General features: G+C 36.3%; 1 protein-coding gene across 3 annotated transcripts; it reads right to left on the reverse strand.

Annotated features, from left to right (window-relative positions):
• Positions 1-17,770: 17,770 nt before the first annotated feature.
• cntn3a.2 (contactin 3a, tandem duplicate 2) lies at positions 17,771-230,232 on the reverse strand. Of its 3 annotated transcripts, none has more exons than XM_001340803.10 (23): positions 229,857-230,232; positions 185,667-185,807; positions 168,049-168,178; positions 137,016-137,191; positions 120,037-120,129; positions 116,911-117,114; positions 107,200-107,302; positions 106,503-106,687; positions 93,567-93,703; positions 93,220-93,349; positions 82,743-82,893; positions 76,248-76,375; positions 66,862-67,031; positions 54,916-55,033; positions 49,951-50,109; positions 49,432-49,581; positions 46,715-46,785; positions 46,172-46,406; positions 36,924-37,033; positions 36,323-36,509; positions 27,797-27,909; positions 27,258-27,423; positions 17,771-19,168 (listed from the first exon to the last, which is right to left on the reverse strand). In XM_001340803.10, exons 2-23 carry the CDS (start codon positions 185,719-185,721, stop codon positions 19,068-19,070), a joined length of 3,072 nt encoding a protein of 1,023 aa, XP_001340839.6. In that variant the 5' UTR covers positions 185,722-185,807; positions 229,857-230,232; the 3' UTR covers positions 17,771-19,067. The 3 variants fall into 3 exon arrangements, 2 of the variants coding, with proteins under 2 accessions (XP_001340839.6, XP_073795993.1); XM_073939892.1 differs by lacking the exon at positions 229,857-230,232 and adding an exon at positions 220,841-221,013; XR_012399022.1 differs by having other exon boundaries at positions 17,845-19,168; positions 46,172-46,425.
• Positions 230,233-288,358: the final 58,126 nt, after the last annotated feature.

Raw genomic sequence — 288,358 nt, forward strand, 5'->3', positions numbered from 1 at the left:
TAATGAACATGTCACCATTTTTCTCAGAAAGCATATTTCTAATAGTACTGTTGACTTGATATTTTTACCGGGTGATATATGTCCATATATGAGAAAATAACAAAAAAACAACAACTTTAGATTACAAATGAAGTTATGTGTAATAAAATTAATTTACACAGGAAATTGAACACATTGAACACATGAAGAAAGGAAGGTGTAGAAAGGCAGTGAAAGCCCAGATAGCAGCTGAAATCTCTCACTAGTTCTTTAGAAACCCTCTGCCCTTCGTGATTGTAAATTAATATTAGCTGGTTCAATCAAACATTTACATAAAAAAAAAAAAAACGATAAAGAGGAAACCACAGATATTTCAGGAAGACAATGATCCAAAACACAGAAAAAGAAACTCTTAAATGCTTTCAGAAAAAGAAAATCAAGCTGTAGAATGGACCAGCCAACCAGCTGTATTGAATCCATTAGAAAAAAAATAAAAATAAAGATCAGATTTGACAGACAAGACCCAGAGAACCATCAAGATTTTTACACTCTTATAAATTCTGTGATTAAAAAAAAAATCACACCTGAGCAATTCATGTGACTTTATTCTCCACATGAAAGACGTCTTTAAGCTACTATCAATAAAAAAGCTGTTTATATAAACTTTAAGTACATTTCAGAAGCTCATTACTTTCTCCTTGTGTCATTTTTTTGTTATTACACATAACTAATCTTTCAGATTTGTTTTTTGTTTTATTTTTATGTTTGTATTGTTTGGGTTTTTACCAAAATATGGTTTAATTTCACGTTAACAGCTCTTTTAGAAATATAATTTAACTGCTGTATTTTTGCAATAATTAAGATAATTCCTTGGAAAAAAATTTAAAAGGTTTTTTGGTAACACTTTTATTTATTTATTTGGCATAAGCATTTAGTGAGATGATTATTTGTTAAGCATTAACGCAACATTAATAAAATTAGTTAGTAAGAAGTTTATAACTGCAGCTACAAATGCTGTATTCTTGATTTACAACCACATTTACAATGTCCTTAATAACTACACTTTTTAGAAGAATTTGTGACTAGTTGATTTTTCATTACAATCAGAATCAGATCAGAATCAGATAAGTTTTATTGCCGAATGTGCTTCACACAAAAGGAATTTGTTTTGGCTATAGAAGCTTTCAGTGTACATAAAGTGACAAGTGACAACACAAAATAAATATGGAAAAAAAATATGATAAACATTAAACAGAGATGCACTTCAAAAATCTGATGTTGAGTTGTATGTACAGATCTGTTATAAATACAGGTGTAACGAGGAGACTGACACGGAGGGATCCATTATGCAGTATTTATTTATCAAGCTCTCATTCACACACACACAATATGCACTAACGTGCAAACACACAACAGCAACAGTCTATGATGAATAAAGACTGGCGATGAACAGACACAGAGAGTTTTACCAGGCATGGGTCGAGGGCAGGCTGCAAGTATCAGAGTCCGTGTATCAGGCGTGGGTCATGGGCAGGCAGCGAATATCAGAGTCCTTATATCAGGCATGGGTCGTGGGCAGGCAGAAGGCGAAGCAGAGTCAGAAACAGGCTGGAGTAATGCACAGGAGATCAGGCATGATATAACGCTCAGAAATGCTGGCCGGGGCTAAACAAGACTTCGCACTGACTGAGCGTTTGGAGCTGGCTTATAAAGGGTACGTAGGTCGTTAGCTAGATTCAGTTCAGGTGTGCTGGATCAGTGTAAGTGGATGATGTAATGCTTAGAAGTCCGGAGATGGTGGCCTCTGCTGGCCAGCGAGGGGAATGACTGGGACCGAGTCGGTGACAACAGGTTTTACAGTGCGGTTATACAAATGCGAATGGAGAAAGTATTGCATTGTATATTGGTATAAGGTGCTGTGTACAAGTGCGTATGAGAAAGTATTGCACATATTTATTGCACAGTTGGGGGATATTTAACTGTTCATAAGCTAGATGGCTTGAGGAAAGAAACTTTTGCAGTGTCTGGCTGTTTGTGTGCTTGGTGCTCTGAAGCGCCCACCAGATGGTAACAGTTCAAACAGGTAGTGTGCTGGGTGTGAGGCGTCCAAGGTGATTTTGCGAGCCCTTTTACTCACTTTGGAATAGTTCTTTTCTTAAAGTGGAGGAAGGTTAGTGCCAGTGATACGTTCAGCAGTCCGGAATATTCGCTGTAGTCTACGGAGGTCAGTTTTGGCAGCTGAGCAGAACCAGGCGGTGATTGAAGTGCAGAGGAAGGATTGAAAGACAGCTAAGTAGAACTGTACGAGCAGCTCTTGTGGCAGGTTAAACTTCCTCAGCTGACGAAGGAAGTACAGTCAACGAAGGACATTTAAATGAAGTATTGCAATATTTACAAACCATTTGTATTTAAGAGTTGTTGGTGACCTTTAAGATAATTTAGAATGAGTTAGTAAATGATTAATAAACTATTGAAATGAACATTTATATATCTTATTATTCAGGCATATACTAATAGTTAATTTCTATGTTAATAGATGCTTTATTAACTCAACTTCATGCTGTTTTGTGACCTAATCTAAAGTGAGGACTATTTATGGTTTATAAATCCCTTATAAATGCCAATTAAAGGCTCAGTTTTAAATGAACAATAATCTTTGCTGAATAACAGGAGTGTTGAAATATGGCATAAAATTGGATAAAACAACAGCAATATATTAAGGTAACAATATAATAGGATGCAATGTTTAAACTGTACGGTAATTTTAGATAAGTTTGCAAGGATTGATTTTTTTATTTGATACAGTTTTATTTGTGTATCTTAAAATGAATAGGAATAAAAAATCATGTAAACGTTTATGTTCTCTTTTCCTGTTTATAAGATAACTGAGCTCTTAATTGTCATTTATTAGGGATTAATAAAGCATGACTAGTTCTCACTTTAGATTAGGTCACAAAACTGGATGAAGTTGAGTTAATAAAGCATTTGTTAACATACAAATTAGCATATGCCTGAATAATAAGATGTATAAATGTTCATTTGATTAGTTTATTAATCATTTACGAACTCATTCTGATTATAATCTGAAAATCTTAAAAAATCACAAACTATGCTTGTCAAGAATCGACCATTTGTAGCTGCAGTTATAAACTACTTGCTAACGATTTTTATTGTAGAGTTAATGCTTAACCGATAATGAATTCACTGTTTGCTAATGCTTAATAAATGGTTGGATGTCAGGTGACCAAAATTTTACGTCTAGTCAGCGTCTAATGACAACGCTATTTTTATATCCAATAATGACGCCAAATGGCACTGATCTTAAACCAACGTTATATTGAAGTCAAATACTGACATTCATTCATCAGGTATGGCAACCAAAATCCACCGTCTGATACACGTCAAAGTGGTAAGGCCCTATGATACACCCGGCGCAATGTGGCACAAGGCGCGACGGAATAGTTGTTTGCTAGTTTCAGCTTGGTGCAAGCCTAGTTTTGATGTTTTGCACCACGCTGTTTAAATAGCAAATGCATTTGCGCTCATATGTACGCCCATAGGCGTTCTAGTCTAAAAAGGGAGGCGCGTTGCTATTTCTAAAAAAAAACTATAATAGATTTTTCAATAGAACAGAACAAAGCCAGTCTATTGTCCAGCGCAGAGCGCGTTATTTGTGTGCCTCGTTTACACACTGCTTAATCCACACAATATGTAGAGCAATACGCAAATATTTTTACAAATGAAAAATAATTAAAATATTAAGGATATTTATAGGATATAATAAGGATATAAATCTAAAGGATTAAAATATTACAAAACATATTATTTTCTAGCCTACATGGTCCCACTTTATATTAAGTGTCCCTAACTACTATGTACTTACACCAAAAAAAAAAAAAAAAAAATGTTTTTACTGTGTTTATAATGTATTTGAGAACACTTGTGTTGCTTTTGAGTTGGAATAGAGGTTGGGTTAAGGACAGGTTTGGTGGCATGGGTAGGTTTAAGGGTAGGTTAAGGTGTAAGGGATGGTCAACAGTGTATTTACAAATGTAATTACAAAAGTTAATTACAGATTTAACTATATACATGTATTTAATCAAGCATAAGTACACAGTAAATACATGTATTTACACAATAAGTACATTGTAACAAACTATTGATTCCTATGTAAGTACATATCAGTTAAGGTTACTTAATATAAAGTGGGACCGCCCACGTAAATATAAAAACCATACTTTCATGCCTTCTTCATCTCAGGGGGCTTTTTCAGTTCATTCATAATGATTTGCTTTTGTATAATGTTATCATTATTAGTTATTATATCCATATTTATATTTGTTTTCTTAAAAACAAGCTTAGATTTGCCCACCTGTCAGGTTTTGGACCATTGGGTATAACTCAGGTTTTTGAACACACTTCGTTATTATTGTTCATTTATTCGATTGCTGGAAATTAGAACTGAATTTAGAAATAGTTTTGAAACGAATCTTTGTGCTTAACAAACAAAATTATTTATTCATAGGCTAATTGGTGTTTGTGCTAACAAGGTTTCCCTATCCATGCAAGCGAAAGTGAAAGTAGATAATGAGAATTGGTTTATCTCTTATCCTCGCGCTGCAGATGCTATGTTTAACTGTTTTCTTGCTAGTGAAACGCTCAGTTTTTCCACTTACAAAGTCATCATGTAAATAGCAAATGCGCTTATGGCATGACGTAACTGACTTTTAAAAATGAATGGGAGATGAGACTCTGATTGGTTTATTCTCAAAACACACCTATAACTCATTAAGAAAATAAGCTCAACCCTTTTAGATCATGGCGCAAAGCGGATTTTTCCATCCTTATAATAGCAAAAATGGATTCTGACACGCCCAAAGCTGCATGGACCGTCAAAATAGAGCCCTTAATGCTTTAGGGGAACCTAAAAACAATATTTAGGCTATTAATATACAAAAGGCATATAATGGTGTAATCAGGACTTAAAATATACAAAAAAAAAAAAACCCTCACCTTTCAAAAATCACCTACAACTTCACTGAGCTGAAGTCACGGCACAATAAGTAAATCCCAGCAAGTTCGTCAGGTTTTTGTGTCCCCTTACAGCGTATTAAGCTCTTTCGACCATTATACAAATACAACATCTTGAAAATAAACAGCAGAGGATAAAAATACAATACAGCCACTGACCTATTTCCATCTTGCTATTAATACAAAAGAGTTAATACTGTATATAATTACAGTTTTTCTCAGTCACTTTGGTCCATTTCTCAGAGGAGAATTGAAATTCTCAATCCTCACATCTCTGTCACTTGAACACATCAAAAAAGCAGTCTCTCATTCCTTTGAACAAGTTGCAAATGCAATATATCCATGTAAAAAAATTATTCTCTGATGTTTCCAACATTATCAATTATTATGTCATTTTGATCAAAATGTATTATAATGGTCTCTGTCTGAATAGTCTCACCTCCTACAGCATTTAGGCATAAGTTCATGTTCACGTGTTCAAGTCTTTACATGCAAAATGATTGAACATGTTGTCATGATATGTTGTCACTTTTAAATCTGTCCAGAATTGGTAAATTTGGTAAATCTAGACTTAATTTAACGAATGTGTATCTCAAAGGAGATTGTTCTACGTTCGAATTTCTACATTTGTTTTGTTTTTTCTTTGTGCTATGCAGCGACGTATTTTCCTTTCTGTATCACAATGACATGATCACATGATCTCAACAAATTACAGTACAAACGGCAAAAAATAGCCATAAATTACATTAGAACACCCCTCCAGAGTACACTGTTATATTGACAATGTTTGACTGTCTTATCTGTACACAATGACAAAAGGACTTGTCATTCTGACTGCACTGAACCGTTCAGTGATACAGAAATGTTTTGAGAGATGAATTAGGATTTTGAGCAAGATACTACGTTTTGCAGGTAATTCATGGGATTTTGCTATTTGTACGCATTGTTTTGAGAAATGCGCTTACTGTTTTGCAATTTTCAATTCTGATCTGAGAAATGTACCAAAGTGACTGAGAAAAACTACTAAAGAAAAGTTAGTTAATACATGATTAAACACAGTAACTTATAATTTATATATATATATATATATATATATATATATATATATATATATATATATATATATATATATATATATATATATATATAAAACAATAGATATGTAGAAACTAACTAGCTTACTGAAACTGTCAAAATTCTTAATCCTTTAATATCATCTTTAAAAAAAAAAAAAAAAAGATAATGTATTGTCCTAAAAGGGAATACATTAGATTTTCTGAGACAGCAAAGAGGTGTGCCCCACAGCACATAATTGGGACCACTTCGTGTTTTCTATTAATGTAAATAGTTTACTATTAGTCTGTAAAAACAGTAATGTTTAACATTATACTGATGATATATGTTTTATTTACTAATTCAAATAAACTTTTCATAGAAAATGTCATGTTTTAATTTTTGGTTCATTGCTTAAACCGGTTCTTGTGTTGTTTATTGTAGAGATTATACTCATAAAATGGAAAAGTGTTTAAATTGATTCTAAAAAGAAAAGGCAATTTTGCATTAATATTTTACATCCGCCCTAAAATGTTTTTTTATTTTTAATTACAGTGTTTGTAAGGAACATGTTTCTCAACTCATACTTATTAAACCCCATACATATATACACAACCCAGGCTCATTCTGAACATGTATTACTATATACATTTCTGGAGAATGAGGCCAGCATCAGAGGCCACTGTGTATGCTTTTTCAGATCCACACCTGCTGTTCTTGTGTAAATACACTAGAGGACGCTGTTGACTGATTGACTGTCTGACTGATCGACTGACCCACCCCCCTCCTTCCCTAATTCCAGCCAACAGTGTTTTAAAAAAGCACCGATTGACCCGCCCACCCACTTCCGTAAACCCAACCGACAGTTTTAGAATAACAATCCTGAAAAAAAAAGCCCTTGTCTGATTTTTACCACATCTTAACATTTTACAACATTTTCACCTTGTTATTTAAATGTTCATTTTGTTTTTTGGCTGTTGTTTTTGTCTTACCTGCCTTTTGGAACCATTCTTCACTGGACTTGAACCCGGTCGTTGAGGTCATTTCCTCTCTGCATCTATGTTTGCGATGAGCTACTGGACAAAATGGTAACAGCGAGAAAGCCATTCATATGAAGGTAAACAATCAGCTGGTAGGTGCGGAAAAGATTAGTGTTAAACCCCCCCGTAGCATTAGTTTTAAAGATGAAATGCAGGCATTCGTTCCTCTGGCTAAATAATTTGCGATCTCTGGAAATGTATATAAGTGTATGAGCATATGTTGTATAAACGTACGTGTGTGTGTGTGTGTGTGTGTTTGTGTGTGTACACGTGTTTTTATAACATTTCACCACACAAATCTGACTACTGACAAAGGTATGACACAGGTATTACAAGAAGGTGGTGAAATGTGAGGACATTGCGGATTCTAAATCTCACAAAATGAGTTTTTTTCCATAAACTAAAACTGGGTTTAGGGGTAGTGTGGGGTTAGGGCAATAAAAATACAGTTTGTACAGTCTAAAAACAATGAAAATCTATGTATTAATCCCACAATTCACAAAAACAAACATTTGTGTGTGTGTGTGCGCGTGTGTGTCTTTGTGTTACAGAACAACACGACTCATTTTTGTGACATTATGGAGGTAAATCTCCAATAAGTGGTTTTTATTAAATTTGCTTTAGAAAATGTACACACATTAAACAATCAACATGCACTGCTTTACTATACACAATCCGATTCTTTTCAATATGAAAACTGTATTCAGCTCGAGTACATCATCTCATAGAGATGTATTCAATATACAACATATTAATACAGAACTATCAAAAACCTCAGGTCAAGTGTTGTTACAAGTATGGAAGGTGAATCTATTTAAAACTAACGCACGAAAACACAAGTTAATCTTGATCTTGTTGTCTTTTCAATCAAAAAAGGAACAAAATATCATCTCGCATTCCATTACATAATCCTTCCGCAAATCAGTCTCTGAGAGCCGTAATCAAATTGCTTTACTTTAAAGGACAGCACTTGACCTTTAACAAAAAAAAGTCCATTACAAGTTTGATGTCATAAAACCGAAAGAACAAAACAATACTTGGAAAATACAAAACACTTTTTTTTTTTACCTTTTCTGAAGCAACCACATAAACCAATGATTTTTTTTGTTTGTTTTTTTTCATATATAAAAAGCACTTAAGGATCTCCGATGAAGCAACTCCAGAGAAAACATGAATAATATCCACAAAAATGGGCTGACAATCCAGAACAAAATACACAAGTCCCAACAGGCACCTAAATGTCAGCAGCCATTATCAAAGGTTAAATCAAAATCATGCAGCAGCCTTCATCCCGGACACAAAAACATCCAAGAGCTTCAACAGAGTTTGATGTGACATCTATATTGTACGGCAAGTCTGTAGGGACAACGCGACTTTTCTCACTCAGAGAGCGTTTTTCATTTACACACACTTCACCTTTTTCATGTTTGACCTTACAATTCAAAACCAAGGCCGAGTGAAAATAAAACTGCGCCCTAGAGTCCCCTCAAATGTGCGTAAGTGAGGCCCTTTGAGTGCGGTCATCCTAAAACGACACAGAAAGGTGGCAGCGTCCCTTTTGTGAGGTGAAATAACAAAAAAGGAAAGCAAAATCGCTGCTTGTCAGTTGTCCTGACACAGCTCAGATGCTGTTCGTCTCATATCCATCTTGTCTCGGCTGTCCTTATAACCATTATTCCCTTGCAGATTTGGTCAAAGGCGCCGCAGGGTGCGCTGTAATTTATTAGTACGGTTTAATGGCTTCTACATTACGATAAAGATCTGTCAAATTCTGTGCTTTCAGTTTTTATACCCAGGCTCAGTGAAAAAAATGTTCCTCTACCAATATTTTTTAAAAAACTACCACCCCCCCAAAAAAAACAGCAACAAACCATGCTCATTGAAAGTAATACATATTGTTTATGTTTCAGAATAATAGTACTTATAGACACATTTTGCTGCAGTTTCTAGGCGGATAAAGGCTAGAAGACAGTACCAAGGACTGTTGTTCTGTTTTGCATAAATCGTAAACACAGGATCAGATTATTGATGATTTTAACATGGCTGTCTGGAACACTTGATTCTGATTGGACAGTCACGATAGCTTATAGCTGTGCGATATTCTGCAATATCAGAACTCGTACATCCTCTTCATCCTTGTGTCTTACTCCACCCACATAGAGTGACAGCAGATCAATAAACTCACTACAGTTTGACTAATATTGCAGCTGTTGGGCAACATAATGTACTTTTGAGGCTTTTTAGGTGAGAATGTAGTTGTTTAGATTACAACTATGCAGTTTATTTATAAGCATAGTGCCTATTTAAAATAATAAAAATATTATGAGATTCAACGCGTTTTCGGTCATCAGCCTGTCATACTGAACAGAGCAAAGACGGTTGTGCCACAAGATGGTGACAGTGACTGCATAATGAGTCCTTAGTGGAGAAAAACACATCCCAAATTTCACATTACAAATCATTATAAAACAGGTAAGTAACATTCTAAGTCGATCTCTCTCTTTTGTATGTAGTAGTGCTGTATTTATACCATTATCTGCTAGAGTTTGATTCGCTTTGGCTTTTTCAGGGTTTATTATTGTAATCTCCCAATTGCAACAGAGAAATACTGTGGAATCTCTGTAGACTGATGAAATTTCATGCCGTTTATCCTTACAATCTTAAAAAATGTCAGCAAAATCACCTGTTTTGTCATTAATTTAGACCGTACGCTAGAAAATCATTCAAATACTAGCTACAAATACTGACGATGAATTAACAACGGTTTCTGCTGTTCTGATATCAGCTGCAAATGTGAATGAATGGTGGAAAAAGGTAGTTCCTCTAACAAAAGGTATTTTGAGACTCTTCGTGTTTGATTTTTTTTTTATATACAAAATTAGGCCCTCAAAATGTTGTATTAACGCAATATCAATATCGTCACTGGTGGGACACTAAGGCACTCGGCCTCTGACCTTAAACCAACATACGTCTCCCACCAGTGTCGATATACAGCCATATTGCACTGCTACTCGCTTGATGTGATATTGCTTATATATATATATATCCCAAATTAAATCTTATTTGTTTTATTTCGGCTAGAATAAAAGCAGTTAATTCAAAATATAAAACATTTTAAGCTCAATATTATTAGCCCCTATAAGCTAATCTAACGTATTTGTTTCAATAGTCTACAGAACAGACCATGATTAAACAATAACTTGCCTAATTACCCTAACCTGCCAAGTAAACATAGTTAAGCCTTTGAAAAAGTTAAGCCTGTGTTGAAAAAATCTGCTCTCCTTTAAACAGAAATGAGCAAAATAAATAAACAGGGGGGCTAATAATTCAGAGGGGCTAATAATTCTGACTTCAACTGTGTATATATGTAAACACACACACACACACACACACACACACACACACACACACACACACACACACACACACACACACACACACACACACACACACACACACACACACACACACACACACACACACACACTTAAATGGACTACAGTGGGTATGTCATGATTTTTCTTTTGCATTTTTTTGTTAAGTTTCAAATTAATATAAACGTTGTTACAAAAAATGTTCATAGAAACGGGAAAACTGTGCTAAGTCAGTGTAATACATTGCTGAATTTGTTTTTTAAAAACAGCTGCAGGATACCCTAAAATTGCAGAAGAATACATTGAGAATGCACAATAAGTCTTTCTTTAGCTCTTTCTGGGTACAGACAAAAGAAGATGATGGTGAATGTATGTATATCTAAACTGACACAATCAACCTCTGAATGTAAGTCTCTGAATTTTGACAAGTTGTCAAGTTTGTTGTTACTATGGCTACCTACTGTGTTCACCTGTTCCTTGTAATGGAGCTCTTTGAGCTTCTATACAGTATTCACTCTATATTCTCTGTTATGTTTAATTATTTCTTTGTTCATTCGTAAGTTTGTTTCAAGTGTTTGATCAGCTCCAATGCTTTGTTCTCTCCCCTGAGTGTTTGCTAATTAGATTTTTTGTTAATTAAGATGTAATAATTTAGCACCCCTCCCCCAGACATTTAATTTTGAAACTGCATCAAAATGTGAGGAGAACCTAAGCAAAAATGTCACCATGAGCATGCATTTCTCAAGAGCCTGGGTTGCAATTTTTTCCCGCTCATGTGTTTATATCTTTTGGCAGCAGAGTTTTAGGCCATATGTGTTTTAGTACTGCGATACACAAGTATAATAATTAATTACCGAGACTGAAAGCGTCTAAAGCAATCCGAACGCTATTGGGTAAGCAGATTTAATTTTTTTGCTCACTGCTTTCCTAAATGCATCTGATTCAGCTTATAAAGGCCCTGAGGAGCATCTGGTGAGTGGCCTAGAATCTGCACCGCAGTCCAGCACAGCGAGAAAATAACAAATAAAATGCAAACTATTTATCTAAGGTTTGCTAAACAAGCTTCGGATACATAAAAGAGTAACAACGTACATGGTCAGTAAATAAATAAACAAAAACGCACACACACAAGTGGCTTTTAGCAATCATTCAGCATTTCTGGTTTCAGACGCAGCAGAAGTTTGCAGTATCCAACCTTTTAAAATGAATAACTTCTAGAGATGTGCTGATATCTATTTTATCTGTACTAAAAGCAAAGGCCGATTCGATGCTGTGTGTAGAAACAAGTTGCAGGTTGATTCTGATTGATTAGATGTAACTGCGTGTAGATAACCGGAGGGCAAAGAAAAGCAGACACGTAATTTGTTGTTATATATAAGACAACTTAAAATGGAGTCAAGAAGGTGTTTTGAGATTTTGCTGCAATGCTTAACAAGGGTACAAATTAAGTCACTAAAACTTCAAATCTGCTTATTAGTCTCACTTCACTGTACTTAAAAATTGTAGTGCTATTAAAAATACTGATATTGTGTGCTGGAACAAACAAAGACAAAAAAACTAAACAAAAAAAAAAAACACTTGGTAATTCTCAGTTTCTCTGGATTTATTGGGTATGCATTTGAGTAAAAATGTTATATATTTATGTATAATTTTATATAGATATATATTATTCGATTTAACTTTATTTGTATAGCAATTTTTACAGGAATTGTTGTTTCAAAGAAGCAGTGCACATCTGCATTCAAATAAAGTTAAAGTTACAATCAAATGTGTTTCTATAATGAAGGTCTAATTCTATGAAGGTCTTATCAATTTTAAAATTTCAAGTAAAAATAATGTTTTAAAACATTTTAATTATTATGCATTTATTTATTTTAGAAAATTACAATTGATCAGGGGTGCGTTTCCAAAAACCATCGTTAACCAACTAAGGTCGCAAGTTCCGTCATTATAAACATAGTTTGTTGATTTGCTGTTTCCCAAATCCATCGCTCAAAATGAACATTCGCAAACTGCGTCGCAAACTTGAACACTAGCAACTACAGCTCTTTTTATTATTTAAAAGCAGAATTTGTTATGTCTCCAAAGCTTTTGAAAACAAAAAGCATGGGTTAATTCTTTTAATTTAAAGTAGGTTATTTATTAAGTATCTGTACTGTATAAGACATAGGCCTGCTGGTTAGAACTTTCTACAGTGGCTTACATGTGTCAAATTGTAAAAGTAAACTTAATTTTTTTTTTAGAAATCAATAAACAATGTCCTACAAAATAATAATAATAATAATAATAATAATAACCATCAACATCATCATCATCATCATTAATATTATTCTTAAAGTATGATTCTTTAATTTCCTAATAGAAAATACATATTACATTACATTTTATGATAAATAGCCTCATTGTTTATTTCTATGATTTCTATGATATTATAATACGTGTTAGCTTTTGTAAGTGATATGTTTTAGAATAAAATATGTAATGTTCAACTTTCCAATAATATTAGTAAAGCAAACACAGGCCCTATATATGCCATATACATATATTTCAGTTAATATGGAAAGCGAGTGCATGTTTTTACCAAATTTGATATTGGATTGTATTTTAAATGTGTGTGCATGTAAAACAATATAATTTGCACAAATAAATTATGGGGTTCTTTTCTAAAGAAGTTGTTACTCCACCCAGTTTAGAGAATCATTATAAGCGTTTTACGTTACAACTAATGTGGTTCAAGCGATGGATCTGCGACAGAGAAAATATGGGTTTTGGGAAAAACTCTTCACTACATTGTTCTTTTCCCAAACGATACATTGTACTAGGTCAGCCACGAGTTACACTGTTGTTTGGGAAAAGAAACCCAAAATAGCAAATTCTTTAACTTGTTATCAACTAATATATAATATAACTAATAATAATAAATGTGCAGAGCTGTTTGGAAACACTAAACTAAATGCAGTTTAACAAAATACTGATTACAAAACTAAACTGAAGATAAAATATTGGTATTGCATTGTCTAAATGCAGTAAATGTGTATGTTACTTGTTATTTTATGCTAAAAAAGTTCTATATTTGAAACAAATATTATCAGTCATTTTCAAAATGGAACCAAAAATGTAGTTTTACTCCAACGCATAACATAACTTTAAATTGTGAATTCAGAGAAATTGGGAATACTTTCAAAATAAATAATACTTAAGCTACTCCTTATGAAAAAGTTCACTTAAGCATATTTTTAAAAAATCCACAAAAATACAAAGCATTTCATTTTCACTTCTTAACTAAAATATACTTTTATGCATTTCTTTTGAAACTTGTTTGCCTTCTATTTTAATGTTTGGAATAAATTTGTAGTGATAAAGTATCAATTTAGAACACTTCAAATGTAATAACTTTAAATGTACAGGTAACATCCCATTGATAGCTTTTAGATGCACACTGGTATTTTAAGAAGTTCTTTTCTTGATAGCATCATTTTCTAGTTTAAACTGTACTTTTTCAATTTTCATTTTGACATTTTGATCTCTGACATTTTTAGTAATTCAAGAGTTCACACTTAGCTATTGCTTGATACTAATAGCAGGTTTGTCATGCTGTCTCAGGAGAGAACTCTGAGCTTGGAAATAATGGAGCACAGGGCTCCAACCTGTTCAATTAGCATGTAGGGGGGTACGAGATCAGGTATTTCTCTAGAACTCCCTCTGGTAAAGGAGGAAAAGTGGTAGATGGTGTGGATGGGGGATTATTCAAAAACTAAGAGGGAAGCAGGGCTACTTATTGAAGGTTTGGATTATTCTGATTGGTTTATCAATGATTGCAGATGAGAGACCAATCAAGTTTATCAAAATTTACTTTAAACCTTGATTACTCATTAATATGATTTCATAAAAAAATGATGGTATCACTGCTGTTGTTTAGATTTACTGATTTATGAGAGCATATGTTATGTTATAAAGTGTACTACTTTGATTTAATCAATATTATTTGTAATTAAATAAATGTAAAAATATGCTTTTAAGATTAGTAGTACATGTCAAATGCGCAATTAAGTACGGTTCTTTTTCACAAGGAATGATGAAGTGATAATATAAAACGCTTCTTAATAAAAGGTGACTCCAGCACTCAAACTTCTGCTCGTCTCAAAAATGACAGTTTTCACACCCCAAATATTAAAACAGTGCATTTTTGATCAAGAAGGAATTGCACCTCCTAAAGGTTAATAAGGTTAAAATGAACTAAGAATACTTCGCTCGTCGTTTGTAAAAGCCCTCAAATGTCATTCTCATCGTCTTCCTCATCACTGTAACCGCTGACAAATGTACAAATAACCTTTCCTAGAGTTAACACAGCTCAAATTATTTAGGTCTTGTTGTCACAAAGCCTACAAATGTCGCACTGCAACAATCATGAATACTAGAGGCTTGTAGCTGAAAATCAGGGCCTGGAGCAAACAAATTCAAGCCTGGTGTGCTAAAACATAGATAAGGCACAGGGACAAGTCTTGAACAAACAACTCAACTGCTAAGCAAAGGCTAAATGGCAATTAATGATGTGATTACAGAACAATCACGAGTATAACAGACACCAGCTTAAAGGGATCATTCACACACACACACACACACGCACGCACGCACGCACGCACACACACACACACAATGTGCTTTTTTCATTTACTCACTCTTGTGCAGTCCAAGTTTCTTATTTCTGTTGAACACAAGAGGTGAACATCTAAAAAATATACAAGCTGCTCTGTATAAAATATTTAAAGCGAATGGCTCTGACTGTAGAAATAAAGCACATTACTTATTATACTCCTAGTCTTCCAAAGCCATCCGCTTGTTAAGTGTGACGTCATGTGATGAGGTGCAGGTGCAAGTGCTCTATCAAACTGTACTGTACAAATAGTGTTAATAAACCTTTACGAAGCGATGAAATACTATCTAAAATCCTGATTGCTATATATACATCCTTGCCCAATATCCGATGGTAAGAAATTGATAATTTTTTTTAGAAATTGTTAAAGTATTTATGTCTATGATGCAGCAAGACCAAAAAAGTGGTCACAAACAAATATTTTTATAATTCAAATGAGTAGCTGCTTGGACCCGGAAACAGTATTTTTTTTATATGTCACCACTTAACAACCGTATAGTGCTCTGAAGTAGCTTTACATAAACTAAATGTGGAATTTTTTATGTATTAATTGCTTTTTTATTGTCAATTGAGAAAAAGTTTGTAACAATATCTTAGAAACATCTTGTTTATCTAGAAAAGCCTGTTGGTTGATTTTGTTTGTTTTATTTTATTTTTTTCCCCCAATGATGTTGGAAAGACACTATATGTCTGCCTTTTGTCATTTAAAACATATTGGTTAGACGTATGGCAAGCCGTTTTAACATTTAATGTACAAGACATCCTATTGTAAAAAACACTGTCACAATCGATTTGCGTTGGAACAACATGAAGGAATTAAGTTAACTTATTAGTTTTTACAAATTTAAGTGGATTGAACTTAAAACAATTAAGTTTTCCTCCAAAACTCAAGAATTGTGTTGATTCAGCTCATTTTACATATAGTTTAAACTAAGAACTAGGAGCTAAGAACTGTTACTAGTAATAGTTATGAAAGATAATAGAGTCTAATAAATAAGTGCTAACATTTAATGAATAAATGCTAGTACACTTCAAAACCGATATCTCAGACTGTTTGAGCAAACCAATTGCGTTTTACGCCATTTACCAAACCATTTACGTTTTTACCATTTAAAGTGGTACGAGTACTGTAAACATAATATTATTTATGTACATATAATAATAATAATAATAATAATAATGTAATAATAATAATTATATATATATATATATATATATATATATATATATATATATATATATATATATATATATATATATATATATATATATATATATATATATAAATTAGCAAAAAATGCTTTGCGTTTGCGCCCTGCGTTTTGCGCTCTGCGACCGTCAAAATAGAGCCCTTAGAGTATTGGTAACTTGAAAATTTTAAGCTCACTATGAGTTCAGTTAGTTAGTTAGTTAAGTTTAAACAATTATATCTACTTAAATGGATTGGTATTGCTTCATGCATTAAGCCTCATTTACACCACGAGCAACTTGCAGTGGCAAAGTGACAATGGACCATCATCTACGCGAGCGGCAACAACCGTTAGCGACCAGGTGGGCATGTCAAGCGACACGACAAAGTTGAGAATCCTTCTACCTTATGCAAATCAAGAGCGACTTTCTTGAGCCACAGCCAATAGGAGCACCAGTAGAGCTCACGTAATCCTCTCTCAGCTCGCTCAGAGGCTGGTTGTATTTGTGCTGTATAGACCTACACAGACCTACTTTAGCAGCAGGTTGCCACCCAGAGAGACAGGCAGCTACAAAGTTGCTGCTAGTGTGAATGAGGCATTATAGCTGCGTTTTAAAAATATAAATAATTCATTCATAACTCATTCAGTTTGAGGTCTGCCTCTGCCTCTGATAACCCTTTATCATTTAGTCATAGTAACTTTTTAAAAACTACTAACTTATTTTATTTAGCGATTTTCAATGTTAGATTTTACAGTGTATCTATTAAATAGGTACTAGTATCTCATTGACCAGAATCAAATGAGCAGTTAATGAATAACAATAGTAGTGTAAAAAGTAGTAGCGGGTGCCGAAAAGTAAATACTGAAAATGGTATTTTTGGTTGAAACAGCAGAAAATATGACCCCAAAAGGTATTATTCCGGACGCGGAAAGTGACACGATATTCATTTAAAATAATTTAAGTTGTTGATTCATATTGAGTTGTTATATGTTGAGTCATATTTTAAAAGTCTTAAAAAATTATTTTATGATATTTACTAAAATATTCAAAAATATATATTGCAACACATTTTTGGATTCGGTTTTCAGGCCATGTACATCTAGAACACAGGTGTCAAACTCTTCAAAAGTTTCTGGAGGGCCGCAGCTCTGCACAGTTTAGTTACAAGCTCAATTAGACACATCTGATCAAACTAACTGAATGCTTTAAGCTCGTTTGATACCTAATGAGAGGTGTGTTGAAGCAGGGCTGGAATTAAACTCTCCAGGAACTGAGTTTGACACCCTTGATCTAAAATTTCCATTTTAGTGTTAAATGTTAAAGAGGCTTGTCACACAACTGATGTTGATGACATAAAAATGGAAGCGAATGAAGTAAAGTTCACAATATGCCACTTTTAAACCAAGTGGCATTCCGTTGGTTAATGTGCCAAATGGCCAACTTTTTTTCTATCCCTCAAATGAAACTTCAAGTTGCTCCAATTTCAATTGGAGTGAGTGAATTTCACCCAACAATTTTTTTTCAGACATGACTGCCCTTATACGCCCAAGTCCACATTTAAATCAAAGAAAAAACTATGCTTTTTTAAACAGTTTGTTATTCATTGTTATTTTGAAATAAGGTTTCTGGAAACACTAATGTTAAATTTTAAATCATTGTCATGATCACTAACAATGTTTTCAGAACATGAATGGTTTGTTTACAAATCTGACACTGTTCTAGACTGAAATCAGTCGTGAAGGTTACAGCTTAAAGGGATAGTTATCATCATTTATTCCCCCTTCTCTTGTTCAAAACCTATTGTAATTTGTTTCTTGTGTTAAACACAAAAGAATATATTTTGAAAAATTCTGGTTGCTGGGACCCATTGACTTCCATAGTCCATAGTTCCATAGTCCACTTTGTCATTTTTTTTATGAAAGTCAATGGGTCCCAGCAACCAGCATTGTTCAAAATAACTTCTTTTCTGTTTAACACAAGAAAGAAACTCCTAAAGGAATAAAGAGAAAATAAATGATGGGGTAAATTTAAAATTTGGTTTATCTGTCCCTTTAAATATCATCATTCTTCTCAAAAAAAATATGCATATATCTTCGAATGAACTGACATGGCATACTTTTTACAATTTTTATGGTGCTTCTATGGCCTCTATGAAGCTTTGGAAACCTCTGTTTGTTGTATTTTCATGCTTTAAATCTCTCCTTTTGTGTCCAACAGAAAAGCAAACATCAATGGCAACAACATGAGAGTGAGTAAGTGATTTCCGGGTGAACTAATCCTACAATTAATGAACAAAACCAAACAAAACAATCACAAGATTAAAAGAACAGAAGCTCAGTAGCAAGGATGTTAACTACTTTGGCATGTACATGGAAGTAAGGCATTTGTTTCTGAGAGATCGATGAGAAGATGAAATCTTAGTGCAGTAATATGACTCATCCCTCCTCATTCACCGGCGTGCTTGAAGAACCTTCGGCTGAAACCTTGTTAGGGTCTCGGATCACTTGTAAGGAGAGAATGATACACAGTACATAACATGCACATGAAATCCCACCACCGTGACGCTGACGTTTTTCCCGTTACGCTCTCCGAACAGATCGGCAGGCTTTGCCTCAGATAACTACGGAGAGATGGATTGATAATCTCATCTCAAAAGTGTGTTTTGGTGCTCCTCTCCAAGGATTCAAGAATGGGGTAGAGAGCAGACAATCAAACTAACCAGAAGACGGTCGATCTTTCAGAGCGTTAACACAAAACTGGTCGCAGTGTTGATAATGCGATGGCAGAAAGCAAGGAGATGGGGATAGTGTTGGGCCGCCAGGCTCTGGAGCCTCGTACACTCATACCTGGAACAAAGAAAACAAATTTTAGAGAAGTTAAATCCTTTGACTTACTTCACACCTGTCAACCCTCCCTTATCATCCCGTAAAGGTACAGTTAGTATTTCTCTCGTATTTTTAATCTTTCTGTGAAGGGTAGCAATAAACATTAAAAAGCCAAACCTCCCTATATGCAACCTATACCGCATAACCACCAGGGGCGCCTCTGCGGGCACTCTGGGTTTTGGGAGCGTGTTTGAACAGACATGATAATAATAATAATAACAATAATAATAATAATAATAATGATAATAATAATAATAATAATAATAACAACATATAAGCACGTCGATCTTGGTGGCTTGTCTTTTTAGTTTAAGTTCATTTTATTTATATAGCACATTTCCAACCACCACAAGACTGCACAAAGTGCTTTACAGAGAAAAACAAAAACAAATGGTATGGGCATAATAAACAATAACAGCAATAGGCACATAATATAAGACAGCACAAAAGGTGTAACATAAAGAAAAACTGCAACATTTTGCCTAATTAAAAGATACTACAACAGTTAAAAAGACATTTTTTTAAACATTTTTTTCATTGGTTTTCTTTTAAGCACAACAAATTTTGTCATTCATAAGCATAAACAGTTAGGAAAGCAATCGGATGCTTTCATTATGGATCTGTGCATTTTTAAAGCGACACCCTCTGTTACTTAATGTAATTAAACAATCTAAAAAAAATCTAAATGAAAGATTCATTCGCTGCTCTTTGTTCAGAAGGTTTAATTTATACAGTGACGAAAAGGTTAATGAGATTTGTTAACTTGATTCAATGTCTTTATAATAGCTATTAATTTTAATAGGCTGAACAGTTTGCTAATTTATTTGCAGCCTCTTCTAATGTATACTATTTATTCTATCCTTTGTAAATAAATATAATAATAATAATAATAATAATAATAATAATAATAATAATAATGTTTATTATTACAATGAAAACATATTTTAGGTGTGTGTATGGGGGGGGTAACTAATATATCTTACTTTTTGTAATGCCACCTCATACGATATTAAAAGAAAAAAAAAACGTATAAAAGTTATGTAATAAAATTAGTAGCCCCTTCACACTACATAAATACAGTTGAAACCAGAATGGCATCATGAAGAAAGACCAATGTGTAGAAATACTGAAGCAACCTCTCAAGACATCAGCTAGGAAATTAAAACTTGGCCACAAATGGGTCTTCCAAACAGACCATGACCCTAAGCATACTGCCAAATTTGTAAAAATGTGCTTTAAAGACAACAGAGTAAATGTTTTGGAGAGGCCATCACAAAGCCCTGTTCTCAATCCTATAGAAAATTTGTGGGCAGAGTTGAAAAAGCTTGTGCGAGCAAGACAGCCTACAAATCTGACTCAGTTACACCAATTCTGTCAGGAGGAATGGGCCAAAGTTTCTTTAAATTATTGTGAGATACTTGTGGAAGGATACCCAAAACATTTGACTAAAGTTATACAGTTTAAAAGCAAAGCTAAAAAATACCAAGGAAATGAATGTAAACTTTTGACTGTCTAGAAATTAATAAAAAATTCTGTCATTATTTTGGCATTTAGTAAATGTAAATCATTTAGGTAATCCTAACGGACCTAAAATAGTAAATGTTTAGTATAATTTACCATCAAACATTTAAAAAAAATGATTATAATCCTTTTTTTAGAGTGTATGTAAACCTCTGGTTTCAACTGTATAATTAATTTTTCCCTATAAACATTTGTGTTTTAGAAAAAAAGTATTTTTAATATCTATTTGTCAACTACCCATATACAGTATGTTCAGGAGGTCTTAAAAGGGACCCGCTCTGTCCCATTTTGCAAGATGTAAAATAAGTCTTTGATGTTCTTTGAGTTTGTGTGTGAAGTTTCAGCTCAATATACTCCACAAATAATTTTCTATAACTCTTTGAAACCCCATTTAGGCTTTGATCCAAATTGTGCCGTTTTGGTGACTTTTGCTTTATGCTCCTAGCCCTCTTATCAAAAGAAGGTGGAGCTACAAACCTCTATCTGTCACCGTAGCAGCAGATTCAAAACAGGACTACAGGACACATTATCTGTGTGAAAAACTGTAAATGTCAAAAGAAGTGGCTCAGAAGACATTTATAACTCTCCACATTTATAATGCATCTTAGCCACAGACAATATCTTTAGCAGGTATTGTGAAAACTTTAATGGCAGACAGCTGCTTCACAATCAGGGCTGTTTATGCTAATGAGGGGGAGATTGTAACTAATGGGTGGAACTTTCCACTCTAATGACACATACAAAGGGAGAATGTCAATCAAAGTGTTTCTGCAGACTTTTTAAAAAAAAATTTTTAATAAATTTTTTTTAATAGTCAGAGCTAAATATTAATTCTAGTGCACTTTTTGCAATATATCTGTCTGTATTTTAGGGGTGGGAAAAAAATGGATATTGCTATGTATTGTTGTGCTTTCTGTCGCAATAAATAATCATTACACTAACGACCAATGTCAATATTTTATTACACAAAGTTATTAATTTACTCGTTGTTAGTGTCTGTCACTACCCAATATCTACCATTCTGTTTGCGGGGGGCGCTGTTCAAATAAATAGGGGTAAAGTGGTGGAAGCTGCGGCCAGTAAAGAACACAAGTTAACTAACAACAACAGAGAAGAACACTGAAAAAAATTATTCAGAGATGACTCCTTGGATTTACTAAATTTTTTTACGTAAGGTGGTTGTAAACAATTTATCTGTGTTGAATTTAAACAAACAAATTAAGTTAAACATTAATAAACTTAATTTGTTTGTTTAAATTCAACACAAATAAATTGTTTGCAACAGTTCTGCATGCAACACTTTTTTCAGTGAAGCGTGGAAAAAAGGAATAGCGAGAAGGATGGCGGAAAATAATGAAAAACAAATCTAAGACCCACCTTCTAGTTTTCACTCTAAAGTGTAGAGACACTTCGGGTTTTAAGAGACAGCCGACAGAAAGGCACTAGATAAAAACAATGCAGTCTGCAAGAACTGCTTTGCAAAGATAAAATATAACAGCAACACGACGAATCTGCAAATGCACCTCGTTCGCTATCATGGTGAACTACTCTCAGGAAATAATGAGGGCAATCCAAGTCAGCCGACAATCACTACTGCATTCAAAGCAAAGAGTATCACTGAGTATCACTAAGTCCATTGCCGAATTTATTTGCAAGGACCTTCGCTCTTACAGCGTGGTCAGGTATGAAGGATTTTGCAGAATGTTGGCAACACTGGAGGTAAGAGATACGGAGTCGACACCACTTTACTGACAAAGTCATCCCTGCATTGTATGCAGATATCAGGGGCAAAGTGAAGGGTGCGTTCCAGGCTGCTAAACGGGTTGCACTAACCTGTGATGGTTGGACGTCAAGGGCCACTGAGTTATTCGTAACTATTTTTACATTCTAGCTGTATAGTGTTTACATTAAAGACCAGCGGGGAGTAAGTTATTATGCTAATGCATTTTTCTTTGCACAATGTTGGAAATGTTGGCATTAATAAATGCATAAGATTTCCTTATTTTGGGTATTTTTTCTTTTTGAGTTACAGATATTGTGATGTCATTGATGCAATTTCTTCCAATATATTGAATATCGTAGATATTGCAAATCGTGATATTATCATTATCGTGGGCCTCATATCGCCACAGAATTGAATCGTGAGTTACCTGTATCATAACACCCCTGCTGTTTTTACTTTCAGAATCTGCAATATGATTAAAAAAAACACATAGGCAAGTTTTTTTCAGAAAAATACTGTTATTCTGTTCACAAAATAATCTGAACTTTAATTTAAAGTAAACTCTCGTTGGAATGAAAAACTAAGAACACTATTAATGGCTCAATAATTATGAATAATCATGAAATATACACTACATACAGTTGAGGGCAAAATAATAAGCCCTCGTGGGCAATATTTATTCTTTTTCAAGTAGTTCTCAAGTGATATTTAACAAGTTCTGACCGTTTTTTCTATGATATTTTTCTCTTCTGGAGAAAGTCTAATTTGTTTTATTTCAACTAGAATAAAAGCAGTTTCAATTTATTAAAAACAAATTTAAGATCGAAATTAATAGCCCCTTAAACTGTGTGTTTTTTTTATTGGCTACAAAACAAGCTACTGTGTATAGAAAATTGTTAAAAGTTCTCTCCAATAAACAGAAATTGGATGATGACGCAGTGGCGCAGTAGGTAGTGCTGCCGCCTCACAGCAAGAAGGTCGCTGGGTTACTGGTTCGAACCTCGGCTCGGCTCAGTTGGCGTTTCTGTGTGGAGTTTGCATGTTCTCCCTGCCTTTGCGTGGGTTTCCTCCGGGTGCTCCGGTTTCCCCCACAGTCCAAAGACATGTGGTACAGGTGAATTGGGTAGGCTAAATTGTCCGTAGTGTATGAGTGTATGTGTAAATGAGTGTGTGGAAGTTTAAAAAAAAAGAGAAGAAAAAAGAAAAAAAAGAGTTTAAATTTAACAGGAGAGCTAATAGTTCCGACTTCAAATGTATATATGTACACTTTATTAGGTACACCTGTCCAACTACTCGTTGATGCAAATTTCTAATCAGCCAATCACATGGCAGCAATGCATTTAGACATGGTCAAGACAATCTGCTGCAGTTCAAATTGACCATCAGAATGGAGAAGAAAGGAGATTTAAGTGACTTTGAATCTGGCATAGTTGTCGGTGCCAGAGAGGCTGGTCTGAGTATTTCAGAAACTGCTGATCTACTAGGATTTTCACGCACAACCATCTCTAGGGTTTACAGAGAATGGTCTAAAAAAGAGAAAAAATCAAGTAAGGGCATATCATGTAAAATATAAAAGCATATAAGATATATCACAAAATATCTTTTGGACTCTAAAAATGTTCACAATTGTCAGCTTCTCTTTATAAATGAAAAGCACATAATCAAATCAGTTTTCCTGTGCACCTCACGATTTTTTCAAAATCCTTCAAAATTTCAATTTAGGAGCAAATGTGTTCCTGAGAGAATAAAATAAACACCAAGGCCTGATCGTTGTGAATTGAAGGATGAAATTACATCTTTATCAGTGTTTAGCTCTACATACGGCAGCGGGCAGTCTTGTGCTCTGAGCGGATTTACATCGACTTCCAGTAGACGCTCGCCGAGCACTTTTCCCCCCGCAGTTTAAACGACTACCTAATTAATGCTATACGAGGTTGGAAAGCCTTGGCTATTGGCAACAGCTAATAATTTCCAACATTAACAACCGAAAAAGCCATGGCTTCTCAGTGAAAACGAGACATTGCCGGGCCATTAAATGAAAAATGCGAACAATAAGACACAGAGAGCAGTTGCATCAGCCTGTGACGCTGTTTCCATGGGGGAGCAGAGAGAAAGAGAGACCAGCGGGCAGAGATAGATGGAGAAAGCTTGGGCTAGTTAATAAAGATGAGACTGCTTAGCCCAGTGGAGAATAAAAGGTGTACGAGGAGGACACATCAAATCAGTGAGAACTCATTTAGAGAGGCGCATCGAACTCTGTGGGCCGCGGTAACAGAGAGTCTACTCGGCAATCTGCACCTGCGCCGTTCACTCGAGGGAACAGGAGAAGAACATTATGAGGTCAACTGTGCATTGTTTATTTTATAGGGGCCTGGGTGTTTTAATATCCCTTTGGCATTGAATATTTATCTTTTACATCATAGGCCTTGAAAGAAGAGGGCTTTGCACACGCCTGCAGGTTGAACCCATGTACGGAAATGTAATATTGCGTTAGACGTGGAATAAATGAGGCGAAATATGAACAACCGATACTATCAAATTCATAAATCACTCTTTTTTTTTAAGTAGCACCATTCAACTGGGACTCCAAGAGGGCAGAGGTTTTTTCATGCCTTTCTATAGCTTGTTGTGTTTTATTTAAGTCCTAAAGCATTATGATGTTCATAACAACTAAATAAGAAAAAAAAAAAAAGATGGGAAAAGCATTGATTAAATGCTTTAGACGCTTCAGCATCAGCACTTTTGGTCATGTCTGATTCAGAAATATTCTATTTTGTAGTTTAGTTGAATTATAAAGTGAAACTGGATGGTAAACTATTAAAAAATGTATCAATCTGATAAATCCGGAATATATTGGATAGTGAAAAAATGTGCATACCAGATATTTTGACTTTGTTTCACACTATTCAATATTCTGAGTTATGTCAGTGAAAAAGATAAGTTTTTTTTTTCAGACATGGCACACATACGTGTTTTCCCTATTGTTATTGTTACAACCCGATGGTTGTCATGGTTCATCTGTTTCTCTGCTCTGCCTAGAAAACATCTGATTGGCCACTTCTGACTAATTGCTTGCTCTTGATTAGCCTACAGTATATCACACTTGGTTTAAATGCCTGGACCGTACCCGAGTTCGATTGTCTCCCTTGCCACCTTCCTGGTTGGGTTGTGTTCACATTTTTTCTCTTCTGAACCCCGGTACGCTTGCATCATCGAGCATTGTTTTGTTTACTGCAGTTGATAGGTGACGGTCGTAAGCATTATATTTCCATACAATTAATATTTTACCGAATTTGGTATGCTAAAGTTGTCCGTATTGAATAAGTGTGTGTGTGTGTGAGTGTGTGACAGTAAAGACCTGGTGAACAGTAAAGACCTGGTGAAAAAAAAACAGTAAAGACCTGGTGAAATGACTGACAAATCAGCTCTGGACATTTGAGTGTTTACATGCTGATATAAGACAAATAAGTTTCACACGTTTAGGTAGGTGTGCAGTAAACAAAACTGCATCAGTTGTTCAAACAGACATTCAGAACGATTAGATTCATATTACAGTTTAATATTCACAAACACTAGACCAACAAAATATCTTTAGTCGCATAATGCTACTTTTGAATAATTCATCCTAGATGACCAAATTCGGTGTTGTTTTCCATTATGAAGCTAATTTTGTGACTCATTTGCAGTAGTGTAAAGTAACAAATTATAAATACTCCAACTACTGCAATCAAGTAGTTTTCTTGGTAATTGTAACTTACAATTTAGTTTTAAAAATGTCTACTTTATTTTTTCTTGTCTATGGTGATTGCCTAAAGTAGAAAAGCAGTCCTGTGATTCCTGTCCAATCAAATCGTAAAATCAAACCGAAGTAAATACCAAACAACCTCAAGCCATGAGCGCTTTTTAAATGCAGCAAACCTTTTTTAAGCATTAAAAGTGTCCTAAAAGATGTCCAAAATCTTTACACGCGTGCCTGTATGACAAGGGTGCCCAAACTTGGTCCTGGGGGGCCAGTATTTCGATGGGGACTCTATACTGCTGAGTGAGCGACATCTTTCTGGCCTTCTAACCATCCCCATGTCATAATTCGCTTCATCACTTTGTCTCTTCTTAACCATCAGCTGATGTGTGGTCTGCAGGTGGATGCTGCATAATAGTGGTGGATGGGGAGATTCACCCCAAAAATGTGTAAAGCGATTAGAGTGTCCAGAAAAGTGCTATGTAAATGTAATGCAATATTAATATTATTATTATTATTATTATTATTATTATTATTAGTAGTATAACTGAAATCGCTAAACGGCCTTAAACAATAACAAAATGGAACAAATGAAGAATGGAAGGAAAGGCCGAATGAATAATAGAAGGACCGAACTAATGAAGGAAGGAAGAGCTGAACAAACAAAAGAATAAAAGGAACGAAGGAACAAACAAATGAAAAACAAATGAGCAAACAAACAAACAAACAAACAAACTAATGAATGAAAGGACAGAATGAACAAACTATGGAAAAAGGAATGAACGAAAACAGGAAGATCACTAAATGCACTACAGAATGTTACGTTTACACATCCCTACACAAATTGCATCTAAATGCATCATTTTTTTACATTGTAATACTCACTACTCTTGGGTACTTTTACTTTACTTGTACTACATTTTTTGGGCAAGTAAAGGTACTTTTACTTGAGTATGATTTTACAGTACTCTTTTCACCACTGCTCATTTGTTACCACACTGCAGAAATCATACAGACAGGTAATCATCAAGACAGATGCAACTGATGTAAAAATGTTATATTCTTACTAAGTTTGTGTATGTTGATGGGCTCGGTTGGCATGCCTTCTCCTCCGTCGCTCAGTGCTCGTATCTGTATGACGTAATCGTCATCTGCAGGTAGAGTGAGCTCCACCGAGGTCAGATTTGTTGTTATTGTGTTAATTTCTTTATGGCGGTTCCTTCTGTAAGACACCTGGAGAGAACAAATGAGAGAGAGGTGCTAACAACCACTCAGATTTATTCCGCACAAGCTATTTTAGTCGATAAAGCAAAGCAGAATCAAATTAGCATACACCGTAGGGGAACGGCGGTGTTTATTAGCACACCTGCTGTTTTCGCTATACTGTGCACCATATACATTCTGCAGATCTGCGGTAGAGATTTGTTTTATTTTTAATTTCCGTTACCACCAAAGTGTACAATCGACCAACAACAGGAATAATATAAGGACTTTAATGTAGTTGTTTCCTAAATGCTCGCAGGAATAGAAGGCGCTAATAGGATTATGTGAAAGTGAAGCCCTATGGTTGAGCTCTGAGGTTTTACACTGCTGGGAAAACACTTACCTGATAGCCAGTAACATCAGACTCCATCTCCAGGGAAATGACGGGCTCCCAGTGAACCGTGAGCTTGGAGCCAATCAGGTTCCACTCCACATTTAAAGGTGGCTGGCCGGGTGCTGAGAGGAGACACGGACAGCGGTTACTGGATGAGTGACGACAGAGACAGAAGAGGTGCCTGACTGTCTGTTTACTCTTAATCTGCTAGACTGAAACTGATAGTTGAGTTAAAATGATGGTTATGTCATTGCGAATACAATCCTAAAATGACTTTTGTTGCTTGTATAAAATACAAACAACTCATTTTTAAGTTTTGTTTTGGGACATCTAAATCTTTTTATGTTCAATCAACTTAAATTTGTAGAAATTATTAACTTAACAATTAATTTGTGTCGGGACAACATGAAGAAATTGTGCAGAAAATTTTTAACACTGCACATGCAGTTGGAAGTCAGAATTATTAGCCCCCTGAAATATTAGTCCCCCTGTTTATTTTTCCCCCATTTTCTGTTTAACGGAGAGAATTTTTTTTAAACCCATTTCTAATCATAATAGTTTTAATAAATCATCTCTAATAACTTATTTATTTATTTTTTTCATAATGACAGTAAATACAAATTACTAGATATTTTTCAAGACACTTCTTAACAGACTAAAGTGACATTTAAAGGCTTAACTAGGTTAATTAGGTTAACTAGGTTAGGGTGACTGGGTAATTTATTGCATAACAAGGGTTTGTTCTGTGGACAAAGTGGGGGTCAGGACCCCCCGAGGGGTGTATGCCTGGTGATTTCCAAATTTCCATAAGAAATTACCATATTTTATCCATAACCAACTGAAAAGAAAAAATAGTCATTTTACTACATACTACTCTATATAGTTACTAGAAGCTTAGTTACTAGTTCTATTGGATTGCAATCCCTAGGATAATTACATTTTATTAAAGACACAGCAATAGCGTCAGATGCAGCAGATTGATTTTATAACACCAGGTTAAACTTTCTGGCACATTTACAGCACTGACATACATTTAAAAAAATCAACAAAGAATAGACTTGGGTCTATTGGTGTGTGTCCGCCATTGCATGCAAGGTTTCTGTTTTATAACCACCTCAGAGGATTTTGGGGGTCGTGAGTCACTGGTATTGTTATTTTGGGCATCGCCGGCTGAAGAGTTTGGGAACCCCTGCGCTAGACTATCGAAAATATATACAGCCTAAAGGGGCTAATAATTTTGACCTTAAAATGTCTTTTTTAATAAGAAATTGCTTTTATTTTAGCCAAAATAAAACAAATCAGAATTTCTCAAGAAGAAAAAATATTATCAGACATACTGTGAAAATTTCCTTGCTCTGTTAAACATCATTTGGGAAATAAAAAAAAATAAAAAAAAATCAAAGGGTGTTGTAATAATTCTGACTTTAACTGTACACTCAAAAAATAGTAATTAAATACTCCAGCTGACCCTCCTCGTGAGTTTTTTCTGACCGTTACTTGTAATCTATTGTGTTTCCCATGGTGACACGTCAAGTTTTTCAAGTGACCAACCAGCACCAATGATATATATATATATATATATATATATATATATATATATATATATATATATATATATATATATATATATATATATATCTCATTTTGTTTCTTTTTGGTCTTTACTGTAAATATCGACAAATGTTCTCATTATATTGTAAAATTTATGATACTCTGAATCCAGATACATGATATAACATATATTTTTTTGGCAATGATGGTATTATTTGCTGCATGACAGTTAATGGGCGCCGCTGTAGTTTCAGGAAAGAATACAGCTGCGATTGAAAGTTAACAAGAAGTATTTCTATTATTTATTAAATTATACATTAATTGTATTTTATTAGCTAGATGGAATACAGCTCATGTAGATATTGACCTTATTCTTCAACGCGGAAGTGCACCCATTTTCATTATTGTTTTAGTTGCCCATAGGAGAAATGACTACGAATAATAATAATTGCCAGAAAACGGTCAAACTACTTGCTTTACAAACAAGTGTTTGCATGACTATACAGACAAAGTAGAATAATGTGCCCATACGTGAAGAATAAGGTGAATAGCATAATTTAATAAATTGTATTTTATTAGATTTATGATATATTGACGTGAAAATCCTCAGCTATATATCATTTAGATTAAGGCATATAGATTAAGGCTACTAATGTCAATATACCATATTTTTGTGACACTGTACAACAAATTTTGTACAACAAAACTGGTCACACTTCAATATAGACAAAAAAAGCTATTTTTTGAGTTTATGTAAATATATAGCACACAACTTTCTTATTATTAGGTCCTTTTGAATAGGGTTGTCAAAAAAACTTTGATATTAAAAAAAAATCAGTTTTCCTCTATTGTTTGAGCGCTGTTGAGCATGTTGTTAAACACTGCTAATTGGCTATTGAACACATGAACATTATGGCCAATCAGTGGTGTTTAAAGGGATAGGTCACCATGACATTTAAATTTACTTGCCTTAAATGGTTTTTATCCCTTTAGTGAGTTTCCTTTTTCTGTTGAAAACAAAATAAGCTATTCTGAAAAATGCAAGAAACCTGTAACCACTGACATGTACAGTAGAACAAATTAATACTATTGAAGTTGATGATTACAGGTTTACAACATTTTTCTAAAACTTATTTTGTGGTTAAGAATCTGAAACAGGTTTGTGAGAAGTGAAGGGTGAGTAAATGATTGCGTTTTTTGGGGTGAATTATCCCTTTAAGAATGTTATCAATGTTAGTGGAAAGGACATTAACATAAATTTTTGTGTCAGTTGGTACCAAAGTTGAACATTTTGATGACCCTACTTTTCAGCTTTATTCTTACAATGTGTGAGAAAAAGAGCAGAATGAAAAATCTTTGAAACTTGCACATCCTTTTGGATGTTTTTACATTTTAATTAATTTATTCCTTTATTAATAATGTTGGCTTTGTTAAAGGTCAAATGATGTTTTTACAGTTTAAAATAAAAATTCTATGTATTTGGTGTAATTGCAAGGCATTTATGTGATTAAAATGCTTTCAGAAAGCTCGTGGTTCAGAAAAGCACTGTTTGCTCTGATTGGTGTTGTGATTGGCTGAGTACTTTAAGATTGTGCCAGATATGTTATGCCTCTCATTATAATTTCAAAGCAGAATATGATCCAGAAAATGCAGATGATCTATTTTAAACAAATCTACCATGACTACCATCTCTAACAGATTAGTAAGGTTTTATTTTACAAAAATAGCAGTTTTTTTCTTGACCAACAAAACAGAAAGAGTCTCCACAACGTTGGGGGTTCGGTTAGAAAGAATATATCTTTGGGTTTGAGACTTTATGGATTCTTTCTATGCAGGAACAACTGCAACACTTCAAAGACCCAAAGATCATATGACCCTTTTCAATCAATCAATCAATCAATCAATCAATCAATCAATCAATCAATCAATCAATCAATCAATCAATCAACCAATCAATCAATCAATCAATCAATCAATCAATCAATCAATCAATCAATCAATCAACCAATCAATCAATCAATCAATCAATCAATCAATCAATCAATCAATCAAAAGTGTCAATAAACTATTTTATATTACGCACATTAAAGTCACATGCAGCACCCTAAGGACAAGAATTCTACTACTGAAAACCAATTAAAAACCCAATAAAACAAACAAAAACAAACAAAAGCAGCATTTATTCTTGGTTCATATGTTTTCATGTCGATAGTATTACTTCAATTTTTTAAGCATTTAAAAAAAATAGATAAATAAATAAATAAACGTATAAATAAGTTATTATTTTGACACCATTTTCTCAGGTTTGACCTATGGAGCAAATGCTTTTCTTGCTTTCTGCTTTTGAGCACTGCAGGCTAAATGAATAAAATGATGCAATTATAGTTATGTGGGTGTATTGGAATGGATAAATATTGTTAGTTTTGTATATATATATAAGGAAAAATGTGTAAAGTATGTTCAGTGTGAGCGTTTTTCTGACACATTACAAAAATAACAAAGCATTAGAAGGAGTGTTGTTTCTAATCAATGACTTGTCCAAGACTGTGGTAATTCAAAATGAAGTGACATTATGTAAACTGTATTTAAAGTGTTAAATCCTTGTTATTGAATTCTGTATCGGTGATACGTTCATTTTTCTTAGGCATGGACAAATTAAATTGATCGAAAATGACTGTAAATGCATTTCTCATGTTACAAAACCTTTCTAATTAAAATAAATGCTCTTTCAAATGTTCAACTAAAGAATTTAATGAAGGAAACTTTAAGCATAGCAGTTGTTCTCAATATTGATAATTACACACAGAAACTTTCCTTGAGCTGCAGATAGGCAATATGTAATATTTTTGTTTTATGATAAATATATATAATTTCAAATAGTAATGTACATTGCTAAGGACATAATTTGGAAATTTTTTTTTGGGTAATTTGGACCTAATTTTTTGAACCAGAATTGTAAATAATTCCTTTGAATAAGATATTGTCCTATCCTAATAAAGTATAAACCAATGTAAAGCTTATTTATTCAGCATTTAGATAATGCAGAATGCAATTTATAAATAGTTTTGTGGTCACATAGATGTACATTGTACATGTAAACAGTGTTAGGGAAAGTTAATTTTGAAAGTAATGCATTACAATATTGAGGTACTCCCCAAAAAAGTAACTAGTAGCAATACTTAGTAACTGTTTATGGAAAGTAATGTGTTTACTTTTTAAAAAAAACTTTTTTACATTACTTTTGAGTTACTTTTAATTGAGTAAAATCACTGTCCTTTGATACATTCCCCTTTTTTTCATGTGTTTAAAATAATGAGAATACTTTCATCACAGAAATGTAAGGCTCTGCCATCTTGGTTTCTGTTTGTTCCCGTGGGGACCTCTTTCTCTCATTGGAGTGTGAGTCAACGTGATTGCACAAATTTTATTTAAGCAAATTGGTTTTAAAAAGCATACATTTTTAAAAATGTAAAATTTACTAAAATGTGCTGTAAGTTTATAAAGCCTTATTGCCTCAGGAACAAAAGTAAATTTATATCTATTAGAAGAGCGTTTAGGCCCAATCATACACCCGGTGCAATGTGGCGCAAGGCAAGACACAATTGTTGTATGCTTGTTTCAGCTTGGCGCAAGAGTCGTTTTGACGTTTTGCGTCACGATGTTTATATAGAAAATGCATTTGAGCTCATATATGCGCCCATAGGCGTTCCAGGCGTGTTGAGGTGTATTGCTGGCGCGTTGCTATTTTGAGAAACTATAATAGATTTTTTAATCGACCAGACTAAAGCCGTTCTATTGTCCAGCGAAGAGCGTGTTTGTTGTGCGCCTCGCTTACACACTGCTTAATACACACAAGATGTAGAGCAATACGCAAATATCTTTACATTTGAAAAATAATTAAAATATTAAGGATATATATATATATATATATATATATATATATATATATATATATATATATATATATATATATATATATATATATATATATATATATATAAATAAAGGATATATATGTGATATAAATATAAAGGATTAAAATATTACAAAACATATTATTTTCTAGCCTACATAAATAAAAAAAAACTACAGCCGTCATGCCTTCTTCATCTCAGGGGGCTTTTTCAGTTTATTCTTAACAGTTTGCTTTTGTATAATGCTATTATTATTAACAGTATTATTTATTATATCCATATTTATATTTGTTTTATTAAAAACAAGCTTAGATTTGCCCAGTTGTCAGGTTTTAGACCTGCACAGCATGTGTATTTGGGTATAACTCAGTTTTTTGACCACACTTCATTATTATTGTTCATTTATTCGTTTGCTGGAAATTAGAACTGAATATAGAAATAGTTTTGAAACAAATCTTTGCGCTTAGCAAACGAGATGAATTATTTATAGGCTAATTGATGTCTTCGTGTACAAAGTTTCCCTATCCACGAGAGCGAAAATGAAAGTAGATAATGAGAATTGGGTCATCTCTCATCCTCGCGCTGCAGACGCTCTGTTTAACTGTTTTCTTGCTAGTGAAGTGTTCAGTTTTTCAACTTACGAAGTCGTCATGTAAATATCAAATGGGCTATGGCGCGACGCAACTGACTCTTAAAGAGAAAGGCAGATGAGACTCTGATTGGTTTATTTTCAAAGCACACCTATAACTCATTAAGAAAATAAGCTCGACCCTTTTAGACCATAGCCACGGCGCAAAGTGGATTTTTCTGTCCTTATATTAGCAAAAGTGTATTCTGACACGCCCCTAATGCGTTTGCGCCCTGCACTTTGCACTTTGCATATGGATGCATCAAAATAGAGCCCTTAATGTTTCTATACCTTTTTCCAGAAGGCAAGAGTACGAAAAAAAGACTTCTCACATCTCATATCACACATTTTCTTATCATTTTCCTTATCATTTGCTGTTCATGTAACTCTGCTAGACTCCACAGAGGCAAACCAATAATCTTGGCGGTTATTATTGCTACTTTTATTACTAGGGATGTCCAGATCCGATCACTTGACCTCCTGATCAGGACTCAAATATATATGTATATATATATATATATATATATATATATATATATATATATATATATATATATATATATATATATATATAAAAATAGAAAACACGGAAGCAGCTAGAAGCTGAAAGTGCGGATGTCTGTGGTCTGGAAGTATTATAAAGTTGATGACAACAACATTAGCCCCTTTCACACATACAGACCTTTCCGGAAAATTACCGGCAATTGTCCGGAAAGGTCTGTATGTGTAAATAGGCCCTTTTTAAAAATACTGGTAAATTTGTTCCGGCTATTTTCCGAAAGAGGAAGTTGTAACATTAACGGTAATTCGCCGGAATGCTGCACTGTGTGAACGCAGAAGGAAGATTGCCGGAAAGAGTGCGTTCACGTCTAGAATGCGCTGACATAAGACATCTACTCCAGCCAAACAGAACATTCAGACACATTCACATCCATGCGGTTTATGAAAATAAAAGCCTTTGAATATTTTTTCAGTCACAATAAGCTGCTAAATGTTAGTCAGATAACGTTTTAATATTCCTTCTTAATGCCAACTGTGTAAAAATGATCTATAAAATGCTTATGATAGGCCATTGTTTGTTTAACTTCAAGCTCTGACGCGTGTGCACATGAAGCAGCACACACACATTTTATGAACATTTTGACATGAAAAAAGTGTTTCTCTATATGCTTTCATCGAAGTTGTTCACAATACTTATTCATTCATAGAGTTTGTAATGTGGTCAAATGTTTACAATTACAAGTGCAGTTGTTTAGAGGTAATTTCTGGTAATGATGTCAGAATTTACCTGTATATTAAAATGAATGTTTGAATGGTCTTTTCTGGAAAGATTCTGTAACGTCCTCGCCTGTGTGAGCAAAGCTTTTTGATTTTCTTGTAAAGTCATTCCGGAAATTTTCTGGATATTTACAGGTATCACTGTGTGAAAGGAGCTATTGTGATAGCAAACTTTGATATATGTAAACTTGGGTATTTTAAGTTGATTAAAATACTATTTGTTTTTATATTAAATTATTTTATATATGTTTACTGTTGCACTAAAATCCAAAAGTGAAGAAATTAAGTCATTTTTTACTTGATTGTTTAAGCTACCTCACAGAAATGCTCTGCTTGATAACAGAGTTGTTGAATGTTAAAATAAGGTAAATTAAATAAAAAATAAGGATCATCCTTAATCTGTTTTTTCGCTCTTCTTTATTCTTTTTTTGTGTATTAGAGAAGTATCGGATCGGGTTTCGGTAACGGTAAATACTCAAAATCAAATGACTCAGACTCGACTCGAGAGCATAAAAAACTGATTGGGACATGCCTAATTATTACTTTTAGTGATATTAAAATTTTTTTTTTTTTAAAGCAATGCGTTACTTTACTTAATACTTAAAGTTATATTATTATGTAACTCGCGTTACTTGTAATGTATTATCCTAATACTGCATGTAAATATGTAAAAATAATACAAAACATGGCTTTGTCATGGTGTTACAGTGGTGCAATGGGTAGCACAATTGGCTCAGTGGAGTTTGCATGTTCTCCCTGTGTTTGCGTAGGTTTCCTCCGAGTGCTCTGGTTTCCCCCACAGTCCAAAAGTTTGCGCTATAGGTGAATTGGGTAAGCTAAATTTTCCATAGTGTATGTCTGTTACTAAGAATGTATGGATGTTTCCAAGTGATGGGTTGCAGCTGGAAGGGCATCGGCTGTGTAAAACATATGCTGGATATAGTTGGCGGTTCATTCCACTGTGGCGATCCCTGATTATTAAAGGGACTAAGCCGAAAAGAAAATTATTGAATGAATGAATGGCTCCGTTTTGATTTCAATATCCTGTTCAACAACAAATCTGACAATTCTAAATACAGTACATTACCTGAAAAAAAGCAAATAATCATCTTTTATTCCAACAAATTCCAACTGAATGAATTGCTTCACCAAGGGTATACTCACGGGACTTTTTAGTGGTCACATTGATGGTTGGAGACAGGGGACCAGTACCCGCTGTGTTGAAAGCGCTCACTGTCAGGAAATACTGCGTGTATCCTCTCAGACCACTGATGTTCACCTTGTCCTGATTGGCAGACACCCTGACTTTGCCCATGGTCTCTGGTTTTGTATCGTCCTCCCAGTACACCACCTGATTTTAAAAGCAAGAGAGAGAAAACAAAAGTCTCACAGATATAATGCTACGCTGCCATTATTTTCAGTGCAGGAAGCATTATACAGGAGGATTTCACTCTTTTATTTTATATCTCCACACTGTGGGTTTGGGGTGACATGGATGAAGAGTTTCATAGAGGAATGTGTAATGTGTTCTCTGTGTCCTCAAAAAGGATAAAGGCGAGTCATTTTTTTCGCCCATACTGCAGTGAGGGCCTCCTATGCATACGGTAAGAACCGTGAACCCTATTCTTATTTCCAAATGGAGCGTTTCCATGGGTACAGAAGGAACTTTGAGGTGCAGCGTGGGAGATGACAGGCTCTGACAGAAGCCATGGTGCATTTCAAAAAACGGACAGAGAGTCATTTCCATTTAGAAGGAGGGACGCACCTCATAGCCCAACACTCTTTCTGTTGAAACGCTGAGGATGTGCCAGCTCACTTCAATTTCAGTGGCGGAGATGCTTCTGGCCCACACGCCGTCTGGAACACCACTGGGTTCTGAGAGGAAAGATAAAAAGAGAGAAAAAAAGATTAATGAATAAAGACAGAAGAGAGGAAAAGAGACGGGATGATACCAGACAAGCTGGGACTAGATAACATAAGCTGAGAGAAAATGAGAAAAGAAGAAAGATGAAAACAAAAGCGATGAGTAGAGATAGATGAGGAGAAAGAAAAATTACAAAATGAGGAGCGATGAGACAAAGCAAGATGAAAAGATACAAGGTAAGGAGAAATTACAAAAATACAAATTGAGAAGAGATGAGACAAGACAAAATAAAAAGAAATGAGATGAGACAAAACAAAAAGAGCTAAGAGACAAATCAACATGAGAAGATAGAAGACACAAATGAGTAGGTAAAAGATGAGAAAAAGCAAGATAAAAAGAAAAAAAACATTAGATAAGAAAAATTAAACTGAGACAAGACGAGAAAAGACAGATTGAGGAGACAAAAATGATTGAGGAGACAAAACAAAAAAGACAAGATGAGAAGCGATGAGACGAGACAAAGAGAAGAGACGAGATGAAACAAGACGAAAAGAAATAACAAATCAAGATGAGAAGATAGGAGATAAAAATGAGAAGGTAAGAGATGAGACAAAGCTATATATATATATATATATATATATATATATATATATATATATATATATATATATATATATATATATATATATATATATATATATTATATATATTATATATTAATTATTATTAGATAAGACAAGTTGAGCTGAGAAGAGACAAGACGAGAAAAGACAGATTGAGGAGACAAAACAAAAAAGACAAGATGAGAAGAGATGAGACAAGACCAAAAAGAGACAAGATGAGATGAGTCAAGACAAAAAATAAGAGACGAGATGGGACTGGACAAGACAAGACAAAAAGAGCTAAAAGACAAATCAATATAAGAAGAGAGGAGACAAAAATGAGAAGATAAGACACGAGACAAAGAATTATAAAACAAAGAGATGAGATGAGACAAGTAGAGCTGAGAAGAAACAAAATGAGAAAAGACTAAATAAGGAGACAAAACAAAAAAGGACAAGATGAAAAGAGATGAGATGAGACAAAAAAGAGAGGAGATGAGATGGGACAAGAAAAAAAGAGAAGAGACGAGATGGAACAAGACAAGACAAGACAAGACAAAAAGAGCTAAGAGACAAATCAAGATAAGAAGATAGGAAACAAAAAATGAGAAGATAAGAGATGAGACGAAGCAATAAAAAAAGAAAAGAGATGAGACAAGTAGAGCTGAGAAGAGACAAGACAAGAAAAGACAAAATAAGGAGACAAAAAAAGTCAAGATGAAAAGAGATGAGACAAAAAAGAGAAGAGATGAGATGAGATGAGACAAGACAAAAAGAGCTATGAGACAAATCAAGACGAGAAGATAGAAGACAAAAAAAGAGATGAGACAAAGCAATATAAAAATAAAAAAGATGAGACAAGTAGAGCTGAGAAGAGACAAAATGAAAAAAGACAAAATATAGAGACAAAAAAAAGACAAGATGAGAAGAGATGAGACAAGACAAAAAAGAGAAGAGACGAGATAGGACAAGACAAGACAAAAAGAGCTAAAAGACAAATCAAGAGAAGATAGGAGACAAAAAATGAGAAGATAAGACACGAGACAAAGCAATATAAAAAGAAAAGAGATGAGATGAAACAAGTAGAGCTGAGAAGAGACAAGATGAGAAAAGACAGAGCAAGGAGACAAAAAAAGACAAGATGAGAAGTGATGATAAAAGACAAAAAGAGAAGAGACAAGAGGAGAAAATATAAAAAAGGAGACACAATAAAAAAGGTGGGATGAAATTAGACAAGCTTAAATAAAAAGGAGATGAAAGAAGAAGTGATGAGATAAGTACAGCTGAGAAGAGAAAAGACAAGATAACAAGACAGGATTAAAAACACAAGACAAAAAGAGGCAAGATGAGAAAGGTCAAGAAGAGGAGACACAAAAAAGACAAGATGAGCAAAGATGAGACAAGAAGAGATGAAAAGAGAAGAGACCAGATAAGACAAGACGAGAACAGATAAGACAAGACATAATGAAAAGATCAGCAATGAGATGAGACTAGATAAAATGAAAAGAAACAAGACAAGCAGAGTTAAGAAGAAGATGAGAAAAGACAAGATTAAGAGACACAATAAAAAGACAAGATGAGAACAGATGAGACAAGACAAGATGAAAAGTTCAGAAATTAGATGACAAGATGACATAAAAAGAGACATGTAGAGTTGAGAAGAGAAGATGGGAAAAGACAAGATGAAGAGAAATAATAAAAAGACAAGATGAGAACAGATGAGACAAGACAAGATAAAAAAATCTGAAATTAAATGAGACAAGATGAAAAGAGACAAGACAAGTAGAGTTGAGTTGAGAGGAAAAGATGAGAAAAGCCGAGATGAAAAGGCATAATAAAATACAATATGAGAACAGATGAGACAAGACAAGATAAAAAGATCAGAAATGAGATTAAATGAAATGAGATAAAAAAGACAAGTATAGTGAGAAGAGAAGAGGAGAAAAGACAAAATGAAGAGACATTAAAAAAGACAAGATCAAAACAGATGAGACAAGACAAGATAAAAAGATCAGAAATGAGATGAAATGAGACGAGAAGAGACAAGACAAGCAGAGTTTAGAGGAGAAAATGAGAAAAGATGAGATGAAGAGACATAATAAAAAGACAAGATGAGAACACATGAGACAAGACAGGTTTAAAAAATCAGAAACGAGATGGGATGAGATAAGATGAGAAGAGACAAGACAAGAAGAGTTGAGAAGAGAAGATGAGAAAAGACAAGATGAAAAGACAATAAAAAGACAAGATGAGAACAGATGAGACAAGACAAGATAAATAGATTAAAATGAGATTAGATGAGATGAAAAGAGACAAGATAAGTAGAGTTGAGGAGAGAAGATGAGAAAAATACAGATTAAGAGACACAATAAAAAGATAAGATGAGAACAGATGAGACAAGACAAGATGAAAAGATCAGAATTGAGATGAGACAAGATAAAATGAAAAAGAGACAAGACAAGCACAGATGAGAAGAGAAGATGAGAAAAGATGAGATTAAGAGACACAATAAAGAAGACAAGATGAGAAAAGATGAGACAAGACAAGATAAAAATATCAGAAATGAGACGAGATGAAAAAAGACAAGACAAGCAGAGTTTAGAGGAGAAAATGAGAAAAGACGAGATGGAAAGAAAGGAGATGAGATGAAGTTAGATGAGACTGGACAACAAGAAAAAACAACAGGAGAGACAGGATGAGAAAAGACAAGATGGCATGAAGTAAGAGAATGAGAAGAGACCAAAAGAAGATGGAATGAAGAGAGATGTAAACAAGATAAACTGAATGAGAATAGATGAGACAAGAGACAAGACCACGAGAGAATGAGACCAAAAATAAGACAAAACAATTGAGGCAAAAAAAGAAGATGATAGAAGAAATCAGAAGAGACAAAACAAGATGCAACAATATTAAAAGTCCACTGAAAAAGAAAAGAGAATATGAGATTATGAGAAAATGAGACAAGACTGAAAAAAAGAGACAAGATAAAATGAGACTAGACTGAACAACAAGAAGAAATAGGAGAGACAACATGGCATGAAGACAGAAAAATGAGAGACTGAAAGAGAATGGATTTCAGAGAGATGTAAACAAGACAATCTGAATGAGAATAGATGAGACAAGAGACAAGACCACAAGAGAATGAGATTCAAATGAGACAAAACTAAAATGATAGAGGCGAAAAAAGATGGAATAAATCAAAAGAGATGAGAAGATACAAAACAAGACATAACAAGATGCTAAAGGTTCAACGAAAAAGAAAAAAGCAAGGAAAGAGAATAAGAGATGGTGAGAAAATGAGACAAATTGAAGAAAAAAGACGAGATGAAATGAGACGAGACTGGAAAACAAACAACAAACAAACAACAACAACAAAAAAAAAACAGGAGAGACAAGATGAGAAGAGACAAGATAGCATTAGACAGAAAAAGTAGAGAAGTTAGACAGAAAGAGAAGAGATCAAAAGAAGATGGAATGAAGATAGATATAAACAAGACTACAGTAGTTGAATGAGAATAGACAAGACAAGAGACAAGACCACGAGAGAATGAGACCAAAACGAGACAAAACAAACATTTGAGGCGAAGGAAAAAGATGATGGAAGAAATCCGAAGAGATAAGAAGAGACAAAAGACACAACAAGAGATGCTAAAAATCTACTGAAAAAAGAAAAGAGAATATGAGATTTTGAGAAAATGAGACAAGACTAAAAGAAAAGAGATGAGATGAAATGAGATGTGGCAGGACAAGAACAGAATAGAATACAAGAGATGACTAAAAATGAAAAAGGATGAAAAAATTAAGACAACGAACCAGCGGATAGAAAAAGCAGACAACAAATGACAATAGACAAGACCATAGAAGAAATAAAACATGAAATATACTGTGTGTAGCCAAAATCTGGAGTTGTAAGAGCCCTAAAGAGGAGACAAGACAAAAACAGTGAAATGAGACAAGACTTGAGAAACAGAAATGAGAATGAAAAGGGATGTAAACAAGACAAAATGAAACAAGACTTCGAGAAGTGAAGTAGGATGCAACAAAGAGGAAGACAAAATGACAAGAGGAGGAGTGAAGAGACAAGACAAGATTAGAAGAGTAGAGACAAGATGTGAAGCACAATCTTCAATGCGCAAATTGGATGCTGGAGAAAAATCATTTGTAAATGACTGATGCAAAATCTTTTGTCTCTATAACAGTAAATTACCGGCTTTTATTTAATAGGATAGTTGAGTGACACAAAGGAATAATATCTGTACAAGAATTCAATTAACGCTGTAGCTTCCTGACATTCCACTATCTGCCCGTCACTCCGCACTGTAATAGCACATCTCCAACAGATACTAACTAGATGAAGGATTCTCACACCACTGCTTCAAATGCTAAGCGCACTACTCAAGGCATTTCAGAGCTAAAACCACCTGACATTTACAGGACAACATTACGCACAGCCATTACAGTACATGCTTTACTCTTACAATAAATGGAAAACTGAGCCTTTGAGATTCAAAATACCAAATATATCTCCTGAAAGAACAGGAAATTGGAAGAAACTAACAGTATTATCCAAGTTTATAATATCTACATCTCTTTTTAACTTGACCTATCTGTAAATCATTAATTTTTCTGTTCATTCATTAATTCATTCATTCATTCATTCATTTTTCCTTCAGCTTAATCCCTTAATTAATCAGGGGTCGCCACAGTGGAATGAACCGCCAAGTATATCCAGCATGTTATACACATCGGATGGCCTTCCAGCTGCAATCCAGTACTGGGAAACATGCATACACACTCATTCACACACACATATACAATACAGATAATTTAGTTTACTAAATTTACCTATAGCGCATGTCTTTGGACTGTGCAGGAAACCGAAACACCCAGTGGAAACCCACGCGAGCATGGGTAGAACATGTAAACACACAGAAATCGCAACTGACCCAGCCAGGACTCTAACCAATAAGCTAACCAATAAGCCACTGCATCGCCCTTTTTTGTATCTCCTATAAGAAAATGGTAAATTGCTGTTAAAATTACAGTTCATTTCCACCAATATTGTTGGAAAAACCAATACAATTATACATCATATACTGTAAGTTTCAGCATTTCACCATTTTGCAAATTACCAAATATATTTATTTTCAAAAAAAAAAAAAAAAAAAAAAAAAAAATATATATATATATATATATATATATATATATATATATATATATATTAACAAACATAGATTGCCACTCGTAATGTTGAAACCAATATTTTTTAAAACACTATATGGTCGAAATATGTTTTATAATCATTTAGCACAATGCCAAATATACACCTTTAATATTAGATAAAAAATGTAAATCTTTGTTAAACAGAAAAGAAATTGTTGCACATTGCATCGAGAAACCAATAAAATTTAGGGGTGTCAAAATTAATTGTTTCTTCGATGCAGACGCGGACAATTTGGTGTTGGTTTAGTAATAGATCATAATCGGTTATTATATACTGATGTCATTACTCATATTTGCGCTATGTCTCAGTAGCTTACTATGGCGGAGGAGGTGAGCGCGAGTATTGACAACTCTTCAACTATTTAAAAACTTACAAACTGTGCTCAATTTCACTGCATGTCTTTCACAGACACTTACAGCAGAAGCCTTGATTTTACTGCGATCGAGAAAGTGAAAGTTCCCCTTTTCTGAGGCCCATTTGACCTGCTGGTGTGACTTTTCCTCTCCTCTTCGCTGTTACAACGATCCTTCTGGATATTGACACGTGTGCGTGTCTGCAGAATTTTAATGGATCAGCTGTGATTGTCGCTGCCGTTTATCATGGGTGAACAGCGACAAAAGCGTTAAAGCCAATCGCAGCCCTTTCTGTTGAACGCATGACCAATCATAGGGGTGTAAGAACGGACTCACTAGACAATGCCCAGTAGGTGAGCGGGATATTTGTTTTGATTATTTGCTATAAATGCTCATGTTGTTCTGTCCATGTACTTCAATTTATAAAGGTACTGTTCATATATCTGACTGACTGTATTAAAGGACAAAATTGTATTACAAATAGTATATAACCATATTTATACATTTTAATACAAGAATTGTTGTGATGTGAAAAAACACAAAATATTATAAAATATAAAACGGTGTATGGAAAGCATCGTAAATGCACCGTGATGCACCAAGATATCGAATTGAACTGAATCAATGACATGATAATCGTAACCGAACTGTTATGTGTAGGTTCATACCTCTAATAAAATTATTTCAAAACTTTCTATGATCTAAACCTGTCTTTGCTGTGATCATTCTTCTTAAAAACATGTTCCTCAAGAATCTATTTTGGGGCAGATTTTATTGTATGTTTATGTACTGTAGTTCCAGAAGATGCAATTAGGGGCCAATCACACCGAATGCAGTTTATGCATTGAGAGGCACCTCTTTTGAAGAGTGAGCATTTTGTGCGCAGCTTATGCCCCCTGCGTGCCTCATGTTTTAACCTCCTGCTGCGCCTCGCGTATTTGACCTTGCGCTCTGTGGACTCCGAGCGGAAAAAGCATATAACGTCTCTGGAATCTTTTTCAGACTTCAATCAAATGAAAGCAGAGGCGGGGTTTCCGTTAAGGCGCCTGCCGTGTTTGTGTAGTCAAGACAACAAGAGAGACTTTTGAGGATGGAGGAGACACTTGTTGTTGCTGTTTTGGGTTATCCAGAGCTGTATGACTTCAAATCATGAATATCACAATATTATTAGTTATTAAAATTATATTAATATCAACAGCAACACTTTCACACAATACCCAGCTGATTCAGTCATTGCCTAGCGACATAAGAAAGCACAACACGTTTCTTTTTTTCTTGTCAACAAAAAAGTTTGGTGCACCTTGCTTTTTTGGAACATAATGGCGCGTTTGGTGTGATCGGCCCCTTAGGCTCCAACATTAAAAGTTAAAACGGTTCCTCTTTAACAGTCCATTACTCTAAACAGTCTAAATCTAAGCTAAAAACCAATAAGACTAACAATATTATTGTTTTTTAAAGCTTTGTATTTTTAAAATGAGATGACGGCACTAATATTTATAGGGTTGGTAGAAGAGATATTGCATCTAAATTGGTCCTTTAAATAAAATACATAAACAAACAAACAAACAAACAAACAAACAAATAAAGTCTCGAATATAAATTCTGTTAAGAATACTGTTTCTAAAACAACAGAAAATTGCCAAGTTGTGTCAGAAAAACCAATTAAATTATTTATAAACATTCTAAGGCGACACAGGAAGGTTGCTGGTTCGAGTTCCGGTTGGGTCAGTTGTCATTTCTGTGTGGAGTTTGTACGTTCTTCATGTATTCACGTGGGTTTTCTCCAGGTGCTCCGGTATCCCCCAGTTAAAAAAAAACATGCAGTATGGGTGAATTGAATAAACTAAATAAGCCGTAGTGTTTGAGTGTGGAGGAGTGTTTCCTACTGGTTTGCAGCTGGAAGGGCATTTGCTGTGTAAAACATATGCTGGATAATTTGGCGGTTCATTCCGCTGTGGGGACCCCAGATTAATAAAGGGACTAAGCCAACAAAAAAATGAATGAAGGAATGAATGAATGAATTTAAATCTCTCTTTGCTTTTGGCATGCTGGAAACAAGCCCAAGAAAAAAAAGGTGTTGCTCATGAATCTAAACTTTAAAAGTTGCAATGGATTCCTTGTTATCATCTTTTAATTAATTTCAACATACTGTAATTAGTGCTAAAACCAATAAGACTAAAATATTATTGTTTTAAAAGCTTATCATTTTTAAAATGCAATGATAGCACTGATATTTACTACATTGGTTCTTTAAATTAAATACATAAACAAACAAATAAATTCCCAAATATAAATTCGGTTAAGAAAACTATTTCTCAAAGAACAGAAAAATTTGTTGTGCTAGAGAAACCAATTAAATTATTTAAAAACATTCTACAATCTAAATCTCTCTTTGCTTTTGGCATGCTGGAAACAAGCCCAAGGGAAAAAGAAGTTGTTCCTCAGGAATCTACACTGGGACAGATTTAATTTTATGTTTATTTAGTTAAAGCAAAGTTACAATTAGGCTCCAACTTAAAAATGCAATGGATTTCTTATAAACATCTTTTCATTTATTTCAATGTAATTACAGCTAAAAACCAATAAGACTAAAACTATAATTTTTTACAAGCTTTGTATGGTTAAAATACTTGATAGTTTTGGCAGAAGAGAACAAATACACATTCTGATGAAAAAAATATTTCTAAAATAACATAAAAAATTGGCACCAGTAGTGTTGTAGAAAGCAATAAGATTATACAACATAATATAATCTAAATCTTTAGCCTCTTTTGCTTAACGATTACTTATAAAATGCCATTTTCTTTCAGCACTGCACATAATAAAGTGCTGGTGGTAAAGGAATCAATTCCTGCCTCTGCTCTTTGAAAGTGTTATGCACCTTACAATAGACGGATAAATACAAAAAGAAAAAAGAGAAATCCATTGAGAAAAATGTAGCCTTTTTCCCAATGTGATTGACAGTCTCACCATTCTCGGCCGAGAACACAATGGTAACAGGGCTGAACGGTCCCTGGCCTTTGGTGTTGTAGGCGCCCACTTTGACGCTAAATGGAGAAAATGGCAGGATGCTCTCATTTCGGTACACATAACGGGACTGCGTCGGAACAGAGGTGACAGCATGCGTCCAGTTGACTTCCCCCAACGGCCGGAAAGCGATGATGTAGCCAAAACCATCTCCGTTTTGCAGGTCTTCAGGCACAGGCTGGGAGGGAAACAAAAAACTGTAGTGATATTAAAACATACAGACCAGATTCAGCCTTAAGTTCACACCCAGTGCCTTTCCAAATCCCACACAGTTTTCGCAAAGTGATGCAACCTCTGGAGAGCGCAAATGAGCCGCTTTCTAATATACAACCAAATCTGAATTGAATGCCATTACGGGAGTAAAGGGCCCAGATGGAAAACAGGCTTGGCTTTGACTGAGGTAATAAACACCCCATTCAATTCCTTTTAATTAGCCAAAACTATTACCTCGCACAGAGGGAGTGATAATATAGACAGATGACTTACCTCCCATGTTATTACTAACTCTGACTTCGAGCCACCCCCACCTCCGACATCGGTGGGGGCCGTGTCAGGAACTGCGTACAAGAAAATAAAGCAAAAATAAAAATTCAATACAGCATAGAGATACAGCTCCCGCCTTGCTCATTGTTTCTTTTCTTTTTCTTTTCCTCAAAGCCTCATTATCAGTATCAAATGAAACAAAGCTCTGGTCCCTTAGCAACTGCTTTTAAAAGATTCTGTGGGCAGCGGCTGAGTTAACTGGCTTTGTTTCTAGTAAATTTCACCATTTGCCAGCAGTCTCTCAACAACAATGCTTGAAGAATTCATTCTATAACGTACAAAGAGACACTTGAGCATCGAGTGCACTGAAATCGTATCGCTTCATCATGGAATCTTTGAAGAACGCGGCCACTAAAACATTGGTGGATTCACTTTCAGACAGGACACCCACGAGACCATCTGATGTGTAAAACTGGATAGCCCTTTCTCAAATTGGCAAGCTGTGTTCTGATTGGCTGACTGATGCGGTTTATGTTCACAATGTACCTTTGGAAAATGAAATTATCATTCGCTTGCCAATGTAAACATCGCAAATGTTGGCAAGTCCATTGATGATTTGATCCTCAAATGGTTATATCAGAACAATTTCACTTTTGGACTACCAACAAAACATGATTTTGCAGTTTTTTTTTTTGCTTCTTGTTAACCAAGTCAACAAAGTTACTGACGAAAACGTAAAGTGATTCATGATTTCGATAATTTTTTAAAATGGAAAATGGTGGCAAATGTATGTCATCACAGTAATTAAATGAATTATTTAAATATAACCCAGCAGGCACATAATGTCATAAGATGTCAATATTAGGTTATATTTAGGTTGTGATGTCAGGTGACCAAAATTTAATGTCTAGTCAGTGTCTAAGGACATTATTTTGACGTCCAATAACAACGTCAAATGACATTGATATTTGATTGATGTTAGATTGTGTTGGAAAGTGACCAAAATACAATGTTTAGCCAACATATGAAACCAACGTCATATTGACATCAAATACTGACATTCATTTGTCAGGTATGCCAATCAAAATCCAACATCTGAAAGACTGCTGTAACATCATCAGATGTTGATATTTGATTGATTTTTGGTTGAATGCTGGACATTGACGTCAACCTGAAGTTTGGTTCTAACGTCAACCCAAACCCAACCTAAAATTTAACGTCCCCAAGATGTTGGGGTGTAATGTCAATCTAACGTCATGTTGACGTCATGTGCCTGCTGGGAAGCATACTGTAATTGAAAATATGCTTAGGAAACTTGCTGCACAAGATATTAACTAACAATAACCTTAATGAGTTAGAGTGTGTGTTTGTTTTTAGATTCTAGGTATGGACTCATTTGTTCCCGTAGTTACTTTTTATGTATCTTAAGTGTAGTTTTTTGTTATTCTATGCACTGATATTTAAATTCTGCTATTTTTATTTTCCTTTTGTGCTTTCTAAAAGCACAGAACATACATTTCTCCACTTGAGGGCATGGACAGTATTCAAAACAAAGACCTAGTTTGATGATACCGTGAACGAGTGTGGAATCATGGGAGTTGTTGTTTTCCTACATTATATCCTACAAGACTTATGTCCCTAGTTTTAGTGGTTTTAGAATATTTTTATGAAAAAATTTTTACAAAATTGATTGAAAAATTGTACATGTTGTGCCTTCAAAAGGTCAGCATATAGATGACGATGTTGTTAAAATGATCTGCATTCACATGGTCTTCTAATCTGCTTTTTGTTTTGCTCATCAAATATGTATGCAAGTAACTATGACTAATTCACCTGAATTGCCTTTTTGCTCTTTGCATTGTTTAACAAAGATACATAACAACTATGTTCTTTGTCTTTTATCCCCTCAAAATGTTAATGTGTAAATGCATGGTTCAAATAAATGGAGGTTTTTGTTGAGAATGCTACTTATATATGTCCCTTCATTCCTATGACTACTGGCTAAGTTTCTTAGTTGTGTCTAGTTTAGTTCCTAATTTAAATATGCTCTGTTTATTGATGGATACTGCATTTGTTTACATGCAACCTATGACTTTTTTTTCTCCTGTTTTTTTTTTTTTGGACTTTCCTGTTCTATATGAAAAAAAAAATCTCAAATTATCCTTATCTCTGCACCCTTAAGAAATAAATTCTCATAGTTTATACTGTAGTTAGTAATGTTACAAATGGTATATGTTAAAAGTATTTTAATGCAACTAAAAAGTCAACTAATAAGTCAGAATGGCATGTTGTGAATGTTCTATTTCTGTAAAACTGCACTAAAATACAAACAATAAATGACTAAACCTTAAGATCAGCATGAAACGAAAGTAAAGATTGTCCTTTTTGTCCCCATATCATGATGAACATTCAATTGAATTGGTCATGAAGCCTGATTTTACAAGAAATAAATAAAATAAAAAGCAGGCATGGCACCCAACTCCATTTACACAAAAATGACGGATATCTCTTGGATTTGTTTAATATTGATGTTTTAGTTCATATGTTAAAAATTATTTCACACTTGCATCAACTAAATTGTTATTTTCATCAAGTAAAATAAACTCTGAATGTAATTACCTAAATTAAATGAATATAAACACAATTTGAAGTATATTTGTCTGACTTTAATGAGACTTTTATTTCTAATTGTGTATAAATGAACACCGTCAGAGTCTTACCTGCATCTTCAGTTCTTGTTTTAAGAGAAGCAGGGCTCGGTTCGCCCACACCGACGCTGTTTCTAGCCAGCACTCGGAACTCAAACTCCACCCATGCGTTCAGATCCACCACCGTCGCGGTCAAGGTATTGCCATCAATCACCTCCGGGACTGAAAGCAAACAGAAAAGCCACGGTTTAACCGTAAAGACCTGGATTACACAGCGCTGAAAAGTCAACAACAGAAGCCCAATTTTGAGCCAATGTTTACAGTAAGCCGGAAATGTCAGGAAACATAGAGAAGAAAAAAAAAATTCAATTCCATGTCTCTTTCTGGGTGGGATGTTGTTCCAATGAATTCGAACAGCGGGGCAAGAGACCAGATTAAGTCATTTTGCGTTAGGACTTAGAGACCCTTATATGCACTCAAAGCAAGCATAAGCTTCTTTTTTAAAAGCACATGAGACGTGCTATGGTAATTTCAGTCTCCCGCTGAATTGATGCTCCGCTTGACTAGCTTTAGCTAATCCTGTATTGTTACCCGTGTTCACCGCTTGCCAGCCCACTGTGAAAGCCGTCTTGGCCTGGATGATATAGCTTGTGATGGGGCTGCCGTTATCCTGGCCGGGTCTCCAGGAAAGCTGAGCCGTGCTGTCCGTGATCTCTTCCACTGTTACACCATCTGGAGCTCCTGGGGGACCTGATTCAATCAGACAATTAGTGGCGAATTAGCAATTAGAGATGAAGTTACCTTCGCCGACACCTAACCTCCCTCACCTCCTGCCAGGAAGCCTTTCGCTTATCGGCCCACTAAGCTCTGTGATATAAGTCGGGTCTCTAAAAGGTGTTATTACATTTTAAGCTGTTGCTTTTGTGGGAACACTAGATCTCTTTGAGAGTCATAGTAAAGCTTTTCCGAGGCTTGAGCTGTTTTCTTAACAGCTACGACACAATTCTTTTGAAAAGCTGCAAGCAGGCATTTCTCTGCACTGCTTTAATTGGTTCTTCCAATTAAAAATGTGCAAAGAATTGTCTTCCTTTGTCAAATTCACAGGCTTTTGGGGAGAAATATAAGCATAATGGTTTGTGGTTTTGTCAGGTCAGGTCATTGTGTCCTGCATGTCTTTTATAAGATCAGACACTCATTTCTTCCTCACTTTAAAGGTAATTGTTATATATAAAGAAGACATCTTAGATTTTTTTCTCTTTCAGTTTGGTTTTGGTGGTTTAATGTGAGAATTTTGCATGCGTTTTCAGTCAAGGCAATTTTTACACAAGTAACTTTAAACCAAAGCCTTCCATTAATATTAAATAACTCCTGACACTAGTTCTAGTTCAACAGTTTCTGTTAGTTTAATTGCCACATTTTTATACCATTTTAACATATATTAACCTAAAGGTAATGTATTAAGAAAATGTGAAGAGTTCAGATGCAAAAGCCGTTAAACGCCACTTCCGAGATGATATAATGACATTGAGCGAATGCTTTAGGCATGTAGTACATGTTTAACAAATCATTTTGAATCAAATCAAGTGTCAGCCCATTCAGAAATAACAGTTTGTTGGCAAAAGCCTCTAAATGCCACTTGCGTTTGACAGCAAAAAAATGCTATAAATGAATCGAATCATATGTTTTCAATGTATAGCAGTGCAACGATAAGCCAACTTTAATGAGGAGAGTATTTTATTTCGATTCAGATTTAGATTTTAAAAGATGGTGTTAGATGAACTGCATGACTCTGTCCAACTGTCACTAAATGACAAATGAAAATGCATTATGAGAAAATAAAACATAATGTACTATCAGAGATACGTCACTAGCTTGTGCACAAGCCAGGATAATGAAAAAAAAGAAAGCACCATTTTTAAATACACAGCCGAGACATGAGATCATAATAATATATACATATAATAACAAGCCATGGTCGACCCGAGCTTAAACAACCCTTGTCGTCTTCTTGATACATAGCTACAAAGCCAAGAAGAAGAGCAGATTCTACCCCGGGCCCCTCAGTTGTTTACAAGACCCTCTAAAGTGCGAGTGGTTTCATTTTCTCATTAGAGCTCGCTTCGCATTTATATGTGAAATTACAAACTTCTTAAACTCATGCAAATAATGTGTGCGTGAATATTGAAGTGCTACTGACATCCGAACCTTTCAGAAACGGACAAACGCGACAGTGACGCATGAAAAAACAAAGGAGAACCTGAAAAAACAAAGGAGCAAATAATTCTTTCAGCATCCTAAAACTGCCATGTTTAACTATTATCATCACCCTTTGGACTGTTATGAACTTGAAATGATGGAATTACTTTCTAACAGAAGTTACATGTGCTCGTGAGGAATAAAGATGCAGATGAGAGTTTTGATCTGACTGTAGGCTAAGTTGCGTGTTGTTTTTGAACTCAGATAAGGACTAAATACAATAAATACTAAATATAAATACATATAAATACATATCAGAGACTGTAAAGGGCTGTATGTGTTCACATTTTTGCATTTATTTATTTATTTTTAATAATTGCAGAGGTTGCAGTAGGCTATTTTGCATTATCATTAATCTGCAGTTATAATCAAATCATGTTCATAGAAAAGTTAGTATTAACATTTATACAGTATTTATGTGTATGAAGCATTTGTTTTGTGAGAAGTGCTTCTCATATGATATGTGAACAACCCATACAGTTTTACTTTGACATTTCCTCGAGCGAGAATGATGTAGACTGCAACTTTGTCATACACCACGCCACCATTGGTACCCTTTTGGCAGTTGAAACGCAAGACTGATAAAGGTTGACAGTACTGACCTGTACCGTACTGTACTGTTCCACTCAGTGGAAACGGGCCATTAGTTGACTGACTTATGTATTTTTAATTTTAGGTGGTTTGTGTAATGTGTTTTATGTTTGGTAAAATAATTTTTTATTGCATCTTTAGTGCTTTTCAACTAATTGTCTTGTTCCGAGGTGGGTTTAGAGGTTTATGCAAATAAAGCACAGGTGAGTTTAGCTGTTTTTGATGCAAAAAAAAAATCTACCTTCTTAAAAATCAAAGAATTGTCTAAAGTGACATTTATAAAAAACAAAAAAACAAAAAAAAAAACATTATTTTATTTACTAGCTAATAACCCTATAACTACACATACAATGAAACTGCACAACCTACTCAGGAGCCTAATAAAAATGCTCATTTTACAAGAAAAGAGGTCTGATGGATTTAGAGGGCTTTGCATATAAACTCTTCATGTACTTCAAAAGTTATTTTCAGATATAATATTGTAAATGACACTTGTATACTGTAACTAGGTAGCTTTCAGTGCATTATTAACGACTCAATTTATCTCCATTAATGTGTTCAATTTTAAAACGAATGATTCCTTGATCTATGTCTACATATGCCTGACAAATATTAACTAAATCTAAAATGTGAATTGTTCTGATGCTTAAAAACATATTTTGAACTACATTTTCTTTTTGTTATAAACAACCTCCCAAATAAAAGAGGCTCATGGTTCAGTTATAGGCCCCATTATAAAAAAAAAAACAAAACACTGATTTAATTCATAGATTTAGTTAGGCCAACTGTATTATATGCTCACAACAGTCAGTTTATACTTGTATTTTCTGGATGGCCATTGGTAATTTCACATCCTGCTTCTACACCCTTATAAACCATTGTTACAAGCTCCGGCAGTAAAAGTTGGCATGTCAATCTAATTTCAATTGAAAGTTATTGATCTTGCTAAAACCCATTTGTGACCTTTGATAAACAGCTTTGAAATGTTCCTCTAATTAACTCTAATGGAACACGTAATAACAGATCAATTCAAAAGACAGATGCATTTCCTTGGCAAAGCATTCCCATCTTTCATCTATCAGCTTCACTTTCCAAATCCCCAACCCTACGCTACTGTTCTGAAGTTTTGAATTGTTGTGATTTTTAAGGTTGTTTTTGGTCATCAAGACCTCATTTATCAGATCCAAAATACATCCAAAACAGTAATATTAAGACATTTAGAAAAAACTATGTTTTACATAATATGTTTTATATTATTTATACAGTAAGTCTTAATTCCACATGATGCATCATAAACCATTCTAACAAGCTGAAAGAGGTTTAGGAAACAGAGTTTGAAAACATTTGTTCTGCTTCATCTTACAAAAAAAAAACAAAAAAAAAAAAGCAGTAAAATTGACAATATAACTTGCAATTTTGGTTGCCAATAAATTGCACTGCAAATTACAATGTGATGCAGTTTTACAGCACAATTGATAATTTACAGTGCGCTTGTAAATTTGACAGTTTTACTGGCAACAAAAATTGCAATTTTGTACCATTTAAACGTTTAGTTAAAAAATGCTTATATTTATGGACACATTAGGTTATAGTAAAGTTATAATAACCATGTTGTTATTTATTCCTTCAAAAAACGTTATAATTAAAATTAATCACAACTTTCACAAAACAAAATGTTTTCAACATTGATAAAACAATATGCGTTAATATATTTAACTTATAATTATTTAAAGGTTTTATAATATAATATAATATAATATAATATAATATAATATAATATAATATAATATAATATAATATAATATAAAAAAATTATTTATTAAATCATATTTTATTATAATAAAGTTGAATAATATAATATAATATAATATAATATAATATAATATAATATAATATAATATAATATAATATAATATAATATAATATAATATAATATATTCATTAATATTCATTTATTCATTCATTCATTTTCTTTTCAGCTTAGTCCCTTTATTAATCTGGGGTCGCCACAGCAGCATAAACTGCCAACTTATCCAGCATGTTTTTACGTAGCGGATGCCCTTCTAACAATTTAGCAATTCAACCCATCTCTGGGAAACATGCACACACACACTGAATAACACTCATACACTACGGACAATTTAGCCTACCCAATTCACCTGTGCATGTCTTTGGACTGTGGGGGAAACCGGAGCACCCGGAGGAAACCCATGCAAATGCAGGAAAACATGCAAACTCCACACAGAAATGCCAACTGAACCAGCCGACCTTCTTGCTGTGAGGCAACAGCACTACCTACTACGCCACTGCATAGCCTATAATATAGTATAATATAATATAATATAATATAATATAATATAATATAATATAATATAATATAATATAATATAATATAATATAATATAATATAATATAATTTGTTTAATTATTGTTTAATAAATTGAGCACTTATAATAAACAGAGGAAGAAATCATTAATCTACAATGATTTCTGAATGACCATGTAACACTGAAGGCTTGAGTATTGAAGACTTTAAATCACAGGAATAAATTACAGTTCAACAAATATTATGACAGAAAACTGTTATTAAAAAAGGCAATAATATTTCAAAATATTACTGTTTTAATAAATGCAGTTTTGTTACACAGAAGAGACTTGAAAAGACAGTAATGTACATCTGAAGCTCTCGCAAAATCGTCTGTCTCTTACCTTTGACGATTAAAATAGCAGCAGCTGATAAACTCTCAACATCTGTGTCCACCACACAAACGTACTTTCCAGCGTGTTTCAGCTGTATATTCCGAATCATCAGATCTCCAGATGTACTCTAGAGATATAAACACACACACACACACACACACACACACACACACACACACACACACACACACACACACACACACACACACACACACACACACACATATGCACATTACTATCTTCTCTGTCAAACCGGGACTTTACAGTGACAGGAGGATGTGTGAGTTGTTTGCTGTAGTCACTGCGAGTGATTCAGTACATGTGGACACCCTGCTGGGTTTGGGAATGAAAACGTGGCCCAAATCCACATCTAATGGATGACTTTTGGCCAAGGCTGTGCGCTGCTGCATTTGAAACGTCCGTCATGGATAAACATTCCCTCCGGCCAAGCCTTGGGCTCCTTCGGCTCTGCAACAGAATCCGGCTTCCAAACTCACTTGCTAATTGGCTAATTAGAGCTTAATCACATTTAAGAGGTAGTGTGATTGGATTCAGTGTGCCGAAACCCCCGTGATACGAAAGCGCGCAAGTGATGAATGCTAAAATCCACACGCAACAATTAAATGCCTTTTTTAATCTAATAAAGATGAAGAAAGTTGTTTATAAAAGGGGACGTGAACTTTGTAAGTGCTTTATAAGGGGGAGAGATGGTGTTCTGTGAAAATCAGAAGAAGGTATAAATAATGATGATGATGATGTGTGTAATTATTGAGTGAAAAGAGGATCAGAAGCATCATATGCTGTAAGTTATGATCCCAATGAGCCCTTTAATTAGTGTGTGGTACTTCCTGATCATTGTTTTTATTTTTTTATATCTAGGGATGTTGGTTGATTAAAATCTTAAATCAGATTTATTATTTATTTGGGTTTTTAATCTCAAAATGTAGTATTACTGTTGTTATTATTGTGTTTTTGTAGTTTTACTAAAAAAAAAAACCTGAGAAACAGACTCATTTGGAATATGTGCCCAGGGCTAGAGCTGTAATTGGGCCATAAAAGTTAGACCCGATAGAGCCTGACAGAATTTGGTCTGAGCCTGAGAAGTAAATTTTAATTGACAGCTTTTTAAAGCTTTTTAAAGCACATGCAAATAGCTCTTTTGCCTTTTTTTAAAATGAATGAGTCGTTTATAAGCGTTAACATATTAATATATTAACATAATTTATTCATAACAAATGTAGCTAAAGACCACTTAAAAGTTGGAACAAAGAAATAAAATAAGTTCTCTGTAACATCTCAGAACTCTAAATATAGGTACATCTTTAAATTGGCCAACACACCAATAAAATAAGTCTTTCTTGACAAATTAAATTAAAATAATTTATGACAGGTATTTGGCAATAACGAAATTAAGATAAAGGCTCTGTGGGATTTATTTCGCCACTTCTCTTCACAATCTTGCTTTAAGGCAACGGTGAAGCTGAATATTAAAAGTATAATGCCAACATTATAATTTGGGTAGGATTGTTTGTTCATCTTCCACCAGCCAAAAACATCCATTTCATTTTCCATGACAGTGATTTCAATGTAGCGAGTGACATCCAGAAATAGAGCAAGGGTGTTTCTTTGGTGACACCGCTCTGACTCGCACGCTGAAAATGGCGCATGTAAAACAAAAAACAGACCGCACTCCTACGTCAACTTGCGGTCGGTCTCAAAACCGCTGTAATTGGTCCACCGTTTTTATGTTGTTAAATTGAAAAAAAAAGGACTTAGTTTAATAATATCACCCCAATATGACAGTCTATACACTATACCTACACACATGTCTGTCCACACAGCTTGAAAAGTAGATTGTTCACCATTGGTGCCCTTTAAACATGTCATAATAGTCTTGTGAAAAGTGTCTATAAGGTATTTGAGATTGCTGAAAATGTAAACGGCGGGCTCTAGTGGATTTGTAAAAACAAAAACTGCAAAAACACATAGTCCCCAATACAAATTTCTCAGTTCTTCAAAATAGCCCTGGGCACATATCTCCAATGAGCCTGGGTTGATAAAATCCCTTTTAGAGTCACAGTTTATACAATATTAATTGGCCTTAAATATAAAAATTTTAAGGAGTCATTTGGAACAATGCACTCATTGTGACTATACATATTTGCAATCATATTTTATAAAACATTAGTATACATGTACTGGACTAAAACATGTTATTTAAACAAACTGTTTTTGGCTGAAAACCTTGTATAAATTAGTTAGTTATTTGGGATTGTTTCAGAAGATAAAGACTAACATTTTTCTGTTGTTTTTTCTTTTTTTCTAATGTCAATGTTAGTCAGGGAGCTGGAGTTAGAGATCAGCGCAGGTAAATTTTTTTAGTCCCGCTCCCGCAAGGTTTTATACAAACCCGACTGCTCCTGCAGAATATTTGTTTACCCACTCCCCAACCTAGCCCGTTTTCTACCTGCCCCGACCGTTAAATTAAAATCTGGTTTCCGAAATATCACATTTAAATTGGGTACAACCAAAAGAGAGAGAGCAAGGATTGTTGTGCAAGCATTGTAGGCTAAATGTCTGTCTTGTTTGCCCCTTTATGATGAGACATGGGTGCCACCTTAAACCTTAGCTTCCAGTCTTGTGACTGCTAAATTGTAAAACTTTAAGGTTTTGAGGTTATCGCGCAAAGGGTATTTTTTTACATTTGCATCTATGACTTATAAAAAAGACTTGCCTGATGAGGGTTTCCTAACAGTAAACTGACTGTTTTCTAATGCAAGCTGAAGGATAGCACATCTTCTCTTTGCTCTCCCATGTTGGTAAAGCTCGCTCTGAGGACCGTTATGCAGATGAACACAGACTGTGCAAAAAAAAAGCATGTGCAGAAAGCACTGGTTATGGGTTCATCATGTGTAACAGTCATAAGCACTGGCTGTTCTGTTTCTCGATAAGATTGAGAAAATCATAGATATGCTGTTCTAAAATAACGTCGGGACTCAGGAGCAGGCGGTCTAACAATATTGCACTACCGAGTCCCGACATTAAAATTACACCAGAGTAACAGACTGCTACTGCATTTTATTCATGAATTTATTCCCCAGACCTCTAGTTTGAGTATTTAAATGTATTTTTCTTTTCTTTTTTGATCGATAAGTTATTTTTTCTTTTTTATCAGCTGACTTTATGTTTGTTGTTTTAAGCTCCGTCTTCAAACTTTTCCAGAAACCCTGTCTTGAATTGTAGATTAAATTTAGGTTATTTTTTCTTCAAATTGTATTGTCTCTTTTGTAGTTTTGTTTTGCCTTTTTGAAGTCATATATAAATCTTCACTCCTGATAAGTATACACAAACTTCATTCTTAGGGGCCATTGACACTGAGAATGTGTTTTTCCTCCTCAATGCACTCCTTTTCTATTGTTTTTCAATGTAAACACATGCTAGACAGACATGTTTGACTGTTTCGCGTGCATCTAGTGTCTGCACATGAAACGACGTGCCAAGCTGAAAGATCATCAACTTTGACACGCAGCACAGCTCATCACTGTCAGTTCCAAAAGAAGTGAACTTATCAGAAGAGGTTGGAAGCGGTGCAAGCATTGCAAGCTTCTGTTTATAGTAGAAAGTTGGCATGACATCTGTTTTATTTACCGTTGTATTATAGCGGAGAAGATGCTCATTGTGTGTCCACATATCCTAAGTTACTAATCATAACAAAATGCTAATCATAACATATCGTTATCCTATTTATAATGGGTACGTTATTGTCGTTATTACATCACGTTCATTGAAAAGTGTAGACCTCACAATAAGCTGTGCTTTTAGGAAACTTCTTTCTAAATGCTTTTTAGAAGCAAAGACGTGTTCTGTGTGAATGATCCCTTATAGTGTTGCATGACCTTCACTGCCCTAGGTTTGATAGGAGAATGCAACATAATGAATTAGAACAATGTGTTGTATTTGGTGATCAAATTAAACCTCAATGCTAAATTTTCAGAGATAGATTTATAGTACGGTTATTTTATTATTAGAGTGGTGTCACTTTCACATAGTGTTATCAATACAAAAATTTACTAACCACCAGCAGCACCATAGAATAGCTACCTTATGTTTGTAACCTGATTTGCATAATCCACCAAAATAAAACCATGCATACAGAACATGCAGGTTTACAGCCCTATCAATGGGTTCATTTAATTCTTACATCATTCCTCCATCTGTCACCAATCTTCAGTTTAATAGAATGGATTCTTTCATTGCTATGGTTTATAGAAACAGATTCACTCAGATGTAGAAACGCTCTGTGCTGAACCGAAGACTTTGGCACAGACAACTTCACTAATTTAATAAAAAGTGCTTAGATTTCAAATCGATTCAATTACTGGAGATAAGATGTGTGCTCTTATCTGAGGGCGAGAGTGTGGTTGGCAAACAAGAGGTGAATCCGCTATTTCAGCAGTAAGGACATTAGGATACAAATTTAGGTTCATTATGGAAATGAATTCATCCAAGCTGTGAACTTCACGCTGATAATCCTACAAGACGGGTGGCATCTGAGAATTCACAAGAACCAGAATATAATTACTGATAAAAATCGCTGGCTTAAATGAAGATGAGTTTATTTCCTACAGCACGTGTGCAGCCAAACTGACACATATTTCTGTTCTTGTAATTATATAAAGTCCAAAATAATTCGATTTTACTGTTAAATCCATAGTGCAGAAAACAAACTTGTTTAATTCAATATATGAGGTTATTTAAGAAAGCAATGCATCATTTTAATGGCTTCATGATTAATGACTGTACTGAGTCGTGCACTTATTTTTTTTTCTTGTTCTCCATTTCAATGGACAAAATAAATGTTAGTGTGTAAAAAACAGAATAATTAAATAAATACAATTACATGTAATGGACAAAATGTATAAATAAATAAATAAATAAATAAATAAATAAATAAATAAATAAATAAATAAATAAATAAATAAATAAATAAATATTCATTCATTCATTTTCTTTTCAGCTTAGTCCCTTTATTAATCTGGGGTCGCCACAGGGGAATGAACCCCCAACTTATCCAGCATGTTTTTACGCAGCAGATGCCCTTTCAACTGCAGCCCATCTCTGGGAAACATCCACAGTCACACTCATTCACTCATACACTACGGACAATTTAGCCTACCCAAATCACCTGTACCGCATGTCTTTTTGGAGGGAAACCGGGGCACCAGGAGGAAACCCACGCGAACGCAGGGAGAACATGCAAACTCCACACAGAAATGGCAACTGACTCAGCCAAGGCTTGAACCAGCGACCTTCTTGCTGTGAGGCGACAGCACTTCCTACTGCACCACTGCGTCGCCTTACAAATTAATAAATGATTAAAAAAATATATGCAAATAAATAAATAAATAAATAAAATGAAGTTATTTAATTTAACAACAATTTAATAAGAGTTTATTAAAAATACTTTTTGAAAACGCTTAGTTATTTCATGGTCAAAATAAATATTTGAAAAAAAAAGAAAGAAATAAATAATGAATAAATAAATAAATAAATAAATAAATAAATAAAGCATGAATTAATTAAAATAAATAAATAAATAAACAAACAAACAAAAAGCAAAGAAAGAAAGAAAGAAAGAAAGAAAGAAAAAGAAAGAAAGAAAGAAAGAAAGAAAGAAAGAAAGAAAGAAAGAAAGAAAGAAAGAAAGAAAGAAAGAAAGAAAGAAAGAAAGAAAGAAAGAAAGAAAGAAAATGAAGTTATTTCATTTAACAACAATTTAGTAAGATTAACAAAATATTTCTTTGAAAACTTAATTCATGGCAAAAAATATTTTTTGTTATTATAATGCATTTTAAATAAATAAATAAATAAAAAAAATAGATATTCAATTTAACAACAATTTATTAAGTTTAACAAAAATATATAAAACTATTTTTGCAATAAAAAAGCACATTAAATAAATAAATAAATAAATGAATAAATAAATAAATAAATGTAAAACAATCATACTTTGCACATTTTACTGTTGCTCTTATATTGCAGAAAACTATTTCATTAAATCAACAAGCAACCTTATTTGCAATATAAATCATTATTTTAATGGTTTGGGGTTGTCTTGATTTAAGTATTGAGTCATAAGCATCTGATATTGACCAGTAGGCCCTCATTAGGGATTTCTCTCAGTCTTTAAAGTCATTACTGATTCTAGAAGGACATCAGTACATTCCAAAGAAAAATATCTGAACATCCAAATGCCATGCGAGGATTTCACACTTGAGATCCTTGAAGGCAAAACTTCGACAGATTGATTTTTATTCTGTGAGGAGGAAGGAGAAGAAGCTCGGAGTGAATGCAGTGGGTGCTAAGCAGTGGAAGCAACAGCTAAAAATCTCCAAAAAAGAGAGGGATGAATTGATCTTGGCCAACTCTTGCTTTATAAAGTAAACCACCATATCTGTGGGCTCAGAATTTGACTTTTATTTTTTATTTATTTATTATTTGACTTTTATATAATGACGACAATAGTTCGTTGTAAGCACTATGTGGTATACCAAGACATTAAAGATGCCCTCGATATATGTATAAATTTCATTACAACTGTTTTACACTAGGACATGATAAGCACTTTTGATTAATCTTTTTACTACTTTGCATGCTCATAACTAACATTTTTTCAGAGAATGTTTTTTTGCATTATAAAATATGTCATCAATGTGAATAATCTGTGTTAAGTTTTCTCTCAACAATGCATTTTTTTTTTTACTAAAACTGCAAATATTTTTATGTGTTAATTTGCAGAGTAGCAATGTTTTAGATATCTAAAAACACATTAAAACCTGTGCATTTTTCCGTGCTTTGGCAATACATTTACACATCAGCATCGTTTTGGTTAAACTTTTAGCATCATGTTGGTGAAACAGCTTTTAGTTTTATTTTTTTAGGTAGTAAATAAAGTAATACAAATACACAGAGGGAGAAAAACACATGCAAAAGCTTTTTTGTTGTTGTTGTGTTAGCAGGGCTGGAGTGGGACTCTTTTTCAGCCCTGGAGTTTCAAGCCTCAGACCGGCCCACCTCAGTTCACGACTGACTATATTAAAATAAGGACATTTACAATTCAGTTTCTAATTACACTATCACGTCTTTTTTTGAGAAAACAGTTGCTTTAGAACTTCAAATGTTCAACAACGCTAACAGTATTATGTCTTAACAATAATAAAAAAAAAAAGGATCAAACCCGGATCCGCAGTGTCGTAGCCTAACGTGCTAAACACTGGACCACAACAGCTGTGCAATAAAAGGTGGCTCGTCTGAGTTATATAAACATTAACCAGGCTGCGAGAAAATAGATAAAAAGAGCAGAGCTGCAGTAAAATAATTAATAAGAAGACTGTGGTCAAGTAAAAAAAATAATTAATTTAAAAAGTGTGACTGCTGAGAGCAACAGATTCTGGAGCTAGGGACACCGGCCCTCGCGGCCAAAAAACGGACCGGCCCACCGGGAATTCTCCCGGTCCTCCCGATTAGCCAATCCGGGCCTGTGTGTTAGTATACTATTTTCATTTGAATGAAGTTTGCCATAGTTGAGTTCTGAGTACTGTATTTCTGGGAAAACAAAATGCAGTCCTTGAAAGTTTCCTTGAAACATAAAATGTTTGTAGGAATGGAACATATAGTAAACAGGGCTTTACATTAACACCTGCCAACCCACCAAATGCATGTAAATTTCAACTCTGGCAGGTTCAACTCTGGCAGGTTAGACAGACACCTCCACTAGCCACTTTCATTTTTAAATAGTAGTTTTCTTAAAAGCAGGGTTCGACAATAAGCATGGCCCAATATTCGTGCAACTGTGATATTAGAATCAAGAAGCAGCAAAAAAATAACTGTTTGCGCGAGAAGAATGGTGAATACAGAATAAGAGCATGATCACTCGCGCTAACAGCTGATGTGATGTGTGTGACTGTTAAAAATCATGTGCCTGCTTCGTTTACTTGCGCAAATCAACCGTGCCTAGAGTAAGCGCAACGGGTGCGATTGGTTCCCTTTGAAATAGACTGGACAAAGAGCGATGATCGTGCACCCACAGTCCTGCTGCTTTCAAGAGCTCAAGATTGAAAAAAAAATACACATATTCTTTTGTAAGCAGCAGCGGTCACTGCTTTCATTTTACTTATTCTTAGAAGAGATTACAGGCCTAACATTACCCGTGTGTACGGTATGCTCCACCTGGTTTCTTTTGCTTACAGTTATTTTTGTTAATACGGTTTAATTATCATTTTTTACAATAACATTGCTTTAATAGAGACGTGTAGTTTATGTGTAGTTAACTGGTGATCTGAGACTTTTAGCCAGGACAGATTACTGTGCATATTTTAGATACATGACAATAATTATTTTTTAAATGTAATGTTTTTTTTAAAGAAAAGTTTTGTTGAATTAAAAAGTTCACCTATAAAGCTACAATTTGCTTGTTTTTACACATTAATAAATTGTGGCTAGGAAATACTTATTTGGTGTGGTCAGAGATAAATTTGGGAATTTTGAGCCCTGAAGAGTCGTGAAATAAAAACTGATTGCATTGCCACACAACGCATTTGCTCATGCACACTAAGCAAGCTAATACACAATACACACAAGAAGTTAAATGAATGAGAATGCATGTGGACATAACACAATATCAAAATCAAGTAATTTAGCATGTCAAAGTTAAATTTAAGCAAGATTTATTTTCCCAACAAGAAAAGTGTGGCTTGTGAAAATGGCGAGTGGCTAGTAATGTTGGAAATCTACCAGCCACAGTGGCTGGTAATCAAAAAAGTTCATGTCAAGCCCTGATAGTAAAATAAACTAAACCAAACTACCTGGTGCACAAGGAGAATGCATGAATGCAAAAGCATGATGTTTATGTACAGTGTTGGTTAAAAGTCAACAAGACTTTGCAATTGCATACAACAATTAGGTATGGGGAATTGCTTACGGTACCACAATAACATCCTTGCGACTTTGGTAAACAAACAATGCTTCTGTTAAACTACCTGTCAATGACTGCTTCAGGAAGGAGTGGAGCCTGGACCAGAGCCATAGATAAAGCCTGATTTATACTTTCGCCTGGCGCCGCATCACACACCTCTGCTGACTGCGCGCACACCTCACAAAATGGACAAGGCTTTTATACTTTGATACGTTGAGATATTCTTTAAAACAACAAGGTGCGGTCCAAAGAAACCCAACGTAAAATCAGACAGATAACCATAAAAGTAGGAACTACGCCATATCATTAATGTTCAAGATTTTTAAACAAATTCTATTTTATAAATTGTTTTAATGATTATAACGATTTTATAACCATTCAGGATTTTTTTTTTACTCAATCTTTGATGCATAATGCCGAGTTCAGACTGCGTGATTTTAGCCCCGATTTTGGCTCGCCGACAGGTTTTGAGAAATCGCCGACAAATGCCTGAAATCACAGGCAAATCGCTGTGACAATCACACAGTATGAACGATCAAAGACGCGATCTGAGAGAATAGCCGACGAGTCGCCGATGCCTGTGAGATATTTGGCATGCTAAATATCTGGAGCTGTCGGCGATTCAAATCATGCTGTGTGAATTGAGTTTTGACTGAAAATAACATCAGCGATTGCCTACAGCCAATGAGAGAGCAGCATTCACTTGCGTGTGCGTGTGTGTATACCTGCTGCAGGCCAGCGGGAGGCTGGGGGAGAAGGTAAAAGCGCTCTTTTTCGGTTTATTTGGACCAACGAAATGGAGGGAAAACTAGTGGATGTTTGACAGGACTCAGGAGCAACCGTGTCTGTTTGACGTTTCATACAGAAAGAAATTAGTTTATTATCAACGTTGAGGAGAAATGGCTAATTCCCTTTAAATCCAGGTGAGCAAACATGTACATGTTCTACCCCATTAAAGGCTTCTTTCTCATTATGTAGTTAATAACAAAAGATATACTACGTGTTTTTGGCTGTGAGACGAAGTCATGCAATGTGAATGTCCATGTCGCTGAACAATCTTGCAGTGTAAACAAAGCAGCGACGAAACGCTAGGCCAGATAGTCATGCAGTGTGAAAACATCTGTGACACGACTAGTTTGAAAATCATGCAGTTTGAACTCGGCATAACTGGCTTTTGTTAATATCTCGGACAGTTTTACCTATCAGAGTTTATTAAAATATTAATGACAACAGAACATGGTTTGCTCTACAAATATATATTTAGGAATAAACCATTATCACCTATAAAGTTATCAAATAAATAATTTGTTCAATTATAGTTTTGTAGCTAATAAATTGTTTTTAATTCAAAATAAATAGTGAAAAAAAAACACATTTCTGTAATTTAATAATCGTTTTGGCTTCAACAAACTTACCCATCCTTATCCATTCCTTTGGAAAAGTTTTTCCAAACTTTTCAAAAACTTTCTGCCTTTCCCACTACTGTTGCAATTTCTAGACAAGAATTATTGTCCATAAGGTTATCCTTATGATCACGCATAGATGAATCATAGAGATGTCTGTAAAGTTTTACCTGTTTCAGACTAAATCTCTTCAAAGTGATTCATATTCAACTCAAATAAAACGCGGTGCCGCATAGACTATGCGCTCTGTCAGCCAAAATCATGTCACCCCCACCCAAAGCGAACCTCCGCAAACTTCGCAATGACGTCATATGCGCCCTGCGCACTCAAGCGAACTAGCAAACGTGTTGAGTATAAACCGAGTTTAAAGAGAGAGAGAGAGAGTTGGGACAACTTCATTGACTTCAATTGAATGTTTTATCAAAGGTGCCCAGGCCACACACCTTCCGAAAGGTACAATTCACATTCAACAAGACATTTTCTTCTTTTTCACTTAAAAAACTTAAAACATAAAATGATAAATTTTTTAATTTCATAAAATCTGCAAAACCATTCATTCATTCATTCATTCATTTTCCTTCGGCGTAGTCACTTTATTCATCAGGGGTCACAGGGGAGTGAACCTGCCAACTTATCCAGCATACGTTTTACACAGAGGATGCCGTTCCAGTTGCAACCCATCACTAGGATACAACCATACACACTCATTCACACTCATACACTACGGACAATTTAGCTTACCCAATTTACCTGTACCGCAGGTCTTTGGACTTGTGGGGGAAACCGGAGCACCCATAGAAAACACAAGTGAACATAGGGAGAACATGAAAACTCCACACAGAAATGCCAACTGGCCCAGCTGGGACTTGAACCAGCAACCTTCTTGCTGTAAGGCGCCACTGAGCCACATCATTTCGCTGTCAGTAAAACCAACTAAACTACATTGACACAATCAAGTAACATAAATCTTTAGGACAGACAAATGGGTAACACCCCTACAGGACAACACAGATGGTTTCATCTGATTATCACTGCTCTGCGCCAAAAAAATGTGGTAATGACATGAAAACCTTTCGCCACTCAGTTTGATCAGTTTAGTCAAAATCAACTTCAAATTCGTAACATAACTTGATTATACATTTGGGTTTGATATTATACCAGTTTTAGATTTCAAAATACTTATTCTAAAATAAAAATATTTAGTACAGAGCATTCACTATACATTGAACTTGAGATTCTTGAACTTTTTTGACCTTTTATTTACATTGTATTGCTTTCAGTTCAGTGGTAATCCAAGTGTTTATTAAAAAAAATCAAACTAAACCATTCCTGAATAAAACATTGGGATAGTTTGAATAGTACATATTTCACTTATACGTTTTAATTGGCCATTGACACTGGAAAGGGGTTAAAATAATTGAACATAAGCAACATAAAGCAGAAATGATTTAGTGTACTGTACCTTTAAGATACTGTATGGTAAGGTTGAAATGCTTAACATTTGTCAGAAATTTGTACACAGGTTTGTGACACATTAAACAATATATAACAGCATAGACGTAGTAAAGTCTGACTTACCCCACCCACATGCTCATAATGTTGGTCGAGTTTACTGAGCAGCTGCCCATTGAAGGCCCAAGAGAACGAGACATCGAGAGCAGGGTCACAGGAGATCTGACAGGGCAGTACGATACTCTCGCCCACGATGATCTCCATGTCCACTGGACCCTGCGTGATCTGTGTGGGATCTGCTCAAAAAACACACACAGCTTCACTTAATGACCTGCCATAAGGTTGATTTAGTTGAATAAATACTAAAAGTTACAAAAAATCCTAAAAATTAAATTTCATTCACAAAGAGCCATTTAATTGATTTCTGAAAGAGTCAGATTTAAACAAATCAAATGAATAAATGTCTCAATGACTTAAAGGACTTTAATTGAATTTATAATCACCTAGTGGATGTTTTAGTTTCTTATTTGGAATATTATTTTATTAATATTAATTAATATTTTCATATAAATAAAACAAAGTATAGCTTTATGCAAACATTTAAATTATTTCATCCTTTACCTTTAGATCATCTCAAACTTGTATGAATTTCTCTCTTTTGTGGAACATTAAAGATATTGTGAAGAATGTTAGTGCCCAGAACTGTTCTGGCACAACTCTAAATGTATTTAAAAAATTCAGATGGACATGCTGATCCAGTTAAAGTTTATAAATACTTTTTCTAGTTCCCTATTTTTTTCTATTTGATGCTTTTTGAATTTAACACTAATCACTGTAACTTTTCATTGGGGTAATCACAAGCCAATTAAAATATTAAATTTATTATCCTCCAATTAAACAAGAAGTTAACTCAAAATAGATCTAAAAATAAATAAAACACTATATATACAGTTGAAGTCAGAATTATTAGCCCCCCTGACTTATTAGCACACCTGTTTATTTCTTTTTCCAAATTTCTATTAAATGGAGGGAATATTGTTTCAGCACATTTCTAAGCATAATAGTTTTAGAAACCTATTTCTAATAACTGATTTATTTTATCTTTGTCATGATGACAGTAAATAATATTTTCCTTGATATTTTTTAAGACACTTCTGTACAGTTTAAAGTGACATTTAAAGGCTTAACTAGGTTAATAAGGTGAACTAGGCAGGTTAGGGTAATTAGGCAAGTTATTGTATTATTGCATTTGGGAAATATATAAAAAAAGAAAAGTTTACTTCAACTGTGAATATATACACACACACACACACACACACACACACACACACACACACACACACACACACACACACACACACACACACACACACACACACACACACACACACACACACACACAAAATACAACAAAATAAAGCAAAAAGTAACAATAACTATAAATATACTATGACTACAAATATTTTATAAATACAATAAAATAAAATAAAACAAAATAAATAAAACAAAACAAAATAAACACAATTAAATAAAACAAACCAAGTAAATAAATAAATAAATAAATAAATAAATAAATAAGATAAAGCATACCAAGTAAAATAAATAAATAAATAAATAAATAAAAAATAGAAAAAAAATAAATAAAGCAAAAAATAAAACAAAATAAAGTAAAACAAAAAACAAAACAATAAAAAACGAGAAAAAAACATGTAAATAAAATAAAATAATAAAACAAAAATAAAATAAAATAAAATAAACCCTGAGCCTGAAAACCAACCAACCAACTCCAAGATTTACAGCAAAAATGTTTGTAGTAGGAAAATCGAAAACAGACAAAGAAAAGAAACTGTATTCTAACCAATGAATGAGCTACAGTACTAATCCCATGATGAAGCACTGCAATGTATTTTCACAGACTTCAACAGCAGCATATTAACAACCTCAGAGCTCACAGTAGTTCTGTCATGAAAGGTTTATACAGTATTGCTAAAACTATTTCTCTATTGTAAAAATGAATGGGATTTTTACTTCCATGCTCTATAGGCTGGAAACTGCAGGTTTAACTAGGAAAAAGGCTTAGCATTCTCCTTCTCTCTGTTTTTGATGTGGAGTCTAATGGATTTACAAAATCTACACTCAACTCACAGTGTACTAAATGGGTTCCAAACAATCCCTTCAAGTCGTCCCAACGTAAACAGATTGTTAACTTAATGTTTTTTACAATTTTAAATTTGATTGAACATAAATCAATTAATTAGGAGCCGATCACACCGAATGCGCTTTTACCGTACGTTCCAAAATGTGTGAGGTGCACCACACTGCCTTTTTTATTGACAAGGAAAAAAGCAGCATGGTGCGCTTTTTTATGTCACTAGGAAATTACTGAATCAGCTGCGTATTGTGCAAGAGTATTGCTGTTGATATTAATATAATTTTAATATTTATTAATATTGTGAATTTCAAGATCTGTGAGTCATTCCGCACCAGATAACTCAAAACAGCAACCACAAGTCTCCCCTACATCTTTAAAAGTTTCTTTCAAGAGTTCACACTTAGCTGATGATTGATTATAAGCAAGTTTGGCATGCTGTCCCGGGAGAGAGCCCTGAGCTCGAAGGTTCTTGAGCCCTGGGCTCCCTCCCGTTTGGAGGAAGAGAGGGGAGCCTCGAGCTCAGGTAGATCTCGACAACTCCCCCTTTTTATAATAGCTAAAGATTAAGATTGAAGGCTATTAAAAGATATGCCGTTTTATTAGATTACCTGTATTGAAATTTAAATTTAACGATAAACTTGTTGTGCATGTTTTTGGAATGTGGGAGGAAACCGGAGAACCCGGGGAAAACCCACGCAAGCACGGGAAGAACATGCAAAACTACACACAGAAACGACCACCGGCCTGTTAATGAACTAGAACCGGTGACGTTCTTGCTGTGAGGCGACAGCGCTAGTCACTGAGCCACCGTGCTGCCCTGTGGAGGGAAAGGTGAAAAGGTAGGGGTGGAAGGGGGGATTCTTCAATCGAAGATAACTGTAGTGAGAAAACCCTGGCTCTTTATAGTGGTTACGAATGGCCTGATTGGTGGATCAAGCATGCTAATGCAGAACCAGCCGTGTTCAATCATAATCACGTGCTCCTCTCGAAATTAGTTTATGAATAAACTTCACTTAGTCATTTTGACAACACAAACACTGCTGTCACCTTAACGAAAACCCAGTTTCTGCTTTCATTTAATTGGAGAATGAAAGAGACGTCACTTATGTAACACGCTTTTTCTGCTCAGAGTTGACCTTCAACGACAAAAATACGAGGCACAGTGGCTGGTTAAAATGCGAGGTGCGCAGGGTGCATAAGCAGTGTGCAAAGCACTTGCAGCCGTCAGTAAATCATTCAAAAAAGGCGCCTCAATACAAAAAGCACGTTTGGTATGATTGGCCCCTATCTGCAGCATATTGTGCACGAGTGTTGCTGTTGATATTGATATAATTGTAATATTTAATAATATTGTGAAATTTAAGATTTGAGATACAGCTGTGGATAACTGGAAACTGCGACCACTGGTCACTCTATCTTTAAAAGTCTCTGTAGTCTTCTTGACAACACAAACACTGCTGTTACCTCAATGGAAACCCTGCCTCTGCCTTCATTTGAATGGCAAATGAAAAAAAGTGACTGATGTAACATGCCTTTTCCACTCAGAGTGCTCAAAACGCTCACGGTCATTAGTAAACCATTCAAAAGATGAGCTTCTCATTCAGTGAATAGCTCTCAGCTTCCAATAAATTGTAGAATTGTGTCAGACAGTTTAGTGGTGACCAACACTATTAAAATATGCGTTACGTTTACTTTTTTGATTGTGTTTGAAATTAATAAATAAATGACAATTTTAATGGAATAATAACTAAATGCATATTTTTTACCCCAACATTTAAAATCTGAAAACACAAAAGATTTAATATTGACCTTTTGTCATTTCTTTCCACAAAAAAGTTGTAAGTATCATTTTTAGTCTGAAAATCAGAAGAAGAACACACACACATGCAAGCAATTTACTTAAAATGCATAAGTACCATATTTGGCTAATGCAGAGACCTGATAACAGCTTTCAAGTGGTCCAAAGCGGTATATCTCAAAGGGATTGTTCTATAAAACAATTATTAAAAACAGCTAATGTCTTTTTATATTCTCTAGTTATTTGCATTTGAAATTACGAGGAGAGTAATCCATTATGGAAAGCATCCGAATGAAAAAAAAAAAAAAAAAAACGCATCAGGAAATGAAATAGGCTCGATATGAGTTTTTTTTAAATTACATATTTATTTCAACTTCTGAAAATGCAATATAATGTGATGAACTCTCTTAGTTGGAACAATCAAGGAAAATATAATTTCTACTCAACCGATATGACCCCTTTAACAAGATCTGTTTGTTTACCCAGGAGCCCTTAATGCGCAGGTTTACGTTCTCTCCGATTTATATTCAAATCTGCAGGAAAGGAATTTGCTGCAAAAAGAGCATCATGCACTAATCTCAGCAAAACCCAGAGTGCAAATGCAGCATTCTATATTTTCCTCTCTAAATTGTGCACGTTCAACCTATAACCTACACTCTCACACACTCCATTAGTGTAATCCAGGGTAATTGCAATGCCATAAGCGGAGCGTGAAAATGGGTAATTACAACAACACACAAAAAGCCACTGTATCCCATCTCTGTTGAGTTCAGCTGAGAGAGAGAAAAAAAAAAAAGCTGCCAGTTGGAGAGCTGAACTGCTCAACCCGTCACATTACACCAGAGGAGCATGTAAGCTGCAGAAAGAAATCAAACAACTTTCCCTTTTGGAAGGCATTACAGTATAATAACTGAACAAACTACAGTATATGCATCAGCAGTGTTTCAATTGCGCAGCCTCATATTTACTTTTTCTGAAGTAACTGGCATGTCAGGATAGGGTAGATTAGTCTGAATCATCATGTTCAAATATAGTACATTTTGATTTACATGTGTTGTTCCAAACTTGTGTGAATTTCAATATTTTTGCTCTAGATTAACAGTAGAGCGAGACGTCAACAATACCAAGGGCTTATATTCAAAAATCTACCTTACCTGATAAAAGTCTTGTTATTGATCCTAGTTATAAAAGCAACAAAAAATAACTTGACTTCTAGTTGATCATTTATAACAGTGGCAGAAGGTTAATTTTTCAGATGAATCATCTGTGAACTGCGTCCCAATCATTACAAATACTGCAGAAAACGTATTGGAACCTGCATGGACCCAAGATTCTCATAGAAATCAGTCAAGTTTGGTGAAAGAAAAATCATGGTTTAGAGCAGTGGTCACCAAACTTGTTCCTGGAGGGCCGGTGTCCTGCATATTTTAGCTCCAACCCTAATCAAACACACCTTACTAGGTGTACTTGAAACATCCAGGCAGGTGTGTTGAGGCAAGATGGAGCTAAACCCTGCAGGGACACCGGCTCTCCAGGAGCAGGATTGGTGACCCCTGGTTTAGAGATTCAATCAGTATGGGGTAGTGCGAGAGATCTGTAGAGTGGATGGCAACATCAATAGCCTAAGGTATCAAGACAAAGTAAACTCTTTAGCACGATAGCACTCCTCATACTTCAGCCTCCACATCAAAGGTGCTCCAGGATTGGCTAGCCCAGTCACATGACATGAACATTATTGAGCATGTCTTGGTAAGATGAAGGAGGAGGCATTGAAAATTAATCCAAAGAATCTTGATGAACTCTGGGAGTCCTGCAGATGACTTTATTAATAAGTTATTTAAATCATTGCAGAGATGTATAGATGCAGTCCTCCAAGCCAGGAGGTCATACACAATAATAATTCTTATTCCACTGCACCTTGACTTTATATTCTATACTGCACATTATTTTTGTTAAGTGACAAGGATTTTGTATAAGCAAAGTAATACCTTACTGTCCTAATTAAATAAATAAAAATCAAGACATGATCATATTTTATTTTGGTAAAACAAGCATAATCCAGAGGCCTCTGCTTTTCATATAAGCCACTTCTGATACCAAATGAACAACTACTGTCAAAGACAATTTATTATTTGTTGTTCCTAAAACTTGGAAAGCTGACAAGACTTTTTGATAAGTAGTTTTGATAACTTTTGTACCTTTAATGCAATGCAGGCTTAAAGGAAAAGTGCCTCCAAACATGCAAAGGAAACATTTTAAGCATTTAAAATAATTTTTAAGCTAAAAATGGACTTGAAGATAGTATAAAAGTTGAAATGCATGACATTTTAGCGGCCATATCAGAAGTCGTTGATAAACTCTTTTAAATCATCAACAATCCAATAATAAAAAAATACATACATATGTGTGTGTATATATATACTGTATATATATATACACGACTCTACACCATAACTTTTCAATCCAGATGGATGGGGCAACCATTACTGCATCCAAAATGGTGAAAAGCCTTAACGTAACGGGTAATTTCTAGAACTGCTCGATCATGCAGATTCGCACTCTATAACATCAGAAAGATCCGACCCTTCTTATCTGAACATGCAGCTCAACTCCTTGTTCAAGCTCTTGTTCTCTCCAAACTGGATTACTGCAATTCTCTACAAGCCGGACTTCCCGCTAACTCTATCAAACCTCTTCAGCTGCTCTAGAACGCAGCAGCACGAGTGGTCTTTAATGAACCTAAAAGAGCACATGTCACTCCGCTGCTCATCCGTTTGCACTGGCTGCCAGTTGCTGCTCGCATCAAATTCAAATCTGTGATGTTTGCCTACAAAGCGACTTCTGGCTTTGCTCCTTCTTATCTGCTCTCACTTCTGCAGATATATGTGCCCTCCAGAAACTTGCGTTCTGTGAATGAACATCGCCTCGTGGTTCCATCCCAAAGAGGGAAGAAATCACTTTCACGAACTCTCGCGTTCAACTAACTGCATCAGAACGGCAGTCACTCGCTGTTTTCAAGAAATGACTAAAAGCTCAACTATTTAGTCTCCACTTCACTTCCTACTCTGCAGTTGCCTCTCTGGATATACCACTAACTGTACTCAAAAAAAAAATTACTAATTCCTTCTAAGACTTTACAGACCTGAAACTTGCCTATAGCACTTTTTCATTGTCGCTCTTATAGTTGTGTAAATTGCTTCCTTGTCCTCATTTGTAAGTCGCTTTGGATAAAAGCCTCTGCTAAATGACTAAATGTAAATATATATATATAATAATAATAATTTATTTATTAATTTTTTTCAGGTTATAAATGATGGATTATCTCTGCCTTTTGTCCACTATTTGTTTATCTTTTTTGTAATCAGGCTTATTATGATGTGTATTTATCGTTTTATATATTGGTTATCGGCTTACAAATATACTGTAATAAGGTATCGGTTATCAGTACTGTGCACAATTTCAAGTTTATTTAATTTCCATTATCAGTACATCCCTTTTTGAAAGTTTAAGAACACTTTAGAAAACTTTCATAGCTATCTCATGAAAATCATTGATCAACTCTGTATACAAAGTCTAGTTTAAATATCAAGTAATTATTAATGACATGAAAGTTAATTGGTTTTTGCTTGCCATGTGACTAAGTCTAATGACATCATCAATCAAAACTCAAATAAAGTTGACTTTTTGACACCTGAGTTCCGTCTGAAATCACATACTTCCATACTATATAGTACACTAAAAACAATATGCACACTGAGTAGTATGTTCGAATTCATAGAGTTTAAAAAACAGTATTCGAAAAGTACACGGATGACCTACTTCAGGCAGTATTCTGAAGTGCGCATCCAATGCACAATACGCTGTCCCATGATGTACCAAGAAAATTCTTAAATAGGAGTAAAGCAACCCAACTGATGCGGGTAGGTCACGCTATCATGACAAAATGGCAGATGTAGTATGTCCGAGTTCCAATCCTACTACTCGCATTCATAAACATTTGTACTTTTCTAACAATTGAGTATTACATTTTAATTCAAATGCAGTACCTACTGAGTAGTAGGTGATTTTGAACGCAGCCCTGACCATATTTATTTTGTAATTCTATCTTTATTATTAGATTTGGAAGTAATTACGCATAATGGAGCTGTATGCAGAATTCTGATTTTGTTTTTCCACTGCAAAAATGTCATTTAAAATAAACCAGTCAACAGGTTAAAGTTTCATTACACACTGTTCACAATTTGTTAGAAAACAAAAAGTCGTCTATATGCCCCGTTTAAATAACCAATTTTACATAACTACTTTTAAGTTTACATTCAGGGTGTGGAACTGTTGCACCCTTTTAAAGCATTTGGGAATGTTTATAATGTTTCTTTTCTTCTTTTTTGTCATGTGCACTGGCATCTTAAAACAACAAACAAAAAACAATGCCTTGATTTTGTTCATCAAGAACTGATTAAATGGCTGTGGGTTAAACCCTAAAGTAGACTCTCAGAAATAAAGATAAACTAGCTGTCACTGGGGTTGTATTCCTTTTCAAAAGATACACATTTGTACCTAAAGGGTCCATATTGATACCTTAAAGTTACATAATAGTACCAAAACAGCACAAAAGTATATATTTTCCAATGTGTGGTAAGGTAGGGTATGCTTTTGCAGGATTGGCTCGCCTCAGTTTAGATTTCATCTGCAGTTTAGCACTCCTCAAAATGAATTTACTGCATGAAGTGAAATTATTTGAATAGCTGTTGCTTCTACTGCAGTGGCATCATTGTTTCATTCCTGTCCCATTCTGATTATGCTGGATCTGCTCCTTGGCTAGCTCACAACTCACAATATAGACCTTACAATACAGCAGTGGCTGCTGCTAACTATTTAAAATATACCATGTTTGGTCTCTCCCTGGTAATGAAGCTAGTAGTGACGATTCTCTCTGACCAATCGGTGATCAGCAGTGTGTATACTTGGTGTTTTGGTAATGGAAAGGATTGCTTTGAACCTCACTCAAAGTGGTCCTACAAAATATCAGGTACAAGTTATGGAACGCAGTGGAAAAGCCTTGAAAATTAAGTGGTATTGAACCACATTATACCATGCAGTGGAAAAAGCACCTTAATATATGTAACCTTTAGGTACAAGAATGATCCTTTTAGCTACAAGCATGTACCTTTTAAAAAGGTACCACCCCAATGATGGCTTGTGTACCTTTCTTAGAGTGCACAACAAACCCAAAAAGAATCATCAACTTTGATTTCACATTCACTTTAAAATATCTTTGCTTTTGTTCCACAGAAGTAAGATATGTGAGAGAAAAGGTAAAAGAATGACATAATTTTCCTTTCTCCGTGAACTTCCCCTTTAAGAAACTGTCCTGACTTTGATTAATTGTTCAGCCGCAACCAAGAACCACAGTTGCCCGAAACTGTAAAGCCCCCAGAGTTTGCAGACAAATCACTACACCAAGTATAACATCCCCGCAGCTGAATGACAGTTAAAATGACTCGTCTTTGCAGGAAAAGCAGAGAGCAAGCCAGAAAGTAATACTGTTACAGTAATCCTTACCTGTGACCAACAGTCTTCCCGAAGTGCTGGCCGTACCAAACTGGTTTCTAGCCAAGCAAGCATAGTTTCCCCCGTCCATCTTGGTCACATTTGTGAGTCTAAGCGTTCCATCAGGGAGAAAAGTTATCCTAAAGGAGAAAACCACAATCCTCTTAAATCACATTTAAACTTGGTTAACTCATAATAGAGCTGGATCCCTGTGTGTAAATGTGTTTTTATCTGTCGGGAACAGTAAAAATGGGGTAAGAGGAACATAATATGTGTTTCTTAAGAATGGCACATAAATCTTTGACTGATACAGCTGCCCGAGAGCCAATGAAGCTGAAGAATGTGCGCTCACACGAGGCAGCCACTGAAATGTAAAGCAGAGCATTTTTTTAGCTCAATCCACCACCCAATTATTCTTAGAATCAGACTTCAGACCCTTCAGGACTATTACACTTAATCTTAGAAAACGCAAACACTTATTTTCTCCTGTACATGATAAGTGGCTGTAATTCTGAAGTGCGTTCATTTAATTTTTATTTTCTAGTAACTCTAATAACAATTAGCCATGTTTAATAATTCTGTATAACAAAAAAGGCTGCACGATATATCGTTTCAGCATCGATTTCACAATGTGATCATTCATAACAGTCACACTGCAGTATCTGCAATGTTGAGTCTGTATTATAATTGATCATTATGCAAATGTTTTTTTGAGACCTGTGACTGTGTGTTTTTAACTTTAATAACAATACATTTTTAATGACTTGTCTATACAACGAAAACTACACAGTATTATTTACGTTTGATTATTTAATTACTGTAAAGCTGAATAAAGTTAGAGTTCCCTCAAAACAAAATGCTGTTTATTTATTTGAATATTTTTTTAATAAAACTTTTCCATGCTTTGGAATTCCATGGATTGTTTATGCAGATGCACTGCTCAATAGAATCAACCCAATCAATCTAAAATAATAAATTCTTTCCAAATAGATATTCAAAGTGGAATTGTATTCATAATCACAATAAATATTGCAAAATAAAAAAAAATAAAATCACAATGCTATATTTTTCCCTAATAACAAATATAGTTTACATCTACTTTACAAGAATTATTTCAAGGATTTCAAGTTTTTAAAGGATTTCAAGTTTTCAAGGATTTTTGTTTTTAATGTCCAGTTTATTAATAGAGAAATCTGCAACTTATTTTAAGTAATAGTAATGTTCTCGAATTCTACTATATAGTTAGGTCCATAAATATTTGGATATCGACACAATTCTAACATTTATTAATTATTAACATTATTATTAAACTACATAAACATGTAGTTTAACTGCAGACTGCCAGCTTTAATTTCAGGGTATTTATATCTAAATCAGGTGAATGCTGTAGGAATTACAACAATTTGCAGATTTGCCTCCCACTTGTTAAGGGTCCAAAAGTAATTGGAAAATTAACTTCTAAACTGTTCCATGGGCAGGTGTGTGTTATTCCTTTATTATCCTAATTACAACAAGCAGATAAAAAGGTCTAGAGTTCATTTCAAGTGTGCTATTAACATTTGTAATATGTTAATGTCAACTATCAAGATGAGATCCAAAGAGCTGTCACTATCAGTCAAGTAAGCAATCAATAGGCTGAAAAAACAAAACAAACATATCAGAGAGACAGCAAAAACATTAGGTTTAGACAAAACAACTGTTTATAACATTCTTTAAAGAAAGAAAAGAGCGCACCAGTGAGCTCAGCAACTCCAAAAGACACGGAAGACCACAGAAACAACTGTGGTAGATGACCAAAAAATTTTTTTCCTGGTGAAAAAAACATCTTTCACAACATTTGGCCATATCAAGAACACTCTCTAGGAGGTACGTGTATGTGTGTCAGAGTCAACAATCAAGAGAATGCTTCACCGGAGTGAATATATCACAAGATATAAACCATTGGTGAGCCTCAAAAACATGAAGGCCAGATTAGAGTTCTAAAAAAGCATTTGCAGTGCTGGAACAACATCCTATGGACATATGAGATCAAGTTCAACTTGTACCAGAGTTATGGGAAGAAAAAAGCATTGAGAAGGAAAGGAACTGCTCATGATCCTATGCAGTGAAGCATGGTGATAGTAGTGACATGATGTGGGCATGTATGGCTGTCAATGTAACTGGTTATCTTATTGATGATGCAACTGCTGACAAAAGCAGTAGGATGAATTCTGAAGTGTTTCAGGCAGTATTTTCTGCTCATATTAGGCAATATGCTTCAGAACTCAGTTTAGATGGAGAATGATCCAAAGCATACTGCAAAAGCAACCAAAGACTTTTTGATAGGAAAGAAGTGGAATGTTATGCAATGGCCAAGTCAATCACCTGACCTGAATCCGATTGAGCATGTTTTCACTTGCTGAAGAAAAAAATGAAGGTAAAAATGTCCCAAGAATAAGCAGACATTTGCTGTAAAGGCCTGGCAGAGCACCAACAGAGATGAAACCCAGCATCTGGTGATGTCTGCGCATTCCAGACTTCTTGCTGTAATTGACTGCAAAGGATTTGCACCCAAGTATTAAAAAGTAAAAGTTTGATTCATGATTAGAATTCTGTCCAATTACTTTTGGACCCTTAACTAGTGGGAGGCACATATGCAAACTGTTGTAATTCCTACAGTGGTCTGATTTGGATGTCAATTAAAATTAAAGCTGACAGTCTGCAGTTAAGGTTAGGCACAAACTGTTAGTTTCATTTAAAATCCATTGTGTTGGTGTATAAAGCCAAAAATGTACAAATTTTGTCAATGTCCAAATATTTATGGTCCAATCTGTGTGTGTGTATGTATATATATACACACAATTATATATATATATATATATATATATATATATATATATATATATATATATATATATATATATATATATATATATATAGTATATATATATATACAGTATATATATATATATATATATATATATATATATATATATATATATATATATATATATATATATATATATATATATRTATATATATATATATATATATATATATATATATATATATATATATATATATATATATATATATATATATATATATCACAGCCAGAAGGTCGCTGGGTTGCTAGTTCGAACCTCGGCTCAGTTGTTTGCATATTCTCGCTGCGTTCGCGTAGGTTTCCTCTGGGTGCTCCGGTTTCCCTCACAGTCCAAAGACTTGCGCTACAGGTGTATTGGGTGGGCTAAAATGTCCGTAGTGTATGAGTGTGAATGAATGTAAATGAGTGTGTGTGTGTGTTTGTGTGTGTGTGTGTGTGGATGTTTCCCAGAGATGGGTTGCGGCTGGAAGGGCATACGCTGCATAAAAACGTGCTGGATAAGTTGGCGGTTCATTCCACTGTGGCATAATTTTATGCATTATAAAGTATCAATCATTTTTTATCAAATTGCTTTGTTGTTGAAAATGAATGAATGGAAGAATCACTCATTAAAGACAAAAACACAATTGACAAAATGATGCCAAATTACCTGTTTATGAATAATAATTAACAAAATATAGCTATATTTTTTGATAATATCACACACCCAGAATTAGCACCATATACAGCCAGTAAAGCTAAAATGTTAGTAGCATTATTTAGAAATGTTTATGTATTTCAAGCCTTTTTTGTAGTAACATCCCCTGCAATGTAATGTGAAACATTAAAACTTGAGATTAAGATTGGCGCTTTCTCAACGTAAAAAAAATGTAATGGTAATATTGCGCATTCCACTTAAATGTGTGGCCGTGTGTGTGGCTCATAAACAAATGCATGTAGAAGATTGTGCAAATGCCTCTAGTCTCCCCTATACCTATCAGCAATTCACAGTATATCACCCAGACTGCAAATGCCTGCTGGAAACCCATTGCTGGAATGTTAAGGCTGTACTGCACACTTCCTCGGCAATGCGCTTACAGTTAAATTGGTCCAGGGACGTCTTGCCGAACGCTCTCAAAACAAACAACTGCGGCTTAATGCAAATCTATTGTTCTCCCACAGTAGTTCTCCAGCCCTGACAGGATTCCTCCCATACTATTTAATCCAACTTCATTATAAAAAGAGCCAAGCGCGTGCTTCCTCAAGTGGCCTCCTACCAGGAATCATTTCATACTTGACAGACTCAACCCAAAATGTCGAACGACCTCCTGCCGGCCCAGCCTAATGGCCTGCTTCATAATTCATGAGTGTTATGGTCAGTGAGCGACCACAATTGGCAATGCTGCTTCCTTTGATAGCTGTTAAGCTGCAGATAGTGTGAACATAGCAGAGCTGCTGGGGTGAAGCCTTTGCGCCAATACGTGGTCAGAAGGAAGGGATAAGAGGAATTAAGGTGAGACGCTGCAGGCGAAAACATAGTTTCTTCGTGCACCTGTACATTTCTAGATTTGGGGCTTTTTGCTTATCAGAAAGTGATATTTTTCTTCCGTTTTTATGTGTCTATTACACATCTAAGTTTCATTTGTTACCATTTATAAACATGTTTCAGTAGATTTCGATTACAGTAGTTTTAAATCTTTTCTATCCTGCACTGAACCATGAATCTGTCCTTCCGACAGCACTTACATAAACTACTGACTAGGAAAGCGCAATTCCAAAACAGCGCAGATAGCTATGAAAAGTTCCTCATAAAAATGTAGTTATTTAAAAGCCTCTATGATATACATTTTGAACAAAAGAATAGTTTTATTAATTGATTGATTGATTGGTTGATTGATTAAGTTTTGTCTTCAGCAAGCTCAATCGGATTCAGTTCATGTGATTGACTTGGCCATTGCATAACACTCCATTTCTTTCCCTTCATAAACTCTGGGTCATTCTTAGGGCCAGACAGAATCTGCAGACTTTTTTTGCTATTTCTGCGCAGAATTGTGTTAAAAATCTGCAGATTTATACAGAATTATTTTGGGAGTATCATAACTAAAACCTCAATATATTAAATAAAAAGTAATACCTTTTTAACTTTTATTCAGTGTTCACAATGCAAATCCAATTAGATCCACTTAATCTGGCAAAGCAAGTGTCTCATATCTACTAAAAGACAGAAAATATTACTTTACAAACTGTATTGTAAATAATTCATATAAATAGTTTTATATCAGTAAATAATATTACGGTAATTAATTAAAAAACTGAATAAATATAAATTTACACACATTTACATGTACACAGGTAAATGAACAGAATCAAAAATGTGCAGAATTCTGCGTGAACAGATTCCATGTGGGCCTAGTCATTCTCCATCTGCACTGTAAAGCACCATCCAATGAGTTCTGAAGCATTTGGCTTAATATGAGCAAAACATATTGCCTGAAACACTTCAGAATTCATCCTGCTGCTTTTGACAGCAGTCACATCATTAATAAATACAAGAGAACCAGTTTCATTGGCAGCCATACATGCTTACGCCATGTCACTTTTACCACCATGCTTCACTGCGTAGGATCATGAGCAGCCTTCTCCATACACTTGACTTCCCATTACCCTGGTACAAGTTGGTCTTGGTTTCATCTGTCCATAGGATGCTATTCCAGCACTGTGAAGACTTTTTTAGAACTCTAATCTGGCCTTCCTGTTTTTGAGGCTCACCAAAATTTTACATTGGTCACACTTTACAATAAGGTTCATTAGTTAATCTTAATTAATGCATTTACTAATATGAACAAACAATGAACAATACATCTACTACTGTATTTGTTCATGTTAGTTAACGTTAGTTAATGAAAATACAGTAGTCCATTGTTAGTTCATGTTAACTCATGGTGCATTAACTAATGTTAACAAGCATGGACTTGGATGTTATTAATGCATTAGTAAATGTTCAATTATGATTAATAAATGCTGTACATGTGTTGTTCATGATTAGTTCATGTTAGTAAATGCATTAACTAATTAACCTTATTGTAAAGTGTTACCTTTATATCTTGTGATGAACCCTCTGTATTTACTCTGGTGTAGTCTTCACTTGATTGCTGACTTTGAGTGTTCTTGATCTGTTTTTGTTGTTTCTTTGATGGGTTTGTTTAGTTTTTTTCAGCCAGAGTTGACAGTAACAGGTCGCAAATGCAAATAGCACACTTGAAATGAACTCTGGACCTTTTATCTGTTTATTGTAATTGTAATAAAAAAGAAAAACACACCGCCCATGGAACAGGTTAGAAGCTGATTGTACAATTTCTTTTGGACCCTTAACAAGTGGGAGGCACATCTGCAAATTGTTGTAATTCCTACAGCGTTCACCCGATTTGGATGTAAAAACCCTTAAATTAAAGCTGACAGTCTGCAGTTCAAGAAGAAATGTTTTAACATTCTTCAAAATATCGTTGAAGTATCTTTTGTGTTCAACAAAAAAAAAAAAAAAAATCAAAGATTTGGAATCACTTAAGGCTAAGCAAATGATGACAACATTTACATTTTTAGGTGAACTATCCCTTTAAAAAAGATAGCAAGAAAAGGAAGGAAGAAAAGGCTGGTATTTGTACCTGTCAGTCCTCTGCATCACTTCATTGCCTTTCCTCCACAGGGTGATGGCTGAGGGAAAGGCCTGCGGTTTGCACTCCATGGTGACTGTGCTGCCCGTCTTGGCTTTAAGCAAGGTTCTTAGAGGGCTTCTGGAAAAGTCTGGGGGCGAAGCTGTGGAAAAACACAGGGCCCAGAGAGTCAAACTGCCGCCTCAGGCATGGATGCCCTGTGCGCACAACTGAAAATGGACAGCAGGGCCAAAAGCAGCCTTATGTGTGTGCGTAGTGCTGATCTAAGAGCACTTTAGCATTTTCTCTTAAAGAAACAGCTCCGAGAGAATTCTGAAGGGACTGCACTTGCTGTTGTTTTGGTGATTCACTAAAGAAATTATGCAAATCAGGGAAATTAGGGATGAATGCGATTTGCACGGTGCAGTTCTCATCATGCAGGGAGGTTTGGAGTGCAATGTCTCTGTTTCCACCTGGTTAAACATGCATTTTCATTGATCTGATCAGAAGTGGTCAGCTGAGACACATTATCGTTTCAATATATCACAGCGCTTTTGCTCAATTGAGTCTCTTGAGAGTACTTCTGTAAGATTTTTTTAATTGGGATCCTTCCCTATTTTTCCATCATGCTCTACATCCCATCATCATTTTTGAAGGAGCGTTGACGCATGAGTACTGCTGAATTAATGAACCCATGCAATGTAGATTTTAAACAAGTGAATAAAAGGGATGTGGATGGTCACACGGATTTTCAGAATTTAGTTAGTTCCAGCTAATTGTCATGGGTATAATAATAATAATAATAATAATCTTCATTCGTTTTCCTTTCGGCTTAATACCTTTATTAATCAGGGGTCAATACAACGCAATGAACCGCCAACTTATACAGCATATGTTTTACGCAGCAGATGCCCTTCGAGCTGCAACCCACAACGTCGAGGCTTGAACCAGCGACCTTCTTGCTGTGAGGCAAAAGCACTACCCACTGCGCCACCGCGTCACCCCATAATATTAATAATAACAATAATAATAATAGTTATATTTAATAGCTCAAATAGAATTTAACGATAAGAAAGATACATGGAATATTTAAAAGCAATAACAGTTCAAAAACTGATAAGGAATAAGAAAACAGAATATATTAATATGAAATAATTAAAATTATTAACTATTAATAAAATCTACAATATTTAGTGATACTGAAATTTATTTTCGTCAGCTTAATCTCTGATTTATCAGAGGTCACCAAATTGTACTAAATTGTCACTAAATTGTCAAATATCCAGTACTGATAAAAAATTGCCTGTTACTACTGCTGTTGCTGATAACGCTAAAAATAATGATAATGTAAAAAATATATATATCAAACACAATATTTTGTACAGCCCATATTTATTTTGAGTCTAATCAATATACATATGCAATTCACCATCATTTAAAATTCATATTCCTGATCATTGCCTGCTTTCCCGTTGACAACTTTGGACTGAATCTTGACTCTGTATTGCCTGCCGCCTGCCCTGAACTCTTGCCTGCATCCTGACTTTGACCCATGCCTGAATATTCACCCTGTGTTTGCCAGCCGCCAGCCCTTCGACTAACTACAACTGTGTTTGATGTGAGTTCGCACACGCTTAACATCTGTGTGCTGTTTATTATTAAACTCTGTTCAATAAATATACTGCAAATGGATCCCTCTGTGTCAGACCCTTCGTTACACACTGAATGTGGTTAAACAAGAAGTGACAGAAAACACCTATAAGAACACCCATCACATCCCGAATAACTCACAACGTTTCCGTCATCATTATATTTACAGGGAAGCCAAAATTATTTCATACACATGATTTCAATGATGCGATGCGACAATCTATCAGTAATCGTTACATATTTAAGATTAAACTAAAAGTTAAAAATAATAATAATAATAATAATAATAATATATATATATATATATATATATATATATATATATATATATATATATATATATATATATATATATATATATATATATATATATATATATATATACACACACAGTTGAAGTCAGAATTATTAGCCCCCCCTTTGATTTTTTTTTCTTTTTTAAAATATTCCCCAACTTGTTTTTTTTTTTTACCGTATGGCTGATAATATTTTTTCTTCTGGAAAAAAGTCCTATTTATTTTATTTCAGCTAAAATAAATGCAGTTTTTCATTTTTTATGAACCATTTTAAGGACAAAATTATTAGCCCCTTTGAGCTATATTTTTATTCGATAGTCTACAGAAGAAACCATAGATATATACAATAACTTGCCTAATTACCCTAACCTGCCTAGTTAACCTAATTAACATAGTTATGCCTTTAAATGTCACTTTAATCTGTATATTATTTACTGTTATAATGGCAAAGATAAAATAAATAAGTTATTAATAATGAGTTATTAAAACTATTATGTTTAGAAATGTGTTGAAAAAATCTCTCCGCTTAACAGACATTGGGGAAAAGGGGGGCTAATAATTCAAGGGGACTAATAATTCTGACTTCAACTATATATATATATATATATATATATATATATATATATATATATATATATATATATATATATATATATATATATATATATATATATATATATATATAGTAGGTACAGTTCAAATTAGTGAATCATTGCAATGTAGTGCAATGAATATGTGCAAATTTTAAATGTGCAAATGTTAAACAGTGCAGTGATTGTGAGGAGCATAAGCTAGTGGAGAGTGGGGGGTGTATTAGGGAGGCAAAAGTGTCAGTGAGGGGCAAAAATCAGAAGGAAGACAGCTCTGGGGAAAAAGCTGTTCCTTAGTCTGATGGTTTTTGTCCGGGGGAGCCTGTGAGCAGGGTGAGAGGTGTCCTGGCGGAGACAGTGTTTCTTCTGGATGTCCTTAATGGCAGGCAGTGTTTACCCTGTGATGCGTTGGGCAGTTTTCACCACCCGCTGCAGTGCCTTACTCTCACCAACAAAGCAGCTTCCATACCAGACTGTGGTATTTGGTAGTTGGTCAGGATGCTTTCTATTGTGCAGCGGTAGAAGTTCACCAAGACAGCTGATGAAAGCTGGTTCTTCTTAAGTTGCCTTAAAAAAAAGGCGCTGGTGAGCCTTCTTGACCAGGCTGGAGGTATTGGTGGTCCAGGAAAGGTCTTTTGAGGTCTGGGTCCCCAGGAACTTGAAGGATGAGAGAGGCTCAATGGCCATCCCATTAATGTGGATGGGATCATGTGAGCCTGTTCTTCCTTTCCTGAAGTCTACAATGAGCTCCTTAGTCTTGTTGGTGTTAAAGAGCAGATTATTGTCGGTGCACCAAGTGGCCAGGTGCTGTATCTCCCCCCTGTAGGCAGTCTCATCATTGTTGCTGATTAGACAAATCACTGTGGTGTCATCTGCAAATTTGATGATGGTATTGGATCTGTTCACAGGCCTACAGTCAATAGTAAAAAGGGAGTAGAGGAAAGGGCTTGACACACAGCCCTGTGGTACACCAGTGTTGAGTGTGATGATAGTGGAGAAGATGTGGCCTGATCTAACATTCTGAGGTCTGTTAGTCAGAGAGTTCATAACCCAGTTGCAGAGAGACATGTCGAAATCCAGGTCTCTAAGTTTGATCATTAGCTTAGAGGGTGTGGATGGCAGAGAGTCTTTTAGATGTGCTAGGACCAACCGCTCGAAGCACTTCATGAGGATGGGTGTGAGTGCTACAGGGCGGTAGTCATTCAGGCATGTTGGGCTGACACAATACAGGTGGTTTTAAAGCATGTTGGCACAGCTGCAAGGATAAGCAACAGGTTTAAAATGTCCGTGAATACCCAGCGAGCTGTTCTGCACATGCTTTGAGGATGCGCCCAGGAATACGGTCTGGTCCAGCAGCCTTACGCACACTGATCTGAGGCAGAGCAGTTTAGACTTCTGAGGAGGTGAGTGTGATAGGTAAGTGGTCGGTTAAGAAAATGATGGTGTAGGGTTCTTTATTGTCTCTATCAAAGAGGGCTCATCCATGGCTTCTGATTCGGGTATGTAGTGATCTGTTTCTGGGTTGTAACACTGTCTATGGTGGTGTGGATGAATTCCAGAACAGAGGAAGTGTCACTGTTCATGTCTGTGTGAGAGCCAGAGTTGGCCTGGGAAGCAAACATACTCCAGTCTGTGTGTTGAAACCTGTCCTGGTGTGTGGAGTCTACCCAAGCTGGCCACACTTTGATGATCCTCACTGATGGCTTCACACGTATGATGAGGGGTGAGTACTTGGGGGTGAGAAACAAAGAAAGGTGATCTGATTGACCCAAGTGGGGGAGGGGGGTCACAGCGTATGCTTCAACCATGTTTGGGTAAACATGGTCTAAGGTTTTGTTTCCTCTTGTGTGATAGAAAATGTTTTAATGGAGTTTGGGGAGCACTGTCTTTAAGTTTGAGGGATTAAAATCCCCCACAACAATAAAAGCAGCCCCCGGGTGAGCAGTCTGTTGTTTGCTGATGGCTGCATGAAGTTCATTCATAGCAAGCTTGGCATCAGCATCAGGAGGAATATAAGCAGCAGTCACAATGGTGGATGTGAATTCCCTTGGTAAATAAAACAGTCTACATTTAACCATTAAATATTCTAGGTTAGCAGAGCAATGTCTTCCAACGACGACAGAGTTTGTGCACCAAGCTTTGTTAATATAAATGCACAATCCTCCGCCTCTGGTCTTACTGGAGTTATCTGCCGTTTTGTCATAATGTGAGGTGCTCAGTTAAAAATAGAGCATTGTCTCGTACCCCGATGTTTAGCCATGTTTCTGTGAAAATCATGACATTACAGTTCCATAATTTTTTATTGTTGTTGATGTGCAGTCGAATCTCATCCATTTTGTTCACCAGTGACCATACATTGTCGAGAAAGATGCTGGGTAAAGAGAGCCGGTGTGGTGTTAGCTTTAGCTTAGCTCCTAGCCTGCCAAGCTTCCCCTGCCTTTGTTTATGGTCTCGACACCGCCTTCGAGCACTTCTGCTGTTAATGAAAAAAAAAAAAAAAAAAAAAAAAAAAAATATATATATATATATATATATATATATATATATATATATATATATATATATATATATATATATATACATATATATATATATTTTTATTTTTTTATTTATTTATTTTTTTGTTTTCATTAATACATTATATATCTATGCTACATTTATTTTACACTATTTTTTATTATTTAAGGTAAGGAAGATGAATTTCTGCTATGAAATACATACAATAAAACCGAAACAATAAAAATAATTAAAATGAATTAAACTTATTGAAAATCATTTTAAATGACGTAGGAGTCTAAAAAGTCTTATGAAAATTCTTTTGTCTCTGTTGACCTCTATTTTCTGTGATTGTCTTAAATTAATTAATTCCGATTCATTTGCTTATATAAAAATGACTAGAAATTATAAACAGCAGTAAACGGTCAAACTACTTGCTCTACAAACATTTTTGTTCATGGCAATGTATACCATATTAGCAATACAATAAAAAAATACAAGTTTGCAACAAGAAGCATTTTTTCCAATAGAAGTGAATGAGACCAGAAGACTCTGCCAATCAGGTTCAAATGACTGCACCCATTCTTATGCAAAATAATAAGAGCAAATAAAAACAATAGCAACAACAAAAACAACATAAAGTCTGCAACATAAAAAAAATCACAAAAAAAAATTATAACATAAAAAATAAAGCTTAATGGCATGGATGCTTTCAAAATTCCACTTAACCTGTTTAAGCAAGCCATGACAGTAAGCTGACATTCCACCAGTGTTTAAATGCACTGTCCATCTTTTAAAGTAGCCCTTCCATGAAACCCACTTTCCGCCAGCGATGACGTAAAGCCAAACCACCAGCGCTAATTGGGTGTAATGTGTCTCCTCTGCCGAGAATCAGCGCTTATCCAACACTGCGAATGGGAAAGCCGCTTATGCACTGTCACAGCGAACACGCCACGGCCTAAAGCATTGTTAAACGGCATCTCTTTTACCTAATTAGCCCTCGGAGGGTTTTCTGGCTCCCGCACAAACATCATTAGAAAAACCCAGTGAAGGAATCAAAAACAGAGGTGTCTTCAATGACCCCTATGCACTCTCCAGCATCTTGGTGTGTGAGGCGATGACAGAGATCTGCTTCTGCTCTTTGTCAGTGTCTGCTGAAGGTTTTTCCTCCGTTGTGGCTTTGTCATGTTGTCAACAGAACGGCCACAGCTCCTCATCTCCAACCAGACGATCAATAGCGGATTAACATTACTGAAAGTCACGGTGGCACGGCAGCCCTTCTCCGAATGCGGACAAATCAATGTTTTTATGGGAAATGGTGAAAAGAGGCGCTGCACTTGGGTGTGTGAGGGAGTTTGTTTGAGTGGTTGAGAGCTCTTCTGATTTTCATAATGAAGCTTTTTTTTCTGAAAATATGTACCAGTCACTTCTTTGTAGAGCCAACTGAACTAGTGACTCATAAAGAACTTACTCAAAGTCAGCTCACCATGATCTTAAAAAAGCTTGTGGAGTTTTTTTTTTTTTTTGTAAAAAGGTTCTTAAGTTCACCTTGCATAGTCATAGATAGATCAGTGATAATGATACATTTTTCAATAGGTTTCAATTGCTTGTTTAAGCTGTGAAAACAAGCTGCTCGATGTACATTATCCTGCTTATTGCATGGCTACTTGTTACTAAATTTACAAATAACACATAAAACATGGTTTTGAGCCATACTAGTTTTTTAATTCCTGAATTAAATGCAAAATGGAGCTAAAAAAAAAAAATCTGAATTTGAATTGTGTTTATTTGAATTGAAGCGACGGCAGCTTTCTTTCTGCAATTCTCACATGTTGGCCCACTGAAGCTAAGCAGGGCTTCACCCGGTTAGTAGCTGGATGAGAGACCACATGGGAAAGCTAGGTTGCTGCTGGAAGTGGTGTTAGTAAGACCAGCAATGGGCTCTTATTCTGTGGTCTGTGTGGGTCTTAACGCCCCAGTTTACTGATGGGGACTCTCTACTATTCAATTCAATTCAATTCAGCTTTATTTGTATAGCGCTTTTACAATGTAGATTGTGTCAGAGCAGCTTCACATAAATGGTCATAGTAACTGGAACAGTGTGGTTCAGTAACTGGAACAGTGTGGTTCAGGTTTTAGTGTTTAAGTTCAGTTAGTGGGTGCCATCTTTCGGATGATACGTTACACCAAGATCCTGATCCTCTGTGATTGTTAAAAATCTCAGGATTTCCTTCCTGACCAAATTTACGCATTGGCGTCCTAACCATCCCCATTTCATAATTGGCTTCATTACTCTGTCTCCTCCCTACCAATCGGCTATTCTGTGTGGTGTGGTGCAATATGGCTACCATTGAGTAATCTAGGTGGATCAGAGCTGTAATCGTGCCATAAAAATTAGGTTCGATAAGAACCGAGCTCGACAGATACATATTGATTGACAGCTTTATGCAGCATGAACCCATTTATAGCCCGACATTATTCAAATGTGCACAGGCACACAGCTCTTTTGCCTTTTTTCAGGAAGGAGTCATTTATATGTTTTAACATAATTTATTAGTAATAAACGTAGGCTATAGGCCACTTGAAAGTTGGACCAATGAAATAAAACAAGTCCTCTGTAACATCGTAACATCTCAGCACTCTAAATCGGCCTAGGTATCTAAACAGGCTTAGGTACAAACACTTAGCCTCAGGATGGTGCTTCCAGCAGCACTGAACACCCTTTCACTGCTGCTGCTACAGGCCAAGATGCATAGTTATGAGCTGGCTAATTTTGCAAGTTTTGGGTAGGATTGTTTGTTCATCTTCCACCAGCCAGGAACTTCCATTTAATTTTCTATGACAGCAGTTTTAATGTAGCAAGAGACCTCATGTTTTTGCCTGTCAGCTTGCTGTTTAGCGCTCTACCGTAATACTCAGTGTATGAGCGACCGCCGAAATACCTTGGCGACTAGAATGACCGTTCCCATTCTGAACTGGTGATTGGCTTGACTGCCGTCAAAATTTGCTCTTTTTAACTTCCTAAGTCATCATTTGTTTTACATTTGCATGGATGGGTTTTAATGTTGTAACAAATGATTTGATTACTTTCTCGCGCTAATCGAAGTGCATAACATGACTATTCATTTACCTACTGCGCAAGCCAAGTCCGGCCTGATCCAACCCTGTCTAAAATGATAAAAATCAAATCCAACCCACCCGTTGGGTCCTGCCAGGTCCCGTCGGGTTGGGGCAAAGATCTTCAGCTCTAGTTAGAGGTTGTCTACAGCAGTGGTCCTCAACGCCCAGGCTATGGACCTGCACCCGTCCATGAACCATTTGGTACTGGGCCGCATAAAAAATCATTATTTATTTCCATTTTATTTACTATCTGAGTCTGAACAATTTATATATTTTTTTATTCTTTTAGTCGAAAAATGACCTTATTCACTCGGTTATATCTTGGTCACTTAGGTGCCAAACTTTTTCCTACAAGCTAGCAAAATGATTAAGAAACAGACGTCTTTGTAAAGTTTCATTGTGAAGGAGAAAAGGCTCCACAAACTGCCAAGGAAGGGATCCACAACCCATTTGTCAACAAATTAGGTGAATCCATTATGTCTTTGCTGTCAACTGCTGTCAAAGGTCGACTGCTAAAGATTGCAAATGACGACAGCCTTAGGACCGTTTACATATCGCGTTTTTTCTGTGCACAAGTTCACTATTTTCAATAGAGCTGTGCGACCTTTGCGTGCATATTAGAGAGACGTGTGCAATCGAAACGCTCATGCTTTCCAGATGCACCCAGTTGAAAACATTTTAGCCTGAATGGTTACACTAGTGAAGTGTTCAGTTTTTCCACTTACAAAGTCCGCCATGTAAATAGCAAATGCGCTATGGCGCGGCGCAACTGGCTCTTAAAGGGATGGGAGACGAGACTCTCATTGGTTTATTCTCAAAACACACCAAAAACCCTATAAGAGAATAGGCTCAACCATGTAAGACCAAGTGCCACGGAGCAAAGCGGATTTTTCCCTCCTTTAAATTAGCAAAAGTGGATTCTGACACGCCCTTAATGCGTTTGCACCCTGAGCTTTGCACTTTGCGCATGGATTGATAAAATAGAGCCCAAAATGGTTTATTTGAGTCAGAAGAGGGTATCAGGCATATAAAAAGTAAGTTGTTGTGTAGAAGTGCTTAACGTAATTGGAAACGCGATTTATTTCAAATGACTCAGTTGATTTGGTGTATTAGTTCAACCAGTTCACTTAGAGCAGGGGTCACCAAACTTGTTCCTGGAGGGCCGGTGTCCAACAGATTTCAACTCCAACCTTAATCAAACACACCGGAACAAGCTAATCAAGGATTTACAAGGTATACTTAAAACACCCAGGCAGGTGTGTTGAGGCAAGTTGGAACTAAACCCTGCAGGGACACTGGCCCTCCAGGACCAAGATTGGTGACCCCTGACTTAGATGATCCGATTAAAAGTGTTTTGTTCGCAATAGCAATCACTAAAGAAGTAAAACCCATTATTGGGCATAAATGTGTTAAGTTAATTATTTTAGATTTCTGCTTGAGTCATGTTTAATGTTGTCAATGTGCTGCTGTCATGTCCAAACATTGTTTTTGTCGTGGAAGCAACTGGAGGAGAACTGGCTTGTTCTGGCTAATGGCAGCAGGACTACAGAATCTGAGGTGCAGTATGGTCAAACACCTGGCAGCGCGACGTAAATAGATTTACTTCTAAAAGCCATATAGTAGGATTATGTATTAAATACATTTACAAAGATAAAATCAAGGGACATTTTTGCTATAATTTTAGTTAGCTTAAGTTATTTTTGTATGTACACAAAACATTTTCAGTCAATTCTAGTTTAAAAAAAAACTTTAGTTTTTTTTATTTTTATTTCAGTTAATGAAAATGTTTTTTTTTAAATTCTAGTTTTAGTTTTTTCTTTTGTTTTCATTAACTATAATAACCTTGCCCCTCCACACTCTGGGCTGCGGTAAAGGTTGGGGACCACTGGTCTACAGGAAAGAGTAGATGATCTCCAAATAATCGAACAAATCATTTTGGGGTAACTAGAAAAGTAAAGTTGGGGCAACTAAAACAATTAAACAATTAGACTACAAAAATGTTCCCAAAAATGTAGCCCTGCACACATATCCTCAATGAGCCTCGGTTAATAGCTTGCAAAATTACTAGAAAAAATATGATGTACTGTTATCACAACAAAGAAAAAATGAAATCAGTTATTACAAATAAGTTATATTAGAAATTATTATATTGAAAAATGTGTTGAAAAATGTGTTTCAACAAGCTTTTAAAACATTGTTCTGCAGCGTTGCCTACCTGCCAAAAGACTCTGTTGTGAAATGTTGCAAAAATGCTATTTCTGCTAGCTGAGATGCAGCTGCAAAGTGAACAAAGGCCCAAGATAATTGGAAATGAGAAGGTACAGGAGTCTCTCTTACCCAACACCACCAGCTCGGCACCAAAATAAATGATCCCGTGTTTGTTCTCAGCGACACACTGATACATGCCAGCATCTGAGAGGTTTACAGAGCTGATTGTCAGTGCTCCATTCTCGATCTGGATCCTGTCCTGTGACACAGAGCACGAGCAATAAAAAGAGATTAAAATAGACATGCATTCAACTCCAACAACAAAGACTGTACTTTAGTCATTATAGAATCAATGCAACTTTGTTATATACGTTTACCAGAGCCCTCCTGCTGAGTTTTGACATGAGGATCATTGCACTGACAACTCAGATCTTTTTGCGAAGGCATCATTATTGTTTGCTCTGCATGAATATTACCTCGGCTGCCAGCAGTTCTCCATTCTTCAGCCAGCTGTACGAAGGTTTGGGTTTCCCGTTGGCTTTACACTCCCAGAACAACCTCTCTTCAATTGATAAAGCAATGTCCCGCATCGTCTGTACCCACTGAGGTTTTGCTAAAGAGATAAAAAAGGAAACTTTTTATTGTACATATTGTGGTTATGTTGCATATACAGCATCCTCACACTTCTGGTTGAAAGATATTGGGGCCAGTGAAATTGTTGAATTTTAAAAGATATCTCTTTTGTACAACAAGTTTGTTATTTGATAAAAAACTGCAATTGTATGTAGTAGTATTATAGATTAGGGTTTTACACTGTTATTTAGTCTTGTGATGCAAGTTTCTGCATAATTAATTTAGTCTTCTGTGTGAGGTTTGCATGTTCTCCCTGCGTTTGCGTGGGTTTCCTCCTGGTGTTCCGGTTTCCCCCACAGTCCAAAGACATGCAGTACAGGTGAATTGGGTGAGCTAAATTATCCATAGTGTATGCATGTGTGCGAATGAGTGTGTATGGCTTTCCCAGTGATGGGTCGCGGCCGGAAGGGCATCCGCTGCGTAAAACATATGCGGGAAAAGTTGGCAGTTGATTCCGCAGTGGCGACCCCAGATTAATAAAGGGACTAAGCCGAAAAGAAAATGAATGAATGAATAATTTAGTCTTAAGTGCCACATGATCTTTCAAGAATAAATCAAAATATGATTTTACTTTCAAGAAACATTTGTGATGCGTATAACTTCTGTGGAAATTGTTACACATTGTTTTCAGATTTGTATGTTGTAAATTTAAGTTTACGTTTGTATGTTTTTTTTTTAAAGACAACTTTATTTGTTGTGCAGAACTTTTAGATTTACAAACAGCTACAGTACATTAAATACTGAATGAAAGTAACCCATAAAACCCATAAAAACACTACAGTAATTTATAGTAAACACTACAGTGTTTTAAAACCATACTACAATAAAGAACATGAACGAATCAGTTATAGTAATTCTGTAGTTGCTTCATCTGCAGTAGCAGTACTTAAATGCTTTGATTAGAGTAGAGTACCACAAATTCCTAACATGCAGTAAGTTACTGTAAAGGTTTTAAAGTGACCCACAATGTGGTGCATATTACAGTAGTGAACTGTAAAGAATATATGTGGTATTTTACTGGCCATTTTTGCAGTAAATAACTAATTTTTTCATTAGCTGTCTCATTTTTGTCTTCATCTACAGTAGCAGTACTTGACTACTTTGATTACAGTAGAATACCACAAATTTCTAATTTGCAGTAAGTTACTGTAAATATTTTAAAGGGACCCACAATGCAATGCATATTACAATAGTGAACTGTAAAGCATATTTGTAGTATTTTACTGGGCATTTTTGCAGCATATAAATGTAATTTTTCATCAACTGTTTCATTATTGTCTTCAACTACAGTAGCAGTACTTAATTACTTTGATAACAGTAGAGTACCGCAAGTTCCTTATATGCAGTAAGTTACTGTATAAGTTTTGAAGTGACCCACAATGCAGTGCATATTACAGTAGGGAACTGTAAAGCATATATGTGATATTTTACTTGACATTTTTGCAGTAAATAACTTTTTTTTCATTAACTGTCTCATTTTTCTTTTTAACTACAGTAGAGGTAATTAACTAATTTGATAACAGAAGAACTCCACACATTCCCATTATGCAGTAAGTTGCTGTAAAGGTTTTAAAGTGACCCACATAGCAGTGCATATAACAGTAGTTAACTGTAAAGAATGTATGTGGTATTTTACTGGTCGTTTTTGCAGTAAATAAATGTAATGTTTCATTAACTGTCTCATTTGTGTCTTCAACTACAGTAGCAGTACTTGATTACAGTAGAGTACTGCAAATTCCTCAAATGCAGTAAGTTACTGAAAAAGGATTTAAAGTGACCCACATTACAGTGCATATTACAGTAGTAATTAATATTCATAATTAATAAATCATTAATAAATCATTAATTATTAAATTATTAATAATTAATGAAATATTCATAATTAATAAATCACAGCTATGCTGATGATACCCAGCTATACCTCTCTTTTCATCCTGATGATCCCTCGGTTCCAGCTCGCATCTCAGCCTGCCTGTTGGATATCTCACACTGGATGAAAGATCATCATCTTCAGCTGAACCTCGCAAAAACGGAAATGCATGTAGTTTCTGCCAACTCGACTCTACACCATAACTTTTCAATCCAGATGGATGGGGCAACCATTACTGCATCCAAAATGGTGAAAAGCCTTGGAGTAACAATTGATGACCAACTAAACTTCTCTGACCACATTTCTAGAACTGCTCGATCGTGCAGATTTGCACTCTATAACATCAGAAAGATCCGACCCTTCTTATCTGAACATGCAGCTCAACTCCTTGTTCAAGCTCTTGTTCTCTCCAAACTGGATTACTGCAACTCTCTACTAGCTGGGCTTCCAGCTAACTCTATCAAGCCTCTTCAACTGCTCCAGAATGCAGCAGCACTAGTGGTCTTCAATGAACCTAAACGAGCACATGTCACTCCGCTGCTAGTCCGTTTGCACTGGCTGCCAGTTGCTGCTCGCATCAAATTCAAAGCTCTGATGTTTGCCTACAAAGTGACTTCTGGCCTTGCTCCTTCTTATCTGCTCTCGCTTCTGCAGATCTATGTGCCCTCCAGAAACTTGCGTTCTGTGAATGAACATCGCCTCGTGGTTCCATCCCAAAGAGGGAAGAAATCACTTTCGCGAACGCTCACGCTCAATCTGCCCAGTTGGTGGAATGAACTCCCTAACTGCATCAGAACAGCAGAGTCACTCGCTACTTTCAAGAAACGACTAAAAACCCAACTATTTAGTCTCCACTACACTTCCTAATCTGCAATTGCCTCTCTGAATATCACACTAACTGTACCAAAAAAAAATAAAAATAAAAATACTACTAATACTTCCCTTCTTAGACTTTACAGACCTGAAACTTGCCTATAGCACTTATTCATTGTTGCTCTTGGTTGTGTAAATTGCTTCCTTGTCCTCATTTGTAAGTCGCTTTGGATAAAAGGGTCTGCTAAATGACTAAGTGTAAATGTAAAAATTATGAATATATGAGGTATTTTACTGGCCATTTTCGAGTAATTAACTGTAAAATTGTGGCAAAGTCTAACAGTGTAGTTACTAGCTACTATGAGCTAGTATACTAGATACTAGCTACAATAATTATACATAATAGAGCAATTTACAAATTACAGTACATGTTAAAAGGGCTTGCCAAAGTACTCTTAAGATTGAGTTAGCAAAAAAAAAAAAAAAAAAACAGATCTTAATACCATTTGTAAACAGTCTTAGAGTCAAGTTTTGCTTAAGCCAGCATTCAATTTAGTTTGATCTAAAGTTGCCTTAAATACTGTACCCACACTTAAAGTAATTTTAGGCTTTGCTGAGACATGGACACTCTTTTATCTGATTAACTGGAAGCACAAAATGTCAATAATCACTTGTTCCATCTATCTTCCTGCCAATGGTAAAGGCGACAGGTTTCCATTCGTCCCTGCAATTCTGTAGCAGCCCTGTCTGGATCCATGATTGAACCGTCACACGGTGCTATAATGTGACACTCTCAACATGTTCAGCGCTGTTGATTTCCGACAGTCTCCCAAATATATTGAAAAGTCATCAGTCATTCTTTCTGCTAATGGCACTTGCAGGATTTGTGGCAACTAAGCACTTAATTGATCAATCGAAACCAAACACTGATAGACTCATTAAGTAAACTGATCAAGAATTAAGGGATTAGTTCACCAAAATATAAAACCGCTTTTATTATTCACTATCCCTCTTGTTGTTACAAATCCATTAGACCTTTGTTTATCATGAGAATTCAAACTGTGACTTCAGAGGTTCAACTGTAATCATACAAAGCTCTTTTGTATGGAAAAAACTGTGAATACTAGACCATTTTCAGACCAAAAATTATGATTTGAAAAAAAAAAAAAAAAAAAACACTGATTTGGTGGAGTGGTTTCCCTTTCCCACAGCTGTAGTCACTTTGCTATGTGAAGCAACTTTCACAACGGACATGGAAAGTTGTGCACTATGATATACATTCATTTCAATACCCATGCAAGGGAGGTTTCACTAGCTTCACTAGCTTGTATGTGTGTTGTGTGCAAATTTTGAAATAGCTCTATATTCCACTCTGTGGATATTACAATCATGTACATGCAAACTTTATTTATCTATAAATGAATTGCACATGCTCATCGGAAAAATAAGGTCTTCTAAAATATAGTGCAGACAAGGCATTTCTATGTATTCATGTTCCTAAAGCTTCAATAGTGCTGCTATGCTGTTTAGGTTAAGCTGGTAAAAAGATGCCTATTAGAATAATTAAATGTGTCGAGTTAATGTGTATGTATCGAGTAAATGACTTTATAATATTTGATGAATTAATACATTTTTTTTTAAAGCTATTTCATTTTCAGGTTTTGGCTTTCGGCTAAGCGCATGCAGAATTCCGGCCCACACTATAAAAAGCGATTACTTGACTTAAAATAAAAAAAAAAAAAAGAGTAAAAAAAAACTATGTGCATAGTTAGAAAAGTTAAGTCACTGGGCTTATAGAACTTTTCAAGTAACATCAACTTGTTGCTTTGAAGGCAATGGGTTAACCCTTTTTTAATGTAAAATAAATAACCATTAATCTGCATTCACAATGCAGATTTTTCATTACGGTGCATCCCGCAATACTGTAATTACAATATAACTTTGCTTGCCAATATCTTCTCTTCCATGACAGTTCAGGGTTCACATTCACAATGGACAGTATGACATATTGCTATTAGGGCCTACTCACACTATGCCATCCGTACCGTGCCCAGGCCCGTTTCCCGGATCGTTTGAGAAGTGTGAGTGCGCTGAATCACGCTCAAGCACGGTTCACTTGGCCCGCCCTGGCCCGGTTGGAAGAGGTGTGCCTGAGCGCGGTACACTTGGGCTTTGGCGCGGTACGCTTGTGTGTGAGTGCAAAACGTGCCAAAGCCCGAAACCGAAAGCGAGACGTGACTTTTAAGGGACTGTTTGATATGGATTTATTAATCATTCTTACTGTTCAGTGAAAGCAAACTGCCGTAGTTTATTAAAGACGCAAACTCCTCACAGCACGCCAGCTGCGCGCCTTCAGCAGACCTCCTCATTCCTGCAGCACGAGAGCTTAATGATTGTTTATGAGCGCCAAAAGTGGCGGATCTGTTCGGCGAAATATCTGACTGCGTGTCCCCGCATCCCTAAGGACTGTTTGGCGAAATATTTGACGGCATATCAAACGACTGAAATGATATAACTAGAGAAATCTCCACTGTGCTACTGAGTGAGAGCGTATGGCAAGCCGTTTTAGCATTTAAACCTTGTTCTGACTATCCATAAATATATTTAGAGATATCTCTAATTATATTTTGACTAGACATCTACAACTGTAATTCGACTATTAGTAAATTAATTAGAGATCTTCAAATATATTTGTAAATATCTCTAAATATGATGAATTAAAGACATCTCCAAATGTATTATGACTAGTAAAAACTCCAAGATATCTCTAATTACAATTGTGACTAGTCAAAACTCAGTTAGAGATATCTGCAAATATTTTTCAATGGAAGTCAATGGAGGAATATGACTAGTCATAATATATTTGCAGATATCTCCAATCTGATTTCGTACTAGTACAATTTTAATTGCAGATATCTCTAATTGTTATTCTGACTAGTCGAATTATAATTATGACTAGTCAAAATATAATTAGAGATATCTCTAAATATATTTATGGAGTCAGAACAAAGATTTAAATGCTAAAAAGGCTTGCCATAGAGAGCGCTTCTGAACAGCGCAGCAGCGATGACGTAAGCGTGCCGAGGCCCGATATGGTGTGAGCGCGGGCCGTCAGGGGAGACGGGAGGGGGGACAAGCGTGCTTTGGCCCGGTTCGAGGCAACTGTACCTAGTGTGAGTACGGCCTTAGAGTCAATAGGACAACACAACACACAAGCCTTGTGTTGCCTGTAATAATGTACACTCTGATCGGATGTGGGAGACAGGCAAACAATGTTGTTTTTGAAGAATTTTTGGCAAAATTAATATTTTGACAATGTTTTTTTATTCCTTTTCTGGACTTTTGGGTGGGTGGGGAGGGATGCACAGGACAACTGCACCACCACACACCAGATAGTGGTGGTGAAGAGACAGTGGTAGAGGCAATTCAGTGGATAGGCATGATTGAGAGGCTATGATGGGCCATTATGTAAGGAATTTAGCCAGGACACCAGGATTACACCACTACTCTTTACGAGAGGTGCCATGAGACTTTTAATAACCACAGGACCTCAGTTTAACGTCTCATCTAACATAACTGACAGTGTATTGCCGCCTTAACTATACTGGGGCATTAGCACTCACACAGACCGCAGGTTGAGCACCCCCTGCTGGCCTCACTAACGCCACTCCCAAAAAGCAACCTAGTTTTTCCATGTGGTCTCCCATCCAGGTACTGAACAGCCACAGCCCTACTTAGCTTTAGTGACTAACCGGTTTTGGACTGCATGTTGATATGGCTGTGGCCAAACACACCTGCACAAGCGTACGAAGGTCTTATTTGGTATACCAGAAACTTCTGTTGAGGCATGTTTAGAGCTAAATCCAAGCTTGGTGACCCCTGCTCACTATGGAGGAACAGGGAGCTTTCCGATTTGATTTTAATGTGTGTTTCGAAGTTAAAAAGAACTCTCAGAAGATTGAAATAACATGAGGTTAATTAAGAAAACAATTTTCATGTTTTGGGTAAACTAATCCTTATATAGAGCTGACTAACCTTGCAACTGTTACTGTTTACCTATGCTTTTTCTAAAGAGTTCACCATACTGCATTATACAAGAACGCGTGCACTCTGAACGAACCAAGAAGAAAAAAGCTTTCATGTTTTGAATCGTTCTTGGAGGCCAGGTCTTTTAGATGAAGGTGCAACTTTGACCTTCTTTTGAAAAAAAACTGGCCTCGATAAGTCATACGCAAACATTGAAAATGAGTGAACTCGCATGCACAATACCATTTCATCAGGGAGCTTAGAAGAGGTGTGTGCCCAGATGTGAGCAGAAAGAACACCTTTGAAATCCCAGCTGTCCAGAGCAATACCGCCATGCTGATTTGCACTCTAGTTTTGTTTGTATTGTATTTCACTAATGGGTTTCTTGGAGGGATTTTTCTTTCTTTTGTGTATACATACATTTTATTTGAATCAATAATACGTCACAAGTGAAAGGTTCCCATACCTACAAGATATCGAGCAGCTGTTCCTTTAACAATTGCCATGGGAAATATGCACTGCTTTTCTTAGATATTCAATCATTTTCTTTAGCATATAGCTGTAATCCTGCACAAAGCTGTTCTCCACATCATTAATATGCTCTTCTTGTTATTGTGTGGATGAAATATGACAGACTTGAGAAGGTAATGATTAAAACATACTTGCTTATAGTGCTTAATAATCCTTTGAGTCGTGTCACGTCTCCAAGAATAGGTCCATGAGTGCTTGAATGAAGGACGAGACCTACAATTTGTCAATATTTAAACAATGACTCTTTGAGCCAGACTTCGATGTCTGATTTGAAACAGAAGCGTGAGCTTATAAAACTAACCAAAAATAATGAATATATTGAAGAGTAAAATGGCAGAGATAATAAAAGATGGCCTAAATGCATTGTCTAATAATGAGTAGCGCTATTAACTAAAATATAATGATCATTAATAACACACCAGAGGTGAGAAAATGAGTTCTTCGTGCATGTGAATTTAAGCTGAAAAATCTATCAGCGCTCTGATTTATTATTGAACCTGAATATCAGAAAGTAAGTAAATGTGGTCAATATATTCATCCAAATACCCTAAAGTAAATAAATGCCATCTTTATTTAAAGAGCCCCTATATTGGATGTGTGAAAACGACCTTCCATGTATTGTGTAACACAGCTCTAAGTGAAGTCAAATATCCAGCTAAGGCTTAAATAGGAAAGTGTGCAGTGTTTAAAATTACTGATTCATTTATAAAAGAGTCGACTCATAGTGCTTCAAATGATTCACCTTAATAACGAGTCTTTAGCCCCTTTGGGGTGACATCGATACAAACTTAAGCTCCGCCCAATTGTTGCGCACGCAAACCCAGGAAAATTAAAACCTGCGCATTTGCTTTTTGTTTACTGTGAAAATGGTTATGTTCAGGTTTGGGGGTAGGGGTTAAGTGATCTGACGGTTAAATCAAAATTATTTACTTAATAAAAGAAAAGAAAGAAAGGACATTCATAAAAGCTTCCTGACATGAAAGATTCATAGATTATGTTTCTTAGTTGTATATGCATAATACATACATGTTATAGTGCTGCATGTAAAAATGGTACATTTATGTGTCTACACTTATAAAGAACGAGAAAGGCTGAATGTTTGTTGTATCTATTATCCATCTGCTGTCGCCATTCATCCTAAAACTAATAAACTGAATCTATTAAAATATATATATATCTATTTTATCATCATATGTCTTAAGCCTTATTAACTATTTTAAAATCCACCATCCCTCCATGCATACATCTTAAATCAATTAAATATCATATATCTGAATATATCCTTCCATTCATCTTCCATTTCATCATCATCCATCCATCCATCCATCTATCCATAATCATCACCATACATCTTTCTTAAAGCACATCAACATCATGTATCTTAATATAAATCCTTCCATCCATCTTTCAATTACATAATTATCATCTACCAAGCCATCCATCCATCTGTCCATCCATCCATCCATAAGCAAATAAGTACCATACACTGTATCTAAATGTGCATCAAATATCCAAATATGTATCCTATATCATCCATTCATCCATCCATCCATCCATCCATCCATCCATCCATCCATCCATCCATCCATCCATCCATCCATCCATCCATCCATCATTCCATCCTAAAGCAAATAAACATCATATATCTAAATAATTGTCCTTCCATCGATCTTCAAGGCCATATTTATCCATCCATCCATCCATCCATACTAAAGCAAATAAATATTTCAATCTGAATATACTTCAAATATCCAAATATACATCCTATATCCTCATCCATCCATCCATCCATCCATCCATCCTAAAGCAAATAAACATCATGAACTGTATCTAAATAAATGTCATTACATCTATTTTAAATTCCATAAATATCCATCCATCCATCCATCCATCCATCCATCCATCCATCCATCCATCCATCCATCCATCCATCCATTCCTTCTTGTATCCAAAAGCAAATAAACATCATACACTGTTTCTGAATATACATTAAATATCCAAATATGCATTCTATATCATCCATCCATCCATCCATCCATCCATCCATCCATCCATCCATCTTAAAGCAAAATACAAATCACATACCTAAATAAATGTCCTGTAATCAACCCTAAAGTCCATAATTATGCATCCATCCATACATCCATTCTTCAATCTTAAAGCAAAAAAACTTAATACACTGTATCTGAATACTAAAATATACATCCTATATTGTCATCCATCCATCCATCCATCCATCCATCCATCCATCCATCCATCCATCCATCCATCCATCCATCCATCCATCCATCCATCTATTCCTTCTTTGCTTCGTTCCTTCCAAACATCCATCCATCTATTTTTTATTATATCTCTATCTATGATTTGGCTGTGTAATAGCTGTAAATCTTGCCATTTGACACCTCTCTGGATCAACAAAACTGTCTCAAATTAGCATTTAGCACTGCTGAGTTTTGGCACGATGCAACATCGCTCTGCCAAATCCATTACGTGAGCTCCGTTTATTCAGGTCTTTACTATGCCATTATGGAAACTATAAGAAAAGCCTAGACAGGGCAGAAACTAATCATTAATTAATTCACTGTAGTTGTGAAATGACTAAACTGGCAGGATCTCTCATGGGAGATGCTGGCAAGAATCTGAATGGCCATGACAACAATATGTGTGTCAGGAATACATTTCAATGATAGAAGCAACAATATGGCAAAGAACAGCATTTGCGAGTGCTACAGATATCCTGTTAATCTGGTCAAACAATAGCCCAAATGAACACCACTCATAACGAGTATCTACTGTAGCACAACATCATCATGTACAGTACACAGTGAACCTTGATCTTTCCTCCAATATGTTTTGATGTTAGTAAGATTGAAAAAAGTGACATTAACGACATTTAAAATAAAAAGAAGTGATATATTGTCTGGATTGATGTTCAAAAATCTGGTAATAAACTGACAGTACATTTTTTGTTTTTGAAAATAACTTGTACATACAGTGCAGGAAATAAGTATTAAACAGTTAACTTTTTTCTCAGAAAACATATTTCTAAAGGTACTGTTGACTTGAAATTTTGACCAGATGTTGGTAACAACCAAAAACATCCATATTTGCAAAGAAAATAAATCGGATTAGTTACTAATTAAGTTATGTGTAATAAAATAAAATGACACAGAAAAAAAGTATTGAACACATGAAGAAAGGGAGATGTAGAAAGGCAGTGAATGCCCAGACAGGAGATTAAATCTTTCAGAATTAATTCAGCAACCTTCTGCCCTTCGCCATTGTAAATGAATTTGACTGCTTTAGTCCAACATATACTTTATCAGGATGATGAAGATGAAACCAGGGTGCACATTTTAGCAAGATAAAAATTGAAAACGCAGCCAAGGGAACTCTCAAATGCTTTTAGAGAAAGCAAATCAAGCTGTAGAATGGCCCACCCAATCACCTGACCTAAATCCAATAGAGAATACGAAATAAAAAATCAGATTTGACAGACAAGACCCACAAAGCCATCAAGATTTTTACACACTTTTAAAAAAACCCACCTAAGCAATGGATGTGACTTTATTATCCATATGAGAGACGTCTTTAAGCTGTCATCACCAACAAAACCCCTTTATATAAAGATATTAAATATATTTAAATATATAAATATTTTAATATATATAAGTATACTTAAATATAAATATAAATAAAGGTTTTAAAAATTTATTTAATACATTTCAGTAGGTCAGTCTATTCTCCTTGTGTCATTAAACTGTTATTACACATAACCTTTTTTTTTTCAGATTTTTTTTTATTATGTCATTTTCATGTTTGTATTGTTTGGGGTTTTATCAAAATCTAGTTTAATTCCACATCAACAGCTCCTTAAGAAATAATATTTCCAAAACTTGACATGTTGAATACTTCCCCCTCCACTGTACTATTTAAAATTACTTTAAAACTACAAGGAAAAGGCAAAAAAGTAAATCCAAAGCAACAATTTAAAACATGTTTATAAGCTGTAACTGTTTCATTGATTTATCAGAGCTATCAACTGATATAAAAACTATCTTAATGCTGATGTACAGACTAAATTGTTTGAAAATAGTCCGTTTGTGGCTTAAGGTAAATATATGATATGATAACACTTTAGTCTAAGTACAGTATTTTTATTCTTAATGGGTCACGAAACTCCAAAATGCAGTTTTTAAGACGCTGACAGTCATATGTATCCCACACTGCTAAAAAAAACACTATTAGGATACATCTATTTCACAAAAAAGTGAAAAGACGCAACTTGATTAATACGCATGATATAGCTTCGAAGACTGTTTTTACCTTTTACAGTGTTCAGAAAGACGCCACGTTGTGTTCCCAACCGTAATTCAAACAAGTAGAAGAAGAATTGTTTGGAGACATGGGTTGTCAGTGTTGCGATCATAAATGTGGTTTTGTTTATATTTCCCTTGATGAGAGGATCGCTTGCGTGTGGACCCACATGTGTAGATTACAGTGGGTTGCTAACATGCGACAAAAATATGATTGTAAGGAACAATTTTTACCCGAGAGCTTTTCGAAATGGGAAATGGTAAAATCCGGATCTGCCACTCATCTACTTTAAAAAAAATACACAGTTCCAGTTGGTGTTGATAGCCCTGTCTCTACAAATTTAGTAAGTGTGTGGTTAGTGTTCATTGTTTATGTTTATTCAGATGGCAAAGTTAGTTAGTATTGTCAGCAGTACTCTTTCAGTTTTTAAAGACATATCTTGGTCAAAATAATTTAGTTACTAAGTTTACAGTAATATCCCTACAATATTATGAACTAAAAATCTTCTCTTTCAAACAGCTCTCAGATCCGCTGTAAATGCTGTTCTCCAAAACACTGCCCATCTCCCCTGTGTCTGTGTTTGTGTTGCTGGTGTGAAAATCAGCATATGCATATAATGAAACTCCCCATTTCATGCAAACCCTTCCCTCTTTCGTCATTTGACACTCCCACCTAAACAAAGCTGAACTCACACACTTTCCTGACTTTTTTCAAACTAGAGGTGTGAAAACACCCTTTTGAGACAGGCGGGCTTCATAACCCTTCAACTACAGTGGCTATTATCAAGATGTTGGCTTTTTAAGTAGTACTTTGAAATGGCATACTATGATACTGCATGATTTTCCCTTACCTTAATAACTATTAATGAACAGCAAATTAGGAGTTGATTGAGCTAGAATTGTTTCAAACTATTAAAATGTCAAAAAGTGTCTCTGTTAAATTGCAGTTAAATTTGTAACATCAAAAGTCAACAGAGCAGAGATCAATGTTGCTCTGTTAAACAGCATTTAGGAAATATTTAAAAAAAGGAAAAAAATACTAGCCTGAGTGCAATTGTTTTGCCATAGCAAAACAAAACCAAAAAACTTTCATTGATTTTACTGCAAGACTCTACATATAGTATAATATTTTACCGCAAGAAATATGTGGTGAATTTAAATATCAAAATATAATCCTGCCATGTACACTACATTTAAATGTTCTCTAATTGAAATAATCATACCGTGGAAAGACAGTCGTCCTTGCACTGTGTTCTTTCCCATCTTGTTCTCTGCCACACATTCATAGCCTCCGGCGTCTTCCTGCTGGAAACTGGGAATCTCCAGAACTACATTTGAGTTCTTCATCTTCACCTTGCTGGGAAACGGCACTGCATTCGCCCTCCTCCATGTTATCTCTGGAACTGGGCTGAACGTAGTTGAAAAAAAAAAAAAAAAACTGCGGTGAGTAATCTTGCAAGAGAGAAAATGAAAAAGCTACAGAGAGAGAGGGGAAAAAAAGAAGCAGAGATACCGAAAATATGAAGATAGAGAACGTGAATTTTGTATAATTCCATTATATTGTAAATTACTGTCGTTCCCCCTCACATCTCAGCTCTAACATGCTAAATGAGTTACATTTTGCTCATAAGACACCATCTCATTTCTTTTTGCAAGAAAAACGTATATGGCTCATCCGCTAATGGGATCAATTGAGACAGAAAAATTGCCTCCAGGCAAAAAAAAAAAAAAATAGACTGTTATGTGGTATTTCCCAAACAGACTTTGACAAGCCTTTTTAAAAGGTGGCGAAAGGAGGTGGAAAAGGGCCAAGCTGAAAAACACATTAAGCTCAGTGACAGACTAGCATTAAAAGTCGGGATAGCCGTAAATGAGTGAATCGGCATCAGTAACTACAAAAGAGTGCAAAATTCCACTTACTTTCCCAAAGCAAAACACTCCAGTGTCACAACTGATCCTTTTGCTGCTGGAACCATATCAGAGAAATGAACCTCAATTTTAGGCTCATATTCCCCCATAACACCTATTAGGGGAGAAAACAAATGGTGTTTCAATACTTCCCCATTAATAATTCATTCATTGATTATGACTAATGCTAAAGAAAACATTATACTATATCAGGGGTGTCCAAACTTGATCCTGAAGGGCCAGTGTCCTGGAGAGTTTACCTCCAACCCCAATCAAACACACCCAAAGCAGCTAATCAAGTTCTTATTTTATATGCTAGAAACTTCCTGTCAGGTGTGTTGAAGCAAGTTGGAGCTAAACTCACCAGGAAACCGACCCCCCAGGATCGAGTTTGGACACCGTTGTACTATTTAGTAGGGCTGAGCTATATGACAAAAATCTCATATTGGGATATTATTAATCCCATTTCCTGATAACAATATATATCACAATGTAGCTCAATTTCCGTAAATTCAATACATTTTTTATTTATACAGTGGTGTGAAAAAATGTTTGCCCCCTTATATTTTGCCTGTCTGTTAGACTTTAATGTTTCAGATCATTTATAGTCAAAGATAGCACAAATAAACACATCACACAGTTTTGGAATTAAGGTTTTTATTCTTCACATTCCTGAGGTCAATTACTCTAGCCACATCCAGGCCTGATTACTGCCACAGCTGTTCCCAATCAACAAATCACTAAAATAGGACATGCCTGATAAAGTTGAGTAGACCAAAAGATCCTCAAAAGCTAGACATCATGCCAAAATCTAAAGAAATTCAAAAACACCGGGCTTAAAGTGTTTCGGCACAGTGCCGGATCTTCAGTGTGCGGCCTTGAGGGGATATATATATATATATATATATATATATATATATATATATATATATATATATATATATATATATATATATATATATATATATGTATATATATATATTTTTTTTTTTAAAGCCTGCGCATGCGGTTTAATTTGCGATGCTTAAAAAAATCAACTTACTATTTACACCTAGCTAACTTTAAATAGTAACAGTTTCTGACTCCAGTAAGCTACAAACACATATTATGTATCATTAGAAAGAAGACACTTTGATCTTTACTTTGGTAAAGGGGAAGTTACATGTTAGGGTTAGGGTTGTTTTTTCTTAAAAAAACACAGGAAAACATTAATGTAATGTCCTACAAAAAATGTGACTTGAAAAAAAATAATAATTTCATGAGTTTATATTTTAAATTTGATTGAGCAAGCATGCAAATGAGGTTTATGTAAAATGTTTTCTAAGACTATATCACTGTCCTTCTTTTCCTCCTACCGTCAGAGGCACTTCCTCAAAAACTACCATCACAAACTAAACCATTAACAGTTGCTGAATATTTTGGTCTAAATTCACAGTGCAGGTATCTTTGGAAAGAAGACACTTCTTTATTAACCATCATCTAGAGTTTATAATGCTCAAAATGAAAAAAAGTTATAGATGCTTAAGTAATGTAAATAAATTGCACCGCACTAAACATTTTATTGTTTCATAAACAAATATGTGAAATTAGTCCTGGCGAACACAGTTGAGTTGTCCTACGTATATGTTTTGAATTTGATGTCAATCGCATGCAAAATGAAATGTCTGGAATTATTTTCCTGAGACAATGTCTTGTGATTTTCTTGTAATTTTCACCCTTTCCTTGTTTGTGGGGAAGCAATCTGATAAAGGTTTCTAACAACTGTTTTATGGTGCTTTCACATCTGTGAACCAATTCATTTGTTCTGAAATGGGGATTAAAATTGTTACATTGTTGCTCTTTGTTCCGGGTGCAGTTCGCTTTCATACGGCAAAGTTTCTAAACGGATTGGTGTTTGACAGGGTGTGTGCGACGTGTCTGAAAAGCAAGGAGGGATGCGGTGGGGAGGGGTGAGAAGGGTGCGCAACTTATTTGAGGACCAGGAGGGAGACACGTGATTTTTGGGAGATTATCACTCATTTGCAGGCATCCGGAAGTCTGTGCATTTGCGGTAGACTCCCGACTTGGGATATCAAATTCCACTAATTCTTTAATTGTAAAATAATAGGCAGAAACATATAGTATGATTGAATGAAAAATCAAGAAATACTTTGGATTTGCTTGTCTTGTCAACAATAAAGGCATTGCGGCACTCCTCGTGTTTTGGAACGGAAAGGCGTGCTCTTTGTAATGGGCTCCTAAATGTGCAATAAATATTAGATAACTTAGGGGACAGTAACACGTGCAAACACATGTGTCTACAGATGTATTTTGCCAAAGAAGCAAAATGAAAGAAGGATATTTCTGGTTACAGTTTAACACAGATGAGTTGACATAAACCAGCCCTGCACGGAGCCGCATTATAAACGTAACAAACAGGCTATTGATGATTGAGTGTACAACCAACAAACCAACCTTTTTTTTTATTTAAAAAATCACAGTTATTTATAGTTCTTAAATAATAACAGTTTTTAAAATAGCGTACAGAACTTACGAATCAAATCATCGAAAGATTTTCTTTATTTTTGTGTACTGATAACTCCGCACCAAACAGGCTTTCATTTTATAGCTTATATATAGCTATAAAATGACTTTATAGCTTAAGTCAACATATAAGCCTTGGGGTTCATTGTCATTTTCTTTCATGACATGCAGCGCGCAGCCGCGAACACATGAATCGCGAGCGAGACAGAGGAAATAAGTCATATTCAGAAGACATAATCTTCAATATGATGACTTTTGTTAAAAATGTTGACAGAGGTTGTGTGAAATAATAATAATAACATCAACATTAATTAAATGCATATTTCCGGTGGAGCGATCGATTTGAGGTAGCCTGATAGATAGAAAAAAAAACATGTTTGAACAAACAGCAGACCCTCAGCCTCCTTCACTGTACCAGCTCCATCTTCTGGTCCAAATGTCTTAAATAGACAGAGTTTGCAGGACTTTGCTAAAAACGCAGAAAAAAGAACTAAGAAGTGATAATGGCCTTGAATTCACTTCTAATCTTCAGTTTAGCAGTTTAGTTCTTTAGCACTTTGAGCATGTGTTATTTAAGCACGTTAATCAGTTGTTATTGTTTAGAAGAAAACACTTTATTTGGCATAGAACTTTTAAATAAAGGGTGCAAAGAATAATCATTGATGAGAGTCTATCTCAGTCTCAGTTTACCAGTTTTTTAAAGGGCCATGACACCCCCTCTTTCGGTTAAAGTCTACTTCAGAATTTTTTCAAAAGATGCATGATTAATGGGCGTGGAGCTCCGCAAGCATCGGGCAGGAGTGGGCGTGGCCAGCAGGGGAGAAGGGGAGCGAATAACTGCTGTTGTCAGTTAGCTCACAAAATGAGACACAAAGAGGAGACTCATGAGTTTATAGTTTACAAAGTTAAAATGCAAAGAAATGAACAGTGATTTAATGCCCTGCTACATTTGTTATTCGTAATTTCATATACAGACAACCACAATTTATATCATTATAAAGATGTGTGTTCATGTAAACACTGTAAATGAGGACTTCTCCCTCAATCCCCGTATCCAGCAGACTCAGTGCAGCAGGTCTCCTGACCTGTCTATTTTAACCATTAACCCTGCTGGTAATCTGGAGGATTTAGGCAAACACAGCAGCACGGCGATGTGTCTGAATGTGAACGAACTCCTGATAAAAGACAGCGTCCGCCATTCTCTAATTCTCGTGCTGCTCTCCCGACAAAAATGCTAGCAGCACGCAGACAGCTTGCTGTATGATCGGCCCTGACAAGATCGCGGGGGAAAACATGCAACAAACCCCGTGGATGATGGAAACAAACGCATATGAGCCTTCATGAACGGCTAAATACTGTGCCGTGGTTTCCGTGTCTCTCAGCTCGGGCTTGACACTGGCAGGTCTGGCAGGTCTCATGAATAATTAAGCAGCCGGCTCTTCTCATAGGATAAGAAAACTCCGCTATGAATAATAATGAGAAACCGACGTGTCATCTTTGCACTTGCAGTTCTGCGCTACGTCGCCGATTTTGATCCCGCCCCAAAAATCATTTTAAACCCGGAAGCTGAAATTAGCTGACAAAAGCTCTAAATTATCCAGTTTTCCCCACAATTAAAGCTGACAGGTGCTAACATTGTCTTAACTGATGCTCAACACACACACACACACACATCTTTTAATATATAAAAAAAGTTCTCCGGGGTGTCCTGAACCTTTAAGCACTTTAAGTTCTTCTTACTTTATTTTTGTTGTTATCGTCAATATTTGAAGTAAGTTTTTTTTTGTCCCTCCACCCCATCAGAATTTTTTTTACCCCTTTAACCCCTGAAAACAAATGAAAAAGAAAATATTTGAGATCTACTAGTCTGGAAAAGGTTGTAAAGCCATGGGACGGCAAATTTCTATGAACAATAGAACAGTGAAGAACTTTCCCAAAAGTGACCAGCCAGCCAAAACTACCCCAAGAGCGCATTGACAACTTATCCAAGAGGTCACAAAAGACCCCACAAAGATATAAAAAAAATAAATAAATAAAAATCAGGTTTCACTTGTCTCCGTTTAGGTGAGTGTGCATGACTCCAACATAAGAAAGAGACTGCACAAAAATGTTTTTTAAGACAAAAGCCACTGCTGAACAACAACAACAAAACCTTAAAGTCTCGTCTCAGTTTTGTCAGAAAACATCTTGATGATCCCATAACTTTTGGCAAAATAGGTAATCTGTATAATTAAAGTGTGACAAACATGCAACAAAAAAAAGACAAAAAAAAAAGAAAAACAGTAATTGCAAAACACTTTTTCACACAACTGTATATATTGCCAACGAGACTACAATATATAAACTGTACAACTTTCTCACAATGCGGAAATTTTGTTTCTGTCTTTCTATAATATATAGATTTCTGAAAACAGTGTGACACCACAAAATAAAGAGTAGAGCAAAATATGAAACTTTTTATTTTGATATAAATATTGTATACATTTTGCACAGTCCTACTACAAAGTAGATACGACAGAGTGTTAGTAGGTGAACAGCTGCTTTTCTTGAGAACGAGCCGCTAAAACAAAGACAACAAATAATTTATACCAATCTGTAGTCTGGCACAACATTGGAGAGGTGTGGTGTTTGCTGAAGTTTCTACAGTGTTGGTAAATATTTCATCCAGCCATTGTTTATGTTTGCTTTATAGCAAAGTATATTTAGGACTGTGAAAGCAATTCTTGGAGAGAAAGCTGTTTTGCCTATGAAGCTCTGGCTCTTACATGCACTGTCTAAGACTAATTTACACCATCTCATTATGTTAAAACAGACATTTGCGTGGAAAGCGCCGTCATCTTGACACCAGAGAAAGTGTTCTTAGTGTTACTTTTATATGTTAAAATAAATAGTGCTATATTTAAAGTCTATATAAAAAGACGGGAGATCTAAATAATATTATATTTAAATTCCTGAGTGCATTCTATAAAGCAATCAAGATTATTGCAATATGGGGATACCAATTATATTAATTATTGCAATAGTAATTATATATAGTTGTTATTGTGAGCTGATGAAAACAAACCTCAAATGCATTAAATAAAACACATTTAATAGCCAATGAAAGTTCCATGAAAGTTCACATGTTCATTCATTTTCTTCCACTTACTGTATTTAGGGCCGAGTCTTGCAAGTTTACAATTTCAATCATCACTTTCCTTCAGCTTAGTCTCTATTTCAGAGGTCACCAAAGCGGAATGAACTGCCAACTATTCCAGCCTATGCTTTTTACTTAGCGGATGCCCTTCCAGCTACAACCCAGTACACACTCACTTACACACACTCTCATACTCATATACAAGGGCCAATTTAGTTTATTCAATTCACTTGTAGCGCATGTCTTTAAACTGGAGCAGTTTAATCCACAAGAACACAGAGATAACATGCAAACTCCAAACAGAAATGCCAACTGGTTTAGCGGAGACTCGAACCAGCGACCTTCTTAATGTGAGGAAACACCACTAAGCCACCATGCTGCACAGTTTACGATTTATAAAGAAAAAAAAAACACAAGCCAGGAATCGAGTTTCACACTAAGAAAATCTGTCTAATTGGGGGTGAAAAATACAGTAGAAAACATTTCTTTTCTAAATTTTACAGTAAACTACCCTATTTCATTGACTTATAGTGTTATACACCAGTGTTTTGTATCTACACGTCACATATTTATGTATTTAAAAGAGCCATAGTAATGTCAACAAAAAGCATAACAATTGAAGTGCCAGGGAATTCTGGGAAAGTTAGTTTACAGTTGTTGTTATTAACCCTATATATTACGGAAACGTACTGTTTAGCAGCTTACAGATGATACTGTAGCATTTGTACAGTCTTATTTTACCGTCTAAAGGTAACCCCGCGGGTCTTACGCCACCCAATCAGCTCCAAGCTGGTATCGAACCGGTGAACTTCCACATGGGAGTCAGTTGCTCTAACAGGGAGGCTAAACCATGGCCTCTAGCGTCTGTCGCAAGAGCACCTTTAGAGGTCAGAGGAGTGAGGTTTACCTGCACAGCACTTACTAGCTGGCCTCAGTTACATAACTCAGGGTTGTCAACTTAATTCCTGGAGGGCCGCAGCCCTGCAAAGTTTAGTTTCAACCCTGATTATACAAACCTGATTAAACTAATTGAGTTATTTAGGCTTGTTTGAAACCAACAGGTAAGTGTGTTGGAGAGGGTTGGAATTACACTGTGCAGGGCTGCGGCTCTCCAGGAATTGAGTTTGACATCCCTGATCTAAATAATAATAAATAATAATTATATATATATATATATATATATATATATATATATATATATATATATATATATTTTTTTTTTTTTTTTTTTTTTTACGTGTATATTGGTACACTAATTATGATTCTTCTTCAAATGTTTCCCAACTATTTTCCAAGTATTGTTTAATAGAGAGATCAACACTTTTTTATAGATAACTTTTTTTTTTTATAGATCATTTATAACAATTAATTTCTTTTGTCTTTGCCATTATAACAGTACATCATATTTTACTAGTTACTAGTTGCAAGATATAGTTTTTAGATGGCTCAGTGGTTAGCACTGTCACCTCACAGCAAGACGGTGACTGGTTTGAGTCCCGGTTGGGTCAACTTTCCTGGTTGAAATTTGGCATTTCAATTTGGAGTTTGCATGTTCTCCCCATGTTCACGTGGGTTTTCTCCAGGTGCTCCGGTTACCCCCACAGTCCAAAGACATGCGCTGTAGGTAAAATAAATAAACTAAATTGGCCGCAGTGTATTAGTGTGAATAAATGAGCATATGGCTGTTTCCCAGTACTGGGTTGCAGATGGAAGGGCAGCCGCTGTGTAAAACATAAGCTGGAATAATTGGTGATTAATTCCACTGTGGTGACCACTAATAATTAAAAGGATTAAGCCAAAGGAAAATATATAAATAGTATTTAGCTTAAATTACTATTTAAATGCTTAAATATGTTAATAAGTTAACTAGACATGTTATATAATTAATGTATTTCATATTTCTAATTAAATTAATAAATAAACTTACAATCTTAAGTTGGGTTTATTCTTGAAGTTTTAAAATAAGTCATATGTAAAAGTGAACCAAATGAAACCCTACCACTATTATCTTTATCTATCTAGATACATGTTCCATTAAAAAATTTAGTTTGAGAAGTTTATTAAATATTTAATATTACTCTAGCAGGGCTGTAAGTTAATGATGCTTTAATCATATATTTTTTTTACTTCATAAACAGAATTAAAGCACTTTATTTAGCAAAATATTATATTTACAAGATGAAAGATAGAGTCAACCTTCACCCAGGCTCATATAACAAGAGTTTTTGAATAATTAAATCTGGTTGCACATCGAGGAATCCTCAAATCTGTAAGCTGAGGCAAATTACTTATCGCAGTACAAGATATTATTAATGTTTTATTTGTCCATACACTTATTCTGAGGGCTCTTTTTTAAAAATCTAAGCATAAAGTCTAAAACGCATGGTGGAAAAGCATCAAGGGCATGTTTAAATCGACTTTTGCTTTTTTAAGGCCATGGCGCATGGTCTAACGGTGTGCTGATTCTTTTACTGAGTTATGGGTGTGTTTTGAGCACAATGTGCATTAAACCAGTCAGAGTCTCATCTCCCATTCCCTTTAAGAGTCAGTTGCGTTGCGCCATGGCACATTTGTTATTTACATGACAGACTATGTAGAGTGAACGCTTCACTAGCGAGAAAAATTAAACAGAGCATCTGCAGTGTGAGAATAAAGAACGAGCCGCCTCCATTCTGCCTCTTTACTTTCTCTTTACATTTACTCCTTTACTTTACAGATTTACTTTCATGAATTAATAAGAAACAATTTTGTACGCACTCCACTGAAGAAATTAATTAGTCTCCATATTGAATTACATTTAAGTGCATTTTTGTAGTTTGTTTCAAAAATATTTCTTAATTCAGTTCTAATTTCCAGCAAACGAATAAATGAACAATAATAATGAAGTGTGTTCAAACAACTGAGTAATATCCAAACACACGTCCTATTCTTATGCCCCATACGGTGATGCAAAAATCTCCAAAACCCGACAGGTTGACAAATCTATTCAAACAAATATAAATATGCATATAATAAAAAATACTGCTAATAATAATATTATAGAAATGCAAATTGTCATTAATAAACTGACAAAGGCCCACCTGAGGTGAAGAAAGCATAGAAGTTTTTATATTTATTTGGAAATGTGTAAGTTTTTAAGAATTTTTAAAGAAATATTTAATATTTTATTTATATTAATTTTTGTGTATTGCTGTACATCCTCTGTGTATTAAGCAACGTGTAAGCATTTGGACTCACATAGGCGCATAACAAACTCGCTCTGTGCAGGACTTTGGACCAGCTTTTAGTTGGCCAAAGACAGTCTATTACCCAAAATAGCAACGCGCCAACAATACGCCTCAACACACCTCCTTTTTAAGACCACCACACCCATGAGTCCACAATGTGGTGTAAACAACGTTTCGAAAAACATGAAAATTATGGTTGTGCTGGTCTGAAAATAGCAACAAATCACGCCAAACATGTCTTGTGCCTTGTTGCGCTGGCTGTATAATTGTAAATGCAATTATTGATTTAAAGGCAAATCTTTCACTGACTTTTGTGAGAATACAGATCCAATCTTTGTCCTAATCATTGCGATATTAATTTTAAAAATACAATTAACAAAATGTGATACAAAATAAATATAATAAATTATTATTATTTTTGCTTTTGTTACATAGTTTAATAAATATCTCAGTTCCAGAAATTTTTAATTTTCTGCTTATTTTTTTTGATGTGTCATGCTTTACAGGGTTAAAATCCTAAATATCATACATGTTTAATATCATATAAGGGCAGTCTAAATGTGCTCTAAGCAGGTCAGTGGTTTACGTGATTTGTAAATGCCTCAAAACCCACAAAAGTATCTAAACAAGAGTTTTTTTCCTCAGACAGTGAGAAGAGGTAAATGAGGGATAAATCAGCCTAAAACTCCTGTACTGTGAACCCGGCTTAAGCGTTCTGACACAATCCTCCAAATGCATTAACAGGTCAATCAAACCTTTTAACTGCTGCTATGATTCAGCTTCTGCTGCCTACTAAATTGGAAAACACCAGGAAAAAAAAAAAAAAAAGTAATTTACCATCCGTTCGTAGTACCAGAGGTGTCGGGGAGCTGAGGACTTTGCCTTTAGTGATGCGGTTTACCACCACACACGTGTAGTTGCCCACATCCGAAGGCTCCACTTTGGCGATGTAAAGGTTTCCCGTCTCCTGAGAGACAAAGCGTCGATTGTCTTGCTGAACAAAGTAAGGGTACTCGTTAAAGACCCATGCAAATGAGAGGTCTGGAAAGAAGAAGGGCACAGAACATATATAATTCAAAACAAATCAGCTCTTTGAAAATGAGACATACTTTGTACTTTTTTTAGAATTATCAACACAGTCTCAGATTTTAATAGCACTTCTGAAGTCTGACCCAAGTTGATCCAAAATCCCAAATCACATGGTGAAACTGTGTTGCACACATTTTTATAAAATACAAACAAATAAATAAACAAATAAATAAATAAATAAATACATCAATAAAATAAATCTGACCCATTGGTGTCAATTTTATATACTAAAAAGATTAAAAGAGACTTACACAATTCATTAATGACATTCAATCCTACAAATATGTGACCCTGGACCACAAAACCAGTCCTAAATGTTTTTTTATTTATTATTATTATTTTTTATTATTGAGATATATATATATATACTGTATAATCTGAAAAATATGTAAATAATGTATTTGAAAACCTACATTTTCGAAGGTTAAAATATTGGTGACACTTCAAAATAATGGTCCATAAGTTAATGTTAATGTACTTACTAACATGAAAAAGCATGTTAGTAAATAAATTTATTCTTATATTTCAAAAATTCAGACTTAGATAATGCTTGACTATAATAGCAGGTTTGACATGCTGTCCCGGGAGAGAACCCTGAGTTGAGAGATAAATAAGCCCAAGGTTCCCGATTGGTCATATGGCATTAGGAGGGATACGAGGTCAAGTATTTTTCAAGAGCCCCCCAGTTTGTATTTTTACTAATACTTTGGTTGATAAGTTGGTTCTATAAGAATTGATTCAGTATGTATGTGTTAAGTGCTTGTGACTTTTATTAATTCGCTTATGTTTTTAGACTGTGGGAGGAAACAGGAGTACCCAGGGAAAACCCATGGGAATACGGGGAGAACATGCAAACTTCACACAGAGAGTGCTGACTGGCTCAATTAGAACTTGAACCCTATTCCTTCTGCTGCGAGGCAGCAGCGCCAGCCACTGAGCCGTCGTGTTGCCCAAAGCTGAGGTGGAGGGAGAAAGAAAGGATGGGGGGGGTTTCCAAAACAAAGATGGGGAAGGGAATGAAGTTCAGGCAGGATATTTATAGTGATTTTGGAATGATGTGATAGGCTAGCTAATGATTAGCGTAGTCAATCATATCACATGGTCCTCTCAAAATTAGTTTGTGAAATTTCACGTTAATTTTTTTATGTTATTTAAGTTAAATAACATAGTTTCAGGGCATCCGCTGCGTAAAACATATGCTGGATAAGTTGGCGGTTCGTTCCACTGTGGCAACCCCAGATCAATAAATGGGCCAAGCCGAAAAGAAAATGAATGAATGAATTACCATCCACCTACTTTTATGTGCATTTTGAATTTGCGCATGAAAAATGTTTGATGGAAACACCACGATGTTCATAAAGTTTGAAAATACGCATAAAAAATGTAATGGCATAAGTATAAACTTATGAAGTATAAAGTAGTATAAAGTAGCATAAATTTTTTTATTCAATAAGAAAAAAAAAATCGCATAAACTATGACAGAAACACTTTTACTGAACAAAATCCAGTATGTGCATTAAAAAAGTCATGTGAAGATCATGTGATGATACATTTCCATTTAAGTATTGGTGTCATTATATTATTAACTACTTCCAGAACTGTCAAAATCATCTGTGCTTCGCGTCTGTGCTCCACACGTTCAATGCATGCTGGAGTTGTCTTATATGGCACAAGTATATTCTTAAATTAAAAAAAGATTTACGCAGCTTCTCTATCCACTGCAAATTCCATTTTTTTTTTTTGATATTTGGCCTCAGTTAATCAGGTGAGGATTTCATTTGCTTTGACTTGTTTGATGGAAACGTTGCTTTATTCGCACATCTTTTAAGCGATAATCCAGTATTCCTATGTAAATTTAATTTGCATCTTTGGATGAAAACACGGCTAGTGAATGTTGAACTATGATTCATAAATGCTACACAAGATTATTTCTACTTAATGTTAGTAAATACATTAATTGATATACCATTATTCTAAAGTGTTACAAAAATACTCAGAAAATCAACTTTAAAGTTGTCTACATGAAATGGCACATTTACAGAATACTTTCATGAAAGATGATCTTTACTTAATATTCTAATGATTTTTGGAATAAAAAACATAATTTTGATCTATATAATGTATTTTTTAGTGTATCCCAAAAAACACCTGTGTAATATGGGTCTCATGAATCACGTGTGGTCCAGGGTCCAACATGCAAAGCATTTTAGAGGCTTCAAGATGCAAGAAACACTTGAAAAGCTTGTGCGTGTATATATAGTGTTAAAGGGATCGTTCACTCAAAATGAAAATGCATTCATTATTTACTCATTTTTCATTTTTTTTATGAGTTCCTGCTACTTGTAATCATGAAATATATTTTGAAGATGAAAAACTGTAACCATTGACTTCCATAGTAGAAAAACCTCCCAAATAATATGGATGTCAGTGATTGCAGTTCAATTCAATCCGATTCAATTCATCCTTATATCTTTAGTGCTTTTACAATGTAGATTGTGTCAAAGCAGCTTAACACAGAAGTTTTAGTAAATTGAAACTGAGTCAATACAGTTTTCAGAGTTTAAATGCAGTTGTTGATTACAGAGTTGATGACAGTTGTCTAGATTTCTTAAAAATATCTATTTTAATATATATAAATAAGTCGAACAAGTTTGAAACAAGTTAAGGATGAGTAAATATCTAGTACTATTTCTTTAAGGTGTTTGCATCATATGTCCTCTAAAAGTCTGCAATCTCTTAGTATTCAAACCACATGCTAAATCCCATGAAGCAAAGAGATAAAAGTCAAAACTCTTTATTTCACACATGTGTAAAGCATTTCTATGCAAGTATAAACTATAATTTTAAAAAAAAGTATCCCTATAAAAGGCTTACCTCCTGCATATGATGGCGTACCACAAAGTAAAACTACCCCCTGGCCTTCTCGCACTGAGACAGCACTTCTTGTTTGAGTTTTTAAATTCAAGTCTGAAAGGCATAAAAAAGCAGTCAGAAGATACAGCAGTGCCAGACATGAGCATGAGAATAATAATAATAATAAAAAAACACCTTAGAGCTGATTTCTTTTTTCTTAGCTTAACATGTTGAGACAGCTACTGTATAAGTAGACTAGTCGAAAGTTAATTCACCCCAAAACAATGCATTTCTATAGTTTATATCAGCTTTATGATCACAGTATTGCAGCTATTAATACTTTATGTTTCCGGCATATTACAAATTATTCACTTTAATGGAAATGATCAAGTGTTAAGATTTAAAAAAAAAATTTATATAAAAACAAGGCTCAGGAACTGGATGTGCTTCCATTATCAACAAAATATCTTGTTTTTGAAATGAAACTCTTGATGCAAATAAACCGTGACAGCATAAGGTTGTTAAAACAATTTCATGATGATTCCATAGCACACCCAAAGCTAAATGTGACGTAAAATTGGCTAGCTATCTAAATCTGACAAACAAAACCAAGTCTGTAGTAGCAAAAGCTGTTTACTCCAGCGAATCCCAAAGCATTCATTGTATAAATTCTTTCTTCAGCAAATAATATTGCCTTTCAATATGTTTGAAAGCAGATTCTAGGTACAATGAACACTACGGGGCAGTAAGACACAAACAACTTGTGTTCCTTTTCACATTAATGATATTTACAGGGATATATAGTCTACATATAAACGGTTATTTTAGTATAGTTCTTTGCACAAATAAATAATCTGTGACAAGCCCCACCTTCTCGTGGACGAGTACAATGATGTGTTTCTGAACCCTAGAAGAACCCTACACTTTTCAGATTTGCAAAAATCTAGACAGTGCCCTCTAGTGAATCTGTCATCTTAAACGTGCAACAAAACTTACAGTAAGGAATGTATTTCAGATTCAAAAAAAAATTTGACAGCACCCTCTGGTGGATTTGTCATCTCAAACGTACAACAAAACATACACATAAGCTGCGTCCCAAATCGTATACTTATGCACCATTCTACGCCGTTTTGTAGTATAAATAGTGTAAGCAGTGTGTTCACGTTAAAAACTACAAAAATAATAAGTGCACTTTAATTACCTGGTTGATGCACTCATTCAGCCGGTAAAATTAAGTGTGTAATAATGGACACTTCACGCACTCAACGACGCAGTTTTGCTCACTTAGCGGAAGGGCACGTATCGGTCGCACATGTTGGATAACTTTATTTATTTTGGATGGTGAAAGCAAAATTCTCCTATGAGAGCGCCTCCCGATGGTGAATGCGGTTATACTCATGGCAGGTATTATTTGATTGTTTGGTCATTTATTTCACTGATTTGGCAACCGTCAGACGTCATCAGGGAAACGGTTTGAATTTCCGCTTAGTAGGAAAACATTAGTGTGCCATTTGGGACAACACTACATACATATACTATGTTGTTGAGTGTGTATATGCATAAGTGCATAGTGCATGAGTGCATAGAGTATAGTGTGCCATTTGAGACGCAGCTATAGAAACGTGTTTGATTAAAAAAAAATGTGGACAGCACCCTCTAGTGGATCTGTAATTTTAAAGTGCAACAAAACGTACAGTAAGGAATGTATTTCAGATTTGCAAAAAATGTAGACAGCACCCTCTACTGGATCTGTCATCTTAAACATAATTTGAAATGAACACTAAGTAATGTATTTCAAATTTGCAAAAATGTAGACAGCACCCTCTTACGGTGGCCGGGAAGTGCAAAACAACATTACAAAGTTTGAAACACTTTTACAAAGCTCGAGACAAATTTACATTTTGAAAAACATGTTTACCTATCATCAGACACAATTACATAGGAAAAACTATTTTACCAAGTACGAAACAAATTTACATTTTAGAAAACAAATTAACAAGACGCAAAACACTTTTACAAATCTCGAAACAAATTTACAATTACAGATTCCCTACGGAAAGGGAATATACCACACCCCGGAAGTGACGTAGAATGTACCACACACCGGTAGTGAACCGGAATGTAACACACACTGGAAAATGTCAATACTATCAGCTCGTGTGTGACTTTGTTGACAGGTTTCCACAAGTCTACAACTATAAAAATCATGGTTTGAAAAACTGCAATAAAACAAATTAGAGCTATTCTGAGAAATTATCAGCGTGAGAGTGCATAAAAACATGTAAATGCAAGTACATGGAAACAATTGAAGCACGGCACATGCTGACTGATAAAGATACCAAAACCTATCTCTACCCGTACACCGGAGTAGTTCAGTTGGATAAGTCGGTTGATACTTGAGCAGAATCTTTGACTTGGGTTCGAATCCCGTTGATGACATGTCAATTATAATTATTTATTCAGATTAATTTTGGTTTATGCTGTTCTGCAACACAAATATTAAATCAACAATGTTTACACTGACACCAAGTAATAAGAATCTTTATTTGGTATGGGGATGTTGCTGTGAAAAAGTGACGTGAATAGTTTGCACATCTGAAAAGGGGCCTCAGTAAACACGGACACCAGTTAAACCGTAACACAGGCTTCCTTCAGTTTACTGTTAAGAGTCCTCAAGCAGAGGATTACACCGGGTAGACTTGACATTGTGTTTACGATTACAGCGTACGAGTGGATCTCCTAAAAATATTGAACACATTGATGCACCATGTCTGTTGTTTCCGTCTGTTCTGCGTCCTTTATAAACTCTAAACACCGACCACACACAAAGCAAAACCGTGTTAAGCTGCTAATGTGTTTGCCACAAAACGGGCAAAACAACCCTCGACCGCAGTCCATGTTCGGTCACCATAAACTTTGTTTACGCCATGTACTCCACAACGCGAATTTACCACGCTCACCAGCAACAACAACAACAACTTTCCCCCACGTCACTACCGGTGTGTGTTACATTCTACGTCACTTCCGGGGTGTGGTACATTCCCTTTCCGTAGGGAATCTGTAATTGTAAATTTGTTTCGAGATTTGTAAAAGTGTTTTGCGTCTTGTTAATTTGTTTTCTAAAATGTAAATTTGTTTCGTACTGGTAAAATAGTTTTTCCTATGTAATTGTGTCTGATGATAGGTAAACATGTTTTTCAAAATGTAAATTTGTCTCGAGCTTTGTAAAAGTGTTTCAAACTTTGTAATGTTGTTTTGCACTTCCCGGCCACCGTACCCTCTAGTAGATCTGTCATCACAAACATGCAATGAAACGTACACTAAGATTATTGACAAATAAATAGTTATTTTAGTATAGTTCTTTGCACAAATAAGTGATCTGTGACAAGCCCCACCTTCTTCTGGATGAGTACAATGATGTGTTTGTGAAACGTACAAAAAAACTTACACTTTTCAGATTTGCAAAAACTGTAGACAGTGGATCTAGTGAATCTGTCATCTCAAATGTGCAACAAAATGTACACTAAAGAACATATTTCAGATTTACAAAAATGTAGACAGCTTCCTCTAGTGGCTCTGTCATCTCAAACATGCAACAAAACGTACACTTAGGAACGCATTTCAGATTTGGAAAAATGTAGAGAATGCCCTCTAGTGGATCTGTCATCTCAAATGTGCAACAAAATGTTCACTATTGAACGAATTTCAGATTTCCAAAAATGTGGACAGCACCCTCTAGTGCTGAGGTAAACTTGATCCTGGAACACTGGTATCCTGCAGATTTTAGCTCCAAATTGCCTCAACACACTGGCAAAGAAAGCCTACTAAGAGCTTGATCAGCTAGCCTAGGTGAGTCTGATAGGGGTTGGAACTAAATTCTGCAGGACTAAATTCTGCAAATTTGGGCAGCCCTGCTATGCTAGATCCATCTCAAACATGCAACAAACTGTGCACTAAGTTATGTAGTTTTGGTTTGCAAATATGTAAAATAGCGCCCTCTAGTGGATAAGTCATCTCAAACGTACAAAAAAGTACACTAAGAAACACATTTCAGATTTTCAAAAATGTAGACAGTGCCCTCTAGTGGCTCTGTCATCTCAAACATGCAACAAAGCGGAGACTAAGGAACATATTTCAGATTTGCAAAAATGTTGAGAACGCCCTTTAGTGGATCTGTCATCTCAAATGTGCAAGGATCGTACACTAAGGAACGAATTTCACTTTGCAAAAATGTAGACAGCACCCGCTAGTGGATCTGTCATCTCAAACGTGCAAGGAAACGTACACTAAGCAAGGTATTTAAGGTTCGCAAAAATGTAGACAGCGCCCTTTAGTGGATCTGTCATCTGAAACATGCAACAAAATGTACACCAAGTAACACATTTCAGATTCACAAAAATGTAGATAGCGCCCTTAAGTGGATCTTTCATCTCAAATATGCAACAGAAAGTAAACTTAGGAACATATTTCAGATTAAAAAAAAAAACTGTGCCCTCTAGTGGATCTGTCATCTTAAATGTGCAACAAAATTTTGGTGCACCGCGATGCAGACGCAGACGATTCAGCATCGGTTAAGTTAATAATCATTACCAGTTATCATGTACTGACGTCATTTATCTCATATGCAAGAGCAAGTATTTGCAACACTCTAACTACTGCACAACACTCTAAACCGTGCACAACTTCACTGTGTGTGTGTTTGCTGGACAGTCTTTCACTGACACTTACAGCAGAAGCTCATATTTCACTGCGATTAAGAGAATGAAAGTAAACTCTCACTCTTACTCTCTCTCTCTTTCACTGTTGCCCATTTGACCTGCTGGCATGACTTTTCCTCTTCTCTTGGCTGTTACAGCGATAATTCTGGATAGAGCTCTGCATTCCCGCGGCTGTACCGTGGGAGCCGACGATATTTCGTGCGGCACGGTAATACATTTCTGAATGAAGCACGGAAGTGGTCGGTAATTCTGGTGTAATTTGAACGGAAGCTGTAGACAGCTCCCTCTAGTGGATCTGCCATCTCAAACATGCAACGAAATGTATACTAAGAAACGTATTTCAGATTTGCAAAAATGTAGACAGCACCCTCTACTGAATCTGTCATCTGAAACATTAATCAAAATGTGCACTAAATAATGTATTACAGATTTGCAAAAATGTAGACAGTGCCCTCTAGTAGATCTGTCATCTCAAACGTGCAACAAAATGTACACTAAGTTACGTATTTCAGATTTGCAAAAAATTAGACAACCCCCTCTGGTGTATCTGTCATTTCAAACATGCAACAAAATGGAGAATAAGAAACATATTTCAAATTTGCAAATATGTAGTTAGCACCCTTTAATGGATCTGTCATCTCAAATGTGCAACGAAATGTACACTAAAAAAGTAATTTGGCAAAATTGTAGGCCGCTGCATGTGTTTTCAGTATGCCTAGGCTTGGTCAACATATTGATGAGTTTTGTTTTTTTCTTGTTGAATTTAGCCATTGTAATGTTGGAATAAGACCATGGGATAAAAAAAAAAAGTTACATACTTCATAAGCCAGGGTTAACAGGTTGTAAAACATAACAAGCCAAAATAATTGCCACAATAGACTTTTAAGTATTTGCTTGTGGATCTCTAAACATGTTTTTGGCCGTGCACTGTATTTCCACATTTTTGACTTTGTTCATCATCATCGTCATCAATAATGCATATATTATACTCAAAATGAATTGCATTCTCTTTCTATAGCGCTCCATCTGCTTTGACATGCACACAAACTGTGAAGTTTAACTGTGACTCACTTTATGCAAAATAAAAATAGTTTTAGTGTGAATTTTTAACATTTACAGACACAACTGTCAAATGCAAGAGATGGGTGACAAATTAAAGGAAAACCAGCATAAGGTGTCACCAATTGAGATAAGAGCAGCTTCAATATACTTTAGCATTGATTCTACAAGTCTCTGGAGCTCTACAGAAGGGATATAGCACTACTTTTTTCCACAAGATATAGTTTAAATTTTGATATTGATGACAGTGGAACGCACTGTGTAACACATTTGTCCAAAATCTACAATAGATGTTCAATTGATATGGTGACAGTAGAGGCTATATAAGGACTCACATGACACCAAAATCAGATTTTTTTTGTTCATATAAGACTCATTTCTGTTTTTGCCATGACAGTGTGAGCAGCTCAAACTGCAACTTGAAACAACATTTAAAACAACGTGAATGGCTATGCAAAGAAAATTGTTGGTAACACTTTAGTTTAGATCACAATTCATGCTTTTAACTACTGGCTGATTACCTAAGTATTGTTGAAATTAAATTAACTGTTTATTAGTTATTATAAAGTATGATCTTATTCTGTATGCCTAATTTTAAGGTAAAACCAACTTCTAATTTAATAACTAATAATTAACAGCTAATTAGTAGTTTATTAAGCTAGAAATGTTAGCTAATGGTTTGTTAGTACCATGAATTGTGACCTCAACTAAAGCGTTACCCAATCTTTACATCCCTTGATGTCAAAATGACACCTAACACTATGCTAATTTGATGTCATTTTTACATAAAAGTAGTTTACATGCATTGTAGGGATACAACATTTAGGGCTCTATTTTGACGGTCCATGTGCAGAGTGCAAAATGCAGGGCGCAAACGCTTTCAGGGCGTGTCAGGACGTGTTTTTTCTAATTTAAGGACGGGAAATCTGCCTGCCATGGTCTAAAAGGGTTGAGTTTATTTTCTTAATGAGTTATAGGTGTGTTTTGAGAATAAACCAATTAGAGTCTCATCTCCCATTCCCTTTAAGAGTCAGCTGCGTCGCGCCAAGAGCGCATTCGCTCTATTTACAGGACGCAAAGTAAGTCTAAGTGGAAAAAATGAGCATTTCACAAGCAAACAGTTAACAGTTAACAGTTTTTTAACAGAAAACTGTTAAACAGAGCATCTACTGCGTGAGAATGAGAGATAATGGATCTACTTTCACATTCGCTCTTGGATAGGGAAACCTTTACGCACAGACATCAATTAGTCTATAAATAAATAATTTTGTTTGTTAAGCGCAAATATTCGTTTCAAAACTATTTCTAAATTCAGTTCTGATTTCCAGCAAACGAATAAATTAATAATAATAACAAAATGTGCTCAAAAACCTGAGTTATATCCTAAAACACATGCTGTGCCCCATATGGTCTAAAACCTGACAGGTAGGCAAATCTAAGCTTGTTTTTAATAAAACAAATATAAATATGGATATAATAAATAATACTGCTATTAATAATAACATTATACAAAAGCAAATTGTTATGAATGAACTGAAAAAGCCTCCCGAGATGAAGAAAACATAAAAGCAGTGATTTTTCATATTTATGTAGGCTAGAAAATAATGTTTTGTAATATTTTTATCCTTTGTATTTATATTCATATTCTATATCTATTCTTATTATATCCTATATATATATCCTTAATATTTAATTTTTTTCATATGTAAAGATATTTGCCTATTGCTCTCTCTTGCGTATTAAGCAGTAAGCGAGGCGCAACTCTGCGCCGGAGTTTAGACCGGGTTAGTTTTGGTCTAATGAAAAATCTATTATAGATTCTAAAAACAGCAACGCGCCAGCAGTCCGCCTCAGAACGCCTTCCTTTTTAGACCAGAACGCCTATGGGCACACAAATGAGCGCTAATGCATTTGCTATTTAAACAGCGTAGCGCAGCGCCTCAAAACGACTCATGCGCCAAGCTGAAACTACCAAAAGACTATTGTGCCGCGCCTTGCGCCACACTGCGCCAGTTGTATGATAGGGCCCTTAGTGTAAATTTGTTATTTGGAACTGAAGCTTTCAGATGAACACAACTTTTGTTATTCAGTATTATATTAAAGAGCATCAATGTGTGGATGTTAAATAGATGTCACAGTTTTGATATCAAATAAATTAGCATTTTTAACAGGGTTTTTGATGTCATTAAACATAACACTTCTTTAGGTTTCAGACATTGAAATATACACTAGCACTAGCAACAACAATTCATATTCTATAATACACACACGCTGTTGTCTGCGAAAACTGCAAAAAGTATTATATTAAACAATCGGACAATGTGGTTTATTCACATCCATACAGCATAGGCATTGTGCAGATAATTCAAAGGTATACACTGTGTCTAGTTGTTATTTTGTACATGTGATTCGGTTCTGGACCATGCTGGTTCACACTTAAAGCTACAACGTGAATAGCTATGCAAGAAAACAAGCATAAACAAGAACAGAATCTGATTTGAGCCTTAACCCTGTAGTGTGAATGCAGATTCTGTGTCCTCTCATGATTCCAAGAGCTATCTTCTTGGAGCTCTGTTCTGAGTTGGGTCCAAATTTGGAAAGAGAGACAGCGATGAGGCCCCAAGGTGGCAGGGTACACGTTGGGTGGCTTCTTGGTGAGTGATGCATTTAAAGATATTATTCCAGCTAAGTTTTTTTTTTGTTTGTTTTATTTTATAAAATAAATTAATTATTAAACGTAATTATTTAACTGCATATCAGGAGACGATGGCTATCCTTTAAAGACGTGGCTGTTTACCCCCCTCAACAACCCACAAACTAAAAAGTGCAGATACAATGATGCCCATTCTCGCACTCGGTCAGTAGAGCTGCCAATTGGGCAGCTGAAATGTCAGTGGCGCTGCCTTGATAACAGCAGAGGGGTGCTGCTATACCTGCTATAACAAAGTGTTCCTCTAATACATCTGTGTCTTAAACAGACACGGATACTACTCCAGACAGTAAAGTGTTGCCCAGAATTGAGGCCGCTCTCTCCTCAAAGGGTGTTAGTTCAGCATCCCTTGTTCCCCCTGCCTGTTCGGTCCACTCTTTGACAGTGCACCATTGTTCTACTGCACCACTACATCGGTTCATTTATTTTTCAATTCACTCACAGTGCGATGTTCCATGTCAGCTAAACTCTCCCACTCTATTTTATTTTTTTTTATTAATTCCAGAGGACAAACTTGCAAATAACACAGTTTTTCTCTGGTCTACCTCTGATAGGAGCACTTCCAATTAACATTCTGTGAAGATTCTCTTTTCGGTTGCTTTTGCCATTGCTTTTTTGTTTGGTTTTGCCAAAGTGGAGTCACTATCATGTTTATACGGGGAGGATGCAGAGAGGGGTTTTGCGCTCGTGCATGTGCGCTCAGCTTCACGTTAATTCAGATGTACAAAGAGAATATGCATGGGATTCCGCTTTAAAACGTTTCTAAAACATTGCACATTTGTAATAAAGACAATAAAATCGCTACGTAATTCATCAACACAGCGGCATAGTGTCAGTACAATTATAAAAGAAGATGCTTCAATCCCAGTTTGTGGACTTAAATCAGGTTTATTTTTTACATTAACATAACAGATGTCCACAAAACAGCATATATTCTTGTGTATCCTGTCACATTTGCCATGCAAAAACAGTGCAAAGCTAAACGTGTGTGTGCACGCGCAAATGTTACAACAACATTGTGTGTGACTCATCGTTGCAGAAAGACTTGAATGAAATCATTCATTCATTTTCTTTTCGGCTTAGTCCCTTTATTAATCTGGGGTCGCCACAGCGGAATGAAACGCCAACTTATCCAGCATATGTTTTTACGCAGCGGATACCCTTCCAGCTGCAACCCATCTCTGGGAAACATCCATACACACTCATCCACTACGGACAAATAAGCCTCCACAATTCACCTGTACCTTCTGTTTTTGGACTGTTGGGGAAACCGGAGCACCCGGAGGAAACCCACACAAATGCAGGGAGAACATGCAAACTCCACGCAAAAACGCCAACTGACTTAGCCGCGGCTCGAACCAGCAACTTTTTTGCTGTGAGGTGACAGCACTACCTACTACGCCACTGCGTCACCCCTTGAATGAACTTCACACCAAATATTTTAAATAATGGGAAAGTTATTTTCTGCAGTAATGAAGATCTGCTTCATTCTTGTTTGTCACTGTGCTGTTTATCTAAGTGAAAGCTACATGCATCAGATCTATGACATGCATGTGGGGATAATGGGTGGAGAGAACCAGCTTATTTGCAATAAAGGTACAATCAACAAATACTTAATGTTTTCACAGTTCAAATTTCCCAGATTTAAAAGGGTATAACAAATAATCTGATGGGTGTTTTGAGCTGAAACTTTAGAGACTTGTTCTGGAGACATAAAATACTTATATTAAATCTTGATAAAGTGGTAAAGTAGGTGCCCTTTCAAAAAGTCAGTAAACCTATTGACCATTTTTTATAGTTATGCACATAGTTTGTTTGCTAATTTTAAAAGGCAACAAGTTTACTCTTTTTATGAGGTAAAGTGAACTAATAGCTTTTTACAGTGCAGAAGGACTTGAGGTCTTATCATATTTTGCGAGTCTTGATTGTAAGACATGTCTTTTACTTTTCCATCTCTGTCTCGACTCATCCTGGCTGTTCTGGTTGGCAGGTGCTCTGACCTCACTGCCATTGACTAGGTCAGAAGGCTCAGGATGTCACTCTTCCCTGGATATCTCTCTGAGTGCTGGAGGATAAAAAAATGTGAGGGAGTTTCTCGCAGAATCTGAACTCTTCTCCATTCTCTGCTTTATAGGCTGCCAGAAGTTTCTTTTTACTTCTTTGTGGAAACTCATCCTGGTTGCTCTGTTTGGCAGCTGTGAACTCACTTCACTTTGACCTCGTTGTTGTCCACCAGGTGAGAAAGCTCAAGTGGTTTATTATCTCTGGAAGTTTCTCCAAGTGATGCTGGTGGAGAAAACAATGAGCTAAGGAAATCACTCTAAGATTCAGCATCAAAGCATTAGATTGATCTCTTTCTTTCTTTTCCTTCTAGCCTTTCTTTTCTTTTAACCCCCTCCCTTATTTCAGCTTTGGTCAGCAGGTGTCCTGATAACACTGTTGTTGAACTGATGAGAATGTTCAGTCTGTTCAACATCTCTAGACAGTTCTTTAAATGACACAGGAAGAGCAAACGTTAAGCTGAGAGAATCTTCCAAAGATTGAGAATCAGAGAGCTGGAATGATCTCAGTCTTTTCTGCTCTATGACCTGTCAGAAGTTTGACCAATGGTAAACAGAATGCAAACAGTAATACCAAAAAAGCAAAGTGAGTTATTGAAACCAAAGAATAGGGCTTAACACAGAGTCACTATTTTTTATTTATTTATTTTTTTGCAATTCCACTATCGCTGAATCCAATGCAAAATCAACAAAAAGACCCAAATATTTTTGCGTTCCTGCAAAACTCTTAATATAAACGCAAATTAATAACAAATAATGTAAATAATCTCATAAAACTTTCGATTCCAAGTCATGAAATAAATTATATTTATTTCAGTTTGCAATTAATTGTTTTACATTACTTACAGACGTTGCATACGCAGTGCACAATGTATTTGAGTGTCTCTCGAAAAATGACCTCTCACCTGCGCCCTCACAATCATTACATAGAATGGGGGATGGGGAATGAGTTTTGAGCCCGTGCAGTAAGCAGACATAGATGAAGCGCGAGTGATTTGTATGTGAATTTAAAGCAAAGATGGGACTAAGCCTGGTTTAGACATCATGTGGCACAAGTTGGGCGTTTTGTGTATTTAACACAATTTAGAGTGCAAAACAAAGTCTGAGCAAACATCTAACAAACAGATGGAGAGTGGTTCAAGGATAACGGCCGCTGGACTTGAGCAAAATTAAAGGACATATTTGTGCTTTACATGTATAGCTGGTATTTTGAATGTGCGTTAAATCGATATTTTTTTTCATTTAACTCTTTCCCTGTAGTTCCCTGTCACTAACCCTAACCCTACCCCTAAACAAATAAAACTTTCTCCAGAAGAAAAAAAAATTATCAGACATACTGCGAAAATTTCCTTGCTCTGTTAAACATCAGCTGGGAAATATTTATATATATTTATATATATATAGTTGAAGTCAGAATTATTAGCCCCCTTCAATTTTTTTTGTATGAAAAAAATGAAATTACGTTTGTATTTTTTGAGGAAGGAAATTTTCACAGTATGTCTGATAATATTTTTTCTTCTGGAGAAAGTCTTTTTTTGTTTTATTTCGGCTTGAATAAAAGCTGCTTTTAATTTTTTAAACACCATTTTAGGGACAAAATTATTAGCCCCTTTAAGCTATATATTATTTCGATAATCTACAGAACAAACCATCGTTATAAAAACACACACCTAATTACCATAACCTGCCTAGTTAACCTAATTAACCTAGTTAAGCATTTAAATGTCCCTTTAAGCTGTCTAGAAGTGTCTTGAATAATATCTAGTAAAATATTATTTACAGACATGATGGTAAAGGTAAAATAAATCAGTTATTAGAAATGAGTTATTAAAACTATTATGTTTAGAAATGTGTTGAAAAAAATCTGCTCTCTGTTAAACAGAAATTGGGGAAAAAATAAACAAGCGGTCTAATAATTTAAGGGGGCTAATGATTCTGACTTCAACTGTATATATAAAATTGGCGACGCAGTGGGGCAGTAGGTAGTGATGTCGCTTCACAGCAAGAAGGTTACTAGTTCGAACCTCGGCTCAGTTGTGTGGAGTTTGCATGTTCTCCCTGCATTCGTGTGGGTTTCCTTCGGGTGCTGCAGTTTCCCCCACAGTCCAAAGACATGCGGTACAGGTGAATTGGGAAGGCTAAATTGCCTGTAGTGTATGAGTGTCTGTGTGTGTGTGTGGATGTTACCCAGAGATGGGTTGCGGCTGGAAGGGCATCCGCTGCATAAAAATATGCTGGATAAGTTGGCGGTTCATTCCACTGTGGATTAATAATGAGACTAAGCCAACAAGAAAATTAATGAATGAATGAATATATATAATTTCAATTGTCTGGGAATTACAGTCATTTTATCGCAAAAAAATAAAAAATAAAAATAAAAAAAATCACAAATAACAGAAGTAACAGAAATGACATGGAAGATATCCAAAGTATTGCAAAATGTTTCAATTTTGTGGAGCCTCATAGGATTCTCAGTGGAGGTGGACATTTTTTCGAGTTTTCCAAGACATTGTTTGCCAGAAAATGATACTTCAGTTGTGCTCTTCAATATTTCTGGGTGGCCTAAAGTAACAAAATTCATGTGATGTTAGAAAAAAGTAAGTTGGAAATCTCAGTAGATAAAATGTTAAATTATATAATTTAAGTGTGCTGTGTTTGACTCTGTATGCTACTTTTAAAAGTACTCCTGAATGCTATCCTTTAAGCTAATAATTGGTAGTAAATTATACAAACAATAAAATGAGGGTTGGTTTTAAAGGGACAATTCAACAAATTTTTTTAATTCTGTCATCATCTACTCACATAGTGAGTGGTTCAGTGGTTAGCACTTTCTCCTAACAGCAAGGAGGTCACTGGTTTGAATTACGGCTGAGACATTTGGCATTTCTGTGTAAAGTTTGCATGTTCTCCCCGTGTTCGTGTGGGTTTCCTCCGTGTGCTCCGTTTCACTCCGTTTTTATTCCAAAGACATGGGCTTTAGGTGAAATGAATAAACTAAATTAGTTTTTCCCAGTACTGGGTTGCAGCTGGATGGGCATGCACTGTGTAAAACATATGCTGCATAAGTTGGTGGTTCATTCTGTTTAACATACAGGCAAAAACAGATATTTTGAATAATATTGGAAACCTGCGGTCTGTTTTCTTTTACCTAATATGGAAGCCACTTTCTATTGTTCTTAAGGAAAAACAAACAAAAACAAAACATATTTGTGTTAACAGAAAAAAAGACACGAGAAATACTCAATTTAGGGTGAACAGTTTAACTGCGATAACAATATTCGCACCTTTAAACATACTGTAGAAGGATGAAATGTAGATGTAATACAATGTAGTGTTCACTGATCTAAAAACGCATTAAATAACACATGCATCTGTTGAAGCCCTTGACATGGCAAGCCACATTAAACTATATACTAAAAGAGTTAAAGCGCTTAATGTAACACTTAACATGACGCAGTGTGCATTTTTTTCTGCACTGCTCACATTGTGACCTCTGTTGTTTTTCTGACGTGGTTTGTCCATTAAAAAGTATTATTCACTGCTGTAAAATGGTGTGGCAGCAGAGCAAACAGACTATTTAATATAATTTTCCTTGATCGTTTTGAGAATGGATTATTAGCAACTGGATGTTTTTTTATTGGGCATGCACAGTGGCTCAGTGGTTAGCACTGTCGCCTCACAGCAAGAAGGTCGCTGGTTTGAGTCCCAGATGGCCTAGTTGACATTTCTGTGTGGAGTTTGTATGTTCTCCCCGTGTTGGCGTGGGTTTCCTCTGGGTGCTCCAGTTTCCCCCACAGTCTAGAGACATGAGCTAGGTGAAATGGATTAACTAAATTGGCCATAGTGTATGAGTGTGTGTGTATATGCAAGTGTAGATTCCCAGTGCTGGGTTGCAGCTGAATTTGTTAAAAGCCAAAAAACAGTTTAAAGACATTTTTACTTTTGAATATATGTTGGATGTATGAGGGTAAAAATATTAAAATGTAAAATAATTATGCTGGCCATTTTGTGTAACTTTACATTGGAAGCATATTAAATCAAGTTATTTCAAATGTTTTTAAGAACACAAAATTGAAATATGGGTGAAATAATTGATATTCAGACTAACAAATGCATGTAAAAATTGTCTAGATTCTTATGTTTTTATTTAAATATTTATTTCAAGAGTTCACATTTAGTTGATGATTAATTATAAAACTTGTTTGGCATGCTGTTCCAGGAGAGAGTCCTGAGCTTAAAAGATCCTCGAGCCTGAGAATCCCTCTCGTTTGCTGGGTGAGAGGGAAGTTTTAGCTTAGGTAGATCTCTAGAACTCCCCTGCTTACCTATGGCTAATGATGAATTAGGGATTGCTATAAAGAGATATACTAAGATATACTGAGACTAAGATCTCATCTATGGTGCCTTTGGAAAGTGGGAGGAAACCAGGGGACTCCAGAGAAACCCACACAAGCATTGGGAGAGAACATGTAAACCTCACACAGAAACGTTGACTGACCTGGTAAAGGCATGACGTTCATGCTGTGAGGCAACAGTGTTAACCACTGGGCTGCCATGCTGCCCTATCTAGGGAAAGGGAAGAGGAATGTGGAAGGGGAGATATATACATGACTGAGGTATAAAAACGCTGGTTATTTATGGTGACTTAGGAATCGTCTGATGTGTTAGCTAATGCAGGACCAGCTGTGGACAATCATAAGCACGTGAACTTCTCGAATTTAGTTTATAAATAAACTTGACTTAAAAACTGTATAGACTTTTTTCACATTTCTGGATTTGAGATTCTGGAGCTGAGTAAACTTTGAGCGTAGTAAATGGCAAAGTACAACAAATACTTTTTTACAATCATATTTAAAAACTCTATGATGATGTTATCAAGACTTTCAGAAAAAGGAAAAGAATAGTGTGAGACTGATGGCAAGAGCCAGAGGAGAGAATAACGTCAAATTACTCTCAGCCCCTTAGCATCAGAAACATCTTGCATAAACAGAAATTAATTTTTTGTAATTTGACAGAAAGATAATATAGTACATACATAAGTGCCTATAATTGTTCATAAAAATCAAAATACTAAAAACTTTGAAGCATTTATAATTATGATGACCGGTAAACGCGTCATAACAGTTTTATGAAAAAGGTCCATTAAATTAAACTGTAATACATGTTAAGCAATTAAAAACTTGGGTAATATTTTGGTGCATTTGAACAAAACATGTTTATTAAATTGACAGATTTATTAAAATTACATTTAAAGGCTGGCTCACACTGTGCAATATTTATAATCCTGAATGATTGTAGCATGTCAGACTGCACGAAAATGGCTCCCATGTCACACTGCAAGATCCCAGCCATCATAACGTCAGACTGAAGGACAACGACGATGCACCAAACACAGAAGAAAACTCCCCTAGAGTTTGACATCATCCACCTGTGACACTTTCACTATCCCACATACTGAAATGATTCCTCACACCAAACGTAAACAATCTGTAGCGGCAATTTTGCACACAGCATGTCTCAATAATAAAAACCAGGAAGAAGAAAAAACATTTTGACATTTCCCCGCGGTCATTTGAACTGTGGCATGGATTGGGTCATCAGATTTTGCGCTCCTATTGGTTCTTGGATTGACACTCAGAAAAGTGTCTGAAATCTTCTGACACTGCCAGCACTTCATTGGAGGCAAAATCTGATCACAACGGGCACTAAGCGGCTGTCAGTGAACATGTCAAACTAACGATTAAAGATTTTAGCCAGGTATTTCAGGAATCTTCAGTGACTGTCTCAGATGACTAAATTGTGGCTGAAATTTCAGTGTGACCAAGGCTTTTGTCACCAAACATCTTTAGAAATATAAATACGTTGAAAGTCATGCAAAATATTGGGAAAAAAATTAAAAAATTTCAACAAAATGATATGCATTTTTACTTTTCTTGAATTTTAGTTCAACATTTTAGTTTTTCTAATATAAAACAGACTCTTATCATAAATTATTTTGTTAGATTAGCTCCAGGTTTGGCTTTAGGACTGACTAATTTAATGTATATGTACAAATATAATATTCTAAGCCTTCTAGAGAAAATAATAATTTAAAAGCAATATTTTTGAGGGGTGTACTCATAGTTGTTAAGCATTACACATTCACACACATTTCCTCGTACACTTTCATCAAACACATGTCAAAATCATTAATGTTTCATCATCTGTACAAACACACAACAAATATATGTGTGCTTGAGCCATAAGTACAATAAACAACACAACAATTTGTCTTCAAAATCATTAAGTTCCCAGCAGGAGCCATAATCATGTTTGCATTAGCTCAGTTAAGGTGTTGATAACTCATTTCTCTGAGCTGGCCCAGTATTGGCAGCATCCACTCTAACACCTGTCACCCTGTATCGAGTGGCTGCAGCGCTAATATAGCATGCTAACACACAGTCAGTGACTCACATGCAAACTGAAGGCTAGCTCTTCTGCTGAGAATCGCTCCGTGTGGGTTGAAGGCAGTGCACTGGTATATTCCTCCATCCTGGGCCCGGTCCAGACTCCTAATGACCAAATTCCCCCCGGATAGTCGCCGACGGGAATCAGTGCTGAGATTAATCAATGTGCCGTTCAGAGACCACCTACGGGCACACAAAGAGACAGATAATAGCGCGCGCAGCTCAATGTGTTGTGATAAGCGCAGATTCAGAGTGATTTTTCGTGATAACCTTTGGAATTGATTTTGTTTTGGATGCACAAATGTCATGCGGAATATCAATGTGTCATTACAAAGCCGATTCAAGAGTGGTATTACACTTCATCCCTGATTCATTTCAATGAGAAAAGACATATTTCTAAAGCTGAACAACAGAAATACGACTCTATTGTTGTACAGGGAAGCTTATCTATTTTCCTTCCCTTGTTGAACATCCTGTTTCACTTGGAAATGCATCATATTATGTAAGCTAAATAATTTGCAAATGGAATTTTGTGTTAAAGTTGGACATTACATGAAAATCAGCTTTTTTTTGTTTAAGTGCTATGATTGGATCCCTTATATCTACTGACACAATAAACATGAAAAAGGAAAATATAGTAACTTTGTTTCAGTACATTTTTTTTTTTCTGTGGGCTTATGAAAACATGAGCAGCTCAGCTTTTGATCCAGTAGTGATGTATGAAGGGGATCAATCACACTCGAATACCCACCAGAAGCAGAACAAACAAGCGTACCAAGACATGCTTGTAGATGTTTTCAAACGAACACTGGAGTGTTTTGTTTGTGGTGACAACATCAAACTCTAAAAGACGCAACTGAAAAAAGTACAGCACATTTTTGGACTAAACTGCCTGTCATTTTCAGCTGCGCTGTGCATTATGGAATAGAGTGGAGAAACTATGACGTCACCTTGTAGGCTAATCGGCTGCTAGCATAAAACTGGTTCCCTCGATAAAATCCCTATAGGATTTTCCCATATAGGCTTTTAAAAGATGGTAAATAATAAGCTCTGTGTTCAAACACTAAACAACAAACACTTATATGTTTTGTCCAGCCGGATAATCCTCACACGAAAATACAACTTTGAGCACTTTTGAATCTTAAATGTAAACGCAAGAACTGAAAAGCTAACATTAGGTTGTAAACAGACTACAGAGCCTTCGAGGCGCTCACCTGTGACGTCAGCACCACCCTCCCACAGACAACTTTTCAAGCTTATTTTTTCAAAATATGGTCTATGACAAAGAGTTAATCACTCTGTTTATTATATTATAATCCACGCTATATATTATAAACAAATAAACACGCAAAAACACATAGACCTACGTACTTTTTGGATCGTTTTTACATGGGAAATACATTTTGTTTTGCTTTACGGTTAGTTGTAAAAGTTTCAAAACTGTATGTATAAATGTGCCTACATAGTATTATCATAAGACATATTTGAATAAGTGTATCGCTCGCTATTCTTTTTATGTCACAAAGTAATGTTACAGCGAAAAGCAGCTCATACAGGTCACATATGCTTTACATTTTATGGAGAAGTGTAAATATTGCAGTTCTAACCGAGTTAAATGCGTTCAGATGAATTAAAAAAAACCACTGAAAAATCACTTGATCATGTTAAAATGACAGTTAATTTTACCCATTAATTCACACCTTTGCATTACTGAGAGCAGGAAAGAGGCGGACTGCACTGCACTGCAAATTTTAGATAGTAGATTTAACTACTTTAGAGTTAAAATTAACACTTCTGAAAGTGTTAACATTATTAACACTGGGAGAGTGTTAATTAGCAAACTGTTAAAGTGTAAAATATTTGTTAAATTTACGAAAAAATACCAGCAGCTCTGGTTGCCAGAATTTTTCTGTGAAAAATACAGTAGTTTTATAGAACTGTATCAATTTACGAAAAATAATCGTATTTCATGAACTGATACAATGTTCAGTTTACAAAATCATAGCTGAGTGCAGAAAAATGTAAAGTCATTAATGTGTTCATGTCTGATTGCACTTAACAAACACATATTTACTGCATTAGTAACTACATAGTTACCTTTAAACAAAAGAAGATGCAGTATAACATCAGATGCACTCAGTCCATCTTGGACTTGAACACAGACGCCACTATCCTCCACAATGGTGACACAAAAAACGTTTTGATTATTATTTTTTTTTATATACCAGCAGCTGTGGTTGCCAGTAGTCTACTGTTTAACATTTTACATTCATAAATTCAATCTACAGAATATTTCTGTAAAAAAATGCATTCCACAGTCTGTATTTTTTTTTAATCGAACGTAAGCAGTATCTTCATAATATTGTTTAATTAAAATAAATGATCAACAAATTAGTCTCCACAGCCTTTACAAGTGAAGGAATTAACTACACACAATATGAATTCCTAATTAGAAAAACACAACAAACTATAAAATACTATTCACGAAAATAATTAAATAACAGATAAATCCAAATACCCAACGTAAGCGAGCTGCAATCCAGACCAGTTTAGCTCAATGACATATAATATTTCTGACACCGCCTGTAGTCCCATTTAGCAACTTGATACATCTTTTTAAAGAAGCATAACCGATTTAAAAAATCAAGAGTGTAATGTAACTGATGTGTTTTATGTCATAGAATAAAATGGGACAGTATATTGAATTTGTGTTAGCCACGAACCCTATTTAAGCGATTTAACTAAAACCCCATTGAAAAAACCCATTGCTTTTGAGACGAGTGAACCGGAACTGCTAAAATGCTAACTCGCTTCTGGGTTTTTGCATACAAATTGACGTCATAGTTCCTCCACTCTATAAGGTCAAGTATTTGTTTACTAAGCTTTAGCAACTTAGCCACATGGTAGCTTGAAAACAAGTGAATGCCCCTTCGGCAATTGCAGTGTACTCATTTTTTAAACGTTCTTTTTCTAAACATTCTCTAAATGTATAGGTTGTCTGACGTGACACATATAAACTATAAAACATATGATGACCAGGGATACAATTAATAATATATATATATAAACTTTAACCAATTTTTTTTACATTTTTTTGTTTCTCTTGAAATTTGGTCCAACATTTTTGGTTATCTAACCATATAAAAATAACTATATAAACTATATAAATGTGGGCTACTAATTTTGGACCATTATTAAAAGTCATTTTGTTAGATTAACTCGATTTGCCTTCAGTACAGACTAATCTAATGTATATGTACAAATATAATATTATAAAGCTTTCGATAGAAAATATTAATTTAAAAGAGAGATCTTATATGTTGAACACTTACATACAGGGCTTAATTTGTGCTGGAACACGCCATATCCAGATTCGACACCTGTGAAATCTGATATGGCACCTCATCTTACTTATCCTCCTCCTTAACTGCCCTACTCCCCGTCCTCTGTTCACTTTTACTTTCTTCCACAACTCCACAACCCTCTTCACTTTCATCCATGACAACCCTCTGCCATCCAATGCCCTGACCCCGCCAGTTGTAACCCCTCCCTCTCCATCATTGTCTTAATCTGATATGAACTTTATTTCTCTTTTTTTTCTTTATTTGTTTTGTTATTTCTGTCAGAATAGTGTAAAGGGTTTGTCCCCTTCTAAAAAAAAGCATCAACTCATTTGCATATACTGTAAAGAGATGGAACATTTTTTTTTGCTTCTACCAACCAGGGACAAACTTGGTAAGCTACAAAAAATTGGGTATTTTGAGCTGACTTCAGACACTTTCTGGAGACTTGTTACGAAAAGAAGGATAATATATCCCGTTTTGCTGTTCTCTTTATTGTGTAGTGATTAGCACTGGACAGTATCATCAATTCCACTTCCTCACACCTCATCTACGCCTATCATTAAGACCCAAGACCTAAGACCACCTGAGGCCCTGGATTATAGCATGCAATTCAGAGGCCAATGCATTAATGTGGACAGATTTTCAAAGCATGTAAGATCATTCAAGGATCCTGAGGCCTTGCTAGTCATTCAGTCTAATGGGGAATAAGCCAAGTTTAACTCCTGTGGTTCAGCTTTGTGCTTGCACATGCCGAGAACAGATGCTGAAATAAGTGCAAGGTGCTTCTCTGCTTTTATGGTTTTGCATTATTTTAAATCAAATTAAGCATTCTTTTAAATAATGTTTTATGTTAATAAGTTACACACAATAGGAATAAAAACAATGACAATATTTTATTTATATTATATATTTTTATTTATATTTATATTTATTTTAAATTATTTATAATAAGTTCTATTGCATATGCATTAAATGCCATATTTGCACGTTTGCACATTTCTAAGGCAAAATTTGTCAACAAAAAACAAAACAAAAAGAAAAACAAAACAAAAACAAGCATTTGATATCATACCAGTCTCATAGGAAATACAAGCCTACATTTTTATATACATATACTTAGGGGTAATTTAGGCAGGACAGCAGAGATTCAAGACAGGAATGTATGGGGCAGAAAGGGGGGAAAAAATCAGCAAAAAAACGAGCCAGGAATCAAACTTCAGTCACCACAAGCACTTGGGACACTAACTGCAAGGCTATTAGTGCGAATCTTGGCTACATTTTTGTTAATGTAAACACATTGCTCTTGTTATGTTGCAAGTTTCAGATGACAAATCCACTAAAGGGCACTGTCTACATTTGCCAGCTTGAAATACATTACTTAAAGCTGATTTGTACTTTCGCCTAGCACCGCCTCGTGGACTGCGAATGACTGCACGCGCACCACACAAAACGGACAAGGCTTTGATACTTTACGGGTTTGTCATTGTGATATTCTTTAAAACAACAGGGGGTGGTCAAAGGAAACTGACTGTAAACTCAGAAGGATAAACATAGAAGTAGGAAGTTTCCGGAACTACGTCATATCATTAATATCATTCAAGATTTTTAAACTCATTTTTTAATAAATTATTTTAATGATTATTAAGATTTTTTTAACCATTAAATCAATTTTGATGCATCATTTGCTTTTGTTCATATCTCGGACAGTTCTACCTATTATAGTTTATTAAAATGTTAAAGACATCAGAACATGGTTTGCTCTACAAATTTATGTTTATTATAGAAAGAATAAAAGCAAAAAAAAGTACACTTACTAAAATACTGACATTTTTTTATTTAGCCCACTCAACAATTCACACATTACTGTCTGGCTAGTTTGTGCCGTCTACTTGTTTGCCTAAAAGGCAATAATGGTCCAACATTCATTCATTCATTTTCTTGTCAGCTTAGTCCCTTTATTAATTCAGGGTCGCCACAGTGGAATGAACTGCCAACTTATCCAGCACATTTTTACGCAGCGATGCCCTTCCAGCCACAACCCATCTCTGGGAAAATGGTACAACATTCCTGACCATTATCACCAACAAAGCCTATAAAACAGGGCATCAGTATATTGTAAACCGATAGGTTGAAATATTCTTTTCCAGTTATCAAATAAATCATAGGTTAATTCTAACTAAAACAAATAGTTTTGTAAATATAAAATAGTTTTAAATAAAAAATTGTAATATATACTGTACATCAGTGTAAACTCTATGAAAGGTGGAACATTTAAACAAACATATACCTTAAGTTTTTCTAAACTTTTTAACAAAAATGTTCGTTCTTTTCCACTGCTGTTGCAATTTCTAGCCAATTAGGGCATACTCACACTATGTACAGTTGCCTTGAACAGGAGCAAAGCACTCTTGTCCTCCTCCCCTCTCCCCTGACGGCCCACAATCACATTACATTTGAAAGTGGGCACGCTTACGTCATCGATGATGCGCTGTTGAGTTAGAATCGCTTGCGCTCAGCACAATGGAGATTACTTTAGTTATATCATTTTAGTCGTTTGGGATACGGTGACACACAGTCAAATATTTTGCCGAACAGATCAGCGACTTTTGACGCTCATAAACAATCATAAAGTCCTTGTGCTGCAGGAATTAGAAGGTTTGCTGAAGGTGCAGCTGTTGTGCAAAAAGGGGTTTGTGTCTTTAATAAATTACAACAGTTTGCATTTATTGAACATTAAGAATGATTAATAAATCCATTTAAACAGTCCCTTAAAGTCACATCTCGTCTTCAGTTTCAGGCTCAGACGCACTTTGCAATCACACAACAAGCATACCGCGCCAAATCCCAAGTGAACTTTTGTGAACACAAAAGTTACCTCACAAGCACATCAGTGGGTCAAATGGCCAAAGTGTGTGAGAGAGAGGCAGAGATGGAGTTTTACAGCATTTCTCCCTAGTAGTAAAATAGCGGCTCATGTGCTGTGCCGTCTTCAGTGTCAACGAAAGACTTTCCAGCAAACTCACAAGCAGTTGAATTGTGCATAATTATCTACCTTTTAAGTAGTAGAAGCAGTTTGCAATCACACAACAAGCATACCGCGCCAAATCCCAAGTGAACTTTTGTGAACACAAAAGTTACCTCACAAGCACATCAGTGGGTCAAATGGCCAAAGTGTGTGAGAGAGAGGCAGAGATGGAGTTCCCCTTCGGTTGGGGAACTTCAGTGCCATGAATGGGAGGATTCGGATCAGAAGCCGCTTATCTGGAGAGTATTGAACGGGCCAATGAATGAAATTAATTGGCAGCGTAAGCTTGCGCAGGTGTGCGACATCTGCAATTATCTCAGCATATAAGCACACCTGAAGCCAGCAGACGCCATCCTTTTCGCTTCAGATCCTTTCTGAGTGAGTCGATGAGGGTTCCTCTTGCTGATCAGCACTTCAGAGCGAACGAGTGTGTCTCCCGGTCCAGAGTGGGTCTTCGCGGTGGCAGACGGTCGAGCTGGGTTACTCCCTTGCCTGCGGTTCTTTGGGTCCGGTCCTCCAGAGCGGTGCGTATAGTTGCAACTTTCCTAAAAGAGCAACACAGTCGTGCAGCACGTCCTTTTCAGGATGGCGCTCCGACTGTGCGTTTCTGGATGCGGGGGTTTCCTGTCTCCGGATGATGGACACGATCACTGCATTGCATGTTTGGGGGTCCAGCATGTTAATGCGGTGCTCGCGGGCGGTTCATGTCGTCATTGCGATGCCATGACCGTTGCACAGCTAAGATCGCGGCTAACTTTCGCAAGAGAGCGAGCCACCCCAGTTGCCTCCTGCTCTAAAAAAGCAGCGGGCGCTCGGGCAGATCTGAGGGTTTCAGCGGGAGCTAATCCGCCGCCCACGGGCTCGCGGACCTCTCGCTCCTCACGGCGCTCCATCCAAGCTTCGGGTGGTGAGAGTGATCCGTCTAACCAGATGGTAGCTCTCACACTCGCTGACACCGGAGATCAGATGTCCTCCGCGGCATCGGAGGGTGGGCTTTCACTGTCCGACGAAGATCCGGACCCGCTCGCCCCCTCCGGGCAGGTGAGCGCTGTCAAATCGGATCCTGAAGCGGACATGTTAGCCGTGCTTTCCCGGGCTGCTTCGGCCGTGGGGTTGGAGATGGTTTATCCCCCAGCTCCGCGGCCGGACCGACTAGATGGGTGCTACGTAGAGGACCAGAAGGCGAAGCCTTCGAAGCCTCTCGTCCCCTTCTTCCCGGAAGTGCACAGTAGGCTCACGCAGTCCTGGAGGGCACCTTTCTCTGCCCGTGCTGCGAGTGCCTCCGCCCTCACCGCCCTTGACGGCGGAGCTGCCAGGGGGTATGAGGCGATCCCGTCAGTGGAGCGCGCTATCGCGGTCAATCTTTGTCCGCGCGGCGCCTCTACGTGGCGGGGTTTGCCCCGCCTCCCGTCCAAAGCCTGTAGGTTGTCTGCCTCCCTCGGAGCCAGAGCTTATAAGGCTGCGGGCCAGGCTGATTCTGCTTTGCACGCGATGGCCACCTACCAGCGCTACCAAGCGCAGTTGCTGGCCGAGCTGCACGAGGGCGGGTCCAACCCAAGCTTATTACATGAGCTGCGCACCGCGACCGACTATGCTCTTCGGACTACTAAGTCCGCCGCGTGTGCGCTGGGGAGGACGATGTCCACACTTGTGGTTCAGGAACGCCACCTCTGGCTAAACCTGGCCGATATGCGCGACGTTGACAAAGTTCGCTTTCTTGACTCGCCCATATCCCAGGCTGGCCTGTTCGGCGAAACCGTCGGTGAATTCACCCAGGAATTCAAGGCGGTGAAAGAGCAGTCGGATGCGATGGGCAATGTCATCTATCGGCGTGGCCGTAAGCCCGCTCCGCCCGCCGAGCCATCCACCTCCGCTGTTCCTCGCCGAGGGCGCCCGCCAACGAGTGCTGCCCCGCCCCCGCCTGCGCCTCCGGCCAAGCAGGCGCGGCGTTCACCTCGAAAGCAGGCAGCCCCTCCTGCCCAGGGCGCCGTTAAGTCCGGTAAACGGACCGCGAAGCGTCCCTGAGACAGGCCATCCGGAGAAGAGGAAACTTGCTCTTTCCCCGCTGGAGGGCGGGGCCCCGATAACAACGGTACTTTTCAGTGCCACCAAAACATCAGTAAAAGAGCACTTTTTCCCTTCCCCGGATGTGACTGCACGAGTTCTGCCAGTCCGGGACGCGCTGCCTTCCGGCTCGCAGACTCTACGTGCTTCGCCAGTGGCTCACGAGCGCTGGGGGGACGGTCTCCCTTTCCTCAGCCCTCCAGCCCCCTCTCCGGAGTCAGGGTGCGGAGCCAGAGCGAATCGCTCTCCTCCAGCTCTTCCGCGGGACCCTCGTGCTTCCCGGATCAGCACACCCACTCCGCGCTGCCCCACCGCTGGTACGTCAGCGATTGTAGCGATGACTCCATTAGCGAGGGCTCTGCCTGCCTGGTTAGCGCGGGCCAGCCCCTCGCGGTGGCTCATACGCACAATCAGACTCGGTTACGCGATTCAGTTCGCGAAACGGCCCCCCAAGTTTACGGGCGTATATTTCTCCAGGGTCAACCCCCTGTCCGCCCCTGTCTTGCGAGAGGAGATTGCTGCCCTCCTGGCGAAGGGTGCAATCGAGCCGGTTCCTCCAGCCGAGATGGAGAGTGGGTTTTACAGCCCATACTTCATCGTACCCAAAAAGAGCGGTGGGTCACGGCCAATCCTAGATCTGCGCGTTTTGAACCGCTGTCTGCACAAGCTGCCGTTCAGAATGCTCACGCAGAGGCGCATTCTCCAATGCGTTCGTCCTCGGGATTGGTTTGCAGCCATAGACCTGAAGGACGCGTATTTCCATGTCTCCATTCTTCCACGCCACCGCCAATTTCTGCGGTTTGCGTTCGAGGGTCGAGCGTGGCAGTACAAGGTCCTCCCCTTCGGGCTCTCTCTGTCTCCGCGGGTCTTCACCAAACTCGCGGAGGGTGCCCTAGCGCCCCTTCGGCTCGCGGGCATTCGCATACTCAATTATCTCGACGACTGGCTGATTTTAGCCCACTCGCGGGAGCAATTGATTATGCACAGGGACAAGGTGCTTCGGCATCTCCGCCTACTGGGGCTTCAGGTCAACAGAGAAAAGAGCAAACTCGCCCCCGTGCAGAGGATTTCTTTTCTCGGGATGGAGCTGGACTCGATCACCATGGTAGCGCACCTCTCCGAGGAACGCGCTCGCCTGTTGCTGAACTGTCTGAGGGAGCTCGACAGCAAACTAGTGGTCCCACTGAAGTTCTTTCAGAGGCTCCTGGGGCATATGGCATCCGCAGCCGCCGTCACGCCGCTCGGGTTGCTCCATATGAGACCACTTCAGCACTGGCTTCACGATCGGGTCCCCAGACGCGCATGGCACGCGGGCACACACCGGGTCTCGGTTACTGCGCTGTGTCGCCGCGCCCTCAGCCCTTGGAACGACCCCTCGTTCCTACAGGCCGGTGTGCCTCTAGGACAGGCGTCCAGCCATGTTGTTGTTTCAACAGACGCTTCCAACACGGGTTGGGGGGCCGTGTGTCGCGGGCATGCGGCTGCGGGCCTCTGGAAGGGTGCCCAGCTGCATTGGCATATCAATCGCCTAGAGCTGTTGGCAGTGTTCCTCGCTCTCCACCGCTTTTTACCGGTGCTGGAGCGGCAACACGTGCTGGTCAGGACGGACAGTATGGCGGCGGCGGCGTATATCAACCGCATGGGGGGTATGCGCTCTCGCCGCATGTCTCAGCTCGCCCGCCGTCTGCTCCTCTGGAGTCACCCGCGGCTGAAATCGCTGCGCGCCATTCACGTCCCAGGCACGCTCAATCGTGCAGCCGATGCGCTCTCACGACAGCTGTTACGCCCTGGAGAATGGAGACTCCACCCCGAGTCTGTTCAGCTGATATGGGCGCGATTCGGGGAGGCCCAGATCGATCTGTTTGCTTCCCCCGAGAACGCTCACTGCCAGTTGTTTTTTTCCCTGACCGAGGGCTCTCTCGGCACGGATGCACTGGCCCACAGCTGGCCTCGGGGCATGCGCAAGTATGCGTTTCCCCCAGTGAGCCTGCTCGCGCAGTTTCTGTGCAAGGTCAGGGAGGACGATGCGTCTCGCAGAGAAGACCCCCGAAATTGCCAGATTAGTGTTGTGCTCTCTTTCCTTCAAGAGAAGTTGGACAGCAGGCTGTCGCCCTCCACTCTCAAGGTTTACGTGGCCGCCATCTCCGCTTATCATAGCGCGGTAGCTGGCGGCACCGTGGGAAAGCATAACCTGGTCATCCAGTTCCTTAGGGGTGCTAGGCGAATTAATCCATCTCGCCCCCCTCTCATGCCCTCTTGGGATCTCGCCCTCGTTCTCACGAGTCTGCGATCCGATCCCTTTGAGCCACTCGAATCAGTATCTCTAAGATTTCTGTCCCTGAAGACAGCTCTGCTGGTTGCGTTGGCCTCCATCAAGAGGGTCGGGGACCTGGAGGCATTTTCGGTCAGTGACTCGTGCCTGGAATTCGGGCCGGATTACTCTCACGTCATCCTGAGACCCCGCCCCGGTTATGTGCCCAAGGTTCCTACCACCCCCTTTAGAGATCAGGTAGTGAACCTGCAAGCGCTGCCCCCGGAGGAGGCAGACCCAGCCCTTTCTTTAATTTGTCCAGTTCGCGCTCTGCGCATTTATGTGGACCGTACTCAGAATTTTAGATCATCTGAGCAGCTCTTTGTCTGTTATGGCGGTCGGCAGCAGGGAAGTGCCGTATCAAAACAAAGATTATCCCACTGGATTGTGGATGCCATTTCACTCGCTTATTCGAGTCGAGGTCAGCCGTGTCCCCCGGGAGTTCGTGCACACTCCACTCGGAGCGTTGCATCCTCTTGGGCGCGTGCACGCGGCGCCTCTCTAACAGACATCTGTAGAGCTGCGGGCTGGGCGACACCCAACACATTTGCAAGGTTTTACAATCTGCGAGTGGAGCCGGTTTCCTCAAGGGTATTAGGTAACCCTTTGGTGATTGAGGAGACAACTCGGTAGGGTGTTGAAACACGCTTGCGGCGCCATTCTCCCTAACACGGAGGTACGTGCGCCTTTTTTATCTGTCAGTAAAGTTCCCCGTCAGGTGAGCCCTGCAGATTCCTCCGTGGCCCCCAGCACTGACTCAGCGGAGGAGTCACTTGCTGGCCCACTACGTTGTAGGTCTGCCCGCTGGTCAGCCCGCGTTTTGGGTATAGGTGCCTGCTATGCGTGATCCCCACTAGGCGATCCCATATGCTTATTCCGCCACGGTTAAGTCCCCCCCCTGGGTGGACCCGTGTCTTCCCTCTCCGCTAACCACTCTTTTGCTATGCGTACTCCCCCTTTTAGGGCTAGTCCATATGTAAATTCTGCCATCTATCCCCCCTTGGGTAACGGATGGCCTCCGCAGCGTCCTCCCTATCGGGATTGCACGCTTCCCAACGTACTGTCGTATTTCCTAGAATTATCTAGATGCTCACGACTCCCAAAAAATATATCTAAATCCGTAAAACTTCTGTTGAAGTAGGATAAATTAGGGCCAGGGACACGTTGGAGGACCGCGCCCCCCATGATGTGGGTGCGTCACGCTTGCTTGACTATCTCCTCATCGGGGGTGTTGGTAAGGTGCAGTCATTATGGCGCTTTCCATATTCTCCCATTCATGGCACTGAAGTTCCCCAACCGAAGGGGAACGTTCGAGGTTACAGAGGTAACCCTTCGTTCCCCGAGGAGGGGAACGGAAGTGCCATATTCCGTCGCCATAATGGCTGTCCCTTAGCTGTTTGAAAGTCTCTTCAGCTTAAAAGGATGGCGTCTGCTGGCTTCAGGTGTGCTTATATGCTGAGATAATTGCAGATGTCGCACACCTGCGCAAGCTTACGCTGCCAATTAATTTCATTCATTGGCCCGTTCAATACTCTCCAGATAAGCGGCTTCTGATCCGAATCCTCCCATTCATGGCACTTCCGTTCCCCTCCTCGGGGAACGAAGGGTTACCTCTGTAACCTCGAACGTTTTACAGCATTTCTCCCTAGTAGTAAAATAGCGGCTCATGTGCTGTGCCGTCTTCAGTGTCAACGAAAGACTTTCCAGCAAACTCACAAGCAGTTGAATTGTGCATAATTATCTACCTTTTAAGTAGTAGAAGCAGTTTATTTACTCGCTCTTGCCTCCTTCGCCATAGTATTCCACTGCAACATTGCAGAAAGGAGATAAATGAAGTCAGGACATAATAACCGGTTATGATTTATTACTGAACCAATATCGAATTGTCCCCATCTGCATCGTGGTGCACCAAAGAAAGAATTAATTTTGACACCCCTACCAGTCAGTTGCTTGTTTACCAAGTCAGCGAGCATGCTACTGTACTGTTGAGCCGCGAGCTACCTTTTTCGTATATCACAGATACTCATTTTTCTATGTTTATATTTATATATTTAGTGTTTGATTTCTTCCGTTGGTGGTTGATTTGTTGTTTTGGTACTTCATTGTTTGTTTGGGAGGTGATTCCTTTGTAGACACCTTTAACGTACATACTGTATACACTTTTTTCCACTGGACATTTTATGGTGCACTGTGAATAAAATGTACCTCTCCTTTTTACATGTACAGGTCAAGCCATCATTATTTTTCTTTTGTGAACCTGGACAAAACGTCCAGCAATAGATCTGCAAGGATCTATTGCTTCACAGCCTTCAATTTATCTGCAGTCAATGTGTGTTTATATCTCACAAAAATGTAGACTGAAGCACACATTTCCAATAAGCCCGTGTTGTTTGAAATGCTGGTTTCTGATTCAAGAAATAAAACTTTTCCCCATATATATTTTATATATTCCATACTATTTATTTTTTTCCTCATGAGCAACAAGCACAGTTTAGAAGGAAAATGACTGACAAGGAAGGGCATGAGCTGTTTTCCACCACCCACTGAAATATTCACATATTTATTCTTAAGAACGCGCATCTGCTGTCAAGTGCAGTTTTAGTGGATGGCACAATATGTTAACCATACATCCATAATAGAGCAAGTATGATGGAATATATCGCTTGACTCGGTGCATTGGTTCCAGTCACAGCTCCTTAACGTTTTCACCCATGTATATTTATTATCTTTTCTCTTTGCCATGTTTATCTCCAAGAGCAGCTGCACATGTCATGAACATAGCACAGATCAAGGTAAGGGCCAAGAACAAAATGCTCCAGAATGTAATAGCCTTCTCGCTCCGCTCAAATCATCGAATGCTTCTAATGTGAGGCCTTTTGTGAGCAATGCAAATGGAAGCCATGCACCATCAATAAGCAGCTTTCACTTGTGTAAATATAGTAGCAAAGCAAGTGAGGCCAAATGAAGGGCACTTGACATCCAGCAGCAAACAGGTGACACATCCACACAGTACACAATACGTTATGTGATTACATGGGTTTCACATAAAAATGTTTTGAATTTAGAATGGCACGGTGGCTCAGTGGCTAGCACTGTCACCCTACAGCAACAAGGTCACTGGATCGTGTCCTGGCAGGCCATTTCAGTGTAGAGTCCTCCCAGTGTTCACGTGGGTTGCCTCCAGGTGCTCCGGTTTTCCACACAGTCCAAAGACATGCACTATAGGTGAACTGGGTAAATAAAATTGGCCATAGTGTATGAGTGCATGTGTGAATGCGAGAGTGTATGGGTGTTTCCCAGTACAGGGTTGCAGCTGAAAGGACATCTGCTGTGCAAAACATATGCCAGAATAATTGGCGGCTCTTTTCGGTGTGTCAACCCCTGATAAATAAGGGGACTAAGCTGAAAGAAAATGAATGTTCACATATGAACATTAAATATGTCCACTTACAGTATTTCAGATTTCATATTTAAAACTGATGTGGGTCTTCTGCAAGTGCATGGCTGAGCTAGTAATATATTGAAGATTTCTTTGCATATGTCAGAAAATGTGCAATGTAAAAATTGATCACTGGAATGTAAATAAATACTTAATTTATAATGAAAAATTAATCATTAACAAAATATGGAAATACAATTACTAAGTACCGTAAATATATGCTTATACTGTAAGCCAATAAAGCATTTGTACTGTAGCTGTATTTATAAGCTGCTTATTAATGTATATGAACAAAGTTAATGCTTAAGAAATGATTAATTAACTTTTTGCAAATGCTTGATTAATGCCGCAAAGTCATTATTATATTATAGGTGGGCATAGATTTATTTATTTTTTATCTAGATTAATCTTGGAATTCATCTTGGAATTAATCTAGGTTAATCTAGGTTATAATGGCTCATTGGAATTCTGCCGAAGGCATTCAGCATGTGTGCTACCCAAATAATGAGTCTTTGAGAATGGGTTTCTCAAGCCAGGTGGCGCATTAGACGAGGGGCTCATCTCCTGTTTTCAAAATGCATCACAAACTGCTTGAGAAACTGTTCTACTATGATAACTGGTGATGAAAATAAATTATGTTTAATAAGATGTACTTGTGTTTACTAATTGTTTGTTCAGTTAAGCATGAATTTAAATTTTAGGCCTACATAAGCTCGAATAAGTGATTTTTGATCATGTTAATCCCACTAAAGTCATAACTAAACAGAAATTGAATTAAGGCGTGGAATAGCATATATAAGTGACATTATTGAAGTAAACACCGTGATCGAACTATTGCCGTCATGTAGGAATTTTCGCCATATTTTCAGACAAGATCCACACATGCGGCTGTCAGTAAAGGACAGCACACACACACACACACACACACACACACACACACACACACACACACACACACACACACACACACACACACACACTCATACACACTCATACACACGTACAATATAAAATATTTACAACTTAAAAATAAATATTAATATCTATGTAACAAAAGTATTATTGTTTTTTTTTTGCATGTGCATCATATACAGAATAAATATAAACAATACAAACATATATTATGTCAAAACAAACTTTTATTCTGGATATAATTTTTCAAATTTGAGTCTTCCACATTGATTTAAAAATATGTATATTTTATTTATATATTACATTAGCTTTTTTTCATAAAAGTAACACCAAATACAGTTTAGAGGTTAAATCACCGAAAAAGAAGGGCATGAGCTGTTTCCAGATACTGTCAATGCTTCAAACTAGTTTCTAATGCAAAGTCTTTGCAACGTTATTCAAATGAGAGCCGCGCAACGTCAATAAGTGGTTTTCATTTGTGTAAAAATAGTAGCGAGGCAAGTGAGGCCCGATCAAGGGCACTTGACACAGCAGCAAATAGGTGACACATCCGCACAGGCTGTGATAGCAGGAGAAAACGGAGATCGAGCGAAAAGAGGTGTGAAGTAGGGTTACGTTCACCCCGGGGCTTTTCTGCAAAGTGTAGAGTCTCCAGTGTGGCTAAGGTTGAACTTGAGTCGACCCTACTGTTCATATCAATTTTGAATGGGGGGTGGGGTGGGGATATCATTGATATGACTGCCGGTGTGGGCTCCAAAGCACCAGGCTCATCTGCTCATCTCTCCGCTCTCCTCATGGTGCTCAGACCTTCAACACCTGTGGACCACCCTGGAGACCAGTCTCTGGCTGTCACGGCCGATGTGTGTTTCAGGGGAGCAATCTCTGCATCCACACACACACACATGCACACTTAAAAGCCAGCAATGTGGGCCAAATACTGGCAATGCTTCAAACTGGATTCTAAACAAAACCAAAAGAGAACACATTTGAACTGCATTCACTAGCTTTACAGCAAATGTTCAATTCAATTCAAGTTTATATATATACCGTAGCACTTTTCACAAAATTTATTGTTTCATGGCAGCTTTAAAAAAGGTGCACATTATTGCTTTGCAATCAAAATCAGAAAAGTTAAGGTTATTAGCTACCATAACTTTATTAGCTACTAATAACTTTACCTAATTAACTAGTAGTTAATAGCTTTTAACAGTTAAAGTTATACATATAAACCTAGTTAATCTGCAGTAATATAGTATATAGGTGATGTCTATGTGAGCTTAATGCTTTGGAGCTCACATCGGCAGTCATATCAATGATACCCCCACCCCACACTCCATATAAAATTGAAATGAACAGTGTATTTGTGTGTTACGTGTATGTTTCATGTGAAAGTTCCAAAGGCGTTTTGACATTTTAAATGTGTTTCATGTGCATTTCAAATGTGTTTCACATGTGTTCCACATATTTCACATGCAGTAATAGGAATAACAGTGCTATAAATAAATATATAATAATAAATATATATATAATAATATTATATATAAATATATATAATAAATAATATTAGTGTTACTAATGGCGATACTTTTTTCAGTAACAAGTAATCAAATGAAATACTGGTTCTCCCATTACAACACGTTGCCGTTACTGACAATAATATGTGCATTACTATAATTGAGAACACTGAAGCAATTTTCATGCGAGCAGCATCTCTCTCAGCCATATGACCTTTCGTTCTCTGGGGTACGTATGTGTGTGTGTGTGTTCGGGATGTAGACGGGACACATAACCAACCAGTGATGATGATTGGTGTGTTTGGGAATGTGGTGTAACTGAGAACGTGATAATTGGCTTAGAGAGAGTACATTTTCATTGTTTGCCAATCAGAGGCAGAGTAGAATGGGTGTTCACACAAGCATACGTACAATCAGTCGCACACACCAATGACCAGGGAAACCGCATACTTTCATACTAAAATCAGTATGTGAGCAGAGTAGTATGTCCAAATTCATAGAATTCGAAAATCAGTATGCGAGAAGTACCCGGATGACCTACTACTTCAGACGAGATTCTGAAGTGCGCATCAACTGAGAGTAGCAACTGATGCAGGTAGGTGATGTGACCATGACAAAATATAATTATAATTATAATTTTCTAATGGCTGAATAGTACGTTTAAATTCAGATGCAGTACCTACTGAGTAGTAGGCGGTTTTGGACGCAGCCCAGGAGTCTAATCTAGGAGATTAATATTTATAAATTATTTAATAATAAAAAATGACTTTGTGTTTGAAATTCAATCTGTACTTGGGTCCTGGCTCATTTTTCCCCAAACCCCGATCGTGACACAAAGACTATAGAATACACAAGACGTGTCACTCGTATAGTTTTGAATGGGGTAAAGTGAAATGGTCAATATGGCGAATGAAGCTCCACCTTCTAGTACATGAGACAATCAGCAATTGCTATAGACTGATGATCCTCTGGGGGAGGGGATCAAACCAGACATAAATCTCTGCAGATTTTGTGTGATTTAAATGTTTAAATTGAATCGCCAGCTTGACAAGCCATTTTGAAGAATTTTATACTTCCTCATTCAGACAGAATGTCCAAGCATACTGCCCCAGAGGTGTTTCAAAAATGGCTGCTAAGTGAAATGCCTTGCCCTTAAGAGACTTTGTTTTTATTCCGTATTAGTAATTGCTTTAAATAAAAGTTATTGTAAAGTGTGATTTAAATATTGCAACACAGGTTAATTGTGAAAATGTACCCCCATATGCATTTCTGGAGAGCGCAAATTATGTAGCCAGAGCTACGCATGGGTGCATTACATCTTTTAAATGAATGATGTGGTGCAGTATGAAGCCGCCGCCGACTTCTGCTTTTATTAGCGCTACCAGTAGAAATATTTACCTCCGTATGGACAGCTTTTATGGCTGTTACCAGTTTGTCCAGTAGCTCGCCATGTACAAGATGCAGAGTTGGAGTTGACCGTGACAACAGGGTTCGAGTCCAGTAAAGTACTATTCCAGAAAGCAAAAATATAGGACAAGAATATAAAATAAACAAGTAAATAACACGATGAAAATTTGGTAAGATCTGAAAACGTGGTAAAAATCAGGCGGCCGTTAGGGCTTTTCTTTTTCTAAAAATGCTTTTGAAAACATTGTCAGTTGTGCTTGGGGAAGGGTCAGTTGTTGCTTTTGAAAACACTATAGGTTGGGTATAGAGAAGGGGGGCGGGGGAATGGACGGTTGTTCAGTCAGCCAGTCAGTGAGTCGACAGCAGCCTCTGTTGGATTTATGGGAGAACAGCACTCGCGAGAGACATTTGAGATCCGAAAAAGCATACACAGCAGCCTCTGGTGAAATCTCAAAAACAAAACCTGAAAACAACGCATCTCCTCTGACGTATTTTGCACTGTAAAGAAATGTATTCTGGGGTACGTATCAATGAGCCTGTTTTTTTTTTTTCTCTAATTTTTAGTTCTGTACTGTCTCAAAAAAGAATAATAAAAAAAGATTAATAAAAAGTATTCAGAGAGATAGCAATGCGGAGTATGCATTTACTTCTGATGAAAGAAATGAGTATTTTCCCCCATTTTCTCCATTAAATGTCTACCACACTTTTTTTTGTATTGAAATATTTTCATAAGAGCAACGCCATGCACAGTTTAGAGACTAAATGACTGACAAGGAAGGGCATAAGCAGTCTCCAACTAGAACCAAATCAAGAGTCCATCAACATAAATGCTATGCACTACCCTTAAAGGGAAAATATGTTTCAAATAAATTTCACATAATTCACATTTGATTTTGAGATGTGATTGGACATGTGAAGGTCATGTATTTTTTTTTTTTTTATTGGGGGGGGGGGGGGGTATGGCAAGGGTATGGTTGAATTACATATTGTAATTCAAGGGTATGTAATTGAATTACATATGTTGAATATTTACTATTTATTCATGAATGGATTAAAAAGTCTAATTTAACTGAGACCAGATGCAGTTACTGGATGAAGATTCTATGCTCCTGACATTGTAGAAGACACTACACAACTGGAACTGGACTACACAACTGTGCTGTATGCATTTGACTCAACTTGATAGTCTTGATAGTCAACAGCTGTGTGAAATCAGAAGGTGAACCGAAACTGGTGTGTGACTGCAGGGCATGGAGGAACATGCAGTCCTAATGAATGAGGACTGTTCTCCAGCAATTCACAATGGCAACATTGTTAGCAATTATAACACCTGTTAATAAAACCACTGTTACAGCTGTTTGCATTTAGTTTCACATTTTCACTATAGAATAAATTCTGGCTACATATACAGTTGCATAAAAATACACATAAAATGTTTAATGCAGTCACATTTCACAATCAATGAACCACAAAAAAAGAACAAGCAAAATGCCCATGCACCAAACCACCCATTATCACCACACACACTAACTGCTAATTATTATCACAAGCTATTTTATAAAAGGCACAAATGCTAATTACACCAAAATGATGGCTCAAGTGATCCAGGAATATCCTGAAAATGTATACAAAAAAAATAAATAAAAAAAAAACGCTGAAATATACATTTTAAAAAGCTTATTTTCACTAAAGTCTACCAAAATGATGCACAATGACCTTTTTTCTTAATGCTTGAATTCAAAACAATCATTTGGTCTTTACTGCGGCATTCAGCCGTATCTGTATTCAGCGAGGAAGGATGCATTAGCAGACCTCATTTCTCATGCAAGCCTCAGCAGGACAGGAATTTGGGATCTCTAATACAACTTTGAAAGACAGGATGTTTTGAACGCAGGGTTTGATGTATTCTTTCAAGCAATTACCTTGTCGTTCGCGCAAATCTTTTTAGCACTCGCTTCATTTCAGCTCTGCGCACCGACTCACTTCAAAAAGATGATATTTTTTGGTCTGCAATCACAGTTCATTGAAGAAATTGCACGGATTAAAGCAAGCCAATTCACTGCTGATACCTCACGTTGCCACTAAGCACTGGGATTTGATCAAGTTTGTCAAATCTTTATTCTTTGAATCTACTTTATCACTATTTAATTTTTTTTTACCATAGCATCAGAAAACATGGGAGGAAAAAATGATATTTTGACAGTTTGGGGAGCTAGTGCTACAGCGTTCAAGCACCGGCCGGTGAGATATCGGATGAGTAATTTAAAAGTGCATCTAGCTTCAGTTTTTATGAACCTCACAGTTGTAGCCGGGCAATTTATTCTAGAGCGCTGACAACTCAGCTTCCCTGTTCAATAGCAGTATAGAGCCCGGAGAAGAAGTGCTTCAGTCCTATTTGCACATCAAGAGAGGTGTTCAGGTTAAGGCTCAGGAACCGCTCTGCGTGATGCTCGGCTCAGCAAGAGAAAGAGCAAAAAGATGATTAGAAGAAAGTGAGGAACGCACGAGGGCCTACAAAGAGTACAGTGCAGCTAAACATCACCCATGTGCTTTCAATGAGTGGGATGAAATCTGCTCCTTAACAGAGATGGGCACAGCAGCCGTTCCGGATGATGATCAAAGATTTGGGTCTTTTAGATATCTCAAATTACCTGAAAAGAGATTCTTACGGATTCCCACTAAAAGGCTACGTCAAAGTAAATTCCAGTGTATGTCATATATAGCAATCTGCAGTGACAAAAGCACTTTTCCGCATAGAGTTGCAGATTTACAAAGATCCAAAAGATCCCTTGACTTGACAATGAGTATGTTTACATGAACATCAATATTCTGGTTTTAATATGATTAAGACTCCGATTAAAAATCTATTATGTAAATTTAAACAGTGATTTTTGATGACCTCATTCCCACGAATGTCATAATCAAATTAAACAGAAATCCAATTAGAGATTTAATCGCATTATTGAAATACAGTACAAACACCTTAATGAAACTATTACCGTTTTGTGGTACTTTTCGTTACATTTTGTGAAAGGATGCACACACAGCAGTTGTTAGGCATTTAATAACAAACAAGCGAGATTGAGAGCAAATTTTTTTTGTGCGAGTGAGAAAAAACGAGTATGCTTACATGGACACCAATACTCAGATTTTAAAATGATTAAGACTCTGATTAAAAGTCTACCATGTAAACAGCAATTTTTTATTATTTTTATCCGTCATAAGGTAAGGTCATAGTCGAACCGAAGAGAAATCATATTAAGACATGTGGAGTATGCTGATTTTAGTCGCATTATTGTGCAGTACACACATGTAAACACCTAATCATGCTATTACCGTCGTGTCCGATTTTCGACGCATTTTGCGACAGGATAGTCTATACACAGATGGCTGTTTGACACTATTCTCTGCACCTACTGAGTCAATGAAGGTCCACACCCACCTGCATCAGGTGTCAAATTCTATTAAAACAACATCTTGTTTGTCACAGGGGCATGCATGAAATGTTCCTGAATGAAAGTGAAAGTGCCAAACTGCAGTTAAAGCTAACAAATTAGAAATGAAATATCCAAAAATACATGAAACTCCGGAGGAAATGTGGATAGCGTGGTGACACAATTATGTTAAAGGGTCACGAAACACCAAAACACATTTTTTGAGCTGTTGACAGTCGTATATGTGTCCCACACTGCTAAAAACACTATTAGGACACCTATTTTTCACTAAAAAGTGTAAATTGGTTGTTTTTGCATTATTTCAAGCAAATTTGTAATTCCGGTTTAAAACGAATTTTTGAAGCTGCGTCACGGCCATGACATAATAGTGTTGTATTCCAGCGTGCAGACTGGGCATCTGTGCCAGAGTGTGTCTTATTACGTCTTACAGTGTGATGCATTAATGCATGAGTAAGGCTTGGTTCAAACCAATCAGCGCGCTCTATTGTGCAACTTTATTAATATTCATTACTGTCATAGTGTTTAGACGGCAGAGACGCCACGTTGTGTTGGCAAAACAAGCGTGAATTGTTGCTTTTATAGTTTGCTGCCATTAAGTTTTGTTTTCATTATCTCTCTATGAGAGCTCAGCTGGAGTCACGTGTGGATTAACAGTGTACGCGACGTTCGACAATAACTTGCGTGTCTAAGGAGGATTATTGTTTACCTGAGAGCTGTTCTCATCTGCAAACGCTGAGATCCGGATTCGCTTGTAGTCTCCTCAAAAAAAAGACGCGGCTCTAGTTGCTGGTGATTGTCATGTCTCTACAGATTTAGTAAGTGAGCGACCAGTGCTCTTTGTTTATTCAGTTCGTATTATTTTCGTATCAAACAAACTATTGCACCGAGTGTAAACAAGTTAGCACTACAACCAAACTATAACCTCGTGTTGGACTTTGTGACCGGAATAACACACGCGGCTTTCTGACGCTACCTGCCGTGTGCATCTAAGTTTCCGGGAAATGCTGAGTTTTTTTTCTCTCATTCGCTGTGCGGTATCAAACATTGCATGAAAAATACACGCTTAGAGCAGTTCCTTGAATCAAATATCACGTTTGTCGCAAGGGACATGAATGAATTCCCTGATTGAAAGAGCCAAACTGCAGTTAAAGTCCACCATTTAATAATTTGGCAAATAATTCGACTACAGATGTCCATGTAAACACAGTCACTATGTCCGCTGTGGTTGTGTGTTTTGACTCTGAAATTCAGCGCGCCCAAATAGACACTCCCACACCAAGCCTCTTTTCTTCCTCTGACACTCCCCCCTAAACAGAGCTGGACACGCCCACTTTTCTGACTTTTTCCAATGTAGAGGTGTGAAAACACCCTGCTGAAACGAGGGGGTTTCATGGCCCTTTAATCAAATGATGTGCTGTGACATGTAAAACGGGATCATGAAAGGGATATACAAAAAAGCAACTCACGTAAGCATTTTAATATTAATATTGTATTATTTATATTAAGGCAAATAATTAGATTACTGATTTCCATATAAATGTAGTCAATGAATATTCTAAGAATTTTTCCACCTGTCCTTATTGCATACTCTCATACGGAACCACTGAGTTTATCGTGGAGGCATGAATGAAGAGTAGTGAATGAAATGGAATCAGTGGCCTTTTGCTTAAGGATTTGTATCCACCAAAATTACAAAGGTGATGTAATGAAATTAATGAAACTATGGCTGGTTTATACTTCTGTGTTGTGAGATCGGCATGAGCCACGGCGCCTGCCTTGTGCGTAGTTGTGCATTTATAGTCTGCGTGCTGTTTGTGTTGCTCTGCAATTGTACTTCCGAAACGTCAGCTGGCAGTAGGTTTTTCTGTTTTTCTGCATTGAGTTTATTCATGAGTGTTATTTTTTCTGATTGCTATCTTAACAAACAAGCTAAAACTCCCTCATTGTGAGGCAGGAAGTGGCGGACATGCAACAACTTTATTCATAAGATAAACTAAAAAAAAATGCTTCCATCTAGAGCTACTTGACAGGACTCGTCAATTGCTCCTTTGGGCTCTCAGCACTGCCCACAATCGTCACAGCTATCAAGCCGACCAATCACAGAGCTTGAGCTAGGCATCATTGCAACGTGTAGTTACATTCTTTGAGATGTGCCTGTGAGCATCGGTGTCAGCCAGGGCGAGGGCTATGTGACCGCGCGAATGCTGCCACGGAGCATACACATTCACTTGACACAGAAGTATAAATCAGCCTCAAGTTATAAAACGGGAACATGAAGGCAGCATTTACACTGCGCTTTCAAGCGACTCAATTCCAATTTTTTTTCTCCCTTGTGTTCATATGTGGAAAATTTATCCGATATGAATGGATCTGAGTTCTCGTGTCTGCAGGTAGATTAATGCGAGTTGCGCGTCAAACTGGAGCAAATGATGTCAAGTCTGACACTTCTTTTCAGAAGAGAGTCCCAAACCGTAAATCTCATACACGAGGACTTAAACAGCTTTCATATTGTCATATAGCACAGGTATTTAAGCATGTTAACGACAACGAGAGAATGCAATGTCCACCACGTAACCAATATAAACTAATATAAAACTAGTGCATACATCACGTGTATAAATCACGCCATGGACATTACATTAACCTAAAGGTTAAAAAAAAGCCTAAATAAAAAGAAAATGGACAAATGAGAACCTTTCTGTCATAAACTATAGTAAAACAGCTAGACAAAAGGCTGCGAACAGATAACATACAGGAAGAGAGAAATAAGCATTCTTTAAACATCAGCTGTAACGCTGTAATTATTCAATTATCAGTTAGTCAGCACCCGCCCTTTTTTTTCCTGATCATTGCGCCTTTGCCGTGTGATGTGTAAATGCAGACGATCGGATACGAATAACTTTTAAAAGATGATATAAGCAGGTAGAGCAGCACAATTAATTGTTAAAAGATCGCAATCTCAATTCGACCCCCCAGACGATCTTATTTCTGCATTTTACCATTCTGTCAATCATATTTTCAAGTTCAGAAGAGAAGAAAAGGCACAAGGTTTTTCATTGTTTCACATACGTTGCTCAGTGACATTGACACCTCCAAATGATGTTGAATGAGTCACATACTGTATTTATAAGGTATAGTTCACCAAAAAATGTCATTTTTGTTTTCATAAAATGATGTTTTCGCGTCACACGTGACGTGAGCTGCTGACCGTGAGCAGAGAAGGCGTGCGCGTGTACTTTAGGGAACAGAACCTGCATATTTTGCGAGTAACAGGTAATACAGTTGTAAATAATATTCATTTTATGGCACAGCGTGATCGTTTGGGAGCCGTGCGGGTAGTATGAACAGCAGTCAAAATTAAACCGAAAGTGTGCACATCATTTAAATGATCAAATCGCATTTTAGAGTTATGATTACGACAAGCATTTAATATGTTTTTTCTTTCATAGCGAACCCACAGTTGTGCATGAAAATAAATGTTTACAGTGTCAGTATAACTACTCTAGCCTATATAATGTTGAATATAATCTGATAATGGCAAATGTCTGATTTTACCCATGAATAAATTTGTCTAATATGACAGATTGAAAGCATATATTTCAAACATAATAATTCAATATCATAATTATAAATAGAATAGAATTAGGGTATTTATAGAAACCAGTAGACCTACACATTATTATCGATGTTGTGCCATATGTTTGTTTTTACCATGCCTTTATTTTACATCTACAGAATCGTGAACTTTATTTTAAGCAAAAAAAAAATCGAGATTCTCATTTTAGCCAGAATCGCACAGCTCTATAAGCAGGTCAAAAAAAAATCGGATACAGTCACAAAATCGGAATTGACCATCAAGACCTGCAGTGGAAATAAACCCAAAAATGAACATTTTAAAAACACATGTAAACACCTTAGTCATATTATTGTTAGGGATGTAACGATTCAACATGAGCCGGTTGAAAATCAGTTCAAATGCAGTATGTGTCGATTCAAATCGGTAAAAAATGTTGAAAGAATCGCGATCATTCATTCTCTTTTAGCTTAGTCACTTATTTATCAGGGTTCACTTATTTATCAGAACCACCACTTATTCCTATGTTTTGTGCAGCGGATGACCTTCTAGTCACAATCCAGTCCTGGAAAACACCCATACACTCTCACATCCACATACTCATACACTAAGGTCAATTTTGTTAACCCAATTCACCTTCACTGCATGCCTTTGAACTGTGGGGGAAACCGAAGCACCCGGAGGAAACCCATGTGAACAAGGGGAGAACATGCAAACTCCACACAGAAATGCCAATTGATCCAGCCAGTGCTCCAACCAGTTACCTTCTTGCTGTGAGGCGACAGTGCTACCTACTGTGCCACCAAGCCACCTTTAGTGTTATTAAATGAAAAAAAAAAAATCTAAAATCTGTACGAGGTGTACTCTGTAATCTCTTTTGTTTAGAGAGGCTTTATTTATTTGCTTGTTTGAGGTTGCACAAATGCAATCCAATAATAGGCTTATTAATCTTAAACATTCATTAATATTTATTAAATGCTATTGACAAACTGTGTTTCTTTCCCCGCATACTGTCAACCTGTCAGTAGCTTTAGTGATTAGTTGAAAACTAGTGGATGTGCTTAACTCATTCAGACGAACCCATTCAATAGAATAGATCATTCACCGGGGAACTGGACTGTGCTGTATGCATTTCACTCATTAAAAAAACTGATTCAAAGAAACTATAAAAGGGCTTTTTTAAAATTTGAAAATCATTCTAAATATCAAATACACATAATACCTGATAACAGAGAACATTACTTCAATAACAGAACGTTCGAATGACTTTAACGTTGATGTGTTTTCATCACTATTTAGCATATTTTCCTTCAAATGCATGTGAATTTGAAGATGTTGGCAATAATCCAAGGAAATAAAAAAATATTTAAAGAGCCCCTATTATAGATTTTTGAAAATGACTGCATGCTGTGTGTAACACAGCTTCAAGTGAAGTGAAATCTCCAGCTAAGGCTTAAATCTAAAAGTCAGCCATGTTTAAAACTATTGATTCATCTATAAAAGAGTTGACTCAGAGTGGTTCAAATGAATCATCGGGGTAAAGAATCTTTAGCCATGATGGCGTGACGTCGACATGGAACTCAAGCCCCGCCGTTTTGCTGCGTGCACAGACCCAGGAAAATTGAAACCCCAGCCATGCCCACAATTACTGTAGAAAGAAAAAGAGAAAAACAAACACTGTAGATGATTCTGGTTGAATCATGTCACGAAGATGCTGTGCTCTGAAGTTTGAGGGTAAGCTAGTGTTACTTTCCCTACCCAGAGATGAGGCTGTCAAGAGTCAGTGGTTGAAGTTGAAAAATGCCTCAGCATTGGCGACGCAGTGTTGCAGTAGGTATAGCTGTGCCTCACAGCAAGAAGGTCACTGGTTCGAGCCTCAGCTGGGTCAGCTGGTGTTTCTGTGTAAAGTTTGCATGTTCTCCTTGCGTTTGCATGGGTTTCCTCCGGGTGCTCCGGTTTCCCCCACAGTCCAAAGACATGCAGTACAGGTGAATTGTGTAAGCTAAATGTGTATGAGTGTGAATGACTGTGTGTGTGTGTGTGTTTCCCAGAGATGGGTTGCAGCTGGAAGGGCAATCTCTGTGTAAAAATGTGCTGGATAAATTGGTGGTTCATTGCGTTGTGGCGACCCTGGATTAATAAAGAGACTAAACCGAAAAGAAAATGCATGAATGAATGAATGAATACCTCAGCATTATCGCCCCAGCCTTGTGCTGTGTTCCCATCCTTTTTCTGACTATTGCTTCAGCAATCTATACGCTTACAACAGAGCATTCGTCAGCCGTTTGTTAAAGGAAGGATCAGAAAAGACTATTGATGTGTAGGACTTTGTCAGAGCTTGTTTCGTCATTGCTATGGCCACCATCAGCTGTTCCAACACACGTGCAGCGGTCAAGTTTCAAAATAGTTTAGCTTTTGCCACTGTGTGGATTAATACTGAATGTGTGTCATGGTTAAGAACAGAGCAATATACTGGAGATATTCCTGCATTGGGCTCACACATATGTTCTGCACTCTAACTACTTCAACAATGTTGATAAGCCGTGGTGGGCGTTTCTCTCTGTGTCACGCTGAAAACAGTCAACCAATCACAACAGACTGGGTCATGGGACCAATCAGGGCAGATTAGCTTCGCACTAAGGAGATGTTTGAGAACAAATAAATCGCTGAACGAATCATATGGGATTTGTTGGGGTAATTACGTAAAAATAAATGCATATTATAAGCCAATGAAAGTGTTTTTTGACCTTGAATGTATATTAGCTTGTTGTTGGAGACCCCCAAAACCAAAAAACTTATAATGCAAAAAAAATAAAAAAATACCCTCAAGTCTCACTATTTATATTAATCAGTAATTAACTGATTTTATTTGTTTAAACAAGCCAATATAAATGTGTTTTAGCCTCTTTAACAAAAAATAACTAAAGAAAAAAAAAAAGAAATATTTATGTGCGTGTGTGTGTGTGTGTGTGTGTGTGTGTGTGTGTGTGTGTGTGTGTGTGTGTGTGTGTGTGTGTGTATATAAATATATAAACTCCACACATAAACTCCAACTGACACAGCCAGGGCTAGAACCAGTGACCTTCTTGCTGTGAGACGACAGCACTACCTACTGCACCACTGCGTCACCCTCTTAAACAGATGTTAAAAATAAATGATAGGCAAATATCAGTTTGTCAAAATGTATTTTTAATCTTGTTAAAAATACATATTTAATTAATTCTAAGATAAGTTTAGTTTAAATTTGTCCATGAAATCGACACGTTCTTCCATCTGGCTGTGATTTGGGACTGATTTTGTTGCACTTTCTATCAGTGTCCCATCTATTGTGAACAGACAAATCACTTGTGGCTGGAATCTTATCGTGTCTGGTTAGGAGGAGACAAAAATGCCTGCTAGCAACCAACAGCATAGTAACCCAAGACCTCAGAATATCTTTGTAGAAGTCTTAAAAAAGAACATTTGAGCTGATCAGCTATATTCTTCATAAATCAAGCATGTTTTCGACCCACTATTCAAATTATGCTTTTAAATAAAAGATGCACACACCTGCATTCAACAGATCTGGTTTAAATAGAATGATGCATGGCACATACTGTAACGTGTGCCACATGTTTAATTGATGCATGCATGTGTCATTGCATTCACTGAGCCCTGCCAGCATGAAGTCGGTGTAAATATTGCAGTTTTATGGCTCTTCTGCTGAGATGGAAGCCTAGGACGACACTATGAGGTACAGCCTCAAGATGTGAAATCTATAATCCATTAAATTACGGGAGCACTCCTGACTAACCATAGCCATCAGATAATGCAGATGTCAAAATATGACTCGCTGCGCCCCGGCGTATATCTAATCTGAACATACAGCAGAAATTAATGGACTGTTGAGACATACCAAAACCGAAAGATCAGTCCGTTGTCACGAGCAACTCTCACCATTGCGAGGGAGTGAAAGTTGTGAATTCTGTACGTCTTGGTCATTAAATTCTAATAATATCATACAGTGCTGCATGAATAAACATAACCTCATGCATGATTGGTGTTGCAGAAGCATTCAAATTACTGGGAGGAAGAAAAATCGTCCAAAACCAAGTGAGCTTTCAGCGCTAAGGCATTACAGGCACAATTTAGATGCAATAAATATAAATGAATTAATAAATAAATGAAAACATTCCAAATGGTAGACAGTTTGTGCACTGTAGTAAATTATATGACAAAAAGGCATGACAACAAATGTTTTTATGTTACTTTAAATTATTTAAATTATTTAATCAGGTTTCAACTTCCTATTTTACTAATATAAGGTTTAACTTAATACATTTATTTTTCAGTTTGACTAATGGAAGTTGAGGTGACTTGAACATTTTATTTAAGTAAATATTTCAAGGCAGTATGTTTTTTTACAGTGTAGTTTTTCTCTGACATACATTAATTTTTTCAAATTTTCTAACAGCACTTTTTGTTATTGCTTCGTAGAGAAACTGATATAATAATCTCTGTTAAATAGTGGCGGTTTTAGGCATGGGCAATATGGGCGATCGCCCGGGAGAGCATCTTGCTGGGGGCGGCACAGGGAGACAATACAAAGACTTTGAGAAACGATTTACTTTATGCAGGTGTATTAAGGAGTGATAATCTAGGAATAAAGACTCATCTAGTTTGGTAACTGTAAGTTGTGATGACAAAAGCAAATACAAGTTATGGTGTATTTAGTTACATCAAGTTGTCATAACAAATATATCTTAAACAATGTCACCTTATATTATTTTTATGATTATGAGGTGTAATGAAAGTCTTATGAACACCCCTTTGAGTAAAGTGTTACTGACCATTTAATACTATTCACAAATACAGATGATTGTCTGTCATACAAATCTGATTACTGACAACCCTATATTTGGAAACTGATAATCATTATGTAGGCCAATAAATACAAATCTTCAAAATGAATGCTGAAGATTATCTGTCATGTAAAAAGGTGTTTTGCTTTTTTGCTGTACCATGATTTTGCTTGCATTAGCACATTAAAATGACAAAATGTTGCAGAATTTTAAACAGCAACATTCAATTATATCAAATAATTGTGATTAACGCTAGAACTACCAGAATTCTATAACTACTAGAAATATAGTAATTCTGACCATTTTCATATAAGACATTGTTACGTCAAATTTACATTCAAATCTTCTATTGAGATATTCTGTGTAACAAGGTGATTTTGGCAACAGAGATGAAGATCCACTAGCATTTTATTAGAGAAAACCGTAAGGCAGGCAATAGTCAAAAACAGGAGCATAAAGGTAATCCAAAATCGTGGTCAGAGTAACAGGCGAATGGTCTGGACAGGCAGCAAAACAACAGTAACAATAAACAAAATAAAGGTCAAAAACAAGGGAAGGCAAGACAAGGATAACACTTACATGATGCTCTAAACAAAAACAAGACTCAGCAATGTGTCTGAGAATGAGAGCAGTATATATATATATATATATATATATATATATATATATATATATATATATATATATATATATATATATACATTCCATGTAATCAGCGTGTGTGAGGTGCATCATGGGAATTGTGGTTCATTTCAGTGGTAGAATTGTAGTTCTCCAATGATCTGAAACTGCTAGATCGCTGGTGATCATAACAGTCTGTCTTAATGTTTATTATAGCCATATCCTAAAAATACAATATCTTTGGTAATACAGTATTTAGGCTAGTAGACTACCAGCGAAGGCCTGCACCTCACCTTTATTTTCACTTTCGTAAGCAGGGGAGAATGCTTTTATCTATTTTTAGATATGTGTTTTTTTTTTTCAACAAAGTTATTAAATTACAAAAATTAAGAATGGTCATAATGACCACCTTGGTAGTTTCTAATGTTAAATCAAAGACTATGTGAAGGCATATTAAATCAAAGATACTACTATTGTAGGTTTTGAAATGAGATCGAGAAAAACTGGAGCAGAAAATGAAAGCAGACCCATACCTGTACTGAGGGGCAGGAATGCCCTTTGCATCACAAGCCAGTGTGGCTTCTTCCTCCAGTGAACCCACTGTCAGATCACTGGGCTCCATTCTCCATTTTGGCCCATTGAATGACTTATAATCCAGACAATCTGAGGGGAGAGAAGTGAATACAATTACATACTTGTTTTGAAAAACACAGTTTAAGCTAAAATGCATACATTTTTAAAGTAAATACTCTAAGCAATGAAGAGATCTGTGTGAAAATACTGATCTGTGCAAGCTCAACCAATGGGGTGAGTTTAGTGACAGGACCAATGCATGACTCATTTGATAAATAGCTAATAAAAGATTGTTTAAAAAGTCACTGTATTTTCTACATGGATTTTTTTATTTGATTAAAATTTCTAGGGATTTCTTATGGACTATTTATTTGTGTACATGAAAAACAACAATCTTCAAAACAATAAAACAATTTTCAATAATCTAAATCAAGTGAAAATCTTTTTTTCTTTGTTGTTGTTGTTGTTCAAGATGCCATTTCATTCACATTATGCATCAGAATAAAGACTAAAACATGTTTGTAATTTTTAAGTTCATGTCAACTTTAAGAAGTGTTTTGCATTCCCTCAATTTGTATCCCTTAATTAAAAGGCGACCCACACAAAACATTTCCCAAAGATCTAAAAACAAACCAAATAAATAAACAAATAATTTAACATTTATTATTTTTTCCTGAGATTTGGTAGAGCAGACTTTCAGTGAAGTGAAAGAAATCTCTCAGATTTGATAAAAAAATGTCTTACTTTGTTTTCTAAAGATGAATACATTTCTGACAAGTTTGGAATGATGTGACAATTTTCATTTTTAGGTGAACTCACTCTGTAAACATGAAAATTATATTTAGTCAACCTCATGTCATGTCCAACCGCATGAAATTTGTTAATCTTCAGAAAAGATGAAGACTATTTTTAATCAAATATGAGAGATTTGTGCCCCTCCATTGCAAGTCTATTCATTTAAAACTTTGACGCCTCAAAACATTTGTAAATTGTTTGGATAATAAAAAAAGAAAAAGAAAATCAACATGAATTCAATATTTGATCCATTTACAAATGTTTTAAAGCATTTGAGTTTTGTGTTAACAGCCTTTCAATGGAGGCACAGAAATATCTCAGATTTAATTAAACACATCATCATTTGTGTTCTGAAGATTAACAAATTTCTTAGAAGTTTGGAATGACATAATTTCCATCTTGAGGTTAAGGTAACCCTTTATAGTTGACATTTTTGTCATAATATTCTCGTACTCTGGAACTTATAAAATATTCTCCAAACTTTTTCACAACACAGACTAATTGGAAATAAGAGCTTCAGTCTACATATTTGTAAAACCAATTAAACGTACTTAAATATACATTTGACTGGAGTTTTTTTTTTAAGTAAAATAAACACTACAGGGAAGTATGATGACAAATATTTTAGGTACTTTTCATGCCTCACAGGGACATGATATTAACAAATACATTTTTCAGAATTCTACCACTTCAGTCTTGTTCATTCTATTTTAGGTGGCAGAGTCCGGACACTAGTCCTGTCTTTTCTAGTATGTTGTGCTCGGCTCGAGTTTTCTCTAAAAAAGCTTTTGTGTGTGTGTGTGTGTGTGTGTGTGTGTGTGTGTGTGTGTGTGTGTGTGTGTGTGTGTGTGTGTGTGTGTGTGTGTGTGTGTGATCCAACAAAGTAGTTTATAGGTACAATTATTTTTTATAATAAAAAATATAGAAACTACAAAATTAGATATCTTTTTATTAAAAAGGTTGTTACATTGTCCCCTTTAATCTCCCTGGAATAATACAGTGCACCGGGAAAGTATATATATATATATATATATATCTTTTTTTTTTTTACAGCCTTATTCAAAAATGGATTAAATTCATTTATTTCCTCAAAACTCTACACACAATACCCCATAATGACAATGTGAAAAAATAAATATATATTTTTTACTTTGTAAATTTACTAAAAATAAAAAATCTTAAAAATCACATGTACATCAGTATCAGTAGCATCAGTAGGACCTTATAATGACAGGTCTATGCTTTTTTTAAATCATGTCCAATCAACTGAATTTAGAGCAGGTGAACTCTACGTAAGCTGCTGAAACATCTCAAGAATGATCAGTGGAAACAGAATGTACCTGAGCTCAATTTAGAGCTTCAAGGCTGTAAATACTTGTGTACATGTGCTTTTTCAGGTTTTTTATTTTTAATAAATTTGCAACAATTTAAAAAAATATTTTTTTTCACATTGTCATTATGGGGTATTGTATGTAGAATTTTGAGGAAATAAATTAATTTAATCCATTTTGGAAAAAGGCTGTAACATTAAAAATTTGGAAAAAGTGAAGCGCCATGAAGACTTCCCGGATGCATTGTATATATTGAGATTTAATATGGGAAAAAAAATATGGTCTTCGCAACAAAAATATTTCAAATTACCAATAATCAACAAATTGTATCCTATTAAACAATTGTTTAGTTCTACTATTTAAGTTTAGTTCTACTATTTATGCAAAATGTTCATTTTTGTCAATGTCATACTGTTTTTTATTTATTTTGGGATTGTAATTATGTTGTACAATTTTTGAAACAGATTGGCTCCTTTATTAATGATAATATACAACAAGATATTTTTGTTACTTTTAAAGAAATTATTTTGGTTATTATGAATCTGCCTCTACTAAAAGAAATGCTTGTTTTATTGTAAATTTAATTTCTTTTCTTTATAATTTCCATATCCACAAATGCAAATTTACCAAATTTTCTTGTTTTTTTTGCAAGAATTTAGTCATTGTTTAAATTTCATTTCATTATCAGAAAATATGAAGGAAAACAGAATTGTTTTATTTTGTAATGACTTTAATTTATATAGTGTAATTGATTCTTAAATATCTTACCCTTAACCTCTTAAGGTCCAAGGTGTTTTTACAAGCATTTTTATTTCTCTTTGGGCTCTTTCTCTTTCTATTTGGGCTTATTGGAACCTAATTAGAATAAAACTTAATTATCATCTTTTAATATGATGTACTTTTAGAGAAAATTAATGTCCATATACATGGACTCGTAGTCCGAATTTACATAAAGCATTTTTCCTGACTGTTTTTAATGCTTATATAACATAGAATTATTTTAGACTTTTTGTTTGACTATCAGAGAGTAAAAACATTTTTCCCCATTTTGGACAGTTTAAAATAGTTAAGGACATTTCATATGCTGCAAAACATTTGCAAGAAGACATTGTATGTCTGTAATAAAATATAAAACATTCAATATATTTTAATTAGCCATTAACACTAAGCCCTACACCTCATTCACAAGGGGCGTCAGCTTCAACGCTTCCCATTCACTTTGAATGGGTGATGTCAGGCGTTGGAGAACTGCATTGTGGATCCGTTGGCGCCGCTTCAGAGGCATTGCTCACGGCAGAAGCTGGGACTTGCTTAACTTTACAAGCGCTGACCAAGCAACAGCCAATCAGATGGCTGTATGCAAATACACCAGCTAAGACAGTGGTCTATTGCTGACTAATTTCATTGGCTGACGCTGCTACGACAATCGTATCAGCCCCAACTTCAGACACGCCCTCTGTTAAGCGTTGACGCTGAAGCCCCGTGTGAATGGGGCTCTAGGAGGTTAAGTTTATATCATGTTCTTTATTATTATTTTTATTTCTTTTTTCTTTCTTTTGTATCTTTTTTCATAGACAATGAAATTAATTTTCTATATTGTAAACAAATATTGATACAAACATGTCAACTGTTTTTTGCAAATAAAATATTATTATTATTATTATTATTAATAATAATAATAATAATAATAATAATAATAATAATAATAATAATAATAATAATAATAATAATAAACAAAAATGTTTGGTTACCAACATTTTTCAAAAGATAGTTTGTTTTCTGTTGAAGAAAGTCAAACGAGTTTATAAAGACGACGATGAGTAAATGATGACAGAATTTGCACTCTGGGTGGAACAGTCCCTTCAAGCCTTTTGAAATAGAAGTTGGTGTGTAAATATTCTGCAGACAACAGCACTTGCACAGTAACACGAGTGCAGAAACGTGAACCATATGTGGTGAGATCACACCAGGTGTGTGGGTTCCAATCAAGTGCTATGCTCGCATCGCTCAGTGTCTGCTTAAGATGGCATCAGAGCAGCAAAATCACAGCATTTTAAGTGTGACATTTGTTTGCAAAATGAAAACTAAGAAGCTTTTGTATGACATTTGCATTGTGCACACTGAAGTCACACTCAAAAATGCAGTATCTTTCTGTTTTTAATCCTCTCCTCAAGTCTTATCCTCCGCTCGGCTAAACTGAACGACTACTTTCAGTGCAGGGATGCAAACTCATCAGGGGTGAAAAAGCTGACAAAGGCATGGAATCCACACCCCTGCTGTATGTAGGGGATAATCCAGGGCTATCTGTGCATTAAACAATTTGTATGCGCGACGTGCTGCCAAAGAAGCACCAGACGCACAGTAGACTTGCCCCACAGAGTGTATATCTAGCTGTGGATTATCACGCTTATACCATGGCTATTTGCCAGCACTGACAAGTTAAAGCTGTTAATGAGGTCTGCAGCACTAAATTTGACCGGAAGGATAAAAATGACGGTTATTTTCATCAGTCACGGCTTGTTAGATCTAGCCTTACACTTCATATCAGACACACAGACGAAGTAGGGCGGTAAGATCGTATTTATTTAAATGAATTAAAGCATTAATTTGAATTAAACATCGAGAGTGGGAGAAAGATGAAAGTTGCATGTGTGAATTCTTGTGATATTTCTTTCAACAAGCAATGAAGCCATGAGCTTAGTTGATTCAAAACTGTGATTTTACACCCTAGATTGTGCTATATTCCCATCAAATTTACCATTTACATATATTTATTAAACATGCATGCTCCATAATGTATTAATTTCAATTGAATAAAAATGACAGATATCCTTCTAACCATTAAAACGGATACACAGTCAAATTAAATAAAATCAAACAAGCAGATGTAAACAATATAGGCCATGCAGTGTCTCCGCAAGAAACTGGCAGATGTGCTTCTTCTTCGCTTTAGTAGGAGTGAAAAAAAAAACACATCTGGCAATTTCACTGGAGTTAGTTAAAAAAGCATAAGAGTTGCCAAGTCCACTTATAATACATAACTTTATTTTGTTTAAACTTGATAACAGACTATTAGTCAGAATTATTACAGAGAAATTATCTATTTTGTGTCTTTAAGACTTTGTTTGTTTACTTGGCTGTTCTTCACTATAAAGCAATTTGAAATTATGCGGTGTTGTGATGTGGAACTGTAATGTTGTCAATATTAGCATTTCTTGTTCTATACAGTATCTTAGAATATTCATCAGGTATTCAACAGTAGGGTTGGGGCACTGGTACCTATGTAACCGGTATGCACCGAATTGAATCAGCATATGACTTTTGGTGCCGAATTTCAGAGCTACTGGTGCTGCGACAATGACATAAGAAGCATAAAGGGTACATCAAAGGCACACATAGGTAAATGTTTTGTCACTTTATCTCTAATATTTCATTCTAAACAACTTTGAGGGATACGGACAATATCAGCGATGTTCGCCTTTGTTTGTTTTGCTTGGTAACGCATGGGACATGAACAATATGTTGCTGAATAAAAGTGAAACCGCCGAACTTCAGTTAAAGTCAAAAAAATAAAAATGAAACACTCGAAATTACATAAAACTCTAGAGGAAATGTAAATAGCGTTGTGGTGCAATGACATTAATCAATCTATGTGCTATAACATGTAAAACGAGATCATGAAAGGAACATTTCAAAAATAAAACTCATGTAAACACATTGATCATATTATTGTCTTATTCAGATTAAAGCAAATTAATTTGATAACTGATGTCCGTGTAAACGTAGTCACAAGCCCCAACCCTAGAAAAAAAAGTGTTCCCTGATTTTGACGGCATTTCCACAGGTTAGTAGTAAGCTAATGTAATGTTCATTGAATAATGCAAATTGTAAATTCATGCTGACAAACAAATGATCAAAAGAAATAAATTAATGCAATTCAATTCAAATATGTAAAATATGAATTGATGTTTACTTTAAACTGTATATTGTTTAATGAAATGTTCAAAAATTATATTGTTAAAATGATTACTAAATATATACATACTGGTATCGTTTTTAAAGTATCGATTTAGCACCGGTATCGAAACCCCAAACGATACCCAACTCTATTTAACAGCCCCATAGAATAAATTGCAATACAACAGTTTTGCATAACAAACAGTTAAAAGTTTAAGCTGCTAGCACGAGTGGCATATTGACACTCATGAATTTTCCAATGGTTAGACAACATGTTGAAATCAACAAAGGTGAAAATAAGGCTGTGAAGGACAGACAGTTTTTACAGTGATAAACAATTTATAAAAGTCCCAGAGAACTTCAAAAGCTACATTTTGTATAAAGAATGTTTTATTCATAAAGATCATAACAAGCATGATATAAAAAATATGTAAAGTAAGGAATAAAGAAATATAAGTTTAATAAATCTAAACGAAAAACTCTTACAAGGATATCCACATAAAGACAAAAGAAACCAGAAAAGGAACTGAAGGATTTGAGTAGCTTAAATACATGAAAGGAGACAGGGTGCAGGGTGGAGCCAGAGAGGAGACTTCAGCAGGAGAGCAGAAGAGACCCAGCAGACACACAACATCAAAAGACATTAATATTAGGTTACATTTAGGTCACCATCATCTACGGACAACATTATTTGACGTCCAATAAAGACGTTGATATTTGGTTGATTTTAGATTGTGTTGGAAAGTGACCAAAATCTAACGTCGAGCCAATATCTTCAACCAACGTCACATTGACGTCAAATACTGACATTTACACATCAAGTATGGCAACCAAAATTCAATGTCTGACAGACATCATATTGGTAATGTCCACACAACGTCAAGCTATAGCATCATTTGATGTTGATATTTTGTTGTTTTTAGGTTTTGTTGAAAAGTAACCAAAATGCAACATATGTCAGACATTGGACACTGACATCGACCTGACATTGGGTTCTAATGTTAACCTGATTTCGATGAAATTTGTCATCTCTATGATGGAGATGACAAAGGAAGGAACCAAAAGAGTAGACTTGAGCAGGAAAATGATATAAAACCAGGACACAGTCAGGATAATGGCCCACAGTGAAGTAGAGGGAAGGAGGAGCAAGGGCAGATGCAGCAGATGCTGAAGAAGCCCGAGACAGAAAAGGAGAGCCAGAGAAAAGCTGTGGCAATACCAAGGTTTTACACTCTATTCCAACTAGACATGATGCAATGCTGTGACAAGCAATAAAAGGTATATTTTCCATGTTGATGTACAAAATTTAGATTTTAGGAACTGTTACTATTTCTGTGACATCACAGCTGAACAACAGCATAAACTACTATGAAAAGTATCCCCTCTGCTGCTAATTATGTGCTTTATTTAGTGTTTAAGCCTACTAATGTGAGTTTGAATACCATTTACATGACATTTATAGCTTTAGTGAAGCATATAGTTCACCTCAGTACTTGAAAATAAAATAACCATTCAAGATAGTGTTTGAAAATAAACATTGAAACATTAGAACCAACGTATATAAGTCTCATGGCATGTTCATTCATTCATTCATTTTTTTGTCGGCTTAGTTCCTTTATTAATCCGGGGTCACCACAGCGGAATGAACCGCCAACTTATCCAGCAAGTTTTTACGCAGCGGATGCCCTTCCAGCCGCAACCCATCTCTGGGAAACACCCACATTCGCACACACACTCATACACTATGGACAATTTAGCCTACCTGATTCACCTGTACCGCATGTCTTTGGACTGTGGGGGAAACCAGAGCACCCGGAGGAAACCCACGTGAACGCAGGGAGAACATGCAAACTCCACACAGACAAGCCAACTGAGCCGAGGCTCGAACCAGCGACCCAGCGACCTTCTTGCTGTGAGGCGACAGCACTACCTACTGTGACACTGCTTCCTCTTAGCATGTTAATGAGATTTAATATATTTTACTTAGATTATAAATCTTAATGTTGGGTGTGCAGTGCACTATTCTGAACTTCTGAATGACTGTGGTATTTAAATGTTTGTGTCATGTTTCGTGTTTTGTTTGGACAGCCGAATTGCTTGTTGCTAGAATCTTGCTGCACCACATGTTAAGTGTTAGAGGCTCAGGGTGGAAATAGAGACTCTTGTCAACTGAGGTGGAGACGAGTATCTGGAAGCCCACAGTGGCTTTGGTCAAAAGTGTCTGATAAATGACTAAATGATCTGGATTGGACTGAGGTAGAGCCAGGGAAGGAGGAGCTCAATGGAGCTGGTGGGACAATAAGATGAGGCATAGCTAAAGAAATAGAGGAAAGGTGATAAAGACTAATGAAGGTAAAGGGGTGAGGGAGCCCAGTGGAGATAGTGTGAGCCAAGGTGGAGCTGATGGGTCAGACAGCCAATGTGGAGTCTTCAGCAGGGAGGAGAAGCTGGGCAGAACCAGAAAGGGGGCAGTAGAAAGTCAGAGCTGGACAGAACCACTGGAAGAACTGGGAAGTCACAGCTGCAAGTGAAGACACTGTAGAAGCAGACGCAACCAGTGGTCAAGTGGAGAGGCCAATAAACCACACTATCACACTCCTATATTAAATAAGTCTGTTTATGGTGGGCTTCGATCTTGCGTGGTGTTGGCTGATGGTTGAACATTGAACAGAGGGAATGTAAATTATTCAAATTATTCAAAATGTCTTCATTTGTGGTCCGCAGAGGAAAGAAATTCATGCATTTTGAATTACATGAGATGGACTAAATTATAGCAGAGAGAGCTGCGCAATGTTTAATCAATGAAATCTATGAGAGTACAAACTGACTTTATTAAGAATTTCATTTACATAAACAAGCATTCACTCATAAAATGCAGCTAGAATTATCATATTTTAAAATCTTCAATACATATTTTGAATGCAGAAAATGTCCCTGTATGTTTTATTTGTATTTAAAATTGTACAGGATATGATCTAGTTAAGCAATTTCACACAAAACATCATGCTATAGTGATGCTTTCCTCAATGTAAGAGTGTGAGTAAATATATACACATTCTACCAGTAGGAGCAGAGTGTGAAGGTTTAATCAACAGAGCAACAGCACAGTTTTGCTTAAAATATTGCAATGCACACAACATTATGGGTGATATATCAATTTTTAGAAGAGGACAAATTGTTGGTGTGCATCTCGCTGGCGCATCTGTGACCAAGACAGCAAGTTTTTACCACCAAGAAGTATGAACCACATCTAAAAAGAATAACTGCAATTGCAAGAGGAAGCTGTCAACTCTCCTGTTTCCACCAAAACTGTTTGTATACAGTACATGGTCGGGCTTCAGTGGTGTCAGCAGTGAAAATCTTAGGCTGTGGACAATGTGAAGCATGTATTGTTCTCTGATGAATCCACCTTTACTGTTTTTCCCACATCTTGGAGAGTTACGGTGTGGAGAAGCCCCAAAGAAGCGTACCTACCAGACTGTTCATGCCCTGAGTGAGGCATGATCGGTGGATCATGTGATAGTTTGGGCTGCAATATCATGGCATTCCCTACGCCTAATACTTGAGCTAGATGCATCCCTACCAAGGACTACCAAACCATTCTGGGGGACCATGTGCACCCAATGATCCAAATAATTGTATGCTGAAGGCAGTATCAAGATGATAATGCACCAATACACACAGCAAGACAGGTGACAGAGTGGTTTGATGAACATGAAAATGAAGTCAAACGTCTCTGGCCTGCACCAAATCTAAATATTATTGAGCCACTTTTTGGAGAAGCAAATCAGTAAACATTTTCCTCCACCAGAATCATTTAGTGACCTGGGCATTGTTCTGCAAAAATAATTGCTTAAAATCCCACTGGGATGCCATGCATTGTGAAAGGCCTCAAGTTTCAAGAAAGTTGTTTTGTGTCATTCACAAGATGAATTGATGGTGTACTGGCCACTCCTTACCATTCTAATGAATTACTGTGGTCTAAAAGTTTCATTCAACCCCTGTATGTAAAAGTTTAACAAAAAAAGTTGAAGTTTTAGACACAACATTGTCTGTTTTTATTCTTTTTTTCCAATAAAATGTTTCAAACTAAGTCAGAGAACAACATTTAATTTATATATTAATGATCATGTATTGATTTTTTGCATAAAGACAGCAAAGCAAATACTTAAAAAATGTGATGACATATTAATCAGTAGTTCATAAATAAAATTAAATGAATGATTACCTTGAAGTGTTCTCTAATTATTTTCCAGAATGGACAGATTTTTCTATTCCCCTTAAAAACATAATTATAACATTGAACTATCCCTTTAAGAGCTCGAGCCTTAGTATATAGAAAGCCAAATCCAGCAAAACTCATATTGGGGTAAATAATTCCCCTCCCACAACTGTAGGAAGCGGAGCCGTAAACTGTGACATACTAGTTCAATTTCCTTGGAGGACACGTTGTATCAAAACCTCCAAAACCTTCTATGACACAACACAATTCATTTTCAAAATGACTGCACAGCTTAATTGAAATCTTTTCCACCACATCCAAAACACGTCCTGTTCCTGTAAGCCTGATTCTGTGCGTCAGAGTCTATTACTGTCTTCCGCTCATAATCAAGATATAGTCTGATAACATCAAATGCAGCAACAACACATTTGTTCCTGTCTGCCATTGGCTCACGACTAAACAATAAAGTACCAGTTGACCACATGCATAATGCTTCAGTAAATAAGAACAGTCTGTGTTTTTAAAGCTTTCATTAGTGAGGGACGTTTTGTAAAATGCAAAAAAATCAAGAATATTTGATTTGTTGATTCTCTTTAGCTGTTATTTAATGGTGGCATATTACAGTATACAGACTTTTTTATCCAGTGCTTAATATGTGAGCTCAAAGGTCAAGCAGGTTCAGCTGAGGTTTTATGTTTTGTCTAACAAATGTGTGCGTTTCCCAAAACCATTGTTAGCCAACTTAGCTCACAAGGTGCCTTGTTGCAAACATAAGCTAAGTTTCCATCCAAAATGCAAATTAAATTTGTGCAATACTGGATTATCGCATGAAAGACTTGCAAATAAATTAGCAATGCTATCCAATGAGTCAAAGAAAACAAAGCCGTCCTTTACTGATTAACTGGGGGCAAATTTCAACAGTAAAAACTGAATTTCCTGGGGTAGGAAAATCTTTTCTTTATTGAATAAATGACTTGCGATCTATACCTATAGAACTTCTAGAACTTCTAGATCAGTGGTTCCCAACCTTTTTTTTGCCTAATGCCGATTTTTCTGCATGATTTTAGCCCCGATTTTGACTCGCCGACAGTTTTTGAGAAATCGCCGTCAAATGCCTAAAATCACAGGCAAATTGGTGCTTGTGCACTTGAGTGACATTCACACAGTGTGAACTATCAAAGATGCGATTTGAGAGAATCGCCGATGAGTCGCTGATGCCCATGAGATTTTTGGCATGCTGAATATCTGGAGCTGTCTGCGATTCAAATCATGCAGTGTGAAATTAGTTTTGCCTGAAAATAACATCAGTGATCGCCAACAGCCAATAAGAGAACAGCATTCATAAGACCCCCTTTTCCCCTGGAAAATATTGTGAGACCCAACTTTTTGTTTAATGATATCATTGCTTATAAAAGTTTGCTGTAAGAATGACAAAAAGGTAGTTTTCAAACAAACGGCATGTTTATTACTATATCTAGATATGTTCATGCACAAATAATAGCCTAATATAAAAAACAAAAGCAAAACATCAGTAGGCCATTTGTAACTGAACAACTTATGCCTTTGGTCTTTAAATTGACCCTATTCAAAAACAAAAATGATCAGTATTCACACTGGTTTATAGGCGAAAAAAATAATATAATATTTTTGTGATGGACGAATTACAAATTTATCTATTTTTGGTCAGCTATGGCAGTGATCCTCAACCTTTTTATCACCACGGACTGGTCAATGCTTGACCGGGGTTTTTTTCCGGTGTTTCGTAAGTTGTAGGTTGCTAGGCTACCATCAACCGTTTTCTCAGAGGATCACAAGCTGATAAAACATTGCTGTCACTCTGATACAAATTTTATTCATGAAGAAAATTACAAAGCACTGCAGAGTTTGTGTGTTCTGTGTTTGTCTGTGATAATTAGTCTGACCGAAATGTGAATATTCCATACAAGCAGAAGCTGATCGGTCAATTTTTGTCACGTGATTTAATTCTTGTCATATTCACTGGCGCGAATGCGTCACGCTACCTGGAACACCTCTATGGAACCAGATTAGTCTCAAAAGAAATTCACGCAAAAGACATGATGTACACATGCGTAGCCAAATTCACATGCATAAAACCAAATTCACGTGCGTAAAATATTTATTTATATTCACAAAAAAATTTCACGTGCACAAAATAAAAATACATTTTCATAAAATACGTTTCACAAATGCAAAACACCATTTGCAAATGTATAAGAGTGTACAAAAAGTTTTGAATGTTTAAAACTTGTGAGTTTATCCTGAATGAGAATGTGCAAATCCTCTTTCACGTACGGCTCCCCCTGGATACGTTTGTGTGTATTTTTGAGACTTTCCTGCCAGAGTCAGGGCTACTCGTACCTTTCAGCCAATCAGATGAGAGCTGTATTCAATGAAACCAACACTGCGCTTCTTTTGCGCAGACTGTTCCTCTCCAGCATGGCGAACGGAGAAAGCAGCAGTCGCACTTTTTTAAAATTTATTTTTAAAAATTTATTTATTTGACTGCTGCTTCCTCCGTTCGCCATGCTGGAGAGGAACAGTCTGCGTTAAATAAATAAATAAATAAATAAATAAATATTTTAAGCACGTGAATTTGGTTTTATGCATGTGAATTTGGCTACGCATGTGTACATCGTGTCTTTTGCGTGAATTTCTTTTGAGACTAATCTGGTTCCATACACCTCCATTGGAAAAAAACAAACCTGTGCATACTCTAGAAATACGCAAGTAAAACATCACCTCCAGTAAGTTACAATGACATATTCACAACAAAAATATTATTAATCAAATTAGGTTTTTGTAAATTGATCAAATGTATGTGTTGCCAAATGGCAACATTGTCCAATAATGGAACGTGCAATATTGCAATGGGTTAGCTACTGTAGCTAGCAAGGTCAGCTGTGAACTTTTAAGTTGTAACAATAACAACACGAAAGATAGTAATATAAAGTTGATTACTTGTATGTTAATGACTTTTGCATTATGGGTAAAATCTAGTTTTAATGGCAACAGTGTATTAGCGAGCATCACCATGTTCTATGGTAAGTGAAAGAAAAAAAGGACAGAACTGGCTCTTCCTGCAGATGAAAGTGAGGATGAGAGGGGTTTTAGTGACCATAAGAATGATACAGATTAGACATTAGATAGAGGAAGTTCAGGTAAATTAGCTCAGAGGCAGACAAGAAAGGTGTAGTATATTATATAGTATACTATATATATATATATATATATATATATATATATATATATATATATATATATATATATATATATATATATATATATATATACTGTTAGCTAGTAGCTACATTATTCTGATGTATCTGGATATACTAGACTTGTTATTTTTTGCTATAATATTTACTGAAGAAAATATTCATATGTACTGTATGTTGTATCAATGATAATACAATATTAGGTTTGTTTTTAATAATATTCAGCAAAAATAACAGAATAAATGAAAGCTGTTGGAATATGAGTTGTTGGAAAGCATGTATAAGGTGTCATTTATAAGTTCTGTGTTAAAGCTTATAATACTGCAACACCAATTAAATCATTTTAAACAACACAATTATTAATCATAAGGAAAGTTTTCAATTTGAAATTTCTAAGTTTCTAAATTTTTCCAATTTTTTTTACAGCACTTTATGTTAGGCCATTTTAAGAAAAGAAAAAGAGTCAAATATTTTTTAATAGATTTATCATAATGTGTGCGGTAGATTGTTAGATATATTTACCTTTCTTGTTTTTTTTTTTTTTTTAGTATTTTCGTAAATTTAAAGGCAAATGAATTTTGTTTTATTTAACATTTTAGATGTTTTCACTTTGGCTACAATCTGACCAATGTTGTTTCTAAAAAGAGACTACGGTTTAATTTATACACCAAAGCCTTGAATATTGACAATTAATGCCAAGTTCAGACTGCACAATTTTCAAAGTAGTCGTGAAAACACAGATGTTTTCACACTGCATGACTATCTGGGCTTTGTTTACACTGCAAGATGGATTGGCGTCAGGGGGTTTCACACAGCATAATTTTACTATACACTCTCAAAAAAAAGGTACACGGTGGTAAAAATTATTTTCCTAAAGGAACAGTTTTGTACCTTTGTAAAAGTTGTACCTTATATGGTACAGAAAAGACCTCTTATGATACTGTTCTGTACCTTTTATGGTACAACTGAAATGAAGGTGCACAATTGTTCTGATATAAAAGATACAAAAGTGTTGAACAACTTCTTTATTGAAAATATATGAATATAAATGTTACTGGAAAGGCAAAGTGATTTTATGAATAATGTCCATATTAAAACATGAATCATTATTTAAAAGTATACAGTCTGTTTAAGGATACTCACAAATGCTAATTATTAAGTTAATTAATGCATTAATACAAAACAACAGGTAGCAAAACTACAGGTATTTTAAGCTAAACATTTACAGCATTTTTATGTTTGCCAAGCATTTTTGACACTGTTAAGGGAACAAAGTGTCTCGTCACGGTAGTGGTACCTTTATGGATCAGATGTGTACCTTTGGCTTTTAAAATTTGCAGAAACAATATTGAACCTTCATCAAAGGTACATTTTGGTTTCCTATGGTACAAATCATGTCCTTAAAGGTACAAACTGCAATGGTACAAATTTGTTTGTTTGTTTGTTTAAGGTACAATTCTGTCCCAGTGACAAGGGTTTGTATCTTCTTTGGTACAACATGGTAACATTTTTCCTAAGAGTGTAGGAAGAATCACCAACAACTTTGTCTCGGTCTGCAAAGTCTCACAACCAAAAACACGCGAGAAGTGACATGGAAACAATGCGGTGACATAGTATATCATTTGTTATTAAATAAAGAAAGAAGCCTTTAGTTGGGTAGAACATGTACTTTTTTTGGTGGATTTTGAAGGGAATTAGCACCCTAGTAGCAAAGAATTCTGGGCCAGATTTGGCATAAAGCTGGCACAGCCGGCATTCATCCGGCACTGGCATACAGCATGTGGGCCAAACATGGCCCGGGTTTGGCAGAGGTGGCACCGTCTTTAAGGCGGCACACAAGATTTGGGCCAGATGAAAAACGTAGTATTTGGCCCAGATTTAAAAATTTGATAAGTGGGCCATGAGAGTTTGGCCAGTCTTGACCCACATTTAAAATACACTAAAATCATTTTTGAGTATAGAGAAAAAAAATTCTACCAATCAGGTCACTTTGAGAAAAAGCGTGCCCATAGTGTGCCTAAAGCGCATCACTCCATGGGTTTATCAATTTCATTGCAATCATGACACACCAACCTATCTGGCCCAGTTCAGGCCCAGTTATGAGTTATTAACTTGGCTGAGACTTGGCCCAGATATGGTCCGTGTTTGGCCCTTGTCTGGAAGCCAGATTTGGTCCAGTCATGTACCGTAATTCACTGCGGCATGTGGGCCAAGCAAAACCTGATTGTGTGGGCCAGAGCTGGGCCAGAGAAATTTTGCTATGTGGCCAATTTCTCCCCAACTTTTTTCTTCTTTGATCCGGTTGTGATAATGCTCAGATGACACTTCAACTGACAAAGGTGCTCCTGCCAAATTTGCACTAGTTTTTCCTTCATTTCTTGGGTCAAAAAAGACTGAGAAGAAGCGTTTTTTTTAGCATGCCAAATATTTCCCGGGTGTCGACGACTCACAGGCGATTCTCTTAGATGGCGTCTTTGATAGTTCACACTGTATAATTGTTACTCGTGTAAATGAGCATGGATTTGCCTGTGATTTTAAACATTTGTCGCCGTTTTCGAGGTTAAAATTTATGCAGTCTGAACTAGGGCTGTGCAATTAATTCGAAAATCCGGTTACGATTTCGAGTTTGTCTTCTAACCATTATAAAAAATCATTAATCAAATAAACGATTATTCCACCGCCCCCTTTCCAGCTGTACACATTTGTTGCTCTGCAAAGCTCAGTTTCACGTGAAAATGACTAAAAGCATGTACTGTAATGTAACGTCTTCAGCAGGGTATGAGCATCATTCATTGATGTAGGCCCTACATTAGAGTCATTCATATTTTCAAAAGCGTGAAAGAGCACATACGTGTTTGTGTGTGTGTGCGCCACGCTTAGCCTCATACAGGTGACCTGAGCACATCTAACGACCATTTTAAGCTTTAATGTTGAAAAACGTTTAAAAAAAATGCATATTCGTGTCAGAGTGCGGTGTTTAGGGATTATTTATATTAACCCTCATTTGTGTAATAAACAAACAAGTTGAGAATCAAAAGACATGTGAAAGAGAAACCATATCAGAGCCGCACTATTCTTAAAGTGACAGTGTGCAATATCCTTGCTGCTGTCTGTTTTTATTATTAATCAAACAACAAAAGAAGAAAATCCCTCACTGCTCTTGACTAAAGGACTTTTGTAGCTGAAGTTTATTTTTCTTACAGGGCAGATGCTTAAAGCACAGTTTAAACATAACAGATTTAATAACTCATTTCTAATAACTGATTTCTTTTATCTTTGCTATGATGACAGTACATTATATCTTACTAGATATTTTTCAAGATACTAGTATGTAGCTTAAAGTGACATTCAAAGTTCATAATTCGTGTAATTAGACAAATCATTGTATAACAGTGGTTTCTTCTGCAGACAATCAAAAATATATATTGCTTAAAGAGCTAATAATATTGACCTATTAAAAATGGTTTCAAAATATTTAAACCTGCTTTTATTTTAGCCCAAATAAAACAAATAAGCCTTTCTCCAGAAGAAAAAAATATTGTAGGAAACACTGTGAAAAATTCCTCTGTTAAACATCATCTGGGAAATATTTATATATTAAACAAAATTAACAGAAGGGCAAATAATTTTGACTTCAACTGATAATCGTTTTGAATAATTGTAATTACAATTACGACCAAAATAATCGTGATTATGATTTTTCCCATAATCGAGCGGCCCTAGTCTAAACTTGGCATTAGTTGAACATGACATTTTCAATTCTATTTTAAAAAAGCTGAACTGGCAGGTTTTGAGTAAATAAAAGTTAAAGAAAATTAACAAAGCACAAATTTACATTTAATCAATTTTACGAAATGTCCCAACTTTTATTTGGAATTGTGGTCATATACGGTTTCTTTTGTCATTTTTATTTAACTCTTGAGCTTCAAAACTCTGTTCTAATCTAGCTAAGAAAAGATGAAGTTAAAGTAGATAGAGACATAGTTGTGAATACACCACAAGAGCTGCACAGGGAAGGAATTACCAATTCATTTTACCTGCAAGATACTCCATGATTGATAGCAGCAAAAACTGTTTCCATAGTAACGTCATCTTCAGCTGCCAGGGGCGAGTGTTACTTGAATCCAGTGCGCCGTGAATGAACGGCTCCTCTCTCTCGAGAAGAAAAAACACCTGACCTGTTGAGGAGCAAATCAGATGAGAAATTAGAAATGCTTCGTTACAGGCAGACCAGTCTATTTTTCTCAATTACCTCCGAAAAACGTGCTCTTTTATGCAAGAAACTGGCATGAGGTAATGAGCAGTGGCTGCTGTGTGATTATTACACACATTATGGGCTAAAATTATTACACCATTAATGCAGTTAATGTTGCTTAAAAGATCACAAGTGAGAAGATCGCTTGGATTCAGAAGCACAAAACAAACACTCTTTATGTGATGCAAATTGATATTGATCTGCTAGATTGCATTTATGTAAATTGTGCAGTGGAGAAACTACAGTGGATTTTGACAATAAAAAAAAAAAAAAAACAAGAACAAATAAAATGTTTTAAGGAAAATTCAATTTGCAGTGTGTTAATAAAATGTCTCACTATTATAGATATAGATTTTCTGTATGTACAGTTACGTCAGAATTATAAGCCCCTCTTTTATTTTTTATTTTTCCTTTTTAAATATTTCCCAAATTATGTTTAACAAAGCAAGGAAGTTTTCACAGTATCATTAATTCATTCATTAATTTTCTTGTCGGCTTAGTCCCTTTATTAATCCAGGGTCGTCACAGCGGAATGAACCACCAACTTATCCAGCAAGTTTTTACGCAGCGGATGTCCTTCCAGCCGCAACCCATCTCTGGGAAACATCTACACACACATTCACACGTACACTATGCACAATTTAGCCAACCCAATTCACCTGTACCACATGTCTTTGAACTGTGGGCAAAACCGGAGCACCCGGAGGAAACCCACGCGAACGCAGGGAGAACATGCAAACTCCACAAAGAAACGTCAACTGAGCCGAGGCTCGAACCAGCAACCCAGTGACCTTCTTGCTGTGAGGCGACAGCACTACCTACTCCGCCACTGCTTCGCACCGTTTTCACAGTATGTCTGATAATATTTTTTCTTCTGGAGAAAGTCTTATTTGTTTTATTTTGGCTAAAATAAAAGCAGTTCTTAATAAAAAAAATAAATAATAAAATTTAAGGTCAATATTATTAGCCCCTTCAAGCTATATTTTTATTCAATAGTCTACAGAACAAACCATCACTTTACAATAACTTGTCTAATTACCCTAACCTGCCTAGTTAACCTAATTAACCCAGTTAAGTATTTTTATTAATTTAATTAATATTAATTAATATTACTGACTAATATGAAAATGTTCATATAATTTACTTACAATACAGTTTGTAAAGTAATCATTTCTGTCTTTTAGTAGATGAAGTAGTATGGTAGTTAAAGATTGATATATGGTAGATATGTTAGCTCTTTACAACTCTCACATGGTTGCACACTGAAGCTACATAGACACCCGTTAAGTACCTGGATTGGAGACCATATGGGAAAGCTAGGCTGCTGCCGGAAATGGTGTTAGTAAGGCCAGCAGGGGGCGCTCAACCTGCGGTCTGTGCAGGTCTTAACTCCCCAGTATATTGATGGGGACTCTACACTGCTCTTTTAAAAATCCTAGGTTGTCCTACGAAAAATAGTAGGGGTTTAACCCCGGACAAACCTGGCCAAATTTGGCCACTGGCCTCTGTCCATCATGAATTTGAAACCATCCCCATATTATAACTGGCTTCACTCTGTCTCTTCTCCACCAATCAGCTGGTATGTGGTGTGCAGTCTAGCGCAATATGGCTGTCGTCGCATCATCCAGATGGATGCTGCAGACTAATGGTGGATGAGGAGACCCCCCCCACTGTGTAAAGTCCTTTGACTGTCTAGAAAAGTGCTATATAAATTTAAGGAGTTATTATTATTTATTATATGAGAGGCTTGCTTTGTTTACCAAATAAGTGGATCTAGATGGATTTGCATTGTAAATATTAAATAAAAGATAAAAATGTATTACCTTTCATTTAACATATTAACTTATTAGTTACGATACACCCAAAATCATTCAGCATAAATCTGCAGATTTTTTACAATGATCTGCGAAGAACTAGCAAAAAATGTTAGCAGATTCTGTCTGGCCCTAGGTATGGGTTTTAGTAAATATATTTTATTATATAGAGGTTTTAGATATCATTTTAACATTTTGCATATCTTCTGTCAAAAAATAAGAAAATGTCACTATTAAAAATTAACAACACCAAAAAAAAAAAAAAAAAAAAAAACAGACCATTTATAATGCCACATTACATGCTAAAATAATCAAATAAGACTTGTTTGCCTTTTTTTTTTGTAAGGCATACAGAGTTCCTATGCAATCAAAAATGACTTATGCTGCTTATTCATACTACTTATTTAAAATGAGTTAAAACAACAAAAGTTAATTGTCATGTGAACTGTATTTTACTATAGGATATATATGCAATATGTTACGTAACTGTATTGTAAAGTGTATTGTGAAAATTGCTGTATATTTTATAGTAAATATAAGCAATATTGTAGCAATACATATAAATCAAGATAAAAGGCTTTAAATGTAAATACAGTATTTCTGCTGTAATTGATTTACAGTAAGTTACTGTAGATTATATGAGAAATTATTAACATTGTTGTTTTGGGGACAGTTTAGTTGTTTTATGTTGAATTCTCTTACGTTTGTAAAACCATTCAGTTAACTTAATCAATTTGTGTTGGGAAAACATGAAGGAATTGTGTGGAACCTATTTGTTTTTATTTACAGTGTTGTTAGGGTACTTATACAGTGTGAATTGATGACTGTGTTCATCATACTGTAACTATTTACAGCAAGGAAAATATGTTTTGAAAACATCACCATTTTTCTCAGAAAACATATATCTAAAGGTGTCGTTGACTTGAAACTTTCTTCAGATGTTGGTAACAACCAAAGAAATCCATAATGTATATGCAAAGAATATAAATTTAATTAGCATGAAAATAAATGTAATATAGTATTCAATGTATGAAGAAAGGGAGGTGTAGAATGACAGTGAAAGCTCAGACAGCAGCTGAAATCTCTCAGTAGTTCTTCAGCAACCCACTGCCCTTTATCATTATAAATGAATATACGCTGCTTCAGTCCAACATCTACATTATCATTATGACATTATGATACATTATGATACATTATAATACATTATGATGATGATGTAGATGAAACCAGGGTGGACATTTCAGCAAGAAAAACACAGCCAAGGAAACTCTCAAATGCTTTCAGACAAAGAAAACCAAGCTGAAAATGGCCCAGCCAATCACCTGACTTAAATCCAATTGTCATGGGATGGACGCTGACGACAAAGTAGAGGATCCATATGTAGTTTATTATGAGAATGGACAGGCAGCAATGGACCAAAACAAACAGATGAAGCAAAGTGTCAAAACACAGCTTGGCTAAACAAACAAAATCGTGCGGTAACACTCACAGATAAACAAGACTCAGCAAAGATGTGTGTGTGTGTGTGTGTGTGCACTGTGTTTAAAGCCCATGTAATCAATCTGTAACAAACTGATGTGTGCTGGAAGTTGTAGTTTGTATATGTGGAGGATTTGTAGTTCTCCATTAATCTGCAGTATAGAATACAAAATAAAGATCAGGTTTGTTAGATGAGACACAGAACCTTCAAGATTTTTACACTCTGTTGAAGACTGAAAAAAAAAATCACACCTGAGCAATGGATGTGACTTCATTCGCCACATGAGAGTCATCTTTAAGCTGCCACAACCAAAAATCCTTTTATATAAAAGCATTAAATAAATCAATAGCAATAAGCAATAAAATTTCAGTATACTTACTCCTTGTGTCATTCCAATATTAATACACATGCAGTAACTAACCTTCAGATTTTTTTGTTTTGTTTTATTTTTATGATTGTATTGTTTTGGTTTCATGTCAACAGCTCTTATAAATGTTATTCCGAGGAAAAACATGATTTGCTTAATACTTATTTCCCCCCGTGTCGATTAGTAAAAAAAAAAAAAAAGTTAAGATTTCTCATTTAAATCTTCAGATTTTACTTGAGTTATGAATGTTGAGTTCAGTAATTAGTTTTTTTCTGTTATTACAAGAGAGACAAGTTACACCAAAACAGCTTGTTAAGCCCAGAGCATTAACACAACAATCTGTGTTTTACCCTATTGGAAAACATGCAGTTAATCTTTTTTCTTTCCTATTCTGGCTCATTTACTTGCTTTAAATATCATCAATATTTCATGTTGTGTAGTGAAATTGTTATCTTCAGTGAAGTGTTTGTACATTACACACTGCTGGTTGTAAATTTAAAGTATTATTTTAGAAAAAGTTACTGAGGCACCAAAAGCAACATTGTATGAACTAAAACAAATGATTAAATTTTAACATACAGATAATATTTACAGTATGCCCGCATGGAAACCTTTTATTCTCCATAAGCAGAATTCAAGCTGCGTTTATAAGAAGAGAGCTATATAGATTCACACATACAATGTTGGTAAGTGTGCTTGTCCATCCAAAACATTAAACTAATTAGCCACTGATTAAGCACAACTACAGGTTTGATAAACAATAGGTTAATAATGATTAACAGACATTTTAAACACACTGTCAGAATTTTTTTGTCTGCTCCTCTCAAGTAAACACTTCCACTGCTGCATCTCCAAATACACATACATGAATGAAATTAATGAATGTTTGAATTAAAAAAAGGTGTTGGAAAAGCTTAAAGAATTGAAACGCAGTGAAAGGCACAACAACAGCGTCAAACAGGCCTTAATTGATTAAATTACATGTATTGTTTTGACTGATGCCTTCAGTTATGAATGCTCTTTGCAGTACCCTCTGCTCTATTTTACTCCACAAATCAATTCACCCTAAAATCAATGCCAAAACCTGTTAGGAAAGAATTAGGCTGGATGGATTCAGGTTGGTTATAAGGGAAAGTAATGTCCTGAACTGAGCAGTTGGCCATCACCTACTGGATGAGTCAAAGGATGTAAATATTACAAGTGTGATGGTCCACAGAGTGTGCTTTTTATTATTTATTTATTTTTAGAAATGACAGGCTATTCACAACAGCCAGTGAGTTATGCTGTTTGGATGGCGTTCAGTCGATTATTTTCTGCAATGCCAATCTGCCAAGCAACATTTTAAATCAATTTATAGAGCCAAAGACAGAAAGCAGGACAGAAGGAAGGATGTATTACTGTTGTAGCTGATGTGAGAAAAGAGAGATTGCAAGACTTGCTGGTTTGGCATTTTGATGTTTACGTTGGACATCAAGTTGCACTAAACGTTGGATATGCACATCAGATGTGGATCAAAGATGGGATTTGCCAATTTTGTGTCTTACATTTACATTACATTTTTAAAAGTGGCTTATACATACAGCGGAAGCATTTTAAATACATACAGCGGAAGCATTTTAAATGCAAATAAAAGTGGCTAGTTTCATGTTTCAAATAACCTTTTGAAAATACAATGTCAAAATATGGGTCAAACATCATTCAGCAGATTGTATATTTATGAAAAATAAAACACACATATTCTGAGATGTACTAATTGTATATAATAAGAGATTATACTCATATATACTAGTAGGGCTGGGCAATAATGCAAAAAATAATCACAATATCATGTTTCATATCATTCGGTATCAATAATCATTGAATATTTTTAACAATACATTTAGAAATACTAGGATTTTTTTCATTTAACCATTATTTTACTTTACCAACATTATACTAAGGCAAACAGCTTTAACAAAAACAAAAATATTTAAACAAAATATTTGATCTCTTTATAATAAAATAAACATAAGTGTTAAAGATACTCTTAAACTTGATAAATAAAATGTTACAAAGTGTGTGCAAATGTAAAGTGTAAATGCTGAACAACCAAAGCAAACTTTAAGGTCATCTGTAATGTGTCAATAATAAAGGGACAGTAAACCTAAAACTCTGGCAACAAAACAATAATCAAATCTGAGCGTTTAAGTAAAGGAACTAACCATCATTATTACACAAATATTTTTCAACAATACAAATTGTAGAGTTGAATTACTATATTACCCTTATGCTAAAAACTCTTTTAGGTGTGCTAATGGCTCGGATGCACAAGAAAAGAAACCAAAAAGCCACTCTGACAACATCCTTACATCCTTTCGTATTTACAATCACCTCACTGCTGCTATACGGCACTCATTTTCACATGTGTTGTTATTCTGACCTGAAGTTGCACTCATGCTCCCTTGGCGTCAGAGAATGATAAACAGACAAACCATTGCTGCAGCTCTGACGCAAGTTTATGGAAAAAAGAAAAAAAAATACTGCAGTGTTTGGATGCACTGTGTTTGTCTCAGGTAATTAGTCTACCGTATTAATGAAAAGTTTATATTTCATACAAATTGTGAAGCAGATTGGTTAGTTCTGCTTACATAAATCGTGGTGTGCTCACAGCATTCAGAAAAGTTCAGATATTTTTTAAATATGTGTACGCGGAAAAATGTCTACATTGGAAATGACACACTTACACTTTAAGCTTATTGGCATTCCTTCAAAGGTGTGCGCTCAGCAGACACATTTTAATAAAATTATAGTGCTTCATATCGAAACTTCATACAAAACCTTTTTACTGAACTTTTTTTATTGTTATTGACAATAGTGTTCGGTCAATAAATACAGATTTTATTTTCAGCCACTATGCCCCTCGCTGCTGGAATCAGCTTCCAGAAATGATCAGATGTGCTCCAACATTAGGCACATTCAAATCAAGACTGAAAACACATCTGTTTAGCTGTGTCTTTACTGAATGAGGACTGTGCAACGTCCGACAGATCACACTATTATGTCTTTCTTTTCTTTTTTTCTTTTTTTATAACCTGTTTTAACACAATTTAATCTGTTTTTAATTTTATTGTTTTTTTGTATTTATTTTCTTATACTTGTCTTTTTTTATTCTTGTTTATGTAAAGCACCTTCAATTGCCATTGTGTATGAAATGTGCTATATAAATAAACTTGCCTTGCATTACCCAGCCCTATATAGTAAAATAATTTAATATTTTAGAGCATTTTTTTATTACGTCAATCAAATTAATGTTGTATATATTTTTTGTTTGTTGGTATATATACTAGACCAAATGATATTTTAGTGTAAATTAATATAAATATGCTTTTCTTTTTCTTTTATTTGCTCAGACAAAAATACAGTTAAACTAAACACATTATAATCTAAAGCTTTATAGTACTTTTACACTGTTTTAAGTGTAATTGAAATAATAAATGTAGAGTTTTATGTTACTTATACACTGTTAAAATAATATGCCCAATTAGTCATGACAGCTTAACAACAGCTAACAAGTTATTCATGTTCTAACTCAATTTTATAAGTTATGCAAGCTGTTTTAAGTCAGTTTAACATACTATAAGTTCAATAGGCTCATAAGATTAATTTAATTCAGCCTAAATATTTAACCAGAATTCAACCAGAAATTTTTACGGTGTACAAAGGATATAAAATATGTATTAAAATGTATACAAAAGTATCAAATATTATATAAAAAACATTTTATTTAAAAATATTATTGCAATAAACATATAAAATCCTCAGATTTAATCTAAAAATACAAAATCTTAATATTTGTAGTAAAGATGAACAAAATTATATTTATGAGTGAACAAATACTTTAATCTTAATAAATTAATATTTTGAAATGTGCAGTTTTAAATTTAGCATGTACATTTCTAAGCTTAACAGAAACTGTGGTTACATTTTAGTTAGAATAATTACTCCTCAGTTTTGATGCTCTCTCAGTTTACCACGCAAAACATGTTCTGGGTGGCACCAAGTCATGTTTATCCTAGCCACTATGCATATTCAATGTTGTGCAGGTCCTATTTTTGGACCTCAAGTAGTTTTATCTGTGGTTTTCAAGGAAAAGAGCATATCCCACAATCTGTCCGTGTTGGCATCTGCCTGATTTGACTGCATGGCTTCAACCAAATGACAGATTAATTTGCACCCTCACATACTGTAGAATTTGATCTGAACAAACCTGTGACCCATTTTAAAGTTGCGGCCTGCCAGTTAACAACCACTGCTGTTACTGTAGATGCTCAGCGCCAGCTTCTCATAATACACTTCAGAGAAGCGATTCACACAATTCACTGAAGCACAAAACACATGCACGCACAAAGCCAAGTAATATTCAGTCCACTGCAGACTTATAAGGGCTCTCCAAGAATGATAATTATAGTGTGAAGCCTCAGGAAGGATTTCCCTCATCTTTTTTTAAGTTTTAGGCTGGTTTTAACAGGAAGGAGTTTGTAAAATAGGTTTTAAACATGCTGTGTGACATATTATGGATAACAGAAAATGTTAATATATTGTGGTATCATGTTCATTGATAGGGAAAAAAACTATGGGTCTCATTCACTAACCATGCGCAAGCACAAATTCATGTGAAAAATGTATAGAGACATATTTTAATGAGCAAATTTGGATTTATCAAAACTTTCATACTAAAATATATTCTAACCATAAAATATATCAAATATATTCCAAATGCTTGAGGGCTTCTAAGCATGTACACTACCTGACAAAAATCTTGACATGGATACCAGTTGTAAGAGCATCAATTAATAACTTGACTTCTAGTTGATCATTTGGAAAAGTTACACAAGGTAGATTTTTCAGATGAAACATCTGTTGAACTGCATCCCAATAATCACAAATACTGCAGAAGACCTATTGGAACTCGCAAGGACCCAAGATTCTCACAGAAATCAGTTAGGTTTGGTAAAGGAAAATCTGAGTTGCAATTTGGGGTTACATTCAGTATGGGGCGTGCGAGAGATCTGCAAAGCCCACCAGCCTGAGGTATCAAGACTTTTGTGCTGCCCATTACATTACAAACCAATAAAGAGGGCAAATTCTTCAGCAGGATAGCGCTCCTTTTCATACTTCCACCTCAAAGTTCCTGAAAGCAAAAAAGTTCAAGGTGCTCCAGGATTGTCCAGCCCAGTCACCATATGTTAACATTATTAAGCATGTCTGGGGTACGATAAGGGAGAAGGCATTGAAGAGGAATCCAAAGAATCTTGATGAACTCTGGGAGTCCTGCAAGAACGCTTTCTTTGCCATTCCAGATTCCTAGTTAACCTGTTATTTGCAGAGATTTATGGATGCAGTCCTCTTAGCTCATCGGAGTCAATAACAATATTAATTCTTTTTCCACTGCACCATGTCTTTATATTCTATACTTGGATACACCAAATGTACGGTTCGGTTCGGTTCACGGTTTTGGAGCCACGGTTCGGTTCAGTTCAGTTTCTGTTTGCTGTGAGGTTAGGGTTATCTTAACAGCAATGTGGAACAATAGATTCACTTAATAACAAGAACATCTACACTTTTTCTTTATTAACTTTGCCATCACAATTTAGTACAGTCAGAATACCTGAGTAAACAACAAAAATTAAATAAATACATCCAATATAGACTAGTCAGAAAAACAATTATCTAGTGCAGCCATCTTAACTAATTAAACTAAAATTAAATAAATAACTGCAGTGTAGACTAGTGAAAGATAAACAGGCTTTTCCTCTCTAAGGACATTTGGAAAATTCAATTAAGTTTTCAGTTCTTCAAAAACACCATGATGTCCACATTATCAGGTGAGAGGCTTGATCTCTGTGCAGACACAGACAGTGATGCTCATTTTTGATTATCTAAGTTTTCATTTAGATAGATGGGTTTCTGTTTAAATTAATGAAAAAATATACATATAATGTGTTTGTAGAGTGTTTTTACATGACATATTCACCAGTAAAATACATTGCAGTTTTGTCTAAAACTAATGTTATGGTTGTAGCCGTATATAGGGTGTATTTTGCTTCCTGTTAGTGATGAGTGGATGACGGTTATATCTGCAAGCGCTGATATAAGATATAAAATACTTTATAATTAATTGCGGGTCAGTTGCGGGTGTATGTAGCGGGACATGGCAGTGGATCAGCGGAAAAGCAGAGAGTGGGCTTTGCAGAATGGGAAGATATGAGACGCCCAATAACGATGGATGAATACGTGCAAGAGTAGCCTATAGGTAGAGGAGTCATCAGAGGAAAATCCGCTCTCGTTCTGGGAGAAACAAGATCGCTTATTTCCACGACTGCAGCTCCTTGCGAGGAGAATCTTATTCATTCCTATAACATGCGGTGCGAGCAAACGCAGCTGGTTGCGTTTTGGAGGCGAGGCTGAGATGGCACGGGGTTATAAAAAGGGCGCCAGGAAATGCGAAGGAGAGCACTTTTTCCTTTGATCTCGTTTTTCGTGTATTTTGCTGACATGATTATCATTTTCGTTGCTTTTGCTTAACTTTCATTTGGGTAAAATTATTTTGCATTACTTTTGCCCACTTTGAGAACTTTTTTGTTTTTTGTTTAATTTTATTTCGATTGATTTGTTAGTTACTTTTTTGGTTCGGCTCATCCTGTCATATTGAGATATAGACTACCTCCTCAAGTTCACTCTTTTCTCAGAGTAAGGTGGATAGGAAAGATGTCGTACGACTTCCATTTTGCAAACACATAGAAAATGTATTGATAAAGACATCAGGTAAGAGGTGAAGATCATTTTTGTATTTATTTTATTCTACAGTTCAGTATAGGGAAGAATGCGGAGCACTGCATTCTGAAGGACTTTTTTTTTCTTCTTTTCATCAGTTTTTAGCTAGGAAAGGGGTTATTCATGAGTTAGAATTGTTTTGTTATATTTCTTACTTTTGTTTGGCTTCACTATCGTCCCCTTACTCGAGTTAACTAATTTTTTGTTTGATACTTTGTTTGAATTTGCTACTTTATAATATTCTTTTTATTACTGTGAATATTTCTCTTTTTTGTATTTGGCCATTATTCTGGTTTCAGTTTTGAACATTAAATACTTTTGTTGGAAGTTCTGTTGTCAGACTTTTGCTTACACCCTCACATTGTAAAATTTCCACACTTTTTAAATGTTATTCCTTATAAGTAAGTTTAGTGAAAGGATGTGCGCTTTGCCTACAACATAAATTATATTCCTGTACTCCACTGGAAAACAGAAAAGTTTCCACACAGGCGACTTAAATGTGTCTGGGGAATCTGCAATCTCAATATATGTGAAGCAGCCATCCTGCTTAAACAGAAGTGACCAAGAGTTATCGCTCACTTAAGTCACATGACATGACATGGAAAATACTAACTTTAGAATACAATATTTAGAAAAAAAAATCATCATTACTAATACATTTTAATAAAATGTGATAAAATAAAGATGTGTTTAAATTGGTTCACTTAGTTAGATACAAGTGACGTCAACCTCAATAATGGGCAGCAGGGGGCGTGAGAGCGGTATGCCACAAGAGTTTTGCAATATGTATCATGGTTGGTGAATCGCGATATTTCGGTTTGGTTGTAACACCACTATTCTAAACTGTATAATACTTCTGTTAAGTGACAATACTTTTGTCTCAGCAAAGTCAGACCTTACTGTCCTAATTAAATTATTAGGAATCAAGGCATGATTAAATAAGTGTGATCTAGAGGTCTTTGCCTTTCATATAAGCCACTTCCAAATGATTAACTAGTAGTAAAGTTATTATTTGTTGTTCCTAAAACCTGGATTAATCACAAGACTTTTGTCAGTTAGGGTAGATACATTATATAATAGGGGTGCACAGCAATACAGAATTCTCACAGTTCGAATCAGTTTTCAGGTCACGGTTTTGTTACGGTATATGTAAGGTATATGATATGTTCAGTAAAAACACACTGTCAAATAAAAATACAATTACAAAACAAAACTCTACGAGCAAAATACAACATAGCAAAGGTAATACAAAAAACTGTGCTTATCTGGTGAATTTACGGTGGTCTCAAGGTTCAGTTTGGTTAGTATCAGTATCATGCCATCGATTTGATTCAACTTGAAATCAACAATTCTTTCCATACACATTTTTAAATGTTATTAATATTATTAATACAAGAGTTTTATATAGAATTATTGTATTAAAACGTATAAATATATTATTTGAAATGCAATTTTGTAGTAATAAAATTTAAGCAGCAGTGTTGGGTAAGTTACTTAAAAAAAGTAATAAATTACAAAGTACTAATTACTACTGGAAAATTTTCATCTTATTACATTTCTAATTACCTCATGTAAAAAGTAATCAGATACAATTTTCCAGTAGTAATCAGTAAATGTTACATTGTTGTAACAGTACAATGGGTTAATTATAGCAGCTTGACATATTCAAAAGACTTAAAAAGTTCATTCACAACTTAAAATGTTCTCATTATTCACTTGTTACAAACCTGTTTGTCTTTTTTTAACACAAAAGAAGACATAAAGAGAAAACTTGATATCTGTAACCACTGATATCCATAGTATGCAAAAGCACTGCAGTGTTTGGCTGTTCTGTGTTTGTCAGTATAAGATAATTAGTCTACTGAAATGGGAATATTCCATACAAAGCATGAATCTGACTCGTCAGTTTATGTCGCGTGGCTTTTAATGGGATTTCAACTGAGTGCGCCTGGAAAATGTGAGCGTGCAATTCACGCTTTTCTTCACATTCAGAAGATAACTTCACTTCTGATCCTGCACAAAAATTCAAATTAACCTGTTTTAGCTGAGATGGGCAGCTTTGTTTTAGGGCCTCCTTGATGAAGAGTATTTTCTTAGAATGCTTTCTATTCAAGAACTTGGACAAGATGCTGGTCGAGTTAAAAGCAATCGAAAGTTCTTTAGAGATTAGACATAGACTGCATTACACAGCAATATTTTAGTTTTTGCTAAGTGAAATCAAAGTATTGTCTGTATTTCCAATTGAAGAGGCAAAATATTTAAAAGAAGTATTTTTTCATCTAAAAACCATATTTATAACGAAAGTAACGCAATTACATTGACTGTAGTAACTGTAATCAAATTACACACATTTAAAATGTAATTCGTTACACTACTGCATTCCTCAAAACTAATTAAAATACAGTAACACGCTACTGTAGAACATGTTACACCCAACTCTGCTAAGCAGTCAGATATATGAACTGTACTTTTCATTTTATCTGTTTTGTTTGTTTGTTTGTTTGTTTGTTTGTTTGTTTGTTTGTTTGTTTGTTTGTTTGTTTATTTGTTTGTTTGTTTGTTTTGAATGTATCAAACAAAACTCAAGTTCAGGCACAAAAGACAACATGAACATTTATAGTAAACAAACAAATCTAGATAGTAATTCCGCTTGCGAGTGTGTAAGATTTAAATAATCTAGATTTTGTGTGAAGAGCACTGCATAACATGATTGAGGAAAAGTTTTTAGATTCACACATTTGTTTAGTGATAACTTGTGACATGCTCACTATATTTCTTTACCATAATACTTTGAATATTGTCTCTTCAATCACATGTAAGCATAGCTTTAAAACTAGATTAGCACTATTTTTTTTGACTGAACAATGTTGAACTTCATTGGCTGCTAATGTGATTTTACTATTTAGTATTGGTAAAGAATACATTTCTGATATTATTAAGCACAAATTCTGAATGTGTTTATATAGTCTAAATGTCTGAATATAAAAGCAATTTTACCTCAATCATGACATGGATGAAAAGCTATAACATTAAAGATGTTAAAGACTTAAGATAGAGAAGTTTAAGATAGTAAGTTAGTAAGATAGTAAAAAAAACTTAAAAGAAAGTGTAAAATTGTGGGTGAACTATCCCATTTCAAAATTAGGTGGGAATATTAAGCATCATCAGAATAAAAATTCTCCATTCCTCTCACCTTTCAAATTTTAGGCAGTTTTTTTTTATCAGCACTGATTGTGTAAAATGGGATATAAATACTAATTTTGGGTGAGAAACGCTGCATATCATGTTCTTTCCTGCTAAGCGGTCTTGAAGCGGAATCCTCCACGGCGGTGAGCCTTCGAGACCTTCTCATCACACTGAACCGTCTAGTTCGTTCTCATTAATGAAAGTGTGTGCTGTGTAATTAGGGGCTCTGTTATTTGCAGCCTAATTTAATGTCTTTTTTATACAAACAATCCAACATCCCTCCAAATAAAACACCCTGAAGATGTAAAACCGCATCAATAATGTCTAATGTTCGAAGTCATTGAAGCGAAAACTGCTTCAAAGAGCCATCTTTACTCCATTACAAACAAACCACAGATTCTTTGACTGGATTTCTTTGTTCCTTGAGCAACATCATCAAGGGACAATATGAAAACACTCTTTCTGTATGTACAGTATGTGTTAACAATAATGTTCAATTTGTTTCGAAAACTAGCAAACAAAATAAGACAACCTTTTTTTTTTTTGCAATTTGTATAATTAAAGCTCCATGTCACATCAACAACAACTTAAAAAAAAATTATCCACTTAAATAGCATAAGCTAATTGTTCTAAACTTCTCTGACCAAAGGAGTCACATATTTTATTGGTCGTTAAGCTACAATTCATAAAGCTACATTCTAAATTTGAATTTCAAAACATAATAATTTACTGTCCATATTATAATTGACAGCAAAGCATTGTATTAAAATCAAGATAATTCACTTGGTTGCCACACATACACACACACACACACACACACATACACACACACACACACACACACAGACACACAGACACACACACACACACACACACACACACACACACACACACACACACACACACACACACACACACACACACACACACACACATAAACACCCACACACACACATACATACATACACACATACAAGTACTGTCCCAGTTTACTTGACATATTAAATTGAAAGAATATGACTTATGCTAATGAATGAGTAGATTAGGAAATGTAGTAGCTGCTCCCAAACTGTTTTTGATAGTTATAAAAATATACAAAACAATACAAAGAGAAAATAAGAAGAAAATAAGAAAGCAACAAGATGAATACACAAGGTGAACAAGAACTTCTAATAAAACATCTTGAAGCAACTACATCTCAGTAAAATAATGAATATGATCCCAGTTTGTGAGTCATTCAAAGCAACAGTAGTACTGTTATGTTATTAATTGTTGCTTTTGAGGTCATTAAATATTGCTTCAAAGAAGCTTTACTAAAAGTGCGTCAAAAAAGTCAGTCGAATAAGGAAAAGTTATTAGTTACCATAACTTCATTAGTTACTATTAACTTTAACTAATGAACTAGTAACTAATAGCTTTTAATAGTTAAAGTGATTATATATAAGCATAGTTAACCTGCAGTTATTCATTCATTCATTTTCCTTTGGCTCAGTCCCTTTTTTTTATCGCCACCCTAACCTGCAGTTAAATGTACTGTATATGAGAATGAATCTTCAAAGTACATGTATATATACAGTATATAAGGCCTATTCTGACAGAAGCACACACAGCTTTTATGCATTCTTTAAAAATAACATTTGAACAACAACAACAAAACTCCTCAACCCACTCAAAATGTCATTGTAACCCACTGTTGGGTTGCGGTCAGCTAATTGAGAAACACTTGCATAAGCAAACCCAGCTCTCAGTAATTATTAGAAAAAGAAAAGAGTTACACTAAAACTGTCATTTCCCTCATGTTCAGTTTGGGTAATTTTGACTCATGGAAGATTTTGTCCATTGTTTTAAGAATGGTTGATTAATTTTTTAATGTGAAAACAGTAGAACATAGAATATATATATTCATATAGGCTGCACATGTTAATTTTGTTTTGAAGTTTGTGGCGTGTACACTACCTGACAAAAGCCTTGATGCCTATCCAAGTTTTAGGAGCAACAAGTAATAACTTGACTTCTAGTTGATCAGTTGGCATCAGAAGTGGCTTATATAAAAAGGCAAATGCCTCTAGATTAAGCTTATTTTACATAAAATAAAATTTGATCATGGCTTGATTTTTAATTAATTAATTAGGACAGTAAGGTCTGCATTTGCTTACACAAAAGTCTTGACACTTAGCAGAGATAATGTACAGTATAGAATATCCTGGTGCATATAATGTAATATAATGATGCAGTGGAAAAAGAATTAATAATGTGTATGACTTCCATGAGCTTGGAGGACTGCATGCATGCATCTCTGCAATGACTTAAATAACTCATTAAAGTCATCTGGAATGGCAAAGGAATCGTTCTTGCAAGACTCCCAGAGTTCATAAAGATTCTTTGGATTCATCTTCAATGCCTCCTCCTTCATCTTACCCCAGACATGCTCAATAATGTTCATGTCTGGTGACTGGGCTGGCAAATCCTGTGGCACTATGACCTTCTTTGCTTTCAGTAACTTTGATGTGAAACCATGAGCTTGGCTAAACCAAAATTATTATAGATAAGAGCAATCGGTTATATTTATAATAATGGCCTTGACCTCTGATTAGAAATACCTCAAGGGTGTACGCAACCTAATCAAAAATACTTTAGAATGAGCAAGCATAGGAGCAGCCATTTAACAGTATTGGTCTATTACCTCTGTTTAATAATTAAGAATGACAAGAGTGTGACCGTGAGGGACGCCACTGGCCGAGGCGATTCCTCTGAGCGACATGAGCATCCGAATGAACAAATGTAATGTTTTTTAAATATTTCCCAAATGATGTTAAACAGAGCAAGGAAATTTTCACAGTGCGTCTGATAATATTTTTTCCTCTGGAGAAAGTCTTATTTGTTTTATTTTGGCTAGAATAAAAACATTTTTTGATATTTTAAACACCATGTTAAGGTCAATATTATTAGCCCCTTTAAGCTATATAGTTTTTCGATAGTCTACAGAACAAACCATCATTATACAATAACTTGCCTAATGACCCTATCCTGCCTAGTTAACCTAATTAACCTAGTTAAACCTTTAAATGTCACTTTAAGCTGCATAGAAGTGTCTATTTACTGCCATCATGGCAAAGATAAAAAAATCAGTAATTAAAAATGTGTTATTAAAACAATTATGTTTTGAAATGTGTTGAAAAAAATATTCTCTCCGTTAAACAGGAATTGGGAAAAAAATAAAGAGGGGAGCAAATAATTTAGGAGGGCTAATAATTCTGACTTCAACTGTATATATACAGGATTTTTAACTATTTTTAACGATTTTTAATTATTTTTAACAGAGCAAGGAAATTTTCACAGTATGTCTGATAATATTTTTTCTTCTGGAGAAAGTCTTATTTGTTTTATTTCGGCTAGAATAAAAGCAGTTATTAATTAAAAAAAAAACATTTTTGGGACAAAATTATTAGCCCCTTTAAGCAATTTTTTTTTCGATAATCTACAGAACAAACCATCGTTACACAATAACTTGCCTAATTACCCTAACCTGCCTAGTTCCCCTTATTAACCTAGTTAAGCCTTTAAATGTCACTTTAAGCTGTATAGAAATGTCTTGAAAAATATAAAGTAAAATATTATTCACTGTCATCATGTCAAAGATAAAATAAATCAGTTATTAGAAATATTTTTTAAAACTATTATGCTTAGAAATGTGCTGAAACAATCTTCCCACCATTAAACAGAAATTGGTGAAAAAAATAAACAGGGGTGCTAATAATTTAGGGGGGCTAATAATAATAATAATAATATATATATATATTTTAAACCACCTAATATTACAATTGGAATCAGATACGAGTTAAATTGAAACTAAAACGGCATGCACTGGAAAGTGCATGGAACACGCAATGAACCTTCTTCCACCAGTGGACATCTTCATTGGGCCAACTGGGTGGACCTTACAGGGATGCAGTTCAGCAGATAGTTCATGGGAAAAATCTACCTTCTGCCAATTTTCCAAATGAACTAGTAGTCAAGAACTAGAAGTCAAGTTATTATTGCTCCTACAACTGGGATTGACAACAAGACTTTTGTCAGGTAGTGCATATATTCATCCAGCCTGCGCATGTTCATGTTCCATTTTGAAGTTTGTGACGTGTAAGTGCCATACCTGTCAACATTTGTATCGGAAAATCTGGAACTGAAGTGCGAGGGGAAGTGAAATCTTCAAATTCATCTGATGATACTAATTCTGGGGAAATTACAATCATCATTTATTTATAAATATTTCTGATAATCAGATTAAAAATGACACAGCTGTCGGCGCCAGTGGTGTAGTGGTTAGTGCGTCGACACATGCACTCCGGTGCTCGCGGCATCCCGAGTTCGATTCCCGCCTTGTGTTCCTTTGCCGATCTTGCCCCTCTCCCTGCTCCCCACACTTTCCTGTCAATACTCTCTACTGTCCTATCAAAAATTAAAGGTGAAAACTCCAAAAAAATAATTATAAAAAAATGACACAGCTCAAAATGAAACATTCCATTGGCTAAAACTAGACTACAAAATCTTTTAAATTTTGCCAGCTAAAATCAATCTTTATTAAAATACCATGGACGAATGCAGCTGATGTCAAAGAGATGCCAAACATAATAGAAAAATGCTTAAGTGTACTCCTGAATTGACTTGGAAGTATTTTTCTCTCCTGAGGACAACATTCTGTCAATAGCAAGTGTAACAAAATGCATTATGATGCCCCGAAGTGCTTGAGAAAACAGAAACACGAGAGACATCAAAACAAAAAAACAGCATTTCGACAAGAAACACACTCAATCATAGTGCATTCACCACAAAGAAATGCGCTACTCTTCAATAATCTCGCATTTATAGGTTAGTTAGCTGACGTCTTCATGGCACGACACCTTTATTCTGTATAATACGTGGGTGAGATCTTGCTGGTTTATGTTTTGATGATCCTCTGCAGGGTGTAAGAGGGATTATTGTGTTGCCGGCCGGCCTGACTGATTTTCTCAATTACCAAGCAGTTGAGCGCAGTTTAGCGGGACAGATGTTATATTTGTATTCATTTATTTCCTTATTTTACAGGGTGGATGACACGTGAAATGAGGCTGAAGCGAGAGATGAATATCTATTACGCCCCTAATGTAAGGACACAGATATAAATGGCACCAGGTGTGACTTATCCAAGGATTTATGCAAAATCAGCTGCTTTAATGCTGAAAAGTTTGGTTAGGCTGACACTGGAATGCAACGCTCTATTAGAAGTTGAATTTTAATAATAGAAACTGAAAGAAATAATCAATTAATCCACTGATAATGATGTTCAAGCCAAGTGTGTGGACATGCTTAATACAACACTGCTTATGTTTAACACCCTGACATGAATGTAAGGTCATGTAAAGCTGTTGTGTAGTTAAAGATTTAAATCATCGATTTTATCTCTTTCATGCTGTTTTCTTATTAAGTCAGTTCATATCAAATGCAATGTTTACAGCTTTGATGTTATAACGCAGAATAACCTCACTGTTTAAGATTTCATGGAATGATTTGTGTGTGTTTGTGTGTGGTCCTGGTATTAATCACATTGTGGGAAACAAATGTCGCCTCAAGTATAGTAATAACTGTAATTTGTGAACTTGTGGGGACGTGTTCTGTTCCCATGAGGAATCCAGGCTCATAAATAATACTGAATGAAGTACTATGGAAATGTAGGGCTGCAGAGTGAGTTATGTGAGGGTTGGGTTTAGGCTTAAGGTTAGAGAAGGGGACAGATTATAGAGTCTGTACAATTTAAAAAGCATTACGCCTAAGATCCCATAAAACTTGAAAAACCAACATGTGTATGAGTGTGTATACAGTATAAAAAGCATGCAACCCTTCATTCATCCATCTAGCTACACTGCAAAAATGTTCACAAAATCAAAACTGTAACCATGCCAATGTAAAAAATACATTAGTTAACAGAAAGCTTCCTTACTATTTATGGCAGGGGTCTCAAACTCAAATTGGAGGAGGGCCATTTCAGTGACTGACAATTCATAGGAGGGCCGTTTTACATTCAAGTACAAGAAAAAAAAGTGGATACCTGACATAATTGATGCGTCTTAGGACAACAGACATGAGGTTTATATCTCAGGCATTACCTGTCACCAGTAATAATGCAAAGCTGTACGTTATCGTGTCACACATCAGCTGCTGAAATATATCTGTGGTTGTTGTATGGCCGAGCCTTAGACATACTCATTGTTCCACAGAGTATATGCAGTCAAAACCTTCTTCTTTTTGTTTCTTGTTGTAGATAATTAAGGGAGATTTTAAATTGCTATTAAATACTACAAATAGTAGGCAAAATAAGTTTTATTCTGTCCCAACCAATTGTATTGTCCCAATAGGGTAAAAATTATAGAAAGCAGTTTGGGTAACTTTACTGGCAATTGTTCTTCTCAATATCTTTTTTTTGTAAAACTACAACTAAGAAGGGGAAAAGTATGTACATATTCACGCTTACTTTAACAAGTTCACTTCAACTAGCAGTGCAATTTGAATAACGTACCTCGTTTTTATGCAAATCTTAAGCATATGAGGAGAATCTATTAAATGAGAAAATTTGAATCAAATATTAGCAAAACTATCATATTTGTTACACCACCAGTATAACTTGTAAGCCCTATAGAAGTGTTTGTAAAACAAAATGCAGGCGGTATAAAACTGATAATAATCAAACGACCCTTGATTATTTACTAAAATAAAGCTTTAGTAAAAATAGAACACTTATGGACATATACGTCAACATTTAAATCAGCCCCAGAATTAAAATGCATATGTGTTGCTCTCGATCATACACTGAGAGAAAACGAAAGTACTTTAAATGTTGAGGTGACTAGGTCAAAATTCTGTGTCAAACTTCATGTTTTATGAATTTTTATTTATTTATTTTTAATTTTTTTGCTAAAATTACAATTTTTCTCATCAGTTATTCATTTTCTTTTTGGCTTAGTCCCTTAATTAATCAGGGGTCACCACAGCAAAATGAACTGTCAACTTATCCAGCATGTGCTTTATGCAACGGATGCTCTTCCACTCACAACCCAGCACTGAGAATGATCAGTTAATCATTCATTCACTCAAACCACCGTTAACCATTTTCATTAATATATAAAATGTCACATTATTACTTTTGATGTTAAAGTTTGACTTTTATTGACATTTTAAATAGTTTGATGTGATATATTGTCTGGTTTGGTAAATTATGATACAAAGGCTGGCAATAAGCTGCCAGTATTTTGTTTTTCATCTATTTTATAGACTTAGTTCTCTATATATTATTTATTATACAATATATTGTTTCAAACCACTAAAACTTTAGTGCAGTAATAGTCAATTTGATAAAAATGCACAATTCACAACCATAAAATATCAGGAAAAAACTGTAAATTCTGAAATATGAAACCTGTTCATTTATTATTCACTAGTTTACATATATATATATATATATATATATATATATATATATATATATATATATATATATATATATATATATATATATATATATATATTGTTTAAGTCTGAATTATTAGCCAACCTGAATTATTAGCCCTGTTTATTTTTTTCCCCAATTTCTGTTTAATGGAAAGATTTTTTAACACATTTCTAAACATAATAGTTTTAATAACTCATTTCCAATAACTGATTTATTTTATCTTTGCCATGATGACCGTAAATAATATTTTACTAGATATTTTTTTTAAAACACTTCTATACAGCCTAAAGTGACATTTAATGGCTTAACAATGATAATAATGATAATGATAAGGCTTAATAATGATAGTTTGTTCTGTAGACAATCGAAAAAAAAGCTTAAAGGGGCTAAAAATTTTGACCTTAAAATGTTCTTTAAACATGTAAAAACTGTTTTTATTCTAGCTGAAATATAGACTTCCTCCATTAGAAAAATATTGAAAGAAATACATTAAACATATCCTTGCTCTGTTAAACATCACTTGAGAAATATTTGAAAAATAATAACAATTTCACAGGAGGGCTAATCATTTTGCCCTTAACTGTATGGGTATACAGTGCTTAACATAACTGAGTACACCCCATTTTGAAAATGAATATTTTTTTTTCCATTTCTCAAACAATTTTTTCTCAAAAATTGAAAGATAATACAATTAAATTCAAGCAAAATTTTGCAATAATAAATTGCAACCTACAAAAGATTGCTTTGCTTCTCTAGATTTTTCCTTTTTTTAAATTTGTATTTCATATTTTTCTATAACATAAAAATGTAGATGTACAAGGTTTTGGACCGTTATCTTAAGTTATGCCGTTAGTTAAGCTCCAGATTTGGCTTCAGTACTGACTAATCTATAAGTGTATGCACAAATATAATATTGTATAGCTTCCTTTTGAAAATATGAATTTAAAAGATAGATTTGTACTCATATATTCTAAGCACTGTAAATACATTCATGAAACACTGAACAATCTCAGTATATCACTGAATAAATATATCCGTCAGTCCTACTGACCTACTAACACCAGCTGTCAAAACTGACACCCAGCAAATGGAGAGATACAGCGATGAGCACGGCCCGACTTGGAGACACAGTAGTAGTGGCCCTCGCAATATTAATCTCAGGTGGTGACGAGTGAAGCTTTCAGTCTGAAACACAGCGCCATTAATAACAGCCTATCAATTGCTTTCTCTTTTCTCTCCAACCAAAGAGTGGCCTCTACGGGAACCAAAGCACATCATCAAAATAGCAAATGAGGCTGGCAGCTGCGGTGAGGGAACCAATACACAGAGGCGCGAAGATTTGTGATTATCATCATTCACTCTGTCCCTTTGCCTGTAGGCACTTTACATCAAAACAAATGACAACTGCATCTCATTGTGACATGTTAGTTTAAGCAAATGCATAGAAGACAGCTTATCAAAACCATTCCCGACAGAGGAACTGCTGTGAGCTGACGCTGATAGGACAGAGATTTGGGATAAATGTGCAGTCGGAGTAATATTATTGCATTACCGTAATGGCTGAAGTCTGGCTTTTTTTTCTTTTCTTCTGCATGCGATGTTTGCGTTTTTTTTTTTTTTTTAAATGAAAGACAAATGATGAACAGCTCGGTGAGCAGCTGGATTGTGTTTAGCAACAGGTGAGATGACCAATCTAGCAACTGAAAGAAAGCTGATGAATACAACCTGTTTCTATGGACAGCAATTACACAAATTACACAAGAACAGAGATGCAAGAGTTTTGTTTTCATGAATTTCTAAGGCCTCTAAGAGTATGTTTACAAGACAATGATCTACTAAACATGAACTTTTCAAATGGCTCATTAGCCCAGGGTCATTCGAAATATGTTCATCAGCTCACATTTTTGCAAAACGTGAATACATTGCTTCATGTACATTTTGTTGCACATTTCACAAGACAAATCAGCTCGAGGGCGCGCTCTACAAAATAGGACTGGGTGATTAATCGAAAAGTCAAGTAATCGATTTAATTTTTTCCAGGTCATGTTTTTAATTACTTTCCCTGCCATGTTTGGTGTAGAGGAGGAGATTTTTTCAGGAATTCCACGAGATGGGAGTCATCATTGCTATTTATCATGGGATTGGGACGATTTAGGATTAAATATTAACAGGAGTAGATGGGAGCGGGAATCGACCAATAGGAAGATGACAAAAAAAAATAAAAATCACCATTTGTAGTTTGCTTTTAATACGCCTACACTAGGAGGCAATTGGACAGGTTCTTGCACATGCAATGCATGTAAAAGGTAGTCAGAAGCATACAAAGGCAGAACTTATTTGCTTTGTTGCAGTTGCTTTTTTTTAACCAAACCAATATCCGTAATCTGAACCGCTGATCACATGACATACCAAGAATCGTTGTACCTAGGGCTGTGCAATTAATCAAAAATCCGATTTCGATTTCGGCTTTTAACGATTATGAAAAACCATTAATCAAGCTAAATGATTATTCCATGACGTATTGCCCCCTTTCCAGTTGTACACATGTGAAAACTCATGCCTCTGCAAAGCTCAGTTCCAAGTGAAAATGACTAAAAGCACGTGCTGTAATGTAACTTTTGCAGCACGGGATGCGCATCATTCATAATTTTAAAAGCGCAAAAGAGCACGTGCTGTTGTGTGTGTGCGCGCCGTGCTTAGCCTCGGACAGGTAGCGTGTGTGTGTGTGTGTTTGCGCGCGAGCACCGCGCTTAGCCTCGGACAGCAGAGCACACACACATTTAACGCGATCTTAATGTGAGCGCTTTAATGGTCAAATACATGCACATTTGTGTCAGAGCGTGGTGTTTAGTGATTATTTATATTAACCCTCATTTGTGTAATAAACTAACAAGTTGTGAATCAAAAGACACGTGAAAGAGAAACCATATCAGAGCCGCATTATTCTTAAAGTGACAGCGTCCGATATTCCTGCTGCTGCCGACTGTTTTTATTATTAATCAATAATAAAATCAAAAATACAGTGAAGATGCTTAAAGCACAGTTTAAACATAACAGATTTAATAACTCATTTCTAATAGCTGATTTCTTTTATCTTTGCTATGATGACAGTACATTATATTTTACTAGATGTTTTTCGAGATATTAGTATTCAGCTTAAAGTGACATTCAAAGGCTTAATAAGGGTAAATAGACAAGTCATTGTATAACAGTAGTTTCTTCTGCAGACAATCAAACATATATATTGCTTAAAGGGGCTAATAATATTGAGCTATTAAAATAGGTTTCAAAATATTCAAACTTGCTTTTATTCTAGCTGAAATAAAACAAATAAGCCTTTCTCCAGAAGAAAAAAATATTATAGGAAATACTGTAAAAAAAACCTCTGTTAAACATAATTTGGGAAATATTTATAAATAAAAATAAATTCACAGGAGGACGAATAATGATGACTTCAACTGATAATCGTTTATAACAATCATGATTACAGTTATGAACAAAAGAATCGTGATTATGATTTTTCCCACAATCAAGCAACCCTGGTTGTACCCCTACTGAACACATATTTTTACCTTAAATTTTATAATTGCTTCTCTGGAAATATGCTTCACTGCACTCGAACATTTACAGTAGCATTAACAACGTACAAAGTGAACTATAGAGTGACCATGCAGAAAAGTTGTCTATATGGAAATAGATGTATACTGTTCATCTATACTCTAGATCAGGGGTCACCAAACTTGTTCCTGGAGGGCCGGTGTCCTGCAGATTTTAGCTCCAACCCTAATCAAACACACTTGAACAAGCTAATCAAGGTCTTACTAGGTGTACTTGAAACATCTATAGGCAGGTGTGTTGAGGTAAGTTGGAGCTAAATCCTGCAGGGACACCGGCCCTCCAGGACCAGGATTGGTAACCCCTGCTGTAGATGAATTAAATAAGCTAAATTAGCCATAAATAAGCTAAATTGGTGTATGACTAAGGGCGTACTCACACTATGTACAGTTGCCTTAAACCGGGCTTAAGCATGCTTGTCCCCTCTCCGGTCTCCCCTGACGGTCTGCACTAAGAACACTAAGAATAATTAATAAATCCATATGAAACAGTCTCTTAAAAGTCACATCTCGTCTTCAGTTTCGGGCTCAGGCGCACTTTGCATTCACACTACAAGCTTACCGTGCCAAAGCCCAAGTGAACACCTCTTCCAACAGGGCTGAGGCCTGCCAACTGAACCGCGCCTGAGCCAGATTCAGAGCACTCGCACTTCTCAAACGATCCGGGAAACGGGGCTGGGCATGCTTCGGATAGCATAGTGTGAGTATGCCCTGAGTGTGTATGCATGAGTACTGGGTTGCCGCTGTGTAAACATATGCTGGATAAGTTGGCGGTTCATTCCGCTGTAGTGATCCCTGATGAATAAAGGGACTAAGTCATTATCTGTGATTATACATCTCTGTGAATATCATTAGTATGAAGAGGAACAAAAGTTGTTGCCATCATATTGCCTTTGTGTCAAATTGCAGTCAAGCATATGTTTAAGTAGATTTTTGTTGTTTCACTGGATTTTTGTGGTAGACTGGAGCACATAATTCCAGTAAGCCTATAGGTTTTATATACAGACAACAACATGAAAGTAAATAAAAAGAGCACGTTTGGATATTTTTACAGTAGTAATTTTACTAAATATCTTCATAGAACATGATTTTTACTAATATTCTAATGTTTTGTAAAATACTAATAAAATTAGTATTCAATTTTATATATAATTTTGTATGTACAAATATATTTTTGCAATTGCCACATATATACCTGTGCAACATAAGACCAGAGTCACATATGAGGTTACAGTATCCATTAAGTCAGGTTTTTGTCATTTCAGGCTCCCAAAATGTGGTTCTTCTTAACGCAAGAGAAGTTAAAAACATAGACTTTGTTCACAAGCACTCTTGTGACGCGATTATAATGTAATTTTGGCAACATTAGTTTTAATTTAACCTCGTGTAAAAACAGTATCTTTGATTAAACTACCGTAGTAAATTCAAGCGTCAAAACAATCGAAGCAACCATAATCACATTGAACTCTGTGTTGTACACCAATTTTAATCGCAACAAACATGCATAAAACACCTTGAACGCATGTTTATGTACACAGTGACAGCTACATGTTGTTCACACAACTCCATTAATGAACTCCATGACATTATTCTTAAGTTTTCCCTCCTCAGCTGTCAAAACAACTCTATGTGCAGTTTACGCTATGTTAATTCATCCAGACACAGTGCAAAGACACTGATGAAGCACAGTTATTCCAATATTCATAATGGGGCTGAATAACCATTAATGGAAATGTATTTTTTTATGGAAATGTGTCTAGCATCTTATGTAGTTTAAAGCAGTTTCCTGCAAATGCAAGTTATGTGAATAATTTAAAAATAAAGAAAAACAAACACGCTTGTTGCATGTAAACAGAAGTAAGAATGTCTGCTCTTGTCATGTAAACATCTTACTGCTATTAAGTATTTACTAAGATTTTTGGAAAGAGCTGCTTCAGGGGTGAATATATAAACAGAATGTAAATGTTGTGTAAATAAACAACATGAGTACAATTTAGCAGAAAAATTATGTTGTTCACAATTTTACTATATACCCTTTTATCAAGCAAACAGCCATATAAAAATATAGCAATTAAATGCAAATGTCAACCTTGCCATGAAATTTTTTTTTTTTTTTTTTTTATCAAAATACTCAGACTTTTTTCGTCACATACATAACGCATGTTCCCCTTCGGGGGGAACTTCAGCACTATAAGTGGATTTGATTGTAAAATCCACGCATTGGGAGGTTCGGTTCAGAAGCTACTCGTCTGAAAGAGTATTGAACGGGCCAATTAAGAATGAATTGGCAGCGCAAGCCTGCGCAGGTGAGCGGCATAAGCAATCAACTGAGTATATAAGCTCACCTGGCGCCAGCAGACGCTATCCTTTTCGCTTCAGAGACTTTCTGATCGAGTCGATGAGGGTTCCTCCTGCTGTGACCAGCGATTCTGAGCGAACGAGAGCATTCTCCCGGTCCAGAGTGTGTACACGCAGTGGCAGACGGTCGAGCTGGGTTTCTCCCTTGCCTGGCGTTCTTTGGGTCCGGTCCTCCAGAGCGGTGCGTATAAAGTTGCAAACTTCACAGAAAGAGCAACACAGTCGTGCAGCACGTCCTAATCAGGACGGCGCTCCGACTGTGCGTTTCTGGATGCGGTGGTTTCCTGTCCTCGGATGATGGGCGCGGGCACTGTGTTACATGTCTGGGGGTCCAGCATGTTAATGCGCTGCTCGCGGGCAGTTCATGTCGTCATTGCGATGCCATGACTGTTGCGCAAGATCGCGGTTAGCCTTTGCAAAAGGGCGAACCACCCCAGTTGTCCCCTGCTCTGCAGCGGGCACTCGGGCAGATCTGAGGGTTTCAGCGAGAGATAATCCGTCGCCCACGGGCCCGCGGACCTCCCGCTCCTCTAAGCGCTCCATCCAAGCTTCGGGCGGGGGAAGCGATCCGTCTAACAGATGGTAGCCTTTACGCCCGATGACACCGGAGACCAGATGTCCACCGCGGCATCGGAGGGTGGGCTTTCATTGTCCGATGATCCAGACCCGCTCGCCCCCTTCGGGCTGGTGAGCGCTGTCACTACGGATCCTGAAACGGACATGTTAGCCGTGCTTTCCCGGGCTGCTTCGGCCGTGGGTTGGAGATGGTTTATCCCCCAGCTCCGCGGCCGGACCGACTAGAGGGGCGTTCCCTTCTTCCCGGAGGTGCACAGTAGGCTCACGCGGTCTTGTAAAGCACTTTTTTCTGCTCGTGCTGCGTGTTCCTCCACCCTAACCACTCTTGACGGTGAAACAGCCAGGGGGTATGTGGCGTTTCCTCAGGTTGAGTGCGCGATGGCGGTAAATCCGCGCGGCGCCTCTTCTTGGCGGGTTCGCCTCGTCTCCCATCCAAAGCCTGTAAGTTATCTACCTCCCTCGGAGCTAGAGCTTACATAGCTGCGGGCCAGGCTGCTTCCGCCTTGCATGCGATAGCCACCTACCAGCGCTACCAAGCGCAGGCGCTGGCCGAGCTGCACGAGGGTGGGTCCAACCCAGGCTTACGAGCTTCGCACCGCCGCCGACTTAGCTCTTCGGACTACTGAGTCCGCTGCGTGTGCGTTGGGGAGGACGATGTCCACATTAGTGGTCCAGGAGCGCCACCCCTGGCTGATATGCGCAAAGTCGACAAAGTCCGCTTTCTTGACTTCCCCATATCCCCAGCCAGGTTCGGCGACACTGTCTGTGAATTCACCCAGGAATTCAAGGCGGTGAGAGAGCAGTTGGTGGGTGATGTCTTATCGGCGGTCCGTAGCCCGCTCCGCCCGCCGTGCCATTCATACCTGCTCCTCGCCGAAGGCGCCCGCCTACGAGAGCTTCTCCGCCCCCGCACACGCCTCAGGCGAAGCGAGCGCGTCGGGCACCTCGGAAGCAGGCAGCCCCCCTGCCCAGAACGCCGCTAAGTCCGGCAACGGACCGCGAAGCGCCCCTGGGACAGGCCATCTGGAGAAGAGGGAACTTGCTCTTTCCCCGCTGGAGGGCGGGGCCCCATTTCCAACGGCACTTTTTACTGCCATGAAAACATTATGAAAGGGCACTTTTCACTTCCCCAGATGTGACAGCCCGAAATCTGCCAGTCTGGGACGCTATGCTTTCTAGCTTGCAGATTCGGTGCGTTTCGCCAGTGGCTCACGAGCGCTGGGAGGACGGTCTCCTTTCTCCCACCCCTCGAGCCTCCCCTCCGGAGCTCGGGTTTGGAGTGAGAGCAAATATCTCACCTCCAGCTTTTCCGTGGGACCCGCGAGCTTCCCGGATCAGCACACCCACTCCGCGCTGCCCCACTGCTGGTACGTCAGCGATTGTAGCGATGAGTCCATTAGCGAGAGCTCTGCCTGCCTGGTTAGCGCGGGCCAGCTCTTCGCGGTGGCTCATACGCACAATCAGACTCGGCTATGCGATTCAGTTCGCGAAACGGCCCCCCAAGTCACGGGTGTGTATTCACCAGGGTCAGCCCCCTGTCCGCCCCTGTCTTGCGAGAGGAGATTGCTGTCCTCCTGGCGAAGGATGCAATCGAGCCGCTCCCTCCAGCCGAGATGGAGAGCGGGTTTTACAGCCCACGCTTCATCGTGCCCAAAAAGAGCGGTGGGTCACGGCCAATCCTAGATCTGCGCGTTTTGAACCGCTGCCTGCACAAGCTGCCGTTCAGAATGCTCACGCAGAAGCGCATCCTCCGGTGCGTTCGTCCTCTGGGTTGGTCTGCAGCATTAGACCTGATGGACGCGTATTTCCATGTCTCCACTCTTCCTCGCCACCGACAGTTTCTGCGGTTTGCGTTTGAAGGTCGAGCTTGGCAATACAAAGCCCTCCCCTTCGGGCTCTCTCTGTCTCCGCGGGTCCTCACCAAGCCCGCGGAGGGTGCCTCAGCGCCCCTTCGGCTCGCGGGCATCTGCATACTCAATTTCTTTACGACTGGCTGAATTGCCCTCTCTTTTGATTATGCACAGAGTTGATTATGCACAGAGACAAAGTGCTCTGGCACTTCCACCTGTGGGGGTTTCAGGTCAACCGAGAAAAGAGCAAACTCGCCCCCGTGCAGAGGATCTCTTCTCTCGGGCTGGAGCTGGACTCGGTCACCATGGCAGCGCGCCTCTCCGGAGAGCGCGCTCAGCTGATGCTGTACTGTCTGAGAGAGCTCGACAGTAAAATAGTGGTCCCACTGAAACTATTTCAGAGGCTCCTGGGGCATATGGCATCCGCAGCCGCTTCATGCCGCTCGGATTATTCTATATGAGACCACTTCAGCACTGGCTTCACGATCGAGTCCCCAGACGCGCATGGCACGCGCGCGCACACCGAGTCTCTGTTACTGCGCTGTGTCGCCGCGCCCTCAGCCCTTGGAGCGACCCCTCGTTCCTACAGGCCTGGGTGTCTCTAGAACAGGCGTCCAGTCTTGTTGTCGTTTCAGCAGACGCTTCCAACACGGGCTGGGGGGCTGTGCGTTGCGGGCATGCGGCTGCGGACCTGTGGAAAGGTAACCAGTTGCATTGGCATATCGCCTGGAGCTGTTGGCAGTGTTCCTCGCTCTCCACCGTTTTTTTCCGGTGTTGGAGCGGCAACACGTGCTGGTCAGGACGGACAGTACGGCGGCGGTGGCGTATATCAGCCGTGTAGGGGGTATGCGCTCTCGCCGCATGTCTCAGCTCGCCCGCCGTCTGCTCCTCTGGAGTCATCCGCGGCTGAAATCGCTGCACGCCATTCATATTCAGGCAAGCTCAACCGTGCAGCCGATGCGCTCACACGGCAGCCTTGCGTCCTGCAGAATGGAGACTCCACCCCGAGTCTGTTCAGCTGATATGGGCGCGATTCGGGGAAGCCCAGATCGATCTGTTGCTTCCCCCGAGATCGCTCATTGCCAGTTGTTCTTTCCCTGACCGAGTGCTCTCGGCACGGATGCACTGGCTTACAGCTGGCCTCGGGGCACGCGCAATACGCGTTTCCCTCAGTGAGCCTGCTCGCGCAGTTACTGTGCATGGTCAGGGAGGACGAGGAACAGGTTGCTGGTTGCGCCCCTCTGGCTCAACCGGACCTGGATGTCAGAGCTCTCCCTCGCGATAGCCCTCCCCTGGCAGTCCCTTCGAGAGAGCACCTACTCTCTCAGGGACAGGGCACCACCTGGCACCCTCGCTGATCTTTGGAGATTTTTAGACGCGAGGAAGACTTAGGTAACCTCCGATTGCGGTGGCTAATACCGTCACTCGGGCTAGAGCCCCCTCCCCGAGCGCGCCTATGCCCTGACGTGAAGTCTATTCACTGAATGGTGTGTCTCTCGCTGAGAAGACCCCCGTAATTTGCCAGATCAGCGTTGTGCTTTCTTTACGCCGAGAGAAGTTGGAGAGCAGGCTGTCGCCCTCCACACTCAAGGTTACGTGGCTGCCATCTCCGCTCTCATAACGCGGTGGCTGGCAGCACCGTGGGAACGCATAACCTCATCATCCGGTTCCTCAGGGGCGTTAAGCGAATTAATCCACCCCGCCCCCTCTCATGCCCTCTTAGGATCTCGCCCTCGCTACACAAGCCGCGTCAGATCCCTTCGATCCTCGACTCAGTATATTTCTGTCCCTGAAGACAGCTCTGCTGGTCGCGTTGATATCGATTAGAGGGTCGGGGACCCGGAGGCATTTTTCGGTCAGTGACTCGTGCCTGTAATTGGGCTGGCTTCTCTCACGTCCTGAGACCCCGCCCGCGATATGTGCCCAAGGTTCCTACCACTCCGTTTTAATACGAGGTAGTGAGCCTGCAAGCGCTGCCCTCGGAGGAGGCAGACCCAGCCCTTATTTATTGTCCAGTTCGCGTTTTGCGTATTATCCGGACCGCACTCAGAGTTTAGATCATCTGAGCAGCTCTTCGTCTGTTATAGCGGTCGGCAGCAGGGAAGTGCCGTACCGAAATAAGTTCCCACTAGATTGTGGATGCCTTTCTTTCATTATCAGAGCCGAGATGAGCCGCGTCCCCCGAGAGCGCGTGCGCACTCCACTCGGAGCTTCGCATCCTCTCGAGCGCGCGCACGCGGCGCCCCTCTAACAGACATCTGTAGAGCTGCGGGCTGGGTGACACCCAACAAATTTGCAAGGTTTTACAATCTGCGAGTGGAGCCGGTTTCCTCAAGGGTATTAGGTAACCCTTGGTGATTGAGGGAACAATTCGGTAGGGTGTTGAAACACGCTTGCTGCGCCATTTTCCCTAACACGGAGATACGTGCGCCTTTTTATCTGTCAGTAAAGTTCCCCGTCAGGTGAGCCCTGCAGATTCCTCCGTGGCCCCCAGCACTGACTCAGCGGAGGAGTCACTTGCTGGCCCACTACGTTGTAGGTCTGCCCGCTGGTCAGTCCGCGTTTTGGGTAAAGGTGCCTGCTATGTGTGGTCCCCACTAGGCGATCCCATATGCTTATTCAGCCACGGTTAAGTCCCCCCCCCTGGGCGGACCCGTGTCTTCCCTCCCCGCTAACCACTCTTTTGCTATGCGTACTCCCCCTTTTTAGGGCTAGTCCATATGTAAATTCTGCCATCTATCCCCCCTTGGGTAACGGATGGCCTCCGCAGCGTCCTCCCTATCGGGATTGCACGCTTCCCAACGTACTGTCGTATTTTCCTAGAATTATCTAGATGCTCACGACTTCCCAAAAAATATATATAAATCCGTAAAACTTCTGTTGAAGTAGGATAAATTAGGGCCAGGGACACGTTGGAGGACCGCGCCCCCCATGATGTGGGTGCGTCACGCTTGCTTGACTATCTCCTCATCGGGGGTGTTGGTAAGGTGCAGTCATTATGGCGCTTTCAATGGGCTCCCAATGCGTGGATTTTACAATCAAATCCACTTATAGTGCTGAAGTTCCCCCCGAAGGGGAACGTTCGAGGTTACTAAAGTAACCCTTCGTTCCCCGAGGAGGGGAACGGAAGCACTATACTCCGTCGCCATAATGACTGTCCCTTAGCTGTTGAAAGTCTCTTCAGCTTAAAAAGGATAGCGTCTGCTGGCGCCAGGTGAGCTTATATACTCAGTTGATTGCTTATGCCGCTCACCTGCGCAGGCCTGCGCTGCCAATTCATTCTTAATTGGCCCGTTCAATACTCTTTCAGACGAGTAGCTTCTGAACCGAACCTCCCAATGCGTGGATTTTACAATCAAATCCACTTATAGTGCTTCCGTTCCCCTCCTCGGGGAACGAAGGGTTACTTTAGTAACCTCGAACGTTTTTTTTTTTTCCTCATTTAAAATATAAAGAATGCTTTCAGGTTAATATTTTATCTGCTCCTATAACTCTGTGGTTAGTTGTTTTGGAAAATATAAACAGTTGTTTTAATATAATGTAAACATATATATATATATATATATATATATATATGTATACACACACACACACACACACACACACACACACACACACACACACACACACACACACACACATATATATATATATATATATATATATATATATATATATATATATATATATATATATATATATATATATATATAATTTTTTTTTTTTTTACGTTTTTTTGTTTTCACCTAAAAATTCAAATGTACTCACTAACTCACTAATTACTCACTCTCAAGTGGTTCCAAACATTTATGACTTTCTTTCTTCTTTTGAATACAAATGGACAGTGTTGGGGGTAAAATAAAAATCACAAGTTGCATAGCAATATTATTTTTCGAAGTAACAAGTAACACATTAAAAAAATAAGGTAATGAGTTATAAGTTACTTTTTCTTTTTAAATGTAACGTGTTACCTTTTAAGTTTAATTAATAAGCTTTTTAAAAATAAAATGCTGAATTAAAATGAAAGTAGTCACAATGAATCATGCAGTCAATGAGATAATGTGTTCATTATTATGAACGCATCAAAGAAAAGGAAAATGGGATTATAGTCTCAATGGACAGTGATTTTACTCAAGAGAAATAATACTAAACTAGCAAACACATTCCTTTAAACTTCAATAATCTGTACATAGGGCATATACAGTATAACTCTGGGGACAGTAAATTTTAGATAAGGTTATCCTAAAATATTTTTATGTGTTTTTTAAGGGTAAATGAAGATGTAGATGGTACAGTTCATTGTTAATTGCAAAGCTCCTCTGTTAGAAAAGAAAGAAAAAAAAACTAGTTCTGAAAGAAATCAAGCATCAGCCAGGTAATAAAAAGTAATGCAAAAGAAACTCAAAAGTGAAGTAATTACCATAAAAAGTAACTAAACAAAGCAACTAGTTACTTTTTAAGGGAGTAACTCAATATTTTAATGCAGTACTTTGAAAATTAACTTTCTCCAACACTGCAAGTGAACATTTGAAGAATGCTGAAAACTTAACCATTGACATCCATAATAGGAAAACAAATCATATGAAAGATAATGGTTACAGGTTCTCAGCATTCTTCAAAATATCTTCATTTATGTTTAAAAGAAGAAACAAACTCATAAAGTGTGAGTAAATGATGACTAAATCCCAAACCAAACTTGACAGAGGGTTGTGGGCTGAAGGTAAATAAAGCAAACTGCATTTCATTAAAGCTGCATTTAATTTATTTCATTATATTCAAAAATTGATAGCAAACATTAGTTAAATTGCATCACCTTATGCATCATTTACATCTTACAATGAATTTATTACAGTAAAAAGAAATAACTCGTGGTATAACAGGGATATATAAATAAATCCCTGTCATTGTCCCTCTCTTCTCAGATGCGAGAAGTCAAAGGTTACCATGGGCCAACTTTAGCACATGAGCCGTAGTTTGGGCATATCTGGTCTACAATAATAGTCTCTGCTTTCTTCCAACTATGTGCAAGCTGGCATTGCTAACATTTCTAACACACATTTACTAAAACTTTGCTTACACTATGCCATGAAGCCTATTAAAAAGCAGTTAGAATGATCCTATAATTACAGTGACCAAGAGAACATGCAAAACATGCAAACAGAAAACCTCTTCATCAACATGACAGCGCACATGCATGCTAATTCTCACAACACATACAAAAACAAAAACAATAGTGCAGACCACAACAGTAATATGTTGGGGACCCTAAAAAAACTATGAACCTGGCTGCTTCCTGCTTATAGTCAGCAGTTCATTTAACATTAATTGTGCAATGTGTTAGATTATTAGGGTTAAATCGTATAAACAACAAGGAACTGTATGAAAAGGACATCAAAATAAAAAATAAAAAAAACTCACCTTTCAAATATTTGACTTGGAACGGCTGACGTGAAACTTTTCGACACAGTGTCGAGATCCCGAAGCGCAAGTGTTTCGAAACACTGCATCAAAGCATGATCCAAAACACCCAGGTCACGTGACTAAAGTGTTTTAAAAACACCTGGTCACGTGACTAAAGCGATTCAAAGCATGCGAATCTAAAGACCTGGGGCCTCATGTATCAACGCTGTGTACGCACAAAAACTTTGCATACGCCAGGTTTCACGCTCAGAATCGCTCACGTTTGGATTTACTAACGATGAACTGAACGTGGGAATGTGCGCAGCTCCACGCCAGCTTTATTTATACAGCAGTTGTGTTAAATTTCTTTCTACAAAGGGTCTGAGCCTTGCAATGGCAGGTAAATGAGACAGGTTCATCTAGCAGGTATATAAGGTTTCCATACCATACAGTTGACCAGCTAAACATTAAAGCACAATCTGCAGCGGTCGCCTGTTTTCCCAATGTAATCTGAGCTATCTACTGCACGCACATTGCTATCTAAAGATGAATTTGTATGCGTGAATCAGAAACATTTCCATTCAATAAATGTGCAAATAAAATATGATGCACAAACTTATTAATGATTCCTACTTGTCTTTCTCGTGATAAATAGTTGGCAAAATCTGATATGTAGCGGGGGAAAAAGAAGAAAGAGTTCATCAGACGCTGGTTTCAAAACGAGTTCATGCTCGAACGTTTCAAAACATGATGACATGCGTCTTACGAGCTGTGCCACTGAGACTGTTAAAGGTGCTGCAACATTTTACATCTATAAACCACACTATTTCTTTTTTAATTCACTCAGTGCGATGTTCAGACCCAACTGTGTTAACTGCATCAGCTAAACTCTCCCAGTCTATTTTTTTCTTTTGTTGTTAATTCCGGAGAACAAACTTGCAAATAACACCGCTTTTCTCCGGTCTACCTCCGGAAGCAGCACCTCCAGTTCACATTCTGTTCAAAGTTTCTCTTTTTGCTTGCTTTTGCCATTGCTTTTTCGTTGGGTTTTGCCAAAGTAGAGTCATTGGTATATTCATATGGGGGAGGAGGCAGGAAGGGTTTTTGTGCTCGTGCATGTTGCGCTCAGTTTCACGTTCATTCGGACGTACAAAAGAATATGCGTGAGATTCGGCGTACGCAGTGTTTCATACATCTGAATTTTTTTCTGCGTACGCACATTTACAGCTTTGTGCGTACGCAATGTTTTAGTATGATTTCCACGCAAGTCTTTGTACATGAGGCCCCTGGCGAATCTATATTTGAGTGACTGAAAAAAAAATTTGTCTCATATAATCAAGTGGACCGTGCATGTACACGTTGTTACTGTGATTCGAATGGCTTTGGGGTTTGAATCTCGACTTGTACAAATACTCCAAAATCATGATTTTATGTATTTTATTAATGTTACTGTTTTATGGCGTAATCTAGATAGGATACAGCCACGCTATCAATTTACAACTTTTTTGCAACACTGTAAAACAATAATTAATATTTTTACAGTACTGTTATGGTTGGGTTTAGGTAGAAGTTAATAAAATACAATAAATCGGAAATGTAAAAAATTCTTGTTAACTTCCAACCACAACCGTGTCTGATCTAGCAACAACCCTGTTTTATGACCAAAACAAGACTTATTTGTTCACAATAGGGTTGGGAAATGTCAACCAATTTGGCATCGTACAATGTCTAATGTGAAACATCGCGATGGACAATGGCATTGTCGTCATAGGCGGAGGTGAATTTTATTATTTATGAGTAATGAATTAATTCATAACGTTAATTATTTGTAGCCTACCATTTTAACTACCTGACTCGCATAGTCTTTGTTTTACCCATAAACAAATCATAAATAAATAAAGATAAGTTAAACACACACATTACCACCTGTCAATCACTTTTTCCGCGGGACACTTTTTCCGCGGGCACGAATAGGCAGAGTGATCTGTGTCATAATGTGGTCGACAGACTTGGTCGGTAAAAAAGGTGCACAACCAACAGCAACCAGCCAACAGTATCTAAGGTTTTCACTAAAATTACTAAGTACAAGCGTAAAAGTTAAAGATTGAAGCAGTGTACTGACACTGTGACACATTACCAGATTCAAAAGACAGAGTCATTAGACAAGATTAATTAAATATCTTAATTAAATGTCACGTGATGTGTGTTTTCAGTTGTGGGAGGGCTTTTCAGAAATGCCAAGTAAAACACGGTGTGGATGTGGATGATTTTCGTTCTTAAATGCCATTTGCCAAAATGCAGGCTCGGCATCATCTATTGGCCCAACCCTAATTCAGATGTCAGACCAATGTTGAAACAAAACTATACAAGAACAAAGCATTTCAAACTAATATTAAGCATTTCAAAATAGCTGTATCAGCCAGAATTTCGAACCCACTATCAACCTTTACTGCTCCGCTAAATCACTTGAAAGTTAATTGTTACAAAGTGGGGTTTAATACCTCAATTAGCTCAACTGTTCTCTGCTGAAGCTGTTCCAGTGCAATACATACAAAATTACCATGAGGTGTCACTGTAGAGTGAGGTTTCGAAACGTTTTGAAGCTTTAATTCTGTGTTTACACCAGACGTGGAACGAGTGATTTACATGTTAAGTCAATGCAAACGCCCGAATGAATGACACGAATTGCGCAAATGGCGCAAGGCGAGTTGAGCATTTTTCGTGTTTGATGCGATTAACGAGCGTTTCGCACAAATCTCTCGAGTTCGAAAATCTGAACTTCAGCAGACATTAGTTAACCAATCAGAAGCTTGCTCTTGTGGGGGCGTGATTGTGACGTAGAACCTGTTGATGGTGTCCCAGGGAAAATCCTCCAGGTGACACAGACAACAAGTCATCAAACTGGGCTTGGCTCAGTCAGAAGCACCGTTGAAAGCCTCTGTGATCCAGGTTCAGTTTCTGGAGGAGTTTATGAGCTCACAGAGCTGGATGCACCTCTGAAAGCATGTAGTGGACTCAGACACGGTCCTAAACGTATCGACACTGTTTTTCAGCCTTCATAAAGTACATAAACACTGTTATTTTCTTCATAAAATCCATGTTAGCCTTTTAGCAACGAAGCTACAGTCACCGGGCAGACAGAAGCCCTGCCCATCACGCAAATCCGCGTCTGTTTTGAAGTGAATTTGACTCGCGAATGAAGTGGATTTGACGCGCGAATGAATCGGGGTTTGACACGCGAATGAAGCGAGTAAACTCAAATGTTCACGCGGCTATTTACACGCGAAGAGCGCGATTTATCCGCGTGTTCAGCGTCTGGTGTGAACACAGCATAACACTTTTGCTTCAACTGTTTCAGTGTTTCATGAAGCCTCGCTTTGCTCACCACTAGGGATGTCACGATTTTAATCGAAATCGATTTTAGCGATTTTAATCGATGTCATGATTTTAATCGAAATCGATCGAAATTTATGCTTAATTTCGATTATCGAATCAAAAAATAGAGTCGTCGATGCTGCCACGCCCCCATGTCACGTCAGCTTGGCTTGCCAAGCGGGAAAAAAACAGGCTTGTTGAAGTGCTTGTTAAACTGCAGAAGCAGGAGATCCGTCGACAGAACTTAAACCCTCTCCTCATTCAATGAAGTCGCCGGTGTGTAAGCATTTTGGATTTCCAGGGAGTTATGTTGACAACGGTCGTGTTGTCGACAAAAAAAAACAGTTTTGCAAGCTCTGCTATGCACATATTACGTACGGTTCGTCCGATAGACAACACTGGCATCGCGATCCTCTGCCCGCCCCCGTTGCAAATCCGCTCGCAAAAAGTACACACTCAGGCCCTGTTTACACTGTCTTTGTTTTTAAATGGCATTTTAGAACGACAACGATTTGACATCCACAGTGGCGTGTAGCATTTCTGAGCAGCCCTCCTTCCTCTCTACCTCTGAAAATGCACATCACGTGACCACACAGACGCACACACAGCCATGCGCTCGAGACAGCAGATCCAGGCAGTCAGAGGACTGCTTCAATCTTTCACTCACTTGTACTTAGTCATTTTAGCGCACACGTCAGATACTGTTGGCTGGTTCCTGTTGGTTGTGTGTCTTTTTTACCGACGCCATTATAACGACACAGATCACTGCTTATTCACGAGTCCCGCAGAAAAAAGTGATTGACAGGTGGTAATTATGTGTGTATCTTGCCTTTATTAATTTACTGTATGATTTGTTTATGGGTGAAACAATGACTATGCAGGTCAGGTAGTTTAAACGGTAGGCTACAAATAATTAATTGGTCATTAATTAATTAATTATTCATAATCGAAAATCGAATCGTGTCCCAATCCACATACTATCCATCCTAAATAGTATTTGAAAACAGAATTAGTGTGTCCCAAATCGTAGTATGTTGAAAAGAGTATGCCAAAGGTTTCCGGGTGGTTTACTATTTCCGGTCAAAACTTTAAGTGTAGAACCGTCTATACTCTAACTGCTGATTATACCCACAGTGCATTGTGCGTTGGACATTAATTCAATTAGAACTACAAACGAGCGTGAAAAGTGTAAATAAACTAAAAACCTGACGCGTGAAACCAACTGTCAAGTAGACAGCCTTCGGTAAAGATGTTTGTATGACTGTGGATTAATATCTAGCCCAATAAAAAATATTTAAATCTTGTTTTCTGTGTTATATTTCATCTGCAACAACAATACTGAACTTATATAAAAACGTGCCTGGACTTTAACGTATGAATGGATTATTATCCAAAGACCTGAGGAGATTTCTCTGCATGAAAGACTTGTGAATGGCAGATTAACTTGCTGCTGCTTCTCCAATAAGGTAGGAACTTAAAGAAGACAGAAATGTGGATGATGTGTGGATGATTGACAGGGCTCATAACTAAGCAACATAACGATCTGTTAACGAGGAAGTAGTATGTTCCAAAGCTTGCATAATCTTCACACTCAAAAGTATATATTTTTTCTTTACAAAAAAGTACATACTTTTAGGGTGTAGTATAAGTATGCGAATTGGGACGCAGCAATGGTCTTCATCAGGTAAAACAATCCAAATTGGAGTACTTAAAAAATAGTGATACAGCTCCATCAAACCTGCAATCAATCACCCCAATCAGCCAACAAGCCATTAAACAGGTACATACACATACAACAATATATGAGATACATACATACCATTTGTAATCTAACATCTGCACAAATGCTTATTTTTACAGAGTTTGTGCTTGAAATGTTTTCCTAAACGTGGACCATTAAAAAAACTTACTTAAACTCTTAAATAACGGTTTAAACATTCAATTAAACCTATATTTCACACTATGACTTAAGCTTCGCTGATATATAAAGGGGTTAAAGACAGGTTAACTGCATTTTTCTTCCTCCACAACAATATAAAACACTCAAGACTAGATCAGACAAACACATACACAAATAAGAAATAAAAATGTTTAATTCCTTTCAAAAACGACAACATTTTTCTTTATCACCCTCTTATACTGAACTCGTTTAGCTTTCTTTCCACGAACCTCATAATGTTACCATGTCATTTGAACCTCCTTTCTAGGGCTATTAAAGTGGTTTTACTGACAAAAAAATCTACTTTTACACTCAAATGAAGGTACTTATAACCAAGCACATTTTGTGTAAGATAAAATCTAGAGTTTGTTAAAACCATCCATTGAAGAAAAAAGGATTTTTTCTGTCACACTGTGTTGTTAGGTGCTGATGTGTTGTAATTAGAGTAGGCATGTGTTTGTCCTTAATTTATTTGCTCCCTAAAGCCCAAAGTCAGTGGCGCTCATTAGGATAACGAATGGCAGCTCTGGAAAAAGGTCTCAGGACACAGAAATCCTCCAACTCCTACATGACTAGATGCCTAATAAGTCTCATCATGGCTGATGAGGTGTTTTAAGAACAATGTTTTTTGTAGCTGTTTTTTTTTTTTTTTTAGAAATGTTAACCCACAAGGGCACTTATGCTATAAAGGATACCTTGAATTACTTGTTTTTGTGCTGTATATGCTCTTCAAGAGATTATCTGAAACACAATTTAGTGAATAAATTGAGGCGAGCGCACATATGTAAAGCAGGTCATTTGAAGATTCTCTATGGTGTGAATTTTTATGCAAGTTGTCTGAGGCTCTAAGCGTGGCGATGAATGACTTCATTTCACAGCTTCAACATTATTAGAAATCCACAGATTTTTTTTTTTTTACATCACACGTGTGGAATGAAATGAGCAAAAAGTCCTGCATTAAATCTCAATTTAATCTTCTCCTATGTGATGCTGAATGCACTTTTGCGTATATGACCAATAGAGACTTTTTTTTTCCTTCATATGAAATCTGCGACTGTGAGATGAAAGGACACTTGGCACTTAAGCGGTGTGAAAAGTGAGGGACGTTCCTTGACTTCTCTTGACTCGGTGTGATTTCTGCAAGCATCTCATATTGCATGCATACTTCAGATGAATAATTGAAGTGAAATTAAAAACCAAAAGTTCACATTAAAAATGCAAAGCCATATTACAAGTATCATTCTGGAGGAAGTGGTTATACTGGGAGAGAGAGAGAGCATGATATCAGTTCAGCGTGTTACATCATACGAGAAGTAGGAAGACGCTCTTTATGTTGTAGTCTTCATGTTACATGGTTAAAATAAACAACCTAAATGTTTGTTAAGGATAAAGTTACTGTAGAGAAGCTTGTTAAATGAATTTAAGAAAGATATTAGTCTTTCAAGCATTATTATTATGCTTTTTCCATCCTCTCTTTCTTTCTTAAGTAACCATTTAGCTTTCTTTCCACGAACTTCACAAAGCTACAGTGTCCATTTGAACATCCTTTTTGGCAATTAGAGAAGCTATTAAAGTGGTTTTACTGACAAACAAAATACTTTTAGTCAGAAATGGAGGTACTTATAACAAACTATATTACGTAAGGTAATAAACAAAAAATAAATGGAAAATTTAAAAAACATAATATGCATGATAAAAATAGCAAAGTATGCTTGACTACCAGTTGCATGTTAGATAAACTAAAAAAATTCTAAATATAAATATAAAAATATAACAAAATATTAATAAGAACATGTTTATTACATTTGAAGTTTAAAATAAATATTTTTGAATAATATTATTAATTTGACAATCAAGTCAAACTAATTATAACCACTGAAATTACTTAAAAACTATAAAATACAATATTAATAAAATAAATGTGATTTATAATTGAACTGTTTTTGTAGAATATTAGTTTAATGTTATTAAAGCTATTGTGTATCAAATAAAAGATTAAATAATACGTATAATAAATATGAAATATGAGTTAAATAGAACTGAAAAAAATAACAAACAGAAAAAACTTACATCTATATCTTAAATTTATACAACATTAATAATTAAAAAAATAATTATATAAATGTTGCAATACATGTAAAGAAATTAATCATAAAGCGATTACATATTTGACTATTATTAAATACAACTGACAAACAAAATGCCGTCATACATTGAAATGCTCATAATTATCCACATTTTGCATATTTAAATTTTAGATAGGTATGCATCTTTGAATATTAATATTTATATAATATTTGTAATAATGTATTATTTAAAAATAATATTATGCATATAATTAAAACTGTTATATCCAAGAAAATCTAAAACAATAAATGTTATTTTAAATATTAAATATTGTTAGAATAATTTTATCAATCTATTATTTTAAAAAATAATAAAAATGCATATTATTAAAACCATTATATCAAATAAAATATTAAATAATAAATACCTTTTATAATAAATATTATTTTATATATTAGTTAAATTTTTGTTAAATAGTACTGACAAAAAAGTGTCAGAAACAGAAAAACTTGTCTATTTCTTGAATGTGTACTACATTAATTAATTAATAAATAATGAATTATTATATAAATGCTGCAATACATACTATGAATAACATAAAAATAAATAATAGAATTACATATTTGAATGCCACTAAATTAAACTGACAAACAAAATGCCATCATACATTGAAATGCTCATAAATATTCACATTTTGCATATTTAAATGTCAGATAAGTATGCATATTTTGAATATTAATATTTATATAATAATTGTATTAATTTATTATTTAAAAATAATAAAAATGCATATAAATAAAAATATTATATCCAATAAAATATTACACAATAAATATTATTTTAAATATTAAATATTGTTAAATGGAACTTACAAAATTAGTCACAAACAGAAAAACCTGCATCTGTATCTTGAACATATACTACATTATTATTAATAGAAAAATTATTATAAAAATGTTTCAATACATAATATGAATAACATAAAAAACAAGTAATAAAATGATTGCATATTTGAATATTATTAAATACGACTGACAAACAAAATGCCATCATAAATTGAAATGCTCATAATTATCCACATTTTACATATATTTCAGATAAGTATCGTATTTTGAATAACTAATAACTAATAATATATATATATATATATATATATATATATATATATATATATATATATATATATATATATATATATAGATATAGATATATATAGATATAGATATATATATATATACTAAATAGTGTATGTGTATTATTAAAATATTCAATTAAGGTAACAAGGACATTGCAATGCAAAGTGTTTTTTTTTTTTTGGTTCTGAATGTCAGGCTCTCTCCAGGGGTTTTCCTGACACACCAGCAGAGCACCTGTGCATTTCTGCAGGAGATGCGCAGAAGAAGCTTAGCCTGAACTTCCCTGCTGCAGAGCTCCTTCCAAACCCATATCTGTCAAATCAAAGCCCGTCAATCAGACACTCTCTTCCCCAATAAACCGACACGAGCTGACGGGGGGAACTAATATTTGACCTGCTGATTAAAAGCTTCAATCACCTCTAAATTCGATTGCAGGGAAAATGGAAACATGCACATGAAAGCCATGCAAGGTAAAACAACGAGCATGGAGAATAACAAAAAAGAAAATCTACTTTACCTGACTAACGCGTTGTTATTTTCTCCTCTCAGTGCGTGTATGTCTTCAGTCTGCGCTCCACAAGCGGTAAAATGAGAGATGCTGACATCGCAGTCACTGAGATTTCGGGAAAACCATTTTGTCCAAGTCTTTGCTTCCAGAAAAAGAGAGAGAAAGAGAGGGGATGAAGAAAAGCGCAGGCTGTCGCGGGGTTTCGCCCTTTCTCCTTCGGTACTTCACCCCGGAATATAATCCAGTTTGGCTGCCTCTGGGAAACTGCGCTCAAAGGCAGACAGTCCTGCTCCTCCTGTGCCCAGTACACCTCGCCGGATTCACAGCCATTCACTGCGAGAGAGAGACGCTGTATGCGGCCAGATTTCCATTGAGCGTGTCCAGCCAGCTCAGGTCCAGCAGCAGATCAGCAGAATGAAAGAGAGAGAGAGAGAGAGAGAGAGAGAGAGAGAGAGAGAGAGAGAGAGGGAGCGAGCGAGAGAGACTTTATGAGCCGCAGCGCCACCCTCTGACTGAAGAGCAAAACTATGACCACAGGAAAAGGGAATGTTTTTGGCTCCTGTTTCAATTGTGGATGCTTGATGGCTTCGTGAACGATCTATTTTTGAGCTGCGGATGGATAAATGAACAAAGCAACGAATACACTAATTAATCTTTATATTTGATAGAATGATGACTGTGATTTAATAGAAAGGCACAAGAAACAACAATAATAGATAGATAGATAGATAGATAGATAGATAGATAGATAGATAGATAGATAGATAGATAGATAGATAGATAGATAGATAGATAGATAGATAGATAGATAGATAGATAGATAGATAGATAGATAGATAGATAGATAGATAGATAGATAGATGATAGATTTTTAGACAATAATATACATATCCTACATATATTTACATGTATAGATGGATAGATATGGATAGATAATTATTTCTGTAACATTAAGACAAAGAAGTGCATGCCATGTTGCCTCTCAAGTAAACATTCAATTTTATTTAAACATTTAAACTTGAAATGTTTTTTTTTTTTTTTTTGGCAGTTCATTTTCTACAGGAATCAAATTCCTTTCAAAGCAGTTTTACAGTGCGCTGAGCTGAAATTACACTGAATATGCTGATCTTGTCAGGAAGCTTTAATTTAACCCGAGAAACTGACTGACGGGCTTTATCTTTGAAAGCTGCAGCACAGAGCACACTGAACTTGTTATGAGAAACACGAAAGATTGCACATCTCTGTGCTCAAACTGACCTTGAAACAAGACTCACTCTCATTCAAGGACAAGCGACATGACTCTGTGGGTGACATCGTTCAACAGGTGTTGTCGAATCCGGTGTCAATTAGGTGGTCTTTGCAACTGAACTTTGCTATACACGTTTACAGGGGTTAAGAAGCTCCACCAGTAGACATTATTTAGTATAAAGGTATATGGCAAGCAATTTAAACATTAAATCAATCCAACTGTAACAAATACTGGCATTGTAAACATTCATTTATTCATTTATTCATTTTCTGCCGCTTTTCCGGGGCCATTATGCAGGGGCAGCAGTCTTAGGAGTGAACCCCAGACTTCCCTCTCCCAAGACACTTCCTCCAGCTACTCCGGGGGGATCCCGAGACAATCCAGGCCATCCGAGAGACATAGTTCCCCCAGCATGTCCTGGGTCTTCCCCGAGGCCTCCTTTCGGTGGGACATGCCTGAAACAACTCCCTAGGTAGGCGTCCAGGAGACATCTGAAACAGATGCCCGAGCCATCTCAGCTGACTTCTCTTGATGTGGAGAAGCAGCGGCTCAACTCCTGCAGAGCTTCTCCTGGGTGTCAGAGCTCCTCACCCTATTCATAAGAGTGTGCCCTGCCACCCTTAAAAGGAAACTCATTTCGGCCGCTTGTATCCGAGATCTTGTTCTTTCGGTCATGACCCAAAGCTCATGACCATAGGTGAGAGTAGGAAAGTAGATTGACTGGTCGAGAGCTTTGCCTTTCGGCTCAGCTCCTTCTTTACCACAAGGAAATGGTACATTGACTGCATTACTGCTGCCGCTGCACCAATCCACCTGTCAATCTCTCGTTCCATCCTTCCCTCACTCGTGAACAAAACCCAGAGATACTTAAACTCCTCCACCTGGGGTAAAGACTTTCCTCTAACCTGGAGATGGCAAACCACCTTTTTACGGTGGAGCGCCATGGCCTCGGACTTGGAGTTGCTGATTCTCATCCCAGCCACGTCACACTCGGCAGCAAACCACCCCAGTGCATGCTGAAGGTCCATGTTCGATGAAGCCAACAGAACAACATCGTTTGCGAATAACAGAGATGAAATCCTGTGGTCCCCGAACCGGACCCCCTTTAGCCCAAGGCTGCGTCTTGAAATTCTGTCCAAAAAAATTATGAATAGAATTGATGACAAGGGGCAGCCCTGCCAGAATCCAACATGTACTGGAAACAAGTCTGACTTATTGCCGGCAATGCAAACCAGACTCCTACCCTGTTCATACAGGGATGAGACAGCCCTGAGCACCCTCCACAGAATGCCACGAGGAGTTCTGACCCCCCTAATTAACACTTGATCCCTTCTGAAGGACATCAAAACAAGATGTATGAGGGGGTCTGCCTCTTTAATAGTTAAGAAATAGTTTGCTCTGATCTGTATCTTAAATAATAATTAAAATAATAAATAATTTGACCACCCCTATAACGTTTTATACCATTGTGAATGTATGTTTGTGCCAGAAATATTAATTCATCGGTTTAAAACCAAATCTATCATATTACCGAACACAACCGAAAAACTTGACCACCAGATTGTCAATGTATAATTCGCACCCTGCTATTATCTAAGGGTCCTTTCAAACCTAGACTTTTGTTTCAGAGAATGGCTGAAATATATATATATATATAATTTTTTTTATTACACAAAAAATCACGGACAAATTCTGGACTTTTTGGCCATGGGGGATGGGTCGTTCGAAGCACTGAAGAAGTATATATACTTTAATAAAGTGTGATTTTAAATAAGTATGGCCAGTAATTTGAATCTCATAGAGCCTCAGTCACAATGTTATGATGCAAGTTACGTGACAAAACCCACTGAGCGGTAATGTCAGAATGTTTGATGTGGCATCCTCATCCATACTGAGTAAGGCTATGAGTCGAAATGACAAAGAGAGATAAAAGAGAAAGCAGGCAGCAGCAGCATTGTCACAAAATATTGAAATATATATATTCAAAAAGAATGCCAAACAGGGTAAGGCTAACGTTACTCTCTAAAAGATGAGAATCTGTCAATACCATGAGGTTCTAGACTAACTGGCAGAATTAGCCGGGACATCCTGTATATTCGGCATTATTGATTCTTTATTTTGCCAATATATATATATTTTTAATTACTGTCCTATGAAGCCTTTACTATCAAGCAGAGTCATTCGTCAGCTGTCATTTCACAGGAAAAGCCGCTAATCTCATCACATCCATGTTTTTGGGGCTGTTTACACCTGGTCATTTCATTCATTTTATTCTGATTGGATGTAAATCCGATCGATTCGACAACTTCAGAAAGTGGTCTGGCATGCACTCCAGACAAAATGGTCTAATTGGGTCTAATTATTTAAAGCATTCTGAATAAATTCAAAAAGCACTCTAAAAGGTTAAAATAATTGTTATCAATAGTGCATGTTGATTATCACAACATATTGCATTATTGAATATAGACATATGTCTCCTTCAATGAGACGTCCCTATAAAAGTTAATAAAAAAATAAAAAAATAAACAATTAAATAAATAAATAACATGTACTGTAGTGTGTGTTTTGACTGAGAAAATGTGCACAAGTAAGCAACTTGAAAAAAACAAAAAACAATCATTATCTTTGTTACTGCAACAAGTATGCACATAATTCCAGAAAACAAGCTAATCCAGCTCTAAATATTTAAAAAATGTCACAAAAATGCTTTATTTAAAATTTTTAAATACAAAATGTGGGGGAAACGCAAAAAGGTCCACTTTTAGAGTAAAAAAAAAAACTCTTTCACTAGTCCGGCTACGGGCCTGGAGTTTGCGCAGACGTAACTTGTTTGAGCTTTTTTGGTCCACTTAGAAACCTTGGCATGTGAAAAACGAACCGCACCAAGAACGAAAAGCAACATTGTAACCATTTTAATCCATTTTTTGGCACAAAAAAATCAAACAATAGATGTAAAAGCATCCCAAAAATAATTACTAACATGAAATTAATTAAATGTTAAAATTGCTTGCCATAATAAACAAGCCCACCTCAGCACGCAAACACTAATTCAACAAACAAAGCAGACTGGATGTAGGCAACTTTCTGCACTTTGTCAGAACTTCTATTAAAAACATCACTGTCTGTCAGCATAGACCCCACAGGCCTGCAATGAAGCGTAAAGCACACCCACGTTCATCTACAACAACAAAAAAATACATTCCTTTTTATTAGCACGTCCCAGACATATCCATCCATTTCACCCCATTATAATTGTTGTTGGAAATAAATCTCTGAACAAGACCGGAAGATTAGATGATCTTTGGAAAGGTCGAACGACGCTCCTCCGGGTGTTGAGAACAGGTCAATTCCAGAGACAAACCCCAGTAAAATAAGCTCTCTTTATTAAAGCCGAATCCGTGCTCTTCCCCGCTGCCATTAAACACACATTAATCATGCTTACTTCAGCCCAGGATACTTTAACACAGCCCAGCCATCATTAATAACGCTCCATCCAGTCCCGCGTTGACATTTCCTTTAATTATCTCCGTAATTTATTCATGTACTGTATCAGTGGCGCTTGTTGTGCGGAGCTGCCTGCGAGGAATATTTTACTCAAGCCTCTTCAAGACACAGGATTAACTATGCTAATGAGGAAGCTGGGAGGCATGACTGCTATTTGTGCGTGTTAAGCCGGGAAGCCATTAGGCCCCTGATTCACATGTGCCAATTGAAACCGGTTTGAGTTTGTTACCGTGTCTGGAATATTTGAAGAATTATATTTTTCTTGTGACTGCAAGGTAATTTTTCTTTACGCGTTTGGTTATAGTTAGCTATTTGTGCAGTGGAAGCAATGCACATTTGTGCATTCGGAGGATGCTTTGATCTGAAGCGACTTAAATAGCATTCAGAGGTAAACACTTTGCCAGCTCTAAATTCTGATTGGATCAGTCATGTTTGAAGCTTTGAGCTTTGTTTTTATATTAGCTTGGTAACAATATAGTATTTATTTATAGTGAGTATTATTATTATTATTATTATTATTTATAATAATAATATAATGATAATAATAATAATAATAATAATAATAATAATAATAATAATAATAATAATAATAATAATAATACATCTTTAGTGTGTATGCTTTTAAGTTTTACTCTTAAGGAGTGATGTGATGCCGAACTGTTTTTGGGGCCCACCAAAAAACTCGTAGTGAACAAGCATGTGGGCGGGACATGTCAGATACTAGAGAGCATTTCATTGGTCAAAAGATTTGATGAGAAGTTCAAGTATAAGATAAGATCAACAAATCACTAATGCATTAAGACGAAGTACAAATTGAAAGCTCAATATGTTTAAATCTTCTCAATGTAAATTTTGTCCACCCAAAAACGAGTTTTAAAGCTGTTGTATTTTATAAAACAAAACTTTCTTGTATTTAACTAGATAAGAATGTTTGGGGTGCAAGTCTATGCAGTTTATGCTATAGCACAAAACTTTAAATAATTGTCACGTTGTTTACCACACACCTTTTTTACTGAATAATTAAAGAAAGTAATCATTTCAAAATTTATTTTGAATTGAATTTCATTACAGACAACATGAACACAAAATATTTCATGGTTTGTCTGCTTAACTTCATTTAATTTGTATATTTACAACTTTCCTGTCATACAGACTCGCAACACATTCCAAAATAGTTGCGACAGGAGCAATTTAGGGCTAGTAATCAGTTAAATGTGGGTAAACATTGAGGTGATTAGAAACAGGTGATGTTAACAAGTGAATGTAATTATGATTTGGTACAAAAGCAGCCTCCAAGAAAAGGTCTAATACTTTAGATGCAAAGATGGGCTTTGGGGATTGCCAGTTTGTCAACAAATATGAGAGAAAATTATTGAAATGTTTAAAAACAATGTACTTCAAAAAAAGATAGGAAGACACTTAGATATTTCACCTTTAACAGTGCATAAAATCATTAAAATATTCAAGGAATCTGGAGGAATTTCAGTGTGTAAAGGACATGGGCGCAAGCCTAAGCTGAACAGATCTCTGATCTGCAATCGATATCACCACATGGACTCAGGACTACTTTGACAAACCTTTGTCAAGTACCACAATACATCCACAAATGCCAGTGTCCAGAAGTGCTGTCAACTTCTCTGGGTTCAGAGGCATCTAGGATGGACCATCAAACAGTGAAAACCTCAATATTTCAGGTATTTTTTATTTTTATTTTTTTGAAGAAATGGACACATTTGGAAGTGCGAACTGCAACAACAAAGACCCTCTATTGTTGGCCATCTTTGTTTGCAGGGAGATGAGGACAAAGTTACACTACTTGAGTGGTGTCTTCAGTGACTAACTGTCTTTAAGCATTGTGAAAAGTAATGGAAAACTTTTAAAGTGAAAAATGCTTTACTGTTCCAACTTTTTGTAATTTGTTGGAAGAACCAAAATTGGATTACATGTTTATGTATAGAAAAACAAACAAACAAACTTATAAACAAACAGTAAAAATCATGAGGAGCACATTAAAAAAAACATGTTTGTTGTATTGTTCATTCATTTTCTTTTCGGCTTAGTCCCTTTATTAATCTGGGGTCACCACAGCGGAACAAAATGGCAACTTATCCAGCACATTTACGCAGCGGATGCCTTTCCAGTTGCGACTCATCCCTGGGAAATGTACATACACACTCATTCACACACATAAACTACGGTCAATTTATCAATTTAGCCTATCCAATTCACCTATTCACATATGCTTCAGTGAAAGAAATTCATTTATTTAATTCAATTAAATCAAATTTATTAATCAAACTTTCTTCAGTTTTCATTGTTTAGAGGTATAGCAAGTGGATTCTGAGATACAGTAACTTGTGAGAGCTACTTTTCAAAGAAAACCATTCATTTATTCATTCATTCATTCATTCATTCATTCATTTTCTTTCGGCTGAGTCCCTTATATATTATGGGTCACCACAGTGGAATGAACTGCCAACTATTTCAGCATATGTTTTATGCAGCAGATGTCCTACCAGCTGCAACCCAATACTATGAGTCACCTGTACGTCCTCATTCGCACACACTCATACACTACGGCAAATTTAGTTTATTTAATTCACTTATAGTGCATGTCTTTTCCCTGTGGGGGAAACCGGAGCACCCGGAGGAAATGCAAACACGAACCCTGAGAGAACATGCAAACTCCACACAAAACACAGAACAGACTCAACCATGACTCGAACCAGCAGCCATCTTAATGTGTGGCAACAGTGCTAACAACTGAGCCACTGTGGTGCCCCAAAGAAACAATTTTGTTTTTATTACAAAAAGAATGGTGACAAGTTTGTATTCCTGCACCAGTAATGGATGACCATGAAAGAATCAAATACAAAAAGTCTATTTTTATTCACTTTAAAAAAAACACAATTTTGTTGGAAAATACGCTCATTTTACAACTCCCTTTGATTAAGCAGTTGAGTTTAACTATTATTTAATCCATTCAGCCAATCTCTTGGTCTGACTGGAGAACTTTTAGCTTAGCTTAGCACAAATCACTGAATCAAATTAGACCATTAGCATCTCTTTCAAAATGATGTGAGAAATTTCTAAATGAGACACTAAATGAACCAAATGGTCTTAATGCATTGGATGATCTTTGCTCAGTGCCATCAGCTGAATGGTATTAAAATTGATACAACTCAACTGTGGAACTCTAGGGGGGTTGCAAAATGAGCCTATTTTTTATTTTGTTTTTAAGTAAGGTGTTCCTTTATGTCTATTTACAGATACAAACCCATGTTTTACAAGAACATTGTCTTATGAACACTTATTATTGTTTATTATAAACATCATTAATTAAGATTCAGATCAGAGCAGACAATTTATTTTCTTAAGTGCTAACCCACAAACAGGGTGCGTATTACAGGGGGGTTTGGGAGGGATTGACCCCTCTAATTACCACTTGATCCTCCCTGAAGGACATCAAAACAACATGTAAAGGGCGGTCAGCTCTTTAATACTGAGAAATAACTTGCTCTGCTTTGTATTTTTAATAATGATGTTATAAAAATGAATATGAAAAGTTTAATTAATAATATAAATATACATTTGACCACTCTTATTGTTGGTGTGGTGTTTACTTCTGCCTTTAATTATCACTTTCAATTGTTTGTCTTTTTTTCCCTTTTCAGTTTTCTATAGGTTGATTTGGTGGCGTCAGACCTTTAAAACAGACGGAAGCGGACTTCTCACGATCCCTCATTCCTCCACTCCGACTCTCCTTTATGCTTTCCTTTTGATACTTGTTTGGAGTGGGGAGTTCCAACCTGCTAAAGGTTTGTTTGGTTGTTATTTATTATGTTGTTGGACTCTCCATCTCTTGTCATTTTGGATTGTTTCACTGGTTATTTTACGCTAATAAATAATTTAGCTGGAGCACTTTAGCCGTTGTTTATTTATGTTGCGTTGTCTTTGGTTCACGAGTCTTGTTTAAATTAGGGACCATAACACTTATAATGGTTCATACCACTGTGAATGCATAATTGCGATAATCAGTCTGCCAGAAAAACTCATTCAAAGGTATGAAACAGGTAGATCTAGAGCATTGATAGAAAACTTAACTATTCCCAAGATTTGTTGATGTTTTTTCTTAATATAGCTGTTTGTTTCTACATATAGTCTAAAAATAAGTCAAATTAGATGCATCGTTTGACTTCTGAGTAACCTCAGAAGTAGCTAATTAGATACTCCCATAAAACACTAAAAACACATTTTATTATTACATTAGCTCTAATTTAAACAAATACATACATTTGATTCAATGAAGCATATGTTACAAAAATTAACATCACAAACAAAGTTGACCCCCTGATCTTCAATGTATAATTTGCACTCTGCCCACAACACATTTTGTTTTGATGTTCTCCGAGGTTTAAATATGAGTCAACGCCCCTCAAACTCCTGGTAATAACCCATAATCGACTGGTCCATATGCTGATGTTTTTCTGAAGTAATTCATTGCATACACGCTTGTAATGCTTGTCAGTATTTCAAACTTCTTCTGAAAACGAGAAGGAAAAACAACTGTGCCGTGAGGCCTATTCAACTGTGGTAGAACAGTGCAGAATTATGAGTCGTGCTTCAAGTAAGGAAGGAAGAGAATGAACAAAAAGACACATAATTAAGCAAACATAATCAGTACATAAATCACACGTATGCAACATGACGTGAACTGTGGAGTAGGATTGTTTTCTGTGAAAAAAAACGAGTGATTTCCATAACCAGTGACATGGCTACAAAACACAGCAAAGACTGCAACATTCTCTCACTCAATCCAATCAAATCCAGTTCGCAGTGGCGCGTGCCAAGTGCCATAATCACTGGAAATGGAGCTCAGCTTAGTCTATGTGTAATTACCCTCTCTTGCCTTTAGCTTAAGTTTACTTACGTGCTGTCAAGAGAAGCATATCTATGAAGGCAATAACAGCTCCTGGCAAGACTGTCAAACCATCTGGCGCAGAGAACAGGGTGACAAAAACAAACGCAGACAGGGACTTGGTCTTCATCCAGTTTGGAAAGGGATGGAGAGAAACATCAGCGCTCCAGGCGAAGCTTACTCAGCATCACTAAAGCAAACACATGTAAGGTCATCACTGCGCTAAACTGACCGTATATCTCAGTTGTGTTCCTGCCTTTTAGGTGATGACCATTGGGGAGACGATATCTCCAGAAGCCCAACGATGCGGCAGATCTGCAACCTGAGAAAGGCAATTTGTGTTTTAAATTGCTGTTTGAATGTAGTCGTATTACTTCCACGGTTGGAAAAACATCATGCATCATATTTAGTACAGTATGAATATATTCCCAGCTTCAAGTCTCTCGCTTTATCACTGTTCTTTATTTTTTCATCGTAAAAGTTATAGCTCATTTTCTTAGGAGGTAATGTGCATTCAGTCTGATGAAACCGGACGAGCACCCTGATATTACTTTCTTTCCTATTAAAAGGGACAGCAGTTTTATAATGCGTAGAAAATGTCATAGGTACAACTTTTGGTTTTAAGTGTCGTTAAAATAAACATTCCTAAACAAACTGAGGAAAGCATTTTATACACTGTTGCAACAATCAAAGAGCTTTGCCTTAGGGCTATACGCTCTTAAACGAAAATACATTCTCAATGCAAGGCTTATTCTTCTGAAATTTCAGTTAATGAAGGAACAAATGTTATCACTTTATTTTGATGGTCCCTTTAACACATTTTGTTACATTGCACCTACATGCCAACTAATTCTCAATAGAATATAAGTAGACTGTTAGGCTGGGGTTAGTGTAAGTTGACGTACTTGCAAAGCTTCTTATAGTCAGTTAAATGCCTGTTGAGGGAGCAGTATCAACAGATATTAAGCAGACAGTCTACTGATACTCAAATGAGAAGTGTTACAGAACAAAAACAGACAGACGGATAAATAAAACAATAGATAGATAGATAGATAGATAGATAGATAGATAGATAGATAGATAGATAGATAGATAGATAGATAGATAGATAGATAGATAGATAGATAGATAGATAGATAGATAGATAGATAGATAGATAGATGTGCGTGATACAGTGCATCCGGAAAGTATTCATAGTACATCACTTTTCCACGTTTTGTTATGTTACAGCCTTATTCCAAAATGGATTCAATTTATTTATTTCCTCAAAATTCTACACACAATACCCAATAATGACAATTTGAAAAAAGATTTTTAAAAATTGTTGAAAAAATCACATGTACTTTAAATTGAGCTCAGGTACATTCTCTTTCCACTGATCATTCTTGAGATGTTTCAGCAGCTTAATGGGAGTTCACCTGTGGTAAATTCAGTTGATTGGACAGGATTTGAAAAGGCATACACCTGTCTATATAAGGTCCCAGGGTTGACAGTGCATGTCAAAGCACAAACCAAGCATGAAGACAAAGGAATTGTCTGTGGACAGTGTTGTCTCGAGGCTAGGGAAGGTTACAGAAAAAAATCTGTTGCTCTGAAAGTTCCAGTGAGCACAATGGCCTCCATCATCCATAAGTGGAAGATGTTTGGAACCACCAGGACTCCTCCTACAGCTGGCCGGCCATCAAAGCTGAGTGATCAGGGGAGAAGGGCCTTAGTCAGGATGGTGATAACCTGATAGTCACTCTGTCTGAGCTCCAGCGTTTTTCTGTAGAGAGAGCATAACCTTACAGAAGAACAACCATCTGTGCAGAAATCCACCAATCAGACCTGTATGGTAGATTGGCCAAACAGAAGCCACTCCCCACCTGGAAATTGCCAAATGGCATCTGAAGGACTATAAAAAACAAAATTCTCTGGTCTGATGAGACTAAACATGAACTGAATGCCTGGCGCTACGTTTGGAGAAAACCAGGCAAAGCGCATCACCAGGCTAATACCATCCCAGGCATAGTGGTGGCTGCATCATGCTTTGGTGATGTTTTTTTACAGCAGGAACTGGAAGATTAGTCAGGATAGAGGGAAAGATGAATGCAGCAATGTACAGAGACATCCTGAATAAAAAACCTGCTTCAGAGTGCTTTTGATCTCAGACTGGGGCGACAGTTCATCTTCCAGCAGGACAATGACCCAAAGCACATCGCCAAAATATCAATGGAGTGGCTTCACAGCAACTCTCTGAATGTTCTTGAGTGGCCCAGCCAGAGCCCAAATCTAAATCCTATTGAATGTCTCTGGAAAGATCTGAAAATGGCTGTACACCGTCGCTTCCAATCCAACATGATAGAGCTTGAGAGGTACTGCAAAGAGTAATAGGCAAAAATTCCCAAAGACATGTGTGCGAAGCTTGTGGCATCATATTCAAAACCACTTGAAGCTGTAATTGCTGCCAAAGGTGCATCAACAAAGTATTGAGCAAAGGCTGTAAATACAAGTATTCACAGCCTTTGCTCAATACTTTGTTGATTTTGTTGACATGTGATTTTGTTGACATGTGACATTGTTGACATGTGATTTTCAGGTTTTTTATTTTTAATAAATTTACAACAATTAAAAAAATGTATATTTGCATTGTCATTATGGGGTATTGTGTGTAGAATTTGGAGGAAATAAATTAATTTAATCCATTTTGGAATAAGGCTGTGTAACATAAAAAATGTGGAAAAAGTGAAGCGCTATGAATACTTTCCGGATGCACTGTACATAATTATCTAATTAAAATGAATATGTCAGCCCAAAAATAACCTTAAAGTTGTTTGAATACATTGTCACCTTAAAATCATAAGGTTCTAAATTTATTTATTCACATATTCATATGACAACTTATTTACATTGTGATATTTTTTTTATAAATTGTTTACATTTTACATTTTGTTTACATTTTACATCACAAGACTTTTTATTAAAAAAAAAGGGTTTCATCTACAAAGTCAAACTCTAGCTTGGCTTTATAAGGTTCTTTCTGTGAGCCAATCAGCATTTCGAATGCACATGAGGTCCAATCAGGATTAGCTTTCTTTGTCATTCCACCGGACTGCTTCATTGTAAAAAAAATTTTTATTACATTTAATGTTAAATAATTTTTATTTGTGTGTAAATATAGTCAGTGAAACACTTTTTTCAGTGTTTAATTAAACTTTGTTAACTCATTTGCTTTATTCATTCATTAATTTTCTTGCCGGCTTAGTCCTTTTATTAAACATCCACACACACATTCACACACTACAGACACTTTAGCCTACCCAAATCACCTGTACCACATGTCTTTGGACTGTGGGGGAAACCGGAGCCCCCGGAGGAAACCCACGCAAAGGCGGGGAGAACATGCAAACTCTACACAGAAACGCCAACTGAGCCTGGGTTTAAACCAGCAACCCAGCGACCTTCTTGCTGTGAGGCAACAGCACTACCTACTGCGCCACTACCTCGCCACACTAATTTGCTTATTGTCTATTTTCTTTTAAAGTTTTTAAATTTTATATTAAGCCCTGAGGGGCAATTAATTAATTTAATTCATTGGGTCTTATTTACAACAATAAATATGACCATATTGTTTGCAAAAAAAATTATATCTGCACTGGAAAAAATATTTAGCAGAGCTTTGTATGCTAATTTTGAACAAGAAAAAATCCTTCTAAAAAGTGAAATAAATGTTATAGAAAACAAAAATGTAACTTTCTCAAACATCAACATAGTTACAACAACAATTTATTATTGTTATTATTATTATTATTATTATTATTATTATTATTATTAAATTAATAAGAAGACTGATTGTATTTCTTGTAAAGTAATGTTTCAATTAATGATTTCCCAGATAGAATCTTATAATTCCAAGCAGAAAATTACTTTTAAGAACTACAAGGTTCTGGAATTTATGAATTAGAAAGCTCTGAAGGTTCAGTAAGTATCAGCATACTATATCATCTTAACATTGCAAGAATTAGATGCTTTGTTTTCAGTGCGGGCTTAGAGAAACTTGTTCATGCTTTTATCACCAGCAGGGTGGATTACTGTAATGGACTCCTCATTGGTCTTCCCAAAAAGGCAGTCAAACAGTTGCAGCTCATCCAGAATTCTGGATGCTTCCAGGATTCTGACCAGAACCAGGAAAGCAGAACACATCATACCTGTTCTCGGGTCTAAAACGAATGTAAGCTCAATATCTCAAAATGCAGATAAAACCTAATAATTCCAAGGTGACGACAATTTTTAAATCAGTTTTAAATCAATATAATATAATATAATATAATATAATATAATATAATATAATATATATATATATATATATATATATATATATATATATATATATATATATATATATATATATATATATATTTATATTTATATATATATTAATATATATAATAATATATATAATAATACATCATATATATAATAATATTCGGCTTGGTCCTTTTATTAATCTGGGGTGGCCACAGTGCAATAAACAGTAAACTTATCCAGCATAAGTTTTTAGCAGGGGATGCCCTTCCAGCTGCAACCCATCACTGGGAAACCCATACACAGTAGTACTTTATGATGGTTTACCCAAAAATGCAATCATTGGGAAACACATACACACACATTCACACACGTACTCATACACTATGGTCAATTTTAGCATACCCAATTCACCTGTACTGCATGTCTTTGGACTGTGGGGGAAACTGGAGCACCGAGAGGAAACTCACGAGAACACAGGGAGAACATGCAAACTCCACACAAAAATGCTAACTGACCCAGCAGGGGCTCGAACCAGTGACCTTCTTGCTGTGAGGCGAACATGCTACCCACAATATAATATAATATAATATAATATAATATAATATAATATAATATAATATAATATAATATAATATAATATAATTTAATATAATGAATGCATTTATTTAGAATGTATTGATTTGATCAAAAGCAACATTAATGACATTTATAATGTTACAAAAATATATTTAAAAATACTAGATAATAATAATAATAGTAGTAATAATAATAATGACAATAATAATGATAATAATAATAATAATTGTAATTATTATTATTATTATTATTATTATTATTATTATTATTAGTAGTAGTAGTATATAGAATTATTATATTAAATGTTATATTATATAATTATATATTTTAAACATAAATATAATGTATTAAAATATTTATTACCCTATTAAATATACCAGCAATTTAATAATACATTAAAAAGTCATACGAGCAACAAGTGCCAATACAATGCACATTCATAAACAAACCAAGCAAGACACTTTACACACTGTGTTGCAATTGAATACCCCCATCAGAGCACTAAAGGCCTTAAGGCTGCACTCTCAGGACAAGGCTTTTCCCTTTAAAATCTAACAAATAAAGGACTAGACAAACAAATAAATATGTAAAAATACATTCCCACTCAATAAGGGCCGAAAAACTTTTTAATGTCTGTCCTTGTCAGTTCTGAATGCCCATGTTTGTCTCTTTCTGCAAATTTACCTCTGCGGTGTGAGCCTTATTTCCTCTGGGTGCTTTAACCCTCTCCTTAGTTCATTATCCTGCCTGCTGCTAGTCGCTCGGCGTAAGACTAATGGCCCGCTCTTGCCGTGCAATGGTAGAGGGCTCTATTACGGCTGAGCAGCTAGAATTTACCTTCTCCAAGAGAGTCCATCGTGGACTTTAATGAGAGGACAGCATCCTAGACATAAATCCTGATTCGGAGTTGGTGGAGTCGGTGGGATGCGGAATGACAGTCGGAGGCACATGACAACCATAACTTATCCCAGACAGACCGCCGCTCCGTCTGTGCCCGCGTTCGCTGTTATGGGGTGGCAAATGAGAAGGAGAGCAGGTGGTGGGTCTAAACACATCCAAATGTCAATCTGGCCTTGAGATCCGCGGCACAACAAGACCAGGAGTCAGGCAAAGCTTGGTTGACTCCAGTAAATTGAGATTTAATCTATGCACTCTTAATTGAAATCTTTTCTACAAACACGACGGAAGTCAGACGTGCAGACGCCATGGCTTTGTGACAAAACACAGAGGCCAGAGATGCTTTCTATCAGTATTTGCTCAGTGTGCTGTGTTTTTACTGTAAAGGAAGAACTGTTAGGACTGTAGCCTGGGGTGGGGGTGGGGGGCTTTAGAACAGAGAAGAATCTGAGAAGTTATTTGCCTAATAAATGAGAAAAGGCCAGTTTTAAATGTAAAACTTTAACATAGTGCTATTTTTCCCCCTAGTGATATATGTAAGCGGTCTAAAAATAAGTAGCCTCTTCATATTTCTTTGTTATCTTTAGAAAATGTTTTTGGTACATCAAAAAGTGTGACCATTCGACAAGCTAATCTGGCAAAAAAAAAAAAAAAAAGTAGTTAAAATCTCACTAAATCGCAGCATTTAAAACCTCTTTATTAATTAGAAACTAAGTCAAATGACAGCAAAAAGCTCAACCTTTTGAGAAAAAAAAGAACCACCTATTTTACTAGACCAGCTACGGGCCTGACTGTAATATAATAGAAACACTGATGGACAGTGTTGGGCAGTAGCGTACAAGTAGTGACGCTACTAGCTTAATGACATTTGTCAGTAGTGTGACGGTAGCGCCGCTACTTTATAAATCAAATAGATTTTCAGTAGTGAAGATATTCTTTTTGTCAAGTAGCGCAGTAGTGTCCACACAAGCTACATTTATCAATCGCGGATCAATAAGTGACAGCACTGGCATTCAAAGAGCTTTGAGGCTGGTGTCTAGCCGATGAAAATAAATCCATATGATTGTGAGAATAATGATTTCTTCTTCTTCCGTTTCATGGTGGTCGACAACTAATTTTTTGGTACGTTACTGCCACCTCTCGCTCAGGTCAGTTATGTCAACAACAAATAGGCTTCCACAAGAAATGTGGAAGGGAGAGAGAGAAGGTTTTGCTGAAGCAGCATACCTCGTTAGCATACCTCGGGAATTACATGTTAAGAATTCTGATGCTATGTTCAAAAAATAGTTTGGTAATTTAAAGTAAAGTAATAAAGTACTAAAATGTTTTTGAACAACACAATAGTGAAGTACTCAAATTAATTGGTACTTTTTTATTAAATACTGGCTAAAGTATACTATGGTAATTACTATTAGTTCATGATAGTTACTAATGATACTGCATTATGTAGTGTAATTCGTTAACAAAATCCCTCCATAAATCCCTCTGGGGCCTGGCCCCTGAGTATATTTCTGAGCTAATTATTATGCACCAACCTGTGAGATCTCTTTGCTCTATGGATCGTCTCTATTTGCAAGTTCCTAGATCATGCTTAAAAAGTCGAGTTGATAAAGCTTTCTTGGTAGCGGCTCCAAGACTTTGGAACGATCTTCCACTCTCTTTAAGAACATTTAAGAAATTTTCTTTAGCTATTAATCATGTGATGTGAGTTTATGTATTTTGGTTTTGTGTATATTTGCATGTGTTTTTATGTGTTTTATGTACAACAATTTGGTAATCATTGTGGTTTGTGAAAGTGCTATAGAAATAAAGTTGAGTTGAGTTGAATTGAGTTGAACGCAGAGTTTTAAATATATGTACAATATAATGCTCATTCCTAAATATTTCCCTTTACTATAAATTACTATAGTATTTTAATTTGAAAATAAATTTTAAAGCTTCGACACGGCAATGAGATCATTGTGTAAATTCCAGCATGGAGACAGGATGTCTGTACCAGCGAGTACAACGCGATGTTTGAGTTTTCAGAATTAATTCATGATAAAGACTTAGGGTCCTATCATACACCCGACACAATGCGGTGCAAGGTGTGACGCAAATGTTGTTTGCTAGTTTCAGCTTGACGCAAGTGTTGTTTTGATGTGTTGCACCACGCTGTTTAAATTTCAAATGCATTTGCGCTCTTATGTGCGCCAATAGGCGGTCTAGTTAAAAAAAGGAGGTGTGTTAATGCGCATTGCTGGTGTGTTGCTATTTTGGGGATCTAAAATATACTGTTCAATAGACCAGCTAAGAGGAGGTCTAAGCAGAGTGCATTAGTTGTGCTCCTTGCTTAAACATTGCTTAATACACACAGGATGTACAGCAATACATAAATATCTTTACAAATGAAAAAGAATTAAAGGAATAAAATAAAAAAAAAATATTATTTTCTACATAAATATAAAAACCACTGCCTCCGTGCCTTCTTCATCTCGGGGCCTTTTTTCAGTTTATTCATGACAATTTGCTTTTTTATTAGGTTATTATTATTAGTAGTAGTATTTATTATATGCATGTTTATAACTGTTTGATTGAAAACAAGCTTAGATTTGTCCACCTGTGCTGTTTTGGACCATATATGGCATAGCATGTGTGTTTGGATATAACTCAGTTGTATGACCACACTTCCTTATTATTTTTCATGTATTCATTTCTTTGAAATTAGAACTGAATTTAGAAATAGATTTGAAACAAATCTTTGTGCCTAACAAATAAAATTAATTATGTAGGCTAATGGATATCTGTGCGTACAACACGTTTCCTTATCCACGGAAGAGAGTGAAAGTGAAAGTAAAAAATGAGGAGGCTCATCTCCCATTCTCGTGCTACAGATGCTCTGTTTAATTGTTTTCTTGCAAGTGAAGCGTGTAGTTTTTCCACTTACAAAGTCTGCCATGTAAAAAGCAAATGCGCTATGGCTCGACGCAACTGACTCTTAAAGAGAATGAGAGACGAGACTCTGGTTGGTTTATTCTCAAAACACACCTATAACTCATTAAAAGAATAAGCTCAACCCTGGTAGACCATGTGCCGCGGCGCAAAGTTGATTTTCCCATCCTTAAAATAGCAAAAGTGGATTCGGACACACCCTTATTGCTTTTTTACCCTGCACATTGGACTTTGCGCCAAGATCGTTAAAATAGAGCCCTTAGTTAGAACCAATCAGCGTGCTCTATTGTGAACGAGATGCAACTTCATTAATATGCATGATAGCTTCGACTGTTTTTAGCTGTTACAGTGTTCAGATGGCAGAGAGACTCCACGTTGTGTTGCCAAGCGAAATTAAAACAAGTGGAAGAAGAAGCATTGTTCAGAGACATGGGCCATTATGCGTTTATAAACGTGCCGCAACAAAGGTTTTGTCTATATTTCCACACTATGAGAGCGCAGCCTTACATTTGTTGATTACAGTGGTCTGCTAACATGCGAAAAAAATTTGTTTGTAAGGAATATTTTTTTACCTAAGAGCTTTTCACATCTGGAAATAGTGAAATCTGTATTTGCCACTCCTCTCCTTTTAAAAAAAATGTGGGTCAAGTTCATGTTGATTGTCCTGGCTCTACGGATTTGGTAAGTGTTTAATCAGTGTTCTTTGTTTATGTTTATTCAGATGGCAAAGTTAGTTAGTATCGTCAGCAGTACACTTTCAATTTTTAAAGACATACCTAAGTCAAAATTATTTAGTTACTAAGTTTACAGAACGTTAACATCACTACAATATTATTGTCAGCCTGTTTCTCATCCTTGCCTGCTTTCCGTTGTGATCTTGCTTCGTTTACTGATCCAGCCCTGCCTGCCGCCTGCCTTGTACCTTTGCCTGAACCCCGACTTTGATCCACGCCGCCTGCCTTGAACTCTAGCCTGCTTACCTACTCTGATACTAGCCGCCTGCCTCTGACCCATGCCTGCATACTCATCCTGTGTTTACCTGCCGCCAGCCCAACAACGATATACTACTGTGTTTGATGTGTTTGCACATGCACAACATCTGTGTGCTATTTGTTATTAAACTGTGTTTACTAAAAATACTGCAAATGGATCCCTCTGTGTCAGCCACTTCGTTACAATTATGGACTAAATGATTTGCTGTAAATGCCGTCTCCGAATGTGAACATGTAAACACCTTAATCAAACTATTACTGTTGATTATGATTTTCCCCACATTTTGTGACAGGATAGTTTATACACAAACGGCTGTTTGATGCTATCCTCTGCATCTACATAGTGGTATAAAATATTCCACTAAAACACTCTTCCAGCAGTTCCTCGCATCCAATATTTTGTTTGTCACAGGGGCATGCATGAAATGTTCCTGAATGAAAGTGAAAGTGCCAAACTGCAGTTAAAGTTGACAAATAAAAATGAAACACTCAAAAATACATGAAACTCCAGAGAAAATGTGGATAGCGGGGTGATGACGGCAATCGAATGACGTGCTATAATATGTAAAATGCGATCATGTAAGGGATCATGTAAGGAACATTGAAAAAGCAACTTATTTAAACACCTGAATCATATTATTGTCTTATTCAGGTTAAAGCAAATAATTTGATTACTGATGTCGATGAAAAATAGTCACTGTCTATCTTCCCTGCATCTGTGTTTGTGTTGCCGGTGTGAAAAGCAGCACTTGCACATAATTAAACCCCTTTTTCATGGAAACTCTTTCCTCTTTCACCACTTAATACTCCCATCATGACACTTTATATATCTGCAAACATTTTATGGTATTTTAATGCTTTAGAAGATTCAAAAACCTAAATACAGCCCCTTTAAACAGAACCGTTTAAGATGTCATATAAAAGATAATGGCTTTAAATATACTTTAGTTTTTTTTTTTTTGTATTTAAATCATTGTTAAACTCAATGACTTTTTCAGGGAGCATATTTTGTAGAACATTAACACAGGGGCGTAGATTTAGGGTGGACGGAGGGGATGTGTCCCCACCAATATCTACCAACTACTGAAATGTCCCCACCAATAATTTAATTCACTTAAAAAACATTGCGCTGTTAATATAGACATGCCGAAATTGTTAAATCATGTTCTTTCCTCGAGTCGCACTGCCCCTAAACAAATATGAGCATTGTGATTGGCTGTGCCTTTGCCTGCTGTCACGTGAGAGGCTGCTTTCAGATACAAGCAGCGGCAAAACAATTGCGCGGGGGGAATTTAAGTCACATGAACTCCAGTTGGCTACTGAATGAGTTCATCATGATAATGCCGCTATTGCTAGTGTTTTTCACTGCTTTTACAGCCAGTCTAACATTATAGCAGACTGATTAATCTGTGACCAATATTCCCTGAAAACTAACTGCAGAATAAACACCTAAACACCTATTCTCCTAATCTCTTAGAGTAACATCTCTTATTTCGGTTGAAGTAATTTGTCAGAAAAACTACAGCCTGTGCTCTATCTTTTAATAATACTATGAAACATGTTTAACTTATCCAAAAAATAAAAGAAAGCCTTTATTTAACTCTTTATCAGTCAATAAACATATTTTAGCATTACATGTTTAGGCCTGTAGCCAGCTTATTAAAAGGAGGGTTTTTTTTTTTTCTGAAAAACTGAACCTTTTTGCAGTTATTCAAAAAATTTTATCTTTAATTGAGGTAAAAATATTATTTTTAGTGACATTAAGAACACATTTTTGCTGGATTATCTTGTTATTATAACTACACTTTTTTATGTACCAAAATATTTCCTACCATTTTGTCAAATTGCTTTATTTACACATGTGCAGTTAAACTGTTAGTTTATAAATAATAAAATACTTCAAATGCAAAATTAGAACTTTAAAATATTAGAATAAATAAATGAAGAGTTCAGATGCCAAAACCATTGGCATTTTTCTCAGCCTTGTATATTTATGTTCAGTTATTTCACTTTAAAGGCAATGAAAATAATGCATTTGTCTCTATAAAAGTAAAATCACACACACAGTCCACACACAGAAGTTGGAGAAAAATGCTAATTTTAGATGAAAATATAAAATGGTATTTATACATTTTTTTTTTTGCATCTAAACTCTTCAAATATTAAAATATACTTATTTTTATTATACAATTTTTTGTCACAATGTTTTTTTGGGAAATCTGGTAAAAACTGAAGCCTACAAGCAAATAACAAACTGGCCAGCGCATTCAACCTTCCTCAGTAAAAATTTGGTCATTTGAATTATAAATAATAAATAATAAAGATAAATTCAAACATAATAATATTAATCCTTTTTTTGTTCTTTCAAACCACCTGAACCCCCTTGGTTACACGCCTGACTATTTAATTTAACTTAATAAATTGTATGAAGAGTGGATTGATTAATAATATTTTTTAAATAATTATTAGCAATATATATATTTATAATATATATATAAACTACGTCAAACCTATGCCCTTGCATTGACATTTCTTTGGAAATAAATAAAAAATATTCTGTCTTAATTTACCACACAATCAAGAGTTTACAATCACTGGCAGCATTATGTCAATTTTACAACACAGAAATCCTCCAACCTATTCACTGTTTCCTATAATTTACATGCTTCTGTATCAGATTGAAAAAGCCTTGAAAAACACATTTCAGTGGCACAAATGCTGCTTTGGTTTGGACGCAACCAATGCTGGCAATTACATTGCTCCTCGTGTTTTCAACCCAGCTTTTCTCTTTAGTCTCACCTCATCCTCCATAATTTCTTTCCTTGTTCACACGGCCATCTCATTTGTCAGCTATTTAACTAGGGCTCAATTATTAATCCGCCAGCTCGTGGAAAAGGATCACCATCAAACTGTGGTAAAAAAAAAAAGAAAAGCTGAATATGCATCATGGATAAATATTTCAGCACTTATTTTTGACTAGACTGCTTTTTTTTTTAGCTTCGTTGCTGAGGCAGAATGTTTGTGGATGCATTTCTAACCAGGGAAACAATGAGGCTCTAGAGCGCATTGTGTTTAGACTATAGGATCAATATGCTAATGTATTACAACAACAGGCCTCACAGACGGCATTTAGCAAGAGTTAAAATCTGTCGTTTGGAGTTTTTGTTTCATAAAAGCATTCACAGCTTGAAATTGTATACTGTCTGGTGCAAAAGTCTTTCGCCCTGCAATTTTAGTGTGATGCAACTTTGAGTAACCTGATACACACAAGATTGAATTCTAGTCGAGCTTAATTACGTGAATAATCTCCATATTAAATGACCCCAGGGCTCAGGGAGAGGTGCAAGGTTGTGATTTTGGTTCAAGGTTTGAGCAGCCAGAGGCTTGTGTAAGGGAAGACTTTATTGCAAGTGTTTCTGTAAAATAATTTGATCATTTTCCATTGTGCGGTAAGTGGACTCTTCTGAAAAGCTCTCTAAAAAACAATAACTGCGCTGTCACAATGCAACTTCCTCCAGTTATGTTTTAACATTGTGAATCATCCTGGAAATATGTTTTATATAAATAGTAAAATAGGCGATGCAGTGGTGCTGTAGGTAGTGCTGTCGTCTCACAGCAAGAAGGTCGCTGGCTCCAACCTCGGCTGGGTCAGTTAGCAGTTCTGTGTGGAGTGTGCATGTTGTCCCTGCGTTCGCGTGGGTGCTCTTTCCCCCACAGTCCAAAAATATGTGGTACAGGTGAATTGGGTAGGCTAAATTGTCCATAGTGTATGAGTGTGTATGGATGTTTCCCAGAAATGGCTTGCAGCTGGAAGGGCATCCGCTGCGTAAAAAATATGCTGGATAAGTTGGCAGTTCATTCCACTGTGGTGACCCCAGATTACTAAAGGGACTAAGAAAAATGAATGAATAAATAAATAGTAAAATGATTGTTTTTTTTAATTATTATTTTATTTTATTTTTACAAGAAATCATTCACGGACCAGATTCATCTGTTATATTTCTTTTAACTGGACATATTTCTCTTTTTTTTACAAGCAATATTTTCATATCTTAACATAATTTTATTGTTATTTTTTGGCTTGGCAACAACTTAGACATGAATACTGTATGTAGCTCTTGTCAATGGTAGTGAGTTTTACTTAAAGGGGTGAAATTATGAAAATCAACTTTTGTAAGCTGTTTGGACAGATCTGTCTATAGATCTAGTGTGTCCATGGTCATGTTGGAGTGAAATAAACCAAATACGTCTCTTTTTTAAAATTTCCTGACATTAAAATAAGATTTTGAGAGCCACCTACAACATTGTGTAGAAGTGCGGTTTATCCCGCCCAAAGTATTGATTGACAGATGCCATGTATACACGTCTACATAACTTTTTTTTTTTTTTTTTGCAAATAAACTGGGATCCAAATATACAACTTTCCATGATTATTATAAGTTTTATATGTTTAAAACGTTTTAAAAATGCATGTTTGTAATAAAGACAGTAAAATCGCTATGTAATTCCGCTACAATCACAGCCACCAGTGTTGGGGAGGTTACATTAGAAATGTAATACATTACGGATTACAAATTATAAATTACCCTATTTAAAATGTAATAAGTATTGTAACTTTTCAATTACTTTATAAAAACAATTTTAAGTTTCTAATAGATATTTTCAACTAAATAATTTTCAAGCATCTATACCCAGCAGGTGTGACCTTGTAGCACTGTAAGGTACTGTTACTTACTGTTTTAAAATCTTTTATTACATAATTAAGATTATAGTAATTTAATTTTAATCTACAGCCACCACAAAACCAGACCTTAAAGAAAACATGTTTACTGTTGTTACAAAATCAAACTTTTTATTGTGTGGGGTTATTTTTGTGGCATTTAAAATAAAAAAATAAAAAAATATTTAAGCTATTTTTGGAATTTTTATTTTTAAAATCGAAGCAACTTAAATCCAAGTCAATGTAGATATTTACAATTCTTCATTAATGAATTACACAACATAATGTACTATCATTAGCGACTATCATGAACTAATAGTAATTAATATAGTATACTTATTACTATAACCTTTACTACAGTAAACATAGACCTCCTCTCCCTCAGTCATCTTTCTATCAAGGAATTTCTCATGTTAGCCTAATTGATTGGTGACATCAGACATCACCCACCAGAGCGAGAGGTGGCAGTAGCGCACCAAATAGTTTGTTGTCAACCACTTAAAAACAGGAGGTAGAAGAAATCACCATTCTCGGCATCATATGAATTTACTTTAAATGACTAGACACCAGCCTCACAGCTCTAAAAATGTCGATGCCGTCACTTATTGATCCGCGATTGGTAAATGTAGCTTGTGTTGACACTATTGCGCTACTTTACAAATAAAATAGCTTTGCTACTGAAAAGCTTTTTGATTATAAAGTAGCGGCGCTACCACCGCACTACTGAGAAATGTGGTTGAGCTAGTAACATCACAACTTTAAGCGTCATTACTTGCAGCTCTCAGACTGGTAGTAGCCTAATGCTTTCAGTGCCGGAGAAGATTAACGTAACAGACGTGGTGCTTACCAGTCACCAATCAAACCGGAAAACCAGTCAAAAGCATCAGAATTGCACCACTTCAATTGAGAATTCAGAAGCACACATGGAAATAAGGTACAATAATGAAATCAATATAATTGTTCTGTAATGACAAGCTTTTTGCATAGCTTCCCAGTGAACTACGACTCTGTAAACACTGCTATTTCTGAAGACATATGAAAATACAACATTAAGTAACATTTATTCATTCATTTTCTTCTCGGCTTAGTCCCCTTCATTTAGTAACATGTTTGTACATAACATTTTATCAAATCCTTCTGTGAGATGACTCTGTAGTCGTCATGTGAATATTAGCCACACTGGAGCAATGAAAGCAGTTAAAACTTGTATTTATTCAGCAGCTGCTATTGACCTTATTCTTCAATGTGGAAATTCGCTCATTTTTGCAGTTGTTTTAGAACTTCTGATTCAGTTGCCTTTTGGAGAAATGACAAAGAATAATAAACGGCAGAAAAATGTCAAACTACTTGCCTCACAAACAAATGTGTTCATGGCTATACAAACAAAGCAGAATACTGTAATAAAAAATATGAGTCTGCAACATCAAGTAGCGTAACAAGCTGTTTTTAATGTTTAAAAATTAATAGAACTGAATGAGACCGGGAGTCTTGAGCCAAAAAGACGTACATGGTTGTGCCCACTTGTAGGCTACGAGAAAAATAAGGTGCATAGAGATTCCCTGGGTTTTTTCTTTGTGGTATATTCTGAGTTTTTGCCTGAGAACGTCCTCTGGCCTTCAGAGGAGGTCATATTAACAGGGATCACAAACCATGCTTCCTAGTAATGCCAATTGTAGCTTTGCTTAATTGATTTATATTTCATTTCAGTAATCCTTCAGACCTAACTATCATAGTAAAATACTAAAAATACATAATTACCACTCTATAGGAACTGACCACAATACAACGGACGCTTGTTGGCTACAAATAAGTGTATAGAAACACATTAAACAGCGTTTAAACAAGCAACAGCTGCTTGATGTGAAAGTAATATAGGGCTTCTTTAACAGCTGGTATTGAAATGGATTTTCACTTGTTCAATCAAATGCTGATAATGCTAAATACAAACATAAATGGAGTCTAATATACACGTTATTCATACTTCAATGTGCTGTTCCTAAACGCATGGCTTGTGATCAATGTCATACTTCCCTCTTCATTTGTTCAATATCCCGCTCATTTGTTGGCCACATAGCTCGGTTTGTTCATTCAATAGTGCATATTCATCACATTGAATGCTTCTGTGAACGTAATGCAGTGTGAAGGAAAAGTAGGGAAGAGTCTTAATGAAATCTGAGCATAAGAGATTACGAGAAATGCATTTGAACACATCCAACCAAGTATTTTTGCACTTTAGATGTGTTTGCCAGGCAAACATAGAGGTCTTGACTAAATCAAGGCTGAATTTGGGCTGTCAGTGAAAATCTACTGAACAATAGTCTTCACAGCCTTTTATTCAATAAACACATCCACCACTTTAGTTCAAAAGCCCATCGCTCACTTTGTTAAAATATTTTGATAATTATAGTATCAGGCACGTAGCCAGGGGGTTTTGGGTGGTTCAAAAGACCCACCACTCACTGACGAAGGTCTAGAATTTGTCCCATACATAAGCTCATTTGTCCTATTTTGACAGCTATGCCATCATAAATAGTGAAAATCACCCGTCGAAAAAGGCTTTAAGACCAATCCTCTGTTGGCTGCCGCTTCGGTGTGAATTCAGCTAATCCGTTTTGGCCAACGCTAAATATTTTCATTTTTACTAGCAGACGTAAGAGAAGTTATATTTTCCTACAACATTCCCAGCTACTAAAATTCATGTGGCTCAAATCCGGCCCACACCAGACACTTACATCCAGCCCACATACCGCATGGACTGATGGCACTTAGGCGGTCTGCTCCTGTTCGCCAGATCTGGGATTCAATTAAGCCATAGCAATATCATGTATCAGCCAGAATACAACCAAATGAACCAGAACTGACCCTATTCTGGCCACAGTTTGCTTTTATTCAGACCAAGATCTGGACCACAAACTGAATGCAATGATGGCTCTAGGGCGGTCCGCTATTGTTTGTCAGATCTGGGCTACAAATAAGCCAAAGCAATACCACGTATTAGCCAGAACTGAAACAAATGCACCAGAACTGACCCTATTCTGGGCCACAGTTTGCTTTTATTCTGGCCCAGATCTGGCCTATTACTTCTAATATTGTATTAAACATTGGTATACATCAGTGAATTATATTATTTCATCACAGGTTGCGCCTAACTTCATTTTGTTTGCTGTAATGAACAAACTTTTCAAGCAAAGTTCTTAGAAGTTAGAGCAGCTCAAAAGAAAATTTATATTAAGAGGTTCAGGGCTATGAGGCCAACTAAAGCAAATACTTTTCTCCATGATGGTGACTGTAGTCTATGTGGTCCACATATGTTTTAAGATAACTGGGCTACATTTGCCATATCTCCCTTGGGCTTGATATACTTAAAAGATATACTATTTGTAACAAATCTCTTTATTCCTTTTGATCAAGCTATATTTATAAAAGTCTCTTCAAACTCTAATATCAAAAAGACTCCAATATCAAAATGGTAAACATGATCTGTTTCCTTTGCTGAAGTCACTGATGATCAGATTGAGAATACGATGAAGCTAGAGAGCTGTCAGTCTTAATGCCATACACTTGCAGCCTATTAATGCTCAGTACAGAGCAGCATCATTCACCAAATTTACTAAAGAGCTGACACTAAAAGCTTTTTGACAGCAGCAATAAACGGTCACATATTATGAATGGCCTTATCAATGGAGTTTTTTGCTGTCCCGTGCAGGTTGTTAAGTCACTGGAATACTATTAAACCCATAGTATGCTTCTTTTATAATCATCTATGGAACACAGTATGTATACAGTTCAATGCATGACATTTCAAAGGTAACTGTGTTTTGTTACTCGGCTTATATGTGCACATTAAAAGTATAGTCCACCCTCAGAAATGATAGTCATAGTTTCAAGATACTAATATGCCATGTTTGATTTAGAGCTGTTACAGTATTGTAAATTTGGTTTGGTATTATTTTCATAAGTGTGCATTTACAAAACTTTTAACTGATCACATTTGTAACATCACTCGTCATTCTTTCAAATCTGATGTCATGATTTTATTGTAGTTGCATGTATTTTCATTCCACTTAATCATTGTTTTAGAGCACAAGATCATTGTGATCTTGCAAACATTTGCTTTAATCACCAAACAAAATAGTAAGATCTTTTTTTTTTCAACTTAGTACTTTTAACAATCAGTTCATTCACTAACAAACAGTACAAGATACAAATTTCAAATGACTATTTGTGCTGGATTAATGTTACTGTGTAATCGATGAACTGATACAGAAATGTAATAAAAGAAACCATAAATAAATCTGAGGTAATCTGAGTTTTTTTTTTTTTTTGTTAAAAAGTGTAAAAAATGTTTGCCCCCTTACTGATTTCTTAGTTTTTTGCATGTTTGTCACACTTTACAGTAATGTGTGATAACAGGTCATACATATCATGCCTATTGTAATTGTAATATTCCAGTATATACAAATATTATTTTTTGGGATAATCATAAATATGTTATGTGTATGACCAATTTTTATATATGTGAAATCCAAATATGAACTTGTATATCATATATCATTTTCATGTGTCATATTTATATATGGATACAAATGAAATCATTTATATACACAATCAAAACTTATTTACTGTATACTGCACTGCACTGTACTGTCATTTTATTTTACCCAAGTTCTACTTATACTGTATATGGTATATAATTGTGATATTGGTAATGGGTATTTCTTGCAGGTTTTTTATTTGGTTTAGTATTATTTTCATGAGTAAAATATAAATTTTCAAATCTCTTTGTACGAACTGGTCACACTTGTAGTTGTACGTATTTTCCTTCCACTTAATCATTGTTTTAGAACACAAGATCATTGTGATCTATATTGTGAATATTTGCTTTAATCACCAAAACAAAACAGTAAGACCTTTTTTCAACTTTGCACTTTTAACAATCAGTTCATACACTAGCAAACAATACAAGATACAAATTTTAAATTACTATTTGTGCTGAATTATTGTTAATGTGCTGTAAAACTGTATACAGCCATTACACCAATCTGACAATCAACATTTTATTTTGTTTAAAAAGTGTATGGTAACACTTTATTTTGATGGTCTTTTTGAGAATAAGTAGGCTGCTTAATATCTGCTGATATTGCTCCTTCAACAGACATTTAACTGACTATAAGAAATGTTGCAAGTATATTTCAAATTACACTGACCCCAACCCCAACCTAACAGTCTACTTATAATAAAATGAGAATTAGTAGCAATGTAACTTAAAAACAACAAACGGACCATTAAAATAAAGTGTGACGGATTATACAACATAAAAATGTGATCAAAAAACACTTAGAAATCATATAGTATATGGCAAATTACATATATGACATACAAAACACACATTAATTTTCCTGTGACTTAGTCCCTTATTCAGCAGGGCCCGTTTTTTCAAAAGTAATCTACTAGGATTTTGGATAACGGATTGCATCAAATCTTGAAAATGGGGTTTTCAAAAAAAAAAAAAAAAATGGAGAACATAAACGAATTAGATCAAATAATCCAATGTTGGTTTTGATCTGGATCAAACCTTTTGTTTGGTTTTTTCAAACCTTTTTTGTAAGGATTTAGATCACTTTGATCCAAAAAATCTGGATTAAACTGATCCCATCAGAAGGGTGGATTCAGCGTGGATTACATGCCCAAAATGTAATAAAAATTTAAAAAAATTTATCAAATAATACTATATTTTGAGCATGCAGTATCTTACAAGAGATCCTTTTTATTCATAAGGTTTTAATTGTAGTTGTTCATCCGTTAGGCTACAGTGATTAGGTAGGCTTTAACTTAATTCAGCATTTCAGTATAGGCCTACAGCAAAGTAGAAAGAGTTTGGCCTCATAAAATAATCCCCCAAACAGCTGTCAAAACTGACCAAAAACAATACATTTTATTCTGTCTCTAATTTATAATATATATTAAACACAGGGGACGCAGTGGCGCAGTAGGTAGTGCTGTCGCCTCACAGCAAGAAGGTCACTGGGTCGCAGGTTAGAGCCTCAGCTGGGTCAGTTGCCGTTTCTGTGTGGAGTTTGTATGTTCTCCCTGCGTTCGCGTGGATTTCCTCTGGGTGCTCTGGTTTCCCCCACATGGGGTGGGTTTTTCTTGTTTTTAGTTTTATTTAAATGTGTGTGTTTTTATTTCAAATAAAAATAAAGCTATATTGACCCACACTGGCTATTCTAGTTGTTGCTCTTTACATACAGTATCTATAGTTCTACAATGTGATTTCCTATCCTGTTTGAGCACTGGTTATTCACATTTAGTGATCCTAAAAAGTTACAATCTGGATCAGATTGATCAAAAAGTAAACTGGATTACGTAATCACGGATTGCAAAAAAGGATTACTAAATCCGGATTTCTTACTATCATTACTAAAATCGGGCCCAGGGTTCACCACAGAGAAATGAACTTCCAACTATTCCAGCATATTTTTTACACAGCGGATACCTTTCCAGCTCCAACCCAGTACTGGGTACCGATTTATACTCATTTACACACACACACACACACACACACACACACACACACACACACACACACACACACACACACACACACACACACACACACACACACACACACACACACACACACACTCATACACTATGACCTTCTGTGCAACACTGCACAGAAACCTTAGATCTGGCGATCATACTTTCAGTGCTCATATGTAAGAGAGGCTTGTGTGTTGTTGGTAAAAAAATATGGTTTATCTAACCCCATTACTTTGTTCATTATTTGGGCAAAACAAAAAGTGTTACTTTGCTCCCCGCTCTCCTCTACATATGCAAGCTTACACCCACACCAAGCACCACCACTTCCCAAATCCTCAAATAAATCAGTTTATTATAACTAACGTAGAGATAAAATGATACTACACTGATGTTCAATGACTGAATGAACAGTGCATTAGCGAGAAGAAATGATTGATTAACACTTGCAAAGATTTCTTTAAACCCCCTTTTTGTGCATTGAGAAGTATATAATGCAGTAGAGCAAATATAATCATAATTGATATCTAAACACTTGTTACCATGGTTTCTTCCCTTAAGTGCTGTGAATTAAACAAAACTGAATTGTAAGCATTTCAAGCAGCAGATGGCCTGGATCAGATATTTATTTTATTATTATTGCCGGAAATGTGAAGGTTGGTTCATGGCAAATACACAATGATAGAACTAGTGCCAGCGAAATTTGTGGCACAATCAGAATCAATTTTCATCAGTGAAATATTCACTCTTTTCTGTTTCAGACAAGGTTAAGAATGTTTCAGGTTAACATGGAGTGTTTTGAGCTGTCAATCGTTATTGCTGATGATTTCCGGCTCTCTGATTGGGTAAAATCAGAACAATAGAAGGAATTAATTAAGCAGTTCTTAAAATAATTACAAGCAGTGTTGGTGGTCGTGTTCAGCAAAAAACACAATAGCGGAAAGGCAGATCAGACACTGCTCTCTGGAAGTGCTTTTGTTTCATCAGCGAGCTGCTAATAAGAAGCACTGCAATCTTAAATGCTTCAGCGCCTTTCAGAAAGTCTGCACACTGGCCGGCACAAATGTTCATTTGCTGTACTTTAATTGTACATGAATTATTAACTCACAAATTCCTTCATCAAATGACTTATTAAACCTGATGGACAATATATTTGTATCCTGCTTGGTGATGAAAAATTCTTAGAACATTTTTTTTTTTTTTTAATCATCAGAACTGAACAAATACATATTTTTTAATAAGTAAGACAATGATTTTTCAACTCTACATGAAGACTTCAGATTGGCAAAGAGAATAAAAACTATTTTTGAGTTATAATTGCAAGCTCGATACATGGAAACACATGAATGGGATTCAGATAAGAATAGATTTCCTTTTTCTTTGACAACGGTGTTTTATAATGAGTCATCCTTTTTTATTGATTTAAACAAAGTCCTTAACAATGAAACAAAGAATTACAGGATGACAATAACAGATACATTCAATGAAGAGAGGAAGACAAAAATAAAGAGAAGCCCTGAAACTAAATATTGAGACTTCCAAAAAGACTTGTTATTTAAAATGCGGACATTTTTATGCTTTTGTAGCAGTAATTATAGAAATAATATATTAAATTAAATAAAATATTATATGATTTAACAATAATATAATATATTATTAGATATAAACTATATAAAAATTATATAAACTTTCATAAAGTAATAAATAGATTAAATATATTAAAGGTGCAGTAGGTGATTGTATTCGGAAACATTTTTATTAATTAATTACATTTTTTTTGTGCTGGTTGAAAGTCTCTCCACATGCCAATAGTAATGATAACAGTAAACTATGTTTGTTTTTATATGTATTTTTATATTCCAGTTAGGTATAAGACTAAAAAATGTTCATCCAATTTAAACATGTCGGGTCGATAATTCCCATAATACTGATAAGTAGCCCAAACTGCACCCGTGTTTATGCAGACTTATCCGCTGTTTGCGCGTGCACACGCATTCACCTTCACACAAGATAGTGACAGCATTAAAAACAAATGCTAAACAAAACTTTTTTAAAATCCTGAATGAATACTGGAGTTACTTTTGCAAGCTGGAGGAAGGACACCATGGCTGAAGTATGTCTTTTAGACAAGGAATGTTATGTTTTAAAACTATTTAGTCATGCAAAGCTTATGTAGATTGTGTTGTTTTACGAATAGGTTATATGCAGTGTTGGGGGTAATGCATTATAAGTAATGTGCGTTACATAATAATATTACTTTTCCAAAGTAACAAGCATTACTTTTAAAAATAAGTAATATTATTTGAGTTATTTTACACCTTGCTTTTACAAAATTTATTGAGAAATAAAAATTATCTTATGCTGCGTTTACACCAGACGCGGCACGCGCGTCAGGCGCGAGTGGTTTACATGTTAAGTCAATGCAAACGCGCGAATAGACATCCTGCGGCGCAATACGCGCGAATGGCATGGCGCGAATGACGCAAATTGTGTGTTTGACGCGCTTAACGAGCGTTTCACACGAATCTCTCGATTTCGAAAATCTGAACTTTAGCGTACTTTCGCTCCGCGTTAACCAATCAGAAGCTTGCTCTTGTGGGGGCGTGATTGTGGCGTAGAACCTGTTGTCGGTGTTCCGATGTGTTCTGATGTGAATTTGACACGCAAATGAAGCGGGGTTTGACGTGCGTATGAAGCGAGTAAACTCAAATGTTCACGTGGCTATTTACGCGTCTGGTGTTAACCCAGCATAAGGTTGAATCATACACTCAGTGACAGAGCATGCTGCGAGGACAGTTGGCTCGCACTCATCATCATCATCAGGTCTCTTTTTTTTTTTACAGCAGAGTCAGTGTACTGTTCCAGCAACTGATTAACTCAGGATACTGGTTGATTTTGAGTCAAAGGGGGGGGGGTAACTGGTATGTAAGTACTTACTGAGGATGCAAACCATTTCACAACAACTCAATTTAATGAACTGGTTCGACTGGTTCATTAAAAAGATTTGGTTAAAACAAACGATTCATTCGCGAATCGACAGTCATCACTACAGTCAAAAACAGAAACAATTTCAGGCCGGAGACTTACATTTTTGCAATGGATTCTTTTTATTTTTACTCATCGAAGAAAAACGTGGATTGTCGTTAAGTGTTGATGATATCTAATGTAAGTAAAACTTTTGATAACTGCAAGAAACAGAACACCAAATAAATAAATAAATAAATAAAAAATAAATTAAACTGGATGTGAAGTACACCCGCACCCCACTTTCAGCTATGATTGACATCAGTTCACAGTCTCCAGGTAAAACAATTAATTAGACTAAACTAAAATGAATGGTTTATTGTTGAGTAGATGCAGCCACTGTCTAACATTACTGTAGAAGCGACTACGTTATTTAATATAGTATGATTTTTTTCTTTTTTTGGGATTTTTTTTTTCTTTTTTATACACATTTTTTAGGGCCACATAAAGAAATCTATTCAATGTATAAAGCTTTAGGATTTAATTTGATTTGGGGATTATTTTTACCGTCTTAATGTTGATTTTGTTATTAAGCTTTTTAAAGGTTTAGAATCTGTTTTTGCCTAAATACAAATTATTTCATGTTAGTGCTCTTAGGCATTATTGCAGTCTTTATCTCAATGTACTGTGAATTTATTTTAACTAAATTAACTAACACAAAACATTCAAAAGTACCAAGCATATTACTTTACATGCTGCCATTAATCTGTATACAGCATGTATAGCTCTGAGCTCAGAAAGTTCTCAAAATATAATTTTATCCTACACTTTTAAAAGGAAAATGTAGGTGTAGGTTATATGGGTGGCTGTTAAATGCTGAGCTCCTTGATTAAAAAGGTAATTAAACACCTGCAAGTTCTGAAACTCCTCAGCAAGGAAAGGAAAAGTACAGCAAAATTAACTCAAAAGTAATATAACACATTGCTTTTCATAAAAAAGTAACAAAGTAACGCAACTAGTTACTTTTTTGGGGGAAGTAACTCAATATTGTAATGCATTACTTTCAAAAGTAACTTTTCCCAACACTAATTTTATGCACAAAGGTGTTGTTCAGCCATTGAAATCTTCCTGCGAAAGATTAATGTGACTATTTTCAGATTCATAAGGGACCCTTTATAGCAGGGGTCACCAATCTCGGTCCTGGAGGGCCAGTGTCCTGCAGATTTTAGCTCCAACCCTAATCAAACTCAACTGAACAAGCTAATCAAGGTCTCACTAGGTATACTTGAAACATCCAGGCAGGTGTGTTAAGGTAAGTTGGAGCTAAACCCTGCAGGGACATCGGTCCTCCAGGACCAGGATTGGTGACCCCTGCTTTATAGCCTTCATAATGTACATTTTTTATTTATTTAACAACAAAACGTTAGTAAATATATCGCTATTCCACCTAGCTTGCTTTACTGTGGTGAAGATGTTTTTTCTTCACATCACATTGATTCATTTTTGAACAATGACAACCTGTAACGTCCTCCCTATATTGTTTACCATAGTCACTTTAGGACAAAGCGTGCAAGAGAATGAGACCAGCGATCCCTGCATGCGTGAAATATTGCACATTATGACAAGTTTTGCTTGCTAAACAACTGAAAACACGCTAGATATAATCAAAGACCCTTTAAGGCAAGTCAATTTATTCGGCGGCCATCTTTGAAACACTTTTTAGGCAGGATGCTTGGGCATTCTATCTGAATAGGGAAAACATCAAATTTGCCAAAACTGCTTGGCAGGCTTACCATTGAATTTCATATTAGGAATCACCAATGCATTAAACATCAACTGTGTCTTTAGTTTTATTTCTTAAAATCCAAATCACACAAAACCTACAGAAACTCACGTCAGGTCTGAGCCCCTCCCCCCGAAGTATCGTCAGTCTATATCAATCATTGATTGACTCCTGTACTAGAAGGCATTCTTCGTTCGCTATATATCGATCATTGATTGGCTCCTGTACTAGAAGGCAGGCTTCATTCAGTTTATTGATCGATGATTGGCTTCTGTGCTAGTGGGCGGGGCTTTACTCACCATATTGACCATTACACTTCTCCATTACATGTATTGTGTATTCTAGAGTCTTTGATATATCACAGTTTTTTGTTGGGAATAATAATATTATAAAGTACTATTAAGTTTTCTAACTGGCCAATGGTATGATCTAGTGGGTTGTCTACTGTCATCTTTACGTTGCATGTTCGTGATTTTATGAGGCGTGGCTTTGAACGGCAGTGGAGGGACTGTGTTTTCAAAGCTAGTATGTTAACAGTTAGCATTTTGGCAGATTACCTACTGCACCTTTGAGGTATATTGGATGATTAAGTAAATAAAATAAAATCTGAAGTACATCATCTAAAATGCTGCCATTTTTTTTACTTTTTTTAGCATTCAAAATACTAATTATATATAAATGAAAAAGAATAATTGTAAATATTTTTTTTTATATTTTTATATTTAACAATATAAAATTATGTGTTTCATACATTGTTTTAACAAACTTCATCAGTTGAGTTTAATAAACGATCATTTTATAAATTTAGAAAATTATTGATTTCTTCTCATGTTAGGACATTTCTTGATTAAAAATATAGATAAAAAGGACATGACGTATTTATTAATTTGCCTTTGGATCCCTTTGTCATTCTTATTATGTAAGTTTCTGCTTTTCTTCAGAATATTTGATCTTCTTTTACCTTCAGTACATGTAGGGACAGGACTGTCACAGACCAGCTGAAATGACCTGTGACGCGTTCCCTATATTGTTTACCATGCCACTTTGAATATTCTGTCTTGAAAGAGCATGTAAGTTTTGCTTGCTATACAACTGAAAATGTTAGTTCGGAAAAACTGTATTATATAATTATATCAAACTCTATTATATGTATTAACTGCATTATATATTATATAAAGTACTATAAAGTCTTCTAACTGGCGAATGACATGATCTTGTGGGTTGTCTACTGTCATCTTTACGGTGTGTGTTCTCTATTTTATGAGGCGTGGCTTTGAACGGCTGGAGAGGGACAGTGTTTTCAAAGCTATTATGCTAACAGTTAGCATTGGTAGATCTACTGCACCATTAAGGTAAATAAGTTAATCAAGTAAATAACTAAAATAAGTAAAAAAAATAACATTCATCTTAATTAAAATTATATATACATAATGTTAAATAACTATGGTCAGTAATTTGAATCTCATGGAGCCTCATAGCCACAATAATGTGACACGAGTCAAGTGACATAACCCACTGAGTGGTTACATTTGAATCTTTGAGGCGACATCCATACTGGGTACCGCTATGGATCGAATAGAGCATGAGTGTCAGAAAAGCCAGAAAGCGGCGTCATTATCGCTTTTGAACATATGTTCAAAAAGACTGCCAAACAAGGTAAGATTAAAGTTACTTACTTCCTAACAGATGAAAATCTGTCTCTATCCATGAGGTTCTAGGCTAACTGGCCGCATTAGCCGGGACATCCTGTATATTTATTGGGTTGTCCAGTACATGACCTCCCTTTCCCTAGTTTTGACATTATTTTTTTAAATAACTGTCTGACGAAGGCTTTAATGGCAAGCGGAGTCCTCAGCCATCAGATGTCACTTCACAGCAAACAGGGCTAATCCTGTTACGTCTGTGTTTTTGAGGCTGTTTGGTCACTTCATTCTTTTTATTCTGATCGGATATAAATCTGATCACTCAAACCACTTCAGAAGGTGATCGAGGATGTATTTCATATGAAACTGGACCGGTCTAATATTTTTTTAGACTAAATGAAAATAAACAAAATAAATTATGACCTGGAGATAATCTGACCTGTGCCTTAAACATCTGTAAGTGGGTGTTTTACAGCCAAAATTCTATTAAAAACATGTTTACTATAAGCATAAAACATGTGTTCTAACTTTTCAGGTCAGTAGCCAAGGGGGTTTGGGTGGTTCGGAAAGACCCACCCCTCGCAAACAAAGGTCCAGAATTTGTTCCATACATGAGCTTATTTGTCCTATTTTAACTGCTATGCCATCATAAATAATGAAAATAATCCATCGAAAAAGGCTTTAAGACCAAACGGAATACTCTGTTGGTTGTTTCTTCAGTGGGACTATATCTGATGTAAGAGAAGTCTTCTTTCACTACTATATTGTTTTTAAACAGAGAAAACATTTTACAGGTAACTTTTATATTAAATCTTGCATCAGATTAAATTAATTTGAATATAATTTGGCTATTGTTGATATCCAGGAATTTTCAAATGTACTTTTTTTTTTACCAAAGAGGCTATAAACTTTTTGGGGAATTCATTATCATTGTTTTATTATTATTATTATTATTATTATTATTATTATTATTATTATTATTATTATTATTGGTATTGTTATTTCTATTATTTATTCATTCATTCATTCGTTTTCTTTTCGGTTTAGTCCCTTCATTAATCTGGGGTCCCACAGCAGAATGAACTGCCAACTTATCCAGCACATGTTTTACGCAGCGGATGTTCTTCCAGCTGCAACCCATTCTTTGGAAACATCCATACACACTCATTCACACATATACACAACGAACAATTTTAGCCTATTCACCTGTACTGCATGTCTTTGGATTGTGGGAGAAATCGTAGCACCTGGAGGAAACCAACGCGAATGCAGGGAGAACATGCAAACTCCACACAGAAATGCCAACTGACCCAGCCGGGGCTCGAACCAGCGACCTTCTTGATGTTAGGCGACAGCACTATCTACAGCACAACTGTGTTGCTTATTATTATTATGTTTTAATTATAATTTTTACATTTTTTTTAAATGGCCAAATTGTGACTGAGGACAGTTGAACGTACTAGCCAGTTTGTTTTTTGTTCAATAAATGATAGTAGGCAAAAAAAATTTTTTACTTTAAAACTTTAATAAATTCCTACTTTTTCCTATTGACATATGATGTAGTACATTTGTATTTTAAAAATCAGTCTTAGTTTAATTTTTCTTTATTGCAAATTTTTAAGAAATATTTTTAGTACATCAAAAAGTGTGGTTTTGATTACATCTGACTGGCTATTCCAGCAAAAAAAAAAAAAAAAAAAAAAACTGCCTAAAATGTTAAATAGAACACTGGTGCCACCAGGGATGTGTTTTCTCCCCACTGCTCTTTTCCCTGTACACCAACGACTGCACCGCAAAAGACCTCTCCATCAAGCTCCTTAAGTTTGCGGACAACACTACTGTTATCGGACTCATTCGGAATGGTGACAAATCTGCATAAAGACAGGAGGTGGAGCGGCTGGCTTTGTGGTGCAGATACAACAACCTGGAGCTGAACACGCTCAAAACAGTGGAGATGATAGTGGACTTCAGAAGAAACTCTCCCTTCACTCCCCCTACTCACTATCATGAAAAGCACTGTGACTGCAGTAGAGTCATTCAGATTCCTGGTCACCACCATCTCTCAGTATTTGAAGTGGAACATTCACATAGACTCTATTGGTACTTCCTTGGTCAGCTGAGGAAGTTTAAAGTGCCACATGCGCCGCTCGTACAGTTCTACTCAGCTGTCATCCAATCCATTCTTTGCACTTCAATCACCGTCTGGTTCAGCTCAGCTGCCAAAACCGACCTACGTAAACTACAGCGAATAGTGCGGACTGCTGAACGAATCACTGGCACTACCCTTCCTACACTTCAAGAACTATACTCTTCCAGAGTGAGTAAAAGGGCTCACAAAATCACTCTGGATGCCTCGCACCCAGCACACTTCCTGTACGAACTGTTACCGTCTGGTCGTTGCTTTAAAGCACCAAACAGCCAGACACAGGAAAAGTTTCTTTCCTCAGACCATCTACCTCTTGAACAGTTAAATATTCCCCTACTGTGCAATACACGTGCAATACTTTCTCATACGCATTTGTTCACAGCACCTTATAACCTGCCTATTTATAACAAATCTATGCATACGACTCAACAGTCAGTCAGATCTTTTTGACTAGCTGCATCTCTGTTTAATGTTTATCATCTTTTTTTCATATTGATTTTGTGTTGTCACTTGTCACTTTGTACACTGTAAGATTCTGTAGCCAAAACAAATTCCTGTGTGTATAAAGCACACTTGGCAATAAAACTGATTCTGATAGAAACTGAGGCGTATAACTGCAAAAAGGTCCACTCCTATATAAGAATATATATAAGAATGTTTAAAATAAAATGCTATTTTATCACTTCATATTTGACTGAATAAATTCTATGTTTTATACATTATATTTAACAAGATGGATCAGATAAGCTTAATGAACAATCATTTTATAACTTAAGAAAATGGAAAGAAAAAAAATCCAGCATATAGTTGATTTCTTTTTATGTTATATTAGGACTTTTTTTATTCAACATATTGATAAAAAGCGCATGAAGTATTTATTAATTTATCTTTGGATCCCTTTGTTACGTTTATTATGTAAGTTTCTGCTTTTCTTTAGAATATTTTATCCTTTTTTAACCTACAGTCCATGTATGGGACAGGACTGTCACAGAGCAGCTAAAAGCAAGTGAGTGCCCTCTAGTGTGCAACATCTTTGCCTGTGTGTTGAATCCTGTGTTATTGACAGCTCTGAATACACATAAACAGATTGGCTGCAATTAGATTTAGCACTGAACTTTCTGCATCGTGATCCAAGAGATGGAGAGATGGAGATAAATGACAGTTACAGACAGCAGACAGATCGAGCTAAGCTGTCTGGTTTACTTTACTGTAAGTGTGTTTGCCTAATGCTCATTTTCTGTTCCTTTCACCCCTTATCACTTATATTTTCTTACTTCTCGTATCACGGCTGGCGATAAACAAAAAATTGCATCTGAATGTCCAGCCTGATCTCACGAGAAAACGTAAGTATTTTACGTTTTGCCAGTTTAGTGGCTAATTCGTACGAATTCGTACGAGTTCAGTCGTACGAAATGGTACGATTTTTAAAAGGAGGCGTGGCACCTGACCCCACCCCTAACCCCAACCGTCATTGGGGGATAAGCAAATCGTACTAAATTGTACGAATTAGATCGTACGAATTCATACGAATTAGCCACTAAATGAAAAAGTTACGAATTGCCGTGAGATTGTGTTGGAATGTCAGTATATGTGACTTTGCATTTGCACTCCTTTATGTGAGATACTCTGTAATGCGTCTGAAACATTTCCTGTTAGATGTTGAGTAGACATTTTAAAAGAATGTTTTTTTAAATACTTACAGTATATGCAGTGATAACATTTTAAAGATGTTTACTGGCAGATTATTATTCATATGATTTAAATAATACATAAGTGCTGTTATTTGTTCTTAAAGGGTCACGAAACACCAAAACACATTGTTTGAGACAGTCATCCCTCATGTCCTATGTTGCTTTTTTCTTTTTTAAATATTTCCCAAATAATGTTTAACAGAGCAAGGAAATTTTCACAGTATGTCTGATAATATTTTTTCTTCTGGCGAAAGTCTACTTTGTTTTATTTTGGCTGTAATAAAAGCAGTTTTTTATTGATTTAACACCATTTTAAGGTCAAAATTTCAGCTTTTTTTATTGATTGTCTACATAATAAACTATTATATCTAGAAATGTGTTAAAAAAATCTTCTCTCCCTTTAACATACATTGGGGAAAAAAATAAACGGGGTAATATTTTAGTGGGGCTCTAATAATTCTAATATCAACTGTATATTGCACAAAGAAGTGAAAATTGGTTGTTTTGCGTTAGTTCAAATTTTCTTTAAAAAAATAAAACATTTTGAAGCAGCAGCACAGAGACGAGATCATTGTGTAAATTCTAGCATGGAGACTGGATGTCTGTACTGTACTTCATGAGAAAGACATTGAACTAATCAGCAAGTTCTATTGTGAATGAGATGCAACTTCATTAATATGCATGATTGCTTTGACTGTTTTTACCTGTTACAGTGTGCTGCAGATGGCAGAAAGACACAGCATTGCGTTGCCAACGGTAATCAAAACAAATAGAAGAAGAATTGTTTAAAGGCAAGGGTCGTCAATGTTGCGTTTCTAAATGTGCTGCAACAAAGGTTTTGTTTCCATTTCCCGCGATGAGAGCACAGTTTGCGTGTGGACTCATATGTGTGGATTACAGTGGTCTGCTAACATGCGACAAAAATTTGTTTGTAAAGAACATTTTTTACCCAAGAGCTTTTCGAATCTGGAAATGGTGAAACTTGGATTTGCCACTTTTTTTTTAATATTCCCCAAATGATGTTTAACAGAGCAAGGAAATTTTCACAGTATGTCTGATAATATTTTTTTCTTTTGGAAAAAGTATTGTTTGTTTTATTCCGGGCTATATAAAAGCAGTTAAAAGTAAAAAATAATTTTTATATTTTAACATTGTGAGCCAGCAGCTAGCTCTCTTCAACACTCACATGGTCGCCCACCGAAGCTAAGCAGGGCTACGCCCTGTCAGTATCTTGATGGGAGACCACATGAGAAAGCGAGGTTCATCACGGAAGTGGTGTTAGTGAGGCCAGCAGGGGCACTCAACCTGTGGTTTGTGTGGGTCCTAATGCCCCTGTATAGTGAAGGGTACTCTATACTGCTTAGTGAGCGCCATCTTTCAGATAAGACGTTAAACTGAGGTCTCGGCTCTGTGGTTGTTAAAAATCCCAGGATGTCCTTCAAAAATGAGTAGGAATTTAACCCCAGCATCCTGGCCAAGTTTGCTCCCAGGCCTCTGTCCATCATGCCCCCTAACCATCTCTATATCATAATTGGCTTTATCACTCTGTCTCCTCTCCACCAATCAGCTGGTGTGTGGCGCGCAGGCTGGCACAATACGGCTGCTGTCGTGTCATCCAGGTGGATGCTACACACTGGTAGTGGATGAGGAGATTCCCCCCAATGTGTAAAGTGCTTTGAGTGTCTAGAAAAGCACTATATAAATGTAAGGAATTATTGATATTATTAAAAGCCATTGTAAGGTCAAAATTATTAGCCCCTTTTAGATATATATTTTCCAATAGTCTACAGAACAAACCATCGTTGCACAATAACTTGCCTAATTACCCTAACCTGCCTGGTTAACCTAATTAACCAAGACTTTAGATGTAATCTGTATAGACAGGTTTTGAAAAATATCTAGTAAAATATTATGTACTGCCATCATGGCAAAGGTCAAATAAATCAGTTATTAGAAATAAGAGTTATTAAAACTATTATGTTTAGAAATGTGTTAAAAAAATCTCTCCGTTACACAGAAATTGGGGGGAAAAAATAAACAAATGGCTTAATAATTTAGGGGGGCTTATAATTTTGACTTCGACTATATATATATTCACTTTAACTGCCTTTAACTATCAAACTTTTACAACTGGATCTCTTATCATCCATTTTGATTTGTCAGTCACACTTTACAATAAGGTTCATTAGTTAATGTTAAGTAATGCATTTACTAACATAAACAAACAATAAACAATACATTTACTACAGTAGTTATTCATGTTAGTAAACGTTAGTTAATGCAAATACAGTTGTTCATTGTTAGTTCTTGTTAACGCATGGTGCATTACCTAATGTTAACAAGCATGGACTTGAATGATAATAATGCATTAGCTAATGTTCAATTATGATTAATAAATGCTGTACAAATGTTGTTCATGATTAGTTCATGTTAGTAAATGCATTAACTAATGAACCTTATTGTAAAGTGTTACCGATTTGTCTATCATTAAATTCAGCCGATCTTAATGTTTAATCAATGAAACTTTTATCATGTCTATACACTTTCAACACACTTTTCTGACTGTTGTCTGACCATCAGTACTTTTTAAATTTTAGCAATACCAATTAGAAAAAAAAATGTTTCCTCGCATTTGTAAATAACTTTGTGTTCACATTTTCATATTGTAAAAACTTTTTATTGTTATTTTTAAATAGCTTTTGTTGGTTAATCTGAACATATGTGTAACATTTGCTTTGATGGCTGTGTTTACAGTTTTGCAACAAACCATTGAAGTTCAAAAACTAATCCTAATAAGTACTGTGCATTTAATCCATTTTAGTAAACAAAGCAATTTGAGCACAATAAAACCCAATAAATGAAGAAAAACTCCAACCAACTGAGTAACCCAATAAGTTAAGCCAACACTCTCTGTTTAAGAAAACCGATTACTACAAAACATTTGAGTAAGAAACTAATCAAAATGAGTACTGTGAAATTACTCCATTTAAGTTGAAGTAATGGGTTATTTAATTAACTCATTACCTTCAACTCTTTTCAAATGAGTAGAATTAACTTTCAGTCAATTTTAGTTAACCATACTCATTTCATTTGATAAAGTTGACTGAGTTTTACAGTGTGATATTACAAGTGTGAAGAGATTTAAAAGAGCACACCCTGCTTATCAAAATAGTACCAAACCAATAATGTAATGTATAATATGAGCTGAAGAATCCAATAATAAATAGGTAAAAGTAAAGCATAATAAAAAAACATCTATTATACATTGTTTCAAAACTATTTTCACCCTAGTTTTACGTGTACAACTTGTAATTGCAAAACGTACACTTATATTTCTTTGTTTGTACTGTCTCTCAGTGTTCTGCCTCATCACATTTTGTCTGAGGTTTTAGAATCGTCACATTCCTTGTCTAAAGCTACATTCATCTCTCTGTCCTTCTCTCCACAAGTGAGTGAGACGTGCCAACCGCCATCAGAGAGTATGCGGGCGTTGCGAGTCTCCTGACTGTGTTATCTCCAACAACAGCCTGCTCTTACTAAAGGCTTCAGCAGCTCCAGTATGTAGGAGGTGTGTGTGATTGTTGATACTGAATGTAAGTGCTGTGTCTAGGATGTGCTGTACATGCTCAAGTGCTCCCACCCCTCCTGTGTGCTACACTTTACACTAGAGGGCAGTACTATATTATTGGAGGCAAATCATTTAAATGTTTGTACATGTATCTATGCATTATGTTACCATTCTTCAATGATAATATTGTTAAGATATGCATGTAATATGTGTTTAAAGGTAGGTTCTATTACAAAAACTTAACCGAAATTGCGTAACAGTATGTCTTCGCTAAAATTATATTGTTTTTGTTTTATATTTATTTATTAGAAACATTAACTGTGTATGAAATATTCAGTAATGCTGTTCTAACACACAAAAATTGGTATTCAATTGGTATTCAGTTGGTATTTCATTGATTGTTTTGTGTTTTGTAATTGTTTTAAATGCCATATGCACTGCATGGCTATCCTTATAAACAAATGTTGAAATAAATAACTAAATAAGATTCAATTATAACTTTCTAACTGATTTTTTGTTTGTTTAAATATTGTTTATCAAAGGGTTAATGCATAAAACTGTTATAAAACTATTTGCAGTGGAATAAAAACTAGAATATAACAAATGCCAGCAACAAAAGCACATTGAATGGCAAGTAAATTAAAATCTGATGGTCAAAGCACTTCAAGTTTAGCTGGTCAGCAATGAGGAAACCAAATCAATTGGGCATTAGTCGGTCTCCTTTAATACCATGCAAATTAATTACTAGAGCAATGAAGCCTAGAGTACAAAATGGATTGATAAACACTTGGTGGTAAAAAACAACAGCATCCATAGGGCAATTAAGGCCAATTAACTTGACTTAAAAAAATGGAAAAACAGCTAAAATGATGCCAACCTGAAGTGATACAGTATATATACAGTATAAGATCAAGAGCTGCATGTGTGCAAAAGCATACTCAGCCCTATTCCATCTACTGGACACTGGAAAAGAGCAAAGAGCATTTGTACAACAACAAAATAGATAATACTTGTCAAATATTATTGTGAACAATTAAACAGTAATACAAACAAACTATTAGAAGCATTTCAGTCTGATAATTATTTTGTAACAAGGTCTTATAACATCTTAATGCTCCATTTGATACAATATGTCACATCATATTACTTGACAGACTTAATTAGTGGGTTGATGTTTGTAACTTTCTGCTGAACTGGTTTAAATGTATTACCTTTTAGAACAGGGGTGTCCAAACTCTGTCCTGGAGGGCCAATGTCCTGGAGAGTTTATTTCTAATAATCAAACACATCTGAAACATCTGAACACGCTCTTACTAGATATACTGTAAACTTCCTGGCAGGTGTGTTGAAGCAAGTTGGAGTTAAACTCAGCAGGACACCGCCCTTCCAGGATTGAGTTTGGGCACCCCTGTTTTAGAACATTCCCAATTTATTTATAGGGGTAGTAATGTAAGTGTTCCACAGGGGTCAGTCTTAAGTCCCATCTTATTTAGAGATGGAATGCTGGCAAATTACAGATGTATTTTAATACATATTAAAATATATTTTTCTTCTTTTTCATTCATTCATTAATTTTCTTTTTGGCTTAGTCCCTTTATTAATCTGGGGTCACCACAGCGGAATGAACCGCCAACTTATTCAGCATACTGTATGTTTGATGCCCTTCCAGTTGCAACTCATCACTGGGAAACATCAATACACACTCATTCACACACATACACTACAGACAATTTAGCTTACCCAGTTCACCTGTAGTGCATGTCTTTGGACTCGTGGGACATCCGAAGCACCCAGAGGAAACTCATGCGAACACGGGGAGAACATGCAAACTCCACGCAAAAATGACAACTGACCCAGCCAGGGCTGGAACCGGGGACCTTTTTGCTGTGAGGTGATTGTGCTACCCACTGCTGCACCATGCTGCCCTTTCTTATTTTTGCAATTATTAATGTCATTAAGAATGGGCTTAGTCAACTGGCACTGCATCATATGGTCAACATCTTGACATGACTGAAAAGCATCAACCGCCACTAATCTCCAGCCCAAAAAACAGCCATGATCTCAGAATCAGTGCCAAACATCACGTCAGTGGAGGCTGCCACTTTGAAGTGCATTAAATTAGGAAAGAAAACCACGAGATATGCCATCCAAAATATGAAACATGACTAACTCAAGTCACATATTTCAACAGAATTTTGGATATCAATCATCATCATTCTTTGTTCTTCCCAGAATTTTTAATCTAGGATCTTTGAGCAGGTGCTATATCAGAGGCTCTGAACAACAAGCTACACTACTGACAAACCAATTCTGCTTCATCAAGGGATGTGGTACGCCCAACACCCATACATATTTAGGATAATGCAGAACTGTAAAAGTGGGCCCTACCTTTAAAGATATTTGATATTGTACCATTTAAGTCGGTGATGTTTGGCATTACATACATTACTGCATATAGTACATACCTCAATAATTAGTCCTGTAGATAGGATATAAATATAAATGATTAAAATATTACAAAACATATTAATTTTTAGCCTACATGAAGATTTAAAAACCACTGCCTTACTTTCTTCATCTCGCGAGGCTTTTTCAGTTCACTCAATTTGCTTTTGTATAATGTTATTATTATTAGCAGTATTATTTATTATATCCATATTTATATTTGTTTTATTAAAAACAAGCTTAGATTTGTCCACCTGTCAAATTTTAGACCATATGGGGCATGGCAGGTGTATTTGGAAATAACTCAGTATTTTGAGCACACTTTGTTTTTATTGTTCATTTATTAGTTTGCTGGAAATTAGAACTGAATTTAGAAATAGTTTTGAAACAAATTTTTGCGCTTAACAAACGAAATTAATTATTTATAGGCTAATGAATGTCTGTGCGGTAAGGTTTCCCTATCAACGAGAGCAAAAATGAAAGTGAACTTACTTTACGTCAAAATGCGCTTATGGCGCGACGCAGCTGGCTCTTAAATGTAATGGGAGATGAGACTCTGATTGGTTTATTCTCAAAACACACCTATAACTCATTAAGAAAATAAACTCAACCCTTTTAGACCATGCGCCATGGTGCAAAGCGGATTTTCCCGTCCTTAAATTAGCAAAAATGCATTCTGACACGCCCTGAAAGCGTTTGCGCCCTGCGTTTTGCACTCTGCGCATGGACCGTCAAAATAGACCCCTTTATTTGTTAATCTTTAGGCACAGTTTTGCTTTCCTGTCTGAAAAATGTCTTGTTTTTCTAATTTAAAAAAAATGTGTAGCTCTAAATGTGGCTTCGGTTACAGTTTTTTGAGTGGTTTTTACCGGTCTCGTAAAAAAAGAAGGATGTTTTCACAAACCTTCCTTTAATCTCCTGGGGCTTAGTGGCCACATATGTGGACAGCACATTTTAACTCTTATGTCTTATGTTTCATCTTTTGTTACAGACATAGAGGGCCATCCTGCAGCATATGAAATGTCCCAAACACTATTTTAAAAGTCCAAAATAGGCTAAAAATTTAGTTTTTACAGTTAGTTAAATCATGTTCAAAAAATGTGTGTATGTGTTATTAATTAATTAAAAACTGTCAGAAAAAACTGCTGTGTTCAAGGAATAAATAAAGGGTTTTTCGTTATATTACACAAAGGTGACTATTGTGTTTTATTGAAATTCAGACCACAAGTCCACATATATGGACATCCTTTTTCTCTAAAACCACATCATGTCAAAAGATGATACTTAGGTTTTATTCTAATTAGGTTCCAATAAGCCCAAATAGCAAAGAGAAATAAAAAAATGCATGTAAAAAAACACTGCTTGGGCCTTGAGATGTTTATTCACAGACTTTTCCACTTCTAGTGCAACACCAATGCATATTGGTGTTGGTGACCCCTGTATTAGTGCATGATTTCACTGAAGCTGTCTTTCCACTGCACATGAAATTTGGACAAGGCTGTCGGAATACGCCCCCTTGTGGCAGTCGCAAAGTAATTTTTTTTTAGTTCTGACGTGCACTATGGGAGAGCAGCTGTTCTCGCATTGTCCGAAATAAAGGAGTACAAAAGCAGGAGCTATTATGTGCGTTCACAGTGATTGAATGAATGAATAGAAACTCATAGACCACTAAAATATTGGAGGGAATGTGGAGACAACATTAAAAAAATCTATAAACAGAAGTGTTTTTGTCAATATAGACTTTTTCTAATTAAAACAAAATTACCAAACAAAAATGGTATTTCTTATCTTGCGCGCACGGACCTGCTTGTACAACACTGGAATACATCACATCCGGTCGGCTGGTCGCATATGGTCTAATTCAGCCTGATCTCACGAGAAAACATAAGTATTTTACGTTTTGCCAGTTTAGTGGCTAATTCGTACAAATTCGTACGAGTTCAGTCGTACGAAATGGTACGATTTTAAAAAGGAGGCGTGGCACCTGACCCCACCTCTAACCCCAACCGTCATTGGGTGGTAAGCAAATCGTACTAAATTGTACGAATTAGATCGTACGAATTCATACGAATTAGCCACTAAATGAAAAAGTTACAAATTGCCGTGAGATTGTGTTGGTCTAATTGCAGGAGTTTAAATATTTCAGCAGATCCGCAGTTCAGTTCGGATCTGAATTTTCTGCATAAGGAGATGATCGGAACTCCACGGACTGCCCTCTATTGGAAATTAATGACTTAGATTTATTAGATTAGATTTAGGGTATATTTAGACCTAATGTCAAATTACGCTTAAAGCAATAGTTAGCAGCTTTCACATCATTTGTTTTTAGGGGTAATTATGATTAGCGTTTGGTTTAGTGTTATGGGATACAGCTTATACAACGTTCTTTTAGTTGCCCTGTAGAGAATTCTTTAGACTTTTGGGTTTCAAGAGGTCATACTTGGATATCAGTAGCATATATAGCATGCTGTCCAGGAGAGAATCCTGAGCTTGAAGATAATTGATAATTGATAATTTTGAGTGCCAAAAACAGAGCATTTTGAAAATGCTGAAGAAGCCGTTTTCATTTTAAAACACTGCTCCATGTCAGTGTGGATGGTGGAAAACAGAGACATCTGAAAATGGAGCAGGTCTGCGGACATTTGCCTCTCTGATTGGGGCTTTTACATTATAGCTTACATACAACTCAGACTTGCATTCTTTCCAAGTTCAGACTTCACAAGTTTGATATGAAAAACAGTCTCCCAAAGATACGTCGGGTAAATCTTCAAAGGGAACAGTATACTGTATAACCTCATTCACATCACTCTGGCTATGTCGTTTCGATTTCTTAACAATAAAATGAAACATGATATAAGGAACTGCCTATTTTCATTTTGATATTAACTTAACAGACACCAAAAATATTATAGGCATTGTATATTTATATGACTGTCATCTTCACTGTATGCATATTTATATCAAAACGGGCCAATAACATCACTGCCTCCTTTCAATTTTATTAAAAATACAAAACATTCCATCTCTTTCGCTGAATATCAGTTTTAATAATCAGTAATGGCCATTTTAAAAGTATAACGTACAATAATTTTATACAATATAGGAAATAAAGGCAAGCAATCATTCAAATGTGCAGGATCAGGTTACATTGGTTACATAACGTGATTACATTAATTAACATATTGACTAATCTTTGTGGTCAGCCAAAACATGTTACCTGAGAACAGGTTATACTGTAGATTCAAAATACCAAATTTGGGGAATGTCTTTAGAAATAGACAACAAGATGAATTAAATATCACGTTTAACAAATATAGATTAGATCCAGCAGTAGATCCTTGATCAACGGTCCGACTTGCACAGCTCTCACATGGGTAGATGTGCTCAAAGCACGGTGCTGTGCATGGCAGAGTGTGTGTGGGGTCAAGTGATGTGTGTTTTCAGCGGTGTAGTGTAGAGTTGTTCAGAAACGCTAGGTGAAACACCATTGTGGACGTGGATCGTGTTCATTTAAAAATGCTGTTTAAAACTAAAACAAAGTAGTGTAAACAGGCCTAAGAGGGTACGAGTGCAGGTAGTTCTCGAGAGCTCCTCCTGGTTAAAGAACAAAGGGGGAGATGTAGTAGATGCTGAGGGGTCTCCAAAAGATGAAGATAAGGGAGTAGAGGAGGGGGTGAGGATCTCAAAAAAACAAAGATAAGGCAGTAAGGCTAGACAGGCTATTTATAGAGAGTTTGAAACAATCCTTTTGGTCTACTTATGATTACAGATTAGAGACCAGTTGGGATCAATCATATCATATGCTCCTCTCAAAGTTAGTTTGTGAAACATCTCAAAATTAAACAGGTATTTTTCTATATCTACCATTAAAACTGCTAATTTTTAGCTGTTTCGCTTCATTGAAAAAGGCACAAAGTGTCCTACTGAAGGTCAAAGTTTAAAATGATGTGAAGCAGGCTTTGTCAGTTGGACTTATAGACATTCTAAACATAGAAATATGCAAAGACAAAACGTTTTGTTAAATGTAGATGAGACCTCTTTTTTCAATGCTGTGATTGATGTGTCTTAATTACTCTCTATATTTGTCCGAGTGCCAGCTTAAAACACACACATCAAACATGATTTACAACAGAATGAGACAAACAGTGCAGCTCATTAAGTGACTTTGTGCATTCCACAGAGTCAGCATCACCATGACAACTAAAAAGGCATCTTTTTTTGGACAATAGTAGCCTAGGCAGTGAATGAGGTTTGAGAGCGTCCCTCGTGTGCACTCTGATCTTTCTAATGCAAAACTGTTATTCCACACACTATAATCCGCAATGTGGGGGTCTAAACTCCATCCTGCCGTACAAAACACAGAGGATGGAAACACATTTGCATTATCCATAATTACAGAGGTAGGTTTTTGGTGGTGGGTGGTAAAAGGGGACTTTTTTCCTTTATTATGTTTGGAAGAGAGAGATTCTCCAAATCAGTCTTTTCTTTTCTTTGTCACACTGTTCAATACTTATAGTTAGATAATGTATTGACAAATGAACAATACATGTAAAGAATTTATTAATCATACACTCAAAAAAATATTTGCTGCTTATAAAAATCAGTTTAAATTATATAATTAAGGTTAATTATTTTTCAGACAACTTAAGAGTTTTATGTTAAATCCACTTAAATTTGCAAAAAGAGAAAAAAAAAACGCTTAGGTTAATTTAACTTCATCAATTTGTGTCGAAACAACATGAAGGAATTGTGTGTAACCCAGCATTTTTTTACAGTGTAGTTTAACATTTACTTATTGTTAAAATATTAATTCATGTTTGTAAAATTAGTTAACGCTAATTAATGCTCTGTGAGTTGGCATGAACTAACAATAACACTTTACACACACAGCATTATTGGTTTATAAAAAATAAAAAATAAATAAATATAATCAAAATGTTAAATGAGAATAATTAATAGTATATAGAATATATAGAGTATATAGAATATTATAATAAATATTTTTATAAAAAAAAAGATGATTTGGTGTTCAAAAATGTTTCATTGTGATAAAAAAGAAAATTATACAAATTGGTCATACACTTCATATTTTTATAATTTTTCATTAGTTCTGGTACTTTTACCATGAACTGACATATCAACCATTTGGGTAGAGGTTTATAATTTTGAAATTATGGAATGTGTTGAATAAAATGCATTGAGTGTGTTAACTAGCGACATTAATAGAAAAGAAATGCAATCCATTTTTTTTTCTTGGTGGAGCAGTTAAAGGGATAAACAACTTTATTTTTGTCATTCTAAAATCCCTCAGCCAAAGTCCATCATCACATCATCGATATTATTATCTCCAGAACTGTCTTGAAGTACTGCACTCTAAAATGTCACTGTACATTTATTCATCTTCCTCCTGTGAGGTGCAAGTAATTTATTTTAAAAAAAGAATCTACAGTGGCTTCTACTACTGCAGAAAATTATAGTGGTTCATATTATCATCTAAAATAGAAACATAAAGTTTTATGAGTGACTATCTGAATCATTCATTGAAAATGAGACTAAAAATAAATACGGGTTTTACAAATTTTAATGTTAGATTTCTACATTTAGCGTTATCAGCAAAAGAAGTAGTAACAGTGAATTTTTCACAGTACTGGATGTTTTACAATTTATATTTATTCAGCCGATTATTTCTTTATTTTATTTTAAATGAAAATACAGGTTCTAAGTTCTGTTTGTTAAAACCAAAAGTTGCTAGCAGTACTGTTTTTGCAATAAATGGAAAGCAAATTACATTTGTCTCCTCCCCTTTTTGGCTGATTCAAATATTGGTCCAATCCCTGACTAAAAAAACATTATGTGATCCGAACTGTGACATTTGTGACCCGTTACACCACTACTGTCAATCAATCTCCTCCTTGGTCTAAGGGTATGATTCCTGCTTTGGGTCCAAGAGGTCTCGGGTTAATATCCTGGATAAGTTCCAAATTTATGTTTAATTACAGCACTAGACATTTGGGGTCGTAAAACTTATGTACAGTATAGAATACATACAGCTTACAAAAATGAACATAAATCTTCCATCGCTAGAGTTCCAACAAGGATGTAAAAAGGGTTGTAACTGTTTGCAGCAAGACCATTGTAAAGGGGGTCGCACACCGGATGTGCTGTGCCATGCATTTTAGAACTGTAAACATAAAATCTATCAGGGTACACACACCGGCGCCGCAAGATGGCAGCTGTCTGCAATGACCAGCTACAAATACATATTTATGCCACGCCACAGAGCGCCATCTGAATAGTTTCATTTTTAATAACATACAAATGTGCGCGTCCGGTGTGTGTTACTTCCAACTGTCATGTGTGTGATGTATCCAGTGTGCATCCCCCTTAAGGATAAGGTTTGTTCTAGCTTAGTGGATCAGTGACAGCAGGAAAAAGAACATTATGCCAGATGCCAAAATTATCAACACAAAAGCTTAAAAGCTTTATATACATTTTTTTCTGAGAGCGATGAATGTTTGCGTCTGACAGTAGGTTTTGATCTTTGGTTTTATTCTAAAATGCTGGACTTGTTTTCTATAAAAGTTTGAAATTTGAGAGTGTGGTAGAAATGTAATAGAAGTATGAAAATGTTAATGCCTGTCTGAGAAACTTGTATAAAGTGTGTAGTGAGGGGTTTTACAGCCTTAAAACATCTATAATAATAAAAAAAGTAAACTTCGCCTATTAGGGGTTATTTCTTTTTTTTTCCTGAACATAACTTCGCACGAATAACGTGTGACCACTGTACATTTGTCCTATTTGACAATTGGTGGCAATTTTATCATGAAGTGGCAATCTTTTGTCTTTGATGCATTGGATAGAAACTTTCCTTTATCTGCAAATGTTTCATGTGATAAAGTTTTACACATAAATCTTATCTTCGCAATAAACACATCTTTAGACTAAACACAAACAAACACATCTTTGGACTAAACTGTGGTCTACAGCCAATCAGCTGTTAAAAAATAAGGTGAACCGCGTAAGGTGAACTGCCTTATTGTATTTTTTATAATTACTTGTGCCTAAAAAGACGAAGATGAATGAACGCACGGTGGTATTTTAGAGTGCAGTACTTCAAGTTCTGAAGATAACAATACTGAACCACTTTGACGATGGACTTTGGCTGAGGGATTTTACAATGACAAAAATAAAGTTGCTTATTGTTAGTTTATGCTATCTCACAGAGCATTAATACATTTTAACAAATATGAATTTATCTTTTATTAATACATTAGTAAATGTTGAACACTATTTCTTCATGTTGCTTCAACACAAGTTAATGAGGTTAAGTTAATCATTTTTTACAAATTTAAGTGGATTGAACATAAAACAATTAAGAATTACCTTAAGAATTGTGTTGCTTCAATACATGCCATCAACTCATAAATATGAGGTTTGAACAAGCCACAAATATTCTTTTTTTAAATGCATGATTAATAAATGCTTTACAAGTATTGTTCATTGTTCAAATGAAGAAGAATCTTTGCTCTGTTTTCAAACCCTGCTGCATTTTCTTAAAATTGATGACAAGTAGCTTTAGTACAATGCTGACGAAGTGATCATGGTTTGTCAACTCATAACATGCAGGAGGATTTGAATGGAGCAATATTCATTCATTTATTTTCCTTGGCTTAGTCTCTATTTCAGAGGTCGCCACGGCGGAATGAATCACCAACTATTCCAGCATATGTTTTACGCAGTGGATGCCCTTCCAGCTACAACCCAATACTGGGAAAGGAGCAATATTCAACATAGAAAAAAAAAAAAAAATGAACAACACATTTCCTAATCTATGACTTTCAGCCTTCAGTCAGTCCACACTTTGCATGAATAAATGCGGGTTATATTGAAGCATATCATCCAGTAAAGCATTGTAATTGCATATTATGAATCATGACAACACTTTAGTGATATGACTCAAACAGAGCTGTCCAGCCATTGCATGTAATAACTAAGAGCAAGCAGAAGGACCAATTACGTGCATGGCTGGACATTTACTGCCCTTCTGCTCAAAGATTAAAAAGCAATTACAGCATGTTACATATAGCAGAGTTCATTTTAACTCTGATTAGTAGTTCCTGACACTCTGAGGACATCCATATTCACTTTTAAAGGTATTTCAGAGAAGATAATGCAGAGAAACACTATGTGGACTCAAAGGGTTGACCTCTGCTAGTTTATGTTCAGCCTGGGTAGGGAAAGTAAATTACACATCTCTTAGAAGGCTCTCTACCGTAACCTCCTTGCTGGTGGAGGAAAATGTCTGAAAATGAGGAAGGTGTACAGCTTCTTTAATCCAGCAAGCAAGCATGAAATCCCTTACACAGGCATACAAACACATCAAGGCCTCTGAATTCTGAGCTAGGATAAGCACACATTGGTGTCCTGCAGGCCCTGCTGGTTAAATAGACTTGGTTTAAAGGGTTTTAAGAGAGCACTCTGTAAAAACCGACTGGTTGTAGCTACAGGATTATTGGGTTGGAAAAGCTGTGCAAATGAGCAGAAATCACTCCAGTTAGGTTCTAGGGTAGTGTTCACTGTTTAGGTTGATAGTTTTGGATATCAAGTCAAACAAATGTTGGGTTTATTTAAAAAAAAAAAAAAACATTTAAAACAAAGTGCTGGAAGTAAAAAACAAAAGTTGTCAAGGTAAAAATTTACATTTCATTAACCCTTGTGCACTGTTAAAATTCAATACCCTTTTGTTATGCTAGGGAAGAAAACATCCACTCAATTAAATTACTGTAAAAATGCACCAGATACATATTTTCTTCACTTTTTTTGCAGAAATCTGTTAAAAGGCCAGGACACCCCCTTCGTTCGGTTCAAACCTACCTCAGATTTTTTTCAAAAGATGCATTATAATGAGCGTGGAGCTCAACGATCAGAGGCATGAGTGGGCGTTGCCAGCAGAGCAGGTGAGAAGGAGGGGAGCGAACAACTGTTGTCAGTTAGCTCACAAAATGAGACACAAACCGTGAGATGACGCATGATTTTTTAGTTTACAAAGTTAAAATTTAAAGAAATGAACAATAATTGAATTCCCTGCTACATTTGTCATTTGTAATTTCATATACACACAAACACAATTTATATCATTTTAAAGACAATCGGGTTTATATAAACACTATAAATTAGTACTTTTCCCTCAATCTTCCAGTCTGAATGCAGACTCAGTACAGCAGGTCTCTTGCCCTGCCTGTTTCAACCATTAGCCCTGCTGGTAAGCTGGAGGATTTAGGCAAACACAGCAGCACGGCGATGTGTCTAAATGTGAACGAACTCCACTGATGAAGGACAAAGTCTGCCATTCTCGCAATACTTGTACTGCTCTCCTGACTAAAATGCTTGCTCTACACAAACAGCTTTGCTGTATAGGCCCTGACAGGATCGTCGGGAAAAACATGCAACAAACCCCCTGGAGTATGTGTTTCCAGCAAACCCCCTGGAAACACGGACAACCCTTCAAGAATGGCTAAATACTGTGTGCTGTGGGTCGGTGGACGCGGTCTCACCCAGTCATCAACATAGGTTCTCACATCTTGGCACTGGCAGGTCTGTGTCTTGCCTTCGGAAAGCACGCGCAGTCATGAATAATTAAGAAGCCGGCTCTTCTCATAGGATAAGAAAACTCTGCTTTAAATAATGATGAAAAACGGACGCGTCATCTTTGCACTTGCAGTTTTGTGCTACATCACGGGTTTTGATCCTGCCCCAAAAATAATTTTAAACCTGGAAAACGAAATTAGCTGACAAAAGCTGAAAATTATCCAGTTTTCCCCACAATTAGAGCTAACAGGTCCTATCATTGTCTTAACTGATCACCACACACAAATTTGTTAAAATATCAAAAAAAGTACTCAAGGGTTTCTTGAACCTTTAATCAACCTCAGTCCCGATCAAAACTGCTAAATTGTTTAAAAAATTACAGGATTGTAACTCTTTAATTATCAAGTTCACAAATTATGTCAATGATTTGGTTAAAAAAACACACAAGATGAGGTATTTTCAAAAAAAAAAGTAATTATGGGCTGGATTTTTTACCTTTTATCAAAGTCTTGGACATGTGAATGATTAGTAACAACACTGGCTTTGATACATTGTTAAGTTTTAATTTTTCTCCCTAATTTACTGTTGGTGCCTGTTTTTACCTCATTGACTTCCATTTTAACCACATTTGATGCTCTTTGTTTTTGTTTACTCTATGTAGTTCTGAGAGCTGAGATGCGTATTTTGATTTTCTTAGACACATCAAGGTGTGTAAAGGTCACTCTCACATTCTCACCCACTCATAGACACACATTAACACACTTTAATTTGCTGTTATACTTCATATAAAATCCAGAAACTAAGATTTTTTTTTTCACTAGCCTATCTAAAGTGTCAATTGTGCTAACTGATGATCAACAGTACAAATTACACATTTTACCTCTTCCCAACAGGGAAAACCACCAATAATCAAAAATGCATTATTATATGGTATCATGGTTTTGAAATAAAATAATGGCTATAATGGAAGTCAATGGGGCAAAAACAGCTACTAACAGTGAATTAAGGAGAAAATTTTAAATAAATCAAAAACAATACACCAAGAGGCAATGTTGTTTCACTTGATAGTTTAATTTGTTTTTGTTTTTCTGTCAACTATTCATTGGATACCCCAGTTTCAAGAGACCACAGGGGAGGGGGGTGGGGGTATTTGAATTGATATGTTTCAATATAGTGTTTCTCAGCCTGTATGTCTTGTTAACAATTAATAAAGTAATAATAATAATAATAATAATAATAATAATAATAAAAAGGCAATGTTGTTTCACATGTACAAGACTTTGGAAAAAAAAAAAAAAAGATCCATTCCATAATTACTTATTTGTTTTATTAAAAATACGTCATTTTTTGTGAGTGTGTTTTTTTTTTTTTTTTCACCAAATTAGTGGCATTATTTATGATTTTGGCAATTAAAGAGATAAAATCCAGTGATTTTAAAGCAATTTGGTAGTTTTGATAAGGACTGAGGTTGATTAACAGATTTATGCAAAAAAAAAAAAAAAATGAAAATAAAATGTTTACCTTTTGCAATGCATTTATACAGCGGTTTAAATTAGGGGACGTTTTCATTCCTAACATAACAAAAGGGTAGTAAATTTAACATTTTTTGTCACCAAAAATCCTTCCACTAGCTGAAACACAGGCGAGGCAGGTGCGCAGTAGGTAGTGCTGTCGCCTCACAGCAAGAAGGTCACTGGTTCGAACCTCGGCTCAGTTGGCGTTTCTGTAGTTTGCATGTTCTCACTGCCTTCCTGTGGATTTCCTCCGGGTGCTCCGGTTTCCCCCACAGTCCAAAAAACATGCAGTAAAGTTGAACTGGGTAAGCTAAATTGTCCGTAGTGTAAGAGTATGTGTGTGAATGTGTGTGTGGATCTTTCCCAGAGATGGGTTGCGGCTGGAAGGGCATCCGCTGCGTAAAAATTTGCTGGATAAGTTGGCGATTCAATCCGCTGTGGCGACCCTGGATTAATAAAGGGACTAAGCCGACAAGAAAATGAATGAATGAATAGCTGAAACACAGACATAGTTATGGCTAAATTAAGACTCAAAATCACCCCAGAGTGAATGAA

The sequence above is a fragment of the Danio rerio genome, chromosome 23, assembly GCF_049306965.1.
Source record: "Danio rerio strain Tuebingen ecotype United States chromosome 23, GRCz12tu, whole genome shotgun sequence".
Lineage (NCBI taxonomy): Eukaryota > Metazoa > Chordata > Actinopteri > Cypriniformes > Danionidae > Danio > Danio rerio.

Coding starts and splice junctions, on each gene's coding strand:
- cntn3a.2 (XM_001340803.10), bottom strand. CDS start 185,721: ATGACGTTACTATGGAAACAGTTTTTGCTGCTATCAATCATGGAGTAT. Junction 137,192..168,048: donor ATTCCTGCCCCTCAGTACAG/GTATGGGTCTGC, acceptor GTGTGCCCGTAG/GTGGTCTCTGAACGGCACAT. Junction 46,407..46,714: donor AGTTAGTAATAACATGGGAG/GTAAGTCATCTG, acceptor TTTCCCTCCCAG/CCTGTGCCTGAAGACCTGCA.